The following is a 285,653-nucleotide window of genomic DNA, read 5'->3' as shown; positions in this document are numbered from 1 at the left end:
TTCTTCATGCATGTGGAGAAGCTCGTCTCATCTCGAAAACTTCCAGCATTGCTTCTTATGATGCCTCAGGAGCATCGCTACGATTCCATTACATCATGAATGGAAACATTTGAGGAATCAGGACATTTCTAGTTTAAGCCATTTCCACAGAGATTCAGTGATTTGGTGGCATTTAGAGCTGATGGGTTTAAAGGAAGTCTGTCTGGTAAACTGAGGCGTGTTCTGCTGCTCTTTCCCCCACTTACTTCTTTCTGTGGTTTTATCAGTGAGTTATAGGGACTGGCTGGTGGTATCTACCCAACCACATCCCTGCCATCAAAGCAAACCAAAAAAAACGCAAGGAAGAAAGAGCTTGAGTGGGAGAAGCCCGAGATCCCACAGAGAGTCGCTGAGGTAAAGGGAATAAAGGAAAGTAGAAAGATGAGGTGAGGAAACAAGATGAGCGTGTAGCAGAAAGAGCAGCAGAACATCCTGCTTTGTTTAGTAGCTCGGCAGGATGTATTTTCTTTGTGGGCTAAATTGAAGTGTTTTATTTCACCAGAAACTTGTGACATGACAGCACTTTGTTTTCAGACTGTCTGCAGTGTGTTTGCCTTTGCAGCTCGCTCACTAGCTATGACTTTTTGTAGCTGTTTGAGGTGTGACAGGTGGGAGCAGTGAGGAGAAGGTTTAGATGCTTCATCTTATGTAATATGTGGATCTTGTAGCAAGATGCATTATGGGAAATATCTTTTCGTTTATGCTGTCATGTTGTCTGCACTGATGACAGATACCTTGACAACGCAGCAGCATCTTAGATGAAATGGACCAGGCAAAATGAAGGGATTTGGCTTCATTACCAATATCTGTTACAAGACACAACTGTAAGATGCATGTGACTTAAAAGCCTGTTGCTGTGTTGAAGGTGACGGGTTGTCATCAGATTTCTTACTAAACAGCCTGCACAGTTTGCATTTACAAATATAGGAATGTAAAAGGAAGTGATTAAGAGCTGGGTGTGCTGCAGATTCACAGACTGTACCTTCTGCCTCGGTCCACTGCCTGGCACTTTGAAAAAGCTAATTTAAACTAGGCAATATGGCTCACTTAATTTGAAAGCAACTCAGAGTCCAAAAGGCCTGTTTTTTTTCTTGTTTTTGAGTCTGCGTGTGTTTATGAATCTATGAATTCACGTACTTAATTTTTCTTGTTTACATCTGTAGTACTTGCCAAAAAACACACTGCTCATTTAATGAGTGGCTGTTCTTGCCGTGTGGAATGCTCGAAGAGTTTTCAGGATGCTTCTACGTTGAGGTCACAGGTCATTCTCAGACACGACATATAAACAGACTTATTTTCTCATGGGATTTCTACGTTTTAGGAGCATAAGAAAAGCTCAATTTGATAATGTCTGAATATATCTGCCGTTTATTGACTTCACCTTTCTGTTATGTGCTCCGACAGAAATCCAGACAAGTATGCGTTAGATTTCCGCTGCAGTCTGAGCTGTGTGCATGCGTGTTAAATTGTGTATCTGCATATTCATATCGACATGTGTGTTCCCTTCAGCAAAGTAGTGCTGATTCAGTATGTCCTTCCATTCCTCCATTTTCCTGCTTTCCTCAGTAAATGTTCTTCTTTTTAAGCCTTCAGGCAACTTTCCCACCCAGCCTCTTCCTCCCTGTCTACACACACACACATTCAGGCACACACAGCCCTTCCTTGCTGCTGTATACTCAGCAGCATCTTGTTTGGCCGAAACCCTGCGCTAACTATACTGTGGCCACTCATGTGGAACCCCTAGAAGCTACAAAACATGAATAATGTATTAGCAAGAGGAGACTTTATTCATGTATTTTTGCTCTTCATATTAAGCAGCATGTCCACACATACCCATGCAATTGTACAGTGCAGCACACCCTGCTCATTCTCTTCGTAATCCGGGCAGCCCCTGGAATTCACCTATATTTTCACCAAGCGGCACGGAGGCATCTGACTTCCTGTACTCTGTCTGTGACGGGGAGAAAATTTCATTTGAATTTCATTCGGTATCAGAGAGTGACCTTAAAGGCCCGTTTTTTGGCTGAACGCTGAGTGAATTTACTGAGTTCACACGGTCTGAGGAGCAGAGGAGATTCATTATTCAATAAATAGCATTTAATGTGGAATATGAAGCGAGACCAAATGAGCCTTAAAGCCGGCGGCATCTCTGGATGCTGATAAGCTTTTTAGAGGACGACACAGGGGAGGTTTTTGGGAACGAGAACACACGGACTCCATCTCCAGTAGATGTGTTGCTTTGCATTTGCCAGCTGCCATATCTACTGGGATGGCTGAGGCAAGTAGAGCTGTGTCATTACTAAGTTTGCAGTAGCTTCATAATCAGTGCCAGATCTGCTGTGCATTTTCCATTTTAAGTCTCCCTAAATAAATCAGAAAATCCCCAGCAACAGAAAATACAATCTCCTTTTCTCGTTTCTTGCATGAACTTGATCTGTAATGGTTACATATCTTGAATTTCTACGTGGCTTGATTAGTCTTTCTTCCTTCTTTGGTGTTACTGGTAAACATGTGTCCCTCTGCGTCAAATCTCATCCCAGTGTTTCTGCTGTTTTTAGCATTAAGTGTTATTGTTAAATTTGTCATTTGACTAGGGTGTAGTTCACACCATCACATCTGACTTATCTCATTTCATTTATCATGCACAGTTCCTCATGTAGGATTATGGATGTTTTGTGTACCGATACTCACAAACAGGCTCTGAGCAGCTGTGATCAGAGTCCGTGCTCTGGGCATGCTGCCTGCTGAATGACCACAGATCTTTTACAGAAGAGACAAGGCCCCAATCATCTTTATTGCACACGTTGGCTTGAGGGTTGTCCACACTATAAAAAGCTTCTGCACCTTCACATTTCACCATCTTAGTTTAGTTTTTTATACTGCAGTGTTCAAATGTTTTAAACAATCTTGTTATATTGTTTAAGTGAATCTATAGGCAAGTTATCATTAGCTCCATGCATAATCAGAATGCAAAAGTGGGATTAGCATCTGCTAGTCCTGTTATTTTACTAATAATTTCTAAGCTGTCCACAATACCCGTCCACTTCAGTGCATTATGCACTTTAAACTTCACCTGTTGTTAACATAAGGTGCACTTAAGAAACAGTTCATTACTTTTATTGCTATGCATATTTTATATGTTGCACTTTCACATATATTATATTGACCTCTGATAGACATAGGCTGTATGCAGTCCTGGCTGAGTTGTGCTGCACGGCACTTCAGTAAAGACTTTTCATTTGAGTGCTTCCTTATTCGGAGTCAGCAGATTATGACTTCTAAAGGTTAAAGGAAGATGTGCTTGATTTTGACTTTTATACAGATCTGTTTTGTTCGCCAGACTTCTGATCAGAGAACTACTGAAAGTAAATGAGACTTCAGTGATTTGACACAAATCACAGTACTTTAAAAGCATTTTGTGGAATCCCCATTCCTCTGAAACAGATGTACTTACTCTTGAGTTGTATACATACCTCAATATCCAACATACTAGTCATGTTTTTGTTTTTTTTTTTACTTTTTTTACTTACTCTCTACTTACTTAGAGATTACATACTGCTTTTTTCATTTAACCTCATAAATGAATTAGATTTTTATTTGAACTTGTTTGCCCTTTTTTATTACATCTTGGTCAGATCCTGAACTGTGTCCTCTTCAGGTCAGGCTTGTGTAGAAACCATGCTGTTAATAATTGTCCCATCAGAACCTTATTAAGGTCATATGTGTCAGGCTGTCACTCTCTATCAGTGTTCAGCTACGTGGATGGATGCACATTTGCATACAGAGAAAATAAGCATGGACAGAGAGAGTAGAAATTTTAGGCAGCAAATGAATAAGCCTGTCGTGCAGCGAAATACAGGCGACCACCCACGACAGTTTGGATGTGTGTTGCTTTTAAAGCTCCCTTATTGGATGTCTCTTTGCTCTTTTAGTTGAATTTCTCATTACTTCATGGTAATTCATGCTCTTATGCACTACCATGATGATGTGCAGGTTTTTTTACTGACAAAATGCAGCAGATTTATGGGCCCACATGCCAAATCACTTGTCTCCTCGCAGTGTTTGGTGTGCATTTGTGTATATGTGTATGTGTTTGCTCCCTGAACTACGTGAATGGGAATGATTCTTTTTAATTTTGTGCAACCTACTGTCCATTTAAAACTGACTTAATCATATGGAGTCCCCTGGTGTTAGGAAGCACCTCCCATGTCATCAGAGCCCTTTTCTTGTATTCCAGGGTTTTGTTTCCAAGAAAGTTTTGTCATCTCAAACAGGCTACTGCCAAAGAGCAGAATCTAAATACATTGTTAATGGGTCAGTTAATAGACAATTGAATGCAGGAGCACATCAACCATTTATGAATCAATACAGCAATAAGTGAGTGCATATATCGATGGTCACTAAGAGCAGAAAAGAGTGATGTGTTAATGCCAGCCTTAGTGTCTATCAGGGAGTGTATGCCAGGCAGTGTATGCCAGGAAACAGACAGAAAAGTTATCAAATATTTAAAGCAATTAACATATTTCTCCCTTTACAGGCTGAGAGCATTAGTTGATTCATTGATTAGATGATAGAATATTATTGGCAGCTAGTTTGATAAGCAATTAAATGTACAAGAAATGTATTTTTTTCTAGTTATTCTTCCATTTTAGGCTTCCAGTGTAATGATTTGCTGTGTTTCTGTCTTTTATCTCTGTAACCTGATTAGGCTTTAAAACACTCAAATTTAGATATTAAAATGTAACTGTAAAGAAGTGCCAGTGTTACTTCACACCTTGATGCCAGGATTATGTTTTATCTTTTTTTTTTTTTTTTTTGCTATATTTATTTGCAGCTTGTCGCAATAGTCACAAATATTCCACTATTCCATATTTGTTTAGTTAGACGCACTTGGTCAAATCCATATTATCTTAATTCTTCTGAGGATTCCACTAGGTAAGTGACACTAGCAGTCGTGTGTTTTCTCTAGCTGCTGTGATGTGAATGCAACTCAAGTTCCTCCACATAGCTGAAGGAATAGGTTTACAGAGATGTGACTGGGAGGTGTGAAGTGGTGGCAGGAAGGGAAACAAGTTTAAATCACAGAATGGGCAAAATGCCAAAGAGGTAGCTGATGCTCTTTTCTTCCAAACAAACTACAAGCTGTTTATAGCACTTTCTCACACAGTCCACACAACTCATGCTATTATTTACAGCTGTATTATTTGTAAAATAGTAGCATTACATTAAACTTTATGGGTGGGTACTGAGGGTGCCCTTCTCTTTGCAACCAAAACAAGTGACATACAGTATTTAAAACTCCATAATACATCATTGCTTGCAATCTGGTCACATAGTTGATGTGAGTTGTGCAGGCAACATGAGTATTTTTGGTTTACTTGCAAGGAAAAGGACCCAGTGTTTATGCTGGTATTTGATTGCAGAATCATAGTCATAGGTATTCTGGAAACACACCAAATTAGTTTTATTTTATGGTTTGGTGCTAAATCTTCCACTACCCCATTCTCCTCCTCTCAACCTCATCCCACCTTTTAACTGGAACCTGACTTGTTGGACGCACTTGGTCAAGGTGCAATTACGTTATGGAAAAGGAGAATGCGTCAGGGCTTGAGATAGCTGAATGCCTCTGATGGTCTTGCAGAGAGGAACATTTGTGGCAGTAATTTAGCACATGGGTGCTTCCGCTGCAGGGGTTATTGTATCCGTCACGCTCGGCTGCGACCACGCCGACCCCCGCTTGTGTTTTCAGGCCAGCCAGCTCCCCTGTAAACTCACTGGCCTACAACAATAGACCACAAAATGAGACGTACCAGACAGTGAGTCAGGAGGGAGATTGTGGAAAGGTGAGATTAACAGGGTGAGAAAGTTAAGGCGAGCGTGAGGAATAAACTGAGGCAGGAGAGATGGGCTACATGCACACAGAACTGCACACTGGGAACCAATGACCTGGACATAACCAAAAGCATGGTTATCTCTGTGTCTCTAACCAAAACATAAATAGAACATAGTTTTAGAGTAGAATCAATATATTAAAGCTCAGAGAGACTAAAGTGTAGTTTAACTGAGGGCTAGTTAAAGAAGTGTTTTGGAGTGACGTGTTGGGGGGGAGGAAAAAGTTGCATATGGAGAGAATTGGTGTGCTGGGAATGCAGATTGTGTGGAGCCAACACGAGCCAGACCACCAGAGGCCTGTGAGCACAACATAAACAGAGAGCATGTGTGTTAGTGAACCCAACCAGACCACAGAGGCCCAGTCTGCTCCCGAGAGACCAAAAACACAGAAACAGGCAGTCTCTGTGTAAATATATATGTATATGTAAGCGTGTGTGAGAGTGTGTTTTTAAAACCACGACATGGCACAGGCAAACAGCTGTTGTGGCCAGCGTGGTCAGCACTAACCCCTGTTGCGTCCAGACCTCATTTAACATCGTATTTCCAGCCTCCAGGGTGTTTTTTTGAATTGAACCAGACACCTCTGCTCTGCCCATATTAATTAAGGATTTCTCAGAAGACTGTTGATGTAAAAACCATAATATATGAACAGCGCTGTGAGGTAATGAAGAACAGCACTTCTGCCTTCAGTAAGGAAAAACCAGTGGAACAAAATCTATATGGAGGCCATAAGGAAGACAAGTACCAAGATTAAACACAGTGGGCTGTAATCATTGGTATAATAAACCATCTGCATCACCTTAAAATGTCACTCATGCATCATGACCTCATCACGTCATATATCTTCCGCCTTTTATCATGTTCATGGGGCACTTGTAAAGGGAAAATTCACCTTTGTACAGAAATTAATGGTCTTTTTAAAGTCAGTCTTCTGAGATGATTCTGTTACTGGTTTAAAGATTCCATCAGTATCATGGTCTTTTTGCCTCATTTTTACTAATACGGAGTCTATTTTAAACATCTGTGACATCTGTTTGGGCTGTTTTTCTATTTATATCAGATGAACATTATTCATGAACATCTCGTCCAGTTGACTACAGATATAGCCCCTACAAACACCCCCAGCCAGCCAGAAGACCATCTAAAAGAAAAATGCAAGTTTGCTTCTTTGCTTCATCTTTATCTCAAATAACGACTGCAAAATCCCGACTGTCGAAGTTACATCGCGCAGCTCTGGGTACAAGCCTTCCTAGCACTTTTGCTTTGACTTTTGAGTGACAGGCAGTGCCTCAGAACTACTTGCTCTTGAGGTCAAAAGTTCTAAATTGTAAATAACTTAAAAAGAATGTGATATAGACTTAGTAAGACTTAGTAATTTTACATCAGAGGGCCCCCACCATCAGCATGATCCACATCAAAGCTCATTTTTCTTGTTTTGCACAATGGCAGCCTTTTTTAAAGCCTGTTTTGACAATTTACTTTTGCAGTCCAGTATACAACAAGCTGCTTTAGCGAATCAATGTAAAAAGTAGACATGCGGAGGTGGAAAGAGCTTGAAAATGCCAATAAGAAGCTGCCTCTATAGCAATGATCTTCAGTGTTGTTTTTTTATATGTGTGTGGTATTTTTTTTTTTTTTTCTTTAAGCTAACCACATTGAGGCAATTAGCAAATAACATTCAGTATCAGTTTGAGTAATGAGTAATCTCATCCACTCTTTTTCTTTATCTCATTTATTTTTGTACTGTCAGGAAGTCAGAGGATACTGTCATTTAAATATCAACAACATAAACCATCATTAAAACAAAAATTCCAGCTCTGGTCCTTGTGGTCCGGCAGACAAGTCTGAATAAATTCCTCACCAGTTTGAACTAGACCACGCAGACTCTAGTTTGATTATTCCTGGGCCACAGGGGCAGGAGCTTTTTGGGTGCAGGAGCTACAGCCCAGATAAAAAACTCTAAAGTTTCTAAGCACTGAAAGTGATAAGTTCAGCCACTGGATAGTAGTTTCACTAACATATTGACCATATTTTGAAATCTGCAATTTAGTCATCACTTTTCTGTAATGAAAATGTATTTCACACAGGGCTTATAAGTGAAACAGTGCAAATACCACATAGCAATGCACAAACTCCCTGAATAATACCACATAGAAAACATATTTAGAGTACAGAAAAAGTATATGTAGACTTCATTTGGACCAGGCACAGTCAGTAGTGTGCAGTGGAGTTTTTATTCTGGCACAAGATGCTGCATTGTTTCATGTGCAGATTAAGTACATCATCTAATTGCAGTGAGGATAACTGAGTTCTTGATAAATGAAAGCAGAGTCACAATTGATTTAACCGCCATAGTCTGCTGGTTTTCAGGCTCTTTTCACTCCATCAACACAAACTTCCTGGGTGGGAAGTGTGGATGGACTAAGTGAACTGAGCAGTGCCGGGGGAGAACTAGCGTGGCATCTCGAGGGGAAAACTGAGGTGTGGACTTTCCCTTGATTGTTTAGCATTTCAATGGATGTTGTCTGAGAAAGGAAATGCAGAGTGTGGAGGGATGCCAGGACTAGAGACAGAGAGAGGAACGGTCTGGGGGAGACCTGCCACATCAAGAGTCCTGGCCCCATCCCCAAGTTAGAGCTCTCTCATATTGATTAGTTATGCCGTGTCACTGCTATTGTTCCCTAGTTGTTTGTCAATGTGTTTCCTCCGGTCTCTGGTACGGTGCCTCCCGCAAAATCCCCTAGGAACTACAGACAGGTCTTAGCTCTTATTGAGGAAAAGCTTTTTAACTGTCAGCTGCCAAGTAAGAAATAACTTAGTGGTGGTGGAGGTGAAGAAAAGGAGTTATGAGAATATGTTGTGCCACCCCCCCTCACACACACACACACACACACACACAATCCCTTTTGCCTTAGTAACCACCCGGCTTTTCCCAGTCCCAACCCTTTTCACCGGCCCGTCACTCACTGTGCTGGAAAATCCGACTTTCTCTTCAGTCAGGGATCAAAGCTCAAAGCTCAACTCAGCTGACGTGGGAGAAGTCACATTCTTAGACTTTCGGTTGATCCGCAGGGACCTGCCTCGCCGTTGTTGCTTCTGTTTTCTCCAGGAGAAAATGTGTCTTGTGCTTTTTACTTCCCCCACCCCCCAGAAGGTCTTCGAGTAAATCATGAGCCATGCACACACAGACACACCTTGGTGGTTTTCACTGAACGCAGAGCGCGGTGAGTGTGTGTGTCAGTCCAGTGAAGGATTACTCTCCATAGGATCACACATGAGGAAGTAGGGATGAACTGAACTTACCTTGACCTCTTTGGCAAGAGAGGTAGGGGAACTTAGTGGGCTGTAAAAGAGAGTGAAATAGAAAAAAAGTGTGGAATATCTCAGTCAGGAGTGATCTAATGGAAGAAATGATGAATACAGAGAGTTTGTTATGATCCACGAGGGAGGGGATGACTCCTTTTTTCATGTTCCACAGTCTCTGTTAAGTCCAAAGCAGATGACATTTATCAAAAGCAGGACAGTTGGAGTTGGGTTTCCAAGGTTAAAAACAAGGAACAGGAACAAAGAATGAGGGGGAAAATAGAAATCATGGCTATGTACTTTTGAAAGTCTGACCAATGAGATCAGTTTTTCCTAAATTGCCTAAATTTTGTACTGCAATTCTCCTTGGGCCCCTTTTTTTCCCTAGTTACCTCACCAAGTTTCCATCAATCTATCGAACGAGTTTCAACCAAACTTTTAAATGTCACAAAAAACGAAATGAAAATCAGGGCTGCTTCCATCAGCTTGGTTGAAAAGAATAAATTGTCCTCCTGAATACAGAACACATATCCATCAGAAATAAATTCTATTTTTGCCACATTTCCCAGCACTATTTATCATCTTTCTACTGACAAAAAGGGTGAAAACTGTTAAACTTCATGCATCACAAAGCAGTCATAATTGGATGGGTACCAAAAAGGTTTTGGATTATCAGAGACGGAGGTGAGAAGGGGAGGAGAGTTATTACCAAAAGAGAGAAAGAGCTTTGTTAAATTGCACTGAGTATAAAACATTAAAGTAAAACTCTCAGAGAACACATATCTGTGTGTGTCTGGTGCCTTTATTCATTTAAAGCTCCATTTCGTAAATCAATTTGTTAAATGTTATCAGGTTCAATTATCAATCGAACTGCAAGAGGCAGTGGGCTCGCTGTAATGCAGTCAGTGAATTCCTTACGCCAAGTGCGGGAGGTATTTTAGTTCCTTTTAATGTTGGTGTGTGTGTTTGTGTAGACTGTGTTAATGCTGCCTTGGTGACAGACGGTCCTTTTTTGCTGAGTATCTTTTTTTTTTTTATATATATAAACAGTTTAAGTTTCCTAGATTCTTAAGCCGTGGGGAAATCTCTCTCTGTGTTTTTAATCTTATTTTTCTCTTCTACAGCATGACATCCAGAAATAGACCTGGACAAAACAGCCTGCTTGCTAACTGCATGACGCAGAGACAAAGAGAGAAGGCAAAGGAAGGCTGTAGAGAGATAGAGAGGAAGCAGGATGAAGGGAGACGGAGGGACCTGACAGGAGAACGAGAGCGAAATCAAGGGAGTAAAGAGAAGGGCAAGCAAAACCAAATCTGACCCATCACGGTCACTTAATATCTGCAACAACTGCCTGTTAAGCTCATCAGACTCAGACCTTTACTGCACAAAAGAAGAAAAAACACAGCGTTCTCAACTCTCCATAGATGTAGAGTTTATTATCCAATTACTGGCATATTGTTGGAGATGGAGAGCAGCTAAACATCCTTGCCCTTCAATTCAGAAACAGCCGAGCCAATATTTTCTCATTAAGCTCTTCGCCCTGCAGCAGGAAGTGATTCTGTGGTTGGTCTGTGTGGTCTTCTGCCAGATTCTGTTATGAATGCAGTGATAACCCTTTTGATCTGGAATTTGGTCCACCTTGTGAATTTTGATGTGGTTGGATGATGTCTGTTGTTATTAAGAATTTTACAAATCCCCTCGTGGAAATCTGGATTTGTCTTTTTAGAAAGCTCTTAATTCATATGCAATCAGATTTATGTGTTAGGTTAGTGGGTGCTCAGACAGAAGACGCCTGCGTTGGTGGGGCGTGTTGAATCAGGTAGCAGTGAGACATGAAATCTGATCCAGGAAGTCCATTTTGAGTAATAGATCCAAGAGTTATCAGCTGCCAAAACACCACATAGTGGTTTATAACACCACAAGACAGTTAAGACAGCAGAAAATATTATATCTTATTTTGCAGTGGTCACAAAGTAATAGCTATATGCGCTTGCATACATTTGATGGGCCTACATAACACCTTTCTAGCTGATGTCATTTCACATTGTGCCAAATGTTGAGCCTCACTAAACTTCTTTGGTGGCCAGCCTCTTCATTTTTTTTTGCTGGAGCATGTTGTGTCACTAAACGAGTGAATAAGTGGGAGGTATTTTATAGCAGGGCTAAAGTTGTGACCGTACACAAAAAGGTTATTGTGTCTGCACCTCTCGAAACTCATGGCGCAGTGGCTACACTGATTGTGGTGGGAAGAATAAGAAGAAAGCTTTTTGCTTTTCAGTTTCATCTCATATTTTGTGACACAGTACAGAAGCTTCCTTACTTTCTTACTGTCTTAGTCTTACTGTTCCCTTAGAGAACAGCATTGACAACATAGTTTGCAATCAATGTACAACATGAATTAGTGTGTCAGTCAACCAACCTTCTTTTTTTAAGCCATGTAAATATGTATTACTGACTAGGCAAAACTACACTGCAACATGCCTTCCAAGTAGATATTTCATTGAAACAAGAAGTATGGATGTAGGCCTTTGCCAACAGGGAGCTACAGCTTTAAACTTTAAAATGACAGACAGGCAGACCTTCAGCACAGCCCCAGGAAATGTTCAGTGTGCTTAGCCATTAAATAAATCACCTAAGCATTATGTTTCCCAATGTGGTGCCACATTCAAATGACAAAAAATTGACTTAAATTGCGGAAAAATCAACAAGAGATTTTCACTGGTGACAGATCGTGGATTTCTAATTTTTGTCCATGCTCCTGACCTATATTTGAATGTGTGTATATGTGCATGTGCTTGTAGTTGTCTGCCCACATATGTTCATTTGTCCTAAATTAACTGTGCATTAATGTGCACACAAGCTTGAAGAACATGTGAACACATCAATGCAAGTGTGAGATTGCTTGCTTGCCTGTGCACGTTTTTGTTTGTGTGTGTTTGTTGCATGAATGCCGGGGCGGCTAGGCCATATGGTACAGGCAACAGACAATCCGTTCCAGCAGCTCCTCAGAAAGAACAGAAAGCGAACAGGTCTATCTTCAGGGAGGGAGCCAGAGAGCATTCCCACGGAGCCTCATTAGGGACTCTGGCAGTGAGGAGGAGGAGGTGCGAGGAAGAGGCGACAAAGGCAGGTGGCAGTGGAGGAGGGCTAGAACAGGATGTATGGGTGTCTGGCAGTGCGAGAACAGAGACAGAGGAAAATGGATCTCTGGGGATAATCAAATGAAGAGCATCCGCTGCTATATCGAAGTCCGGGAAGAGGGTAACAGGAGGAAGATGGCAAAAGCACACCTCTGGACATTTGCTGTTTACATTTTGATATATTTTTTAACTTGCTTCTCAATTCCTGCCCCATTTAATACATACTTTTCAACTAGCTTTATCCATCCTCATTTTCTTCTCTCATTTTCCCTGCCTTACATTACTGCAGCCCTTTTCTCCTTTCTTGTTTTGAAGCCATGTGATTTGGTGGCTTGTTCAGCACAGTGGGATATTCCCTGATGCCCAAGCTGACCGCCAGCAGCAGGCCAGCACTCCTTAAACAGGCAAAGGAGATCAAAAGCAAAACGTTTAAGCATGGACCCTTTATTGCTGAAGGAAAGACGAAGCGAGAGAAGTGAGAAAACATACAGAGGTGAGGTGGTAATGATAGGTAGTTAGGAAGATGGGGGTGCCTTGTGGGGCCATGCAGTTTGCTGACACACACGGTTGGGTGTTTATTAGTGTTGAAATCATGCTGGGGTCAGTGCTGTTTGTGTTCATATTATTTTTTTTCACGTTCTGTATTATAAGGTTCAATTTCTTCTAATTTGGAGCAGCCAGACCTCAGGCTCACAGGGGTTGCAGAGGCAGTGTGCAAGAGCAGGTCTTACCAGGCAAGCAACGTACATGAAGTTTTCACCAGCTGTACCCATATAGACAGTAGACACCTCTGCCACTCTAAGGCAATTTTGGTTCATATTTCCACCACACAGCAACTAAAACTTGATTTCACCCTGATGTATTCCAGTTATCAGTCTTGTGCTAGATGAGGGGAACATAATTAAATCCAGGAAATAGCAACACAATCTGCGCGTTGTAATTTAATAACCCACCTAGTTACATAACAAACAAAACAAAAAACCCTTCTCTGTGGGGATCTGTAATGAGCCAGTGACTTCCTCTTTGGCCTTATTAACTGTTAGGCACCTTCATGGAAATGTGACACCGTGAACCTGGTCCACCATTTGTCTGGCAGGCAAAATTTGATGAAGAGCTGAATCTGAATGAAAAAAATCACTTCCTTGTTCAACTAATCACTGCTTATCATGTAACAGAAGCTCAGTAGTACATTGAGATTTCACACATTTACTAATCATCATCATTTTGCATCATTACTGGTGTAGTGTTGCTGTAATTTTTACATCTGGAAGATCAGTTAATTGTGGGTAGTTGTTGAAGTGAAATGGTAATATCTGAACTGCAAAAATCTGAGTTTGTGATCAAGAGTATTTCTGAGAATACATATATTTTTCTTCAGTGTCCACTTTGACATATAGAGGAGATTGTGTGATTGTGCGTTTAAGTCAAACCAGAGAAATGGTAGATAGAAATTCAGTGTATTAGGTAAAAAGAGACTCACTGCTCTGCTGCTGCTATTAGCTATTCCTCTCAGACCTGAACAGCACGATGCCAGATGCCTTCTTATGTCTGTGCTGTGTGTGTGTGTCTCAGCGGAGACAAGGCTGTGTTAATCTATTTGTGGTTGTGTGTGTGTGTGTGCTTGTCTGCTTTAGAAGGCCTGGTGAATTAAAAAAGTGTGTTTGTATTTGCGTGTGTGCAAGAGAGAATGCACCCACACTTTCACAAAGTGGGGGGAGGGTCTTTGCCAATGCCAACTGTTACTCACACATCCTAATCCTCCAGAGGAAAGTGGCCAGCAGGGCATTCTGAAGGACACAGTGTGATCTCTGCCCCCTCTGTCACCCCCTCTGTACTGTATCTCTCTCTTTCTCTCTCTCTCTCTTAGCAGGCTGGAAATGAGGAACAGTGAAATTAGTGTTTCCTGTAGATATTATTCCTTGGAAGAAAAATGCCAGTTCACTCAGTTCAGCTGTTCACACATGTCCCTCCCCCCTGTGTGTAGTGTACTCGTGAAGCGTATGTAAGATAAATGACTTGGGCGATCACTTATTTGTCCAGTCAATGGGAAACAGGCACGGTACAAGAATAGGACCGGCCTCCCTCTACACAACTGAATAGACCGTGTCACATAAATGTGAATAGAAGGTGTGAGACAGACAATCACAGTGAAACAATAGGTGATGCTTTTGCCAGGAGGAAGACAAAAACCTCAGCGCAAAAAAGAAAGAAGCCTAAACAGAAATGAATACAGGTGATGGCTGTTTTTGTGGCCCCAGTAAACTGCTTTGTAGAACTACTTGGCCAATCTGCAACTGTTTTCCTATAGAAGAGGTTGAAAATGTCAGGTTTCAGATTGATATTTTTTTTTGTGTGGGTGAACAGGATGGACATAGCAAAACATTTTTTTCTCCTACCTTGTGAATACTTCCTTTTTTGTTTGACTTTGATTGATTTAGTTTTTTTCTTCACTTAAATAATGAAGGAATGAAACAAATCTTTTTTCGCTGAGACGTTGACCTCTTTCAGAAACTAACCAATACCATGAAGAAATGTAATTTAGCACAGAGAAGCTGCAGTGTGTAAGCTGGGCTCCTGTACAGAATATTTCTCACACTGATTTGTTTTGCCGGATACATCATGGGCTCTAAGTCCGTATTGATGGTTCTAATGTTTAACTAAGCACTTACAGCTGGTTTAAATGACACTGACCACGATTTTTCTAATAGCAGTACATTTACACACTACTGGTCATAGTGACTAACCAACAGAATTATCAACCAGTTTTGTGGTTTCTCTCAATGATGTGATTGATTTTAGCTTGTTCACCACCATCACAGCACTAAACACAGACGGACACAGTTAGTGACTAGCTGGTGAACATAGTTAAGCATTAATCAGCCACAAAGCCGGATATTTCACTCGGAACCTGGTGGAGACCAAAAACTGAGCTAAAAGGAGAGTGAACGGTAAGTTCAGTATGAAATATAAGATTCTATTATCACAATTTTGGCAACAGCTGGTAATAACAACTATTTCTCTGCAGCCACTAATAATATTATTACCATATTTTCCAGACTACAAGTCACACTTTTTTAACTCCTCTGATTTGGCCTGCGACTTATATAGTGAATCTATTTATGGAGGTTTTTTTCTGTTCAACAAGGCTGTTTTTGCTAAAAGAGAGTAATACTCCAGTGCAACTTTTAGTCCAGAAAATATGGTATGTGTGTATTGTGTGTGGGTTCTGAGAAATTTCTTTGGAAGCCAGTTGATTATGTTTATTTTTGTGTTGTCATCTGTGATAAGGATGTGTTTGCATGTCACCCTCTTTGTGTGTACACTCGCGCGTGTGTGTGTGCGCGCACAGTGGTAAAGCTTTGCATGTAAACCATTTCCTGCGTCACATTTGCCTGTTTACTCTCATGCCTGCTGACAGCCACCAGCTCTCAAACAGTCCAACAAGGGATTGACTCTGAAACACCCCTTTGATCTCTCCATGTTTCCCCTCTGAACTCTCTCCCTCTGTGTCTCCCTCCATCTTCTCTTTCCTTGAACCCTTGGAGCCTCGCCCTTTCATCGCACCGATATTTAAAGCCATCATCCATGCTCCCCTTTGCTGGCTGTCACTCTGTGTTTTTATAAGTCTGTGTGTTCATGGCAGCGTGTCCATGCGGTTATTGTCTGTGTATGTGTATCTGTGTGTGAGCTAAGGCCTATATTGGTGCTGACAGGTAGTGTTGGCAAGTCCAAATGTGTTGCCATGCTCGGGTGTCTAATGCAGAGGCTGACAGCCCACTGACACTAGAGGCACTTTTGTCTGTGTGTGAGTTTGTGTGAATTTCACAAGATTTTTTTATTTACTTAAACTCGCTTTGACAGATTTTTTTGTGTGTGTTTTTATGTCTCTTTGCCTCTGTGACCCAGCCTTCACAGACTATCATAAAGTGGTCTTAAAGTGAATTGTTGTTTTTTTATTTCACCTGCCAAGTCTCTGAAGGCACTTTTAAAGCCCCAAATCTAAAAGCAGTGTACGGTATCAGGATTCAGACCACGCAGATTCAACCGTGACGTGTGTTGGGGCAACCAACTCTGTCTCCAGAGCTTTGATATTGGACAGTTTATTTACATCCCAGGTCAAATGGTTTTGTTATGGTTGGTTACGGTTTGTAATTTTATCTCATTAATATCAGCCCTGGTGTTTGGCTCTAATGTAAATCCAGCATTTTCTGTTGTTGTTGCTTGACTATAGAAGCATTCAACAGGCAGTACACGAGGTGGCTTTCATTGTGGAGCAGTCAGAGGACTTCTACACTTCCTAACTCCTCAGTAAAGGTAACCAGCTCTTTTTCGCGTTTGCTGCTGTTGTGTGGGAAATCTACTCAGACCGAGCAAAGGATGAAATCAGTTCACAGTTATACTTATTTATGACTCAACTCTATATTAAAACAACATGAGCTTGTTTGGTTGTTCTACAAACAGCTATACCAGTTGCCTTTCCACTGAATTTCAAAGTACTTCCTCGAGCAGTATTTACTGTAGTATTAAACAGCACTTGCCGTTACCATGGTAACCATGGATATCTGCAAATCAACTGGGGATGAGATGTTTACATTGAATGCAGGCTTGCTGCATGCTCATCCACCACCTTGACCTCAGCACTTTTACTTTCAGTTTCCTGTCATAATGTTTCCTGCATCAGCACTGAAAGTTGGTATGAGACACTGAACAGCTCATGTCAAATGAAGCACTGAGACAAACCGCAAAACATTCAGGTTTTCATTACACTAATAAATTAAATCAAGCGCACCTTAAGCAGTTCAGCCCATTTTCAATTGTATCTTTTATTTCCTGCGTACTCTTTGCTTGTGTGACTGTGGTCTGACCTTGTTTGAAAGCCTGTGATTCACTGTGGGCCATTGTCAGTCTAATCCCAGGCAGCTTTACTTGTGGGAGCATGTGTATGGCCTCCGTCTAGGCTTAACGTGACTTAATGCTGCTGAGAGCCAAGCCACTTCTCTGCCTTTGATCTGCAGTGGGAGCGACTGCACGGTTAAGACAGTCAAAGACCACACCGTCCTCCCTGGGAAGTTTCCCTCCTTCCTCGTTTAGTCTTCTCTCTTTCTGACAACGCCCGCATGCTTTAATTCACTGGTTAGTGAAAAGCAGCTTTCCTGGCTCTCCTTTTTGGTTTGTTTGTGTCCGCCGTCCTTTTTTATTGTACAGTGACATAGCTGCACAGAACCTTTCACATGCTGCTAATACCATGTCTCAGTGTCTGAGTGCACTGAACCATTGCAGCTAATGCTATGTGGTCGCCTGGTTTTCATGACATAAGCAGACAGTGACAGAGATCTATAATTTTCTCCCCCTCACACTCTTTTTTTGAGACTTCCTCTCCGTTTCCATTCCGTCGACAGAAATGGGAGCCAGGGGTGATGAGGGAATACCCTGTGTTTATCCCCTGCTTTCACAAAGATGGTGCTGCTGTATGACTTCTCTGTCTGTGTGTGTGTGTGTGTGTGTGTGTGTGTGTGTGTGTGTGTGTGTGTGTGTGTGTGCGTGCGTGCGTGCGTGCGTGTGCGTGCGTGTGCGTGCGTGCGTGCGCGTGCGTGCGTGCGTTTGTGTATGCATATGTTTTTCTCTAAGAACCAGTTTTTTCCTCTTTTTCAATCAGCCAGACCGCAGTCTTTCCTCAATACAAGCAATATTTTTCATGACAAATCTGCACAAGTGTAACCTTCTGAATCCGCTCCCACACCACACCAGTCCTGGAACTGTACATTCACTCCTCAGTCAGTCGCCTATACTTACTAACATTACAGCTAGGGTCTCTCACTGTCTGTGTGTCTGATGGAAATGCCAGAAGTAGAGTTAGGAAAAAAAAGTACAGTCATCATCTCAAATTACCCTTCAACTCCCTCTATACTCGGCGCCCTTACACACTTTCTCTGTTTTGAACAGCATTCCTCTTTAATTTCATCTGCCTATATCCCCTCATACCTCTCTGTTACTGCCTGTGCTGTCACCATCTTTCTTTCTGTATATTTGCCGTATTTCTCTCCGTCATATACTCGGGTGTACATTTATACATACATACTTTCTTGTTCTTTACCACAACCTTTTCTTGCTCTGTTTCTTGACACTCTTCACACATGTATATTCATTTTCTCCAACATCCTCCACTGTTTTTCTCCCCCCCTGTATTTCCCACTTTATTTGTCCCTCTGTGCATATTTCTCCGCAGACTTGGCGCACCAGGCATAAAGGTCCATTTCAGTCTGATTACTTCGGCCATGCTCCAGAGTTTATTTTTTTTCCCTCCTCGGTCATGCTGCCTGGCTTAACCCTGCACACCGATTAGTCACTCTGTGTTTTACCACTCCACGTTTATTTTTAAAAATGTTTCTAAGTTTCCTTTACCTTGGCGCTCCTGGACATTTTTTACCCATGCCAAGCGGCTAAGGTTAGCACAGGCTAGATGATGTAATGATGGTGTTTTTTTTTGTTTTGTTTTTTTTTTTTTCCAACGTTCCTGCCTCACGAGTCAGTCACATGGAAACAGGCTACGGATGAAGAAAATCCACACACAGAGGGCACTGACACGTTTCACGTTAACACAGGCTGATGGAGTAATGATGTTATGTATAGCTACCAGATGATGGCTGTAAATGTCTAATGCATGACTAACTCACATCTCCGCACACATGTACATTAAATATGAAGCTTGTTTTATGATCTGCTTAATACAGTCCGGTGCTGTTCATCTGCACCCAGTGTTTCTGTGTTTGTGTTAATGGTCTCACCCGAACAGGCAGCTCAATGTGTGTTGACATGTGCAGTCAGCCCTTAGCTTGTGTGTTTACCCACGACCACATAGCCTGACTCCATCCATAGGCTGCCATGCACATGTTAGTGGCCAGAGCAGGACACAGGAGCGGAAAAGGGAGTTTGAGACCTTAGGTGTATGTGTGTGCTGGTGTGCAGGGAGTTTAGGTCATTGGATCAGAGGGAGAACAGGTGGTTGCCGCCTACTTTAGCCCCCCACCCATGGCCTCCCCTTTCAGATTGGCAGGGGTCAAAGGTCAGGCCAGGAAAAGGCTGCTGGCTTAGAGCCAGACAAATTCCAACATTCCTCTGGTGTCTAAATTGGAGCCGATGCAGACTCTCCCTGGAGATCAATGGGCTGCAATGTTATTTAAATACAAGGTGACCACAGGGGAGGAGGGGTTAAAGGGGGTCACAACAGCCGCATTGCTGACAGAAGACACCGCTCCTCTTTTTTATCTCGCCCCAGATGACATTCCTTATCGCGAAGTCTTTCTCAGCTTACTCCTCTGACTTGACAACTTATTAAATGATTTACATCCTCACAAAATACTCTGATTTGAATTTTTTTTTCCTTCCCTCCCAGAATATTTTAAATTTCCTTCACTCCCAACTGAGTTTTAAAATGAGTAGATGAATTATTCAGTGTAACCCACTATTCTGTCTCCCTATACATTTCCTATCAGGTTAAATTCCTCCTCTTTTATTTCTGTCAAGACTCACAGCAGAGGTGACCTTAACTTCTTATTAGGTGACAGACTTTCATACAAGAAACTGCATAAAGGCAAAAAAAACTTTGGGACTTGTCCAAGTTGTTCTGGTCATACTGAGCATATATACAACAATTTTCCAAAACAGTGCTGAAGCTATACAGACTGGAAAGAAGTAAAAATAAAGGAAAAGGAAGCCAGAATGGTAGAAAACAGGATTTCAGGGAGCCCAGCAGTAATGCACTCTGTAAGTGACTGTTGCCAGGTGCTGCCTACGAAGTATCAGGTAGTACAGTAGGTGCTAACCTTCAAGTTCCTCATTTGTGGTCATTGTAGTAGTGTTTTTGCATGACTTCCTGTGATTTAGTTATAATATGAGGAAGTCTCTGCAGTTGGCTCTGATCTGTTTTCTGTTCTCTGTCATTTCTTTGACCTCAGCAGCTATTTCTTCTCAAACTGCAGCTTCTGCTGAAACTTTAATGCACTCATCTTAATGCAGTAACTTCATGTGCACCAGAGGATTTTTATTAGAGGAATGATTTAATGGGCATGCAGAGCAGCAATGATTCAAAATGTCAAAACTGCCATGAGTAAGGCAGGTCTAGTGTGAACTATTCTGATATATCAATTAAGAACTGACTGTACAAAATGTAACTTTCATTTCATAAATAAGTATAGAAATGTAATAGATTATTCCTTTAATTGTAATTTTGTTTGACTTCTGAGTATATGTCAACTCTGCAAGACAGTCTATTTCAGGGCCCATATCTAAAAAAGACATTTTAAATATTTAGCTCCAGTTTCAGCTGAATCCTGTTCTCGTGCACACGGTTACATAAACTGTAGTGATCCTGAAGCACTGCAGGAGAAAGGGAGGAACAACATCGGGACCGAGGTGTGTGTATTTGTCTGTTTTCACACTGTGTCCTCATAGCGTTTGTGTGTGTGGAGGACAGAGCAGGAGAACTGAATGATTTATAAGGATTGATGGCTTGCTGCACAAGGCTAAAGCAGCAGTGCTGGAGAATGCCACTTGGTCCTGGAAGACCATGCAGAGCCCAACTCTTTATCTCATAGTTCTGGTTTTTGCTGATGTGGATCAGCAAAACAAATTAACAAATGTGTGTCATAATGAAATTTATACACCTGCTATTAAAAACCCAGCCCTTGTAGAGATGTAGAACATGGAAGTGATCTCAGTGTCTGTCATTTATGGTTTATGTTCCTGACTTCATCAACAGAAATAAGAGTTTCTCTGTCAAATGGTGTAATTGATAAGCTGGTATAATATCCCTTGACTGCTACAAATTTTGCTGGGTGTTTGTTGGTTTATGTGTCACTATCCAAAGATAGTAAACTAATTAGATTGCTGATCAGATAAAACTAAACATTTAGCCTAGATAATCTGAGCTGGTATTTTTTCACTAATTTGTGAAAGTGTTTAAAAGATTAATTGAAAATAATTGTACAGACTGCAGCAGTAAAATGCTTCAAAGATATCTGATGAAACTGCAGATGGAGAAGTCAAACCCAACCAACCAAGAAAGCCCATATGTTAGTCCTGCAGGCCTCTCTCTTAACATCGCTCTTTTGGATCAGTTGTACTTGATTTAAGGCGGCATGACACTGCTGTCGCTGACAGTAAACACCACATTTCAGATCAAGTTTGACCATTTTCAGAGAGACCTGTTTTTTCACATTAGAACAAATGATAAACATCAGCAGCTCATGTTAATTCATGTGATTCTTGCTCTAAAGTTCTGGAGTCACTGTGGTTATTAATATTAACATTCAGAATAGTTCATCTAAATTCAAAAGAACAACCACACTTCTGCATCAGATATGAGGATGTGACGATGATTATTTTGACCTACAGCAGGAAACTTGATATTTCACTTACTGATACATTAATATTCTACAATTAGTAATTGTAGAAACTAGTCATGATGAAACAATTAATTTTGCAGCCTTAGGCAAGCGCCCAAATTGATGCTGTTTGATGAGAAGGTAAAAAATGGGATGAGAAGTGGAGAGTTTGTAGCCAGACACTGGAAGCTGTGTGGAAGGGAGTGGAAAGAGAAGCTAGTGATGTGTGCTATTGTCCCTCTCCATTTGATTTTCTGCTGGCTGCAGTTGGCTTAGGTTTTCCTTTGAATATTTTTAGACTTTTATGTAGATATGTTGGCAGTAAAGAGTTTGCCTAATGTTGATTCTGATATTGTTCCATTCCCATCGTGGTTTGAGAGGTTGATATGTTTTAGGGAGAGAGCTGATGGCTTAGTGAGGCGTCTCACGGTGAAGGGGGATCATGTATAGACATACTGGGGAGTGAATTAAGTGCAACAAACACTGTCTTTCACATCAGGCATGTAGAATATCGAATTTCAGACAGAAGTGGTAAGAAAAAGTGAAGGTCATCCTATCAGGTGAGACCACACAGGCTGTAATAGATCTCTTTAACATGGACAGTCACAAACCATTGCTCCTTTTCTGAATCTTGTTTCTTCAGTCTCAACAGACTCACAGACTGAGGAACACACATACATACATACACACGCACACACGTGCGCTGGCACCTTGGGAAATGAAGATGGATGATGAGCACCTTGCTAAGCAGGGCTGCACGAAGCTTAGGAGATAATACTGCATACACACATACACCAGTGACAACTTTTACAACCACCTACTTAGTTTACACACATTATGTGAGGCACAAACACATTTTACAAACCTCACGCTGCCTTATCTTGCCTGTCATGTAAAATAGATGTGTTTAGCTTTGTATCATTGTTTTGTGGTTGCATTAAACCATTTGGCTCATTACAGCCGGAAGCTTTAAGCGCAGTGGCGTCCTGTAGAGAAAGACAACACCGATATAAAGCTTATTAGTGAGGCAGCAGCCAGGAGTCTGAGAGAGCAGAGCCATAAACAGGAAGAGCTAATGTACTCCTGGCATTAACGTTGACTTGCACTTTTCTATTGGCTTTTGTGAGCACACACCTAGCATGCACATGAAGACTGGAGCCCAAGTTAACACTGATATATGAGTTTAAAGTGTAATTATGATATATTAATATTTTTGGAACATAATTTAAAATAGATCCCCTAAATTAAAAGTTAATTTTACTACAAACTACGCCGCAATTTAATTTGGTATCAATAATGACTGTGGCCATGAGGAAAATGCAACAGGATTAAAGTTAATGAATAATAGGGATGTATCCATTCAGTGACCAATACTAAATTTATTATTCTAATCCATTATTGGCCCGTTGTCATTATGAAAGTAAGTGGCTTTGAATAAATAAATAAATTTCACACAGTATATAGATTTTTTTTTTTTTTTTTTTTTTTTTTTTAAATGTAGGGCGAGGGAGAGCACTGATATGGCAAGCAGACATTGGTATCAGAAGAGTATTTATACATTAAATATTCATTAAATAAATATTCTATCAGTAAAATAAGATAAAATCTGTAATAGCAACATGGTCAGTGCATCAGTTGGGTTTTAATATGCATTCACAAAACTCACACCTACCTGATATACTGCATGCGCAGTCAAATACACTGGGCTAGCCACATGACCACGCAAACGCACGCACACACACACACACACACACACAATTGAAGCAAGGCAGTTATTAATCACGTCAGGGGCTTGTTCTACTGACGGAGCTCCACAGAGAGAAATGCTTCATTAATATCAGCCCTCAAGCCCCTTAGGTAGCAGGACTACACCCACACACACACGCACACACACACACACACACACACACACACACCAACACCAACACCAACACCAACACCAACAAAAACTGTGCAGACATACAACTCAGGTTTACATGGACACAGAGACATTATGCACTTAAAAGGAACATGTACAGACTCCATGCTGTGCGGTGCACATTGATCTTGACCTGGCGTTCACACTCCACTCATTCATGCATAGAAAATGTCTGCATCGATAATCATCTGGCGCGCACACACACACACACACACACATGCACACACGCACACACAAGGGCCCTGGGCGTCTGTTGACTTATTTATTTATTCACCTGCTGCCTCTATCCAGGTCAGATCATCTTCAACAGCTTAACGCACACATGACTCTTCTTTAAAAACATCAGCCCACCTTCTCTGGTCTGCGTGTCTATGGACTGACAACTAAATGCGGAACACACAGAGAGTCAGGTAGCCATGGTGGCTCAGTGTGTTGCTGCTGCTGAGGCTGGGCAACCTCGGTGAAGCTTTGATTTGCTCCGATTCTTGTCTTGTCGGAGTGGAAGTGTTATTCTCTCCCATGACGTCAACTGTTTGTCTGCTGCTGCTGTTTGATGTTTTTATAGCACTTCTCCCTGTGGACCTCACTAACTGACCCCCACCGGATGCCAGAAACACACAAACACTCATAATGTTGCGCACACACATACACAAGAGGAAATGTCTGATTGGATAAACCAGAGGAAGTGCCCAGTGTAACTTCCTGTTTGCATGGTCTATTGTATCCAAGGGAGTCTGGTACAAACAGAGACCTGGCAAGATAAAGATCAATCTCTCGTCGCCAAGCCCCAGTCACAAATAAATAAATGTAAGTGTCAGACTTAATGCTGCATTCAAAAGCCAATTTGTAATTATAAGTAGATGCCAACTCTGTGTCCTGTTTTAGCCAGTGACAGTGTTTCTTTTGTAATGGTATCTGGCCATTAAAGCATTTCTGATTTTTTTAAATTTTAAAATTTTATGTTATTTATTTATTTATTTGCATATCTGCAAATCCGCATATCAACATCTGTAGTTCTTGATTTTTGAATGCACGTACATACACAGTCAACACGCAGGGTCAGTCAGCAGTGCCTGTCAGTGATATAAAAATACAAACTGTCAATGCTTAGGTCAGTTCGATTGCTGTAAGTTTGTTCTAGTGTGACAGAAGTTGGACAGGGGTAGGGATGGACAGAAAATGTATCTTTCACTTGGGATTATTCATTATTCTTTCACTTTTAATGGTTTAAATCATAGTAGTTATTTTTAGCTTACTATTATGATCCATTTCAATCGTTTTTTTTTTTATTGTCATTTCAAACCATTTATTCTAGATTTTAACTAGCTGTGTTTGTTAGCTAACTATTGCTGCCTGTTACTGTTTGTTCATTACTGTTAATTATTTCAACCCTTTTCTATTAATTTGAACTTTTGAACTCATTTTCAAATTATTTAACCACCTGTCCATGTGAATCGTTTATGCATTATTTTAGCTATTTCAGCCATTTCTCCATTACTTTCTCATTCCAATAATATATACATTATTGCAGCTAAATAATTTAGCTACATTCACTATGTAGGTATTTTAACAAGTTATCCATAATTTCTGTTTTTGTTTATTTATTTATGTATTTAATAATCAAGTTACTCCACAATCACAAACTGCATAGACCTTAGCAACTGTGAGTACCTTGTGAGTACCCCTGAATGGGAATCAGTGTGTGAGGACAATCATTTCTATTCATTAATTATTAAGCCAGTCAAGATTTACACCTCTAGAACAGGAACTAGCAGACCTGTGGTGTGTTATGGCTTCCCCACAAATGTTACACTATCACAGAAGAGGAAACTGTGGTTTTAAAGACCACATGACACCTGGCTTTATGTATAGCTCAATAACTGCCTTGATACGAAAGAATGCAACAAAATGATACAGGTCAAGAGTGACTAGAAGCTGGGTGTGTGTACAACATTTCTGAAACCAATTAAGCTTTTCAGTGTACCAGCCTGTTTTACAATATAAGAGTACAAGGAGAAAACAGCTGAGCCCCTGATCCTGTAATTTCACCCTAACCAAAGCATTTAGATGTAATGGGAGGTAAATCTGCCCCCAGAATCTGTAGTGTTAACAGGGAGGCAAAGTGGAAGACAAGTTAATTGGCAGCCTCGTTATCCATGCCGGTGCAGATCTCTGTTGATATCACAGTGTAAGTCTTTGCACAAGCAACCAACACAATAAACATAGCTCAAAACACAAGTCTGCGTTTCATTAGCAACCCATTAAAGTTGTGAAGCTTCAACAGAAATGAAAGCACCATAGTTTGAGAAGAGCCAGGAGAGTAACCTCAGCTTCGCACATTAAATGTAGAAGTCTTAAATGCTGAAATGCACCCCGCAGCACACCATTATCATTTGCTGTTTGAAAACCGCTCTGGTGCTTCACTGGTTCGTGGAAACCTTGAGGCCAAAATGCAATAGAAGCAATAATGGACATACATTATGTGACATTTCTTTGATGCACTTCAAGCAGGACATTTGAGCCATCAGCACCACTGACTCAGACCATAAACATATATAAGAGATGATTTGCATGTGAATGATAATGGAATGTGTTTCCTGGTCAGTTGTAAAGGTTGTATTAATTATTAAGGCCAGCTTTTAGACTAACTAGGCTATGTCCTTAAAAATGTCCTTGTGTGCCTACATCATATTAAATGTAAGTTTTCTGTTGCTGGTGAAGTGACCTACTTAGATGAAAGATTTAGCATTTTGAGTCGGGCACTACAAATGCAACTTTCACGCTCTGTTGTAGGGATGGGTATTAAACCTCAGTGTTTTACTACTGACATACAGGAATGTGTACTGAAAGTTAACATCAAATATTTGTGTGTTCAGATTGTTCATTTAACATTAAGATAGGTGTGTGTTAGGTTAGGGGTTATTTACCTTTGTAGATGTGTCTGAAAAGATTTGAAAATGTGATACTTCAGAAGTGTTTGTTCATCTTGGCAGTGAACTTTTAACCACCGTGACATCTGCTTCTGAGATATCGTGACATGCCGGGTGAGGGTATTGCTTTACTGTGTGTGAGTAAAGACATACGGTGTCAGTCAGTTGGCAACTCGGTGGTTGAATGAAGAACTGCTTTCTGATTTCAGCTCGTTAAAATTCTGTGGTTATGAGAATTTCATGTTGTTTTGCAATCGCAGTTAAAAATGCACTTAATCTAATTTTGTTGTATTTGACTGACAAGGGGAAAATATTAGTATAATCTAATAGTATTGTATGTTTTGAAGTAGTAACTAAGTAAAAACAAAGAATTAGTTTCTATCGGGTGGCTCAGTGCATCTGTTCCCTACAGGCCTACAGGTCCTCTCTGTTTGTTCTTCCAGTTTCTGAGTTCACTGCTCTGGTCTGAGCTTTACTTGCAAACATAGCTGCTGTGCTGAGCATGGTTTCCTCTCCCTCTCATTGTGTAGCCCACGCAGACTTTCCTCTGCGGTTTGACACCTGAGTGTGTACAGGTTTCATGTGTTACATTATCTAAGGAAAGCGGTGGGTGGAAGGAAGCAAGTGCAGCACATCAGCTCTTGAACAGGCACATATGAAGAAGTGCACGCAGGCAGGCACACACACTCACTTCATGCCGAGAAGAAGGCAAAATGTCAGGACTGGTTCTGGGAGACAACTGCTGGTGCTGCTGTCGGCATGGAGACTGCCACGGTGTAGGGTTGCAGCAGAAGACCGCCGTGCTAAAATTCACTTAAAATGTCAAAACACCTGAGGGGGGTGAGGGCTGTGCCTGGACCTGACAACTATCAACCTTTCTCTGCCTCACACACTGACAAAAACTGGTTGGAAACCTCAGTGATAACTGTGCAACCTTTTCAGTAAGCACTTTGCCCTTTATTTGTTTTCACATCCTATTCTTTTCTGTATTGCTTCACACTAACATGAATTTAGCCAGTGCATATTCCCCCTCGGGACACTTTAGGTGGTTTGCTGGTGAATAGCGTGACTAGTGTAACCTCTCTACCTCCATCCAGTACTGTACTTACCTCCAAAGAGCCTAATAAACATTGCACGCACATACTTCAAAAGAGCAAGACTATTAAGGGTCCCATTAAAGCTGCTTTAGGCTTTGTTCCATCTGATATATTCCCTGCATGTTAATTGACAGAACCTAGCTTGATATTTAGTGCCCATGAATTTCCTGCAAGGCGCTTTGCAGTCAGTGGCGTGACATTTAACAAAGCCTGAAAGGAGAAGGAGAGGCCGTCGCTCGTAGTCCAGTGCTCAGTACAGCTGTTCCCCACATCGCAAAGATTTATGGGAGGCCTAATCCAGGGGACTGCTTCCGTTCTGTGTAACTTTGTCACAGTGGAAATAAAGTGTGATGCCTGGAGTTGTGTGATTCTTTGACAATGAGTGGTCTTTGTTCTGTCAGGAGAGTCAGAGAAAATGCATCAAATGGATCTGCAGCTATTTTAATGATTGATTTGCATTTTAGTCACTTTTCAGGCAAAAATGCAAAACATTCCATAGTTTCAGTTTCTTACATGTGCAGATTTGCTGCTTTTCTTTGCCCATCTGTTCATCTATCTAATACCGAAACTTGTTTTTCCTTATATGATTTCAAACTGAATATTTTTATGTTTGTCTCTTTTAAAAGTCAGTCAAATAAAAGCACCAATTTGAACATGGGTGAAGGCTTGATATGTTTTTTTTTTTTTTTAAACTGGAAACAAAGATTAATGGATTAGTCAGTCATTAAAATAATGATCAGTTTCAGCCATACAGTGAAAATTGTCTTTTTTCCAGTCAGTGTAATACCTGACTGAACAGGTCATGTTCAAAAACACCTTTTACAATTGACCAGAACTCAGATGTGACATTTTTGCGTTACTTTTCTTGTCAGACAGCAACAAAACAAAAGGAATTTAATTTGCAGTTTCTTCAGACTGAAACAATCAGTTTTAATCTTGTGTAGTTTCCCCAGTTTCTCTTCAACCAGGCAAATTCCTCTTTCTGCTTTCTGAAAATATAAATGCTTTGCCTGCATTTGATGTTCTGTTCGCCTCCTCGCCACAGCACAGTACACACACTTCATGCATAGGGTGCACCAAACACTCATACTTCCGTTGGGTAAAAGAAAGCAAAAATGCTGCATGTTTTCGCCATGCCTACTCCGCGTGATCTGTTGGCTTTGCCGTAAACCACGAGCCACATTAGCCTCCTCAGCAATCTGACTCTGTTTCTTCCTGTTTTAACTGCAGGAAATTTTCCTATCGCTACAAGCTCTCTGAATGGCTGACTGAACGGCTGCCTGGCTGACTTAAAAGGGACTTTCAGACCATAAGCTGCTACTGAGTGTCCTCAACTTACAGTAATTGGTAGGCTTAGGGCCCTTTAGGAAAAGGCTGTTGTTGCCAAAGCAGTCTTGCAAATAGACATTTAGAAATATTTACAGTATGGAGTAACTGGTACCTGGAAAGACGGTTGGGAGTGTGTGTGAGGGAAAGAACTAGCATAGGAGCCACAATGTGTCTCTAAAGATGCACTGTGTAGTTTTTAGAAACCAAATATATTATCATATTATCATTGCAGTTATAATCTACATTTGCGTATTTAGTGATTCCTCTGAAACCACAGTTTTCATTAAGCTTGTTAGTAATTAGATGGTTTCTCATGTATACAGTTATTTTCAAACCATTTACCATCTCGTTTTGAAATATATTCAATTAAAGTTGAATTAAAGAAATTTGATTAGTTATATGTGGCAGTTAAAGGGTTTTTTTTTTTTGGTGGCACCTCTGGACCAAAGACACAAGCAGGCTCAGACTTGGAAGGAGACCACAGACCACAGTTTTTTAATGTTTGAGGTTCTTAAACATGTGAAATAGCCTTCAGTAGCTGCAGCTGGTGGCTGAACTGCAAAACCTTCATTTGAGACCTGTGCTTTGTCTTTCTGACAGTTCTGATGTCAACATTAGAATATGTTAGCATGCTAAGAGAGTAAATCACCCACATTACCTGCTAAACAAAAGCATGTTGCATTGTGTAAGCATGATAGCATGCTGATGTTAGGATGTAGTGAACCCTTAAAGAGAATGCAGTGTATGTCCAAGTAATCAGGCTTCTCTGGCATAAATCTATCTGTTTTTTTCTTAATCCTTTAACCTGTAAAAGGAAACCAGGAATCCAGTTTACATTTTCTGAATTCAGGTTACCGCTGAAAGCTGGGCAGTAATGAGATTGCAATAGTGCATATAACTGCACTCAGTAATGCTCGAGGCAAGTAGCAGCATCCTCTTGGCAGCAGGAAGGAATGAGCTTTGTGAGAAAATGTGGATTTAATTCTAGAAATACAGAATAATACACTTTAAGACACATGATTACTATCTCTGAAGTTATAGAGTATCTGCTCAGACCATACTCTCCTTTCCCATCCAACCCACTTCTGATCCACCTTCGTATTTGACCTGTTCCTGTGGGCTTTTGATGTACGTTCCCCCAAGGGGTAGTGAGAAGGACAAAATGAGCACCTTTGGAAGGCTGCAGACAGGAAAGGGATGGCATAAAATGATGCAGTGTGTAGTGAAGGGTCACCTCTGTCATGTTGAGCAGTTGTAAGAAGGCCCACCTGCTGGTTTCACTGTTTCTAATTGGGGTTTTCAGCACTTCCTGGCTTCCCACAGGGGGTGTTTCTGTCTGTTTGGTACAAGTGGTTAGGGAGCAGAAAATAGGAGCTGGAGAGCATGAAGAGACGAGGGGTTAAAAGTGAAGAAATCCAGTTGGAGATTAGAGGAGAAAATGAGAGGATGAAATAGCTGCAGGGGGAATTGAAGGTAAGCGTAAGGGAAATAGGAGGAGAGAATAACGAAATGAAAAGTACAGAGCTGAAGGAATCAAAAGGAAAAAGCTGAATATAGTCTGTCAAGAATGAGGAATCTCTGAAAAGAAGAACAAGAAAAAGCAGAGAAAGGGTGTTTTACCCAGAGGAGTGCATGTTGGATTTGTTGAGGCATACTCCCAGCATCAACCTGTTTGAGCTGAACAAGAGAGAGCAGCTTAACTTGCCGTAGGAGAGGTTAGAAGTGTTGAACTCACACACTGATCAAGCTTTCTCCTTTTTTCTCCCTCTCTCTTCTCTCTGCCTCCCTGCACCACCCATCATCCACACCAATGGACACCATCAAGGTAAGACAATAAACCGTTTCCTCTTTGTTTTTGTGAACGTGTGTGTTTATGTATGTATGCATGTGTGTGCTGTATGGGAGGTTGGGTCATGCGTGAGAACTGGCAAAATAGCAGAATGAACATGCCCCGCATATCAATGATGCCCAAATGCACACAAACGGCTCCCAAACATATAGCGCGTGTAAACACGAGGCAGGGGTCATGTCAAAGGGCCACCATTGTGTCTCATGGATCTTTTTGAGCTGAATGAATAAAGACACTTTCATCCTTCGTTGTCTGCCAGAAAGAGAGATTATCTTCTCAGATGTAAAAAACTAAACACCACAAAGGGAGGAGGGCTCTTTGAGGTGAACAATAAATGAATTAAAGGACAAAGTTGTCTTTTTTTAAAAAAACACATTTGAATTTTCCACAATAATTGTGGAAGGAAATAAAACTTAAAATGATCCAGCTGCTATTGCGGATATTTTTCAAATTAAAGAAATGATTAAACTGTTTTTTAGACATATTTGTCTGAAATTTGATGACTGATTTTGCTGTGTACTGCACTGAACTTCTTGGCGTGGACAGGACCATGTCTTAGTCCTACAAAATGATAACAAGCCCACATAACACAAATCCAACAGTATATTGTCTGTGATGTCGCCCCTTAAGCCTTAGGCACTTAACCCTCATCCACACAACTGTAAGGCCAAAATGAACAACTCTGGGTTTTAGAGAGTGAAACCACCTTTATAATAATGAGTCAGTCAACTCTAGTGCTGCTAATCATGCTACTCTATCAAATGTAAAGCGGCATAAATGAAGCAGAGCAATGCAACGCTATCCATTTTGGGCATTTGGTGACTGTTGGAGAGCCAAATATTGTGTAGTTAGGGGTAGTGACTGGTACATTCCCACACCTCAGTGCTTGCTTCACTACTCCATGATTCAAATCATGTATATATGCATATATTATATAATGTGGCCATGTTCAATATAACCTGCTGAAACTCATATCTGTCGTCACTGCTTCCTCATTCAGTTCGGCTCTCTCTCCTGTGAGTCTGAATCCATCTGTCACTCTTTGAGCTGTGTGGTACCTGACAGTTAACCGTCTGAGCTCACTGCTGGTTCACTGGGTCATTTTTTTTTAGTGCTGCAGGGAATTAATCATTCCAGACAATATTAAGGCTTTTTTTTAGTTTTAGGGTCTTTGGTGTGAGCTTCAAATTTATTGCTTGTGAAAACATCAGGCAATGTTAGGCTGCAGTGACGCTTCTTAGAGTCACTGGGAAATCCCTGTGTGTGTGTGTGTGTGTGTGTGTGTGTGTGTGTGTGTGTGTGTGTGTGTGTGTGTGTGTGTGTGTGTGTGTGTGTGTGTGTGTGTGTGTGTGTGTGTGTGTGTGTGTGTGTGTGTTATACGCAGCAGTAGGGAAATAGTGTGACTTCATGCATGTTTTTGCGTCATGTGATGTGTGTGCACAGAGGAAGTGACAGGGCCCTCAGTTAACTATTAACTCAATTAAATATCTGCTTAAATACCCACACAATGCTAATAGTATATACTGTATTACTGTACAATATACTTATGCAACTTGTTGTTTGGGTGGAGTAGCTCAGACATACATTTACATATAAACTGAATGCAAAGGGCAACAGTGTCCCTGCTCTGGAGTTAATATTTCAAAGGTTGTGCCATAAATGGTCAAATGATCAAAAGACTTCCTCCTTTCCGTTCCTTCATCCCACCATCCTACCCTTCTTACGAAACACTCCCTGCGCTGGTTTCCTCCCCTCTACCTCCTCTCTCCCGTGTGGGGTCTGTTGGTTGTTAATAGCAGCCGGTGGGAGGGTGTTTGGTCTGCTCTCCGTGGACTGTGTGCAGACAAACAAAGCTTTGAACGCTGCTTCACTCTCTCCCACACTGGTTGCTTGAAACCAAGCGGTCACCTTGTCTGCTGTTTTGACTAGAGCAGGGTGTTATGACCCAGCAGTGGAGCAGGATTGTGTTTCAATGGCATGCTCAGCCGTTAGTAAAAGCTTATAAATCAGTGTTTCTTTATCCGATATCTTATAATTCGTTTTGACAAATTGATCCAAACAGTGCGAAAACAATTCAAAGGTAAAAGTAAGAACTATAAAAAAGAAAAACAAGTTAAACAATTGATGCATGTGGTCGTTGTAGCTAACAGATTAAGCTTCCCAGCAGAAATGTCTGTTTGGCTACTACACCTGACAGTCGCATGACCCTCACCTGACACATCACAGCAGTCTGACAAGTCTTTTTTTCTTTACCTGCTCCCACACTTCTTTCCTTCTCTCTCCGTCTTCATCTTTCAGTCATGTGAATGCTGTACTTTCCCTCATTCTTTATCTCCCTCTCGCACTCTCCTCCAGCCCTCGCTCCTTCAGTCCCCCTCTCCCTGTTCAATAACTTCCAGCTTCGGTTGCCACTGTGTTGCAGCAGGCTGTTTGGCAGACCTGACGGCCCTGTCGCACAGTGCTGACGGTTGAATGCAGTGCACCGAGCACACTGGCTGCATTGTGCTTTTGATGAGGCCCCACATCGTAGTCACTTGAGAGGCTGCGTGTGGATGCGTGTGTGTGTATGCGTGGCTCATGGCGAGGGCATGTGTGTGTACCCACACTGTAGACTTTACACACACAGGTGCAAAAACACTGTATTGTGCTCTCTCAAGTACCTCAGCAGTTACTTTTGCCTCCAACAGCTGACAGAGGAATGTGGAGATATATATATTTTTTAATGACCATGATGATACATGGAGAATGATAAACAGGAAAGGTCTGATCGATACTCTTGCTGAAATACCTCTGTTACTGGCTGAGGTGAATCCCCCCCCCAATCTCTCTCTCTGTCTCTCTCTCACTCTCTCTCTCTCTCTCTCTCTCTCTCTCTCTCTCTCTCTCTCTCTCTCTCTCTCTCTCACTCATTCTAAAGCCTTTTTGCCCATGCTTCACCCACTCTCATTGCCAAGCGTCTCTGCAGAATAACTGTTCCTGTCCGTTTAATGGTTTAACTACTCTAAAGAAAAGGGCAAGGCTTTCTATTGTCGCTCACTCTTTAATCACATTAAGTGCTGGGTAGGAATGATAGCTTCATTTTTTGATGTGCACTAAAAGGAGCTTCATATCTCAAGTGCCCACTCATCATCTTGTGTCTTCTCATATAGTTCATGGTCAATCATGGCCTAGTTTTTCCTGTATTTTCACACAGATTGATAAGCACTTTGTCTATTGCATGTACGTACTGCATGACTATATGGTACATGCTTTCATATTGTCTAGTTTCACTTCATAATACTTTGTTTTTTCTCTACTTCTCTCTCTCTCACACACACACACACACACACACACACACACACACACGGAAAACCTTCTTCCCACCTGATTGCTTTCCCATTTTTCTTTTAGAGAGATTTATGTTTAGGAGAATTTTGGAGACAGGATATTACCATGTCCTGTTTGAACTCATCAGTCAGACAAAGTGGTCGAGGTGGTAGAGGCGACAACTGTGGGCCTTTACCATGACACACTCCCTCCTGCACACCTCCCCAGTTTTACCTATGTTAACCTTGCTCCAGTGGCTACTCTCCCGCACTGGCCTGTGTTTTTCTTTCCATCAGCATTAGACAGCAGCACCATTCTCACCGCGTTGCTTCATTTTATTCCCATTTGGCTGGAGGCTGGATGAAATGCCCCGTTTGTCCTGTAGAGAATCAGATGTTTACTCCACAAATCAGAGCCACTTTAGAGGGTACAGTGTAACACATGGAGAGGAATTTGGATTTTTTATCTTGATACTGAGACATTTTGAGACTTTGTTTCTAGACATAGTCCATTTTGAAATAAATAAGAGTAAAAGACTAAATTAAGATTTAAATCATCTCAATTACATGGTTTTACATGGTTAACTTGTTTCAGCTATTATGTTTATGGATTGGAGCAATTAATCTGCAGAACTCTAACTGATTGATCATTTGTTACTTATATAAGCAGCAACCCAAACATTATGGTGCAGCTCCACAAAGATGAATATTTTCTGTTTTTATTTCATATTATTGTAAACTAAGACATTTGATATTCAAAGATATCACCTTGAGCTCGATGAAGAAGTGATGTTCTTATATTAAAAGACAAACGATTGATCACTTAACTGATAAAACAATTTGCAAATTAATCGACAATGAAGACACTTTAATTGCATCTCACTGGGAGCTGCTAAACATACGCATGTGGTTTGTGATTTAGATATATAGATTGATAGACTACATCTAAAGAACTGTGTGGAGCAGGATGCCATAGCAGGAAACGTGTGCAATTTAATGAAATCTAACAAAAAGTCCTGCAGTGAAACTATCGTTTTTAAGCTTGGATTGAATTCTTTTAATTAGAAAATGTGACATTTTTCTTCTGCATTGCCTTTAGTGTTTGTATTAGTTGTTTGTTTTGCTTTACAGCTCTGTGCTTTATCCTCTTGTTGTGTAGTTTTGTTTAAATAAGGAAATGATGCTTGCATTGTTGCTTCCTCTGGAATCACAGCTTCCTGCAGCAGTGACAGATATAGCAGTAAGGAAGAGCATGTATATCTGCTTTTTATGGCTTGTTATTGTACAGGGAGGAAGGTGGTCCCTCATTTTCCTCTTCAATGTCTGTACTACCTCAGTGGACTCCATCTCTGAGGGGTAAAGGCTATCAAGTGCTTACAGCTGTGTGGTCTTGTCCTTTCACACACATACACACACTATTATGATATACTGTCAAGCTACCCTGTTCTTTTTCTGTGAATGTAATTAGAAATGACTCTGCTTTGATTTGAGATGTATAGAAAGGAGACAGCAGTCGGCGGTGCTTGATCCATTGTGTTCAATAGCTGAGGGATATCTCACTAGTGCTGGCTCAGCCAGCGCAGGTAATGGAGACCACACAGCTCACTGGATCATCCTGACATTGTTAGCGCCCATATATTTCTTTTCGGAATGCGTAGTTCACAATAGGTGGCTGGTTTTCTGCCTGTCCTGTCATAAGAATTTTTATATATTGTTTTATGAGCTTCCATGGTTGGCCTCATGCTGGCAGGCCTCAGTCTTGGCCGGCAGTCGGTTATCACTGCAGGTCTACCAGAGCAGACGCCATCCGTTTCACCTCGCCTGCCACCAGGCCTGAATTCCACACTTATCTACAGGCAGCAGAATGGGTCTCAAGGGAGGGGAGAGAGTGAGAAATTTCCTCCCCGATGCTCATGAGCCTGGTCCTTCTCGCCCCACACACAGATGTGTTCAAGGAGTACAGCATTAGCCGGTGGAGTAGCCATGTATGTTCTTGAGTACATATCAAAGCTTCCCAGAGAGCCTCCCTTTCTGTATCATCCTCTTTTTCTCCCTCTGTCTTTTCTCTCCCTCTGACTTTCCTTAGCTCGTGATGCGTTGGAGCAAGGCTGTTGATAGGGGTGTGTGCTTACTGATAAGTAAACACTCTCAAGGGGCTTATGGAGAATATATGCTGAATATTCCCTTCGTTGTGTTGCAAAGCTAACTCTGGCATAACCGACTGTCAGCTGGGCGACGTAAAGGGATAACTGAACCAATCCCGGAGCCATGTTGACTGTTAAATATCCGAGTGTGGCGAGCAGATATTAGGGTGTCCTGCTTAGTAACCATGGCACAGCTGAAGGTTTGTTTTGCTTCAGTCACCACAAGTGTTGTTGTCATCCCTTAGGAGGGCTCATCTACGAATCAGGGCTGCCTGACAAGTCACACTGAGTGAGATAGTGGAAGAAGGGTGGCGAGTGATGCCAGATTGGCTTTCCACTGCTGCTCCAAAAAGCTTGATAAGTACAGCACAGGGATAGAGTGGCTGTTAGCAGCACTGTTACAGGTGTCATTCATTCGAGCAAAGGCTAGTTTTCTTTCAGAATGACTCCTCATATCAGTGCCATATCTGAAATCCAGTCTTGCTTTGTGTGATAGACCACCCTGCTTCTGATCAGGAGCTATTATCTGTAATGCAAGTACAGAAGATCTGTAGTATCTCCAACCTGTTTTCATTTCCTTACAAAATAAAACACATGAACTTTCAATTTTCCAATTTTTTGTACTTTTGCAATTGCAGCTTTACACCTAACCTGTTAGGTTCACAAGCAAAAACCTCTTTGATTTGGTTTCTTTAAATCTGCTGTTTAGACTGTAGCACAGACAAAACAGCCACACCAAGACCAAGATCAAAGTCCAATTTTGTCTAATTCCAAGACAATTATGGTATTGTTGCACACATCAGAATTGAAAGGGTATTTTTATGTGAAGCATGTAATTACTCTCATGTAAAGAATCTTTTAAATGATATGTAAGTAATGTAGAGGCAATTGACTATGATTATGTCTGATAATTTGGTCATGAAGTGAAGAGGGGCTGAAACAGGGATGTGATGTGTGTTAGTGTGTCAGAAATAAAAAAATAAATGCAAGCCAACTAATAATAATCTCCATACCATATTTTTATGGTACAAGATGTCTCTTTTTTTCATTTAGCTTCTACCTGGTCATATTCTTGATAATCAAGGTGCAGTTGCAGTTTGCAGATGCACAGATCAAACCTTTTCTCTCTCCCAGTATAAATTCTCATGTCTAAAATAGACAGTACCAAGTAAAATAAAACTGTTCTCCTTTTCCTAATGGATGAAATTCTAAAAGGTCCAATTTATGACACACAATGGGAAGAAAAACCGACTGAGTCTTCTGCCTGCTTTGATTCAGTGAATGTAAATTACAGGGAATTGTGGGAGAGTGATGCTTGGTTGGCCCACTTAGTAAGATTGTGTCAGGGCAACAAATCCTCCAACTTAAACAATGTTATAGGTTGTTTGTCCCCAATGCTCTGATATGACCTGTATGAGCGTAGCAGTGGCAGAAATACTGGGGCCAGTGTTGTCATGGGAACAATAATAAATAAGCTAAGTTTGCTTGTGCTAGCATAGTGGATCTTTGTTATCACAGTTACAATAATAAACGCACAGTTAAGGTTATGGAACAGTCATGGTTTGGTCACAAACGACTTGGTTAGGTTTTGGTAAAGATTGTACTTTGGGTTCATTACAGTTGGAGCATATTTGTTTTGATGAATTAAAGAAACAACGTAGACTGAATGTACTGAACTGAATTATAGGGTTTTTTTTTTTTTGTGGGTTCAAGTCTTAGTGATGATTTTGTTTATTGGTTCAAACCAACAGAACTGAACTGCTGGTGTGAAAGTCTCAGGTCATGAGGTATATTTTTCTAACCAAAGACCAAATGCACATCTGCAGATCTTAACACCATTAAATCCTGTAGCTCCTCTGGAGGAAAGGAAATGCATTCAGATACATGGTGCAACTGTCTGTAGGTCACATTGAACAAATGTCAGATGGGTCCCCACAGGAACTCCTATTGGCCTTGTGTCTGACTGCCAGAAAAAGTGTGTGTGTGCGTGTGTGTGTGTTAATGTGTCTTTCCTCGCTTTTTCCCCCCTTCCTTATTTATTTCTTCTTTCTCCGTCTGTCTCCTTGACCATGGTGGCCTGGTCTTCTCTTCCACAAAAGTGTTTATTCCTCTATCTCAGCCGTTTCCCAGTGGAAAGGGGCTGTGGAATCCCCTTCAGAGTGGGGCTTTATCTGGAGCGGTGCCAGTGGTATAAGAGGCCTGATTTAAAAAGGGCTCTCTGTAGACCCACTGTCAAGCAGAGAGAGCCAAACCTGATGGATATCTGAGCTTCTCAGAGAAGCTGGCACAGGGAGGCCCAGGCCAGCCAACAAAAACTGCTGGCCTCTGTCTCACTCTCCCACTGTTGTTCATTCATTTCCATTCAGTCTGTCTGAGTCCATCGCTCTTGCTCATCTGTTTCCTGTTTCCATTTTCTCCTGCTGTGTTGTTCCCAGACAGGGTGCTGAATTAACTTAAATGTTTATTTTATTATACAAACAGTAGGTGTGAAATCACATCACTTATATGCATTCCTTCTACTACATCTAATTTTGAAGGTACAGAGAGCTGGTGCGGGTTTACAAGGTTGAGTTGAATAAGGAGGATAAATTAAAGGGCTTTTTTTTAATGAGTTTTTCATTTATGAAAGACAACTCTAGATAACTAATTCTGTTTTGTATTTGCCGTTTCAAGAAGTGGTGAAATGACAGGAGTCCATTCTATTTTAATGTGCATCAAGTGAGTGTCAGCACAGAGTGATGAGCCAATTAAGCCTAGCTGCCGAGGTAGTCTCATTACTGGAGCTTACCACGACGATACAGCCTAATTCAGCTGTAATGAGCATGGCTGAGGAGGCTGGTATAACTCTCTTTAAAACCCTCCTTCAAAGATGAGCTCATTGGGTGTACTGTTTTAGGAGAACCTAATATCTTGGCAGATATCTGCCAAGTCCATGCAACGTCATTGTTCCTCCTCAAAAGCATCCAAAATGTTATTTTCATCATGTGGTGAACCATGAATCGGGCAGCGCCCACTGCATCATCATAGTGCGTGTGGAAAAGCTGAATGGGAACTTTAACAACCATGACAGTAGGCAAGAAGAATCATATGTGTGCATATGGACGTGGATACCATCTGTGCACACACAGACAAATGTTGGCCTTTTCACTTTATAGTTTTAGACTGACCTTATTCTAATGAGCTAAATGTTTATGATAAATGAGCTTATTGTAAAACCAAGGAAACCACTGGTGAATTACAGCTATGGGCCTTTGAGATATAGAGACACACTGATAAATGAGCTCCAAGATCATATTCTTATACTACATGTTATCAGTTGAGCAAATGTAGTGTCTGGTAGTGCAACCATAGAAAGGAGACTCCCTCTCCTGAACTTTAGCAGCTTCTTAATACAGACTTTGTGTTCAACTAGTGGACTTGCTGCTAAATTCTAAGCCCTCAAGTGTCCACTGATGTCACATATAAGCTGTATTTAATAATTGGTGAGTTAATAAATTTCCAAACATTTTTCCCATGTAATCTGTTTTATACACTGAAATTTGTGACAGTCATATCCCTCGTTGCTTTGTTACATTATGCGACCCATATATTAACTCCTTGAGTCCTATGTTAAAGAATAGTGGAAGCACTTTAAAAAAAAAAAAAAAACTATTTAGACTGGATTTTGTTTTTTGCATTTTCAAAACTTTGTTTGTTATTCATTATATTCAGCGAGAACTCCAGGCTGTCTCTACAAAAGCATCTCATTTCACATTTTTTATGTGATGGTGCTTTATAATAAACTTGAGGCTGAAATATACCGAGCATAGTGTAGCATCAGCACTGCCCCTCTACAGCTCCTCAGGTGTCCATATACAACATCACAAATGGCAGCGTACAAATATTGAAACACAGATTAATTTCCTCTGCCATTCCTGTATACCCACACTACACCCCATGGTGCCAGTAAGACGATACGCACTGCCTGTCAGCAGAGAGACCTTCTATCCTATAAAAGACAGTCGACAGATGGTGTGTTTGACAAGGTTAGAGCTCCACCAGCATCCCATGACTGATATCAGTTGATGCGTTGCCTTGCCCAAGGAGCTTGGGAGGTGGAATACCTTTTTTGACTTATTAGAGGTGAATCAGCGCAGCTCAATCACAGGTTAAAAGATTCCCCCTTCGGATATTAAGCAAAGAAGAGGCCCACCAGCAAGTCTTAAGCATTAATCACAGTCTGTCTACAAGGTCTTTACAGGACAGATAGCAGAGACCTCTGAGGCTCTCAAAGCAGGGGAGGAAAGTGAGGCCTTGTGTGCGCCCTCGGGTGTTTTCTTGCACCCTAATTAGTCCCGTACTTGCCTGAAATGTTCTCTTCAGCCTAGTCCCTTTGGCATGAGTCTCATTCGCCTTCTGCTTATTTACTATATGTATATTTTCCCACTCTCTCAAGTATCAGTGTCCCCAAGGGAGTTCATTTCCAACACAAATAGTCTTAAAGAAGACTGATGAGAACTTAGCTACTATAACAGGAGGAAAGACATTAACACCAGGCAATGCCATCAGCAAATAGCTAATGTTAGTGCACCTACAGCTAAACAAGGCTGTAATGTCAGTTATCAGTTTCTAAGCTAACATTATTGTGAGCACAGAGGGAAAGTGCAATGTTGCATTATAGATGAATGATTGAGAAAATGTAGCACTCTCTAGTAAACCATTAACTCACCAACTTGGCCAAGAGAGTGTTAAGTCTGCTACAGTGAATGCATCTTCATCTGTTTAATATAAGACACTGTAGTAGTGGAAGGTATTTTACAGCCTTTTCATGTAAGGATACATCTGAAGCACTTTGAATGGGTCAACAGTTTGGAAAAGACTTTAATTAGCTTTTTTGTCATGTGTTAGATGAGAAGGTTGATACCACTGTCTCATGTCTGTATGATATTAAGCCTCCACCAGCACTGAGTTTTCTTAGATTAGTGTAGAGACTGGGGCAGCAACTAGTCTGGATCTGCCTAAAGGTAATTTAATCTGCCAACACGCTCCCTTTAAAGCTCACAAATGAATATCCTTTATTGTTTTTTTTTTTTAATCAGTACAACACCAAAGTGCTGATTTGTTGTCATCTTTGTCCTACAGTATGCTAAATTATCCAGATATTATCTCTACTATCAGCCCAGTTAAAGGATAAAAGAAATGCTTTGAAAAGCCACTGCTGTCCTGCAATATTTCCAACTGCAAAACTTTTATCTTCTTTGCATCAGAGCTAATGTGTTGATCTCACCAAGGTATAGAATTTGCTGATGTCAAATTTCTTATAGAAATAAGCAAAATGATCTAGACAGTGTCTGCCACTAATACTACGCTCATTCCATTGTTTGCAGCAGGCCATTGTTAAGCATGTGTGTGAAGAGCAGCGTGGAGAAGCATGTTTCTCCCCGCAGCATCTAAATATAAATCTATGTGACCTTTTTATTTCCCCAGATGTTCCACTGCAAAGTAGATTGCATCAGCTCTCAAACAGCGCCACAGCTTTAGTTTCTCTCATCTTGTCTGGTAAATTGCTCTTTTCTCATTTCAGAACCATGTGAAGTGTAATTGTTTCACTGCTCCGGTTTTACAGCAAAGGCAAACACATGGATTTTCTTCTTTGAAGACACAAAATGCTGCTTCTATGATTTCTAACGAACACTAGTTTTTGTTCAACCAAATTTCCTGTTGTTGTGTTGATTACCCTCAGGACAAAATCTGTGCTGTACCACCAAGAGCTCTCAGTAAGATGCTCTTTGGGATGTGGATCTCTTGCCACTACAAGCTCTCTTTTTTTCTGTCTTCTCTGTGAGCTTTGTCCATATAACACTTGCAGTACCATCAAGTAAACATCCACATTCATTATTCCTCTATATGAAATATTATTCCTCATATGTGTAGAATTGTATGTTTCCCTGTAGGTAATTTTGATGTCCTTATCGTCAAACGTGAAACTGTGTGTCCTGCCTTACCCCACACAGCCTGCTATTTTAGAGCCTGCCCACACTCTGCCCATTATCATTAAAGCATCTAACCTGCTATGTTGTACTGTCCTGTACCTACAAAGCCCTTTGCAGTCTCACTGTACAGTGTTCATTATCAGGCAGCCAGGCACCTCAGATCTGCATGTCTTTTAATATTCTGTGTAAGCATATTGCATGTGTCTCTCCAGATAACTGCCTTCTCTCACTGTCAAACACATAAAAGGCCACCATGTGTTTGTGTATATAGCGACTCCTGACCCATACCTTGCTTATAACACATTGCTCTGCAGAAACTGGACATAAGCAATGCACTTTAAAGCAAGCTTGTCTCAGCCAAGCAGACATGCTCCAGGTTTAGTGTGGTTCAGTGTGTGTGTGTGTGTGTGTGTGTGTGTGTGTGTGTGTGTGTGTGTGTGTGTGTGTGTGTGTGTGTGTGTGTGTGTGTTTCAATGTTACAGGACCTCAGGCACAGATCAATGTAATTAAGCCAGAGGAAAGTGTGTGTCTGCCCGTGTGAAATCTGACATCACCTACTACTATACAGTCTCAACTTGTAGAACAAACAAACCCACACACACTCCCATAAACACACATGCTGCATGAGCTGGTTAGTCCAGGGGGTTTCTTGCTAAGCTGCCAGTAGGAGGGGGCGTGTAGATCCTGTGAGCGCTAATTAAATGTGTTTAACCCAAGGTCATTTACAGAGCTGAGTGAAAGGAATGGACAAGACTCAGAGTGAAGTCCAGACTTGTAACAGCACAGAGAGTTTCATCACAGCACCGAGAATCATAGGAGAGATGCTGAGGGAGAAGGGAAAATACCAAACAAATCAAAGAAGCAGTTTTAAAGTGAGGATGGCTTGATAACATTGTAAATGTTTTATTGAGCTCCTTTGAACTACTCCAACAGAAGGCGTGTGTGTGAGCGAGTCTCAGGAGAGCACCGTGCCTCTCCCACAGATGACCCAGTTATCATTGAGGTTGGGAGGTGAGCCAGAGATATCCGGGGTGGATAGATGACCACACTGATACTTCCTTGAATATGCACTGCTGGTTTTTTTACAGTCCAATGAACCACATTTTTTCTTCCAAAAAGCCAAAACTAGGGTATTATAAAAGGCTATGTTAATAAGCTCAGCATACAGCATTTTATTCAGGACACAGAAAATAAGGCCAGTAGACTACGATCTTTGTAAGGTTTGAGCTCGTTTCAACCTGTATACAGGTTGTATACATGCACATGTACTGGTTGCATCAATAATTCCTCTGCCAGTAATTTTCCAAATCAACAGATTCTTCTGTTGATTTATAAAATATCAGAAAATAGTGAGTCCCTACTACAAAGGTGTAAGGTGACGATATAAATTGGACTTTTTATTATCATCCCACTGTGTAGTTCTGCTAGGATCTACAGAGGGTTGCAGTGTCTTTCAGCTCATTGTTTCGGTTTTATCAGCTTTAATGTAACTGTTCGCTCTCATTTGCATAATTTTTTTTCAATAAAAAAAAAAACTGGCCTGTGAGAAAAGTGGAACAACCATAGATCCAGACAGCTAAAGATCCAGGCATTTGTCAGAAAGTGTTGAAGACCAAAACAGAGCAAAAAGGAGAGTGAATACATTGTCAAGTGTATATTTGGTTTTGCTGTTCCCGGTAAACTTTGAAGGAGGAAAGGGAGAGAAAGGGGGGAAATAAAAGTAAAGAAAAAAATGATTGTCTGTTTTGGGGAAAACAATTACAGTATATGTAGCCAGGCAGAGGTTTTGATCTGGTGCTGCACAGTTTGTGTTATGTTTAACTGTCCAGCTATGTTGCCTGGTTAAACCAAGCACCATGTCTCAGAAAGCAGTTTTAAACCATGATGCTATTGTTATGATTAGCACTGCCATTAGCATTTATAGCTCTGGTAATTGGACTCTCAGTCAGAGGTAAATCTATTACTGTGGGGTTAAATGGCATCCCAGCTTCTAAAAATGTTTTTTATGTGTGTGTGCAAGGGAAAAGGAATATTGTGTGTATGTGCACGCACTGGGTGCTACTCAGACTTCATTAGGACCGGACACATGTATATAATTTAATTTAAGGTCAACAACTTTGTTTAAAGGAAGAGTTACTGTGAGGCAAGTAGTTGTTATGACATTACATGCTCAGACTGGAGTCAGATCAAAATCAAGATTATTTTCCAGCACTCGCTTTGGCCCCAGCATAAGATTGTGGTTAAAATTTAGAAACAGGAGGACTCTAAGTCTGTGGGGTTGACAGGAAAATAAGGTGTTACAGCTTCGTGTGTGAAAAAAGTGTCCTTGTGTTCCACGCTGCTCTTTGATTATCTGCTAAACATGTGTGTTGAGAAAGTCCCACTAATATTTGCCCTTATTCGCCCATCCTGCTCCTTCCAGGACTTTGTTATTTTGTTATTTGTCCTCTCCAGCCTCAACTTACCTTTTAACATTTGTGTCTTTGAAATGAAGAGGCAAGAATGCTCAGTAACTGAAGTCGTGGTTCTGTGGCAACAATATCCCTCTGTTGCAGGTACAAGAAGAGAAGGCTGGCTCTCTGCTCTGCTGCACCGCAGAAATGCGAGAGTGCAGCTGAGAGTGGCGATTCTCACTGGAAAAGAGAATAAAGGAAAGAAGGAAAGAAAGAGGCCCCCTTTACATTTTACATTAACGTTCCTCTGGTACCCAGATTTTATCCAGATATGATTGGTCCAGAATTTCATTCAATCCGTGCTTTAAAATGTCTCTGCACCACCCACAATGAGACATGTAAACTGAGATAGGAGGCAGGAATGACAATGGGGTTTTTTTTTTTTTCCTTTTCATCTTTTTGAGATCTTGAAGGAGTTTTTGGACACAGTGTTCCTATTCATTGTTGTTAAAAAGTGTCTCGTCTCATTTTTTGTCATCATTCATCTCTGTTGTCCTTGCCACAGCCCTTAGAGACAGACAGACATATAAAGGCAGCCACAGAAGGAAAGAATCACAATGAGAAAGATGGATACAGAGACAGGCATGAGACAGACAGAGATGTAGAAAACGCTCATAGGAAGAGAGCATTCAGAGGATGTCCCATACCTTTGCTCTACCCCAGCATGTTTGATTATATTTCAATTGAGCCAGTGATGTTCACCAAGAAGTGTTCATGTTCATTCTTGCTCCTTTTGTATTATATTAGAAAAGAGAGTGTTTGATAAGAATACTGCTTTTGTTCAAAGGACATGAACTTTCCCCACATTAGAAAAGTCGTTGAGTTTTACAAAACACAAAGACTGACATCACAAGCCGGGTGACTGATAGTAATCGAATGTCTTAAAGTTATCGGGTGTGATTTTCTTCGCCCGTATTACCTCTCAGTAACATTTATGACAGCACACTTAAATTTAAATTGGAACTGTTTTGATAAAAGATTCATTTAAGTCATTTAGCAAATATGCCAAAGCTCCAGCTTCTTAAATGAGAAAGTTTGTTTTTTTTGTTTGTTTTTAGATGAATATCTATAGATTTAGATGAAACTAGTAAATTGAAGATGTCACCTTTGGCATTTTTCACTGTTTTCTGAGATTTTACAGACCAAACAATTAATACCTATAGGAAAATGGTGAAATAACTAATCATAAAAATAAACAGCAGAGCCATTCAGTCTTTGCATTTTGAGCAACAGAAACTGAATAACACAACAATAGGCAGCACTGGCAGGTCCTCATACTGCACTTTCAATATATAATAATGAATGTTAGACCTAAAGACATGAGACATGGTCTTAGTGATGTCAAATGCACTATATACCAGCCTTTGAAGGAAAATACTGTCATTTTTATAGCTCAGTAACCTGGAGGACTCGATTTGATGACTAAAATAATCTTTAGTTTTAGCCCTGTAGTGGTCCATTAAAGTGATACAGCCATAAGTGCATGTTACAAATGCTAAGTGGCAGAGAATGAAAGTAATCACTAGGTCACTCTTTCTCAGGCATGTGTGAATGCGTTTTGCTGGGTTTTTTTTTTTTTCTTCATGTACTGAAGCTGTTAGAATAATGCATGGTGGTGCAGATGGGTATTTTGTCATTTGTCATTGTATTTGCTTATTTCAACGCGGTTGAAATGTAGGTCTTTTAATCAGTTTCTGATGAGAGTTTTACATAGGATCACTGCTTACACAAATAACCTGACAGCTTCTGATTCCAGGTTGCATATACAAAAATAAAATGACTTGCTCTGTTTAACTTATTGACACTACGCTACAGTAAACGCTGGTGTAGAGCTGCCCTGACAACAGACATGTCATGGCTTTGACACTGCATAGAAATATGAGAGAGCACAAGGACCGCAGTCAACTCATGTTCATCCTTCTCTGTAGCTCCCTTGAAGCATGTGAGAAAAACCTCTCTCGGCAGAGAAGTGACATTTAGGTCTAAAAATTACCTGCCTACATCCTCTTTTGGTTTGTGTGATCTTCCTTCCTTATCGAGCTTTTGGCACATATATAGAAAACTTGTATACTGAGCATTTGTGGTTGTTGCATTATCAGTTACAGAAAATTTCTCTGGTTCGTCAGAGTGTGTTGCTAAGATACAATTTATTAAAGCTAACCTCACCCCAGCACACACACCTCCATACCAACCCCAAATGCTCACACACACTTACAACATGTCATACACATATTAAAGAGAGCGACACACACAAACTGAAGCCTTATGTGCATTTCTGTGCAGCATCCGCAGCTCAAATTGAAACCACTTGCGATGAAGGTCACCTCTAAAATTCATCGCTGTGAACTTTTCTTTCTTCTGTTTTCTTAATTTCCTCATTTATTTTTTACACCTACACCAGCTTTTAATCTTTAAAGACTTTTAATGATTTGTGGTTCAACTGCCACAGATGGCAATCGACATTGTTTAATTGAGGCTTGCAAGTGAGTGGATGAGAGGGTTTTATTTTAAATGGCACCTTGAACAACTGTTTCTTTTTTTAAAGGATTCCACAAACGCTATAAATTGGCTTTTGGCCTACTTTCATCTCTTGCTCTATTCCCTCATATGTTTCTATAATGTATGATGCAAATATTATTCTTGCTGCAGATATTATTCTTTTGCCGAATCTGTCAGGCAAAAGGGATTTAGTTGGATTTTAGCATAGATGAGGCTTTTTTTTTGTTCTTGGAAATGGTGTACAACAGCTCCAATAGTTTTTCTTGGTGCCTTGGAGAGATGAGCCCATTTCTCTCCTGTTGCACAAGGCTTATTAGTTTTCACTGTCAGCCCCCCTTTTTTCTGCTACTAGTTTCTCTCTGCTGGAGCAGGGCCTCTGCTCTCAACTGCAGCTCATGATTGCCTGTGCAAAACTATAAAGTGATTTCTCAGACTTATCACATTATGTGCTGTCCTGAAATAAGCATTATCTCCAACAGTAGGTCTTTATACAAGTTGCTCTGCAATCTTGGCCAGCAGGCCCTCTAGGAAAGTGAAGTTGTTTATGATCTTATAACTGTGATTAATTTTCTCAAACATAAGGGCTTTACTCAGAATGCTAAGTGGTGGTGGGTGATGACTCTGGATCAGTTTGTTGGAAAAGAGCCCTCAGTGTACGTGTTTCTCATTCCGTGTCTCTGTGCAACGACCTTGTGGCCAAAATAAGCTGTTGTCCCTATCGCCTGCTGGTCTGGCTTTTGCTGCTCTGGATGAGTTGAGCACAGAAGGTTGTCTCCTTTTATTGGGTCTTTTCCTTTCAGCTCGCTCTCGTTGTCTATTTTGCTCATTTTTTCTTTGCTGCTTCATTTGGCTCTCCCAGCTTGTAAATTTAATTTGTCCCGTTGACTGTCTTCATGTACTCTCCTCTCCTCTCCCACATTGTTCAAGCCACAGTTCCCACAAGCCCCGGGGCCACAGCTGTACCCCGTCCGTGTCTACCCCTGACCTCCCCATGTAGCGCTGGAGAACAGCTGTTCCCTGTATACACATACACACGCAGACACACAACCAGCCAAGTGCAGCGCTCTGGGGGAGGACTGCAATAGGGGCAGTAGGTTAGCACATATGTGGTCTGACATGAAAATCTCACCACTTTGTATATCATAAAGTGAAAGTATATGCACCTTACTGCACGCACAATTGCACTGGTATACCCCCTGTTCTCCATAAACAGCTTTTACAAACACACACAGACAACAGAACTCCCCCAGTCAGCCTAAATTTAAAACCACCAAGACTCTCAGTGAAAGGCTTTGTCGTCCTTTTTGTTCGTCAGGCTGAGGACAACATGGCCTTTGACCTTTGCGTCATGACCCCACCCAGCTTTGGAGCCTAAGTTCAGTCATATGAGACCAGGTAGACCGTTCAGAAGTGGTCATATGATTAGTGCAGTGGTTGTAGCCGAAGGGGCCTTTTACTGTGGTCTTTCAACAGAGATACAAAGGAATGTAGACAGACAGCATGGACGCAACAGAATACACACACACAAAGCACAAGCCGTTGTTATATTAGTATATTTGTACTGATACTGCTAAACATTGTATTGATTTTAAACACGAATATTTGTTTTTACTTTTTTAACTTATATTTAAATTCATTATAAAAAAATATAACTAAATTAAATTAGAAATATTGTTTAGCCTTTAATTGTGGCTGAGCATTGAACCATCACATGAATGAGTCTGCACTGAAGCCATTGTCCTATACTGCATGTTTAAATCATAATCTAGCTAATTTAACATTGTTTTTTTTTTTTTTTTGTTCAAATTCTTTTACAGGTGCTTTGTGTTATGTTTGGCATATGTAAATATAAAAAGGTCTCCTGGATGTGAGATTCTGCAGTTGGGACAAACTGAAACAAGAATACTAGCACCTCAGCAGTAGTTGTAACATTGCTATTCAGTTTTGCTGCTAACCTGGCTCGAAACTTTGGGCACAATTACGGTGTAGACCTCAACACTAACCAAAAGGTGTCTGCAGCACTGAATATTGAAAACTATTACGTGTTGAGAGGCTTTTCTAGATGACCTGAACACAGAAGGACATCTCCTTTTAAGAGACTGCTTAGTCAGATTCTCAGTATTCAGCAATTTAAAGAAAATTCAGCATGTAACTTACGATAGGTGTAACTTTTTTTGAAAAGATGAAAAAGGATTTTATAGAAAAATGTGCATTTTCTTGAATGTGAGGTTCTAGCACAGAACATCCAATATTTTTCTGCACCAGTGTTGAAAAAATTTGGCATCAGTATTAAAAAATAATACCCAGCCCTAGGTGTAATATTAGAATTTATGTATACAGACTCAGCCAATCACAGAATGCAGCTACTGCTTCCCAGCATATTTTCCTTGTCAATAAAGACACAGCACAATATTAAAGTGCAGCACAGCAGCTCTACCTACCTCAAACGTGCCAGGTCAGGGGTCAACACCGACAACATCTACACAGCATCACACACATAGATAAACAGACAAATAAGGAGACACACATACAAATATGATGCACAGATACATACCCCAGCCTTTGTCAGAATGGAGATATGGAAATGTTGGCTGAATTTGAATGTAGACCTCCAGCTGACATTTATCCATGATTAATGAGAGAGTCCAGGTTAAGTTTTGGCTCCTTAATGAATACAGTTTGAGAAGTTGACGAGCCTATCAATATTTGACATGTTTCTTGAATATGTTTGCATAATTGATGCAGGAATCTAAATTGAATCATAATTGCATCATTGTGGGCATTTCGTTCTCTTTCACGCTCTTATTACTCTCATTATTTTTCTTGTCCTTTTTATCCTGCTCGCCATGATATGTTTTTCAGGGCCAAGTATGCCCCCTTCACTGTCGTTTTCTCACACACATGCATTACAAACATACACACAAGCACTCAGATGGGTACCGACAAACAATCAGTGTGATCTCAGGATGTGAGTGACACATGGTACTGATGAACCCACTAGGTAGCGTATCACTTTGCGTGCCGCTCTGCTTGTGATTGACAGCTGTAGCCCCCTCTCCCCCCACCCGTGTACATACATACCCACACACACATGCACACACGATAGGAGCGCTGACTGTCTGACTAACATCACGCTGCTCCCCAGTGTCATGCAGGGCTGACTTACTGGGTTTGATGCTGATGTCAAATTCACTCTCAAATGATTATTTATGTGCTTTTCTGAATGTGTGTGTATGTGTGAGAAGAGAGTGTGTGTACTAGAGCGCAAAAGAAACAGAGGATCATTTTTGAATGCTGTATATGTCTATAAAGGACAACGGAAAATCTGTATTACATGCAAATATTTGTGAGTTGATTACGAGAACATGTGTATAAACAACATTTGTTCCCTAGGAGGGTTCAGGAAAATGGGGTGTTTATTTTCTGTCGTGAGCAACCCTGTCGGGCTGTCACATGACTGTTGTTCCTAGCAAACACCTAGTTCATTATACCTGTCGGTGGGGTGAGCTGTGTTTTGAAAGATGTTGTTATTTAATTAATGGTATCGTCTGTGAGGTACAAAGATACCTTGATACCCAGCTGTGGAGTAAAGTAACCACTCTCTCGTCTCATTTGTGAAGGTTTGATGTAAACTCATTATCTTAAGTTATAGGTTGGACCAAACAAGCTTTCCAAAGACACCACCTTCTACTTTGGGCTTTAGAAACCAACAATCCAGAAAATAATCTGCAAGTGTTTTTATGATGGAAAGAATTGTTGCTTCAAAGCGTTCAAATGCATCTTAGTGGTGAACTTATTTTTTAAATTTATTTCACTGTCTAAAAATGTCAACAATGTAACTGTCATTAATCGCAGGGCCACTTTTATCTTGACTTTTCAGCAGGGGACTGTGTAAGTGTCCAGGTGTCCATCATAGAATGGATTTAAAGAAAACTTAATAAGTCATGGTGTCTTTTTAAAGTGAGCTGACATCATCTCCTCCTGGAACAGCTAAAGTGTCTTGACCCCAGCCACTTTGAAGCCTTTCTTTCAAAAACTCAAAGCCCCACAGTGCTCAGCTGTATTTGAAAAGAAGCCTGCTTCTCCAAATTCCTGCTAAGCCGGCATTTCAAAGGGGCAATCTTGACTGATGACAGAACATGACTCCATCTGACTCCGTGTCCCCAGCCTTCCATTTACTGAGATAGTTATGGCACAGTCAAGAGTGGGATTTTAGCATCCTCTGATTGGTAGCGTTGTGTGAGGGACCCAGGTGGCTCAAGGACAGGGTTTAGATTTTGATTTTAGAGCAGTCTTCAGAGGGAATACATTAGAATGTGGTTGCAGACAGGAAATTAGACATGATTAAGTTTCTGCTCACCTATTGGAGGAGAGTCTAACTGGTCTTTGCTGGCAGATGAGACCCTGATAATGGTTGTGGTGCTTTGAAAATTAAAGGGGTTAGTGTATGTGTGTAACCAGTGTTTGTGTACATGAATATTAACATGGATGCAGGAGCAAGTGTCTGAATATGTGTGCGCTTAGGTGTTACTTTGTGTCTATGTGAGAGAGTCTGTGTTTTGTGTGCATGACAAAGCGTTGTATTTAGACTCCTGGAAGAGGTTGGAGAATGATTTGTCATGAAAGAGCCTGCAGCCGCCATAATGTAGATGGAACGAATTGAAACATTCCTGTCTGTCTTGGTGTGTGTGTGTGTGTGTGTGTGTGTGTGTGTGTGTGTGTGTGTGTGTGTGTGTCTGTAAGTGTGTGTGTCAGATGAAAGGACATCTGAGTGAGAGGTAACTCCTGCCTCCTCTGCGCTCCTTGTTTCAGTGACTCTGATGACAAAATGTGTCAGTGTTTAAAAAGAGGCCGCCGCAGAGCGTGTGCTGACATGTCTAAATCTGACATTGTCTCACACATATGGATCTCCACACACACACACACACACAAACTAACATGCACAGTGAGGCATCCTAAGGGCCATCTGGAAGTGCAGAGCAAGGCACAGCTGGTCTCCGGAGAACATCCACAGAGTCTGGACTCTTCATCTGCAAGATCACACAGTGAGGCGCCAATCACTGGCTTGAGATTTGTGTGCGTGTGTGTGTGTGTGTGTGTGTGTGTGTGTGTGCGTGCGCGTGTGCGCACTGTTGTAGTCGTCTAGCTGCCCATTATTATAATATTGGCATATATGTGTGTGGAATAGGTGTCACCTAGTTTTGAAATCAACTTCACTTCCATCCTCTGGAGAGTTGAGTGTGTGTGTGTGCAGTTGGGGACTCTGACTGCAGCACAGACACTAAGTGTAACTGAAAAATTGCCTCCATCTGTTGGCAGTGGAAAAAATCAGAGAGGACAAATTGAAAAGATTGCGAGGATAAAGCCGTCATACTGAATTAATATCGCGGCAGGAAGACTTCTTGTTATCGGGGTATTTGTAAAATATTCAGGCTTACACATGTGAGGGGGGAATGGGTAGCAGCAACTATAGCTGGAGGGGAAAAAAACAGGCTGCTGACTTGAACTGATTCAGAAGTTTGTGTGAGCAAACTGAGTGTGAGTCTGCATGTATATGAGTCCTATCTGTGTAGACATTTTTTTATTTAGACTTATGTGGTTCACACCCACCACCTGAAGCTATGCTTACTGCTCAGTTCTCATTTGAATAGTAATATGGTAGCAGTACAGGTATGCAAACTAGTATGACAGCTTAGGAATTCCTGACACTCGCTTACTTTTGAAATGTAATCCTGAGCTACTGGGGCTTTCCAAGCAAAACCCGTGAGGTAAGGTTCGTTTACGATCAGCATGGAGAGATTTATTATACATTAGGTGTGAACACTCACCAGCATAAAGTGGACTTACCCCAGGTTGTACAAACATTGTCCCAGTGTGCCTGGGATTTGATTCTTAGTTTTAGATGTTTCTGTGGTTGTGATTCAACTACAGTGGCTCTGCATTCACACAGGGTGACATTGGGAGAGATAGAAAAAAAGCAGATATTACCATGGACCTATCAGTCAGCAATGACTTTCAAGAAATGATTCTTGACAGTACAGAAAGATCTGTCACATTAAGTTTTTCTTCAGATCATAAACCCAGATATTTCCACGCTCTGCTGAAATCCAGTCAGGACATACTTCCAGATTCACACCTGGTATCATGATACCTCTCAGATGTTTCTCTAGTGAGCACTTGAGATTGGCTTTTACTTCCCAGCTAATTATGGAAATAACCATCTGCACCACTTCTGTTTGTGTAGGCCAGAGTCAAAACATCAGGCTGTCATCAATCAAGTTCCATTCACATGGATCAGTATTCTTGTTTTTGACAGTCGTCAATTGTTGTTTAGTGATGAAACTGACATAAACACAAACTTATGCAGATCATGATGCTGGCCAAAATTCAGATGTGTTCAGCACCGTCAGAACACATCCTCAGTTTGTTCTGTTTGTTGCCACGTCTGTGTTAACAGCTGGCCACTTGTAATTCAATCTCATCTGGCTAATAATGTTATGGTGGATATTACAGTCTGGTTGTGTATGCTTTATTCACTTATTGCTTGATGTTTTTAGACTGCTCTCAGGATTCCTACAGATAATGTTAAACTTTCATTCATCCTAATTTAGTGCTGTATTTAGTGTTTTTGTTAAGGCTGTCTTAGCCAGCGTAGTACACCCTTGCTTTTCTCAGTCACATAAAGGTTTTAAAATTACAGTGCATAACCACCAAAGATGTATTTTAGTGCTTAGTGTAAACAGGACCTAAATGTCTCTGTCCAAACAAATTTAAAAGCCCTTGGAGGGAGGAACGTACCTTTTTATGTGTAGTGTTTCATCCAACAAAATCACTAGAAGCTATGTTATCTGCGATAGTATTCAGCTGTACAGTTGTGTTATATATATTGTATCATATGTGGACACCAGGAGTGCTGACATCTTTTCTATATTTGGTCTCAGTGGGCTTGTAACCACTGTGCTGCCTTTTCTGCTGACACATAGTTACAGCTCTTAAATGGGGCCACATGCACTCAGCTGTGTTTTATATGTTGGACTACGCCAGTCTTTGGGCTGGTTCAGGAAAAGTCTTTACACTCGTAGATGTAATCAGATTGGCCCCACGTGTAGATAGACACAAGGTTCGTCAGGGGTCTGACCACATCAAGTCTGTTCGTCCAGACCTCTGGGTCATTCCATGCTAGAATGCTAATTGGAACTAGCGTAAGCTGGCTAATGGGTGTTAATTAGGCTAATGAATTAGTCGCAGTGTACAGCAGGCGTTATGACAGAGGAGGAGGAGGGAGATGAGACAACATGGATACACACACACACACACACATCTGGACACACACATGCAGATGCTGCCATACTTTTCCGCTTAGCTGCGGAATAAGAAAGTAGAGTGGGTTAGGGGCGCACACAGTCACACGTTACTAACTCCCAAGCTCTTATTTGTCACTTTATGCATGTCCACATACACTGTCATCATCCCCCCACACACGCACACCCTCAGCATCACACTCTCTCTGTTAGTTTGGAGCCAAAGATGCCCCCTTACCCACAGCCTGCACATCTGCCATACTCTCATGGGAGCACACACAACAATATGCTTCAACTTAGACACATGTGTTTATGGGGAGTATGAGGCTCCTGTTTAATTACTCCTGGAATCTGTCCTTAGTCTGCTTGGGAGTTATTTACTAGACAAATGAGCACATCTGTGGCATGGCATCCATAATGATAAATCACTTTTTTATTCATTGATGCTCTACTACAGCATCTTGAGGTTTACTTTCACTCTTTAGTGTGGAAGGACACAGTGAGAGGAATTTCATTTATCATAAATGATTAGTTTGATGACTTAAAGTCGTTGCTAGGTGTTTTTCTGTTCTGAAACCCATTAACATACACACACACACACACACACACACACAAAACAACACCTTACAAAACACATTTCTCTGTATTTTGCTCTTGTCATCAGCAGACCTCCAAACACCCATTATTTCACACACTCTCATGGATTGACATTCATAGACAAACCCTCTTTAGAGGATAAAGAAACTGGCAGGAGAGTGGCACAGGAGAGAGGTCCAGCAGGGTAATGTACAGCAGTCTCAATAAGCAGTAAACTGGGTCTCTTTCTCCCTGCTCCCTGGAAGACACCCAGGGTGGTTGTGGTTTGGTGTTTTCATCACCTTGATGCTGCAGGTTCAGGGGGCGGACAGGGACTAGGCATCTGCTGGATGCTTGCATGGCAACAGAAAAATCAGCAGGCAGTCCTCCAACTGCACATCTTTAGGAATTTGGACTCCTATAAAAAAGCACTTTCGCTTATGTACTGAGCTAAATACAAATTAGATACTTATGTTTTTCCATTACATTATTTTTTTATACTTTATTTCACTACATTTTGCAGGGACAGATTTTTGTAACGTATTTAGCTAACCAACTACAGGCTGACAAAGTCTGCTAGCAACAAAGACCACTGGTCAGAAATGAGAGGCCGGCCTTTGTCTCTTTGTGAAATGCAAGTAATTCTTCTTTTGAAATTAGTCTGAAAGAACATTTTTGTGTAGCAAAAATAAGTGAAGTGGGCTACCTGAGTACCTCTTCCACCACCAGTCATAAGGGAGTAGTGGGTTGATGGAGATTAGACTGCATCTCATTCAACAAGTTTCTTTGAGCAACCAGTAACACGAGCTACAAATAAATTTAAAAAAATACAGTTTCCATGCCTCTCTTCTCTCACCCCATTACCACCTTAAGGTGTGGATGTAGCACCGATCCCATGTAATTAAGTTGCTGCAAATGAAGGCACTTAAAGACAGGTTGCCACGGCAACGGTGTAGGACGTTGCCATTAGGGCTGGTGTAGAAGTGTTTCTTAACTGCTTCACAGTTGTTGGGCATGCAGACACGTGCACTCAAGCGCACACTCGCACTGTTGCATGCATACAAAACAACAGGGTGCTCATACAGGGGTCATCTCCTCTGCTTTATTAACTCGTTTCCTGTCTGCTTTATTATTTTCTGCACACTGGCTTTGTTTTCTACTGTTCTGTGTCCTTCCAGTAGGCTACCACGTCACCTTTGTCACACTGTCTTTGTTTTCCTCACACCACTGTCACTGTGCTAGCTGTTTCACACATACACACAGTTGTGTGTACAATGGCAAGTCACACACAAGTGACTGTATAAATACACACAAAATCACAGCCAGAAGGCTTGCAGCTCAATAGTGGCTTTCTCTCCACCAGCTCAAGGTCACAAGGACAAAACAGAAGGAGAGCTCCTGTTAGATGAGGAAGCAGACTCAAAGAAAAGGTAGAAGAGATGATAAAAGATAGTAAACGAAGGCTGTGGGCTCTGAATATCATGTAAAGTCCAAACCAGCAGGAGGTTGAAGGGAAGTAAGAAGAGTGAGGAACGGCAGGGGGAAGGCAGGTTTTCACAGCAGGAGACGTCCTTGTTGGGACCGCCTCCTGTGACCTCCTGGCCCTATTCAAACTTCTAATCCGCCAACACTTCCTTGTAAAGGAGAGAACAATCTCTACAAGGTTCAGTCCCAGTCATAATCAGGTTGAAGTGCACAGGAAGTGAATTACATGGGAGCATTAAAACTGGTGCTTATTCAGGAGATACAGTCGCGCCCTAGCCAAAGTTTATATCTGATAAACCGAAGATTTACTTGAGAAAACTGGTTAAAAGTTTTCACACTAGTTATGAAGCATTAAAAACTGACAAGAGGAAAGAAAATTTTCCAATGTCATATAGAAACAACAAACATTTTAATGGTATTAAACATTCAGGAGACAGAACACACACATATGAAAGTTCAGTGATTAGATAAAAACATGTTACCAGGCTGTTACATGTTAAATGCACACATTGATATTCACTGCCATCAGATGCTGGTCTGTTTTGTGGGCTACGCACACACACATGCAAACGGAGACACAGTCCAGGCAGACAGCTGGTGTGGAAATATGGGCTAAGATCGCTTCTTCGTCTCCATCGACAGGTGACGGAACGTCAATGTGAGGGCGTGCAGCTGTCGCTTGTTCATGCTGTTCATGTGTATCTGCGAGCCTGTCTGTGTGCGTCTGAGTGTGTGTGCATGATAAGTCTGTTATGCGTTACACAGAATGTTATGCATGTAGGTGTGAATGAGGGTGGGATTTTATCACAGGCTGTCATGTCCTCACACTTCATTAGAACTTGCCTAAAGAGGAGACGAGACAGCATCTCACTAGCAAACATCAGCCATTGCCATCGTGTGTGTGTGTGTGTGTGTGTGTGTGTGTGTGTGTGTGTGTGTGTGTGTGTGTGCGTGTGCGTGTGTGTGTGTGTGTGTGTGCGTGTGCGTGCGCGTGTGTGTGTATATGCGCGCGCATGCATGGTGCTTTGCTTCCAGTTTCACCCTGACTACTCAGTCCATATTCACAGGCACACACAGAAGGCAGCATCAGCAGTCGCTGTCACGCTTCTGTACGAGCTACAGTCCATCCATTGCATCATCAATGGAGCAGAGTGTGTGTGTGCTGTAACCTTCACCTTGTATAGACTATGGTTAAAAGAGAAATGATTTTCTGCCTCACCAGTCTTTTAACCCCCAACCTGGACAACCCTTAGGGCTCATTATTTTCCGTGTTTTTATTTTTCACATTGGCATAGAAGTAAATACATTGTTGAAAAGTAGAAATACATATTGGTTTCACAGACATTGTAGGTGATTTTTTTTTTTTTTTAGCTTCTCATTTATGCTTTCTTATCCTGTTTCTCTTTTAGTAAAACACTGAGCTCCCATTGTTACATGATATTGTTATAATGTTGTGATCTGTGACTTCTTGCAGCACGAAATCTAATTTTTGGGTGCATGGTGACAGAACACACACACACAGAAAAATAATTTGATAGTGTTTGGGGGTATTTATTAGTGAAAATTGTTTTTTAAAAAAGCAAAAAATGTTAAGATTTAATAACACAGGCTTCCTGTCATGCCTGGTTATGCACTGTTGGCTGACATGTTGGCTTTTAGGGGGTGATTATTAACTCCACACAGGGAGACTTTTCTGTGTCAGCATTCAGTAAAAGCAAAACAGAATGGAAGAGTGAGAAGAAATAATAATGAGAAAGTGAATGGGTATCTGTATCGTTTAGTAAAACATCTTAAAATGACATGAAACAGTAGATACACACACATTTATGCCATCGTTACATTGTGTGCTGTGCACAAACGCAAAAACAAAACAAACCCAAAACAGTAAACAGCTTGCAGGCAAGAATGAATACACAGACTGATGCATAGATACACACTATTTCTGTCACATACACACAGACCCAGCTGTGTGGTGGAAGCAGGTGTCACTCTCAGCTCATTACCCCTTGCAGGGTTGATCACCCTGTTTGGAGAGCAATAAGATACACCTCACTGGAGAGATAGAGGGATGAAGGGGCAGGAGGGGGAGAAAGAGGAGCATGAGAGGGAGGGAGACATGTCAGCCTCCTGCTTTAAGAGATAGAGGGATTGAGGTAGTTGCGCGTAGAGAAGAGGGGGTGAGCAACGCAGCATGTGGTTTTTGAGATAGCAGGAGGAGGGAAGGAAAGAGGGAAGCGGGAGAGGTGCAGGGATGGGGTTTTGTAGGAATAGGGAGATGAAAGAAGAAGCGAAATGAAGAGAGAGATTTATTACAAATTGGATATGTGTCTTACAACTGTGCTGTAATAAACCAGAGTTGTCCTTTAACTTGTGACTGAGTGGAGATTTCAAAATAAAGGTTTCCTGAAACCTCAAAATTCTTGAGAAAACTGCTCATCATGATTTTCCCTTTTGCTGTTTTGTCTTTTAGTGTTATTGTAAGTTTGTGTTACTCATCATGCCATGTTTTGCAGTGCAACTATGACACTAGCAGCAGTTTAGATTATCCAATTTTCTATCAAAATTGTTGTGGTGTTGTGTTATGTATTCCTTACATTACTAAACATGTTGCTATAAAGATCATGTTCTTGTTTATGTCATGAACTCATCACTTGTGTTGCGTCCCTGCAGGTATGACTACAAGGAGATGCTTCACAACTCCACCTTCTGTTTGGTGCCCCGCGGCAGACGACTGGGCTCCTTTCGCTTCCTTGAGGCACTGCAGGTAGATAAGCAACACACACACACAAACACACACTCCATCATGAGAAAGCATTACCTATGGCGTAAATTCATGCCTAGCAGCCATATCACTGTGAATAAAGCAGAGGCACCTCCATCACTTAGCATTTGCTTCAACAGTGCTACCTCTAGCCATAAAGAATCACTAAATCATTACAAGATTACTGGTGTAATTATTATAAACAAACAAGACCTCATCTCAGAACGATTTTCTGTTTCTGAACTATTTACAGTGTAAACACTGGTGTGAATTTTTCAGAATAACTGTTAAATTGTTGTCTGACTGTGAAAATTGCAGGCAGTGAGATGATAAAAGGTAATAACAGTAACAATACTAATACCTAGCATTGCCTTATTTCTAATGTTTTTAGTTATTACCCCATGACTTTGACAAATATATAGGCCTGCTATAGATGGAAAAAACAAGAACCTTTTTGAATGACATTAGTTTTCACTGGTCATTACAAAACCATCTTGATGATCCGTGATGGTGCTGAAAGACTAGCGCAGCTTATTTGCTGTGTTACCCTATACTGCTTTTTTTTTAACCCTGTTATCTCTAAGTCTAATTTACTCTCATAACTATTGCGACTATGTTCCGTTGTTGGCCAGTGTTAGCAGTCGCTCACTAGTTAGGCCTGAGAGTTGATGTCACCAAGCTTGCAGAAACAAATATTTTATGAAGATTATTATTTTTATGTGATGCTTCCTGGTGTGACTAAGTTATATTAAACTGTATTTAGAGCCTCTGTTTTTTTCTTGTACTTACTGATCTGTTTTATGTGCTCCCCAGCTATAATAAGCAATTGTTGTTGGAAATGATATAGGAATCTTAAAATGACTTACAAAGATAAGCTCATAAGCCTTTCTGCTTTCACACAATATATAATTTGTCAAGGTTAAGTGGGGATTCAACAGATTAGGGCTTAAATATGCGACAGGCAATGTGCCATAATGCCTCACCATATGACCACAATAACCTGGGAAGTAAATCTTACCCATCTAGAGTCATTTTCTAATGCTGTGTTGGCATTTATCTTCACTTCACTCATACCTCTTGAAATCTACACACTTCATATCTCATTTTCCCCTGTTCATCCATTTCTAGAACTGCACAGCACTCTCCTGCATTATTACTGCACTGTCCTTTACCTCTCCTTACCGTACACTGCCATCCACAGAGTGCACCCACATAAGTGCGCTTATCTTACCATCTACTGCCACACACATATAACAGCGCACTTCACTCAGGAGGGAAATATGCCATCTCCTTTCCTCTCCATTTGTCTGACTCGCACCATCCATCGACTCGAACCGTCTGGAGTAAGATGAAGGGGCAGTATTTACAGGCTTTAGTCTTTGCATGAGAAAGCAATTTCTAGTAGATGCAGACTGTGTGTGGGTGGGTGAGTGGGTGTGTGTCTATACCTGGGGTTGTGTCTGTATATATCTGTATGCATGGGATTGTGTGTGTTTGTGTGCGTGTGTGTTTGTGTGCGTGCGTGCGTGCGTGCGTGCGTGCGTGCGTGCGTGTGTGCGTGTGTGTGTGTGTGTGTGTGTGTGTGTGTGTGTGTGTGTGTGTGTAGGCGACAGCAGCAGGGCCTGAGGGCCAGTACTGGTTTAGCTGACACCTTTATGACCCAGGAGTGACAGGGCCGTCATTACATCAAACTCCCACCATACACACACAAATACACACACCAGCTGTTTTCTCTAGCTCTCCTCTCATCCCGCCATCCCTCTGCCACTCCTTTGCTAAAGGTCACATTCAGATTCAGAACCTCTATTCATCCACTTTCGTCTGCTTTTTGATCATTTTTAATTCCTCTTCCTTTTATCATTCCTCCCACTCACCTCCTCTGAGTAATTAACTCATGTGCCAGAAGTTACCATTTCAACACTGCTGTGTTAACAGGTCTAGATGTACAATAAAAAAAGAATGGCAATCATTTACAATTAAGTCAAAACAAGTAGACTGAATGTGGTTGTTTGCTTTGATTTTCAGGTTCATAAATTATTTTTTTGAAATCAAACACAGACAGAATCACAAACAGATCTATGAGGACGTGAATCTGTTCTTTTTGGTTCGTGTAAATCCAGACTGCAGGTTTGCTGCTTTGTCCCAGCTTTTATTTTTCCTTAATAATGTTTGAGTCTTTGCTCCTCATCCAATGGCTGCTATTTATTATATCTCTATTATCCAAATCTTATCATTACTGAATTTCTTATTGTCAATAGAGATCATCTCACTGCACTGTTCACCTCACCTGTATGGAGCATTTTGCATCTTCTAGCTAGTTGTTTTGATTTTTAAGCCTGGAACTTTTGTGTTTAGTTCACTCCCACTGCTCACGTCAACTTAATTTAAATTAGCAGCAGGCAACTGTTTTCAGTGAAGCTCCTAAAACCAACTGTAAACTAGTGGAGCATTTAGCAAATAAAGTACCAGATATTTGACTCACAAGCTAAAGGTAGAATAATATGGGACTAGCATTCATCAGGTGGCCAAGAAGCAGGACTCCAAATGCATGCTAATGATGCTCTGGTACCTCTGGATGTGTAATGTTTACTAATATGTTCACAATCATCTTATATTTTGATAATATTTTAATGTTGTGTTCACAGCTTGTTCCACTGCCCTCTACTGGCCAATAAAATATAGGACAGATTGCAGTTTCCCCATTTCCAGTAATAGTTTTAATTTTCTGTCAGTTGTGTGTGTTTCTTGTATGATTAGAACTAACCCTGAGAACAAATCTGTAGAAAGAAAAGTTGGAAAGAACTGCAGTTTAGCCCTTTGACCCTTTCTACTGCTTGTTTTTGCGTGTTGTGTGCAGCTGATAAAAATCAGCAGTGATAGACCTTCTGCTGCTTACGTTCCCATTGGGCTATAGATAATGTGTACGATATGTTCAAGTGGCACCAAAGAAGGTTGAGATTTTTAAAAAATCTGTCAGGTGGAGAACTTCACCGCTGAGAGTGTTCTGTGAAAGACAGATTGATCTATTGAACATTCTATTGATTGATCAGGTCTAATATAATCCAAGCATTGTAATATTACATGAAAAGAACTGCATATTGCAGATTTGCTAGTCAAGATCAATATGTAATGTAGCAAAGTAGTAATGATTTAGCCGATGTGATTGTGTTTGTAAAGGATCATATCCAAGCTCTCTGTCTGTGTGTGTGTGTGTGTGTGTCATAGGCCGCATGTGTGCCTGTGATGCTGAGTAATGGCTGGGAGCTGCCTTTCTCTGAAATTATCAACTGGAACACAGCCGCAGTCATCGGCGACGAGAGACTCCTGCTGCAGGTAATGGTCTGAAGACACACTCACACAAAACCCAATGCCCTGTGTGTCACCTGAAGACTACAGCAACCAGACCCACAGCTGAATGGAGCATTTTTCTGAATGTTAATGCCTTCAACACATGTTCTTTCTTCACAAAATCCTGGTTTTGTTTTCTAGTGGAGTGGTAGTCAACTAAACAAATTTCATGCAGCATATTAAGTCCTTCACTCAAAGTCTCATATTATTATATGAGAGGACAAATAAATAGTAAATAATACCCGTTTCGTCTGGCAGCGGAACTACATGAGCAATCAATTGATCGCGCCCGGAGCTGTTAAAATGGAGCACCGGGAGCTGACGCTATAGCGCTATTTAGCGCTAGTTAGTCTTTCAAACTAAACTCCGATGTAATTACTTACAGTCACTTACAGTCCTTGAAGAGGCAGCCGCTGAGTTCTTGTGCTCCACCGAGTTTTAATGACAGGTTTGTGTCTACCATTTGTTTGGGTTAGCCTCAGCTGCACGGTTGGTTATATCCGGGACTTGTTTATATTTGGGACTATAATGTGTGGGACTTTAGTCTCTGGATTGGTTTTACTTTTGTTTTTGTTTTTTTACGTCTTTTATTGTCACAATTTACTTGGTTTACTTGTTGCAGTTCGCTTTAGGCTCAATTCAAATGTGTTTAAATATGTTTCATAGCTTGTATTTTATAATTCAAAAGTAGTTAAAACTTCCTATTTAAAAATTATAATTCAAGTTTAAATAAAATCTCTTTAATATAAATATGGAGGAAATGAGATACATGCATTAATAAGTAAAGAGGTTTAAAAATGTGACGTTAGCTTAAAATATTAATCTGTGGAAACTAAGATGGTGTTAAAATGCCGCAAAGCTTATTTGTACATATTCACTAGTACATTTTCAATGTATGTGTTTTGTGCTTGTTTTGTGTATGTTAATTTACATTGGGATATTTGTTATTTCGTTGTTAAACAAAACAAATGGTGAGTATATTGGGATTTTAGTATGAATTTTAGAATAAATGGATGGAAGAATAAAGAAAGGCTGATCATTGATTGAAATCCAGTTACAGTCTTCAAGTAGTGAGCCCGTCCCCACAAGTTTGGAGAAAAAAAACACTTGACAAATAGAATGAGCAAATGGAATATCTTGAACTTCGGGGGGGTAATTATATGCCCATTAAATCTTAATTTAAATGAAGTGTGTAATAATATTGTTTGACATTGAGTTTTATAACAGAGAGGCTCCATCTGAGCTCACTGTGCAGCACCAAATGTGCCCAGGCCATCCTGAATCTGTGGGTTTATGCAAGAGGATATGATGCACAGAACACACTGTAGTTACATGTGATGTACATTAGTACATGTTTTCCAACAAATGTAGGATATGTGTACTGAACATTAGAAGTATTTACTCTGCACTGAAACCCGGAAAATATTTGGGAAATACTGCACATACTGTACCTACAGTATATTAGTTTCTTCATGCAACATGTGTGCAGTCAGCTTAGGATGTTCATACAGTATTTACCAAGGAGAACTAAAATGTTTTTATTTGCCACTATTCCCTCTTTACTATGACAAACAAACTTACACTAGTACTGACCAACACAGCTCTTCAGTAAAAATAGCTTCTTCAACTTTATTTTAGCCTTTATTTTGTATAAATACCTTCTGCTGTCTGGCCTGTTTCATTCCCTTGAATAAAATCATATTTTTCTCTCAGTAAAGGCCACCTTTACCCTCTGGGGTCCTACCTTTTTAAAATAAGATCCTTCAAATCCTAAAGAGTTTGGTAGAGTTTTCAAAACAAGTCTGATTCTGGACTTGTAGGCTTGGGACTTAAGACATGGCTTGAGTAAGACTTAAAGGAAAAGTTTGACATTTTGGGAAATGCCATTAATTGCTTTGTTGCAGAGCATTGGATGAGAAGATTGATGCCACTCTCATGTCTGTGCATTAATTATATAGCTATGCAAGCAGCCAGCTACTGTAACGCAACTTAAAAAAGACTGCAAACAGACTAACAGCCAGCCGAGCTCTGTCCAAAGGTAACACAGTCTGCCTACCAGCACCTCTGTAGCTCACTGTTTAACACGTTATATCTTGTTTCTAAGCTGTGCAAAACATGTTACTCATTAGCAGAAAAATATCTCAAGTTTTACTTAAAGGTTTATTTCTTGACCTTGATCCACAGCTTGATTGAAACATTTTCACAAAAAAAAGGTCCCTCACACTCAGTTTAGAAAGTTTTCAACCTTCCTCCACAGATGCAGCTGCTCACTTGTAATCAAGGTAATTTAGCTGTTACCAGACTTTGGTTTGGTTTGACAGTCATACACTGTGTGTAGAGTGTGAGTGATAACTGAGAAACTCCATCCACTGATGAGTTAGAATTTTTTTTTTTGTTGTAGTCTCAGTTTGCAACTAAAAATGAATACACTGACAAGACCACAAGAGGCATAATGTAAATGCACCCTCAATATTTAAATAACATGGTGCCCTGTAAATTAAAGAGCTTCCATAACACTGTTCAAAAAAATGTTCAATGTTATGTCAATTTAATGGTCAGCTTCCAAAGACGACTCATGACTGACGTGCACTTTATTAAAATTTATGACTAACTTGCCCTTATGGACTTGTCTCTGGATTTGCTTGAACAAGACTTGAGACCTGGACCTGACCAAAATTACAAAGTAACTGTGGCTACTACTCCAGAAACCTGCCATATCTGCTCTAGCCCACAGTTCACACGGCCCCCACAGCTTGATGTGTTTTATCTGTTGATGTGAATTTCCTGTGTGTGTCATTGGGACCAGTTTTAATCTTCCTGTCACCACATTAAAGGTCCCAGGTCAGTCATCAAAAGCCGGTTTTCATATTTACTGACTGTTTTGTCATTGCAGATTCCGACCACCGTGCGCTCCATCCACCAGGATAAGATCCTGTCCCTCAGACAGCAGACCCAGTTCCTCTGGGAGGCCTACTTCTCCTCTGTGGAAAAGATAGTGCTGACCACACTGGAGGTGAGAATTCAGGCCACACACACATAAACCATCAGGCCTCACTACCTTCGTGTCTCTTACTCCTGTATCATCAGTTTTTCTCTCAGGGGACTGTAGTGGCACAGCAGACTTTGCAATATTTGTTTTTTTTTCCCCCTCTGGCCTATCTTTACAAGGCTAAAAGCAAAACAGGATGGACAGTGTTGTGTGGAGACAGCAAAAAGGACATTTCAGCACATGTTTCACAAGCAGCTGTTTGTTTTATTCCAAATGATTGAAAACAGGTTCTTGGACTTAAGTTATAATACTGACATATCTGTCTTTTACAATATGCTCGCACAGTTTCTGTAATAATATTTCTGGCCAATGCAAAAATCGTTAATAATGATTGTTGTAGTATTTGTAGTAGTAGAAGCAAAAAAGTTTGGAGTTTTTATTCTCTAAGAACAGAGGCTGCGGTCAGTGGATTTCGGTGGAGTATCACTTCAGTTCAGAAGTCTCTCTCCATCCTCTGACCTCTTATTGTCATGCACAGCCACTTTGTTAACAATAACCTAGTTTAGGGAATTTGTGACAGGGAAAAACAATTTAGCCATCCAATCCCCATCCCTCATTCTTCAGTTTAAAGAAGTTGTTTATAGATGCAGAACTAACACCTGGATGTGCTGCTGGCTTCATCCTGCAGTTACAAATGTCTTCTCCTTCCTGCCTCTTCTCTCATCTAACTTTCCCTTCACGCTTTTAATTTCCTCTCTTACTGCGCGGCTGAAGCCTTGGAGCAAGATTCCCCTCAATGCTACAACCTTACTTACAGTGTAACCTCCCAAGTCTTACGTCCGAATTTGAGTTTTACACACACATAAGCACCTACACACTTTCACACCCAAAGTGCATGTAATTTGTCATTGCTTCAGTATCTATAGCCTGTCTGATTTGAGTTAGCTCAAAATCTCTGGTCTCTTTATCTAAGCCTGTCTCACTGTGAGCCATCACACACACACACGCACGCACGCACGCACGCACGCACGAGTGCAGACTCAGAAACACATCTCCATATGTCAGTGTGTCAGCCCAGATACATATGGCTCCACCCAGGCATAACCTTGCTGACATGCTGTCACTCCACACTAAAGAGCAAGGTGACACGGCGAAAGCCTGTGACTCAGTTAGTCTTTGAGCGTGTGTTTGTAGTGTGTGTGTGCGTGTGTGTGTTTTTTCACACTGAATACAACTAGGGCTAAACGCTTAATCCTGATGGACTGTTCTGTGAAAAGAGCGAGGGGAGAGGAGAGTGGTGGGAGAAAGGGTGAAAAGGAGAAGGGGTGACATATGTAAATGCCGTTGCTGTGGCAGCCCCCGAGATAACGAGCGACATGGTTTATTCATCCTGTCGAGCCTGCACACCCTCCACACTGCAGATTTGTAATGATACTCACACACATGCACACTCACACCCACACATACACACACAGAGTGTTTAGAGTGGCAAGTCAATAAAAAGCAAGTGTGTTTGTGAATGTATGTGAGGAGATTGAATCTGTCAAAATATGGGAGTGTGTGTGTGTGTGTGTGTGTGTGTGCGTGCGTGTGCACACACATGCAAGCTACCAGGAAACATGAGTTCAACCTATCATGCCGTGTTTCCTGTCAGAAAGCAGACACATTTCGACCAATCACAAGGTCAATATAGCTGAATCTGCAGCACTGGTACAACTATTAAACTCACCTATTAAAGCCAGGCTCATAGTGTGCTCGCAGAGAAGCAGGATTTATCTATCATGCTCTAATTGGTTGATTGTGGCTGTTCTGAGGCGAGATTGAGTCGTCCATCATGTCCCGACTGAGGGCTGCCGACGGGGGAGGAGCTGCAGCCAAGCAAGCAAAATTGCCCCTCATAAGGTGTAAAGGGCTCAGGGTTTTTAAGGTGGCAGGCAGTGTTTTTATAGAGAAGTTAACGGATTCCGAGTTAATCTGTTCAGCTGAGGCAAATGGTTATTGACTGCCCTCAGGGAGAAAGCTCGGAAAAGTTAAAAAAAAAAAAAAAAACTCACATAGAGCTGCTTTTTTTCCCCCCCTTCTTTCTTCACTTTTCTGCCTCAAAATGATGAATTTTTCTTTTGCTTTGTCAATATTATTACAGTAATATTACCCTCCAGCTATGTTATTAACTTTCAGCTGCTCACCCATCACCCACCTCACTCTCTTTACCTTTTCTATATACCCATCATTTCAGCTACCAAGCCAACAGCAGCCGTCAGGTCCCGATTCAATAGTGGCCATAAAACACAACCGCAAACCTGTGTCTGTTTTACTGAAGCAATTTAGCATGGCTCAAGGGCGCAGCAGCAATATCTCCTTCCTCTGACTGCCTGTTCAGCACTGGCCAACCACAAGCTGCAGCTGGGATAAAGAGTGGCCTCTCTCATTTTGGATTGTTTGACTGACTACTGTATTTGGTCACAGAAAGGATCAGGGGCCTGACTGGTGCTTAGAAACAGTTGATGATTTTGTCTGTCTTTAGTTCAGATGCCTGTGACATGATCTGCTTAAAGAAATCCCTCAGTTTCGTTTGTCTGTGGAGGAAATATTACACAGTACCATATATTTTTTCCAGCTCAGCTTTGTGCCACAGTGATTACCTCTTGACACTATCATCAGCCGCTGCTGAAGTGATACAAAGCAAACGTTCGGAGCAAGCTTCTAAGTTTCAACACCTGCAGACTCAATTTTTACTTCAGTTTTTCACCTGCTCTGATTCACTGAATGGGTTTTGAATAATACTCTTATCATTCCAAAGTGAAATGGGCCTTGGAACATTAGCAATGCTGAAATTCGTTCACATTTATGACTATTTGCTTCTTGCTATTTTTGTGTTCATTTCTCAGTAAAATGTTTTATAGGTGTGATTACAAGGCTCATTGTTCAAACCTTTATTTCATCCATCATTTTCAACACAAATGTTATTGATTTTTATGATTACTCCCTGATCTGAGTAAAATGTAATGTAAAGGTATTTTAGTAGTTTTTTTTTTTATTGTAACATCCTTCAATTATTCTGAAAACCTTAGAAGTAACCTGGCAGAAGTGTGTTAATTTGGTGGCTCAGATCTTTATGAATTATTTTTAAGTCAGTTTGAAAAGTGAGATGAAACCTTTATCGCCTGTAATTCGTCAATATGATCTGTGCCTTCTTTATTAAATTGTGGATTATTGAATGTTTAACATGTATCATCTATGTGCAGAATAATGTAAAAGCAATTGATGAGTCTAATGGTGCATTCACCATTATAAGGTGTTGATTAAATAAGTCATGACTGTAAAACTAAATTATTCAAACAATTTCAGATTAAAAAAAAATGCAAAAAAAAGAAACATGAATTTTAAAAAAAAAATTACAGCTGGTAAAATTTTTATTTTATGTTTTTTGCATTTCATTTTAAAGAGCCACATAAAAGTTTTCTTGTAAGCAGAATTTATGTTGACATTAAATGTTACTTACCAAAACGTACTGTGGCTCTAACAGTGTTCAAGGCATTTCCTTCCTAGTAAAATATTAGCAAACAAATTTTCTATTAATTCTAAATGCTGCATTTTCCAGACATCCATTTTTACTTCTTGCCTACATTTGTCAGTGCTCCATACATCAATGGCATAATATGAAATCATTGACAGGAAGGTATATTGTGACACACATGGCGTGCATGTGCATCCTCATAGATGTGCATGAGTTGATTTAAAAACAGCCTCTACATAAAAACACTACTCCACTACCCAACCAGAGGTCAGAGACTCCACAGGGAACTTCTAATCTCATTTGCAGAAAATTTGTGGTGTAGTCCAATATTGTTTTTTGTCCTGTCTGCAGATCATCCAGGACCGTGTGCTGGAGCAAGGCTCCAGGAGCAGCTTGATGTGGAACAGCCACCCCGGGGGACTCTTTGTCCTGCCACAGTACTCTGGAGACCTAGGAGACTTCCCCTTCTACTATGCTACACTAGGTCAGTTACACACGCACACAGAAACAGAGAAACATGATGAACTGTACAAAGTGCTGTTGTGTAACAGCAATAATGCTTCTATACACCTGTGTAGCTATGAACTGGTCCCCACTGAACTAAAGGTGGGGCATCTTATCATTCATCACTGCAGCACAATGGTCTCTCACAATTTTTGTGCAAGACATTTCTGTAGTTTTCTGTTTAGCTGTGACTGGATTTGTCTGAGGAGCAGAAAAATGGTCTTCACCCCTGATCTGCTGTTCGCCTTGAATAGCTGTGTCTAGCAGCGAGTGGAGTGGAGGAATGGGCTTTTGACAGATGTTTGTATTAGTCCTGCTGACACACCAGCCTGTCATTGGTTTTTAAGTCAGCATCGCTAGTTCTGCTGATCCTGCTGCTGCCACTGCAGCCAATTCCTCCCGATACGGTTCAGCGGCACCGAATTCTCCCCTGCCACATATCTGTGACCCGGAGCCTCTCCATCCCTCACTCCTTCATTCCATCATCATCCGGCATCACTAGCTCCCCACAAACAGCCACACTCACAGACGGTGATAGTGCAGACACACAAATTCAGTTGATAGAAGGTTCAGGGTAGAGAGCTGATATTAAAATACACGGGCACAGTGACAGGCATGGATTTCAATGGACGCTAGTTTATTTATCCGTCAAAAAGCAACCAGTTAAACACAGATGGGTTTAAGGAGGCAAGGTGTTTTGTCACTGATGGCTTCGGGAATAAAATCGGAGTTTGAATTGATACTTCTGTCACACACTCACACATTGTGTGTATTAACACTCCAACACACAGCACTAGCAGAGTATGTTTTTCTTGCCTTAGTAAAATGGAGGTTTGATTTCATAAAAGTAGAATATGTAGCTGCTCTTATATTGGATTGGATTCAATTGCATAGCTATACCTAATAAATTTTACCTCTAGAGATAAAACAGCAAATATACCACAGAATTGTCAAGAGTAAAGATCATTAGAATTTAAATAAAATGAACTAAAACTGTGCACCCATATCTAATGTTTAGTCGTGATAAAACCATTAACTCAAGTACAGGAATTTGATTCCATTCAGCCATGAACACATCAGAGTGGTCAGGCAGCGATGCTGGGTGATAAGGCCTGGCTCAATACGATTCACGTGATTGTACTTTGTGCATGGGAGTGCCTTCCTGTTGCCACAAGGAAAGTAGTTCACCTAAATGTTCCCACAAGGTTAGCAGCACCCTGTTGTCTAAAAAAAACACATGTTCCCAAATTGGGGGGGGGGTTGGTGCCTTCAAAGGGGGAGTCACAAGATGATTAATGGGATAGGAGAGTGGAAAAGGCAAAGTTCAGCCAGCCAACTCACATGCAAAAGATTATGTAAATATAAAATATGTACGGCATTAAGTTCACTCTGACCTCATCGCTCCCCACAAATAAACATCAAGCACAGCTCAACAGAGGCTAGACTCAGAGTCTACAGGTTGATGTAGAGGTGGAGCTTCTGATATGCTGAGGGCAATGGTGGTAGCAATGCTACTTTTGGCTGTTACCAAAAATGTTTGTGTGTGTGTGTATTTTTTTTTTTTTTTCCTCATTTGTCCTTTTATGCTGATGAAATAGCCTGGAAGTTTTTGGTTTTTTGACCCTGTACAGCCTGTTGTTTTTTTTTTCTTTTTGTTTTGTTTCAATGCAAACATTGAGACTGTAGAAATGTGTAATGTAATACAGGATACAGTGATAAAAGCCACAGAGATCATGTGCTAAAATCAGAAAACAGCATATACATCTGAATATGCAGAATATGCTGCATGGCAGTAATTCTGCTTCAGCTTTTGTTCAGTGTTTTGAAAAAAATTAGTCTCTGAGTTTGTTGTAAATTTCCGTCCCATGTCTCTAAAGACTCTGCAAACTCTTTACTTTTTCACTACAAATCACAAGGATAGTTTTAAAAGCTGTAAAATATATACTTCATTTTACGGGTTGTTCAGTGGTGGTAGGGTAACTCTTCTAATGCTGTCTCCTCTGCACCATGCTTTGTTGATTTCGGTTAGATTAGACTTAAATTAGGAAAAATTTAAAGTCTTCTATGATCTGTCTTTCTCAATATCTTATTTCCTGCTCATTATCAGCTTCGATTACTTTATTCCAACATCAAGTCAGACTGAGTTTAAAGTCACATCAGTAGTTAGCTGTCTGCTCACTGGATTGCAGATATGGCTGCAGCATTTCCAAAATGAAATATTCAGTGATCAAGAGATCTGGCATTTTCAAAACACATTAACGTTGTTGAATATTTTAAGACTGGCTTGAAAAAAAACTACATCTCTGAGTATTAAATCATCTATATTTTTTGAACTGCTGACAGACTCATCTTTCATTGAAAATAGATGTGAAGCATTTAGAAATGTGAGCCTTCAGTTCTCATCAGGCTTTATACTCTAAATTATATTTGATGACTGATCGTCGGCTCATTGTGTTCCAGCCAGCATTTTTTTTTTTCCTGGATTTTTGTTGAAATAACTTAATGAGTGTCGTCTGTCTTATGTTTCAGGTATTAAACCGTACCCCAAGTTCACAGCTGTCATCCATGCTGTCTCCCCGCTGGTGTCCCAGTCCCAGCCCATACTCAAGCTCCTGGTAGCTGTGGCCAAGTCCCAATACTGTGCACAGGTAAAGATTTTGTTTGTGTGCATGTGCTGGTGTCTTCACTGCAGCATTCCTATAAATCCCCAAATCGCACTGAATTATCTGGCTCATATGTCTGTTTTGTGATCGCATTTTCCAACCGGAGCAACAACAGAGCTCAACCTTCATCCCGTGTGTGTATATTAACTGTGGTGGATTGAATTAGGGTGGCAGTTTGTGGTGGTGCTACATCTGTCTCCATGGCAGCGAAACCCCCTTCGGCACAGCTGGAGACAGCATGTATTGATTCCCCTGCTTGCTCCTTACCAGTGTGGGAAATGAAATGGAATTTGCTCTCAGATGGCTAATTTTTGTGTGTGTGTGTGTGTGTGTGTGTGGGCGTTTGCGTGTGTGTGTGTGTGTGTGTGTGTGTGTGGGCGTGCGTGCGTGCATGCGTGTGTGTGTGTGTGTGTGCATGTTTGTTTGTTTGGCCAGCAGAGTATGAGTAAGTTTGTGTTTTGTGTAGGAGGGATGTGTTTCCATGTAAGCTTGTGCATGAATGTACAATTCTGTGATTGTGTGTTGGTTATGTGATGAGTTTGTGTATATGTGTAGTGGAATATACAGTATGAATGTGTGTATTATATGTGGGTGGGAGGCTTGTACTAGTGGGTATTTTGTGTTTGAGGTTGTCTATTTGTGTATATGCTATCCATGTGAGTGGATGCATATCTCTGTGTGTAGTGCTGGGCACTGTGTGAAATGTTTTGATACTGAAGCCAGTATGAACCCTTACATCTAGTTCTGAAACCAGAACTATAATTTGGTTAATTTCTAATTTTAAGGATATATAGAAAGTAGGATTTAAGGATATTAAGGCTATCTTTAATAAAAACCCTTCTTCTAATTTTGCACCACAAGCCAAATTTCTCATACATCGAAGGGGGACTGGCTACTACACTTCCCACAGTGCAACTTAATAGCATCTTTCTCTTAGGCTCCCTCTGCCTGGTAAATATGGACATCTTTCAAACTATACCCTTCTAGTTTGTAACTTTGTGTTTTAAATTTGCAGTCTCCACATGATGACATCACTATATAATCAATTCTGTGTCACTATATCATCAATTAGATAACTGTTTTCACAGCCTGAGCAGTATTTCTCCTGAATATTAAATATCATACTTTGATAGTGTAAAACCCCTTTAAATGTCCTTGAGTGGAAATGTTGTTAGTTGTCAAACTGTCAAATATCTACAACCCCATGACTACTGAGCGAAGTTCTCCTGATGATGAAGGACTGTTGAAAGTCCAAGCGAGTTTGTGGCGTTTGAACTCTGTCACCTTATTGTTTTTTTTTTTTGTTTGTTTTTTGTTTTTTATGGAGGTGCTTTTGTGTTTGTGTTCTGGGCTTGTACAGAAAGAGGGGAAGGCTTCTGCTGGGCTACGAGCAGATGAGGAAAGGGATATAAATAAATGAATGGAAGGGAGAGAATGAAAGAACACAGAGGGTGGAGGAGGCTAAATTGGATGCAAGAAAGCTTTTAAGGCACATTCTGACACAGTGGACCTCCTGCTGCGGGTGTGTGCTCATGTGTGAAGCTTTGCACGCGCATTTCCAGGGAAACGTTTTTTTATGCACTCGTTGCTGCAGATAGACGAACACGTTCTTCAGTGTTCTCCTCCACACATTCAGGCATTCATACACAATATTCCCATCAGCACCCTGAGAGGGTTGGTGAGCTGACAGAGACACCATCTGTCTTTCTAATCAAACAGGAATAGAAGCCTGTAAGCGTAGATTAACGCATTTCTCAACTGTGAGTATGTGCACAGGGAACCAGACTATATACCTGTTGTTATCTTGCATTGACACCCAGATTCAGCAACATGAATGATATTTTTTTATCTATATTTTTATTGTTAGGTGATAGTTGTAGGTCTATCAAAGAGCTGCGTATCATTGTTTTCTTGTATCGTTGCCATATTTCCATCCTCAGTCTCAATAACTTCACTAACAACACACAGCCACCGTGGTGACACGCGAATAGCCGAAGACTGTTGGCATGGCTTATAGCTCATAATTTGGCAGGTCCAGTCAGGGTGCAGAGCCCCCTGAAGGGAACTGCTGCATGTGACGCAGTTAATGTGAGAATAATGTGAAACTTTATTGATCCCTGCAGGGAAATTCTTGTGATTCGTTGGCATCAGGGCACAGTATCATCTACAGCTCTGCACAGTGGAACTAGGATGGATTAATTTACTGGCTTGGTCAAGGAAATTTTAGCAGGGCAAATGTTAGCTGACACTCAGCAACTAAACACTACAGGACTGGATACTGATGATGTGCTCCTGTTAAATTATTTATCAATAATTGTCTCTTAATTCCAAAAAATCATTTTTGTCTATAAAGAGATAACTTAATGCACTACTACATACTAACAAACTGGACTAACATATTCCACACTATTCTTGATTATTCATTATATTAATCCTGAAAAATAACAACATGAAATACACCAGAAATACCATGCATTGCATCCTAAAATCGCTCCATTTTTGGATGTGGTTTGGACAGATGCAACTCGCCCCCAGTGCAGTGCACAGTGCTGAAAGTGAAAGCATGGCAGATGGTGCAGCTGCAGCTCCAGGCAAAGCTCGTAAAACACTAAAGTAGTAAATCATCTGAAATATTTTCTTCCTAGCTCTGTAAAACATGTTACATTTTTAAAATGTGTGTGAGTGTTGGGAAGTTTTGGGTTTACATACACTCTTTACGTGCTTCACATTATTTCTCATCAGTACAAGCAGCACAATATCAGCCCAAGTAGTAGGGTCTATATTACCACATAATATACACTTAGTACAGTATTGTGTAGTATTGAATGGGGACATGATGGATGTGTTTAATGTGGACCTGAGGTAACAAACATTTAAGGGGAAGTTCCTATAAACAGGTTTCCTGTTTCAGAGGCATTCAAGAATGTGTGCGCAGCTTTGTAGTGGAAAAAACACTTCCTGAATTTTCGAATAGTCTATGTAAGGACAATTTTACTATTTAAAAACACATCAACATGCTGGAAGCCCCCAAAATTACTGTTTAGTGTGATTTCATGAGACTCACACCTCTGTACTGCATACATTTTTTTTTTTTATATATATAATCAATCACATGCCAAGATGTTTCAACTCTGATTATACTAAATAAGGTTATAGACAAAGTTAGCTTCACAGGTGAAGACAAACAATCTGTCCAAATCACGGTCTGAATAGCAATTATGTCACCAAAGCCACATCAGATTTAAGATGCATAAGCTGAGATATAAGAACAACTGTGTGTGTAAGATTAGACAGATGTTTGCATGTGTGCGTTTCTTATCAAGTATTTATGAGGTCTGCTGTTGTAGTGCAGTGAATGGATATCAGCATGTCAGCTGCCCTGTAGTACATATATTACATGATATTGCTGTGGCTGGAGACTTCATTGATTTTTTTTTTTTTTTTTTTTTTTTTTTTTTTAATGAAACATTATGTGATTGGAGGTGGAGTGTGGCACTCGTGGGCTGGAAAATGTGTTCAGCAACATGTTGTAGTTAAAAATGAAACCTGACAATATGATGTGATTGGCTGTGGGCTGAATTGTACAAACCATTCTGGAACCATAATTGGAAATATTTTATCACTTCAATTGCCCTTCTGGCTGTAACAAGGCTGTAATAAGGTGACATTTGCTGGCCGCAGGGCAGTAAATGTCATATGTTCAATGGGGTGATTCAGTAACAAGCTGCAAAGTGTGTTCTGAGTTGTTTTGGTTAGAGCAAATCAAATTAGATACAATGCACATATTTTGCACAAGTAATAACGCCTGACTTTATTCTTTCTCCCAGATTATCGTCCTGTGGAACTGTGACAAGCCTCTCCCTGCAAAGCACCGCTGGCCTGCCACCTCAGTGCCCGTCATCGTCATCGAAGGGGAGAATAAGGTGAGCCTGAGCGCACTTGTCACTTGTCCTCTGTTACCTCATAGGTGTGATCACTATCATTTCTAATTACATTGCTCATCTTATTTATATTCTCAAATTGTAAAGCTACTGTATCTTGGCATATTTTATTCAGTATGAGAGTTTCAGGGAGTTAATGAGTTTCGATTTGTGTTGTGCTGATTCCATTAAAGGACACTTTCTGTGGTTTTAATTAAAGCTCAGCAATGGGAATAATATACACTGAGAAAAAAGCATAGCTGAAAGGCTAATGCATATTGTTAGGAAAGATAAAGAGCTACTAATGGGTAAGTGCATATGCAAAGTAACATTTATTTATGTGTAATGTATTTATTGCTGTTTATTCTTTACATTAATTATAAGTAAATATGCAGTTAACTGGAAAAAAGTAACAAAGCTCTCTGGAGAAGTACATACATTATAAATATGCACAATATACATGCCCAGAAGACAATTTACTTTTGTATGTTTATTTTTGAGGTTTGATTTTCTGTAATTAATATCTCCTAAATGTGTTCAAATCTATGTTGTTAGGGCTAAAACTGATTAGCATCCTTATGGATTAATATGCAAACTGTCTTTTTGATTTATCGATAAGTCGTGTGGTTTACAAAATGGAATAGTGGATGATGAAGTAGATAAAGTGACAAATGCCCATCACAATTTCTTTCATTTTTCAAAGGCTTTCAGTTTCCAGTCATATAAAACATAAGAAACTGTATATCATCATGACTGAAGCTGTGTGAACCGGACGATCTTTGGCATTTTTGCTTTAAAAAAGGCTGAAACAATTATCAACATAGTTCCAGATAAAATTTCTGTGGATTGACTAATTGATTAACCGAACATGCCTTTCAGTTGTGATATTAGCACTTCCATAAAAGTTATATATTTTTTCTCAAATACAGAAACAATTGCACTGCAAGCATAGTTTTAAATAAGAAGTGACAGTATGCTGTTTTACAAGTGGGCAGCAGTTTTCTCAGCATGTCAGTTCAAAGACATCATGTACATGTCACTGTCATTTACTTTGTTTCTTGTGAGTTAACACTCAAGCCAGACACAACCCAGAACCAAGAGCTGAAATGCCTGAGTAGCATTTATTATTATTACAACCTTATTAGGCTTTTAAACTGAGGATTCTGCCCTGTGGTTATCTTGAGTTTCGTGTGACCTCTCCTAGTACAAGTCAAAGGTCAGACATGAACACACAGGGTCATATTTGCCCTAAACACTAATTTGAGCTCAGTTTTACATTTCCCAAGCTCCTGTTTAGGGTGCTTTTTTAGGAAAAGGAAACACGATCTGGTTGCTCATCTGTATTCTGAGACATCAGACTCGTCCTCCAATGTCCTCTCCCTTCTTGCTCATGAGGACTTAACTTCAGCTGCCAATCCGAAGAAGTGGTTTCACATTGGTGTCAGTCAGCTGGCGATAGGCTGGGTTTATGGTTTACCTCTCCCTGTGGCTCTGAGTGGTTTCTCCCAAGCTGTCAGTCACAGCAGGAATACTCCAATTGTAATTGTGTGTCCGTGAAAAGCAAGCAGAACCGGCTTAGTGTTGTGTGTCTGTGTGTGTCTGTGTGTGTGTGTGTGGCAGGCAGCCTGTGGTTTGTTGTGGTTGTAACGGGCTCTGTGTTTACCGTGGCGAGCCAAGCTGTGCTTCCTCCACCCCACAGAGAGAGAGAGAACGAGAGAATGTTTTTCCTCCCTCTCACCTCTCTTCCTGCCTTTTTATTCCTTATCCCCTCTCTCTTTCATTCTCTTCCTTACACACAGATTCTCTTTTCCAATTTTTGTCATTTCTTTTTTTCATCTTCTTTTACTTTCTCTTCAGCATTGCACCATCCTTTCCTTACTCTTTGTTTGTTTTTTTTTTTTGTACACTCTCCTCAGGACTGTAGTTATATTTTAGGAAATACTAAAGAAATCCCACAATGCACATCCTCCCTCCTAATTTCCAAAACTTATTTAGATTTCTGATATTTTATTTATCCAGTCATCAATTCAGTTTTACTTTCTTTATTACTTCCAAACACAGGGTCTAAATTCTGATTCAAAGCCTACACATTGCCAGCAATAGTTGAGAAAAGCTACATCTTTTATGTATTTTTGTTGACCCAAAACAATTTGGGCCTAAAAATGCCAACATACAGGTCCTTTCACTTTTCTCTAACTATTTATAACCTGTTCTGTCATTGTTGTGTTGGTCTGTTTGCACTTAGCAGTAAGATCAAATGAGAGCGAGAAACATAGCCTCTGGTTGTGTGGCAACATAAAATCTGCATGAAACCAATGTGTATTAATCCACAGATGAAAATAGTCTGCAACAAATACACAATTCATTCCTGAATATAATTTACTGAAAACTGTAGTGCCCAGTGGCTTTAGCAAATGTTGGTGCCTTTATTGATGAAACTGTTTGGAAGATTTATGCCTTCAGGAGGAGCCACAGAACTGGAGAGTAATGCAGACATGGCAGCATTGCTAGCTCTGGTCTTTCCATGAGATTTGTTCACAATATCCTTTAACCATGTTCTCTCTTTTCCTCCCTCTGTCCCTCCCTCTGGCATCCTCTCTGTCTCCCTGGCATGGTAGCCAAAAAGCTGGTTTATGACTGTTAGTTTAAGCTGTATGAGTATCTTGACAGTGGTTGTCCTCTCCTCTCTTTTTCCTGTCTCTCTCCACTGCTGCTGTCCTTTAGAGAGGAGGTGAAGTGCTGGAGGCAGATTCCTGCTGTAAGAGCTCACATTCCTGGAGAGCACCAGAAAGCCCCAGGCTAATATGTCATGCTCCTAACATTACAAACCATCTGGGGCTTGGAAACACCAGCCTCTTATCCTCTTTGTCTCTTTTCCCTTTTTACTGTTTGTCTCAATGTCACTGTCTCTCCTCCTGTCTCCTATCTTTCTCGCTCTCCTCCTCTTCTTCACTGGTATTCTGTCTGTCACGTTCTGGCAGAAAACATGTAGCAGAGAGATTAGGTTGTTTTGTTTTTCTCTTTATGCCCGCAGGACATTACAGCAGTAATGATGCCACTAGAAATGAGAGGGAGGTTACTGCCTCACCTCTCTCCTTTCCACTCTCATTTTCTCTGATCTGTAAACGTGCACTCATCAGCTCTTTCACCCCAGAAACTTTCAGCCTCCATTGTTTCCTCTGGTGTGTGTATGGAAAGAAGCGAGGTAGAAGAACATCAGGCCCAACAGCACATCAGGTTTCCACTGTGTGTGATGAAGAGGCCTTAGGTCCCTTCTGTAAAATACTATGAAAATGTCTTATTTTCCTGATATTAGTTTTATAGACTTCAAAATATGTTCATTCTGCCTTTTTGACCTTTTAACTAGCAAGGTGAGATCATAAAACTATAGAAACCAACCAACCCATAAAAAAAGTGTCTTAAACAGCAGTAAAATATCTAAGACACTTTTCTTTCTTATGCCACTAGTCAATATTCATAAGAAGAACGTGTGTTTGACATCAGGGGGATGGAGGGATTAACAAAAGGAGTCAAACCACAAACACCTTAGACAATAGTGATCTTTAGAATTGGTTGATGTTATAATTATCTCCCATTCCAATGGACTGTTGCATCGTGTGGTCCTTGATGCACAACTACATTTCTATCAAGCTGCATTTAACGCCTCCTGTTTATCATTATTAACTGGGAAATTTTCATGGGCTTTTTTAACTATTTTATGATAAACAAGAGTAGGTTGGTTGTCAATTAAAGTAATCATTAGTTGCAGCACCAGAGTGGATAACAAGCTTTAAACAGCTCGACAGTGAAGCCATGTAGTCTTGCATTTCTCTCGGTGTTTGTTGCTGCCCTCAACTGTAGGCGTGATGAAGACCTGCTGAGTGTAAGGTCACTGCTGAAGCGCAGCAGGCACACAATGCCAGGTGTTAATAGAGAAAAGAGGTCAACACTGACTATTCTTAAATGTAAATGTAACAGCTTTTCAGTGCAGGTGGTGTTTTAAAAGAACAACTATTCTTACAAAGACCTGACCTTCAGAGCAGTGCTGAATAGCAGGTTCCAGGCCTGTGTATATGTGTGTGTATAGATGTGTTGGTGTATACGTATCCATTAAAGCTGTGTGTTCATGAGATGTTTGTGTGGGAGGTAGTTTTGAGTTCAAGCAGGCATCCACTTTACAATACACACACTTAGTCAAAGGGAAGCTGCTGTTTTCCCTCATTCGAGCATCTTTCATCGCAGCAACAGACCAAAGGCTTCCCATCTAAATATCCTCAATATCCTTAAGATGTTGATCTTCCCATCCACCCACCCAAGTCCAGCCACCATCCCTCTCTTTGCTTCCAGTAAATATTTAAGGACTGTGATGTATTATACAATTTGGTTTCATCCGCCATTAAATATACATGTTCTGTTTTCAACAGTGAAGGAGAAATAAAGTAAATTTGCACCATATGTGGCTCACATGACTCCCGCAGTATGTGTCAGTCTGCATTGATGTTTTTATTGATTTAATGGAAGCTTGTATCAGCACTGTGTCACTGTTCAACAGTGACGGGCAGCATGCAGTAAAGCTTTTCTGTATGCTGAGCTTTGTGCAGGAGCTTCTTGCTGCTCTCATGAATTAGCAAGCGATAATTAAAAATGCATAAAGTAGATATTGGAAGCAAAAGGAGTTTTTTTTTTCTAAAATCTCTACTCTCTGGCTCTGGGTGTGCCATTTGAGTAGTAGCTGAAACAATGAAATCTCGAGAGGGTTGGGCTCACCCTTATAACAGCTGTATTCAAAGTCAAAGTTATATTAATAATTGATCATATAACTGTTTGTATATGAGAGAGTTCATGTGTAGAGACAAACCTGCTAAAGGCCCAACCCTGAGGCAGACTCAGATCATAATGGAGAGATTATGTCACCTATCTTTTCTCTCTCACCCACTCACCCCAACCGGCCGAGGCAGATGGCCGCCCAAACTGAGCCTGGTTCTGCTGGAAGTTTTTTCTTCCGTTAAAGGGAGTTTTTCCTCTCCACTGTTGCCAAGTGCTGTTCTTAAGGGATTTGTTGGGGTTTTTTTTATTTGATGATTGTATTGTGATTTGGCAATATACAATTGAATTGAATTGAATATCTTGTCCTTAAATGTTTTGGAAAAATCTGGGCGTTTTTGTTCCTGCTGCTGCTGCTGCAACTGGACCTGAATATGTGACAGAAAGTGGATGGATTAATCTCAGTGATGCACATCTTACTGAAAATTTGCTCACAGAGGAATAAGTAACTTGAGTCCCCATAAAAAAAAAAAGTTGATTTTATTGTTAAACACAGTCATCTCCTGATGTCTGATACAATATCAAATAACTGGAAAGAAATTTTCATGGAATGTTGCCATGGTAACAATATCATGTTCAATCGAGTTCAGTGGAAGCTGTCATCTGTATGCATCAACACCTCCATGCTGTCATTTTAGAAAATATGCAGTGTAATGAAAAAAGGGACAATGTGTACAAGGTTTCAGTCCTCCACAACAAGGGCTCCACATTCACACACCCACAGCCTTCCGTTCTATATTTGTTTCTTCCGACATCTTAACATGCTCCATTGAACCAAATGATCATCAATTAATGCCCTTTCAAGACGGTAATCCAGCTGTTCTCATTCTAATTATTTGTTTTTAACCCGCTGTGCTTTGCGTCTGCCCCTGCAGGTGATGAGCAGCCGTTTCTTGCCCTACGAGACCATAGTGACCGATGCCGTCCTCAGCCTGGATGAAGACACGGTGTTATCCACCACAGAGGTATTTTGTAATATGATAACATGGACTAGAATAGAAAGCTTGCTTCTGTCACTCTGTCTGCCTCCATCCTTTCATTCTCATTAGACTGGTTCTCCTGAGACAAAGTTGCAAACTCTATTGCATTTTCTCTCTGTGTTTAATCTTTCTTTCTGTTTGTCCCTGGTGTTTTCAAGTTATCGCTCTGCAGCTTGTTTCTTAAATCGCCTAAACTAACTTTTGCTCTCAGGGCCTTCTTTTTTCCTCCTCCATTTGTCTTTCTGCCTGTTTCTCCTACTCTCTCTTTTCTTTCCATTTTCCACACCATGTTTTTGGCACCTGTAGTCACACGGTACCTCTTGAATGTTCAAGAGCTGCACTGTCACAGGCATTTTTGTTTCCTATGCTGTCAGGACTGTTTCTGTTTTTCCCGGGGACATGTTTTGGCACAGCACCATGGGAAGCCAGATGCTGCTTTGAACGGTGTAGTATTAGATCTCATAAAGGCTGTTTGTGCGAAGGATCAAGATGGTAAGGCAACGTTGGCACTAAAGGGAAAGTCCTGCCCAAACTGACCTTTGTTTCACCCCTGAAGACAGACAAATAATCCCCAAACTTTCAGACCTCAGGAAATATCAGTGTCAATCACAGATTTCTCAACAGTCTGCCTTACATTATCCTTCCACCTATCCTATCATATAAAATCTTCAAGTGCACAGCTTGACAATAGTATACGCTTTTTTTTTTCTTTTTTTTTTTTGCCTCTGAACAAGAACAAAATCTTAGTTTTGACCTTGTTCATCTTTAAGTGAACATGTTGAGGAGAGCTGCCCTTCATAATAAAAGCTCCCCAGAATGAATGTTTTTTTTTTTTTTAATGCCTACTTCCTGAGCAGTCTTTGCATTGACTATGACTCACACCAAAGTACTTGCTCAATTGAAAATTGAAAGCAGCACACCATCAAAATATCTTTCCTTGTGGCTCTATTATCATTCAAATACCTCTTTTCTACAGCAAGCAAGAGTAAAAGAGAGTCAGATCTCTTCTTTCCTTTTGGGATTTGATTATATAGACAAATTCTGGCAGGAAGAGCAGATAAAAGTGACATGTATTATGTTTTATGGTGGATTTGGACTAAGTATTCATTGATAAAAGTACTCCTTTAGTGTGATATGTGGTGTCATTCAGAGCAGGCGGTTTGTGGAGCCGCTGAGGCTTTTTTGATGTTTTTGTCTAATTATTTGATTGAAAACTTCGATCACCACCACAGAAGTTGACTGAAGACTGCTTTGTGTTTGATAAGGTTTCGCCTCTGTTGTACAGCACAACAGCTCATTTATAAAGGGGTACAAAGCAGCACCCTTTTTTATATATAAGATATAAATATCACATTCTGCACCACAACAGGTAACCTTTGTATGTTTCTATGTCCAGGTGGACTTCGCTTTCACCGTCTGGCAGAGCTTTCCTGAGCGAATCGTAGGCTACCCTGCTCGCAGCCACTTCTGGGACAGCAACAAGGAGCGCTGGGGTTACACATCTAAATGGACCAATGATTATTCAATGGTGCTGACTGGGGCCGCCATCTACCACAGGTACAGTACAGGCTTCACATTTTCTTCTTCTGATCTCTAAAACTTAGTTCCAGTACTGTACGTCTGTTTACCACTGTGTGAAGCTGTTCGCACTGTTTTGCTCTGCTCTGCTGTTTTCTTTCATGCTCCTTCTGTCTGTTCTGTTCCCCTTTTGTTATACGGGGATCACAGCTTTGCTCTACTCTGCTCTCCAGTGTTCAGTTGCCTTTCTTTTGATACAACACTTTGATGCAGTGATCTATAGATTATGAAAGCAGACATGATGTTCAGTGTAGCACAGCCTCAGGAAACACTGTTTTGACACTGGGTATGTCTTATCCAAATAAAAAAAAGACCCAATTTATCTGCTACACAGTTTTCCACAGTTCCCACATTTAGTTGAACTACAGCCTTGTCAGCTTTAATATGTCCTCACTCAGCTGTGATAGGAGCAGTCCATTAATCTGAAGTCAGCCAATCACTGCAGCTGAATGCTTAATCACTTTCAATAAGTCAGTTGTTCAATCCATCCAGGGACTTGTGTGAAGAAATGGGACTGACTTCATAGTTCTGTGACAAAATCAGTTTTTAACGTTATCTTTAAAGCTATGAAATTGTGTGATCATTAACCTTCATAAGTATTTATCTTGAATCTGGCAGCAAATAATTTTTTTTTGGTCAGTTTAAATGTTAGTTTCCCAAAGCATTAGGTTTGTTCAAACATCTTGTTTTGCCCAAAACACAAAGATGTTAAACCAAAAAAGGGTTACAAGTGAGAATCACAAAAGACAAAAAGAAGATATGTTCGTTGATGCTTAAAGTAGATTTGAACATTAGCTCTAATTGTGAAATTGTGTAATGTTGACAAATACCTTTTAATGGAAGGAGTTTGAATAAAATGAAGATTTTTTTAAAATGTGTTTTAGGAGAAGTTTTGAAAAACACTTTTGATTCTATGTTCTCTGCCAGTTTGAATGGGTTCTTATCTGCTGTTCTCCCAGCATTTTTGTGATCGAAACCTTTTCTTGTGACCCATGTAAAGACATTAACAGGTATTTTTGTAAAAGCAAGGTTTAACCCTCACAGTTAAATATGTTCCTGCTGGGTAAGTTCTAACCTACCCAGATCAGCTACCTCTTCTTATTTGTGTCTTCCATTTCAGGTATTACCATTACCTGTACACAAACTACTTGCCCACTAGTCTGAAGAGCATGGTGGACCAGCTGGCCAACTGTGAGGACATCCTGATGAACTTCCTGGTCTCTGCTGTCACCAAGCTGCCACCCATCAAGGTCACACAGAAGAAACAGTACAAGGAGACAATGATGGGACAGGTAAGAGCACACTGAAACCCTTCATCACTAGGTCCATTTTTGTGGATAGTTGACAACTTGTTACAGAGCTGGTAATCCAAAAGAAGACAACTCATTGAACTGGTAACAGTTTTACATCTCGGAGATGAGACAGCCATATTATAGTCTTCATCTCCTGAATCATAATTCATGCTGCTATTTTCTGTGTGCGTCATGGCCTTTCATCTGGAATCAACTGTCACTGCTTTATGAACAGCATAAATTATTGTCTTAAAAATCCTTTGGTATGACCCACGGGTAAACAGGACAAGTCATTAACAGCAGAGAGACAGAAGCACAGAAGGAAAATACAGAATATGATCCAGCAGATGATTTATTGTGAAACACTAATGTCAACTGTCATTCAGTAATGTCTTCTCGTCAGTGTGATGTGACATTGGACTCTGAGTGAATGGAAGAACGCAGACGATTGTCATTATCAGTCTTTTTCATGCAATGAGAACATCGACTTCCCACCAGTCATCTTAAGCTGCCTTTGGCTGGTGTACCCTCTTTTTAGAAGTACCCTTGTGTCGACACCACCCACCAGATGTTTTTATTACATAGTTATTGTTATTGTGATTTTTGTCATACATTTGAAGTGTTAATACTTAGAATGGTTTTATTTAAATTTCTACTTCTACCACTTGCACAAAACTGTGCTTTTCACCATTTTAGCTACTTATTGCCATTTTTTGTTTTTATAGGTCCATTTTGTTTCACTATTTAAGCTATTTAATATTCTTCGATAATGTTTTGCTTATGCACAATTTTTAGCTAATTATTTCAACAGTTTAGTCTACACATTTAGCAATTATTTAAACTCTTTCTCCATTCCCCTATGCTATTTCAAGTTTAAACTTTGTATTTAGCTATATAGACATCACGGCTCACCCGCTAATTTTCCTGCAGTTAAAACACTGCTCACTGTTATTATAGCTCACAGGTTACTACATTTTGTGAAGATATGCCACACACCAATCTTTACTTATAGCTGAGTATTTATTATGTTGAGCAGTCCACAATCGTTCCAGCTTCCCTCTGCTGTAAAATGTCCCCTGGTTGGGAATCACAGAGGTAAAGCAATAATTATTCATAACACAACATGATTCTAAAATGCTCCCTTTGTTTTTCTTGTTCCTCTTTGGTGATTCAGTCTTCAAGGGCTTCTCGCTGGGCCGATCCAGACCACTTCGCTCAACGACAGACCTGCATGAACAAATTCGCCAGCTGGTTTGGCGCCATGCCACTGGTCCATTCCCAGATGAGACTGGACCCTGTCTTGTTCAAGGACCAGGTCTCCATCCTCCGCAAGAAATACAGGGACATCGAGAGGCTCTGACAGGACCGGCGCCCCCTCTGGGGAGACCCCACGCAGGGGGAGGCACAAGAGAGAGACTCTGTGGAGAGTAGAAGGAGTAGTAGGACTACACCAGGATGGACAGGGAGCAACACAGCTCTGTCTTCCACTCAGCACATTGCCAATGACCACAGCGCTGCTGCTGCCAGGACTTGATGCGGGAAGGGATGAATAGAAACAAGCAGATGGCATTTGGATTTGAACAACACAAACAAAAAATGCAAACACACAGACAAAGAGGAGTACACAAACTGATGGACATGCCAAACAGTACTGTATGTTTCGCAAATGTGCAAACACACAGCACACACTACTGACGACAAGACCTATTGGATAGAATATTTTTTTGTACAACATGAACAAGGACGACATTGACTTTCCTGCTTTCTTGGCACATGTGCAGGATGGTAGAAGAGGGAAGGTGTCTGTCATCAAACCTGGCAACCCCACCTACAACAAATCCTCCCGGTTGCTCCTAGCAACCCTCCCTAATCAGCATCAGGACATAATACTACCAAATTCCTGCTCTTGCTCTTTAGTTGATTTGATTTTTGTACAAATCAGCTCTCTTTTATCACTGACCTTTTTTCCCCTCTGAGAGGTTTAAAATCAGAGCGTCATCAGTTTAATATATTTCAGGGCAGAAAAGGTAAACAGCAGTGTCCAACCTATGAATAACAAGGTTTTCATTGCAAAGCAGCCGTTATTTCCTGCTATTCGCGGCTATTGACACACATCCTTGAGCTTGAAATCTGAAAACTTCCTGTCTGTGCTATCCTTGGCTCATTCCTTGATGTGCTGATATGGCTTTTATAATGGTCTATCTGCTTCCCAGTTATCACTAAGATAAGTTAGAAAAACATCTCATTTCAGATCCCATTTCCTCTCATACTGGCCATGGCAGTTGTACCTTTTTCATCTTTTTTCACTTACTTTCATCATCTTTTATTTTCTTCTTCAAATTCTCTGCACTTGCACTCTTCTGTGTGTATGTGTGTGTGGTGTGTACAGAACCTTCAAAAGTGGGCTCATCCAACCGTAAGCTCAGGCGGAGTACATTTTCCTGCCGTTGGAATGAGCAAAATGAACATTTCTGGATGAAATGGAGCAGAACGTTGCATTCTAACCAAACTTGTTTCCCCCATTTGTTTCTTCCTGTATAGCCTCAGAGCACTATCTTTACAGGGAGAAAATTTCAAAGCATAGCAGGTCTTTAGTGACCAGCGTCATTTCATGGGAGTGCTTGTAGAGTGATTTTTAACGCTGAGCATCAGTGCCATTCTGACATCAGGGTCTGCCTTTAAAATTTATTGCACATCATGTTGCCTACATTACATCGAGATGCCTAGATGCTCTCCTGTTGAAATATTCTAGTCGTCAGTCTGCTGTGGCTCTCCTGTCATCATGATGTTTTTTTCTCTGTGACATATCAGAGGACCTCAGAGCCATTAAATTGACAAAACTCCATTTGTCAGGAAGAGATACGTTTGGGCTTCAATTAGGTAAATCTATTTCATTTGGAGTGCTGTTTTATTCCCAGAGGCCAAGCTGTTGATGAATCACTCTCACATTATGGACCACTGCTGTGAAAGCAGTGACCCACAAACATGACCTGTTGGCTAACGCTAGCTTTAGAAGGATAGTTTTGTTTTGTTTTTTTCCCCTGAACACACCCTGCCCTGCCTGACCCTGACTGTGGCTAAGCTTGTTTATTGCTTTTAAAGGCTGCTCACATCACTGTTGGCTCCACATCAAACAGCCTGACATTTTGCACCTTAAATTACCTTATTGGTATTAGAGACCCAGATCAAAATGCTAAAATAACTAGTTATCGTGACCTTTAAATGATCATTTTGAACAGAGTCTGTCTGAGAAAATGGCTGGCTCGTAGCTGAGCTGTTAAACGCTGTTATTAGGTCTGCACGCAGCATGCAGCCAAGAGCACAGACAGTCCACTCACACATTTAGTTTGCAGACACTTGAATGGAAGCAGCGTGCTTTTAGTGGCCTTTCTGTCAGGCAGACATTCAGCATAATGTCTCATCTAAAACTGCTCAGCCTGCGTCTTAATCAGTAGCTGTCATCGACATAGTCAATATCAGTGTTGCACACTGAATGACTGTTTTACTTTGTTTTTATTGTTTTGTTTTTATTTAGTTCTTCAGAGAGCTTATATAAAATTCATTCACAATCGGCATAGGTGATGCTCATGCTTCCAAGTATTATATCCAAACACTGCTACAGCAAAGCTAGATGGTTTCAGCATATCATTTCTTTCACATTGTTTTGAATATCACTTTGTATTTACAGTCAGAGACTTTAAGTTTAGAGCGCGATTTGTTTACCAGGAGAGATTTATGGTCTGTTTAATGTGGAGTCACAAGAGAAAATGTTTGATCATCTACAGTACGGAATTCTGGGAAAAACATACTCCTCACTTGGTCTTCATCTGGATCTTATTTCATCTCCAGAGAACCATAGTGCTTGACTCCATATCAAACCTTTTATGTCTGATTGTTTGAATCTCATGAGAACCATGTCTCCCAGCTTTGCAAAAAAAAAAAAAAAAACACACCATGCATTTCCAACCCCTTCAATTCTCAGCACTGTACAGACGTATTTATTTTTTGGGGGGGAAAAAAAGGCCGTACAATTCGAGATGACATGGTGAGAACATAAGACTGATCCGACATTGTTGAGGGTAGTTAATGGTATTTATTTAGTTTATTTTCTACATGTGGTGCACATTAATCCATACAGATGCTGATATATAGCTCATATTATGTTTCACTGTGCATTGGTTTTCCAAGGAAACATCCATCACAATCACTTCTTTCTTATACAGAACTACCCAAGAGAGCTATCCCCTTTTCACTCTGCCACAGTGGTAGAGTTTTAAGTCCTTAAAAGACTGCATACAACAGTGATCTAGAATTGGATTGGGCTGCACCATCTTGGCTCTCCATGGGAGTCAAATTGCAAAGTCCCAATAAAGACTATGCCAACTGAAACATGGAAATAATAAGCAGCTGGGTCTCCTGTACCAGATGGAAACATTTGCAGATTCTGCTGTAACAGTTTCCCACAATGCAGTACAATAATGGATGTGAGACTATGACAGTTGGGTTTAAATTACCTCGTTCACAGCGTGGTTTCAGGTCAGCTAACTTGTCAGAAACTGTTCCATCTTTCAGTTGGCATGTGGTACACTAAATCATCGAGTCCAGAGCTCAGTCAGAGTGTGATGGATTAGTCCATAAGGAAAACCTCTGTATCCACTAAAATGCCTCTCTCATCTCTGCCATTTGATCGGAAGGAACATTATGCAAGTTATCACTGTGTGCTTCAACACAGATGGAAGGTTTATCCAAAATGTACCAGGCAGTTGGTGTTTATAGTGGTGGCGGAAACTAGTCTGTTCTTGATTTGTGCCTTTTATCAACATTTGAGTTCTTGACATGCCGAACATTGTCTGTCCTAGACTTGTTTTTTCCAGTAGACAAGCGGCAATAGCACCATGTACAGGGACTGATTATCCCTGCCTTCATACACTGGATGAGTCACAGCTTCCATTCTGTTATTATACACCCTGTTTTCAGCTTTGTGTTTGGACACTGTTGCTAAGGTGACAACGCATGACCACTTCCTGTTTGGGATTATTTATCAGTGATTGGCTGTATTACATTTCCAATCAGCGGTAAAATCTGTTGAGTTGTAAGGACTCAGTTAAGCCCAGCTGTCCTAATGCCTTCTCTTCCCTCCTACCTTGTAATTAACAGACTTTTTTTAGAGGTCACAAATGAAATAGATAAATGCCAATTTTGTAAGAATGATTTATAAAAAAAATAAATAAATAAACTCATATTTGATGGTAAGAACACCTCTGTGTCTTTTTAACAGGCTGTTTACTGTGTGCATATTTAAAACAAATTCTTTACAATTTGACTCACCTAGCTACCGAAGAGGATTAGGGCCACAATAAAAACTGAGTTCTGACTTTTTTCCCCATACAGTAACTCTTGGCTTCTGACTTATTACAAAGCCAACAGCAAACAACTAGTTACTACAAAGGCCCTGCTGGTTTTCCAACAATTCCTGCCCCTACCCACTGCTGATTACCTGGATCAGGTGTGTTCAGACCATCAGAAGCTGAAGATACCAATTCACTTCGTCTTCCCCACCTTCCACCAACATCTGAGATAAGCTGGTATCTTCCAGCTTCTAATTGACTGAACACACCTGACCTAAGTAATCAGCAATGGGTAGGGCAGGGATAGTTGGAAAACAAGCAGGGCAGTGGTCCTCAAGGAACATGGGTTGGGAACCCCTGCACTACAATGATCCACTAAGCTGAACCCCTAAGTCAGAATAATCTCTAACCAACAGATCTTGGTTTAGCTTACTGTGTCACAGGCCTTACAGGTAATGTAAATTCTGAGAAAAAAGTCAAAACTCAAATCGTTTTTTAATAGTGGTCCTAATCCTCTTGACACCGAATGTTGTGTGTCTGGATTTTTGAGGCAGATGCAGATCATTACTAGACCTATATTCCTGGCCAGGACATATTTTATAGCAACTAGAGGTATTTTTTTTACATATTTTCTATACAACAATTTCTTACTACTCCATTATCTGCTGCACTGGTGACAACTAAATGTACCTAAATAAACAGATCAATAAATCTGTCACTAGCTAATATGTAACAGTCTTTGATTGTGATATCTCTTGATTTGAACCGAAATTTTGCTAATTTTCTAGGCAATTTCAGCAGCAGCCTATATACAGCACATGGAGCCTCCTTAAACCGAAACACTAATTGCCGACCTCAAGTCCATCAGAATAAAGAACCAAGTTTGCAAGCAAAATGTCAGCAGCATTTCCTGAAATTAACCTCACGAAGGAATACAGTCAAAGCCATGTTGGCATGTTCTGCCAAACTAGACTCTCTATCAGTCTCTTACATGCACTGTGCAAGACCAAATTCAAGTACAGGACAATGTTTACGGAAACTAAGTACTGTACACCAAACAGTAGATTAAACCCCTTTACGTTTACATTAGGAAGAAAATTACAAGCTACTGCAGGTAGAGGATTATGAACAATGACACTGTGACAACATGATAAGAGGATATGCTGACACAAGGACTGATGGTTTATATTTGTGTTTACTTGCTTTTGTGCTCACATTGTCAACACCACTGTGTAACCCTGCACATTTTTATTCCCCTCATCATTTGTGACAGTGTGCACATGAACAAGAATTCAGCCCCTGACCTCTGCCTCAGCTGAATGAGAACATACTCCATTTGTAAAGTAATAATAGTCCCTCAATGCTGCATTGCCCTCGGAGATATAATAACCACCCCTGTATTAGACCACTGAGGAGGGGTTTATTAGTCACTACTCACAGCATTGATTTTTTTTTTTTTTTCTACTCTGCTGAAAGCCTTCACGCAGCTCCAATGCTGCATCTGTCCTTCTGCATCTCCCTAAGGACAACAGCCTCATAACACATCTTAGATATGACCCCAGCTCTTACTCTGAATTATTAAACACACCCATATCAGACACTGATATTTTCATGCATATCTGTGACCTGACAGTGGTGCAACATGAGCATGTGTGCATTTGTTTGTGCACACATGTACTTAGATTTTAGCTCATGTTTATGAGGCCGTTTATGAATTATTTTCTCTTACTCATACTCTCTTACCTATAAAAGTGACTTTCTTTAATATGTGAATGAAATTGCAAAACACAACCAGAGACCAAATTGTCCTATAGTTGAAACGCCTGGCTTCTTATCAAATAATGAGACTGTATTTATCAAACATCACAGATTAGGAAATCTGTTCTGAGTGGTTCATTTTTACTTTGGCCTTAATGAGTCTTTCTAACACTTTGGGGGAATTTTCTTTCTGGCAAAGTTTTTTTTAAGACCATATGAATAACATATAGTCATATAGAGTGGTTCAGTAGCTACAGCTATTTAATGTGGATATGTTATTTTAGATATTTTTCTTTAAAAGTAGGGATGGAGTGGAAGAGGTTAATTCATTACATCCCTTAAAATGATCTATTACTGAGCATTAGTTAAGATGGATGTTTACATTGTTATGATGTAATTCTAGACAGATGAATAAGCCAGACCAATATGTAAACTCCAATCATCTTATCGTAGGTATAATATATATATTTACTATAATCTAGACATCATAATATCTGTGTATATGTCAGACAATACAGCACGGAAATGCCAAAGTAGATTTAAGGTCATTTGGAAAAAGCATTACTGTCATATAGTTTGTCCACCTGAGAGTAATGTCAGTAAGTCCTTTCTTTACAAAACACATCAAAGCACTGTGGTACCAAATAGTTACACAACATGCCACATAACCACAACTACAAAACCAAGGTAGTCTCAAATCTGTATCTGCATGGGCCTCAAAAATCCAGTATGGGTTGGGCATAGCTCCGAACACAAATAATTTTCCCCACCTTTAAGGATGTAAAAGTTCAAAAATATGTAACTGTTAAACTGGAAAACAGTCAATTTTTTTGTACAATAGATGGAAGATAACTATTACATGGATATTTGCTCTAATATAGTAATTGTATACCAGATTACTTTCAATTCCTAATCTGAGACAGTAGTGTTTTAGTCCTAGGGTAAGATCTGATTCCTTGGAGCCATTCTGAGACGACAGACTAATGTACAAAGATTACAGTACAAAATAGCACTGATTTAAAAAAAAAAAAAAAAAATCAGCAAGGTTTCTAATTCAGCAGAATCATGACATGTAAAATTAAATCCATGTTTATATGAAATTAAAAATATATAGTAAGGATAAGATTAATGATTTTTGCAACAATATATGTCTTTGTTAAACTTTTTAGAGGTCGTATAAAACCTTTTTCAATGTAAGACTTCAGACAATTCTATTACTGTGAAAGAGGCATGTAACAGATATAGAGAATATGGAGATTAAATAGAATATATACATTTTTCTCTAGAGGTGTAAAACCCCAATTAAGCTAATACCTACAAATAGATATAACAAAGCAAGTCTTCAAAATGTGGATTGAAATGTAGAATATCAAGGTAGACTGAATATTTTTACCCACACTACTGTCATCACCCTCCTCCCTGTTTATTGAGGGGTGTCTCACATCTGTGTGGTGCCAAGCTATTTTGTCTTCACTTGCTTACTCTCAGTTTTCATCTCGTCTCATGTTATTTATTCTGGAAATGGGTTTATATTGTTAAAGTTCCCATTTCTTTTGTAAAGTGCACCCTCAGCCAATCTGTGAATACCCTGTCACATGTGCAGTTAGCGACCAAATCTGCCTGTCCATTATATTTGTAGTGAATGTGTTTTCTATGAATGAGTGCGTGCACGTATGTGTGTGTGTGGCTCAGCTCCTGACGGCCAACATGGAGTTGATCTCCCAGATAAGGTTGCGGAGTTGGTCCATGATTTGCTTCAGTTGCTGGTTCTTCTGCTTCAGCTTCTGTAGGGAAAATGACAAAAGAGGAAAAATAGTTTTAGATACAAGAAATAAACAAAACCAGAAAACAACAAATTTGAATGTCAGGTCACCTTAAGTTAGCTAAAAAGCTTTTTGGTCTGCTGAAACAAATGAAGTACAAAATAATACAAAAAAGATGAAAATTAAACAATTGTCAAAACAATTCAGCAAACAAACAAGCAATTAAGTTTTTAGCAGAAAATAAATCAGTACTAGAATAAGTACTAAAAAGCCTCAGTGGGGACACGGCCGTCAGTGCACTGAGGTTTGGGATCGAGGGAGCATCGACAAAGACTTGGGAGTGGACTGAGGGGCGACAAAGACTGGCGTGGACTGAGGGGGGACAAAGACTGGCGTGGACTGAGGGCCGACAAAGACTGGCGTGGACTGAGGGGGGACAAAGACTGGCGTGGACTGAGGGGCGACAAAGACTGGCGTGGACTGAGGGGCGACAAAGACTGGCGTGGACTGGGGCGACAAAGACTGGCGTGGACTGAGGGGCGACAAAGACTCAGGCGGGGACTGAGGGGCGACAAAGACTCAGGCGGGGACTGAGGGCCGACAAAGACTGGCGTGGACTGAGGGGGGACAAAGGCTGGCGTGGACTGAGGGGGGACAAAGACTGGCGTGGACTGAGGGGGGACAAAGACTGGCGTGGACTGAGGGGCGACAAAGACTGGCGTGGACTGGGGCGACAAAGACTGGCGTGGACTGAGGGGCGACAAAGACTCAGGCGGGGACTGAGGGGCGACAAAGACTGGCGTGGACTGAGGGGGGACAAAGACTGGTGTGGACTGGGGCGACAAAGACTGGCGTGGACTGGGGCAACAAAGACTCAGGCGGGGACTGAGGGGCGTCAAAGACTCAGGCGGGGACTGAGGGGCGTCAAAGACTCAGGCGGGGACTGAGGGGCGTCAAAGACTCAGGCGGGGACTGAGGGGCGTCAAAGACTCAGGCGGGGACTGAGGGGCGTCAAAGACTCAGGCGTGGACTGACGGGCAACAAAGACTCAGCTGCCAAATGTGAGACAAGTTTGAACCAACAATTTGTGCAAAACTACTATATTTGGTTCAGGCAAATTTAGCATAAGTACATTGCAGATATCTGCTTAGCTGAACTTCTTCTGATAGTAAGAGAGAAATAGATGGGAGAGCTCCTCATTCAGGAGGTACTGTATCTGCAGTGCAGTGAAATCTATTAAGATTAAATCCATCTCACCCTCTTGGTAACACTCCTTTAGCCATGACTAATTACCAGCCATTTTGCAGCATAGATAACACCTTGAGCAATCGATTTCACACAGCTCCCTTAATATCAACTGTTTAGCTGATTGTCCTTGAAGATATTCCAGAGTGGAACATTTGGAAGAGCTCCAGTCTCTCTCTCCAGGGGGCCTTCACTACCTCTCAAGCTCTCTCAGCCTTTCTCTCTCTCACAGTCTCTTGCTTCGACTTTCACTTTTATTCTAAGCGTGTGTGTGGCATGGTGTGTATGTGTGGTGTGGTGTGTGTGTGTGTGTGTACTACATGAGCTATGCCTCATTACTCTGACAAACAAGTCTTGAAATAACTTGGTCATTTACTCTGTATTAATAAGATGGTGTGTGCCTTTGTAATTTCAGCCACTCAGTCTTAAACAAAGAACACAACGCTGGTCCTTTTTCAACAGTGAAAGAAATTTGTTTATATAGAGGGCTGCAACCACAGATATAGTCTTTATTTCAGCTTTCAAGCATAAACGGAAGGACTTGGCTTCAAAGAGAAAATTTGTCACTTTTGAATCCAGATTCTTCCATAAAAATCTAGCCCTGCCTTTCTTTGATACCAGACATGAAATCCACATTTTTCACAGTGAAGGTAAGACTATAGCAGCAAAGCATCCTTCACAGCACAGTCATTAGAAAAGGCTCATTGGCATATCTTGATTTATGAATAACAAGACTGCTATTATCACAGAAATGATTCTGCAACCTCAGGGAGATATAATTCCATTCATAACCTCACAATTAGTGTAACTGTAATCCTTCACACCTATAATTTCATTTTGGAAAAAGAGTATGCTACCGAGAACAAAGCAGAGAAAAGGAGCTGTGAAAGGTCCCCATCAAGGCTTTTACACACACACACACAAAACCAACTCTTCAAGAGCGGAGTGGATGAACTCCCACAATTCCTGGCCTGCCACTCAACAGCCAGGTCTTACAATAAAGTTTTGATGCTTTTTCTATCAGTAGTAGACTCCTCCTACTCATTCTGACACTCCAGGACTGCATCAGCCACAGCAGGGTGTCCAGTCACCAACAAATGAAAGTAAACAAGGAAGTGCTGTCTGAGCTCCTGTCTCTGATGGCCTCCTGCAGACTAACTACCTGCTACATATGTAGGCCACAATTTTGATTACTGATTAAACATTTAATTTTACGTGAAGAAAACAAGCCTTTAATAGAAGAACAAGGGATGAAGCTCTTAGCTACCAGGACAGTTGACATTTTTTTAAATAAAATGGACAAGGGATGGTTATGCCATCTCTTCCCTTCTTCTCTGCCTCTCCCTTTCTGCCTTTTGCTGATACCCTTCATCATGCCCACTTTCTCCCATATTCATCAAAACCACATCAAAGAAGCTATCCTCAGTAGAAGGGTGAAAGACAGAAGTGAAAGAAAAAATAGGCAGAATATTTTATCAAAAATCACTTTATTAAAACTGAAACACTATCACAAGAGAAGCTCACACTACTGTATCTCTGTGTCAACTCATGACCACAAAAAGGCATTTCCTAACCTGAAATCTATTAGTCAAAATATATTCATACATTCACATCTAGGCCCATTGGAGACAGTTTTCAATTAAAAGCACATAGATTTTTGTCATTTCAATACATCACTTCTTGACAGTCATTCAGTACAACAACATAATCTGTCAACACTTGGGATTTGTCGAATATAGGCCATTAAACAACAAGGCGTCTCCAGGCTTATCAAGTTCGATAATTGGCGTCTTTATACTAATTAATTCTGTTCCATTATCTTCATATTAAAGCTGATTGGGGAGTTCTTTTTTCATCAATTAGACATTATAGAAAAATCAAGATAATCCTGTAATCATATTATTATATGATTAAGATGAGGTATTCATCTTGCTTTTGAGCCATTTAACCCATTTCATCCATAGTTAAACACAACCACCAAGCACTGCAAGTACATTAAGCACCCTGGAGTTGCTTTTTGATGCAGGACTTTCTGATAATTTTGAGAAAAAACAACTTACACTGAAATAATCACAAGCGCAAACAAGCAGAGGGAGAGAGTGGGAATATAGCAAATGGAGCGAAAATGTGGCTTCACTCAGGATTTCTCCGCTAATCCGCCCTGTCACTGGCGACTCAAATCGCAGCTTTGACTCCAACGGATCTGGCTGGAATTACAAGTGTAAGTGTCTGTGAGTGAGGTGAAGGGATTAGAGAGAGGAGAGGAGACGAGAGGTGAAGAGGAGACGTGAGGAGGAGAGACAAGAAGATTTTTCAATACCTTCTAGTGGAAGAGAGAAGAAATGAGGGGAGAAAAGGAAAGAGGAGACTTTGCATTCTGCATAAAAAGCTTCTTTGTCACATTTGCATGCACCTCCTATATCACACCTTTATATCTTAAAACATCCATCACCATCCACACACTCAGTAACTAATGCCTTACATTACCTCAAGCAGAAACAGTTTTAGTTTTGGAAGGCTGAAGCAAGACTGAAGAAAAACCTCTTGCTATCCTTACACAGCGAGACCGAGTGCCTTGGCAGAGATGCAAATCATATTTAATTAAATTCTACGGTTTAAAATAAATGTGACAAATTCTTGGAGAGAAGCCTCAGCTATATGAAAAGGTACTTTTCCAGAAATCACCTCTAAATTATGTGACATGTTCAGAAGGAAACTCTATTAGGCAGAAGAATTAGCACAATCCAAACCCAAGGGGTCACCATTTTTACTAAGGAGTGTGTGAGAAAGCCCCTTATCTAAACTGTGTATGAGCCAAATACAACTGACATACTTTATCAAATGACATTTATCTGTCATTAGACATCAGACATGATTTTAATTGCATGCACAGTGTGTTGGTTTGCTTCTCAGCTGTCTCCTCTGGTCTCTCTAAGCTTTTTCAGATTCACTTTTTGTCACCTTTTGCACAAATACTAAATTGTTTTTTTGCAATTGTTGTGATTTTTTTCTTAATGATGGGACTGTTGATCTGAGACATACACACCTGATACTATTACTTGAAGAGCCTGAATTCAAGAGCACAACCTCTTTCACAGTTATCAACTTTATCAGACATTTCTACCAGTTTAACACAGTGAAATGTTACATTATATAAATATACTCTGAGAAAAACACAGACTACAAGTGGTAATCTTTCTGTATTGCCCAATTGATTTTAGTCAAACATGTTTCAATAGTGGCAGCAAACAGGAGCAAATTCACTGATTTTAACTGTCAACTGTAGTAAAACATCACATTAACCTGATCACACAACATAGTATCTGCTGCAGTTAATTCACAGTTAACATAAATTAATATAAATATCATTCTAAACCTGCAGACTGCTCCTCAGTATGATATTACTGCATGTATATAAAAATATTTTACCAAAGAAAAATGTCACTTGAATGAAAACACATTAGCCACTGTGAGGAAACTCGCAAAAAGCACAAGTGAGCTGGGGGTAAGTAAGCTGCTTAGTGTTCTGTACCCTGTCTGGGGAACCCTGTGACGGTAAGTGGGCCTGGTTAACCATCTGACAATATACCCACAGAGAGCCAGGCCAAGCAGCTTTAATTTGCCTGACATCAGTTAAAAAAGCCTTAATTGACTTTATAAACTTTATGGCTTTTTCTCAACGGGAAGATTTAAGTGCCAGTGTGTCCTGTGGTTGGCATGGGTTCTCCCAGGGGAATGAAGCCCTTTAAAGGGATTTTGAAGGCACATAAAAGCCTTCTCTTCCAGGGGTGGCAGAAATACAATAGCCATGTTGTCATCCTTGCATACACCTACCAACAGAGTTCTTTCAATACATCCTCAGCAGTGAGGTGGAAAGCCTGCAGTGTCAGCCGACTGTTGCAGAACAGTTGCAATCGATTTAGTCTTTTAGAAGTATCTGAGGCTAGGCGCCCCCTCGCTCTCTCCTAAGCACTTGAGTCTCTGCCAGGTAGCCCTATCGATTGGGCTCTCCTTTGTGATTTGGTTCGCAGTGATAATAAATGAGGAGCAAGAAGGGTGGAGTGCTGTTGCTTAAACCCAATGATGGCCAGTTATGTAACTGACTTAACCATTAGCAAAATTGCACATGAATGCAAAATCCCAAGAAAAACAGCACCAAGAAAACATCTGCAGAAATAATGCACCAATTATCTTTCTTTGCAGACAAGAGATTCAGTTCTTGTGCCCGAATACCTAAACTCAGATTTAATCCATGACAGCAAAGTAGCAGATTCGCTACTGCAGCCTGAGAACTGATAAGGAACATGAAATTCAGAATTCAAAATATACTGACTACTAGATGCACTAAGGCACAGACAAAACATCTGAAATATAGGCAGAGCTCAGCACATGTAAAAATAAAACTCATTTATATGCAATTACCTTGAAAATATGGTTTTCAAATAGTTATGACAAATCTAGAAAAGGACAGATACAGTACAAGTGAACACTAAATTTAACTACAAATGATGAAAGGAAAACGCAACTATGAGATGAAAAATAAAGGTAAGAAAACAGTGAATGAAACAACTAACTTTTCCCACGAGGATTAATGCATCCATATTTTCCAACAGAAATTGGACAGAATCGGCATAACATGAACAGCAATACTGAGTAAGAAATGTTTCAAATACCTTCACTGGACTACCAGCTTTTTTTCTTGTCTTTTAAAAAATGCAGCTATACTACCATTTTTATTGAATATATTACAACAATACAAAAATATCTGATATGTTGAAATCTGCCAGTAATATCAGGCTGCAGCTAAATCTGTCAGACACTTTCAACTCAATATCCATCAGCATTATACAGTTCCTGCTCACTCTGGTCTTTCCTTTCTGACATTGTTGCCACTAACTAGCTAGCTTATGGCACAGGCTTAAGCAGAGGTCAGTTTGAAAGCAGATGCACAGAGCAGATGCTGCATGAAGGCTTGCTTGGAGAACTAATTTACAGACTACAGCAGATGATGCTAGTGTGTACGACTATCTGTGTTGGTGTGTACACACATGCAGGTGCGTCCTGAGAGCTAGAAGTCAGCATCTACAGAGTGATACCCTGCCGTCTCAATCTCAGAGCAGACACGGCGTCTTTCTTTCATCTTTCTCAGATGTCTGTCAGGGGCTCAGACCAATCTGAACACCTCCTCTCACACTCCAAGTGAACATAATACTTCAAGGGTTTTTTTTTTTTAATGGGCAGTGGAGAGTTCCTATGAGGTTGAAACAACCTGTGATTTAAATTTTCTTCAGGTGCCAACAACAGTTCTTCAGATGTCTAACGCATCTTGTGACTCAGTGATGTATTAAATTGGTACAGTCAATCACTGATCTTAAAAATCAGCACCCTTATGGCAGCTCTATAGCAAAGCAATACTGGCTTTAATTACATTGTTTTAAGAGTGAAGGCAGTGGTAGGGGGAATGAGAAAAAGACAGACAGGCAGATTTCTTGAAAGATAAAAGAGAGGTAATTCCAATTTAAAGTCCTATTCACTCACAGGACATGTTTATTGAGTGCAAGAAAGACTTGAGGTTGAAAAGAGAACAAGCATGTTACTTGTGCTTGTGAGTCATCAAACTCTAATAGACTCTTCACAAATACACAAGGTGGATTCTCAGGTTTGTAAATAGCACTGGAGCAAGCAGCTTTCCTTTTACTAAATATGAAGAAAAATGAAAAGTGATGACAGAGTCTGAAGGAAAAAAACATAGCAAGCTTTTAGGTGGTGCCCTTTGGCAACCACAGTGCAGATCCTCAATCAGCTCGTGACAACAAACTGACTACAGCTAAATCTGGAGACAAATGCACCTTATCAGACAATTCACATTTCTTACAATGTAATAGGTTGCTGCTGTTTTTTGTCTATCCTCTATTTTCATGGTTCTGATATTATTTGCTATATTTTGCTGAATGCTACTCACATTCACAGTGTATCTTAGCTATACTCTCCTAATTTAAACTGGGCAGCTAAACAATGGCCTATAATTCACCATGTAGACTGCAAAATAAATGTTAACTAACCCATCCAGCCAAACATTTGGCATGATAGGCTTAGATGTGTTCAGGCAGTGGATGGCCAACCAGTTACTCCTCATCCTTTAAGTCTTTCCTTTAGTAAAATCAAATAGACTGATAGAAAACACAAAGCATAAACTTTGTCACATTTTGGTTTTAGGTGTGTAATGGGCTAATGAGCACATGATGGCTTTGCACACCACAATTAGGCAAGGTTTTGCAAACAGTATTTTTTAAGTGAAAAAAAAATTTCAATTCAGCAGTTTCTCATGTTTTTTGTTGAGGATCAAAACTGTCCACAAAGTGTTCAAGTTCTGTGTCATAAACTTATTGTCTGTGTTATTTTTGCAGTTGATCTTGCCTGAATGGATTTTTTTGTTAAGGGCTTGAGTCAAAAATGTGCTTTTTATTGTAACTTCACTATGATGTCAGAGCTTCACTGTGCAGTATGATTTATGTGCAGCATGAGTTTGTTTTCCCATTCATCTCCTGTGTTCAAAGTACATCTTAATAAATAAAATAGATTTAGATATTCATAGACTTTAGATTTTTCAATGATGAAAAAAATGTGGGAAACATATGTGACAGTTTGAGAATAGCAGCTATTTTTCCACTAAGAATGGCCCCTTGAACCAGTTTGCAAACACACTACCGGTCCCCACATCCAAAAAGCCTGTGAGTCCCTGCTTTAATGTACTCTGTTCAGTTTTTGACCACATGGATTTGTAGACCACTGTTGTGATGTTTCTCAGATTTGTTCTCATGTTTTCTGTCAGAATATATTAAACAGATCTATCTGTACCATGCAGAGGGTCACACCTGTCAAGTCTCAAGGTCCTCCAATTAGAATACACATTTGAATGTCTTTTGTGATATCATAAAGCTGTGAAATTCAAAAAGGGAGATTTAGAAAATGTCACATTGACAAGCAAAATAAAAAGTGTGCATTGCAGTTGTAAAAGGTCAAGTAACAAAATGCCACAGGAAATGTCCTGGAGAGGTCATGCCAGTCAGGGATGTAGCCAAATATTTTCCTTTGACTGGTACAGAGTTGTCAGTAAGCATGCTGCAGAACTGAATGGAGAAAGCAAAAAATGGAGAGAAAAACCCATGTACAGTAAATACTGTGAAGGTTTTGCATAGTGGAAAGAAGAAAACAGAAAAAAAATTGAACCAGTGCAGAAGTGGCATTGTTTTCACTGGACTAGCAAGTCATAAGATGTAACACTTTGCAACATGCTTATTAAAACACACATGTGTTTTGGTGAGAATAACAGAACTTTAACAATATTTTTCAGTTATTGCTGCCACTGGAATCTCTAAAAGGCACATTTATAAAGACAATGGTGGACATGTAACTCTTTCTAGTGGAGGTGGTACAGTCGATCCTTAGATAAGACTGTGAAAAGCGAAAGACTCTGACCTGTTCTGTCAGGACTTGGACTCCAGATTATGACATGAGGTAAGGAGGAAGACAGAATTTGTTTCAGGCACCCCACTCCACACTCTCACTACTTCTACATCTACTGCAAATCATCCACAACCACTACGGCCTATGTACAAACCCCCATCTTTCTGCCCTTCTTTCACAAAGGATACAGGTATCAGGTGTGAAAATCAAAGACTTAATATATGTACAATACAATGTACTAACTTGTATTTTTCGACTACCGTATCTATTTGACCATTGATCGAAAGCATCAAGGGCATACTCTAGAGTGTTTCATTATTTCAGAATCTACTTTAAAAGTCAGTTAGTATATGTCTCTTTTGGTTTTTGTCCATGACAATGACAGACTAAGCACTGCATTTCAAAACAGATATGCAGAAATGTGCAAGTTAAAGGCATTTTCAAACTTCCGCAGAAATGTATAGACTGCAGCTTGCCTTTCCTTGCCTGTGTAAAATTGTCTTGTCATTTATGCTCCCAGTGGATGCCTGATGACCAGAGAGTGGCCTAGGCAGACACTGCTTTAAAACTAAATTAAAAACATCTCTCTTTACTAGAACCGTTGGTCTTTTACATTAACTTTTCTCTGTGTAATGGGTACAGAAGTCTGTATCCTACTTTTCATTCCCACCCTAAAGCAGTCTAAAAAGCATAAAAAAACATAAGGTTTGCCTCAATCTGCATTTTACTCCTGTTACAATTGTGATAAAATATGTGCATAATACAAACTGTACAAAAAAGGCTCTCCAACTTACCTAATGCCATTCCTTCATGTTAACATTAGTCCTAAACACCACAGCATTTTCAAACCATGGATTTAAAAAACTCTGCATCTCAACATACCCCTTAAACACTGTAACACAAAGTATTAATAACTGGGGTTGCACTTGATACTAAATGCAGGAAAATGCTAGGAAAACATACATTCTCCGAATTCCCCCTGAAGAGCTTTGCTGCTACACTGTCCCTCTGAACCCAGCAAAACAATTTAAAAGCCCCTAGCATACAGGGAGCCTGTAATGGGCCACATATGAGGCTGCTAATAAGACAGAGGTAGGGGCACCTGCTGTGCACAGCCTACTGATTCTGGAGCCTCAACATAGAGGTGGAGGATGAAAAGTGAAAGCAGCGTGAAAAGAGGGATGGAAACAAGGGAGATAGGCATAGGGAGGAAGGGAGAGAGAAAGGGAGAGGAAGTGGATCACAGAAGGGGGTAACATCTCTGGGAGTGGAAAGAGACAAACTAAGAAAAGAAAGACAGAAAGAAGGAGTGGGACAGGGAATCAAAGAGAAAGGCAAGAGAGAATAAAGAGCCAGAGAGAGAGAGCATCTGCCAACCAAGCTGCATCCTGGTCTTACAGTTAGGAGGTAGCGTTTGTTTATCATCAGGCCTCGACAGACTCCCTGCCTGCTCTTCAGATAAAACTAACCACCAGTGCCTCTGGAATTCATTATACACGCCGAGCAAGCAGCTAGATCGCACAGGTCTGGAAAAGACAGAAGAGCTAAGCCAGACAGTGGATGGCTTTTCTATTTGAAATTACAAACATCCCTCTGCTTTTAATTTCTCCCTTTCTCATTTGAATAAAGAGGACAGATGCGGTAATTAACAGGGTATTAAAAAGGCATGGCAATGTTCAGTGAGGAAGGAAGAGGAGAGAGCGAGAAGCAGCAGCATAGTGGGAGAGATAGTAACTAAAAGAGGGGAGCGAAAGAGAGGAGCTGTGGAGAATTAATAACAGGCCAGATCTCTCCAAGGCCTCCTTAATGGGCTGTGACAGGAATTTATTCACACTTAGGCTAGTATTAAATCAAACGCAAGGCGAGTGGCAGGCTGCAGCAATGGGGTAGAGTGGGGGGCAGGTGCAACCAAGAAAACGGCGGGTTTCCGCCATGTTGGACGGGTCTAGCATTACAACCCCCTCCAGAGTGGAGGGTCATCTCCAAGGCCTTTGGGATAGACAGAAAGATGGAGAGATGGACCAGGCAAAGGATATATGAAGAGAACAAACGATGAGTGATATGCCAGTGACAAGGCAGCCTGTCCCACGCCCCAGATGGAATGATTATCAACTAGTCCAGAGAGCTGCTATGAATCATCCTTGATCCATTCTGCAAAATGTACCATCATTTAGCCAGTCAGTCAATCAGTTACCCAATCAGTCTTTCACACAGGCAGAAAGGAGGCTGATTCCCACCAACTTGGACAGCACTTGCTATAGACAGCTGGCGAAAATGGAAACTGCTCAAAACACAAAGCTCTGTCCAAATTGGCTCTTGGTGAAAAATTCTGCTGGCAAATTTATTTGTCATATTCTTTGTTTTCCTTCATTAACTGGCATGTGACCAGTAATGTACGATATTCATTAAGGCTGTAATTTGTGGTCACTTGGGTGCCACAGAATTCTTTTTTTTTTTACTGGAGCAGAACAGTGTGGATGACTGGGGACCCTGAATTGATATGCACAATCACATTCTACAGCACCAGAGGTCTGCAGCACAGAGATTGAGCAATCGCAACCCATTAGGCACCAATGAATTATGGCTAATGCATCTTAAACATTTATGCAAACACAGTTGACTTTCACACATACTCAAATAATCCTTTCTTCTTCATGCACACTCACATTTACGTAAACTGCAATTCAACTCTCAGACAGTACAGGATTATTGCACATAGGTAACATGAACCAAAAGGCATAGTCACATTTACATTAAGGCACACGCGCAATGGGACACATACACATTCTAACATACAGTGTCACACAGCATGCTCTTCATTGTACCGACACTTGTGGAGAGTGATGAGAGTGACGCCTCCCTCCGCCCCAGCCCTGGGCAGATTGCATCACCATCCGTCAGCCAGACTCCAACAAACAGCAATTACCTCAATCGACAGATAACGAGAGCAAGGCTATCACTCACAGCCAGGACGCCCCATAAAGCAGCCAGACATTACCATGGAGGAGTCATTTGTCTGCCTCTCCTCCAGCCCCAACTTCTCCCACCACTCCACCCAGCTCTCATATTTACCTCTACTACCTGTTCAACAGCGTCTACTTGAGGCGGGGGGGGGTTACATTTCGATGGAAACCTGATAGAGCTAAGATAGAGCTATGATGTCAATTAATAGTCAACTGAAACGACTAAAGTCATAAATGTAATTGAATCCAGTGAATCTGCATTTTCTTTGTCTTCCAGAATAGTACTGCATCTCTCTGACATTTAGACTGCTAGTTGGACAAAACAAGCAATTCAGAAGCCACCTTTGGCTCTGAGAAGTTTGGATGAATGCTATGTGAGATTTTTTTGACTAAACAATTAATTGAAAAAACAATCAGCAGATTAATCTATAATGAAAATAATACCTTGTTGCAGCTCCAGTGGCAATAGATTCCCAATTACTCTCCAGCAATCAATATTGTGCTTCTGCAACAAGTTAGAGTCTCACTAGCTAATTTCAATAGTTCTAATGAGCACCTTGGAGGCATTTTCAAAGGTTATTGTTCTAAAATAGGGACATTAATGCTGAAAGACATGCATGTTTTCAATCATGTTTGCCTTACTTGTCTTAAGCTATGTGAGTTGCAATTGTTGCAAATTGTTCTATCAACCTTAGCTCCACACCCCTTACCAAACATGAACCCAGTAAATGAGAAAGAAGGTGGTATTCCAGGCTTTATCACATTCATTAGCTGATGTCTTAGACCCAATGTCAATATTTTTTTGGCCAACTATAGCAGATGCAGGGCTTGGGACAGGCATAGGGGATTGGATAATATTCAAATTTAAGCCTGGGCCAACATTCTACATTATTTTACATTATTCCCTCTTGTGAGCACAGGAACACATACTTCAGTGGCTCTCTCCAGAATATCCTCTTCTATCGAATGGTAACAAGCTTGATGTCTGTTCAGTGGTTAGTTCACTCAGAACACAAAAATCCCCATCCATAGATTCAGAATCCTATTACTGTGCCATCCTATCACTCTACTATCACCTCTTCCTATGAAGATGCATTATATCATTGTTCATTACTTACACCAGAGTGAATTTTGAATTTTGAAAGAAGTCATCTTTTCTAAATAATCTACTTTTAGCTTTTCTAAGCAATCCTAAACCAGTGTGACATACAGTATCAGCTGGAGGGTTTGCAGCATGCTTGGACTTATCTTTTCACGTATGCATCAATCTTCTCTCTCTCTCTCAGCATCCTCTTACAGAAGGCATCCTATTTTGCCTGCTGCAGCTGAATTTCATCAGTCTTCTGTTATTCCCTTTGAAGACCCTATCTGAATGAGAACGGCTTAACTTTGACAATCCACAGCTGGCTACACATCTATCAATCCAGTTTTTCATCAATCTTTTTCCTGTCTTGTCTTTTCTGTACATTAAGAGGCCCCTCACTCGCTACTGCTGCTACAGTGTACATGGTTTCATTTGTTTCAAAAAATGTTGTTTTTGTTACCTGTTTGTCTCTGGATTACTTTGTCCTTCACCCTCCACTCCACACATCATCTTCTTTCCATCTTTTTCTTGTCTTTTTAACTCTATCCCAAATCTTTCACTGTTTACTGAATCAACCTATTCATTCCAACACCTCTCTGCCATTTAAGTCTCTTCCCACCCTTTTTTCCCCATGTCCTTTTCTCTTCCTCTTGCTTTTCTGCCACCTCAGCCTCTCCCCAGTCACACCCCTCTCATCCAGAACTATTCTATCTGGCTGGAATGACTGCAGCAGATGTAGCCAGGCCACAAACATCTGCTTCCCCTGTCCTGCTGCATCTCTACTCTACTGATCAGACTAACTGCTTTAACTCCCCAAAGCTTGCTGTCCTTGCTGCTGCTTTAATGTGCAGCTGGGCAGACTGGGCAAAATCACAGCTACACATGTTGCAAACAGTAGCCATACACCAGAAAGTGCAACTTTTATCTGATTGGTCAGACATAATAGGTATAAACATTGACTAGAAAGAAAAAATAGAAATGTCAATATATGATCCATATAATATGCAATTTCTGGGACTCAAGCGAATGCTAGCATGAGACTCAAAAGCAAGCCACTGTGCTTCTGCCAACTCTCTCTCTCCCTGCTCTGTTATGATCTGTCCAGCCCTTCACCTACATCCTTGCTTCTTGTACAACAACAATTTGATTTTTAGTTGACTTGTAAGGCACGTTAAGAATTGTCATTAGAAGTTGAAATCTGGTGGCATTTCCAGAGCCAATAAAATCTCTGAATCTTTGAGGTGCGTGATAATCAGCAACCATGGGCGACTCTAAACAGCTGACTGAGGACAGAAAAATGCAGCAGACTGATGCCTACAAAGCTGGGAAGGCTATAAAAAGATATCAATGCACTTCCAGCTTGAAATCTCCACTGTCGGAATTTTCATTAACAAATAGAAGTTAACATGAGCTGCAGAAGTAAAGTAAAAGTCTCGAAGACCAAGAAAATGTTTAGGGAAAACTGTACACCTGCAGAGCAGAAAGGTAAAGCAAAGGAACTGCAAGAAGGTTTAGCTGACACAGGCGCGGTGGTGTTCCCTCCCTCTGTGCAGTGATCACTCACAAGCTGCATCTACATGAAAGAATAATCAGAAGTATACAGTATCTTACCTATAAACCAAAGGTGAGTGAAGCAAAATGAAGCAGCATTTGATGAAAAGAACAGCCTGCTAACTATTCTTAATATTCTCCTTTGCAGTTATCTACCAACTACTGCCTTAGATGGATTCCCAAACGTTTGCACACAATTTTTGTATAAAAAGCTTTTGCTCTGAAAACTAATTTCAGTATTTCAGTACAGTTTCACATTCACAGGACTGGAATAAACACTTGGTTGTTTATCTACCACAATATCAGCAGGCTTTTACTTTACTTTTAGTGGGAATGGAGGCTTCGTGTGAAAAGGAGATGCTGCTTGTTTTGGACAGGGCTGACTGTAGTTGAGCGCAGGGTTCACTGCAATGTTTCACTGTAGTGTTAACATTTAAAAGCAGCCAGGGGAGCTGTGCTGAGCTCTTAGAAATAACCAATTCTCATCTCTACTGCTGACACTCCTGACCTTGGACCATTATCATTGCAGCACACTCAGACGGTTTGGCATGCACAATCTGTACAGAGCCAGCACAATGCACATACAAAGAGAAGAGACAGAGAAGGGCTTCAGCCAGCACATTCACACACAGAAAGTATGTGTGAAAGCAAATGCAAATACAATCTTGTCTCTCTGAAGAAAGAACAAAAGCTCTTTCTCTCACTATCACTCAACACACACACACACACATATATATATATAAAAACAAACAAATCCATGACAGACAAGAGATACTAAAAAGGCCTCCTAAATAATGCACAATGTGTTTTGCCCGAACCTTTTCCAAGCTCCACTGTCCGTAACTACTGTACTGTGAGAAATGGGAATTGCTGGGAGGTATTGTGTGAGGCTGCTGTCTGTTTACTTCACCTGCATCTTAGCTGGGTCTAGATTTCATTGAGTCAAGGCTGATATTTGCACATTTGTGCTTTAATGTCATCTTGATGGGTCTGACTCAAAATAATCCTAGATAGTAAAAGCTAAAATATCAAGGGGCAGGGTTTGTCTGCATTCGAATAGCATATGTTGTGTCTCAGTGGTCATTTCGGCTAGGATATGCAGTACTGGGACAGTTATGTAAAAAAAGGAAAAAAAGAATACCACTAGGTACCACTTTTATATATATATATATATATATATATACATATATATATATATACACACACAAGACAAGAAAATGCAATGTATTTGTTTCTGTAGTTAAGTAACTGGCAGGAGTTCAATCTAAAAGATTATATCTTAGAGAATTAAATTTGCGACTAAAATACCTTCATTTTCTTTCAGAGTGAGGATTTGTTTATTGCACAGATTTTTCCAAGTATAAATTATTATTTTTTGTTGCTAAGTATTGTTAATTAATGTCTGAGAGACCCACTTTCTATGCATCTCCATGCTCGTGTTTCATCTTGTTTGTGTGTACCATTAACCTAAGCCATGACTCAGAATTAAGGCATCAACAAACTTTCAGGCTTTGACTGACAACAGAGCGTGTCAGTCTGAAGAAAAGCTCTCTGCTCTGCACTTCAGACTACCACAAAGCAGACTCTCTAAGATCAGGTGACCATTTGAAAAAGCTCTTAGGTGTGTTTGATGCCCAGCACTTGAAACCAATCCTCACAAGACATGAAAAATCCATGTAATCTTTCTTTCTTTTAATACTAGAAATATCAGCAACTAGTATCATGCTCAAATCATTCTTTGTAACCCAAGGTCAGTTAATCTCTTTTTAATACTTTAAATAGAGGTGTTTCAACCAAAACAGGCCCACTAGGATCAAGTGATCAAGCATCTAAAAATGACTTTCATACACTCCTTCAGGTACGCAACTGTTTCACTACATAGTAGTACAATGTCGTGATGAACTAAGGGGCTCACTTAATCTAGAGTGCCGATTATCCAGCCTCACTCCTGCACCGACATTGTGTCATTGGGGTCACACATTTGTTCCTTAGGTTGCAAATACAAACTACTGACAGCAGTAGACATACTATACAATACAGAATATTTTACAGCATTTGGAATCAGCAACTACAATCTAGTGAGTAAAACATTTTTAAAAAGCAACCATGTTTTATAGCATTTGCACCACCATGCCTTTAAACTCTCAAACTCTATCAGCAGACAATAAAGTTTATCAAGTGTAGCCTCTTTAATTTTGTTTTGTACAAACCTCTTTACAACCTGGATGGTTGCTATCCAAATAATGGAAACCTACCCGATAAAGCTTCAGGTTAATGACAGGGAGTACAATAACTAATCTGTAATGAATTTCAAGCTTAATTATTATTTCTTAACTTTAACAGAACATTGGACCTAATGTTTGCCCTAAAGCCTTGGTAGATTTGAAATGGAAGCTCATGAAACTCAGCAGTGAATGGAAACTCTGCTGATCTGAAATGACGTCATGTTAAGATGTGATAAAATGTCATATCAGCTTGTGGGCTCTGCTTTATTCCTACATTATTCACTTCCATTTCATTGGCCCTGACTGGGAATCAAAACTGTAATCCTAATAGTGCTGTAAGACAAAACACAATACCTTGTTGACCTCCAGGATTTCTTTCCTCTCTTCAGTGGCAGGGCGACTCTGGCTGGTTGAGCGATCATCGTGTTTGGAACCATCATCCTCCACAAAGGGTATCAATTGCTAGAATTGAGAGCAAACAAAAATATAAGATCATCACATTCAAAATGCTGTTTAACTGAATTGAAGTTCATCACTTACACCTTCAACAAGTAACTATAAAAGCCTAAATGTACTTTTGTGGCAGTAAAATGTGTTTAAAAGGTGTAATTCTGGGATGACACTTTCTCACTGATGCACTTTTCTTATGTGCTTCTCTCTTCTTTTTCAAAAGCACTTTACTGCATATTCACATTTTCCTATATGCCTGCTGAGTACAGTTCCAAGTCAGAATTACACAGGTATGGCTAATCTCGAACTTTTTATTCTAAGCTATACTTACAATATCTCTGTGCTGTCTCATAATCTTGTTCTCATGAAGCAGTGAAAATGGGGATTCTGTGTAAGCTCTCAAACACAGCCTGAGTTTCACTCGTCTCTCTTCAACATAAGCGAGAATCTGAGTGGAAGATTAATTCATTTTTAAATGCTGTGTGCGCTTGACCTTGTCTGCTTGACACTACAGTGACGCTGACGTGCAAGAGCCTTTAGGCGAGCTGGTGTTCCTGAGAGCTGACAGGGTCACTGCTTGCTCCTCTACATTACACTGCCCCCTAGTGGTGTCCTCAGGGAGGAGCTGAGCAGGAAGCTTGCTGCAGTCACACTGCCAGGAATATGTGAATGTCTTAGCACATATTCTTAATGGTGTAATGCCTAGCTAGGACATAAAGATCTTACACTGAGAATATGTCACTGATGTTATGCTTGATGATCTTTGCAGAGCAACTGGACAGGATTCAATTTTGTCAAAAATTATAGTGACTATAGTGTATACAGAGTGCACTGTGAAATACATAAACACCAATTTTGGTGCACATGTGTTCAGACATTTGATTTAAAGATGTGAAGACATACCACTGTAATTTGTTATACTGGAAGCAAGAAGCTTCTATTGCAAGAAAAACTTAACATCTCAAAGGTTTGCTATGCAAAACAAAAACTGTCATACCAGACATGATGGCAAACACAGATTAGGTAGGAGACTTTCTAAACAACCAGAAGCCAATATAACCGCCATGCAGTGGAAAAATACACCTTGGTCCAATAATGACTTGGCACAAGGCTAATCTAAATACTGCAATTGCTCATGAGGTTATTCTGCTTGTCTGTAGCGTCTGACCTGAGGTTGTGAAGCTGGACCAGACGGCATGAGAATGAGACAGAAAAAGATTTAAAGAAAGACAAAAAGGAAGTGAGAAGCAAGACAGACAAATAAAGCGACAAAAAAAGATACCAAAAGAGAGAGAAAAACTAGGGCTGCACCTATCGTTCACTTTTGGAGTCGAGTATTCTACCGAATATTTCAGCGATTACTCGAGTAATCGGATAAAATTGACTTTTGCATTTTTAAACAATAATACTATTGTGAACGACATGTTACCTTAAAATGACGTTACCTTGTGTCGGCTCCGCTGGGTGAGCCGGTCTGGTTCACAACCGGATGTTTTCTGTTCAGATGTTGAACTTTGAGAAGTGTTGTTGTGGTTCGCCGGTTCTATTTTACAACACACGCATTGCACCGTGTTGTTGTCTTATTTAAGTTTGAAATGATCCCAAACAGACATTTTCTGCCTTTTACGGACGGTTTCGCTCTCTGCCATAGCTGCAACTTTTGATACAAAAATGCGTTGTGCGACAGTGATTACGGTCCGTGTGGTACAATGATCCCTATGCGTAGCAGGTCCGATAACGCAAGTGATAGTAATTAAACGAGTACTCTTCCCCTACGATTTTTTGTAATCAAAATCATCGATTTCTTCGAGTAATCAGTGCAGCCCTAAAAAAAAAAAAAAAAAAAAAAAAAAACATTGACAGAAAGATGTAAAATCTGAAAAAAAATCTGTCTGTGCTACTGTCCGTTTACAGGTTAAGCTGTAAACTCTGACTCTTTGAGTAAGAAAAGAATCTGTACATGATATTACAGCAGACAAACTATGGGCTTGTCTCTGGCTCAGGAAAACCTCAAGCAGTGAGGAAGTTTTTTTCATTAGATAATTTCAGACCAAAGCCAATGACATATCAAATTTAAAGGTATTGGGTTGGTTTTGGCAGCTATAGTGAGGGGAAAATAAATATGCTGAGCACAGTGGGAAATGTGGATGGAGAGTGTGTTACTGTATGTGTGGGTGCACGTGTAGCCATGCAGCATATGTGGGTGTGCCTGTGTGAGTCATAACCCCTGCTTCTTCCACAGAAAGATGGATGTGGTTTCCTGCCTGACAGGAAAGAATGGACTAATGAAGTTCTCCAGATTGCCTCTCTGGAGACAAGAGTAAAAGGATAGAAAAGGACAAACCAACAAAACAAAAACAAAAAAAAATAAAAATAACAGGGTAACCATGTAAGGAGAGAGAGAAATTAAATGGCAGGGCTTTTCGCTTCAGGAAATGACAAGAGGGCAGAAAGACTTGAAGAACAGAAAAAGGTGAACAGAAGGGAACAAATAGGCTGACTGAGAAACAAACAAAAGGAGACAGCCAATGTCGAGGAGCTTTAAGAGAAAGAAAATGAAGGGTGGAAAAGGAGGCATAGGAAGAGGAGAAAAGAACTGCAGAAAACGGATAAAGTGGAAAAGAGTTTGAGAAAACCAAGGGAGGAAAAAGCTGCAATGAACGACAGCTGGAAAGAAAGAGGGGAAAATGCTGACGTGTGCAGTTGGTCCAGCTGTTCATTAAACGGGTCTGTTGCTAATTAGGCTGCGATGAGGTCACACTGCCCGAGTCATTGATTCCACTTCCTGTTTCAGGCAGCCAATAGTCAGCAGCTGTCAGATGGGCACCTGAATTCTCCAGGATGATAAATGGCATGCATACTGGGGCCAAAATCAACAACCCTCAGCCCCAGACAAACATGGTGAGCCTAGCTATTGGCTGGTCAGCACTGGACTGGGTCTCAGCCTCAAGGGGAAATGAATAAACATTTAAATAAGGCAGAAAGAATGGGGAGAAAAATAGCTACATGGCTAATGACTCAACGAGGGTTCACACCATTACTGCAAAATGTCAAAGTGAACCCCTCAAAGACTTTGATTTAGGTCTAGAACTATAGATGAGACACTAATTTTGAACAACTAGATAGGTCATTTGAAATGCTGCTGAGCAACTGTATTATTCAACACGGAAAATATACACGGTGGCAGCCATCACAAATTTGTTCCAATTTAAGACTGGTCTCCTCCCACATCCTCTTTTATCCTCAGTAGGAGTCTGGTGAGGGAGATTAGCTCCGAGCCAATCTGTAGAAATTGGGAAGGGACTGCCGCAGTCATAAATCCAATCAAACAGTGGTGGATAGTCTAGCTGGAGCCCTGTATGGAACCTCACAAAGTGCATGCCCATTGAGCCAGAGTGTCTCTATGTGTGTCTGTGTGAGCGTGTTGCATGAGCTGTGTTGTGCGTATGCAGGTGTATTTCTCTGTGTCTGTGCTGGCATGCCGGGATGGAGTGTGGCTGAGCTGAGGTGCTGCTGTTCCTGAGGTGGACAGCAGCAGTAAGGACACCCTGGAGACTAACACGAAGCAAACAATGACTTCTGTTAGCAGTGGAAAGACAGACCTAGAGGGAATCAGTGAGATGAAATTCCCCCAATGTAAAGGTGTATGTTCAGCTTTCTAACTGTGGTGGTAGGTGTGTTCATGTAACAAAATATCATTTAAGATCCTGTTAAAAACTGAGAATGGGACAAACAGTTGGCAATATATAAACTATAACAAATCTCACTTACTGTACAACTTCATTCATTAAGCCATGTGGCAGCAACATATTTCAATCTAATTATGTAAGAAGAAAAGGGATAACATTTCAAAGACGGTCATTTCCTGTAATGACAAAGTGTAAATGAAAAATATGTGTAATTGCCCAATGTGATTATTAGATCACTAGTTCTTTTAAGTAATAACAGTGGCTGATGTAAGATTTTTATAATGTGACCAGTGTTTCTTTTTTTCCATTTTATTGTACTATTCCAATTTAATCAATTTACAAGTGACATTTTTACTATATTTCATAAAATTTCTAAATTATACAGTAGAATCTCTCCTCAGCTTGTAACAAAGAATAAGTTAGGGCAAAGCATTATCCAGTGAAGGGTTGTGTTAGTATGCCATATCTTTTCTGCACCATTCTCTTTGAAATGTATACTTAACTCAAATTAGAAATTCCACAGGTGTCCTGTTCAGGGCCAACATGACAGTTACTTTTTGAGTAAGTGGTGATTTTTTTTCTCATTTATTTTTTGTCTTTGTAAGCATTCATACAAGTAGTGTATTGATGTCACCCTGCAGTAATGCATCAAGCCACTGTCCTATTTTCAAGTGTCAACGTGCATCAACTTGCATAAACTTTATCACATTTGTTCCTTGAATTTCTACATCCAGACAACATTACCAGTGTCTGCTATACTCAAGTACAAAAGTACTGTTTATATAGAGAGTACAGGTGACAGAAAGTGTGTGTGGCACTAGTTCCTAATGAGTAAGGCAAGTGTTTTTTAACCTACATTACAGACCCACCAAAATGATCACATAGTATGCATGAAGTTTGCTGAAAATATTACCTGACTTGAAACAGACCTTAGCAACTCACTTAAAAGTATGCATATACTTGACATAACCTGAACTAGAACTAAAATAATGAATCAACTTATCAATTAGTCAGCTATTGCAATAAATTATTCATTTAATCTTGTTGGGTTCTACGCGTTCCCTGTCCTTAGAGAATTTTGAACAGAGACTCCAGTATCAACTCCTCCAATCACATTAGTGTGAAAAAAAACTTCTACACAGTTAACCTCCATGTCTCACCTCTGGGGGTATGAGGTCCAGCCCAGTGCAGTTTTCATTGCATTTATCATAGACAAGGCGTAGCTTGCGGAAGAGCACAGACAGCGTTCGTAGGTGCTCCTGGAGTTTCCCCAGCCTGTCTTGGTGGGTGTTGGGGTGGTAAGTGACTCCATTAGGCAACTGGGAAGCACCACAGAAGAAACATTGGGTTAAGCAAAGTACAAGTCTAACATTTTGCTAGTCCTAATAAAAAGCAACAGCCATTGATCTCTACTGACTGCTAAAAGCCCCTCAAAGCCCCTGTTGTGTTGTAACTGGTAAGTCCATTGGAAGCATCCAACTAATGCACAAAATATTTTTTTTTTTTTACACTGACAAAGTTCTTTCTGCTACAAATGAGAGCAAAAAGGTTTAGACGATGTTTAACTTGTTTGTGATCATGCAACAATATGGTAAACAATGTAACCATGATAATTATTCAACCTGCCAAAAACAAACTTGGCAGTATCAAAAGGTTAACTGCTCTAGCTGCTGCACTTTGATTTTTTCTCTCATTCTCATAGTTAGGCAGAAGCACTGGCTTTTAACTACAATGGATGTTAAAGAGTAACAAGACATGTTTTTAGTGAGAGGATCAAGAAGCCTCTGGAGCAATACTGTCTGATTATAAACATCCTACATAGCATGAAACAAGCCTGCCTTCAGGCAAACAAAGCAAAGAGAAAGACAGGGAAACTGAGGGGAGACAGAAAGACAGAGGGAGGGAGGCTGGGAAGAGGAGATAAATGAAGAATTTTTATGAGCATAAAGATAGCCTGTGATCTAAAAACAACAAGTCACAACAATACTGTTTGTGCATTCTGTGGCTGAGGCATGTTTGTTTGGCTCATCTCTAGCTATGATTTTAACAAGGCGCAGGAAGACATGCACGATAACTTCAAACCAATCTCATCTTCAGGAAACCATTAAAATAGAACTGCATGTACTGTTAACTGCAGAGCAAACTGATAAACTGATTTAAAAACTAAAATCATAAATAAATTGCTTCAGAAATACATTAGCTTAACATTTGCAGAAATTTGACAGACATCTTCACTTAAATGCAATGAATATGCTGTGGAAAAATAAGACACATATTTGTGACATTAGTCTGATCTGATAAAAATGTAAAGGCTTTACGTGGTTGCTAGACTATATCAATAAACTTTAAACTCTCTACCATCTATTGTTTTTATAATCACTCCTTTTGTGCTTTTAGCTATTCCAGAAATGAATTACAGCCTTTCATTTAGTATTCAGTCTGCTTGCACTGTTTGTTTTTATGTCCTGCATCAAACCACATTGACAGTCACTTTGATATTTGCATAATAGTGCTTTGCCATGTTACCATCAGACCTATTATTACTATTTAGCATATTCCTTTATTAAATTTTAGCTTTTGGCTTTTTATGACAATTTTTTTAAATCTTTTGTGTAGATTTGTTCAGTGATGTATTTCAAAAGTTGATCATTCTTATGGTATTAAGTTATTTGCAAGGGTTTTAGGGCTGTAGAAAATAGAAGTGGAAAACAGAAAAGTAACGTGGGAGCATAGCAACATTCACTCATTTACTAGACCTTTCAGACAGAGCAAGACACACCTGCATGTTCCTGAGGAGTTGGAATATTTCCATGGTCCTGAGGACAATGTCTTGGACTGTCTCCTGGCCAATGCGACAGAGTGAGGCCGTGTTGACATCACGTGCTGCCTGAGCCTGAGCCTGAGCCTGAGCCTGCTGTTGTTGCTGCTGTTGCTGTTGCTGTTGCTGCTGCTGTTGCTGCTGAGGCTGTTGCTGCAGTGGCGGCTGCCCGCCAAAAGGCAACACTAGTGGAGGGGTTGTCATTGAGCCGCCAGGTGAAGATGATGTAGGAGAAGGTCTAGGTTCAGGTGAAGTTAGTCTACACCATCACACCCTTACATGCCTTGATGTGTTTGACAGGAGTGAATGAGAAAAATATAGAATAAAATGAAGATGATTGAAAGTTAATGGAAGTCTTGAATACTGGACTTCAGGTCAGCAACTAACTAATTACTTTAAATTAATATGCCAATTAGTGTTTTACCTAATTGATTTAGTTTTGTGTGTAAAACATCTGAGCACAAAAAATCTATTTAGTAAAATCTCAAAAAGGCAAAGACTGAGTTCACTATGACATAATAGCAAAATAGACTGCAGAAGCTGGAACCATCAAATGTTTTTCACTTGTGCAAAGAATGTACAACATTATTTTGACAGAAATGGCAGTGTGACCCTTTACAGCTGTCTTATAATAACAACAAAGGAGAAACGCTGTATAGATGAGAACACTTAAAAGTCAAGGTGCTAACAAAAATGCCTTTAGGTACTGGTGAATATCGGGTTTTCAGAAACAATTTAAAGTGACTTCACACCCGTAAAAGTCGGTTAGGCAGTGTCCTGAACTTTAAATACTACTCCTAAATGAATCCCGTCAAGTAACGGGTTAATTAGCTAACATGTAAAAGTGGAGTGATTGTCACCAAAGCTAAGTGTACAGTCACACGACACTTCAGCTTCTCTCGGTTCACATTTTGTGTCGTTTGATTCACCCTGTGAAACTTAACATCCCAGTGACTGTTCATATTTATTCAGTAGTACATTAAACAACTTGTAATGTTACCTGTCTGGTGATAATTTATCTGTATTGTTGACATGTCAAAATCCCCTGCTCTGCTCCCAGGGTCTCAGCTGCTGCAACTATCGCGAGAGTTGATGTTGACCGTGACTAGAAGCGGTAATGAATGAAGTAGAAACGCCACTTGAAAATGAATAAAGTAACTTTATGTGTTTTTTTTTTACAAGAGGGTAATATTAGGATTTGCATGAGATGAAATATTATTTTTCTTAACGTTAACATTATCCTATGTTCATTTTTAAATACACAAGACTCCCTTCCTCCCAAAATGTTGCGACAACATTACGGTAAAGCAAGGCGCACTACAAAATAGCTCGCACTACTCAGGGTAACAGCGACATATGCTGGTCTACTTTTATATAACACACGTAATTTCACCTGGCCCCAAGGCAAACTGAAATACATTACTGCTTTTCATGGGTCATTATAACTTTTTTTAGTAAACATAATTCAAATCCATCCAAAGCTGGACATGTTGTCAACTCTGAGTTAAATTAAACCCATCACTGCACCCATCCGTTACTTACAGCTGTGCTTGGGTTCCTTTGTGAGCCCAGAAATTTGAAATACAAGAGTTGTCAGAAATACATAGCAGGTTATACAAGGCTGCTTCTTCAACATGTGCTCTCCCATGCAGCAGAATTACTGATCTCAATTACAGAGGCTTGAAATAAGAGCTTATATATATAAAAAGGAAAGGCTTTGCCTTCAGGCTTGAATGGGACTGAAGAAGTAGATTAGGATGCCTATTACTTAATTTACATTATTCATTCATATTTGAGGTTACAGACCAAATTTCAATTTTCTTTTATCTGGAGCATATTTTGTGTAATAATAATCTGAAGTCTTTTTTTTTCACTTATCTTGCTCTAAAAACACAACATGCAATATGCAACACTGGTATGAACAGTGTCAACTTCACTTGACTGCCCACAACTTTTTAATTGCAGAGTGCTGGTTAGCTTGCCAGGATGAATGAGTGTTACCCTTACAGTCCCCATCTGCTGTACAACCAGACCAACTGAGGCATGCCATTTGGAAATGAGTTTCTCCATAATCATACAGCCCGCCTTCTTGGTGTGTTTAATTGGGACAAGGGAGTAGTGCTGGTGAGTTAGTGGAGGCAGGTATTGAGATGAATATTCTTACCCCTGCTCAGTTTCTGAACACACTTATGAAATTATTTTAACTACATTCATTCACATATCCATGGAAAAGGTTGGAAAATGCATATGTGGTTTGTGCATGCTTATTGCATGTGTTTTTAGTTTATCATGAGGACAGGGCTGAGGAGGCAGTTTTCTATAGGACCTAAGCTACTTGAATAACCATTTATCATCACAGATCAAAGTGAATAGAGAAATAACAATGTATTGATCACATCAACGCAAGGTGATGGAAAATTCATTGATTGGCTTTTTCATGTTAATGTAATCAAACCTCATTGAGACAAAACATTGTTGTAAATATCAAGGACCCTCATTAATCAAACCTTATCATTTTCACTTATTTTATGTCATGCACTGTTGCATGTAATTGAGGCCTCCAGCATAAAAAACATAAGGCAAACTGACCAAAGGTTTTAACCTCAAACAGGAGATGGCAAGAAAGCAAGAGTGAGACAGAGAGCAAAACAGAGTGACAGAGAGCTGAAGTGGTAGTGAATGCAGAAAGTAGTGAAGTGAGTAGTGAAAGTAGAGAAGAAAACAAAGAAAATGGATTGGACAGGAAGCAACAAGTAACCAGAAACTGAAAGGGAGACAGAAACCTCCTCTGAGGAAACACACACCATGTAATTATTACCACTTGGGGAGGTATCAGGACTAAAACGGATTATCTTGCCACCTAGTGCATTACTCATGCTTTAATTAAATAAGCACTGATCTGATCCCTTCAGGGCTAAGTTCAGATGGAAAAAGCAGGGAGTACAATGGTCTGCTCTGAAGGCAGCAGCATGTAAATTCAATTCAACTGCTCACAGCAAATTTCACATCAGAAAGTCTCTGTAACCAAGAATTAAAGCATTGCTGCGTATAGTTAGGAATAGGAAGCAGGTGTAAGGTGGGTGGGAGTGTCAGCATATGGGTGGGGTGCTTCTGTACTATGTACATGCATGCAGGCATGTAAGAAGTTCTCCCACCAGAGGTTACTATTATAGGTCATGAATCTCTGATTCCTTTTCATTTCAAATTTTACAATCATTAAAATTAATGGTTTGATGCAAAAAAGGTTCAGTCAAAAAAGTCCTAAACTTTTCATTACCAGTGTCATTTCTGTCACTTCCAAAATCCTAACTTAGTGTTGGACCAAGCTAGTACAAATATCATACAAATACTGTATACTGTCTTTCCAATACCGACATTAGACTCAGCCAAGTGTGCAGGAAGATGCTTTAAATTACTTTAAAGCTATTTAAAAAGAAAACAACAGATACCATTGTGTTAAGGTTTTAAACATAAACAAAATTCTATTAAGATAAAATAATACAAAGTAAAAAATTAAAACATAAATACAAAGGTGCTATGGCAGTAGTAAGTGGGGACCAGCCAGCTATGTGTCAGTTCTTATTAATGATGCCCTTAACCATGCTACTGTAGCTCATGACACCTATGGTCCTCACTGCAGGAAATGAGGGTAGAAGAAGGTTGAACTCAAACAAATTGTAAACACCTCAATGTCAGTGACCCCCTGATTCCCCAAAACAGCCACCCAGGTGCACAAAAAAAAAAACAAAAAAAAAAACATCTGGCTAAAGTATGAGGTTAATGTTAACACAGTGCTAAGGACAATAGAACTATTTTGATGGTTATTGTCCAGCAATAGAGGAGCTGTTTTTCAGGAGGGGGTTAAACAGATACTGTGCTATGTCACTAAGGGTTTTATGGCATCATAAGTCAAACTTTGAAAGCAAGACTCACGGGAGAGAGTATTTGAAAAAGGAATATTTTATTGAATAATTCATCTCAGCATGAACCTTAAAACTACACAAAGAGAGTGGAAAAGTGTTTTCATCCTTTAAAAATATACTTGCTCTCCACATACAGTACTCGGTTAGCTGGTAATGTAGTCCATTTACAGAAATATTCATCAGTCTATATTTACATGTACCAGACTGTGCAAAATCAATGATACTACATCTCAAATTGATACAGCTGATTAATGCTCAAATAGACTAAACTTTAGCACCAGCCTGAAGGTGTCACATAAGGTCACAAGATAAACACAGTAGTTAACTGAGAATAGCAAATAGAAGTATAAATCAGCACTTATGCAACAAACTCAATCATACTTGTAGATTCAGAATGATAAACATTTGTTTTATACAGTGCAGTGATGTCAATTTTAATATGAAAATAATTAAAAAGCAATGACAAATCATGAATATTAAAAATTGAAACCACTTAAAACCTCCCACAGGATTGGGAAAAGGAGCTTTTCCCCTAAAACCATTTATATCCTGACAGTGTGCCTTTCAAGACACATGCTCTTTGTTTTTTTTCAATATCAACATTTCTTTGGAAATAACACAGTCATAGTCACAGTCATTTGACTCTGGCATTAATGTTACAGTGAAAGATCAGACAGCAGAACAAAGGCTGTTGCCACCACAGGTTACAGCAGGTACAATCATAGTTTGGTCTTACTCTGCAGTGTTCAGGTAGGTTACTACATCTTGGGGTCTTCACACAGAGTACATCCAGGCTTCAGGTCGGCCTGTCTCTCCATCTGAATTGTAACTGAGTGGAAGTTGTAGGAGGAGAAACACGCCTGTGTCATTTCTCTTAGGACAGTCTGAGCATCCACTGAGTCATCTGCAGAGGAAAGAACAAAGCAATTAACAAACATTTCAGACTTAGTACTCCAGTTTTTCGAGATGAAAAGACTGTTCAAATTCAAGCTGGCAGCCTTGTGAGGCTGCAGTATTTATTACAAAGTAGAAAATAATATCTATGCATGGATGAAAAAAATGGATGGAATAAGTATTATTCACAGTCTTGCTATTCAAAATAAAAAAGTGTACATTATACAAGGGTAAGTCTTTGTTATCTGTAAAAAGACCATTTTAGGACTTTAGACTCCACTTTACACTGTCAAACATGGCACAACCTTTATAAATCTAAACTGGACTTCCTCCTCAGCTGAACTGTCAGGCTCAGCTATGAGCTGAATCCTACAATAACCTTGCTAACATCTTTATGTTACAGTTAAATGGCATTTATTAGCAATACAACAGACACAAAGACCTAAAACCTTTTCTGTCTGCCACTTGGGACACATAAAAATGAGATATACCATCAATATTATGTAAAGGATAATGACAAAATCATTTGCAAGTTCATACAGTTGTGAAATAAGCATACAACTTGGCACCATCGATGCTGTGGATAATGTGCAGACAGATCATAGTGTCTACATTTTAGTATTTTCCTCTCACCTATGGCTACGTGTGCAGACAACACAGCCTGGTTCATAGTGAGGGCCCAGATGTGAAGGTTATGGACTGCTGTGACCCCCTTCACTGATACCAGACCATCCCGCACCTCACTGTACCTCACCCCTGCCGGAGTACCTGAGCCACAGACGGGAAAAAGAAAATAAGTACGTAAAGGACTGAGAAAGTTGTTGTGGAGTCAGACACCCTCCTGCAAATTTAAATATGCTGAGGTTTTTTTTTGGAGTGTTGGCTCAGTAGCAACAGCCTCACCTTCCATCAGGACAATAAGGATGTCTTTCATGATGGTGAAAGTGGTGCATAAGACCAGTATGGAGAAGAGAAAGGTGCAGATGGGGTCAGCCACCTTATATTCTGGCTAAAAGATGCAGAAAATGAAGATTAATTTTATTAGACAGACATGCTTATCATCCACATAATAATTTGATTGCATTTAGTCTTGGTAATGGAAGTGATTATTTCAAAGCACAATATCTTGAACTATGCAGTGACATACACACAATTTTATTGTGCCAATCTAAAGAAAAGTTCAGTTTTGGTTTGATATGTTTATAACAATAAGGTGCACAGAACATATTTACAACAAAATTATTTAAGAGAAGCTTATAGCTTTGCTGTAAGGTCTGATGAAGCACAGGATCTGCAGCACACTGCAACTTACCAAGCATACTGCAGGCTGACATCAAACAACAACAACAACAAAAAAAAAAAAAAAAAAAAAAAAAAAAAAAAGTGGACAGAAAATATTTCCCTGCTGCAAACAGCCATGGCTTTGTTTTGTTCAACATTCCTCAAGGATGAGTGTGTTTTTAGCACTGAGAATACCAAGTGTCGAAAGCTAAAAATAATTTAGAATTAATAAATAAGAACCACTGTAATGTTTTTGCAGTAGGCACATTGTAACAAAAAAAAAAAAATGAAAACAGTGACAAAAATATTGTTTAAAATATATATCGTATTTTTCTTGTGAGATTTATCGCTTATTGGTCAATTCTATTATGTCGTACAAATAAAATATCTGACTATGATAAGGTAACATCAAAATTTTCAGATATAGATTACGTAAAATGTTTTATTGCAGCTTTAATGTGTTTATAACTTATTAAACTGAGGGATGACATTACAAAGTTACAGTAGCCTGATAATTTGGCACATATTAATGCAATAAACTTTATATTTCCTGGGTAGGTTAGTGTTTAATTGGCAATGAAATTTCTATGCTACCATAGCCAAGAAAAGAACAAAATCAGATGGATTTTATTATCTTTTCGCCACCATGTCATTAATTAACAATGCTGTACACTACATTTTTGCACTCTGTACATGATTACTGATGATAATGTTAATTCCAAATAACTGTCAACAGGAGAAAGGTCCAATGCTGACAGATGAGGCTGTAAATGTTCTCTTACACTGTTCACCCTGCCTGCACATCTAGACAGGCTGCTGACCTTAAAGAAGATGATGAGGGCACTGACGAGCACACTGACGCTCTGAAGAAGATCTCCCACAACATGGACAAAGGCCGCTCTCACACTGGCATTGGCTTGCTGAGCCCTCCTTGCTGACAAAAAAAAAAAAGAAATAACAGGACAAAAAAAATCTAATTATACACTGGATTATAATTTATTATATATTCCATTATAATGTCATCATAACGGAATATATAATGACACCCCCCAGTGCATATTCAGTCACACTACAGAATAGTGGCCACGGGGGATCGAACAGTTAATAGTTAATTGTTTCTTGGCCACTGCTGATTGTGTCTGAGGAGAAAAGTAAGTGACAAAATAATGACTTGTATTGTAGAAATATACCATTTTCTCCTCCTTTATGCTCCACGTCTTCGTAGTCAGTATTCGAGTGTGTGTGGTTTGATATGTGATTGTTCTCTTTTCCCTTCTTGTGACTGCGGCCATGACCATGTGAGCTGAGTCCCCCATGACTGTGGCCATGGCCGGACTGGTGAAGGGTGAGAGCCATGCTGTTGAGAGGGAACAAGATATTTTCAAAAGTATGAAATTAAACAAACATTTTAACAACATACTATGGCACAAATGTCAAGAGTCTGAGACTGGATTTACTATTGTTTTCTCCTCAGTATTGGATCTAATTGAATCATACTGGAAAGGACACACTGGTCACTGATAAAAGCTGTAGAAAAAGGCCTGAGTATGTACTATACTCACATAATATTGGCCAGCACAGCACAACCAGAGGTAATGAGCATGACAGTGCCCTCGATAGTGTAGTCATCGCTGATGAGGCGCTCTACAGCCAGGTAAACCAGCACACCCGTTACCAGCCAGATGGTGAAAACTGATAGCAGTGCACCCAAGATTTCTGCATGGGTGAGGAAAAAATGAACAAGCACTGACTGGAAGCTGATCTACAGTAGGTAACCACACTTTATAACACCAGAATAGCACAAAGAAGCAAAGAAGTTATGTAATGTAACCAAACTGAGAAGTGTAGAGTTAGTCTTATTATTTGTTAAACACTAATTGTCAGACTAAAATAACATTTCATAGACGTTCTGGCAAAATCATAGCAGATTAGGCGCAATTATTCTGCACACAAAGTATTTAAATTACCACTGTTCTTTCTAGTTTGACTTTTAAACTTTCCACAAAAGTGCTCTGCAGGCAATTTAAAGTGTAAATATTAACCACAATGTGCATCAGGACACACTACACACACAACTTTCTGTTGTGTATTAAAATGAGCAAATAAATGTTATTAAATGTTATTTGAATACAGGTAAGTATTCCAATGATAATCTCTTAAAAACAAACAACGGTCTTTTTAAAGAATTACGTCTTTCAACATTTTGGGAAATACACTCATTTAATGTCTTCTCATTAATTACTGTCCAGGACATGATAAAATTCAATACAGTATTTTGGCATGCTTTAACACAGGGAACAATAGCTGTAAATGCTGCCACATTAAAAAATAGAAGATTCAACATTGTTGAGTTAAGCATAATAGAAAAATGGTTTCTGGTGCCAGATTAAAATGTGACAGTGGCTACTGACTGGTACAGAAATGTTGTCAGTACTGTACCTGCACGGTGCCAGCCATAGCTGAGCTTGTGTGTGGCTGGTCTGGAGGAAAGCCAAAGGGATAACAGACTGATGATGAAGCTGGTAAAGTCCACCAGCAGGTGGGCAGCATCTGTCATCACCGCAAGACTGCCTGCAAAATACCCACCTGCAGAAACAGAGAGACATATTCACAGGATATAGGGAAGAAGCAGAGGAAGGAAGTGAAAGGAGATGAAAGAAAGTTCAGGAGTGGGAGAAAGGAGTGACAAAGTGATGACAGATGTACCGATAGAGATGAATGTGATTTAGATGATGAATGATAAACTGGCAAATTAGGCAAGTACATATCAGATCAAAAAATAACCAGTCAGTATCCTGTCAGCTAATCATCAGGTGTTAAGGACTGAAGAGGCCTCAGGTTCACACTGGTACTGTGAACCTGCCATGATAAAGCAGTGGGTATGAAAACATGAAAAATAAAATAAGAGTCAGAAAGAGCAATAAGGGATCAAAGAATGACTCACCAAGGATTTCACCAATCATGAAAATCAGGCAGATGACAGAGACCACATAGAGCCTCTTCCTGGCAGCTTTCTTCTCTTGCTCACGATCCTCCTGAGCATGGCTGTTATCATGGCAATGCTTGATGCCAACAGTGCCGTCTCTTTGTATGGTGTCCTGCAAGGCCATGCTGGATGGACATTAAAGTCACAATAAATGCAATGAAGTAATAGATAAGACCATATAATTGACCTTTTCGTATTATATCTTCTACATCTGATTCGTTAAAGACTTCTTTAGTGTGCAACAAATTATTTTTATTATCACTTAACATGTTAATTATTTTTCAGCTCTATTGATTATCTCTTAAGCTTTTTAAAAAGGTCAAAAAGCCTATTACAAGTCCCAGATGCTGAGACTTTGGCTTCTAATTGCTTACGGTGTCTAATCCACAGTCCAAAACCCTGTGATATTCAAACAGTCATACAAAACAGAGAAAAGCAGGAAACCATCACATAAGAGATGGTTGAACGCGCACATATTTGGTATAAATCAATTTCACTGTAAAAAAAATTTGTTGGAGGTGAATATTAAGTCTACTTTACTTTATTTGTGTCCTGGTAAAGCTACGGCTCTTTTTGCTGTTTACACTTACAGACACTGTTGCTGCAGTTTAAAGGAAGGAAGTAAATGTCGTTATGACGTAAAGGCTGAAGTAGAGTTTTCTCTTTTTGGACTTATTTGAAATCCAAAAAAAACTAAAGTCTATATTTAAAACTAACTTTGGCTTATATGATCTAATTATATTTTATTTTGGTACAAATTTTGATCTGTTTATTTGTTTCTGTGTCACTGGAGAATTTTAAGAATACTTAAGTGAGACTTCTAATGCTGGTGAAGTAAAGCAGTCAGGCCAAAGGAGCAGGCCAGATATCTAATCAGGATCAGGATTCATGATCAGACAAGATCACAACTTAAAGGCAGAAATATACAACTGAGCGTGATCTCTCAGCAGGATACAGATGTTTGCGAAAATATAATAAAAGTATCTAAAGAAGTTAAATTGCCTATTTTAAGAAGTGGGGGAACTGTGAAAATGAAAAATCAGGTCGGTTGGTTTACAGTGTGCACACTTCCCTGTGAAGGACCGGGGTTAAGTAGGAAAACCCGTCAAACGAACTGATTTGCACACAGCTCATCCCAGAAAGCCCAGACCAGTCCCGTGTGGAAAACAAAAAAAGAACAATAGTTCTCAAGTCTGAAAGGACCGTGAGCAAAGACACTGCCCCAGTGACTGTACCCCCCTATACACTGTCAGTCACTGCCCACTGCGCCACCTGCACAACTGACAAAAGGACTGACTGATTTTTAGGGGCACTTTCATAAAATTAATATAAACACAACACTTTCCTCTTTGTTATTGTAGACACATGGCTGCATGTTGTTCTGTTTGATTTAATGATTAGCGGAATGTCAGACATTCAATCTTACCTTCCCACAAAGGTGTATGTGTTCCTCACCTCTGTCACCAGAGGAACTCTCTCTGAGTCCTTGTTTTGGACCATGGCTCAGTGTTTGGATAATATCAGATTCAAAGAAGTATCTCCAAGTCGAAAAGATGCCAGACTAAAACAAAAACATGCTAAAAACAATCGAACCTAAAGTTTAAAAAGTAAGTTTGAGAAGGTTATGAGCGAATTCTTTTTCTCCAAACTTAATTTAGTTTTCTTGCTATGGTATTCTTCAGGCCTTGTTGTCTCCGCTTCAGACGTGTTTTAACAGCCGCTGAACATCCTCTCAAACCAACCAGGGTGGAAACAGCTAAATATTTGGTGCTGCCTTGTGACCACCGCTGTTTGCACCGTGTGCAAATTCATCGCCGCCTGCAGCGCCTCGGAGCTGAGTGATGACAGGAAAGATGACGGGGCTCCAGGTCCCACATGGACAAAGAGGTGAAACCGGGTTTACGTCTGAGTGATTTGCTGATTGAACAGGTCTACGCACTGTGCGTCCAAACCGGCGGGCGGAGCATTTAGGTGTTCAGCCAGGAACACTGCTACACTCCTTAGGGACCCGCCCATCTCCGTTCATCAACCGGCACTTGCTGATTATACAATCAAACAAAATGTCGTGTGTTTCTATGGCATTTACCTCTCAGCTTCTTTTAATTAATCTCACTTGGCTGTGAAACACCTGCTCTGATTTAAATACTGTGACTATTGGCAACACTGCCCATATATCCCGTCTACTGTACTGCCTACGTGCCTGAACACATGTTGAACAAGTTGTAATTGTAATTGTAAAGCTTAAACCAGACTACAGGGAAATCCGCTAGAATAATGAATAGTCCTTCTAATCCCTGCAGCTCTGCAGCAGCAGTGTTGAATTAAGATTTGTTCCAAAATGTACCACAAGGTGGCGACAGTGAGCCACCTATTATGTGTTTCCCTTTACACCAAATAGACCTAAATTACTACAAGAGAAAACACTTGTGACACTGTATATTTAACTGCTGGAGGTAAATAAAGTCGTATTTTACTAACTATAATCAAAATAAATATAATAAAAATCATTTTTATTGAGTATATTTTGTACTATTAATGTGAATCTAAAGTAACTAGTACCTGATGTTAGAAAAATATACTTCAGTAAAAACCACAATATTTTCCTTTGAAATAAAGTATTGTATGTGTGTTATGTAGCACAATATCGATATTCTCAAGTACTAGTACTTCAAAATGTACTACAAAAGACACAAGGGAGAAAGATATAAATAGATACTGATAAACAAAAGTTCCTTTTGTATACAGTTCTCAATTATACAGCTCCTACCACTTACATCAGTGCTCTTCAGTCTGACTGAACATCAGACAATGACACTAAAAGGATGTTTCTTTATTCCTTTTGAGAGCAGTGACGTTTGTTTTCTTGAAGAGATCTAAAAGTGGAGTCAGTCTGCCTCTAAAAATAGTTTTCAATGTGTTGGGTCTATTTTAGTCGACGTGTGTGGACTCCAGAAAGTGGGCCTGTGTTTAGTTTGCCAAGGCGTTGTGTGTGTGTATTGACGCAGCAGTGGGGTTGCTAGGGCTGCAGAATGAGAAGAAAATGGCATGAGAAGGGTTAGTTACACATGGCTGTTCACGCGTTTCTTGAGACCCTGACCCTGCAACGGGCCACTATAGATCTATGTGTGCATGTTCTCTGCATCTGTGAGTGTGTACTTATTCATGTATAGACTCTGACCTCCCTGAATCCTCTTTCAGCTGACAAAACAACAGACAGCCTCGTTGCAAGTCTCAGTGTTTTTAAAGATACACAACTGTTGCTGCCATATCAACTGCCCGCCTCCTCCTCTCCTCTCCACCCTAATGTTCACTGTGTGCGTGTGTGTGTGTGTGTGTGTGTGTGTGTGTGTGTGTGTGTGTGTGTGTGTGTGTGTGTGCAGAGCTGGTATAAGGCCCCAGAAGTGGTAAACAACTCCCGGTCAGGCATTTGGACAATGCTGTGACGTCAGACCTGCTCTATCACATTCACATTCAAGTAACACCAGTTCACTTTGCCAAGGAGCTGGAGGGTTAATGTCTGAGAGACAGATAGCAAGAAAAGAGAGAAAGTGGAGGGGGGGTAGGGGGGACAGGAGTGTGTGTGTAGGAAAAGAAAGAGAGAGTGAGCTCCTCATAAGTCGTCAGAACTGTCAGGGATCTCATAACGGAGGAAACAGGGAGACCAGACGAGGCTGTAATCTGCACAGCTGAGAAGACACAACACGGCAGAAAGTCTGCAGTTAAAATAAGTTGAGGCTAAAATTGACCTAACATGATGGAATTGGTTTTAACCAGACTGCGGGACTTCTCCCGCAAGACCACCACCTTTGACGACTGTAAACAAGCTGGGCAAGGTGCATGCAGGGACCCTCGGACCAGGAGTGACCACCTTAGAGAAGGGTGCACAGCTGGAGGAGAAAGCAGCAAACTGGACATCGAGAGCGCACTGGCCTGGCTGAGAAGGGAATTAGTAAGGTTTACTTTTTATATCAAGCCTATATTAGTGTGTCTCTGTGGTATTAATAATAAGGCCTGTACTTAAGTAAAACATTTAAAATACTTTTACTTTATTTGAGTCTACTTTATACTTCTACTCCACTAACAGCTATATTAACTTGATTTTACATACAAATTATATGATTCAATTAGACAACATAAAGCATCATTATGGATCTCCATTAGCTATTATAGATTCAATTCCTGAGTTTAGAGGTGATTTGCAAGTTTCAGTGTAAAATTTGATTTTTCAACAACAGTAAAGAGTAAGTTAATATGATTTAAAAATGATAAGGCCAATCTGACTGAAACATTAATTTAAAAGAAATATATATGGTGTGTTATAATGCTGCTAATGTTTCCACGGCTGCTATTGTCAATGGAGATAAATTTAAAGTATTATTATTACTATATGTTGTAGCTTTGTAAGAGATCAATATACTTGATCTGGAAGGCCCTCTGTGTGGTCCACTGACAACTTTAAGGTTCCACTAAGAATAAAAGTATTTTATTGTTTGCTGCTCTGAAGTTTAAGTCATTTTATTGTTCGTTAGGCTGAAGGTTAAGTCATTTGTCACCACAAAATGACCTCCTGGGTCATAAATGTTTTTCATGTTGGTCATGTTACAATGGCAGCTTTTTTATTCTCATCCTCACCAGTCAAATAAGCTGTGTGGGTGTTTATTACGTGTCCAGTGTGTATATGTGTCTCTGTTTGCATCTCCATGAGCAACTCTGTAAGGCTCATTGTCACAGCCTAATATATCACTTGGCATTTAGTGCGTTTACCCAGACAGCCTGTCATGGTAACCAAGTGTCCTGAGCACACAGAGAAGGAGAGGCCATGAGTCTGTAGAGCAGCACGAGGTGATTAAATGGAGAAAAAACCTGTGATTAAACCTGAACCCCACTAATCCTAAACAATAGGTTCAATTAGAAATGATTCTGGCCTTATAAGTACAGGTACTGTATACCATTGGTCAGTATGTGTTTTTACATTTTGAGGCAGCAAAATCTCACTGTGCCTGAACAAACCCCTTGTAGATGTTTACAATTCAAGATAAATGTCACAGTCCATTTAATGGCTGTTCTCGACCTTCTGAAATAGAAGTTAAACCTTTGAGCTCTGTAAGGACTTCTCATCAATACCAGCTAAAATGTTGAGTTTTAAGGTGACCTTTGACCTTTGAATAGTTGTTGACACCATGTCTATTGAGTAGGTGCTTTGGAGCCTTTTGATCATATCACATGCTTTTCATCAACAGATACAGATGGAGAAATGTAGATGTTTACACTTTTTCTATCCTTTGTCCTGGATAGATTTATGACTACAAATTTCTACCCTACCACTAAAAACTGGACCTCAAAACATGTTTTTGTTTTCTCTTTATCATGGTTACATTGGTGCTACATTCATGAGCAAAGAAAAGTAAAAGCGATAATTTTCCTTTGTGACAATTATTTTGAGTTTTCCAATTCAATATAAATTCCAATTCAGTTTATTTGTTTAGTGCCAAATCACAATAAAATCATCTAAAGTTACTTTACCAATAAGAGCCAGTGAGAAGTTTGGAGCTTTGCTGTCTTTATTTAGAATAGATTTTGAAAAAAAAAAAAAAAGCACAGATACACACATACACATTATTTGAAAATTGCTGGTGTTTGGCATAAGGAGGTAGAGTTCAACATACCCACATCTCTAACTCCCACAAAGAAAGTTCACCTTTTTTCTTTCATTGTGCCTAGTGGTGATGAAGGCAGCAAAAACCAGCATCTTTCAGTCAGAGCCCATTCTCAGCCTAGTGCTCTAATTAAGGGAGAAAAGAAATGCAGATTGGCACAGAAGGTTTTTTGTGTGAGACATTCCTCACTCCTTAGGACAAACTTGGACTCTGAAGTCGGTGGAATTCTGAATATCTTATTTTACAATGCTAGCAATTAGACAGCCTCTCATAAAAAAGGGAATGACAGAAAGATGCATTTGCATTTGAAAGAAGGCAACGCTCAAATAAAATGGCTGTGGTTTCACACTGAGCATGAACTTGTTCAGCTTGATCTGGAAGGAATCTTTTTAGAAAAAGGAACAAAAAAATCTCTAAAGTTTGGTTTCAGATTTCTTTCCTTCATTATATTTTAGTCCTGTATGTTTGTTTGTCTCCCTATATTTTCCACAATATCTAGATTCTCTAAAAACCAAACAGATGTGTTTACTGTGTATAGATGGAGATGCGTTCCCAGGACCAAGCTCTGATCCGACAGCTGATGGAACTGCACTCTGGCATCCAGGAGCTCAAGCAGGAGTTGTCTGAGGAGGAGCAAGAAGACGAAACAGATGAGGAAGAAGAGGAGTGCAGCTACTGGGACTCTGATAGTGAACGAGGAAGTGGCAGCATTTATTCCAACCCAGGGGAGGTGGGCTTTTCTTTTTCCTTCCTGAAGAAGCCCTGGCCCATATGCTCAAGGGCCTTATCGAAGAGGGCATTCTGCAGGAGAAGCTCTGTGCCTTGAAAATACAAACTGTTAGAGGAAGTTCAACTTTTGAAGTCTGTCCTTAACTTCTTCATATGCTCTAAGACAAAGTGAATCAAGATAAAGAAATTTGATTTTCCAAAATAAATTCACCTCAGAAGTCAAACAAGAGGATAAGCTGAGTTGAGGAAAGAATCAGCAGTTGTATCATGTAAACTTATCACGACTTTACTATGTTAATGCAAAATTACATTTAAATTTCAACATTTTTGGAAATACATCAATTTGCTTTCTTGCAAAGTTAATTACATCCAGCTGTCAGCTAACTTTTCTTAGCATTAAGTCTTGAAACCAAGGGTTAAAAAAACAGGACTTTGTTATTTATATAGATTAAACATGAGAATATATTAATCACTGTTGTTTTAGCTTTTGTGATAAGCTAAGCTAACTGACTGATGGCCATAGTTTATCATCCCAGTACAAAAGTGATATCAGTCTTTTTATCTAACTCTCATTGACAAAGCGAGTAAATGTTTTCCAAAATGTCAAACTATTCCTTTATGTTAGTATATAAACAATGTGACAGAGTATAGTGTACGTTCTGTATTAAGCATAGACCTAAAGGCAGTCCTTGTTGTCTTTTTGTTGTATTATGTGTCTGAAAGTGAGTTTTTTGTGACAGTTCAAAGTCTCTGCTGGATTGATTTTTCAAATACTGTAAAAATATTAAATTCTGCACTTTCTGATGTATGTGAGACTCTGAAATATGTGAACCTGTCAGTTAATATTGTATTCTGCAGCTCATCACAGAGCTGTGTGTGTATGGCTGCAAGCGCACTGACCTTTTACCAGTGTCACTGCATACAGAATGGGTTCAGCGGCACAGCAGGACAGCCAAGCGTTCACTGCATCTTTATTGTGCTCATGCAGTGAGAAAAATATTCTGCTAACAGTATGACACTGCTACTGAGACCTAGTAGTCTTAAATGTCTCTCTGAGAAATGATTATTGGAGTACCTAGAATATTAGCAACAGTGAATTAGCAACTTGTGAATCCACATTTAAAACTCTTAATAGAAGAGAAAAAATGGTTGTATTTAATTATGATACCTGAACTTCCATCAGTATTTCAAACAGGTACTGTACTGTAGTGGTACAGTATGCTGGCACAATAAAGATATGAAAACGGTGGTGTTGCACTCTTTATTTTTGTCAAATAACAAAACATCAACATACAACAGTTTTTCAAAACCATCTTCACATTCATAACATCTTGTTTCCTGTCCTCGCCAAGAAACAAAACATGTACAAACAGGTTTCTGCGTAAGTGCAAAATATCTAAACTAAACATGGCAGCATGAAATAAAACCAAGCACAGTTTGTCCTTCATTGTCATCTACTCAGGCAACTTTACATGGAACCAGTGTTTTTTTATGATGACATGTTTTATTCCAATTACACAAGCAAATGCTTCTGAGCCATTTCCTTTCCTGCCATGGATTCTAGTAAGAGCATCTTTCTACTTCTTCTTCATCTAGTTACTCATCTGTCTACCCCAGAGACGAGGGTTTCTACTGGGGCCAGTTACTGCTGATCATCCCCCTCTAATTCCACACCTCCAAAACTCTCCCTCCTCAGTCTTTGGATCTCTGTGTTGAGCCCCAGTAATGTCTGAGCCAGCTGGAGGTCCTGTGAGCGCATTTCCAGCTGTATGGCACAATAAAAGAACTCAGTCAGCATATTAGAAGCTATAGTGTATACACTTAGTTTAAAAGACACAAAAATGGACATGATAAATAAGACCATTACTGGAAGTTTCTTGAATTTTCTCTACATTAATCCATCGCCATGAAGAGAAGAATCAGTGGAATGACTAGTGCAAACTACACAGACAAAAGACAAAAACCTTAAAAGCCTACCAGTTCAGACCGCAGCCAGGTTATTGCTCCATCTATCTGCGCCCTCCGTAGCTCTTCGTTTGCTTGGTAACTCCTGCTGACTGGTCTGACAGTAGATTCAGAGTCTTGAGGATCTTCTCTGGACTCTCCTGTCGTTCTGAAGGCATGAATCAGCTTATTCTTAATGTTCTCCAAAACCATGGTGGTCAAAGTATCCTCACTGTGACTGTCTCGATCCATGCTGAAAGGGTGTGAGCGTGTGCACCTTCACTTGTTGCCTCCCAGCACTTTCCGTAACAGAAATCAACCACATCAAACTTTTGCGATTTTCTATTCTTTGTTTCCTCCTCCTCTTTTCACTCCACCAGCTCTCCACCTTGTGAATCCTCTCTGAACTGGTTGTCCTCCTTCCCCTATGTGAGCAGGACTGGTCAGCACAAGTTTCAAATTATCCCTCTGCCTGACTGGCATAGAACTGCCTTGTTTTGTCATTGTTACTATGGAGAAACAGTCCTCCGCCTGTACGCCCCCCGTCCACCTCCTCCTCCTGCTTTCGGTAACTCCAATAAGAATGGTAGAAGATCTCAGACAAAGACTATTGTTGCCTCCAAAAAGGACTGAAAAGACCCTTCCAACCATCACCACAACAGCCTTCCCCTTTACCCCCTTTCTCTCTTTCTTTTTTCTCAGTCAATCCCACCCCCATACAATTCTAGTGTGAGAAATGTGTTGTGTGAGCTCTCATTTGGACAAAGTGCCCATGTGTATACCTATGTGTGTGTGTGTGTGTGTGTGTGTGTGTGTGTGTGTATGTGCATGTGTGTGCACCTTACAAGCACAGAGCACACAAAATCCGTCAAAGCTCCAGTGGACATTTTCAGTGCTTCTCCCTAAATAAGACCTGCTTGTCAGCTTAGGAGACAGGTTGGGCAAGGAGGGAGATGCAGCCTTAGTGTTAACCAATTCAGAGTCACAAAGGCTATCCTACGGTGAAATATAACCAGACCCTTTGTGCCCGAGTTAAGTCCATTCCCAGTGGGGTTTGTGGGATGGTTTTTGGCAGCTATAAGCTGTTTTTTCCCCTGACTTCTGTATAGAGATGAGACAGGGGTCTAGTGTATTTTCCTGCCTGACTTATGGGCTTGGCTGTGAGAAATGAGAGGGCACATTTGGAAGAGACATCACACTCAGTCAATGCTTCCAGCTACACGGCTTTTTCCCAAGGTATTGCTTCACTTTGAGGAAGTGTTTTGTTCTATCTCAGAGTTATGTCATAGCTAACAAAGAGAGGCAGTGTGCGATAGTGTGTGTGTATTTGTGTGAGAGCGAGCGAGCAAGACCTTGTGATGTCCAGCACCTTATTAAAAAACTCTCAGCCAAGATCTGCCCTACACATTGACCATTAAATAAATGGCTTTGATTTGTAATTCTGTCATAGAGGAATCTGTTAAGACAGCTGGATGAGGTGTTAGAGAGACAGAGACAGTCGTTCACTTGTCAGAGCTCATGAGATGTGAGCTATGACTCCATTTATGCAGAGGTCCATGAGAAGAGGCTGGAGAGATTGGGTCATCAGTCTTGAAGATTAGGGAAGCAGGGCAACATATGGTAACAGTGACAAGGATAAATAAGCTATAAATGCATAGACTGAGCCTCAGGTGGTGGGATAGGGGGTGGTATCTGGTATCCACCTGCAATGGCAACTACCAGTGTATTCATATGTACAGCCCCTATTTGTTAAAGTGGGGAAGTTTTGAAAAATTGCCTACTAAGAACTAGGATGGGTATCTAAATATAAACTTTAAGCCCAAGAGGATTAAACAGAGAAACACACTTGGAGTTTAATGCAGTAGATTTATTTTCCAATAACAAATCAATTATAAAAACAACTGGAATTTTGATTCTAGGTACAGTGGATATTTATTCATAAATATTAGCAGATTTAAGTGATTTGAGTGTGCTTTCAAAGGTTAGTCTTTTGGGTTTTTTTTTTATCATGCTAGTATTTTTAAAGAAAAGATTCATTGTAATGTTTGTAGGATTTATTTGTCACATAATCAAATTATATGTTAGAAAATGTGAATCAGCCTCAGACACCACGGTGATGAGGGCAAAAGAGTCAAAAGTGTTTGGAGAATAAAAAGTATGGTAATCCAGAATCTCTCCAGGCATTTGAAAGTGTATAAAAATCAACTATGATTATATTGTCCAATTATAATCTACCCTTGAGCGTTCCCTTTGTATGAAAAAAATAGCTGAAGGGACACTTATGCATTGTCTTGCCCAGCTCTATTAGAGTGTTTAGAAAAACAGTTTAAATATCCTTACAAGTAGAATTGCACATTCACCCTGAAGCACAGCTTGCTATCTTTAGTCCTTTTATCCATTTGAGAAAGCATGACATTCCCAAGGATGAAAATATGTTTGTAGTAATGGGCTAGAAGGGTTCCACCTCACTGTTGGAATGAAGCTATTGTAATCACACGGAAGATAAATAATATGACACGGTAACTAAAATGTTCATCGTTCAGATCCCTTACATCATTCTAACTTAGACAGTTACTACCTTTTATTTTATGATGTTTCTATGTATTACAATGAGGTGATTTTTTTTACTCCACTCAGGAGCCATTTCACCTTTTTTCACTGGACGTGTCATATGACTCATCTAAATTTAGTCCTAATGGACATCTGTATGCAGTCTGGTGAGTTACTCCCAGATACATTTGCTGCCTCCTAGTGGTATTTTCAGATATTTGGGAAATGTCACAGGTGCACTGTAGCATTGTGATCTTGTGTGACATCCAAACAACTGGTTCAAACAGTGGACACTCCAACTGATAGCTCAAGTTGAAAAAACATTAAATTATTGACCTTTACTTTTAAATGGGTGGTCAATTCACTTTTAACAGTGCAGCTGATTTAGGAGACAGGCTGACGAAGTAGATGAGAAAGTTGATATGATGCAAACAAAAACCACTGCAGGATGAATGTCAGTGAATGAAATGTTTGTCAGAAAAAAATTGGAAATAGGGAAAGCAATTTGTTTCTACTCTTATACTTAAATGTACTTTATTTTTTTATACAATTTAATTGTGGTATTAATTTGTTTTTACACTTTTATTTGAAAAACTGGCTTTCTAAAACCTCCTAAATTCTTGTTGCTGACACTAAAACAACCATAGAGAGCATTAAGTCTGCTTTAGACTGAAGCTGAAATCGTTTTTAGATGTTTAGGCTCAGCTGAAAAGTGTAGAACGTGTGTCTGATTTATTTGTCTGTGCTGTGTGAAAGCAGGGGTTTCCCAGCAGCCTAGAGGATTGTAGTGCTCAGCCCTCTGTCAGCTGATTGGGACTGTGTCACATGAGCAGAAATACAATTCTTCATATGATTGCCCTGGTCTGGTGTAGCCTGATAGATAGTTTATTAAGTAAATCTAGCTAAACCAAAGTCCGTCTAATGCAACAATCCTTCATGAATATTATAATTATTTTTAATAATATAAATGAGGTGTCACACCGTTTTTGACAGCTGTTGACTAAATGTATGGCTGTAATTTTGTGCTGCTCTTGAACTACATCATTGTGCATTGAACAGCATTAGACAGAAAAGTGTTTCTGTTACTTAACCTAGCCTGACAAAAAATAGGGTGGACAAAATAAAAGCAACAAATGTCAGTACAACACAATACAATTTAAAAGCAGCACAATCTAAATTTTCCAAAATGACTATAGAGTTGAATCAAGGTCTCTTCAAAGAAAAATGTAAGGATGATTAATTGCAGCATTTGTTTTTTGTTAGTTTTTGTTGTTTTTGTTTATTTTTTCTAAAAAAATGACTAAATATAAATATAAATGTAAGCCTGGGGAGAAACCTTCGTGAAAATGCTATTCCGTGTGATTTAAAATATGTTTGGTGATTCAAAAGAACTACTTTATTTTAGAGAATAGATGTATTTACATTTAATTGACAACTATGGCTACCCGCTACTTTGCAGATTCATATTTTACATACAAAACATCCAATTATCAGCTTTTAAGACCGGATCCATTGCTGTACATGTGACAGCAGTATGAAAGGGGGAAAACATAAAATAAAATAAACATTTACAGGAGCAGACGAAGGATTTTACTACTGCTGCTACTTTTAATGAAGATCTTCACTTCTTTCTTCCAACACCATAGGACAGTTGCGTGTCTGCAGGTGCGCGGCCCAGCATCAGCACCACTGCACACCGTCCAATCAGAACAGAGGAGGCCATCTTGTTTGTTTTAGTGGAAGGAGGGGTGGAAAAACAGCCACCACCACCACCAGCAGCAGCAGCAGCAGCAGCAGCATCACGGGGGAAAGACAGCACCGTTCACCGGTGAGTGTTTCACATGAAGGTGTGAAAAAAATCAATTGTTACGATATAAACAAACGGGGAGTGGCTAACGTTAGCTTGTCTGTATCTGTATCTGATACCGAGCACAGCACCACCGGTTAACGCGGTCAACGGTAACTAACGTGGAACTAACGGTCCTTACCGACGGTTAACGTGAGACGCGACCGCGTTGGTTTATCAAACGTTTTGAGTCTTTACCGGCGCATTAGTCGGTGTATTGTTACGTTAATCACTCGTTATGTTTTGCATCGATAAAAGTTGCAGGTTGGTTATATTTTAATGCTGCAGCTACCGTTTTATTTACCTGACAGACGTTAACGTTATTTCGGTGCATCTGTCCCCACCGACATTTCACTGATTTCAAATGTTTCAGACAATAATCTGTGAAATAAAGTCGATAAAATCATTATTCAGGCAGTGCATGAGATATTGTAAGTATTTTTACTTCGCATGATCATTAAATAAAGAAATTATTGCTGTTAACTTCAACTAACATCTACTATTGTCAGCAATAAGGCTAATGTGCTGGTTTTAGTTGTCTCATTATTTTAGTAAACTGCACCTAACTAGGTAGCTTATATTTTCTATAGCTAAATTATAACTAGCTGTTAGTTATATTTTTATGTATATACTAGCGTTAGTTATATTCTTACGTGCTTAAAGAAAAACTTGGGAAATAGTGATGGGCCTATTTCACTGTTTTCTGATTAATTAAGAGAATTAATCAATTATAAAACATTACATTACATTACAAGTTGTCCTAAACAAAAATAGTTGGCCAAACAATTTAGTCTTTTGTTTCGAGCATCTCTAGGGAGCTGGCTTCTCGAAACCAACAGCTAACTAAGAAACAAATTTTACTTCTTTTATTTTGTTAAAGGAGAATGAAAACAAACACTGACTAGAAGTCCTTCAAGTGCTGAGAATATCAGAAAGTTTGAACATAACAATTTGGCAACCTTCATCTGCTGATGAAGACTGTTGGGTCAAGAGATCTGGAACAAGTATTTTGACATCAGTTGTTTTGACAACTGCTACTGCTACTGTGTACCAACTAATGCAGCATACACTTCTTAACCAACACAACACAAGATTAGAAGTCCTAGAAATGTTCAGAATTATGGTAATTGAAAGTGTTCTGTGGGTCGCTGGGTTAGAGCCCTGGCAGGGTCAGAGTTCAGCATCCTGATGGTGTGGGGGGAAGAATCGCTTCGCAAGTCTTGATGGGCTACTCAAACTGCCTATAAGATTGCAACCACTAAAATAGTCCCTGAGTGGAGTGGAGGTAAGAGTCCTGCATAAGACGGGGTGTTCTGGCTCTGCCCAGTGGACCGATAGTCTACAGCAGAGGGGAGAGTGCTGAGATGATGGTACACACATGCAGTCACACCACTGCAAGGCTGCAAGGCTATGGGGTTTTAAAGAAGTCTCAGTTAAGCAGCTTTTACCCTACTATGATCTGCTGTCATCAGTCCTATTGAGCTCGACAACCATATCTGCTTCTTGAAGGAGTCACTTACAACAGCTCAGACAACACAATGGATGTGTCTTTTCAGCTGTCATGCTTTGTTTACCTATTCAGAGTTGTGATTTCAATCACCTGCAACATGTTGTTTGCCCCTTCTCTGCTGTTTCCTCTCTCTAGGAAGCCTCCCCCTTTCCCTTTCCCTTGTGCTGAGAAGGCGTGGAGACGATGTTTTACGCCCACTTTGTTCTCAGCAAACGTGGGCCACTGGCCAAAATCTGGTTGGCGGCCCACTGGGACAAGAAGCTGACCAAGGCACATGTGTTTGAGTGCAATCTGGAAAGCAGCGTCGAGAGCATCATCTCACCCAAGGTCATTTCCCACCATTTTCACATTCACCACCCCTACTCCCTAAAAAGTGGGATTCTGGGTTGTTAGCCAATGGATGGGTCATTCTGTAATTTCTAGGTGATGTTTATATGTAAATAGTTAATATGTCAAGTATTTAAAATGTTTGATGTATCTAATAATGCCAGAAACTGATTTTTTACCTTTGGTTATTACTTTTACAGGTGAAAATGGCTTTACGAACATCAGGGCATCTGCTGCTGGGGGTGGTGAGGATCTACCACAGGAAGGCCAAGTACCTGCTGGCAGACTGTAACGAGGCCTTTATCAAGATCAAGATGGCGTTTAGACCAGGTTAAGAACAAAATGTATACATATTAAATTATTCTAAATGTATTAGATATTTTGTTGAAATCGTGTTGTTAAATTCACCAATCTGTTTTATCTGTTCCCATACTTTTTCCACTCATCATAGGACCTTTCTTAAGTGTGCATGTATTTATATTAATGTTGTTGCCACTAGAGATTCTCTTTTCCTACATTGTGTTGTTTCAGGTGTGGTGGATCTTCCGGAGGAGAACAGAGAAGCAGCCTACAATGCTATCACGCTACCTGAGGAATTCCACGATTTTGACCAGCCACTGCCAGACTTAGAGTGAGTTCTCTGTCAGTCTAGGCTAGGGAGAAATAAACAAGAAACAAAACTGTACACACCAGAGTGGTAAAACATGCAACATTGTTTTATTATTGTTGTTTTCTTGGGCGTATAGTTAAAAAAAAGAAAAAAGAGGAGATGGGGAATGACTTGTAATATTCTGTCACCAGGGACTATTAAGTTCATGGTTGCCTTTAGGCACCATGGCACTCCACAAATCTGTTTATGTTCTACCAAATGTAGTTTATCAGTAACAAAACAGACGAAACGAGTCAAAGGCTGCTGGAAGGTACTTTATAAGAAACAAAGTGTGGATATACTGTATTCTAGTAGTAAATATCTTCTTTTTACTAGCGATGTTAATACGGAACTAACTGGAATATGTGTTTGTTCAGTGATATTGATGTGGCTCAGCAGTTCAACTTGAATCAGAGCAGAGTGGAAGAGATCACCATGAGAGAGGAGGTAGGCAACCTCAATCTCCTGCAGGACAATGACTTCGGTAGGCATCTTTTCTTCTGAGCATGCATGCTTTTGTTCAGTAATGTCATGCTTGACAATCACAACTTTAAATGTCAGTAGCTTCTGTGTAAAACCACAGATTTATCCTGTTACAAAAAAAGAATTTCAGAATAAAGCTGTGGTTTCCTTTTTGAGGGAGGACAAGGCCAAACATTTACTTTACCCATTGCAAATGTCCCTCAAGCACAAGCAGTTGTAAAATTTATTTTTCTTGTTGTTAGTGTACTGCCATAGACATTCCATGTTACATGTTGTAAAGACACATATCTGTTGTTGCAGCTGACTTTGGGATGGACGACCGGGAGATGATGCGGGAGGAAAGTGCGTTTGAAGTGGACATCATGGGGGCTTCAGCTTCCAACCTGCTGCTGGAGGCTGAGGGTGGCACTAACCAGATGGCTGACAAGTCCAACCACCTGGACTATGATGACCAGTACAAAGATGACTTTGGAGACAATCCCATGGAGAGCAATGAGGGAGGCATGTTGGGTAAGATTCTTTCAACATTACACTGATGTATTTCATCAGACTGGTGTCATGGAAAGTAGAATGACTATATTTGCCTTTAGTGGACAAGCTGCTAAGTAATGAGGATGGAGGTGGCATATTTGACGACCCACCTGCCATCACAGAGAGTGTGATGATGCCTCAGGACCACGCAGACGATGACGATGACTTTGATGCCCTCTCAGGTTGGCACCACACACTTCTCAGCAGCAGACCCAAGCAAATGCTAGAGTGGTTCATGCTTTGTGGTTGCACCTTGCATTGTTGAAATTACGATGCTGTTGACTCTTTATCATTATAAGCGAGTCCAATATGGTGTGATTATGTGTTGCTAGCGGGAGCTCCAGATAGTCCAGACTCAAGTCCAACAGAGCCTCTACCAGCCACAGCTGACCAGACAGAGCAGACCACACTGGTTCACAATGAGGAAGAAACCTTCGCCCTCGAGCCCATTGACATTACAGGTTTGTGTTTTTCCAGATCTATTTCCCATGATAGTTCAAGTGACACAGACCAGTTGAGAAGAGGCAACTTTCTGCAGTTTCAGTGTGTGGGCTGTACCTTCACTGTAAATACACCTCACAAAGTCAATGCGCAGCTCTTATTCATTTCTAGTGGGTTTCCTGTGCTTTTCTTAGAGTAGGCTCATGTCACAGATCTTCCATCAGCAGATGAGATGCAGGTGCACAGATTGGGCACAAATAGCAGAAAAAGACATTATACATAAACTTATGTGAATCTGGTTATTTTTTGCTTAGTAAAGGTTGGTACATATGAATGCACCTGACCAGTAATCTTTAGAAATAAAAGAATTAAAGATAAAGTATTAAATGGAGATGTGTCCAATTAAGAGAATTTTAAAAAGATGTCTTTTCTTGTATTAACCTTTGTTTGAAATTTTGTTTTTGCACCAAATATTAGAGCTGCTTTAGTTTTTTTTGTGCCATTTCATCTCCATCTCTGTATATCCTGTGCAGTGAAGGAGACAAAGGCGAAGCGTAAGAGGAAACTGATTGTAGACAGTGTAAAGGAGTTGGATAGTAAAACGATTCGTGCACAGCTGTCAGACTACTCTGACATTGTCACCACCCTGGATCTGGCACCTCCCACCAAGAAGCTGATGATGTGGAAGGAGACCGGAGGAGTCGAGAAGCTCTTCTCTCTCCCAGCTCAGCCTCTCTGGAACTCTAGGCTGCTCAAGGTACCAGAGATGTACGATTATTTTGAGATAATTATACATAGTAACATTGTTGTTGGTCACATAAATTACAGAGTCAAAACACTGCCTTTCTGTTTGTACTCTCAATGCTTGCTTTCTCTGCTTTTCTGTCAAGATGTTTACGAGGTGTCTGACACCACTGGTACCAGACGAGCTGAGGAAGAGGAGGAAAGGTGGGGAGGCTGACAGCCTGGACGAGTTCCTCAAAGACCTGGAGAACCCAGATGTGCCCAGAGAGGAAACAGCAGGCCATCAGCAGAGAGACATCATGGGTAAAATATGTCTCTTTATGCCTGATGTATTTACGGAAATTTATTTTACTGTATTTTTTTCTTTGATGGGGTTTGGACTTTTAATTTTGGGTTGTTTATGGCTTGATGTGACATTTTTAAGGTGGCTGAAGTAGTGCTAATTGGAACTGTAACTACTGAGCATGTTACTCCCACTAACATTGATTTGTGGTCCAGGCCATTTTGCAAAGTATTTTTAGAGGCTAGACAAGATTGTATGTCCATTCTTTAGCACTGAATTGAAATATTCAGTGTTCTAACATGTACATTATGTCCTCTCCAGACCAGACCATCATGGAAGAGGCCAGTGTTCTGCAGGCATCAGCTGTGGAGGGCAGCAGGACAACACTGGACGAGTCTGTCATGCCTCCTCCATCCTCTCAACGAGGCCTGAAACGGAAGGCCCAGGACACAGAACCAGCCCTGCCTGTGAGTACAGCTGTCCTCTTTGCAGATTTAGAGGCCCTGCACTCTCTTTCTGCCCTTCCTATTAATTCTGACCACCCTCTGTCATTGGCCTGTACCCTCTGACTCGCTTCACTGTAGATGGGAACCCTGGACCAGTCACAGGAACAACAGCAACAGGAATCCAGAGGTTCTGATGTGTCCCAGCAGCAGGAGGTATCATCCAATGTGGATTTGCCCCCAGAGGAAACCACCACCACTAACATCAGCCAGCTGATAGAGCTGGACCTGCTCGCCGACAAGGACAGGAAGAAGAATGATGATGATTCGGATGAGGAGGTCAGAGAGATATCCACAAAAATATACTTGTAATTTGATGTTTGTTGTTTTATATAATGTTTTCATTCTTTAACTCAACATTCAGTTGTATTCAGTCGATAGCGTTTTTTCATATTTAAGTGTTTCTAGAATAACTCTGTTATTTGTGTCAGGAGGAGGAGGCACAGGGAGGAGACCAGGACCAGGAGGAGAAGAGGTGGAACAAAAGAACCCAGCAGATGCTCCATGGGCTCCAGGTGTGTATGTTGTATGTTTGCATCTTATTAGAAGACGTAGAAGAATAGCATAACAACTATTGAAGTTGGCCTCTTAATTTGTGCTTGAAGTAGCGCTATGTTGCATATGCTACTCAACGTGAGTGCCGCAATATATGTAGTAATTGATTAGTAATCATTACTACAGAGGTCACAGCACCTTGTGGGTAAATGTATAAAACAGTGGTACTTTGGTGACTTTAAAATACATGTTTGAAGAAGGATAATGCCACAGACTTCCCCTTCCTGACTCTCTTTCACTTTGACACAGAGAGTGATGGCCAAAACAGGTGCCCAGTCTGTCAGCCTGCTGGACCTGTGCAGGAACAACAACAGGAAGCAAGCAGCAGCCAAGTTCTATAGCTTCCTGGTTCTGAAGAAGCAGCAGGCGGTGGAGCTTGTCCAGGAGGAGCCTTACAGCGACATTATAGCTACACCTGGACCTCGCTTTCACATCATCTAGAAATCACAACTACAGTGGGCAAAAGAAAGAAAAACTGTACTCTTTACAATCAGTCAACACAGCACTATGTTTTATTTATTTGATGAGTTTTTTTGACTATTGACTGACGTGTGAGTTACTATCTTTGTATTATTTTCATGTCATGCACTGGTGGAAGGAAATAGGTCTGAATAACATGGTTGTATTATTAAGATGCCCTCCTTTTAAAGCGAGAGGATTGCAACACTAAACAATTAATGATTTTTATTTGATAATTATCTATTATAGTCTTATTTATTATTACTTTATTACTAAAATTAGTAAGCTAAATAAAGTGACGCCTCTGTATTTAAGCACCTTATCTTTTGGAGTTGCAGTTTACTCTTTTTCAATCAAATGTCACAAATTTTGAAGAGCTCAAATCCCCTCTAGCTACTGTGTAGTACATTGTGTAGTATTATTTCCAGTGGGGAACAACTGTGTGTAACTCAGTCAACCATGTTACTTGGAGCCTCACCTGTCCCACTAGTGCAGGAAGGTTCTTGTGTACAGACATTAGCCAAAAGGAGCATGCACTATATCCAGTTTCTGCAAGAGTACAATTAAACAGTTAATAAAGCAGTGATTTGCAGAGTCAACCAGCAATTAATCATTATACAACTGTAGTGTAGCACTTTAAGAATTACAAACCCCAAGGTGTTGATTTTGCATATGCTTTGCTTGCAGCATTGACTGTTTATGCATCACAAGAGTCAGTAGATGCTGGTTGTGTCCTAAATCCATAGAACAGACTAATTCTAATAAGGATTTGGGTATTTAGTGTGCCCACAGTATAAAAGTAACAAAATATACACAAAACAATTTGTGTTCATATTAAAAAAGATTCAATTTTGGATTGTGATGTTGTAAACTGTTCTTTACAATATCATTCCCAGGAAATGGAGGGGCTTCTCACAGAAAAACTCAAACTAGTTAAATTTGGTGAAACGGTTCCAGAAGCAAAGAAAAAATTATATATTTATATTTTAAAGAAAAATATTTTGCTGTCTCTTTAACTGACAGTGGCATTCCAAGTACACTGACTGCATGAAACAATGATGCTCATGTCTTGCATTTCCAAGTGCAGTAAGTGTGACCATAATCTATATTATATATACTGCAATTAGTATGTACTATGGAACCGGGACGCAGATTATAAAAAGTAGTTTCAGTTTGTAGATGTTGTCTGCTATGTGCATGCTCTGTCCTGAAATATTTACAGTGGAACTGCTCCAGAATCTTTTCATTTATTCATAAAGTGACTTGAAGTATGTGACAATGAATCCTTTTAGCCAGTGGCCCTTTTCTATATGGATAATCATTAGTTACGACTGGTTTACATACAGTAAGGTATTATCTTGACATGTTCCAAGTTAAGTCTAAATGAACATATTTAATATAATTGTTGTGTTTGGACCCTAAATTGTATCCTACTATAATACAACAGGCTGAATTTAATCACAGCATATAGTAGAAACAAGCAAACCACCAAGTCATTGTGACCACACATCTTCCTTGTGCTTCTGCAAAGACAGCTGAATGGATCACTTTTGGTTACCAACTCTATATAAGCTGTACGTCACATAATTTCTGATTGCGTCTTATATTCTAAACTATGTGCCTGTAAACCCACATTTTTATTTTATATAAAAGCTGAGACAAATCTTCTCAATCTCAAAAATAATACAGTCCTGTGCCTGTAAATCCTGAGTCTTGAAAATGTGGCAAAATTTTCAAAATAAAACAAATACCATGCCTGGTATTTTAACTTTGTGTTTTCTGAAAATTAGCTTTTATTTTTATTTTTCTATGTGATAACATTAGTAAAACAGACCAGAGGTTATTGTGTAGGGTGTAATCACTTTAGACAGGGATTATATTTAATCATGAACATCTGACACCTTCCAATAATAAGTCTTTGTCTTCCTGCAATATTATGTATTTGCAACCACAGGAGCAGACACATTATCTCCTTCTGTCTTTTGTCTCTTGTGTCTGCTTCTTTTTCTCTTCTCCCCTTGCTCAGTCTTTTTCAGCGGTGGTGTGGGCACCCCTTTCTTCTTTTTCTTCAAGCAGCTCAGGGGGTTTGGGTTGCTCTGTTTCCTCTTTCTCTTCTTTCCCCGTCTCTCTCCGTCCTTCTGGGCAATGCCCTGCTCCTCTTTCAGGTTGCGGATGCTCTGCTGCTGGGCTGGATTCACCAGCTCACCCAGCTGCACGGCCTGGACATGGTCGAGGGACGCCTGGCTGGGTTTGTCCAGCACAATTGTGTTGAGGATGATGTAAAGCAGAGGGACGCCTGGGATTTTCTTTAGGCCTGTGGTTACTGTGTGATCCTGGAGACCACAGGCAGAAACACCACACAGATTTATGTAAGGCGATGCCAAATTCATGTCAGTTTCATCATTTAGTTTGATTATATGGCATTTTACAAGTCTGCAATGCCTGCGTGTTACTAATCATCAAACCGTGACTGGTCAAGAGTTTGGACGCTGAGGTCCAAATCGCCAACAAGAATTCAAAAAATCTAATCAGTTTATCCTTGAGTCCAAGTGGATATTTGTGCAAAACCTGAAGCAATCCCCTCATGACGTTCCTGAGATATCGTCAAAACGAGAATCAGATGGACTGACCTCGAGCCCTGACTGACACCAACACGCAGGCATAAAATTCATCATAATATGAGCAGCAGAGAACTCCCTTTCTTTTTTCTTGTAACATCAATGGTGTTACAACCCCAGAGATTTATCTTGCAACCCTGTGCAAGATTCCCAATGCAAAATGCATTGCGAAACTCCGGCAATAAATTCTCCTTCTGTTTTTGGAGGCTGCAGTTTGTGGTGGAGTTGAATTAGATTTCACTCTAATCAGGGGTGTGTCTAATATCTACCACATATGAATTAGTGAGCCTAAATACTAAAACTGCCACTCAGTACACACAGAACACTCTCCAGTCTCTTGAGTCTGTGCATTCTTGAACAAAAAAAAAAATCAAAACAATTAATTAAACAACCTTCATGAAGGCATATGTGTGTGTGATCTCACAGTATTTACCTGTGTAGCAACAAAGTAGTGGTGTGGGTTTGTGTCCTCCAGCATGGACAGCAGACACTCTGAGGCAGGGACTGGATTCTTGAAATGTGGACACTTTCTGACCTGAAACCTCTGCAGGATGATTTTAGCTCCGTACAGCTGCTTCCCTAGAGTCTCCAGTTCCTTCAGTGCACAGCTGACACAAACACACAGAGACACGGGTAAACCACAGGATGTTTGAATGTGACGGACGCCATAGTCACTATGACTCGTACAGACCCGAACTACTCACTTAGTGGTGCACAGCTGAACTTCCCCCATCAGATACTTGGGCATCTGTTCTTTGATCTGAATCTTGTTTTTCAAAGCAGCTTGACAAAAAGTTCCATCAATGAGAATCTGAAAAGGTTGCCTGAAGCTGAAGTTGTACTTGTAGAAACTTATTGTTTTCTTGGCTTGTTTCTGTCGCTTGATCTTCATGGTGGCTGCTAAGAGCTCAGGCTAGCTAACGCTGGAAAACAGAATTCACGCTTTTATAATGTCCGTTGCAGAGTTTACGATTATTCTTCCAGTCACTTCGTTTACTGGGTGTTTTTAGTGTTTTAAAGTGAGCCAACCTAGAAGCATGGGAACTCTTACAACCACAACACGCTTATGGTGCCTCTTTCTTATGACTCCGGGCAGAAACAAAATATACAACTAAGTTTCCGCTTCTGGCTTTTCTTCTGCAGCTGGATTCATTCATTGTCACTAATTGATACTTCATTAACTAATCCGAAAATAAATCATCACTTCACAAACTACAAAAATTATAAGGTAGTTAAAACAGTTTTGAGTTAATTTATGAATATATACTAGAAAAATAAAAAATAAAGATCCGTGGCTAGACTAAAACCTGATCTGAAATTTTTAATTTATGTTGGCTGTATTTTTGCTTTATAGTAAGATCTACTCATCCGTTATCTATACCTGCTTATTCCTAACTGGGGTCACTCACTGCTGGTGCCTATCCCAGGTCACCAGTCCATCACAGGGCCTATAGTAAGGTCATTACTCAGAATTAATTATTCATTATTTGTTCTATATTTTGTCAATCAATTTGTAGTAAGTAATTGCTATTATTATTATCTATATTTGTTTTTATTATTATTATTATTATTATTAGTAGTAGTAGTAGTAGTAGTAGTGATAGTAGCAATAGTTTTGTTGTTGATATTTAGTTATTTCTTGTTGTTTTGGGGGTGGTGTTTATGTTTATTTATTTAAGTTAGTAGTAGTATTAGTTTTTGTTGTTGTTTCGGGGGTGGTGTTTATGTTTATTTATTTAAGTTAGTAGTAGTAGTAGTAGTTTTTGTTGTTGTTTTGGGGGTGGTGTTTATGTTTATTTATTTAAGTTAGTAGTAGTAGTAGTCGTAGTAGTAGTTTTTGTTGTTGTTTTGGGGGTGGTGTTTATGTTTATTTATTTAAGTTAGTAGTAGTACTAGTAGTTTTTGTTGTTGTTTTGGGGGTGGTGTTCATGTTTATTTATTTAAGTTAGTAGTAGTAGTAGTTTTTGTTGTTGTTTTGGGGGTGGTGTTTATGTTTATTTATTTAAGTTAGTAGTAGTATTAGTTTTTGTTGTTGTTTTGGGGGTGGTGTTTATGTTTATTTATTTAAGTTAGTAGTAGTAGTAGTTTTTGTAGTTGTTTTGGGGGTGGTGTTGATATTCCTCCCGCCCAGCGTCCCTTGTTTTCCGGAAGCGGAAGTCCTCATCAGGTAGACCTACACTAGCAGTCTCGGTTGGCTCCGGTTGTCTCGATCGGTGCCATTTCTCGGTGCCTCTGGCTCGCCCTTAACGTTAGCTTGGATCGGTGCTTTACCTTCCTTCCTTACGTGTACACTTAATATTATGGCGGCCGCGGATCCCCGTTCCTCGAGTTACGGCGGGCCGGCCAGCAGAGGAGGATTCCCGGCCGGGGAGAGCAGCAACGACCGCGATGGGCCGGGCGGCGGAAGCGGGGAAGGCGAACGGGACCGGGCCACCTTCGAGTGCAACATTTGTTTGGACACTGCCAGGGACGCTGTCATCAGCATGTGCGGCCACTTGTTCTGGTACGAGACGAGGCGGGGTGGACTTGTTATTGTTGTTGTTCATGGCAGCCGGTTGGACCGGAGCCGTGTGTGCGGCCTCTCGTTACCGTCAGTCTGAGTTATTTTAACGGCCAAATGACGCGAATCACGCAAGTTATCCGACGGTTGTACCTGTCTCATGTAGCTACGACAGTCTGGGCATATCGTTATGTGTCTTCTAAAGAAAAGCTGAAGTCCTGCCTCTTACAGTTTAATAAAACTTGAACATAGTTTGTTACAGATTGTTAAGTTCAGTTAGCCAACCATTATTATTAAACTCACTAACTGATACAAGTAGCCAGTACAATTTGTTCTTCATAATGCTCAAATACAGCTTTTTCTAATTGTATTTGAATTGAAATAACAAGCTGTGTGTTTGTATGGGTGGATAGGAGAGAGAGAGAGAGGAGAAAGAAAATGTTTTGTGTGTGTTCAGTGAACATTTGATAAAACTGAAACACTGATAATAAATATACACACACACACATCAGGCTGTATGAATTGCTACATTAGCTGCTTAGTGGTTGCAGCCTTGGGGGGGTGTGCTGTGAAACTTGACAGGGATAGAAATGGAAGCAGTTTGATTAAAAAAACATTGTAAATCCACAGTAACAGAAAAACACAGATGTGGCTCCTGATGTAGGACGTGACAGCAGCCCAAAGGTTTGCCAGATATTACTGAAGAGGCTGTTGGTTTGTTGTTGGTGCTGTAGTGATAAATTAAATATGGCTGAACTTCAATCCTTAATATATTTATATCATCAAACCCTCCTGATGTCTTAAACCATGTTTGCAAATCACACCTGATCTGCTTCAAACTAGTGAGGGTTTAAGTGGCCCAGGCTGATCATACCATATGGTTTGATATAGGACAGAGGTCACTGTTGTAGGCTGCGCATTCTTGAGTCACACACTCGGTTGCTCACAAAGTTTAGTTCAAACATGATGGTTTGCAGCGCTGGGATCAGCTTTGTGATCAGGCTTTCACTTCAGCAAATACAGTCCACACATTCCACTGTCTGGTTTACAATAATTATTCAAGCAAAAAGACTAAACGATTCAAAGCTTCCAGTTTTCTCAAATGTGAAGACACTTTGCTTTTTGCTGTTTTATGTAACTGTAAAGTGAACAGCTTTTAGTTTTGTGCTGTTGGTCAAAGAAAACAAGCACAAAGACATTTTCCACCATTTTCTGATACACTAAAGTATTTATCCAATAATCAATACAATAATGACCAGATTGTATCATAATGAAAGTAACTGTTAGGTGTTAAGTCAGATGTATGAGATACTGTAGTCAAAGACACAGTTGAGGTCACAGCTAGTCCATATACATAGTTCAGCAGATTAATCAGTAATGAAAGTACCTTAGCTGTAAGCTGCACCTCTGATTCTAGTCCTTTGTTGTATCTTGGTTTAGTCAAAACTTGCACAAGGTTTTGTGTTGACAATATACACATAGTGACTGTGTGTGGCTCATTCAGGAGTTGTTGAGTTTTGACTGATGGCCACGCTTGCTCACAGGTTGAGGTTAATATGAGATTAGGGCCAAGAGTGTAGGATTAAGGTCAAATTTAAGGACGTTCTATTTGGTAAAAAAAGTCACAAGAATGTTTCGTACACAAAGGAGAAAACAGTTTCAAGAGAGTTGAACGGTTGATTGTTTTTTTGACAGAAATTCTCATATCTGATTATGTTTTGCTATTGACTTTTTCAATAAGTGATCAGAGAACTAATTCACCTTACAGGTACATGCAGTTGTTGCACAAACATGCAGTTGAAGTGCCAGTGTTATGGGTTGATGTTATTTAGTTGCCATGTTACCTGCACCCCTCCCTCTCAGCTCGTGTCTAACGTGATGAAACCGTGATGATGAAACTGTCAGCAAAGACGAGAACGACTTCAGCTGCAACTGCTGCAACTTCAGATTAAAATTGCGACAATCCTGCAAATTTAGCTGCAAATTTCCCCAAGGGTTGATTCACAAAAACAGTTCAGAAGTAATATGTCACCCTCATATTTTCTATCACACTGTACTTTCATTGTTCAGGCAGAAATAACAGGATAAATAACTTCTATACAAATTGTTGAAGAGATGACAGGTATATGAAGTGGAGTCTATTTAGGAAAATAAAGTCACTTATTAGAAAAAGTAGTAATTTTATGTTAATTTCACTGGTGCAAGGTGCTGGTTACACCATAGTGTCTTCTAACATTAGCAGACAAGCAGGGATGGAACAGCCTAGAAAAAGGCTTGTTAGTGTCGTTATGAGAACCTTGGAGATCCTCGTGTCTTTGACGTAAAAGATTCTTTAAAATAGAAACATTCACCACGTGTGTCACTGTCAGTCTCTTGAAAAAGCCTCAGTGGGGCTACGTCTCCCCGGCACTACACTGCACGCCCACAATGCCGCAGCATGTCGCCCTGGCCAGCAGCCACTCTAGACAAGACTCTGCTAGCTGCTGACTATAGATGAGCCAATTAATATTAACCATGGGGAGCAGGGATGTGTTTATTCAGATGTCTCATTAGGAACAGGTTTTTCTAACCAGGTGGTCTTTCATAGATGGGGGAGTCACAGGTGACAGGAAAATCTGAGCAGTTCCATATAACGAGGAAATACAAAACACTGTCATGGTTCATTTTAACCACGGAGATTGATCTGACACACGGTCATTTCATTAGTTCACTCTAGGAATGCTGTAGCTGTTATAGAAGCAAGGAGCTGACATTTTAAGAGAAAGGAGCTATTGTTAGAATGCAAATTAATCTTTGTGTTTTTCTGTCTCTGCAGCTGGCCCTGTCTGCATCAAGTAAGTATTTCCTCTGCTAGTCTTTTGCTTTGTAACACTCACCCACATAGTCTGATTATAGCTGTGTTGGAATTATTTAAAGCCACTAAAATAAAACAGGAGAATTTAAGAATTTGTCTCTGGGGCATCCTGGTGGTAAAGTGGACAGACATGATGTGCACCATGTAATTGCAACATCCCTGGTTTAAATCCAGTGGGTCACTTCTGTTTCCCATCATCCTGTTGTCACTAAGTTATGCTAAACAAAAAGAATAAAGGACAGAAAGAGCAAAGGGAAAAATATTTTATTTCTTACAGTCTGAACCGTATTGAGAAGTCCCAAGTTAAATCCCAGAGGTCACTTGATGATGCCGGGATCTATCAGCCCACCCAGCCATGACTGAAGGGCAATGTTAAAAAAAAAAAAAAAAACAAGCATAATGTGCATAAGTTCATGATGTAACCTCATCGTGGTGGAGACTACACCTGTCAGTTGACTAGTGCAGCTTACACATGCTGGAACACTTAATGCCTGTTTACTTCAGCTTTCTCCACTACAGCCAACCACATATAGCTGTGCATCCACACAGTTAAGTAGTGTAAGCACAGAAAAGTTTCATCTAGAGATTATACATGATTACAAGCATTTCAGGGTATTTTTTTCTGATCTGTATTAGCAAACATTTTGACATCTTTGTCCATCTGCTGCTTCTCTCAGTGGTTGGAGACACGGCCCAGCAGGCAGCAGTGTCCTGTATGTAAAGCAGGCATCAGCAGAGAGAAAGTCATCCCACTGTATGGCCGGGGGAGCTCCAGCCAAGAGGACCCCAGGTGCACTGAGCACTCATGTTGCCATGTTTGTTTGTATTTGTGTTAGCATTATGGTTGCCATATTATAGTGTGTGTTATTGTGTTGTTCAGGTTGAAAACTCCACCTCGGCCTCAGGGACAGAGAACAGAGCCAGAAAGTAGAGGAGGGGTGAGTCTGTCTATACTCAACAGATATGTTGTTGCACATGATCACAATAATCTCTTGATGTTTTGAAACATTTGCTTTTGTTTTCTCTCTGCGCTCAGATGTTCCAGGGTTTCAGGGACACCGGCTTTCACATGTCTTTTGGCATCGGTGCTTTTCCCTTCGGCTTCTTCACCACAGTCTTCAACACCAACGAACCCTTTCACAGAACAGGTGAAAAACACATGAAAAAGATATGCATGTGCAGCGATGGCTTCTCACACGCTAGAGAATCTGTGCAGATCAGAATCTGTATAGTTGAACTTTACAGGAAAGATTCATCGCATCCATGAGTGAGTTTTGGCTGCACGGTGCTGCTTTCTTTTGTTTGCTGGTCAAACTGAGGAGACACAATCTGTATACAGTGTAATCATTTTTGCCGTCCTTCCTCTTCTAGACCAGTACATGGGTGATCACCAAAGCAACGGTAACCTCAACAATGGCAATAACAACTGGCAGGACTCCCTCTTCCTGTTCGTGGCCATCTTCTTCTTCTTCTGGCTGCTGAGCGTGTGATGGAGACTGGACGGGACCGATGGATGAATTGATAGACAAGTGGATTGATGATCGTGGGGGGGGTGGGTGAAGAAAAAAATAAAATAAAATAGAACTCACACACTTAACTCTAGCCACAGACACACACTCATCTTGCATTTCCTAGCAGGTACTAATTTGGGAGAGAGTGGAGCATTGTGTTTGACCCCAAAACAGCTGAAATCTGGTTTCCTTTTCATCCTGGCAAAAGGTGTTCACGTTAAAGACTCTCCCCATCAACCTGCTTTGTTGATGATGTTTATGTTTATGCAGAAAACACGGAAGTTAGTGTTGCGTGACTCCCACAATAGTCATGTTAGCCCTCTCTATGTGCACCTATAGATATATGCACACACAAGAATAAAATGTGGACACTAAAGTTTAAATGTTTCACTGTTGGGGTTCAGACAGTATTAAGCGGTCAGGGTGAGCTGCGGAAAGTTTTTATTTTTATTTTTTTTTAGGTGGGTGGAGGATATCTTAAGGCAGTGAATAATTCAGTTTTGGTTTTTCACATCCCTTTTCAAGGAGGCACTAGTTTCTTCCTCAAACAGGGAGGCATGTTGTAGAAGGTTTTTCACACAGATGAGAGAGGGTGGTATGAAATCAACTGTGGTTTCTGTAGCAGCTGTTTCTTACTTTAAATGGCCAAAGAGTAGGAGACCAGTAACACATGGTGTCAGGGGTGACAGCAGTAATTGTAATTTTCCTGTTTACATTTTCCTCATTAAATGTGCAGTTAATCCTAGAATTTGTGACTTACTCTCAAACACATGGATGGATAGAAATAGCACAGAAAGATGGATTTTTATATACATTTGTCTTAACAAAAAAACTGCCATTGCACTGTGAAGTCACCTATAGATGGAGCTGTCCTAAAGATTAGCGTGTCTGCTGGCATTACACCACTTTGTCATTAAAACTTTGGGAGGTTTTTTTGTGTCAACATAAGCAGCAGTTTGTTAGTTACAGAACAAACCAAGAGAAAAACTCTGGCTAGCAAATGTTAGGGGAGCATCCTTTCCCTGAGTCATGGAGGTAAAAAGATCAGCGCACTAACAATTTACAGGAATAAGCCACAGTTCAGTGAACTGTGCCCCAGTGATTATAAAATGTACAACACAATTCTGCCACAGTTGATTTGATTTTTTCTGGCTGTATTTGTCTGAATGAGTTTGTAAACATATATTTGTATATATGAATATTGTAAATGCTGTTTTTACATGTTTCTGACTGGATGACCAGCCACAGAGCGACAAAAGTTGAGACATGCAAATAGGCCTTGAGAAATGATCTATTTCCTGATCTGCAAAAAGAAAAAAAGGTTCCAATGTTCCAAAGTACAATGTTATGAGGAAAAAAAAAAAAGGTCGTTCCCTGCAAATGTGATTCCATATGTATGATTCAGCTCATTTGCTGTCTTGTGACTGACAGTGCGCATTAAAGATGTCCCTTGTACTGTGCAACTGTTTGATGTTGAGCGATGTAAAGGCCCTGATTCTGCCTCATCTTTGGCTGGATGGAGATTCATATTTAGCACTGCTCACACATGTAGTACTAGTACTCCTATAAATGGGCTTGGATGTTCAAGATCAGAAGAGTTTTCCTTTAACCTGTGTTAAATTTGATCTACTAAATTGGTTCAGTTGCACTTAATCATTGATTCCAGGGTCAGAAATGAACCTTCAGGTTGTCTGTGGGATGACAAGACTGCAACTGGGGCTCTTCATTTCTTGCATATGTATTTTTTCAAGCTACAGTCTGTATTATGAGGCTTGTGACACTAAAAATAATAGTGAAGTCACAATTTGTGAGACTTGTCAAACTATACATAGAGACATTGTGGTCCAGTAGTAAAGGTTGATTGACAAATACTTTTGTATCATGACTGTGTAAATTTTAATATTATTAAAAGGACTAACAGAAATTTAATTGACCCCTATCTGAGAAAATTAATCACTAGTTATGTTTTTTTAAGAAAAAAAATACTCAACATGCTTTAATTTTTTGGGTTAATCTTATTTTCGTTTTTCTAATGTTGTAGATGATTAAATCAAAACACTTCTCCCATTAATAAATACTTTAACTTACAATAATACATAGTTTATCTGTTGGTTATATTTTGTATTATTAATTTCAGTCTACAAAGTAAATGTATCTACTGCAGTCATATTAATGAAATGGAATAAAAATTAAATATTTGTCTCTGAACTGTAGTGGAAGAGAAGAACTGATTTGTTCCACAGCAGGGAAATTCACAGCAACAGAAATTGAAAATACTCAACTAAAGTAAAAGCGTCTCAGTTGCTCAGTTATGTGCATAACTGTGTTGCTTTGGAAAAAGCCCACAGGAGCTTATGAACAAGAGCCTGAATATGACATCACATTACACAACATCTGACTGCTGAGGCCATGAAGACAAAACCTTTCTGTAGATAAATACATCATTAAATGGCGAGAGATTTCACTGTTGCTGAGACACAAACATGAATATGTGATAGATGACTGCTAAAAACCCTCAGCAGGCCAGGCAGAGAGGTTTCAGTTGAAAGATTGTCTCTTCAGAGTAGGATTGTATACGACACTGGCTTTTCAGCTCAGATAAAAAGCACAAAGATTAGAAGTGAGCAAATAAACAAAAATGCCAGTTTACATCTATAAGAGACACTAGAAAGGATGAGAAGCTCTGAAGGCAAACCGAACATGGTCAGCTACAGATGGAGAGAAGACAGTGACATGCTGAGTCATGAATAATCATATGTACAACTTTATTACATAATTTTATATCAGTGTTTATATCAATGATAAAATGATAGGGCTATAATAATCTCTGTATTTATAAAATAACCTTTTTACAAATAGTATCTAAAATACATTTTTGTTTAGTTCCATCTGAAGAAACACATTTTAAAAGACCTTCTGGCTTTCACTGGATTAAGTTGTGCATGATAAATCAGCCTAATATATCTGCAGCGGAAATATTAACACTTGCAGTATGAAGAGAAATAAATATTGTTTAAAATAATAAAAGAAATATTTGGGGACTTTCACAGCCACATCAGGAATTATTTTAACAAATTAAGAAATGTGTATTGTGTTCTACAGTCCTTTCTTATGTACAGTCATTTATACTACACATTAAACAATATATAATACATACAATAAAAACAAAATTTATAAGTGCAAAATCAGTAAATCAGTTTTGGTAAACATATTTAAAAACGTATTAAAAAAAAAAAAAAAAAAAACAGACTTAAAAACTGCAAATAACAAAGACAACCTGAACATGTGTGTCACAGTGTTAGAGTCAGGAGTTGAAGATGGAAGAGGAGCTTCAGTCCTTTCCTTTACCTTTTTTTTGCACCTTGTTGGATTTGTTGAGGATCTTCATGAGGTTTTTGGACATAAAGTACGGCTTCTCTGCAGATCCATCATTACGCTCCAAGTCCTCCACTGTGAATGAATGAAAGCCATAGAGTGAAAGTGATGTAATGGACCATGTGTATTTGTGTTGTAGTAATGAACCAGCTACGTTACCTTTTAACTTCTTATCTTAAAACTACCATGTTAAAATTTGAGCTAAAATGGCTTTGCAAAGTGATTATCTCCCATGTTGGCTGTAGTTATCAGTCTAAAGTAATGTTTTATTGTGCTTTGAGTCCTTAGCATTTCTGTGTAAATACTAGTTAAAATGTGAATGTCAACTGTAAACATTTACTCACAGAAGCAGAGGAAAAGTGTATCAACACACATGTTGTACACACTGAAGAATCCATGAGCAATGAGGTAGCTACCAAACAGCACCACCTAAAACACACCAGAACAACATAGAACAAAACACATGAGTTGGAATAAATTCCAATTAGCCCAATGAATCTGAAAGATGATTATCAAAACCAGAATGGGCCATTTGTGACTTACAATAATTGGCATCCAGTAGTAGTTGAGGTTTCCAGACTGGAAATTGCTGCCTGGTAGCTGTATTCGTCCAGAGAAGAAAAAGAAGGACAAGACACCTGGAACAAGACAGATTAAAGTGTCTCCTCTCCATCCTGATGCACTGATGCTGAATATTCACTGACATTTACTGTCATTAAAAGATGTTTATCAATTTTTATGTTTTTTCTCTATTTTTTTTGATATTACAATTAATATTTTTGATGAGTAGACCTATCACCTAATTTCACATGTAACATTTAAACATGACAAATTTGGTGCTACTGAAATTTTAACCCTTCCTTACCCACTCCTCCGACCACAAGGAGCTTCCCAAAGAACAACAGTACATCTGTCACTTTATCGAGCACCACCACCCTGAGAATCAGAGAAACATGGCACTACTGACTACGTCTCTCCAGCACATGCAAATGTATTCATGTTATGGAGGGACATTACACTCTCACTACAAACGGGTAGTCAGCTTATCAAACATAATTTCAGCACAAACCTGATTATATTTCTCATAAGCAACTTAAAAGCATTTTTGGCCGAGACACAGAAGTTTTTCCCATAAATGGCAATCTGTCAAGAAAAGAAAACATCACGTGGTTTTAGGAAACAATGGTCTGAATGACACACGTTTAACATCTATTATATAACAAAAACACAGATCAGTGATAATGACATTCCATAAATTGCTTGTATATGTTTTTAATGTTGAGAGTAGAGCAGTGATATTTAAGTAGAGCATATAATAGTACTTTGGAAGTTTATTGTAGGTTAAATCTTAACCATTAACCCATATACAAAAATAATAGGAAGGACTAAAAACTCCACAATAATATAATAATGCTCACCATGATGTATGCATTCCTGTTGAGGAATTTGATGAACTTCTCCAAACACCACAAGCAGCACTTCATGCAGCACAATATGAAACGTGCAACTGCATTTTGTGCAGCTGGGGGACGAGAAGCCAAAACACGTTAGTATTGATGTGATTTGTTTGACACCATCTGATTAAAAATATATACTTGTTTTAACATGTGGGTAACTTTCATGTATTTAGCATTAATTTATCCACATAGATATTTGGAAAATAGAACTGGAAGTAGAAAGAAATGAAATAAAAATGAAATAAAGCTAGATGGACTCAATATAAAGCCTAGAAGTGTTGTTACAGTTAACTTTTGTCAGATTAAATAAACTGCACTTGGACCAACTCCCATGAATAAGACTTGATGTGTATTTACACTTCAAGCTACATAAATCAGCCAAGTAAAATGACTAGTATGCTTTAGGGTGGCAGGAAAATGGGACTTGTCAGCCTTACATCGTGTTTTGTGGTCAATGTACTCCAGGATCATTCTCGCTATCTGCACCAGGGTCAGGATCAAAGCACCAAATGCCAAGGAGCCCACATGGTACCTGAAGTGCAAAAATAATGATGATGACTGCTATGGGCAGGTTTAAAGTGCCCTCTAGGAGCCAAAGAGTAGACAGCATTCAGGAAAAATACCCTGTGAGTTGCTCTGTACTGAACAGATAAAACAGTTTATCACTTTCATTGTTGCAGGGATTAACCTGTGTGGCAGCAGCTCATTAACCTACCTGAGTGCACGCATAAAGCCTCCACACACAGGGAACATAGGGATATCAGCTGGTTTGTTGAAAGCCCAATAGTAGGAGGCAAAGGCGCCTGCGAGCGTGCACTGCCCCAGGGCGATGACAAAGTTGACGCACCAGAGAAAAGCCACCACATTGTAGATCTGTAGGTTGAAGATGTTCCTCTGGAAGAGACCCTCGTTGTTGTATTTGATGAAGATACAGCTGGCTGAGGAGCAGTCTGGGTAATCTGAGGAGGTGAAGTTCTAAGAGGAGATGGAAGATTGAAGAGGTGGAGAAGAGGACAATGAAAGGTTTACAGAATTGCTTTCATCCCGCTCATCACATCGGTCATTCTCTTGGGTGAATGCACAGTCACACCTAGGTTTGGACAGCTATCATGCAGTTTAAAAGGGAAATATCTACATATTACTAAATCATTATGTGCTGACACCAAATTTCTTCTAGCAACCAAAGAGGAAACTAGGAGCAGGTTTTATTGTACCAACTTTAGCCTCATATCCCACCGACTCACCTGAGGGTCACAGTCAACGGTGCCATTGATATCCTTACAGCCGTTCATAGTGGAGTTGAGAGCCACCACTCTATAGATTGGGCTCCCTGAAGTGGCCAAATATCTGCATACATTAAGTTAAGAGAACTGCCACACCTGAACTGAACTAGGGAGTGATTTCAAAATGAAACCTGTACTCGATGTTACAGAGGTAACATGTTACAGATACTGTACATAAAATGAAAGGATACAAGGCAGTGGCGCCCCAGTAAGTAACACACACCAGCAGCAGAACAAAGGTGACCAGAGGATACAGCAGAGCAGACATCATGTGGCCGATTGCCCTGTGGGAACACGAGCACACACATCACGAGCTTATGTCGAAGCCATATGACCCATTCACAGTCTGATGCAAACCAGTTTGAAGGTACAAGATTTTCAACAAATGCTGATTGTTAGGAGTATTATACTTTATAATATAAAAAGAAACAAACGAAAATCTTTAAATTATCTCTTTAGGAATTAGATTGATATCAATTTAATAGGGTGATCTTAATTTTAGATTTATTAGAACTAGGAAGACTCTTGAGGATAGTAATTGTATTTCAACATCATGTCTCACTTGCTGGACTCCTGAATGAGGGCGATGGCTATCAGGATTCTGGTCCGTAGAAAGATTACGGTCAGGAGAATGATCACCTCCACCACAGAAATGATTATCACTGAGGAGCAGGAGGGGACAAAACTGATGAGTAAAGTGTGACATAAAGGGAAAAAAAGCCTCAGGAGGCATCCCCCACCAGCATGCTATATATAACCACTACGCATTTTAATTAGGCTGTGCAGTAAACGTCTATGCCACCAATGGTTCGATTGCGTTTATTTTGACATATGAATGTTTTAAACCACGGTGTGATTTTCTTAATAGGACATAATTGATTTTTTAAAATCACTGGTTTCCTCCCACCATCCAAACACATGTACATGTGAATGTGATCTGTCCAGGGTGTATCTTGCCTCTTCTCCAATCTCGGCTCTAGCCTCCTTACAACAGTTGATAGGAATACGTGGAATAGATAACAAATGGACGATTATTATCCAATTTTAGCTCTCATTTCCTCTGTACTGTGTTTCCCTGATGAAAAGCTCTTTGGTTAAACATATTTAAGTGACCTTTAATTTAGAGATGTTTTTTTCTTTTCCATTGTACTGACCTCTGTATATTTTATGTCAAACTTGACTAGGTATAGTTAAGTTTTTGACACAAAACTATGTCTCCAAAAACTGAGAAAAGTTATATAATGGTAAATAAGCACTTTGATCAGACTCACAGAAGGCCAGCCAGGTCTCTTGGACTTGCAGATAAACATTTAAATTGGTGGTAAAACCAACATTAGTGATGGTAGCTGAGTTTTTCTTGTAGTTATCATATTCCCAGTAGGAGTGCCATATACCTGCAACGGAAAATGACAAAATGATTCAGAGATAGTCCAGCAACTCAGTCTACTAGGAACATAGTACTTCACATTCACACTTTTCACACTGCTTTCCAAAAAATTAAATACCTCTTACTAAATCAAGACAAAACTATAAAATTAATAAAACAAGTTACACAGGATCACAAACACTTTTAGCTAAAAGAGGAAAAATACTTGATGTTTTGTATATATTGACCTAGACAAATATCTGTCCTCCACTGCATTTACCACAGCACAGGCAAAGAATAAACTTGTGCTGGTATGAGAGGCTGCAACTTCTACAATTCCCTCTAATAAAAGTCATCCAGTCCATGACTCCACCTGCAGACTACCTGAACCACATGGCACTCTTAAAAATTCCACATATGTTTAACCCTGTTTGCCTTAAAAACTATTCCAGTTGAAAGTTACCATATGCCCCGGCACCCAGCATTCCTAAGATGAGCACCCACACCATGACCGGAGCAGTGAATCTCAGCAGCAACAGGAACAGCATACTGACGAACATCGCTATTAGCAGACCACTGAGAGGAGACCGGAGGGGTGGTGAATAAGTAATATGGAAAACAAAAAGAGATAAATGGAAAAAAGATTAAATATGAGGTTTATAAGAGATCAACTCATACAGTATGTGTACACACGTACACACACACACACACACACACACACACACACACACACACACACATTACTTCACTGTAAAGGTAATTTTTATCTGCATGTCTACCATTAGGTGACAGTGTGAAGTGTTGCTCTGCAATGCAACTCACATGAGGATCCATGGCCATGACGACGCAAAGTCCTCAAAGATTCGGACTCCGATCTCTCTGGCATTGAAGCCATTTGCAATGTCCCTAATGAGAGGTAAAAGCGAGGACAAGCTGTGTTGCTGACAGTAAACATAGAACATAAGTGTCACACAAATCAAACAAAGAAACAAGGGGGAAAAAAACCCAACTCAATTTATAAAACAGACAGTGGCAATACATCTCTGAAGAGACAAACAGAGCAAAACAGGCTAAAGATATGGACACAAACCCCAGACACTCAGCATACAGACAGACAAACTGGAGCTTTTTTAGATTGTAAGAAAAATACACATTAATGCTACAATACTGGATCCCAAGAGAGCGTTCCACATAGCATCTAGTCCCACTGTGTATGACTGACTTCTATACAGCAACAAGCGCTACTATAACCAGCTACCAACAGTCAACACAAAAACTCATGAAACCACCAACCTTGAGCTGGTGATGAGAAGAAGAAAAAGGAACAATTATTTAAGTGTTTTTTTTTTTTACATGTGTGGTTATCTGTGATTTAAGTGCATGGAAGTGCAAAAATTACCCAGTTCCATTTTTGATGAGGCCAATGGTGTCGTTGACTGAGGAGGGTAAACCTGGAACTTTGGAGAACTCTGTAGGGATGTTCCCCAGTGCAGAGACATCAGGCAAACATCTCCCCAGCACTAACAGTAGAGAAAGAACATATCAAACCAAATCAACTTACATTGAATTATGGTTTAATCGATCACTAGATCTCTCATATACTTTGCATCATAACTTGTGAATAAGCAAAAAGGAGCAGTGTAGTTTCTGTTTAGTAGCAGTTAAATGAAGACTTGTACTGGTAACACCTTCATCCCCCTGTTTAGCATAAATAAAAAGTATATAAACATTTAATGAATTGTTTATAATGCATCATTAACAAACAGTTGGACATTTAAAGAGAGGAACTAGAAGTACTTTAATTATCTTCTTAATTAAATGAAACTCATTACCAGCCTTTACTAGTGTTAATGTATCATCAGACCAAAATAAAAATGAGCCGTTCCACTCACCAGAGGTTGTAGGTGTGAAGAAAAAAGGACACAGCTCCCTGTCCACAATTTCTTTAACACTCTGAAACAATGTGCAGTTATGTCATGTGGTCACTGTTATATCATGATGAACAAATGCTAGCACATGTTTTGTATTTTCAAAACAAATGTCACTTTAGGTACTTTAAGAAAGAAATGCAAAGTTTACACATGGTGACTACATGGGACTTACCAGTTTAGTAGTTGCCAGGTTTAGAGATGGCACACAGAGGCTTTGGTTGAAAACATCTGCTGCCTTTACATTTGGCATGTATGACTGTATCCCTACAGCCCAGAAGTTAGAAGGACATTTGTCTACACAAACCTTTGAGAGGAGGAAAAGAGATGAGAAATTCTGTGTGCATTGAGAAGGTGCATTAAATGAAAGTTAAACGGCATTCACTACCTGTGTGGTTGGACACTGGAAACCATTGAGAGCAGTTGCCATAACATTAATAGATGTGGCACATTTGAGGATGTCAAAGTAGAATACATTGGGTCGGTCTCTGGAGGGGAAAAGACGAAGAATTAACTTTGGTTTTGTGTCAAATTTATTATCGTATCTGTACATGTATAATAATGTGAAAAGGAGAGAAAGAATAATGTAATTACTTATTTGGTCCAATACCACAGAACCACCCAGTTGAGTTTCTTGGATAAAGGACATGTCTAGGATCTCCATAGAGCCAAGCTGAGAGAAAACAAACAAGCATACATCAAATTAGGAATGATAAGAGCAGAATAAATGCCAGTGACATAAAGGTGATGATATAAAGTGAATGAAGCAATAAAAAAAAATAGGTTAGCCACAATCATGTGTGTTTGACAAAGACATACTATTGCATAAGGGAATGTTATTACTTGCCACAAAAACTGTACATTTATTGAGTTTGCTGGTTTAATGTTTGTTTGGGAGTGTCACGAGTGTTTACTGGGTGAAGAACTATTCCAGTGTTACAACAAAGCTGATACAGAATTTTAGTGTTTGCTGCTCCAGGTATTTTTAACGTACTTTGATCGCACACGTTCTGTAATTTAATGGTGCCCTCATAGCATTAGGATCATATCGCAAGTTTTAAAAGATGTAACCAAAACAGTCTAATATTTAAGCTAACATTTGGTTGACAGTTGCTAAAATAAATGACGTGGTTATGATAATACCATTTGCAGTGGCAATATACTTAAATTCCTACTCAAGTCTCAATTTGATGTATTACAAGAAAATAATGGATTATCTGTGTCCAACCACAAGAGGGCACAGCAGTCTGACAGAAGACACCTTTAAGTTTGATCACATCTTGTTTCTATGGAGTTTAGTTTGAATACATTTGAAAGTCGCTATGGACAAAAGAGCCTCTCAGATAAATCGAATATAACGCAAAGTGTCTTGTATTGTATCCATGGTCTTAGCTACTGTAAACACAAGCTAGAACTGGGAAATACCTTGACCATTACCTCATACAATTGTCATATACATGTATGTTATGTAATATAAGATTTTGTTAATGGGGAATAAATCCAGACATGTTGTATCAGATTTCTCCCACTACAGTGAACAAAAGATTTTGTCATCCAACCAAAGCCACTGATGAAGGTGACAAAAGATTATATGGGACATATTCAGCTGCTGATACACATGAGGTGGCTGCAACACCCATCAGGCTTCTTTGTTGACTCTAGATAAGAGACTCAGTGTTGGAATGAGTTTGATGACAGGGCAACAGGGCAATAAAGAGTTGCTGACTGGATGCTGACATGGAAATCATCTGTTTGTACTTTAACACAGTAAGGAAAGCTTGTGAAAGACATTGCTCTTTTGCTAACAATGATAAATCAGAGTATAGGAATCAGAAATTACAATAACCAGATAAACAGGATGTAATAAAAAGCCTAAAAATAAATGTAAATAAAGAGTTAAAGCCTTGTTGTTAGCTCTGACCAAACTATACAGATAAAAAAAAAGTAAAACATTAACTGCACTGAATCATTACATCGGCAAGCTGAAGCTACATGTAAGGTCTAAGGAAATAGTAAAATAACTAATATTTACACATTAGCTAGATTAACTTGCTTGCTCAAAATTTTGGGCAATGCACATACTCACTTTTAGTTAGATAAGAAGGTCAGTACCACTATCAAGGCTTCTAATTCATTTTAATGGAGCAAGTCCACCCAGTACAACATGGGTTGAGCTCAGCTTCTACTGCAACACAAAGCTGCATTATCGAACAAGGAGCATACCCGGTTTATTAATTTATAACATTAACACCATTTTTCTATTGTTTATCTTGTGATAGTTGTGAAGAGAGACAAAACGGTTGCCACTGTGACTGAGTTGTAAAATTTGGTGTGAATATTACAAACTGAAATGAAGTGTTTTGGCATCTACTCATTTGTTACTGCAGCTGGACCTCCTTTAATTATCTCAACATGCACCCAGCAGCCAGCTCAGTGAATCCTTTAATGCACAGCTGTTTCAAGTCTGAATCACTAATTAAAGCTTAATTAATTAAGTTGCATCTTTTTTTTTTTAATCAGAACAAAAAACAAAAAAACAAAGTGTATTGTTTCCTTCTGAAAGGGGTCCAGAAGGTCACTACAAAGCATTAGCCCTAGAATTAATCGGCACAAAAGTGCAAATTGCTTTAATGTGTTAGTGAGATAGAAAGGTCATGGTTGGCAGACTGTTACCTTTGGACAAAGCCAGGCTAGATGCTTCCCCCTGTTTTAATTCTTTATGCTAAGTTAAATAGCTGCTGGCTCTATTCTCATACTAAAAAGGACAAACAATGGTTCTTGGTTTTTCTTTAAGACAGTCAGCAGAGGGAGTACAAAGAAAAAGTTATGGTTCCAGAGTGAAGATGGTGGGAAAGTGATGACTGATGTGTGTCAGTGAGCAAAGGGCAGATTCAAGAGGACTGTGTAGGTGTTTTAAGGTGTGTCTTACCTAAAATCCCGACTATTATGTATCCCAGGATGACGGCCATAAACAGGATACAGCAGATTATGTCAGTGCATCCTCTGATAAGGAACAAGAGAGACAGGAAGATGATGAAATGAACTGGCTGAGCTTTTCAGGGAAGTTTGCCTTGGACGTGACAAACTTGATTCCAGTCAACAGAAACCGAGCAAACACAGTAGCAGTATCAACACAGTACAGCCTACAGGTGCTCTAAGGATTTGGGGGTTGAAGGAGTTGGTAGAGTCAGGGAGAGAGTCACCTTTTCTTTATGGGCCCATTGAAGGTTGGGTCAAACTGAACAGGTTCTCCTGGGAAAACAGGAACAAAGCAAGTCAGCACATTCAGCGTCATAAATGGCCTTTAAAACAAAGTAAATTAGCACCACCCACACAAAAACTGTTACTAACCAGCCATGTCTAATGTATTAACAACATCCTTGTTTCTAGTTTCACACAGATCATCAAGGACACAGTAGGTTATCACAAAATTTTATAACATCACACAACAGTTCCACCTCAAGGAAGTGTCCCGCTTATTAAATCTGGGTGTATACTGTATATTACGCAGAAATACGAGAAGAGCTTTGACCCAGGCTTCCCTTAACATGGGTCATTGGAAGCAAGAGTTAGGCTAGAAACTGATAAACTATATAAGAATTTAAATATGAAAACAGATGTTTGTAAGCAATTATGAGACTTCTTGTATCCTCATCTTTTAACAAATTGCAGTGCAGCTGAATGAGAAAAAACTTGAAGTGAAAAAACAGAAGTGATCTCATATTCTTATGGTTTCGTTGCACACAGAATTTTACAGTGTAATCACTCCGACCGAGGTGATCGTGTTACCAGGAAGAAATGTTATTGTTGTTTCCTAGAACACAGAAAATCTGCCAGCAGGAACAAACAATAATGCAACTCTGTGGGTGTCACATGTCTCACACAATAAGCTGCTTTACAAACTAAACAAACTATATTTAATTTTAGTCATGTTCAATCACACCAGAGAGGGTAAAGACAAAAAGATCCAAGTTGAGGCAAAGCAGTGACTCCAGCAGCTCAGGGTTATTTGAATGAAATCTGAATCCAAAGTATGGGCTTTCACAGCATGGAGCCTCAAACCTTTAAGTTTAAAACATAGTTGGGAAGGGCCCAATTGACAAATTCCTATTATCAGAGTCAAACCTGTGAGCAAGTTAGTCTCCACTGCATTTTCCTGTCAGGCAAGAAAAACAGACATTCTTACCATTTTCCAGGCTTTGTAATGACTTTTCTCTTCTCAGATGAATTAGTTTTCTATGCACTTATGAATGTAAGATTCATGATTTTCCCCACCCTAATGGCCAACCAATACTTTTAAACAAAAGAAGGAAACAACTAAATAGCTGGGACGCACTCAGCCACTCTCACACACAGGGTGATGAAAGTGACCACAAAGCAGAATCTGCATTTTTGTGCTCCAGTGCTTACAGTATCTACAAGAAGAAGAAAAGTGGTAAAAGGTTGTGTGGAACAGTCTGAAAGCCTAATGCTTCTTCAGTGAAACATGATGAGAAGTACTCCTTTGGTTTCCCATCTGATGCAGCACATGCAAATCTTAACATGCTGTGCTGATTTGATTGGTCCCCAGGGATGGGTATTTAGTCAGGCAGCTCACCACTGATCATCATTTCTCATACATAGCAGCCAGAGCTAAGTTATTTCCAGTGTCATTTGAATAGGAGTGAATGGAGACTGTGTTACCATTGTGAGGTGTTCTGAGCAGGATGCAAATCCTCACACAGGAGGCAGTAAGTTATTAACCAAAACTGGCACAGACCCAGATTTCGTTTGGTCAACAAATGTAACCAAAAACCTGCTTCTCTGGATCAGTGGTGCAGTTAAACCTTTAAAAGAAGGGAGAATGATCTTCGCAAGCAAGAGATTTGTAAATAAAATGGTAAATGTAGCAACCAAAGAGTGGAGCAGATGGGTAGATGGACAATGGGCAGCTGCATTAGAGGTATTTGACAATTAGACCAGACACCAGTTTCCATATCTGTGCACCATTGTCTGAGGAATCACTGAAAAAGAAAAATGACTCTAGCAGACATTTTCTATCATCCAAACAAAGAAACCTGTTTATCTGCCTCTTGCTATGGCACCAGTGTCAGATTTCAGCTGTTTGGATACTGCTGTGCGATTAGAGTAAATGCTTGTATGAATAATGGCTCACTGTGACTCTATGTGACACACATAAAAGGACTTTTGTGCTTTTATGTCCTCATAAAAAGCTAAAGCGCAGCCTTTAAACCTTCAACTCCAGACAAAAACAAATACAGGACATTTTTATAACCTGGATTTGCAAAATCCACAAAGAAAATGGGTGTGAGTGTCATCAGCTGAACTTGACTGAAGAGGAGTGACGTATAACTCTACCTTCAATTGAGGTAAACAAAAAAATGATAGACGTGTCACAATAAATGAAGAATTTCTCAAAGAACCAGGACACTGGACAGAAAGGAAAATAATCAGAAGAAATTGTGTACCGACTTTTTTTGTTGGCAAAGACCTCACCTTTCTCTGTGTCTCTGTAAAAACAAAGGTCAACCTGATTAACCGGTAACTGCTGAGTTGATAACTGGCGTACTATCATAAGGAAGAAGGAAAACAAGAAATGCCATCTTTAACAAGGGAAGTGGCACACTAATTGGATAGTGTGATTGATATGTGATTTCTGAATATTTTAATGTGTAAATATATTAGTAGCCATGACAGCAACAGAGAAAGTAGAGCTGTAACTAACTACTTGTTTAGTCTACTAATCATTAAAGAATTATGGAAAAATCCCTCTCACAACTTTGCAAAACAGAAAGGGGGCAACTGTAAATGTTTTGATTTGTCAAAAGATTTTCAGTTTACTAGAGAAAAGCATGAAATCCTCATATTTGAGAAGCCAGTATCAGCAAATGAAACCTAACAGCTAATTACTCATTCATTTTGCTGCTCAAGAAATCAAATCAGTGTTTCAGCTCTAGTGGATTGTTGTTCACTCACTACATATCTTTTTCCAAAATATATTCAATGGCTTAAAAAAATAAATCTAAATCCACTTAACATCAAACAGCTGACATAAGATTTATACTTTTAACTCAACTAATCCAAACTAATATGTACAATTTATAAATAAAATATTGTTCCTGTGATGAACTTTAACCCTTCTTCAGAAACAGACACAGCTTTTTAAAGTTAACCCCATAAGTGGTTCTCCATCTTTACACATTAGCTATAGTTTTTTTTCTCATGCCTCAACCAACTTTAAGACACAAGCTGGTCAATGATTTGTGTCAAGAATAACTTATTTCCTCATACTTCGAGTGACTACACATTTTCAACAGGAAAAAGTAGCGTATGAAATGCCAAAATGTGTCAAACAAGAACAATCACTTATACATTGCAGAACAAATTGCTGGGGAACAAAAAGCAGCTTAGCAAGATTTCTTCCACATGAAGGCTGTTACAGAACACAACTAGTAGAAAGACAATTCCCAATTAGAAAACACGGTGATGTGTTTAAGGAAAATGTTAATTTACACACTAAGATTTTGTTTCAGCCGTCACATTATGTTCTAAATGTGAAGTAAAACTGACAGCTCAAACACTTGGACACCTCTTCCATCGTCATAAGTTATTCGATGAGACACGAAATCCAGTGGATATTTATCTGCAGGGAGGGTTTGTTTACTGTAGCTTCGCCAAACCTCCCAGACTGTCAATAGACTTGTGACTCCATCAATACATTAAACACCACAGAGATTAAACAGCAAGTCAGGAAAGAGAGATCTGCTATACACACAATGGAAAGTTAACACAGGATGGTCACAACATCAAGAACTGTCTCAGTGTTAAAATCTTGGATCAAGTGGGAAAAATGAGCAACTCACATCACTGCGTCTACATGATTTGATAATTTGTCAAAAATCTGCACTGAACACCAGCAATAACAGTTCCTCCATCTGCTGTACAACACTGTCATACGATAACTACAATGCTGCACCCAAAAATTATCTTTATTGTCAACATAACTGACTGTTATTGTCTTGTATAATCATTTAATGATGGACAAACCTCATTCTTTTACCTGAAGCCCATGTGAACAAGTTGACTCACTAAGAATAAAACATACAAAGATGTTTGCCATCACTGAAAACAAGAAAATATTTCACATTTCAGAAGCTGGTACTAGGAAATATTTCACATTTTTGACTAAACAATTACTTTTGGGCAATTAATCAATTATCAAAATTGTGTTTCAAACAGGATGATTTCTATATAACTGAAAAACCTGCTGAAAACAAAATGTCCAGGTTTAAGAAAGAACCTGGCAGATGAATATGTTGTATAAACAGATGCAACACAAGTGTCGACAAGACTTGGCGGCTGCTATGCGAAACCTTATTTTGGATATAATTCAACCATAACAATACAATGTGACATACAATTGATTTAGTTTTCATTTAAAACTTTAACCAAAACAATTCAAAGTGAATTATGTATTAAATTGTTAATTTACACATTGAATTGTCAATTACAAAATGCATTTGCAGACTGCACAATTAAATTTCATATTGAGCTGCTAATTGTAAAATGAACTGTGAACTGAATACAGAGACCAACAACACTTCCATAGAAACATGCTCATTTGTCAAAGTGGGTCATTTAAAGCTGTTGTTCTTTCTCAACATGATAATGAAGCTACTGTAAATGACTCCTAATCCCAATTTATATGTTTAATGCTACTTTGGAAATTAACTGCCAGGATTTAACCCAAACAATGATTTTCCCTTCTCAAATTAAAACTTTCAGGTATTTTCAAAATTTAAACATAATATATACATGTACTTCCATGCACACATCTGCAGTCAGTCATGTGGTGACTACTTAAATTTCTCTTATTTATCTGAGATTAGGAACCACTCATTTTAATGTGTTTATTTTTAGATTTTTTTGGATTTGCAGCCAACACAGTTCAACCTATTTATTTTAAGGATGCTATTTCTTCTATGGGTCAAGTGTCTTGAATGTTTTGGCTCAATGATTTCCTTTTAAAGCCAAGCTGTTTGTAAACCAACAAACCATTATTCATTGCAATACTGGAGCACAACATGAAATCTAAATGCGCAAATAGCTTCTTGTTGGCGCACTTGACAAATCTGCTGCAAACTCTATACATTAATAACATGATATTCATGATATTCTTCTTCTAAGGCAACATTTAATGAGAGAAACAACAATAAATATAACACATATAGTTAGTTGGCTAATAATTAATTATTACTTGGTTATGAGGAACCTAACGGGTAATGTCAACTCACCATACTCGGAGTCCGGATTTGTCTCCTGTTTTTTACCCATTTCCCGCCGTCACTTCCACCTTAACTTCTAAAACACAGCGTCCTCCGTCTTCACTAACCTTAAAACGCTAAAAACAAGCTTTAAAACCGAGTCTCCAACGACCTCCGCCGAGTCTGAATGGACGAGTAACCAAGTTAGGAAATCTTTTTCTTCCCGACAGGCGTAACTAGGCAGTGACGACACGAACGCACCTGCTGAGGGATGCACACCTGCGCAGCATGTCAAAGATCGTTTATTAGAAGGAGGAATCACTCCTGACGTAAGCGACCAAAAACGTCGGACGAAGAACGTAGCCTAAATTTATTCAAAGAGAAAAAACAATACTACAATGCAAACATATTCTGTAACAGAGCCTTGAATAAAGTACATAAACTTTTTTAGTGTTTCCTAAGTGTTGGATTTCCTGTTAATATTTATTTTTTTTGGCTTGGAAAGAATGACCAGGTGTAGAAAGCTATCACAGCTAGATGGTGACCATTAAAAGTATTTTCTGTCCAAGTTAATTACATCTTTCCAAAGAGTAATTATTGATGTATTGAATCAGTGGCAAAGTGACACATCTTCATTTCATTCATATCATTTCTGTTCCTTTGCAGTGTAGCCTTAAAATGCCACCTGGTGATAATATAACAACATCAGCAGGTACCTCTTTTGCTGACTGCCCAGGAAATCTAACCACAATCGAAACATGTGTTGAACCAGGTGGAATTAAAGTGACGATATGTGTGTTCTTTAGATATTAGGATATTATAGGGTCTGATATTAAGTTAGAAACTGAGTATAATCTCTTTGAAAATGTACTGATAGAAAATGAAAAGCAGCTGAAAATTTAATCAGATAAGGTAAAAGTACCTGTATTAATGATTGTCTCCTGAGTGAGAGCCTAAAAATTACACAAGGACCAGGGTTTTTTCAAAAGGGTCTGTTTGGCAGATACTACTGCATGTTTTTCACATGAAAATCCAAATATTGATATAAAGTTGCATGGGCAAAAGGCTTATACACCATTAAAAGTGTGTGGCTGCTGTTGGGAAAGAAAGCTGTGGTAACAGCAAAACAAGATGATCTAGCACAAAATGTGTAAGCCAGCAAGCACCAATTTACAAAGAGAACAATAGCACACTTCATCTAAGAGCCCAAAGATCAACTCATGAGCAAATTTATTACACTAAACGTGACAAAGAAAACAATACGTATAAAAATAAAGAAAATAAAGCAATCATCCACATATCACTATCCCTCAGGTCCTTATAGAGCACAGCATGGGCTAAAAGCTGACCCATGAGTCAAAAGGCATTGTGTGTGTTGGCTCAACAGAAAGTACATATGTGTATGATTGTTACATGATGGCAGATTCTTATTAATGCACAAACTCCATGTTTAAAGGCAAAAGTAAACGGTGAAAAACAGTAAAAATAGTGTATGTACAGAATCACAAGACCTCCTGTTGTTTTAATACCCATACTGTTTACAAATATTTCAAGGCCCACGTCTTCCATCACAGCAGAAATGATAAACGTTAAGGTGGATAATTAAGGTGACAGATTTGAGAAATTAAGAAAAGACATTTCAAGTAGAAAAAAACAGCACCATACATTTAACAGAATTTTAAACATGACATGCCTTCTATGTGCATTTCCATTGCCAATGTGTAAATGTAAAACAGAGGAGGGAAATCCAAAGGCCCCATGGGTAAATGTACTAGGAGTTTCCTAGCATGGTGATCCCACACTCAGCCCCTGATTCTGGACAGGCCTCCAGCCGAGCCAGCCTGCTCTGCTCCAAGGCGATGGCCTCAGCTGAGTGCTTGCATTTCTCTGATCCACACTGACAGGTGAAATACTTGCTTTTAATGTCCCAAAACCGGTCACCATAGTCAAACCTAACGACAGAAACAAGGAGAAAGAGATTAGCACATAAAAAACTATAATGAAAATATAGTTGTAAGAAAGCCTGTAAACATGGGAAGATTCAGAAAATGAAGAAATAACCACTAAGCAGATGATCATAAACGTCTGGAGTTCTCACCCCAGCTCTTGTCCACTGAGGATGTCTCTGGAGCTGAAGAAGGCGATGCGGGGGAATCTCAGGTCCTGGTGCAGCATGAACACACGCACTGGGATGAGGTTGGGGTCACACAGGTGGTTGATGAAGCGGCTGATGTTGCCGTAGTACCGGGCATCAATGCAATACACCTCCCCGTCCTTTACAGGAAACACAAAATTATGCATCCTATTAGAAACCTTTGACAATTCAGTAATACAAAGGAGAAGCATTCTGTCATCTAATAGCTGAGCATTAACATGATACTTTCCTGCAGGCTAATTATTTGTTTTAACTGTTGTTGATATTTGACTATATTAGTTATTCTTTATTGGCTATATAGGTAATATGCCATACACCTTTTAAAAAAGCTTCACCTTGTTGTCCAGGTCAAACAGGTAAGAATCATCTTCTCTAACATCTGCCTCTGCATCAGAGATCAGCTCCCCAACATATCTGTATGGAAAAGGGAATATAGCTTAATTTTCAACCTCATTTTTCTGTAAAAAAGCAACATGCTGTATGCTGGTGGATAGGATTACTCGCAGATGAAGCTTCCCTGGGGAATATCCTGCAGGGCTCGAACTCCCCAGCCCATCTTCTCTGTCCTGTAGAGTTGAAGACGAACTCTGAGGGAAAAAAAGAAAAAAAACAGATCCTCCATGTTTTAAACTTTTATGGTATGTGGTTGCTGATCAGTATATTACATGAGATACATGTAAAATATTTACTTGATTCCTGCCTGCACCACCCTGTTCTTGCATGTTCGGTAACAGGAACATGCCATGTTGCATTCAAATATCAACGGAGGTTCAATTTTGTTGAACTCTTGGAGCAGCCGTTGGTCCTGATAACAGAAAACAGGCAAAACAAGCAGAGGTCAGTGTCACTCATTCACTTTAACACTGAATTATTCTGTAACCAATAAATTCTATGCATTTGCTTCACACATCTCAGTGGCTATCAGTTCTGACCTCAGTTAAAGATGATTATTGATCCCATAGAATAATTCTCTTTTTGCATTGTGGTCTAGATGATGGGCTCCCTTTATAAGGCTGATTAAATTTCTGTTAAATGATTATCTTTCTACTTACGAGGGTGTCACCAATTTATTGTTGTTCTTCCATAACACTCTTGAACTCACAAAAGGGCAGTTTTAAAAGAAAAGGTTTAAAAATAAAAAAATGTAGAAATGGAGATATTCTCTCTGTATTCAGTTCATTCTCTTTTGTCAAAAGTACCTTCATTACCCACAATGCATCATTTCAGTTCATTTGGTATGTGCGTGACTGGCAGCTACTGTAGCTTCAAGCACATTGCACTGATGGTGTGATTCTTAAAAGACACTTATATTTACCTTGTCATACCAGCAGCGGATGCTGAGCTGTCCACAGAGGCAGTTACTGGATGAACAGTCATCAATGCAACTACAATGCTAAAGTACAGATAATTAAATGAATTAAATGTTATTTATGTTGAAGATAACATAGCTGTGTGTTCATAGAACAGAAAGAAAATAAGAGTCAAATAAGAAGCAGTTTTATGTTTTACCTGTAAGTGTGTAATGTTGCGGTCTATGTTCATCGCTGAAGTTTCACAGTTTTCTGAAACGTACTTGTAGTCTGAAGGACAGCCCTCATCATCCACTGCATTCACACAGGGAATCGGTACGTTCTCATAGCCCTGCGCGATGTCACTAAAAGAGAGAGCAAAGAGTAAAATCGCAAAGTGTCAGAGGAACAACAATAAGAATTAAATATGGTTATGATGTTTATCAAAAAAAGAAAAATGCTCACAAAGCCTACCTGCAGATGATTCTTTCCGTCCGAAGAATGCGATTGGCTATACCCCTCCGCAGCTTCCTGTTGATCTGGAGTGCGACCCATACTGGTGTATCAACCCGTGCAAGGGTGAGAGGTGTGTCTCCTTCCCTGTTCATGATGTCAATGTCTGCACCTCTGGAGAGGAACAAACTATGGGGAAAGGAGAAAAAGACCACATTACATCGACACAAAGCAAGCCCCAAACTATTGAGTCTCTTCTTACGAGTTATTAAAAACAAATCTCATGTGTCGCTAACTGTGTTACAGGAATAAGTATTACACCAGTGCAGGTTAAGAGGCAGAAGAGTGCTACAGCTTGAAGTTAAAGCAAGAGCCCAAACGGACTCTTATATTAAATGACTCACGTAACACATTCTAAGTATCCTTCTCTGGCAGCGATGTGGAGTGGTGTGTCTCCGTGCATGTTAACTGAAGAAAGAGAACAGCCAGCGTTCAACACCAGCTCTGCTATATCCACACTGCCTGCGTATGCCGCCCAGTGGAGACACACATTCAACTCCTGGAGGGGAAAAAGGGCACTGTTTATAGCAATAACCTCAAATATTTACATGCAACGATTTTCATTTTGCTTTTTTGTCTCTGACAGTCCAGCTGTTAGCTAATACTACTAGACATACTCCGGACAGCAGCTAGAAATGTAGCAACAAGATTTTTTATAGTAACTGTATTATCCCCAGGTTTGACTAGAAGATACACCACCTTGTCAGTGATGGTGACATCAGCTCCTCTGTTTAGAAGTGCTTTAATCACATCAACATGTTTATGCTCTGCAGCCCAAATAATTGGTGTCCAGCCACCATTGTCCTGAAACAAACAAAAAATTAGTCTAGAGTGAATTCAGAGCATTGGTCCATATTAAGTCTTTTATTTTTTTACCCCTAATAACAAAAGCCTATCAGTGAAAACCTTGTAAGGGCAAAAAAAAAAGAAAAAACTGGCATTACTAATACACAAAAAGTTATTTGCTGGCCTTAAAAATTTCACCTGTGCATTCACATCAACCTGTCCCGTCTCCAGGAGCATGTTGACAATTTCTAGGCTGCCCAGTTTGGCTGCGTGGTGTAGGGCAGTATATCCATCCTCCTCCTGATGACGACACAAAGAAAGACCAAAATCCACATCAAAGAAACACCTTTAACTTCAACATTTTTGTTTTCAGGCATTGACAGACACTCACAACATGATAGACACAGGCACCATTCTGGACCAGGTAGTGAGCCACCTCAATGTGATTATTGATAATCGCTTCCAACAGGGGGGTCCTCAAGTCTTTGTCCTGGGCATCCACTTGTGCACCAGCCTGACGGTGAGCAATCAAACATAATCTTTAACGACATGGGAAGACTGTGAAAGCCCCCCAAAATAGTCATTATAGAACAAAAAGAAAATTCAAGGTATTTCTGACTCTAATTAAAGGAGTTTAAATCCACTTTTATGTCTCTGTAGTTTTTACTCATGCTTGTTTATGTCAATAACATAGAGCTGATTTTTTGGTTCTCTGTGTTACAAGCATGATAAATATGTTTGGGCTGTTGGGCAGACAAAACCAAATATTGATCAAACACAACAAATGTGTTCTGATAAATGATAAAATGATCAGATAATATGAGCATAAGACAGAATAGTGTGCTCAATTTCTCACCTGTACCAACATGTAGCAGATTTCCAGCAGCCCTCTCTGAGCTGCAGCATGTAGAGCAGAGCGCCTGTTCTGAGAGTCAGGCTGGTATGTTGGATCTATGCCTTCCACTGGAATAGATAACACAGAAATAGTTTTTTTAATAGAGTTGTGCATTGTAATTTATCATGAACAGTTACTGGGCTCAGCAGCACACAAACATATTCAATGATCAAACCCTCACAGTGGCAGTAGAATAAATTCTATCATCGGGCTTTTATATGTAATAGAAATACTACAAATTTCTGTGAAAGCATATGAAAAATGCAGGTCACATCAAAGGCTACTCACTCAACATGAGGAGGACTCTCTGGACCTCTCCTTGCTTGGCAGCGGGGTAGAGCTGGCGAGGGTGGAACCTCAATTTTTTCCTCCTGGCAAATGATAATTTACAATTTGGTTGTCTTTTTGGCTGAAAAAGTTGGAGCTCTACCCTTTGGCTAAAACATATATATCATTTCAGATGATATCATTTCAAAACAGTGTTTTGTCTTTGATGGAAAAAAAGAGTAAAATGTGCTTCCAAGTTTACTGCAACATATACAGACCAAAGAAACAAATGAGCTGTTGAAAAACTTTAAACTAAACATTATATAAAAAGATCCAAACATCATGAATTAGAAAAAAACTGACATCCATCAATTATTATATATCTAGGCCATACTCCTTTGACTGTGACTAAACAGTAAACTAAACTCAATCTCATACCGCTCAGTGTCCTGTGTGAGGATGGCTTTCTGTAGCGCTGCCCTGCTGGAACCAGGTGGAAGTGCACTGGGGCTGATGGGTTTGCCATTAGGCATGCAGAGAGAGGGCCCCACGCTATCCACGCCCTCCTCTGCAGGGGGGACAGTGGCCACGGTCACAGCTGAAGCTACAGGTTGTGGGGTTTGTTGCTGCTGCTCCACTGCCAGCGTTACTAAACCATGGCTTCGCATACGGGCACTGAAGAGGCAGTGAAGGAGACCACGAGTAAGAGAAATTCATCTAGTTTAATAGAGTCAAACCAGCCAAGACTTTTTTATTCACCTGACAGGTCTTTCGGGCATCTTTCCATCCTTCATTCCCCCTGTTGAGGCTGTGAGGGAGGGTGCCATGGGGACGGACGGTGGGAGAGACGGGGTGGTGGTGGAGGAGGCTGACATGGTGACAACGGTGGTTGCAGAGGCTGTGGCTGAGCTGAAGGAGGGAATGGTGACCTCCTGGGCCTCGGAGGCATCTTCACCACAGTGGGGACAGAAAAGCATACCGCCACCGTTTGCCCTGCTGCGCCCGCCACCCAGCACGGTCACACAACCCCGGTGGAAACGGTGAGCGATGCGCTGATCTGGGCAGCACTCAAGAAATGTACCCTGACATGAAGGAGAAAGAGGAGAAGAAAGCCGAGCGGGTTATTGGGAGTGAGAATAAAAAGAGAAAAAAGGCACCAAAGCATTACTATTATTTTTAAGCTGTGGTGTGTAAAATCCAGCATCTAAAACTGCAGTGAAACAAGTCTCAAGTCTTAAGTATTTAACATAATGAGAGCAGGTCTAAATCTTTACCTCTATGCAGAAGTAACCACACCCAGGACAGCAGTGATGTTTCACCATGTGTGAGCGATGGACATCACAAAGCACCATGAGTGGTACCCGACTTGATGGCCGCATGGTTTCCCCTTTAATAGTCCGATTGGTACAAGCCCGCAGCTGACAAACCATATCATGAGCCAAGAGGAAAGATTACACAGTAAGAGTGTGGACTGACTTTTATGAGCCATCACAGGTAAGCAGACAATGCTCTCCAGAGCTACACAAAAAGCCAACATAAGCTTGGCATGCTAATACTCCGTATTTTGTGTGAAGTCAGGAAAAAAAATATTACACATTTGTTTTTGGTGTTTGGGCATAAAATAAAGCCTTTTAATCTGGGTAGCACCATCTCCCATCTGAGAACCATGTTGGTGTTCAAGTATTTTTCAAAGCACTTTAGATCAACAACTCTCTTAATGCTGCACACACACATATATTTGTAGACTACAATTATGCAGTACAAATCCCCATTTTGAATGCTGTAAAAAATCTATAAAAAAACAATAATGCACACGGTGGTTCTTAATTGAAATGATCACCTGCAAAAAAAAAAAAAGCAAAAGAGACTAACCTCTCCGTTGATGCTCTCAGTGGCCATGCACTGTCTGCTGATGCGGTGACTGGTGCTGTCGACACGAGGAGCCTCCATCCTGCAGCTGCACAGAGGGAGCTCCTCCAACCGCTCTGTGTCTCCACCATCACTGCCTTCTGCACAGGGGACAGGAACATTTGACTGTTGTAGCTGTTACTATTGTTGGTTATTGTTAAGTCAAAAAAAAAAATCCTTTAATTGTGCCAAAACTCAGTTTTAAACCTTGTTATATTTTGCCAAAAGGGCGGGACAGGTAATCGAGATTTTCAACCAATTCAAATTGTAGTCACGTGTATTTCTCATAAAACCTACCATGATGAGGAGAAAGTGTCAGACTGTCAGCAGCAGCAATATCCAAAGAATCCAAGGGAACCTCTGTATAGTCTGCAGACCTTCCTCCTGAGGACAGACCAACTGCTTTAGTTGTGATAAAAACATAGTGAAGAAAAAATTATGCACTTTAAGGAAATGCAAATGAAAAAAGCAATTCACTTCTTTTTTACCCTGTGATGTTTTGCAATAATGAATCAAAAAATATTTAGGCTTTTTTGTCAATGATCACCCCCATCAAATCAGTATTTAGTAGAGGTACCTGTGGAAGCAGTGTTTGTGGACAGCTTTGTGTCGGCTTTGTACATCCAGACACTGCATATTGTTCTTGAATTTTCTGTACAAGAATGCTCTGGCTGTTTGCACCCAGAATATGAGTAAACAGATTTCCAGCCTTTCATCAAAGTCTCCGTTGCCCTTGCATTGGTGGTTTCCCTCACCATAGTGGTTTCCTTCACAGTGGTGGTTTCCTTCACCATGGTGGTTTCCCTCACAGTGATGGTTTTCCTCACGAGTGCCTTTCTTAGACAGACACCCAGTTTTTGATGACAGCCAGCTATTAGCGGATTTCTGTCATATTTTTTCCATTTTTTGACGATTGCCCTTATTGTACTCCGAGAGATGTTCAGGGACTTGGAAATTTTCAGGTATCCTTCCCCGGATTGGTACTTTCTAATAATCTTGTCATGGATGTATTTTGGGTGTTTCCTTGCCATCATGATGATTTTGTTTCCACAGAAAATTGGCAAAACTGCTGTTGAGTTTCAAGGCAGGGGAAGCTGGAAGATACTATGTCAGGTGAGGTGGAGTGAGGGAAAACAAAGTGAGTTGGTATCTTCCAGCTTCTGATTGGCTGAACACACCTGATTTAGGTAATCGGGAATGGGCAGCACAGGAATAGTTGGGGGAAAAAAAGCAGGATAGTGGCCTTGGATTGCCCACCCCTGGTTTAAGCTTTAGTGCTCGTCTCATCTTGATTAGACACATGTGGTCTTTATTCAGCTTATTCCTTGTTTAAAAAAATGGGTCATAGTAAAGGGGGAACCACACTGCATTTTACACTGTTGTTCATTCAAATATATTTGACATGCGACCTTTCTGATTTTGAAAAATCCCAACAGGATGTTGTTGTATGGTGCAAGCTTGTTTTTAACTACTGTCACTCACCTCCCACCGTCTCCACCACATCAGCAGTGTTTCTCTCACCATCCTGGTCTGACTGAGACCATGAAGGCTCCTCATCCTCATTCCTACTCTGGACAGATTCCGAACTCTGCAAGAGAGGCAGCATGTCTGAATGTACAAACATGACGACTGAAGGCCAGAAAAGAGGGTAAAAATTCTGGCTGGGTCATTTTTTTAAATGAAGTTTATATATTTTTATTTATACAGCTTCAGGTGTAACTCACCATGGGCTATGGAGTTACAGCTTATAGATCATTAAAAGTGTCCTGTGGAGTTTATGATCACTTGTAGTGTTATGTTGAAGCATGTCCCCAGTTTGTATTAGGAACATGCACAAGGATGCACAGCATGATACACATTCCTGCCACTGCTTTTACCTTGGATACACTAAATGCAAACATAACAAGAGAAGTCTATAGGACTCCTTCAAACCCAGAGTTAAGATTTGGGCCACTTGGCAACACAACATAAAAGCTTTTAAGTCAATATTGCAAATGTGTTAAATCTGTGCACTGGTACAGGATGGTATGATAACTGTGGGCTGGTAAAGCCATGCTAATAGCCTAGATGGCCAGAGTTACATAGTTATCTGTAGGTATAAACAGTGTGTGAAGTGGTATAAGATGGTTTGAGATTAGAAAAGCTTTATCTAAATATGAAAGTAATTATCAAGCTAATAAGATAAAACAAAAAATACTCACGTGATCTGACAGGTTCAATGACCCCTCTGTGTCTTTAGTGTGCTGCCTCACTTCTAGCTCTCCATTTTCAAACTATAAAACAAATAAACAACAAAACAAAATAAAAAAATGGAAAATGTTCCCTATTTTGTAATAAAAATCAGTCACGCTTATGCTAAATAACATGTATATGTTGACAATAGGTGTTCAGTTTTAAAGGACAATATATAGCTCAGAGCCTCATACCTTTTCTGTATCTCGCCTGGACGGACTGGAAATCTGTATTTTTTTCACTGCTTCTTCCTCTGATTTTCCCACACTGCTGTTGCTCTTCAGTGGTGTTGTCTTGGTAACAGGCTCTACCTTTTTATGGAATAATGTTTCATCCTGAGTTTTAAAAGAAATCAGAAAAGACAACAGACAATAGATGGAACCCTCAGTAAATGGAAATCTTAACCTAATTTAACATGATGAGATTAGTAGAGTGTAAATCAGAGACATATGAAAATATAATCTTACCACAGTCTGAGCGTTGTCCGGAATGTTTTCAGACTGTTCAGCTATGTTGTCTGATAAATTTTCCAGTTTTCTCCTTTTTGCAACTACCAGGAGTATGACAAGGTTTCACTTTAACAAGTCTAATTTATTTTTATTTACACAAACTAGATTATTTTACACAGACAAAAAAACACAAAATTTGATGTGAGTACTCTACAGCCTCTAACCTGTTTCAGAGTCAGAGGAAAGGGAGGCAGAGGATCCTGAAGGAGTCACAGGTGCAGCTGGTGTCTCGTTATGTGTTGTCTGTAGAACAAAAGGTTTTTACTGACGCAAATGATTAGTCAAGACAGGGGTGAACACTTGATAATGGTCAATCCAAATGGGAGTTTGGATTGCTGAACTGATAGAGGCTCACCTGGCCTGGTGGAGGCCTGTTCATGGTCTTACGGGCCCGGTGGATCTTGGTTGGCGTCGGGGAAACGGAGGGAGAGGAGTAAGCTGCAGCAGAAGAGGAGGAGGAGGAAGGAGCAGACGACAGAATGGATTTACTGCTGCCAGGGCCTGAAACACTCATCTTTGCTCTGCCAGGAGACAACGTTGAAGATGTGGAAGGAGAGGATGACAACAAAGAGGAGGATGTTGATGGAAGTGACTTTGCTGCTTGACCTGTAAGAGGGGAGGTAAAAGTGTTTGTTTAAAAAAAATCTTTTGCTTATTAATTAGTACTACAGTCATCATTCATTCTGACCTAAACAGAGCCTCTGCTTTCAAAGGGATCAAGTCACATAAAGCCTTACAAAAAAACAAAAGAAAATAAATAAAAACACACAAAAAGTTCTCAAAACAATGTCTGCAGGAAACCTAAAAATCAGCATTTGGCCTCAGCTTCAACTGTAACTGCTGAAAACTTGAATTAAGTTATCTTTATCCATGTAAATTCTTTACTTGCACAGTTAATACACTTTACTTTTTGTAATATCCAGATTTGTTTTTAGATTTTTTAAATTTTAATATAGCCAGGTTAATATCCTACCTAACATCTGTTCTGCTACATTTTCATCTTGCAAGACAAACAGAAAGCCCCAGCTTCAGCAACACTGGTAAAAGATGACTGGATCCAAGTCTCACCTGCAGGTTTGTTTGGGGAAGTGGCAGGCAGTGATTTCCCTCCCTCATCTCCAGCTCTGGAAGCATCTTTCCCAGGTTGCTGAGATGACAACATTGATGGGATACCACCCATGGGCTCTGACTTCTTGGCAGCAGCAGCTGTAATGGAGGCTGCATTATCTAAAGAAACATTCACAGTTCCCCATGAGTTTTTAAATGTATTACTGACTTTTAAGCCTGAATGACATATAGTCATACCTTCTTTTACTTTACTTGGTCCAGTTAACTGCTCTGCTGCTTTTTCATTTCCTTCAGGGGCCTCCTGACAGAGAAACAACAAATAATAGAAAAATGTTAGCCAAAAATATCCATCTATACTTTTAAAAAGCAGTTGATATTCAGGATTACAGACTACTAAATCTATTTATTTACTGCAGTTCAAGCAACCACAAAAATGTGAAGCAGTTTGGCAATGGCGTTTTCTAATGACAGAACTGTAATCCACACATCAGACTACATTGTGCAGAGATGCGTAGCCCCTAAACCTGTCCCCAGGTAATATCTTAAGTAAGAGAGCAATAAATTAACTGCACTGGCCGATTAAGTGAGGAAAAGATAACTTCAGTGTAAAAACAAATAACTCTTGTTGGTGGGCTTTTTTTAATCTCAAACACAGCTATACACTGATTCTACAACACTATTACAAGTACACTAATGAATAACTAGTCAAAAGGGGGCAACAGGGCTGTCTGGTTATACATTAATGTACAGACAATTAATACATACTTTAAAAGCATAGAGGAACCGTTCACTGAAACATAATGCTAATGAAAGCATATTTCAGAAAGCAATCAAAGTTAATAACTTGTTTGGTTCTTTTTTAGTTCTCGGTGTCTTTGTTTTTCAGCAGGATTGACAACACATTCAAAATGTTAACAAACATGTCAGGGTTCATGAAAGGAAATGTAGTGACCAGACACAAACACAGAATACTTTTGTGCCAGTTAACATCTGGGTTTAGTTCATTTATGTGACCAGTGTCTACCACTGTACTCTCTAAAATAAACACCTCCACTGATAGCTACCTAATCTTTCTGTTATCACTCAGCAGGTTCATTGTTTTCACGCAAATCAAAGCAACCTCCCACCGCAAACAGCAATGTGTAAAATGCAAATGCTTTTAAGATTACATTTCACACATTGACTTCTTAAAATCTTTGTTTTATGCTGTAAATAATCGATTATAACCAGTGTACACATATATGCTTTGAAAACCTGTCTAAACAGAGACTATAATAGAAATGCGCCATAATCTGATAAAACCAGAGCAAGACGATGTGTACGCAACTGCCAAAAATCAATAAAATAAAGAAAAATACCAACAACATGATTTAAGGTAACACACAAATGTTACAAGCTAACGCTGCTAGCAATGTAGCACAGCTTCCAACAAAGCCCTCTTTATAATAAAGATATTCTGTAAAGTGGCATATCGCGACGTTATCGGCAGTATCTCGCTATGTAGGCTAACGGGTTTAGAAACGAATAAAGAAATGCAAATGAACAGGATTTTGTGCTGCAGTGGGTATGTTACCTTTGTCGCTGCCTCAGATGCCGACATGTTTCCCAAAGAGCGTCAACGTTTATCAACGTGCTACGTCACCGCCGGAGCCCCGCCCCCTCGCCCATTGACTTGACAACCGCTGATCAGAAGTCAGCGTGCGTGCTCTGATTTTACGACTAAAAGCGAGCACAGCCGTCACACGAAAACCGATTCAAAGTCAGTTTAGTGGCGAAGGTCCAGTTAGTTTGTATTTGTTGTCACGGGATGCGCTTCCTCCAAAAGAGGCCAAAAAGTAAATAGAAATCGAGGTAGAAGCTAAGGGCGGTAGGAATGAGCAAGTACTGGCTACCAACTAACCACTTCAGTAAACGTTTGTCTTTTGTCGAATCGATTGATAATTTCTGTTTTAAAAACCCCAGAGGACGCTGAAGGAAAGGAATATGAAAGGTACGTGACGGCAAAGTTTAAAGACGTCACGCTATTGTTTGTTGGGTTTGATGGTTATTACCGTTAGCATGTGTCAGCAAGCTAACATGTAGTTAGCTAACGTTAGCTAACTAGGCCAGAAAGAAAGGAGGGAAACAATTTTGGTAAGGTTTCAAAATGAAACGCTTCCAATGTATCGGTGAAACACTGCCAACTTAAAGTGGCGTGAGACTAGATACCATCGCTTTTACTACATCGCACTGTAGCGTGTAGCATTAACATTAAGTAGTAATGACATAGTTATGTACAGTGATATATCACGAGCATATATACTTTTTGAATATCCTCTTGTTATCATTATTGAGGCACTGAGTTAGATGCTATTTCAGTGTTCGGCATGTGTTCGGCATCTATTTTTATTATAGATTAATCTGCCTGTTATGTGCTCCATTCATGATTTTCTCTATTAAAGTCAGTAAATGGTGTGAATGTAGCGTCTTCAACTATTGTATACGACCGACTGTTCACCAAGCAGTTCAGTTTCACCTCCATGTTTCTGGACGGCTTTTCCAATGTTGATATCAGTCACAGATTTATCTTATTCAGATTGAGCAGCAGGTGATTCCTCTTCTGTCCTCATCACCTACCAACCAAGAGTCCGTACTGCAGGTGTTGGCCCCTCTATTTGAGCCTATTACACCTTGAGTCCATCTGTTTGTGGTTTTTGTAGGTGCAAAACTGGTTGAGATGTGCAGCTAGAACAAATGGTTAATATTTATCTTTGCAACATTATGTTCTCTCATTGTAAAGCAGTGTGAAATAACCCTTTAAATGCTTTATGTAATCTATGAAGTATTTTTTCATCTTCCAACTTAAAGAGCACCTCATTGAGTTAAATGCAATAAGTATGTGATTCTGATGCACACAAATCTCCACTTCTCCTCAGACAAGATGGAGATGCTGTGTTTCAGTTTACCGGGTCATGGGGACACAACCCTAAAGCACATGAATTCACTGAGGTCTCGCCAGCATTTCTGTGATATCACCATTGTGGCCAGCAACAACCAGACATTCAGAGGACATAAAGTGGTGTTGGCTGCCTGCTCGCCCTTCCTGAGGGACCAGTTCCTTCTCAACCCGTCCTCCAGGCTTCAGGTAGACAGATGTCAATACACACTCATTGTGTCTCTCTCTAATGCTGTCATGACAAATAAAAGCAGTACTTGTCCGTGTTTTTGTTTCCCTTTTTTTCAGGTGTCGATGCTGTACAGCTCCACAGTGGTGTGCGATCTGCTTCAGTCCTGCTACACTGGTGTGCTCCGGTTTAACCCAGAGGAGATTGTCAACTACCTGACCACTGCCAGCTACTTGCAGATGGAGCACATTGTGGAGCGCTGTCGAGGGGCTCTGAAGAAGTATGTGCAGCTAAAGAGCCCCAGTCCACCAAAGGTCAGTAAAACAAAGCAATGATTCTAAGTAGTGATTATATTCCTTCTCACTGAGGCATATTTTGTGCAGCATAGGGAAATAACATTCACCCCAGCTTGTTTCTCTGGAGGTTTATACATTTTTCCAGACTTTATTTGGTTGTAATTTGTTGGCTCAGTAAAATAACAATCAGGTTTATAATGTGTGTTCAATTTTTTCTTATGTCGTGTAAATTTATAAAAGCCTTAGGTGTCAAAATTGTGATAAACCTCAGGGAGTTTATTCCAATTGCTTTCTAACTTAAAAGTTATTGTACAACAACATATTCTCAGTAGCTTTATAGCTTTTAGTGATGCAGCTCAGCCACCATAGGTGTTGAGCAGTCTTCCCTGTCTTTCCCATTTCTTCCCCTAGATGACTGCTGAGGAGAGCCAATCTCGACCAGTGATCATCAGTGGCAGCGTGCGTTCTGTTGCATCTCCTGCTACTGTCCGACAGGCTCCTCTGCATCCACTCAGTCCAGCAGTACGCTCAGTGGAGGAGAACAGTGGTGATGTGTCGGCTCAGGGCAGCAGTCAGCACCATACTGACACTCCCATGGTGGAGGAGCCATGTATTAAGGTTTGTGCATTTGAAAGAAAAAACAGGCAGTTCTATTTCTGTACCTACAAAGTATCAGTTCATTTACAGCATTTATGATATTGCATTTCTGTTAAAGGTTAATGCATCAGACGAGGAGGAAGAGGTCAGACAGGAAGACTATGATGTGCTCAGAGTGTACATCTCTGAAGAGGAACAGAAGCACAGAGACAGGGGGGATGAGGATAGAGGAGCTCCGCTTGATGCTTGTTACCCAGAGACAGAAGATATTGTGATCGGAGGAGATGGCAGTGAATATGACTTAAATCAAACAGCAGAAGAAGATCTCAACGCTGGTGAACTTGCAGTGGAGGGGATCTGCGCTCTCCGACGCAGGCTGCCTGACCCTAAAATTGGCCGGGGGCGAGGGAGAGGGAGAGGCAGGGGCAGAGGTTTTAAAAGGAAAAGGTGGGTGTCATCTCAGGAGAAAAAAACTTTAGGCATAACGCAGGATTTGTGGTATTTGGCAACTACTGGATTGGGAGGAGGTATCGGGCTGGACTATAGCCAAGAGGGGCTTAAAACAGGAAGTTACGTCTCAGTCGATCTACCACGGTTAGAACTGAGTGTAGGAGATACCCGGGGAGAAAAGGTCTCACCGATGGCTGCCAAAAGTTTGAGCCAGTATTCCTTGGAAGAGTCTAGTTGTGATGCCGGTGAGGGGAGTTCAGGTTTGACAGCTGTTGCCACAAATGAGGGAGGGGATGAGTCTGTTGCTGTGGTAGGGTCTACCTCGAGTGTAGCGGGGCCTGTAATTTGTGAGCACTGTGGCATGACCTTCCCTTCAGCCCACTCTCTAGCCATCCACTCCCGCTCCACTCACCTGCTCTATGCCTGCCCCTGCTGTGGCAAACATTTCCACCACTCCGCAAACCTCACTAGACACATGGCCGTACACCGAGGGGCTGGAAAAACCCACCAGTGCCCCCTGTGCTACAAGACTTTCACACAAAAATCCACACTGATAGACCACATGAACCTCCACAGTGGCGAGCGCCCACACCGCTGTGCCTATTGCCACGCCCGGTTTGCCCACAAGCCTGCCTTACGACGCCATCTGAAGGAGCAGCATGGTAAAACCACGGGGCAGAACTCCCTACATGAGCAGGAGGAGATTGAGAGAGCCAGAGGAGCAGCTGGAAGAATACGAGAGGAAGAGCAAGAGTGCCTGGTTACTGAACATGTGTCATAGGCAAAAGCTTTAACAACTGAGGTATCCAAATGTCTCTTCAGACTTGACAGCTTACTGCAGTGAATTTTGCAGAGCTAAAAGCTGTGCAGTTGTCAGTTATCAGTTTGCAGGGTCACAGTCCCAATCTGGATGCTAAGCAAGTGCTCGAAAGTGACTGTACTGCCGTTGTAAAATCTCAAACTGTGACAATAGAAGCCCTTTCACGTGAACTATATCAAGTTTGCATAAAACATATGCATACTTAGTGACTGATGTAAGTAAAAAGGACTGTGACTGCACAATCCTTTACTTTGTTACAATGAGAGAAGGTCTTTTTCAGAGCAGACAGCTGTGACAGTAGGAAAAGCTCAGGTGTTGCTAAACATTGATAACTCTGTTATTAATAATTCAGGACAGTGAACCAACATGCACAGTTCCAGACACACTGAAATTAATGCAGTGCAATGGAATTGAACCATGAGTTATTTTATTTACTCCTGTGCTTTTTCTACCGTAACACAACAATACAGGCTTGTTTGAGATGAGCTGCACATGTGGTGTGCTTACAGCCAGACTGGCTCTACTGTCATGCAGATTTAGGGAGCGATAACTTCATGAGATGAGATTAATTGGAGAGATTTTGATTTTAGCACTCAGAGTTTGCAGTGTGAGGATATATTCTAATGTTGGGGAATTTGACCAGAGGCTGATTATTTTACAGATAGTTCACATACACTGCCTACAATCTCAAGTAATAATAATCCCAGATAGCTCTAGGCCACAATATGAGCATAAGTGATTTCATTCTTGAAGTATAAAACATCTGGTAAGATGAGATTTTTAACATTACATCTGTACAGATGTGAAATCCTAAACATCTGTGTTTTGTCCACAGATTGTTTTGATCAGCTAACTTATATACATTTCTTTCTAGCCCATGTAATATTTCATATAAAATATTTGAGAGATGGTATTATATATTTCTAGCATTTTAATAGGAACATAACTAAAATTGTTCTTTTCCACTGTCCAGGTGAGGTGCGGTTCATCTCGAACAACCCTAATGCCTTTTGTGAAAACTCTTGAATTATTTTTATGTGTCTTATTAGAAAGTTTTAGTTTGACCCAAAACTGTAAATGTTTATGTAAATGAGGCGGCTTGGTGTCTGTGTGGGTGTTCTCCAGGTACTCTGGCTTCCTCCCACTGTACAAAACACATACAAGCTTTGATGACTGGTGAATCTAAATTGGTTGTAGGTGTGAAAGAGTTTGTCTTCATGTGTCAGTCCTGTGATAGACTGGTGATCTGTACCCCACCTGTCACCAACTGTCAGCTGGGATTAGCTCCAACCCCCCGAGAGCCCTACAGGATAACGGTATGGATGAATGAATGATGTAAATGAGTGTAAATAAAATAATTGGAAAGTGTCTTTCTTACATGTTAAACCTGTCATATATACTATATCATATCCTGACATGGATGAATACAAACAGTTACTGTATGTTCATTCTTTCGCCTCTCATCTGGCATATACCTGATATACTGGGTCAGAAGAATATTAGCATTGCACTGACTGTCTTATATGGTGTTGGAAAGCAGTATTCTACTACTATGAAACAGTCTAGACTACATAGGGTTGAGTAGTCAATTTCCAACAATATCAAAATGATATTTCATGGGTTTTTAGGCTGCCTGCAAAGAAAGTTTGATCTTTGAAAAGAAGATGACTGCACACTAATGATTTAATTGTATCATCAGAATTTCCATCAGTCTTTTGAAGTAAGTTTAATATCAGGTAATGTTTTATATATATTCTACATAGCTACAAATGGTGGTCATCTAGTGATGTCATTAACTAGTGAAAAGGTAAAGATAAATTTATGAATGTGTCCTGTGGATATAAAACTCATGGAAATCCCACTAAAGGTAACAATGTATAGATACTTTTTATTGAGCTCTACAAAACAATATCTCAAGATTCACAAGTGAAGCTGCCAGTAACAGTATGACATACTGATACATAGAGATGCAAAGTACAGTGATTTGATATCCAAAACACATCAGAGAATTTTGCATCTATCCTGAAACATAGACAACTTAAGCAGCTGGCTAATAATCATTCAAAGAAAAACATGAAAAGCTCTATGTCAAAATAAAAAAACAATCTTTTAATTAGAGGAAGTCTTCACTGTAGACGACTTGGTTCCTCTTGTCCCTGTAGGAGCCTTTGGTGCTGTTCTGCACAGCTGTGAAAGAAGCGATACAGGAATGAAGGTAATCCATGCTGTGCAGACACATGGATTAACGTTTAAACAGACCACAACAGTGCTGTGTTTACCCAGTGAGGCCCAGACAGATTTGCCAGTGGCAGCATCCAGCATGGGCTGCTTCCTGGCGATGCTGACTTTGATGTGAACATCTCCCACTGTACTCCCATTCAGCTGTGAGACAAAAGGGCAGGGAGAGTTAGTCTGTGTGCTTTGTATACAGTCTACACAAGCAGGACATCAACAAAACTACTCGACCTCTAGTAAGCCAGAAGAAGGACTAGATTTCATTAAAATTAAGTTAAAAACTGTTTCTTGACCACGGAAAAAATATTGTAGCATATTATATAATTATTAAATATTTATGGAAGGGGGCTGAAAATGTAAAGTCTTTCAGTCTGTCCTGAATCTATAACTACTAATAACTAATAATATCTGCATTCGCATATTGATAAAAGCAAAATCAATTAATGAAATGTTAAAAAAAATATTAACACTGAACCTCACAACTACTTTTTTACTCAGTTTATTCAATCAGCTGGAACTGAATTGCATGTATGTATGTATGTATAATGTATGTTGAATTTCGTGTTTTTGTACTAAATCTTTGTTGCCATATTTTGGAAGATGGTATATTATTTACAGAGGCAGAAAAACAAATGTATTATTGTCAGATTCTTTTTTATGTGAAATGATACCAACCTCAGCTACAGCCTGGTCTGCAGACTCCATCTTCTCAAACGTGATGAATGCACAACTAGAAAGAAAAACACAGTAAGTGCAAAATCACAACTGCAATACAGAATGAAAAAGAAGCAGAAGACCACAGTGTGACATGACATCATGCCATGGACTGATCAGAATAGCAAACAAAAATGACAGATATGTGCATGCAGCGTTGTTTAATGGTTTCATACTTGCGGGGGTTGTCCATGGAGAGGTCAATGATGTTTCCATGTTGAGAGAAAGCAGAGCGCAGGCTGTCCTCGACAAGCCCAGAGCCATAAACATACACTGTATTACCCTTTCGCACCCCTCTCCGCTCTGGGTATGAGTCTGACCCTGAGAATGAAAGCGTGGAGAAAGCAGAAAATAACATCATTAATGTGCCCCAGTCACCTGACTCAGCTCCGCAATACATTAATGTCAGATGATGGTACTCTTTTTGGAGATATCAGCATCTCTGCCTTTCCTATGATGGATTTTTACTTGTATAATGGTACAATCTTCTTGTATGACAACAGAAAATGTTTACTCACGTCTAAAAGGTCCGTCTCTGTCTCTGTCTCTGTCCCTGTCCCGGTCTCGATCTCGGTCCCGGTCCCTCTCTCTGCTTCGGTCTCTGTCTAGATCCCGTTCTCTATCCCTGTCTCGCTCTCGGTCTCGGTCTCGGTCTCGATCTCGGTCTCGGTCTCGGTCTCGGTCTCGATCTCGGTCTCGATCTCGATCTCGATCTCTGTCCCTCTCCCGATCTCTCTCTCTGTCTCTGTCCCGCTCTCTGTCCAACTCTCGGTCTCGGTCTCGGTCACGGTCACGTTCTCGTTCTCGTTCTCGTTCTCTGTCTCTGTCCATATCGCGGCTGGATGACATGCCACCGCCTTCATCCTCATCTCGGTATCGGTCGCTTGAACTGACAAAGCTGAGGAGGCACACAAGGAAAGTCACCATGACTTTATCAATCAGGTTGTTTTGTATTTTGTTTATTCATCGTCGCTTTTGGACATTACCTTTCATAAAGAGATTTCCTGTGGGCTCTCTTCCCAGACTAGAAGTAGAAATATAACATTAGTATTAAATTGTGCCTTTTGTTGTCTGCTAGAGTGCAACACAGAGCACCAATGTTTTTTCCTTACTCCTGTGTCATCTTAAACAGCAATTCTACACAAGGCATTTAACTCTGAACAGAAACCACTAGATTGAATATGTTGAGGAACTGATGCCAAGGAAAAAGGTCTGTGAACATAACACAGGAGATGTCAACTGCATCAAATTCATTATGTCTGAAATTCTGTTCTATGTTTTATCTCCACTATACCTCAGGTTGTTCTTCATCAGTAGAAACACTCCTCTGGAATGGTAAGAAAGCAGGAACTGGGCCTTTCTCAGGATCCTGCATCACATTAAGAGCCCCGATTAAAAAACAAACAAAACAAAGCAAGAAAATAGCACAACAATCAGCTGAAACATTGTCTATGGGAACAATATCCCACCTTGAGTTTAATTTCCAGCATTCGAGAACGTTTAAAGCCTGAATTCTTGTTCTCAGACTTGATGGTGCTGATTGCACCTGACTTGATCAGCATCTTTGCTTGCTCTGTTGCTGTTGCAGTGTCGACGACAGGCTGGTCTGACAAAGCTGGGATGAAGGAATGTGTAAAGTAAATGAAACCAACACGATATTTTACAGATTAGTTTATTCTAAACTACTGTTTTAGATTAAAGTACTTTGATGAACAAACAACTGTACTTGAAGTGCAGACAAGTCAAAGTTCCAAAGTTTCAAGTATTCTGTATTCATCTTTTTTTTATTATTCTGGTGAAAAGGACACATTTGACAAGATGAAGTCTCAACGGTATAAAGTGCTTGTTTAAATGAATTAATGAAATGAATACAGTGGTGTTGCTGGTGGTGTGTTTTAGTTAGATGCGTAGATGTCAAAGGCACTTACTCCGTTTCAAGCCACTCTGGTTTGTCTGGTTGGTTGAACTCTGCTTTTTCAAGGCAAGAAGCGCCTTTTTCTAAAGAGACATTGAAATAAGGACAGTTAAAGAAAACATTAGCTAAATACACAAAATGACACTTCTTTTAGCATGATCCTGAGATACACATTAACTAACGATGCATACAATCAACATCAAACCATTAAAACAATACCGATATGCTTCTATTACACATTCAGGTTTTAATTTATCACTTAAAAGTCACATATTTTATAGACCACCATGTGATAACAAGTTACTTGCCTTTTTCTTAAGTTTTGCGTATTTCTTTTGCAGGGCCTCCTCTTCCTCCGTTAGTGAACTTGGGAACGCAACCATGATGTCGCCCGCTACAATACACAGAACCGTATTAACAGCTAGTAACAAATACATCCTTAGTAATATAAAAAACATATTCATAATTTATTTTATTTACTTAAAATTTGTTCAACACTCCTTGTCTAGGTAGCATTAAGCTAATGAGGTCGCTAGCCAAAAATCAAAACACGACTTTATTATGAAACAATACAGATGCATTAAACGCTAATTCAGACCAAACCAGAACTAAACTAGCAGCTTAATAGAATAATAAAATTACACGTTGCCTCCTAGAATCACTCCACTGAATAATTTTTAGTTATCAGTTTCATTCACTTAGCTTACCAAATTCTCAACAAAAATACCGACGCACAAATATGACGTAACAGCTATGACGTTTTGTTGTTGTTTTTAGCGGAAAGGGGTAAATATTTACACAAAATGGTATCCGAATTTTATCTGAAATACAGAAAAATAGTAAACAGTTCAGATAGCTTTGATAGGTTTTGAGTTTATTTATTTTTATTTTCTCTAGCCGCTAACTGGGGTTGCTAGCAACTTCCGCTTGTGAATTTTGACAACTTCCGAGGCGACAGCGGTTGTTGAGTTGGTGGCAACTTTTAGCTTTTTACTTACGAGCTGGGACATGGACAGAACCAGTACGTTAAGCTGTGGTTTATTAAATGTCAAGCCACCTTCTTAAATATAGATGTAATCAAAATGCGTTTTGTCTTTATCACTAGCGTAGTTCGTGTTCTGATGATGTGGTCAACAGGGCTGTCAGTTTACTATCAATCACTGCCTTCAGGAGCCTCATCGATTATAGATTTCATATTTAGACACTTGGTCAAGTCGTGTTTAATGGCTTTAATGTTGTTTATTGAGTCGTTCTTGAATACACAAATCAAGACCTACAACTAAAGAGATCTTAGCATTAGCGTACAGAGGGCGCACCTGCTTGTGTGGATGTGGATTGTTTGTTTAATCTTTTCATTGTTTGTTTGTGTTGTTCCTGTGCAGATGTCCCCCCTGCGGGACCCACGGACCTGCCGCTGTCCCTGTTGGAGATGGGATGCTCTGGCAGGTTTGAACTCATCACGTATCCTCTGCCCGGTCAGCCTTTTCCTCCACAGAGCACGGTCAGTATGCATGCGGCTGCAACTAATGGTTATGGGAATTATTTTTTTTGACTAGTAAAAGCTTTTGTACGAAGTACCTCTTTAAATGTCTTCTGTTGTCTGATAAAACCCAATGATATCCCGTTAATGGTGTAAAATAGAGAATAACAATCCGCACAGTGTGAAAGCTGTAATTTGATTTTAGTTTTGTCTTGAAAAATTACTAAAACAATACATTTGTTGATCAATTAATTGACTGATCATTGCAACTGTTATACCCAACAAAAGACAAAATTTACACAATGTATTGATAACAATTTTAAGTAATGATCAGCTTTATTAATAGAGCACTTTTCAAAACAAAAGTCACATGGTTGAACCAGGATTATGACATTTCAGGTCTGCACTGAGGCAAATAAAATCAGATAATTTAGGACTACAAAAGTTGAATGGAATAGATAAATGTAAAATATCAATGGGTTTACATGTTAAAAAGTGAAAATGATGCCTGTACAGGATATGTGTCTGAAATTGCTGGCTCGCTAAATTAACTCCGGTTACTGAATGTCTGGTGTTATCTTTTGCTCCATAGCTCCCTAATGGGCTTCCCCCCACCAGCCTGAACCTGGAGACAGAAGTAGAGAAGCAGTTTTTACGGGACCCTGCCTGGCTTCCTATACATGACACAGACTTTGCCTTCCAGAAGTTTCTCAAGTATGTATTCCTATAAACAATCTTATTATTGCCGGATACCACCTGGACGATTGTTAAGTCATAGTATTTTGAGAATATACATCAACTTATGTTAAGAACAGTTCTCCTATGCAGTGTAGTATGTGTAGTGCAGTGTGTAGTGTGTATATACTGTAATTTAAAGTGTTTTACTGATCTTTGCACTCATTTGAGAAAACAATGCAAAAAAACATAATTTGACAAATGATAGAATACATGACTTCTTTTAATGAATTTCCCTTTTTTCAGCAAATAGCCGAATTACTTATCCTGTTGCCATAAAATGAAGCTTTGCATTAAATTATTGTAAATCGGACGTTACTGATCTGAGTCATTCAGTTTGTTTGCATTTAGGATTAAATAACCACGTCTGTCTAAAGAGGATGTAACTGCTGTGTTGTCATCTTCACCAGGGTGAGTCAGAGAGAGTTTAATGTCGACTCTCTACTCAACTGTGCTCCATCTCCACTTCACTCTGGTCTCTCTGTTGTCAGAGATCCAACCACAGGGATGTTGCTGGACTTCACTGAGGTAGCCCACAATGACACTCTTCTCCCTATTATTTAATTGTTTAAAAATGCAGTTATCTTATGCCAAAAGGCTTTGTCATTAACAGATTATTATTCGATACTGACTGCAGATCAAAAAGGAACTTCAATATCCAACCATTCTCTTTAGAAAGTTATAAGGAGCATCTTCACTGTTTTGTGGCCAGATGACTTCCTGATTAATGAATAATACCACTGACAATTAATCAGTTATGAAAATAATCAGTACTTACTTCCTGTTTCAAAAACTTTTATTAAAACTACATTGTTTATTACTAAGAACAAGGTACTATGGTATAACTATGTTTCTTTAGTGTATGTTGAAGTATCTGTTCATGTCAGGTCAGGATTAAAAGCCCACTGTGTTAGTTAGTACAATAAAGGTTAATTCATCTATTTTTAAGTCTGGTCTGTCTGCTGTTTACCTCTAGGTTTTATTGGAGAACACTGGTCTCTCAGCAAAAAACTCGCTGTCATTACAACGCCAGCCCGGACCTCCTTCAGAGAGCCTTCGAGGAAGCAACACCAACTACCCTTTCCTTCCCGGTGAGATACAGTCATTCAAAGCATTTTTCCTTGTGTCATTCATGTATTCGTCCTTTAGATTAGATTTACAAAAATAAGGAGTTTTCATGTGGCGTTACTGTCTTGGATTTTATCTGGTGTGATAATAATATTCACAGGAGGAATGGAGGCGCTTACACTGGACCAAATCAAAAAGAAATCTGAGCTGCAGGAGGACATAGACTTTGAGAATGGTGATCTTTCAATTTTTATTTGCATTGCTGTAAAAAAAAGGCAAGACCTTTCCTGTTCTTTATGGTTGAATTTCTTATCTTCTCCTTTCAGATTTACTCAGAGTCCCACCTGGACTTAAAGCTGGGATGGACTTCACTGACAAAGGTATCATATTGTCCTATGCAAAAAATCCTGCAGTAGTTGAAAGTTAATTATTTAATTTTTTTTTGTTTTGTATGTTGAAGTTGCCAAAATAGCAAAGCCAGAGGTCAACCTCATGTCCCTCCTGTCCACACTTGATAATGTCATTGCCTTGCAACCTGAGGCAGAGGAGAAGGAGCAAGGCAAAGGAGGTGCGGAAGCTCCTAAATTACCCAGAACAAACAGCCTTGAAGACCTGGGCATCAAGGTATATACTTTTTTATATCTGATCAAGCACATTTCCTTATCTTAAAACTACAATTAGCCCTTAAATGATCCAATCAGTATGTCCTGTTACCTTGTGCGGGGGCATTGATCACAGATGTAATATTAGCTCATAACTGCAGCAAAGATAAGGTTAATGATGCAGCTTATACAGTACAGTGAAAATAAAATATACATGTTAACATGTTTTGTTCCTGCAACACTTCTAAACAGAAACTCTGTAGATTAATTTTAAATTCAAAGCTTTTTACATACTAATAGTCTGGTGTTTGGGGCGTGCAGCCTTAGAGGCAGTATTTTTTTATCAGCATGTGTGAAATGAAAGCATATCATTTGACATTTTTGTCATGGGAATCATCGACAGAAGTATAGTCTCCTAAAATAATTTCTGTTTTCAGCTAGATATTAATATATATGGATAATATGTAATAATATAAACTGAAATGCATCTTCATTTAAATCAGGCCAAACACTGACTGCACTGAAATCTGGCTCCCTTATGTTCTTCTTAGGATGCGGTGTTGCCTTCCACTTCCTCAGAGAAAGGGACAGATGAGAAATCAAAGCCTAAGGAGAGCCCACAGGAAAATAAGAAATGGGCCATCCCTGTTAACATAACGTCACCCTGTGATGATTTCTATAAACGCATCCCCAAACCTGCTTTCAAGGTGGGTATACTAGTAACCATGCACTTAGTCTAAAATATGATGTAGCATGTCTGTCCCCCTGTTTATAAAGTGTACATCTTCAAACAGCACACTACCCTCCCTATGTGTTTGTCTGTGTGTATGTGATGAATCACTAAATGAAAATCACTTTGGTTCAGCATCTGGTGGTAACTGATCTGTTTCCCTCCCCTGCTCTGCTCCAGTGGCCGTTTGAGCTAGACGTCTTCCAGAAACAGGCTGTGCTGCGTCTGGAGGCTCACGACTCTGTGTTTGTAGCCGCTCACACATCAGCTGGCAAGACAGTGGTGGCTGAGTACGCCATCGCTCTCTCACAAAAGCACATGACGAGGTGTGTTTTTGTTGGGACAAATGAATTTATTCTGCCCTCACTTTGCAATTAGGTACACAGCTGTGCGGCAAGCTCAGATACAATAAATGTTGGTGACCGTCATCGTAGTCTTGAAAACCATATTGGATACAGCATGCCCAAATTAGTGATGATTACAAATCACAAAACAAGATAACATAAGCAGGAGTTAGACTAAAAGTATTCTAAAATGAAAAGCTGTACCCACAGAGCAGAAGGGATTCCCCTCAATATATTCAAAAACCTGAAAACTGACTTATTAAATATGAATATGTTTTCACAAGAGCGAGACAAATGTAGTTTATATAAATTAAGATGATGAGTGCTCATGGTTTAATCATTCAGTGTATATTTTCTTACCGTGTTTTTCTGATTGTGTCTTCTGATAGGACCATCTATACATCCCCTATAAAAGCTTTGTCCAATCAGAAGTTCAGAGACTTTAAAAACACCTTTGGAGATGTTGGACTCCTGACGGGTGATGTCCAGCTCAGTCCTGAATCCTCATGTCTCATCATGACCACTGAAATCCTCAGGCACTGCAGCTATCTGTTCTAAATATTTTAGTCATGTCTTCAACAAATTTGTGTTTCTAGATTCTTTTCTCCTGCTCTCTCAGGTCTATGCTTTACAACGGCTCAGAGGTCATCAGAGACTTGGAGTGGGTGATATTTGACGAGGTTCACTACATCAACGATGCAGAGGTCAGGAACAGTCCCAACTGCTGTTTCTCCAGGGATCCGGTACACTGTTGAAATCGGGAGTAATGGTTTTCCTCTCCTATTTGTTTTCCTCAGAGAGGGGTTGTGTGGGAGGAGGTTTTGATTATGCTTCCCGATCACGTTAGTATCATTCTTCTTAGTGCCACGGTACCAAATGCTCTGGAGTTTAGTGAGTGGATTGGGTAGGTCTACCACACTGACACCTGCTCAAACATTAGCTATTAAAGAGTCATTTCACAAGCAGTGATAGAGTTGAATTCAGGATTTTGACGATTTTTCTTTCTCTCCTCTTAAACTTTTCTCCTTAGTCGTATTAAGAAAAGGCATATTTATGTGATCAGCACAATGAAGAGACCTGTGCCTTTGGAGCATCATCTCTACACTGGAAACAGCACCAAGACTCAGAAAGAGATGTTCCTGCTGGTGGATGCTACAGGCAACTTCCTTACTAAAGGGTATGACTTCCTTTTTTTTTTTGCAGCTCTCTGGTGCTTCAATAGATGTTTGTTTTTTTTTAGTCATATATTAGTCAAACTTTGAAACTATTTGCCCTTCAGGTACTATGCAGCTGTTGATGCCAAGAAGGAACGAACCAGCAAACATGCCCAGTCATTTGGCACAAAGAATACTTCTCAAAACACTTCAGCTAGCCAGGTAATGTTCTTCCTTTCTTTTTTTGTTACATCACCGCTTTTTGATTTTTATCTAACCACATCCTCATGCTTTTTCTTCTCATCCCTTACTCATGCATTTCTTTTTCATTTCAGGATCGAGCAGTATGGCTCACACTACTGCACTTCCTGTCTCACCGGCACCAGACCCCTGTGGTCGCGTTCACCTTCTCTCGGACGCGTTGTGATGAGAACGCCCGCTCGCTGGAATCTATGGACCTGACCACCTCCATAGAGAAGGCAGAGATCCATTCTTTCTTCCAGAAAAGCCTGAGTCGTCTCCGCGGAGGAGACCGACGGCTACCTCAGGTACAGGACCGTCAGTTTAACCCTTAGATTTGGAGTCTGAGAGGACTACCAGAGCAGTTGTTGGCCTCCAACTTTTAGGACTGATATTAATTGACAGACATAACAAAGTTGACATCTGAATAAAATTCCTATCCAATTGCTGCTTAATTACTATTGATAAAGATGATAATGATAATTCTGTATTTCGGGCATTGCCAAGGTCATTTGGTCATAATGCTGCATGGTTCCAGTTACTGTGTGGTTATTTCCACTTATTTGTGCCTTACGTGGAAATAAATAAATAAATAAATCTGAGCTTCAGGCCGTTTCCTGTATTTTCCTGTGTAATCTGAGACGCTTCCACTTACCTGCACTCGGACTGTGTAGGCACTTACCATACAGTATTCCAGTATATTCCTAAAACATTGATTCATGTTTAAGCAAAATGTGCATGTGTAAAACAACAGATAAATATCAGTAAAATATGTTAATAGCATTTGTTTGTCTTTGATTCTTCTTCTTCTTCTTTTCCTTTCGGCTGCTCCCTTCAGGGGTCACCACAGCGAATCATCTGCCTCCATTTAACCCTGTCCTCTGTATCCTCCTCACCCACACCAACTATCCTCATGTCCTCCTTCACTACATCCAAGAACCTCCTCTTTGGTCTTCCTCTAGGCCTCCTTCCTGGCAGCTCTAACCTCAGCATCCTTTTACCAATGTATTCACTGTCCCTCCTCTGAACATGTCCAAACCATCTCAATCTGGCTTCCCTGGCTTTTTCTCCAAAACATCTAACATGAGCTGTCCCTGTGATGTCCTCATTCCTGATCCTATCCATCCTCGTCACTCCCAGAGAGAACCTCAACATCTTCAGCTCTGCTACCTCCAGCTCTGCCTCCTGTCTTTTTCTCAGTGCCACTGTCTCTAAGAGAAATAAAACCAATCCCTACATTTAATGTTGACATTTAGATCCTGCTCATGAGAGACCTGCTGAAGAGGGGGATTGCCGTCCATCATAGTGGGATCCTGCCGATACTTAAAGAAGTTATTGAGATGCTTTTCTCACGAGGGCTTGTAAAAGTGAGTCACACTGAGTTATTACAACAGCCGAAAGATGTTATGAAGCAACAATTTTATTGCAAATGGATATAGCTTCTACTTCAGGCTTAATCTGCAAATACATGTTAGTCCAGAGGTGATTAAAATTATCCTTGTGCATTGTCCCTTCATCTCCCAGGTGCTGTTTGCCACAGAGACATTTGCAATGGGAGTGAACATGCCCGCCAGGACTGTGGTGTTTGACAGCATCAGGAAACACGATGGGACCGGCTTTAGAAATCTGCTGCCAGGTTTGGTGCCCCCTGAGTCTGTCTGTGTTTCCCCTCTTTCATCTGAACTAACATTTATTATGCTCTTTCATCTCTGAGCATGAATTGGAGCTGAGTGAAAACAACAGTATTTTGATGCCTCTTTTATGTTTTCAACTGTACTTTCAGGTGAATATATTCAGATGGCGGGCAGGGCCGGCAGGAGAGGTCTGGACGCCACAGGCACAGTCATCATTCTGTGTAAAGCCGGCGTTCATGAGATGGCAGAGCTTCATGCCATGATGCTGGTAGGAAGCTGTTGCGTGCTGGGTTGTTTATTTAACATTTAATTACACAGTTGAGCAGACTGTTTTAACTCGTTCTCCCTCTGTGCTAGTTTGAAGAGGAGTGTTTTGATTTCAATGAGTTCTTCAATAGAAATACGCCTCTGTCTCTGGTTTGAGTGTTATCCTCTACAAAATGAGAATCTAAAGGGAATATGAGGTTATTTTATCTGCTGACTTGTCTAGAACCTTTTTCTTTAAACACATGTCACTGAATCACACTGTTGCTGGACTAAGAAATGTGTCTGCCCTGTAATGTAAGGCAGGATTGAATTTTGTTCAATTTTTTTTGATTCACACTAAATTCTGCATTATTGCGCCAGTAAATTGTGAAAATGTTCTAAAAGTAAATGGAAACAGTCTGAAATGGCTTCAGTGTAAGGGTTTCATTAAAATCCCTATAATGGCTGCATTAGGAAGCCTCACTGACTTTTATCAACATGCTCTCCTGTGTGTGGTCCAGGGTAAGCCTACCATCCTCCAGTCCCAGTTCAGACTGACCTACACTATGATCCTAAATCTGCTACGAGTGGAAGCCCTCCGTGTGACTGATATGATGAGGAGGAGCTTCTCTGAAAGCCACAGAGACACTCAGGTAACACACACCAGCAGAAAATAACACATTTATTAATGCAAATACTATACTGAACCTCATAGAAGAGTAAAACTGACACAATACACGAAGGTAAAAAGGAATAAGAATAAAAAAGTCTTTTCTGTTACAGGTACAGCTTTGACTTATTGCTGACTTTTATTCTTCTCAAATCTCTTCTCCTGTCCTCCTGCTTTCTTTTCTCTTTTGCATATTCCCCAAGATATGACAAATGATGAATAAGTTGTAAATGTTTTCTGTTTTCTGCTCCTTGTTTCATTTTTCGGCTTCAGGCCCAGGAGAAAAGGATCAACCAGCTGAAGCAGATGTTGTCCTCTCTGCCTCCTCTGGACACAGAGGGCCAGTTGTCGGACCTCATGGCTTACTACCACACAGTGACGGAGCTACGAACCACCACCGAGGCCCTGCAGGTGCACGCACGTATACACACACACACACACACACACATACACGCATACACAAATCAGAGATCAAACTCATACTTTAATCTGCCCCATGTTTATTTTTCCTACATTCTCTCACTGCTGTCTTGGGTTTCAGCGTGCTATTCTGGAGTCTGTCAGCGGGCTGAAAGCTCTGTCTGTGGGTCGAGTGGTTGTGGTTAACAACAAGCAGCATCTCAACGCTTTAGGTGTTATCCTACAGGTAAGTGTTTACCTGTGTGTGTTTTTTGTGGTTTGACCAGTAGCTGCAGTATATTGTTTTATATTGTAAATTGTTTTTAAGTCTTGATTAAACTAGAGAAATACATGAGGAGCATATAGGCAAATGTGGAAATTGTTTAGTGACTGGGTACAGGTTACACCATCACCTATATTGTTTAACTTAAAGAATCATGAAAAAGCTATTTCTGCATAGAAATGCAAGGGATGACTCATTTATTTCCAAATGTAATAAAACAAGACATTGTTATAAAATCATGTTAATTAATAAAATGTGTTCAATTGTTCATTGTGTGAGTCTGAGTCTTATCCCGGTATGCACAGAACAAAAGGTGACATTCTAGATCAGGTCTAGCGCTGAGGTAACACACCTTGATAGAGTCATTCACACCTGCAGGCAGTTTACAGTTTCTGTGTCACTAAACCTGCATGTCTTCAGATGCTGGGAGGAAACTGGAACAACCAAATTCCATGCAAATTCCACACAGACAGGCCAGGTTCTTCTAGGACCCAGAAGCTTTTTGCTAATAAATTAATCAATGTTTTCCCCATGGCATCATTCACATGAACATTTTATGACTCTTTTCCGTTGTGTCTTGTCTCCATGCCAGGTGTCCAGTGACTCTGTGAATCGCACCTTCACGACTCTCATCATCTGTGAGAAAGGCAATGAGGAAGGAGAAGGAAAAGGCAACGACAGCACCGTTTTCCCTCACCTTTACAACACCACTCTTTTCATACCCGAAGGTTGGTTGACAGACATGCAGGTACAGATAATGCATTTACACCTTTGCACAGATTCGAATTTCCCCTCATTAGCACTGAATTTAATTTTTAACTCCACACTTCCTGCACAACCACTTAAACCACCCACACATTTTCGATGCTTTCACAGAGCAAGTTGCACTTGGAGTGACATCACAGTGAAAAGCAAGTTCTCCTCTCACCTGTTATTTTTACCAGGTCCTTGCAGCCACACGGTGCAGAAGTTGAAGCCTCAGGACATCTCAGCCATCACAGTGAAAACTCTCAAAGTGATTCCTGACAGGATCATCGATAACTACAACAAGAGGCAACAGCCACGGTTTAGGTGTGTGTGAATGAGCTTGACTGATTAATTAATTTATTTTTAAGAAGCTTCATATAAAGGTTCCCTCTGGAGACATTGACCGCTAGTAATCTTACTGAGATTTTTTTTTTTTTAATTCATGTTTATCTGAACATATATGAACATATACAGCACAATGCACATCCTACCAATGGTTTCACCTTGCTCTGCTGACTGACAGTTGGTGGTGGTAAAGTGCCAGGTTACATTTTAAACCCAACAGAAGCAGAGAGCAAGAAAACTTTTAGCTACTAAAAATATCAGCTTTACATGAAAATGTTAAAAACATGTTTTCAAGAAAACTCCACTGGCTTTAAATATTTAATGTCCAACAAAGCTCATCTTTTTTCATCTCTTTGTTGTCTTTCTTCATGGCTGTATGTTGTCCCGCAGGCATGATCCTCCCGGCCAAGCCATCTCCATGGCGACGCAGGAGCTCCTGCGATTGGCCGAAGCCAACCCAGACGGTATAGCGACCCTTGACCCCGTGAATGATCTCCAGCTGAATAGCATTGATGTAGTGGAGGACTCCATGAGGCTCCATGTGCTGCGGAACAGCCTCAGAGATTTCAACTGCATCCACTCACCCACTTTCGCAGAGCAGGTGTGTGTTTTGTGTGTGGATGTGTGTCATCGCTGAAACAGTCTTTGAAGAAAGCAAATCTCTTTGAGGAAGTTATTTTTATTTTTGAGATGCACTGTGCAGATGAAAGATGCAGCAACTGTTTTACTGCACTGTTTGTTAATAAAGACGTCAAACTCAGTGCAGCGCTTGCATATTTATGCAGCTTATTCACATCTACACCCTTACGTAAGACAATTATTTTCTAATTAGCCCTGTTTCAGTACCTCGTCTCATTTGTCCATTTTCATTCCATTGTGTTTTTCCTGTCCTGTCTTCCTGACAGATTTGTTGAGGAGATAAGAGATAAGAATCTGAGCTGGCTGTTTCTATAATTACCCATATAGGCTCATAGCTGCAGCTCATCACTGTCTCACAGGCACAGCGTGTCATTTGAGACATCTCATGCACGGACACACTCACACAAGCTCTCATTACTTAATACCACCTCTTACTTGTACTATGGCTGTATCAAGTCATCTCTTTAGATTCACACTGCTTTGTGTTTTCATGCAGCGTTGCTGTCATTGGAGAGCGATGGTTAATACAGTGTACTCTACATTGCAGACTGTTACAATATACAGTAATTGGCCTCAATTGGTTTATGCAACATATTCACCAAGAGGTTCCTGTGCACTGTCAATGAGAGGACAATAGGCAGTACAGTGTAGGGTTGCATTTTTTGTTTCACTGAAATCAGGTCAAGTACTGCTGTACTGCTGTTCTATGCCCACGTTAAGTAACAGCAGTGTGTGTGTCTGTGTGTGTCTGTGTGTGTGTGTTTCTCAGTTTGCTCGGGTTAAGGAGAGGATGACTGTGCAGGAGGAGCTGGACAGGCTGCTGTTCCTGATGTCAGACCAGTCTCTGTCTCTGCTGCCTGAATACCATCAGAGGATCAAGGTTTGGATCAAACATTTGACCCAGTCCCTGTGGTTTTTATTTTTTAGATGAAAACTTTTTTACCATATTTCTAAAAAACTAAAAGTATAAATGTAATTGCTTTAAAACCTGAGTCAGCTAGTTTAAAATAGGACTTCAATTCACAAATAAGCCTCTCTCTGAAGGACTGAGGTGACCTTTATCTAAATTCAGTACAGTAAATAAAAGTTAAACTCACTTGATTGTGAACAAACCCGTTTATTTCCTTGCCTCAGGTCCTTCAGTCCCTCCAGTACATTGACAGCAGTGGGGCGGTCCAGCTGAAGGGCCGTGTAGCTTGTCAGATCAGCAGCCATGAGCTGCTGCTGACCGAGCTGTTGTTTGAGAACGTCCTGAGCCCGCTGGCCCCTGAGGAGAGCGCCGCCCTGCTGTCCTGTTTGGTCTTTACACAGAACACACAAGTGGAGCCGCACATTACTAACACACTGCAGGAGGTGAGAAGGAGCAGTGATATTAAAATGGCTGTGAACCTTGTGTGTGTGTGTGTGTGTGTGAGGGTGTGTGTGTGTGTGTGTGTGTGTGTGTGTGTGTGTGTGTGTACTGGCATACTGTACTGACTCCTACATTGACTATTACATTGTTCTCCACAAATTTGATGTGTAACATCTTCTACCCTGCAGAAAGGACAAAAGGGCACTTCACCTGACTCACCACAGTCATTGGTGTGCTCCATCTCTGTCAAATATGCCTCTGCTCTGTTAGCGGCTGTTGTGAAATGCCCCTGATACATGAAAGTGCTTTATGGGGATGTAAATTAGTGATGACCCAAGGTCTGTATTCTTAGACCTGCCATCTTATGAGAGCAGACACATCATGACACACTTTGTGAAGCTGATGTCCTGAATGTAAACCACAAGGTCACCATGTTCACAGCAAGAGGAAAGAGTGCTGCATTTAAAGGCCTCTTGTAGCACTAAACTCTCTCAGGCCTGACTTACTCTTTCACATTTTTTCCCCATCTCACTCTCACTTTGTTTCTTTTTTTCTTTCAGGGGATCGAACAGGTGCTGTCAGTGGCCCACCGTATTGGAGACCTGCAGAGGGATTGTGGGATACCACAGACAGCAGAAGAGTTTGTAGGCCAGTTTAAGTTTGGACTTACAGAGGTGGTGTACTGCTGGGCCAGAGGCATGGTGAGGTTCAACCCTTTGTTGCACGAGCTGTAAATGGAGAATTGTAAATATGCTGGTCATGGATGTGCATTTGTGCGGTTGTGTTCATGTTACTTGGATATACCATGTTTGTGGCCTAATCCTGCAAACCATTGAGTTGGTTTTAGATAAAATACCACCAAAGGAAGAACACAGGGTGGTTGTTTTAACTGCTACAGTGCCACTTTTTCCTCTGTTTTAGGATACTGACATTGCTTACATTTGCACATTATGGGCTTTCTCATAGTTCAGTTTAAAATTAGTTTAGAATAGTAAAAATATTCAATATACAAATCTCACCTCTTCTGGTCCCATCCTGCTCTGTGTCACTGCTTCTGTCCCGTCACCAGCCATTCGCAGAGATCGCCCTGCTCACAGACGTCCAGGAGGGCACGGTGGTCCGCTGCATTCAGCGCCTGGATGAGGTGCTGAAGGAGGTGCGACAGGCCGCCCGCATCGTGGGAGACTCCGTCCTGGGGAGCAAGATGGAGAGGGCCTCCCTGGCCATCCGCAGGGACATTGTCTTCACCGCCTCCCTTTACACCCACTGACAATATGAAGACAGGGAGGGAGGATGAGGATGAGGATGAATGTGAGAACATGCCAAGATGCCTGCAGCCAAGTGCTTCTTTGTGTGAAAGGTGTGAGAAAGATAGAGATGGATGGGGGAGGTAAACTGTATGTTGGCATGTTACTGTTAACAAGTGCTGTATGTGCCTAAAAACATGTAGATGTTTACATGAAAATTCCCGACCATGAAAACAGAACGATGTAGACCAAACAGACCAAAGTAGAGACTGTGGGAATTTCACATGAAATCTGGACTGTAATTTATTGTACAGAAGTAAAATCTGTAGTCAGCTGCTGTGGTGTCCTTTTTCTCAGACATTTGTGTGAAACAAAATTATAAGAGATGGCAGCAGTTAGATGCATCTTCAGGAGATTATTCTCCTGGCATCTGAAATCCTTTCAGGACTGAATTTGTGGGAAAAAAGAAACTGAGGTGGTGAAATGTCAGGCAGGGAGAGAAATCCATCTAATTCACAGACAGGTTCTTTGTTGAGCAGTAATGGGATGTTCCAGTCCAGTGCCTGAGCGATTTCCCAGGCCGGGCTGTCGCTTTAAGAAAACCATAGCTTTGTGTCTGATTAATTCAATGTACAGCGACGCGTTAGTGGAGAAACCTCATTAGACTACCAGCCACACGGCGACACACAGGACAGACACCGAGCAGGTCTGTGCGCTTCAAGAGAATTGGGTTTACTTATTATAAAAAATAACTGAAGTTAATATTTTTATTCTTATTCCGCCGTGAGTGTTTATAAAATGAAGACCTCTTGAGGATGGGTTGCACACGTTTGGAATAAAAGTCTGCATCACCACGCACGAAAGGAGGGACTTTTTCCCACCAGCTGGAGTGAAAACACATCGGATCCAAGAAAGAGGAGGATAGAAGATCAGAAAGCATGTCGTCGGAAAAACACGGTGAGTGTTTTGTTTTCTTTGCGACCTAAATTAGAATACTTCTTAATCTCATTGAAATGCGATGAATAAGGCTATTTTCCAGGGATTTTATATCGCCTCTTTGGTTCACGGGTGCAGATCAGATCTTTTTTTTTTTCTGCCGAATGCGTTTTCTCCAGCTTCCCCCTTGTCAACATCTCTATTCGCCTTTTATCCGCACAGCGCTGTTTCTATAGGATGATGCACCGCTGTGTGGGTGCAGCCTGGGAAAAAACACCATAGGGCCTCATATCATGTCCGTGCTACTCAAAAGACACTTTAAAGTGACATTATCAGACTTCAGGTGGTTGCATTTTTTTAATCTCAGGGGCTTTGATGAGCATTTTATTCATTTTCAGCATAGATTCTGAAATACATGTGTAGACCTGGCTATTTGGGGAAAAAAAGGCTGGAGTTTTTTCTTTTCTTTCCTCTGTCTGCTTTATAATCATCATTACGCACAGGCCTACGTACATTTCTCCTGACTATAGTCATTAGTGTGGGTGTCCTTTGCGCGTGCACGCGTTCACTTGCGCGTGCTCGACAGTCTTTAATAATAATGTTCAGTGTCTGGTGCACTAAAAAAAAAAAAAAAACATTTGTGTCTGGTATTTCCTGATGTTAAAGCCCCAGGTACCAATGGAGCTGCAGCTTTACAGTACATAACAAAGCTGATTAGGACTCCTGAAGTTGCCAGTGTGTAAAGGGCATCCTGCACTATATGATAGACTGCAGCAGGCTGCAGTTTGGGCTGTAAATGTAACTGCTGAGATCAAATCTACATGACCAAGGATGAACCACAATGAATATCCCCACATTAGTCTGTTAATCATTTTTATACCAGACACAGCAGATCTTTGTTTCTCCTATTGAAATGTGGAGACATTGCTGTGATGCTGTTCTGTGCATTTCACATGGCTTAAACTGTTGGGTTTATTTTGGTCCATGTAACATCTGTTATGCTCAGTATTGTTAGTTTATCTAAGCTCAAAGATTCCTCCACATCTGCAAACCCACCTGGATGCAGTTTATCAGAAAGTGAGATAGAAACCAGCAGTATTTATTTTTATTATCCACCATAAAGCACACTAGAGGCTGTAGGAGGCTGCTTTTCATTTTCTTATTATACCTGTTCTGGTAGATAAACTATTATATGTAAGGTACAACATTTTTACTAGTCGCTCATCATAAACAAAATGTCTCTAAATGTAAGTTGCAGTTCCTTCTCCTACAACAGAAGAGGCCTTTGGCACAATAAACCACTGAGGAAAATGTGAATGGAAGTGTGGGTATGGACCATACGATACATATGAATAACATGGATTTGACTTGTCAGATGTACATACTGTAAAAACATGAATATTTTATTTAGGCGAGCCACAGCCAGCTGCTGTAGGATTGTAAACCCTGGCTCACTAGATGAAGCAGAACAGTCATTAATCTTATTTATTGCTTTTCCTGTTGTTATAACTCAAATTGTCTTTCATGAATAAAGTCTTGTCATGTCTATATTTAGTACAGACAAATTTGTTTTCATTTGTTCTGGTGATTATTTTTAAACACTTTAAATCATTGTAATTAATGTATGTTGAATTAAAATCATACATAATGTAATAGTACATTATTTTCAGTAGACTGAATGGAAATGAGCTGATGGTTTGTTCAGAGGCATGAGCAGAAAAACAACAGCTCGCTCCATGTATATTTTCTCTCGTGTTTTCCAAGCTGCTGATCATGTCGCATCATGACCTTTTAAAGGTGTCTCTTCCCGTGCGTTCGCTTCTTTCCCCTCTGTCTGTTTCTGGTCCAGTTCCTGCTTGTGACAGAGTTGGGGACTGTTACGTAAAGCCGGTCCCTGAGCACAAGTCGTCATCCCTCATCATTCAGCTGCTATGCTCCCTGACTGCCTCCTGCTCTCCTTCTTCCTTTCTCATTCCATCCTCACCTCCATCCATCTCCATCTCTCTTCCTCATCCCTCTTCATGCGCCTGTCAAAATGGATTACTGCACCCTCAGCTTCACCATTGCGAAAACATGACGCCCTATCAGTCATTTTCATTGTTAAACAAACACAAAGGGAGCAGAGGTGCGAGCATCAAATGTTCAGATGTCCAAAAGTAGACAGACGCTGCAGTTCAGATGATCATATGAAGTGCTCCATCTCAGAGATGTCACATTTCTAACCATGAATACACTTGGTTTGAAGTGGGAAGGAGAAAAAAAGCCCCTGTTCTTTGGGAATGAAAATGTCAGTCACTGTCATCATTAGTGTACAACTCAGGTTAGAAAATATCAGGCCCTTTCTTTCTTTGTGGCTGCTATTTGAAGCCTTGCTAAGGAGCTATGGTCTGTGTAATTGTTTTCCCCTCTTCAGCAGTGAGATAAGACAAGACAAATATGCAGTAAAGCTTGAGTTAAATAGCATGCCCTCACTCTTACATCTGTTTCTGTCATTGTTCTTCCTCTGCTTTTTCTATTTATGATTCCTCTCCTACCTCCCTCTTTCTTTTCTCGCTTCTGCTTCTTTTTCTTCTTCTGTTCTTGACTTTTCAGGACTCGATGACTCTGGCCGTCAGACCATGCAACCTCCTCCGTACATCCCCAGCCCACAAGACCCCAACGTGCCCCAACACCCCAACATGCTGCCTGCACCAGGCACCCAGCCCAACTACCCTCCCCCCCCTCCTCCAGGCTCAGAGGGATACCTCCAAGAAACCCAGTTCCACTGTGGTCCGCTGGGACCTCCTGGTGCCCCGCAGGGCTACACGGTCCAGACCCAGGGCCCTGGAGGCACAATGCCTCACCCCCCTGTCGGATACCTCCACCCAGGCTACCCGCTTCAGCTGCAGCCTTGCACAGCTTACGTGCCTGTGTACCCCGTGGCATCGGTGAGTCAGAGACAAAACTTTCTAAAGATTTCACGTCTGGCATCAGGTTGCTGCAGAATTACACCAGTCTCTGTTCAAAATTCAGTACATTGAACATTTCTTTCCATTACACATCATGAACAGTAGATTTACCTTAGGTAAAGGTGAAATGTTTGTAGTGGTGCTTAAAAAGTCTAACTTGGCTGATGTAGCTTTTATTTAGTGTATTGGTTATTTCTGTAGGAAGAGACAGTTGCACAAACCTACAGTCGAATATTCATTGAAATGACTTGTTCAGCATATTATTGCTTTTAGAGGCTCAGCTAATTTGCATGGATCCTTATAATAAAGTATGTTTGCATTGCATTAAAAATATGTCTGAGCACCAGGGAGTGGTGATTAGTCTAAAGGGTACCATGTTGCACCATTGTGAATGCAGTTTTCTGCTTGGTGCCAGCTAAGAGTCTCTATGTCATATTTTAGACACAAGCTGCCTGAAGGGCAACATGGTTTCAATAAGTTTCATGATTTTTAGAGATCAGTGGTTACCAGCCTATTTGTTGTTATATATATAACATATTAGTGAAACCATTTTAGGCTTCTTTAGTGGTCTCAAGGTCAAAGCACTGACCACGAACTACACATCTCTCTCATCTTGCTTGTCATCTTTATACTCTTTGTTATTTATTAAAGGCATAACATTTCCAACATAACAATGAAACAATGATGGGTTAGCACATCTTTAGTATACAGGCTCACAAGTCAAGCAGGTTGTGAACCACTGCTCAATATCATTAATAACTACTCCTTTATACGCTTCATTTGTTCAAATGATATAATGCAATGAAGTCATTATATTTGAGTTATAGTTACATAGCTAATTTATACTTAGTTGATTAAAAACATTGACACTACACTCAACTAAAGTGAAAGACACCAGAGTTAAATTGTGATTCATCAAACAACTGAGGGTGTAAACCGCAGGGTTCACCACCAAATGCCCTAGTTTGAAGACCAGAGCTGGTAGTTGATCTCTGCTACATCACATCATGGTACACAATATATGTTCATCTTAATACATTCTTGTGTACAGGACAACTGGGTTGTGAGTAGAATGCAATTAAAATGTATCAAAAACAGAATCCACACTGTACCATGCTTATTATGCAGACTAGAAGTAATCTTAGAATTGAATCAGAGCTTGTTTGACATTTCTTCACATTTATCTGATAAAGCTTAGATATGTGCAACTCATTAATACATGCAACGGCTGCATGAGCACAGAGACTGTGATATTGTGCTCTGCTGTGTTTCTTTCAACAGAAAGAACATTTGCTGCTTATTGAAAATATATTCTCGGACACAGATGTGCTATTTTTGCAAAACAATTCTGAGCATTTTCATTTAGAGCAGCTCAAAGCAGCAATGCAGTGTGATTTCTCTTTTTCTAGTCTTGCAGCTAACCCTAATTACAGCCTGAGGACATGAGCAGAACATACTTACACAACATAAGAGGCAGCCACGTCTGAACTCTGCAGGTGGTGTGCAAAAAACGTCCACTTGGGTTTGAAGACTGATCTTCGGGGGCTGAGATTAACTCAACATCTGACATCTCGCATGACTTACACAACTACCACACTTCAAAAACACAAAATTCATCCAAATCAATCTGACGGACTGGTGTCAAGAATTCAAAAAAAGTCTTTTTCCCTCTTGCTCCCTGTCTGACACTAGTAATCCTAACAGGCTCAGTATCCCTCCCTCTGCTTCAGCTTTAACCTTGTCCTTTCTTTGCACATGTCACATTTATCCTGTCTTTTGAGTGGAAAGTGTTTGCAAGCATTTCTACAACAACTCTAATCTTTTATCCACTGTCTTCCCCTCTCCCTCTGCTCAGGGTCAGGCCTACATGCCAGCTGGGGGAGCCCACCCAGCGATCCCACCAGGCCAGATCCACCCAATGCAAATGCCACCCAATATCACCCTAATGGACCGTCGACCGCCACACGACTACCTGCCCATCGCCGTGCTCACCACCGTCTGCTGCTTCTGGCCAACAGGCATCATTGCAATCATCAAGGCAGTACAGGTTAATGCAAAGTCACTTTGTGTCTTTTTATGAGATCCCAAAATAACACACCAACCTATCAAAATACTCAGTGTTACACTTCAAGGATAAACCTGCTTTTATTCTATGAAAACACCCAGACCAGTCTCTAGTCAATATTTGCTGGGGGCCACCCCCTGTCTGGCTCCCAGCCTTTTCATTAGTAGAAATAAGTCTTTAAAAAAACAGGTCACAATTATGTCTATATATTTTTATATATAAAACATGCTCATTAATAATAATACACATTCAGAGTGCTAGTGAGTATTTACAGCAGCAGTTTCACTCTCAGGCACAGAGAAATAAAAATTTGATTAAAATAAGGCTGTTGCGAAAACAGCCTTCAGCTTTTTGTATTTCTTCCATCCTGCCAACATAAACTGGAAAATAAGCAAAGCAACTGCATTAACTGGTTTTACTGATATAAAAAATTTAACCTTTGTATCAGCTGCAAATGATCTGTGAATGGGTTGTGTAAAATAAACAAGACCAGCTGATATTTTTAATCATTTTAAATTATGCAGATTTAGAAAAGAAATCTGAACAGAAAAAGGCAATTTGCTCCTCTACAAGCTGCTTATCGATGCTATTTAACATACAAGCAAAGTTGAGCATGAAGTTAAAAACCCAAAGACCCACTCTGGTGGCTCTCTTACTTCATGATTGCCTGTTGTTTGCCTCTGTAATGCCAGACTGCGCTGGCCAACATGCACATGACAGAGCACATTATGTAACTGCATCATTGTCAGTGCAATGAGATACAATGGATTTTCACCTCTGGGTCTGCTCTACTGGGTTTGAGTTGAGTGGAGCTGACAGGGTGTGGACGCACTGGTCTGAGCTGTGTGTGCTGTTATGGTGTTTTAATATTGGCTGGAGTGGCCTCTTTCTGCACATTCAGTCTATGCTGCAGTGAAATCGATCATAGTGTTTTTGCTCTCAATCATACATCTTCCTGTTACATAACATATATTCTAATTTCTCCTCTCTCCCACACACCCGCCTCCCCTCTTTCTTACATCACTTAGGTGCGTACGGCAATAGCCAGAGGGGACATGGTGACGGCGGAAATAGCCTCCCGCGAGGCACGCAACTTCTCCTTCATCAGCCTGGCTGTTGGCATCGCCTCCATTGTGCTGTGCACCATCCTCACCGTGGTAGTCATCATTGCCTCACAGCACCACGACGACGACTGGGAGCCGTAACTCCAGACAGGAAATTATGTCATTAGCTAGCTAACTGCTCTCCATCATTAAATAGGAGCACTGACACTCAAACTGCTACTGATTTCTGAACCTCTTTGTACCTCCACACACACACACACACACACACACACACACACACACACACACACACACACACAGCAGCAGCAGCTCTGACCTGACCTGCTGCCATCAAACACACACAATGATGACCAAAAACAACCTGATGCTCAATGGCAAATACAAGCAGCTGTCAAATGAGGCCCAGTATTGCTGTTAGCACTGCTAACTACTTAATATTTACAGAATATTAAAAACTGCAGGAGGCAAACATAGCTCCTTGCATTAAAAATTCATTTGACTCTCATTAATTCATATGTGCTTTGCTGATGTAGTTAGAGGAGAGGCCATTTTTACCCAAATTGACCCTCACTGTAACTGAAATTAGTGACGACCCATTCAAAGAGTTTTCAAAGGATAGTTACGGTAAATGCACAAGTCCAGACAGACACGATTTCTTCTTAAAAACAAAATGTAAAAAGTGCTATTTTGAAACAGTGTTGATTGACAGAGTAATAATATTGCTGATACACAGACTGTCAAACTGATTTAAAGTGTTAGAGGGAGTGATCAATACACATTTAATACACCAAATAGAGACTGGACAGAGAAAGGGAGTATCTAACCAAACAAAGTATTTATTTGAGATTGGTTGTTTGTATGTTACATGGACATTTCACTGGATGAGATGATATATAACTTATGAATATGTTTTATTTATTTAAAATCTATTATTTATTACTTTATTCAGTATCTACCCCATGCATTGACTTTGTCTGCTATAATTTACGGTGTATCAGTAATTCATTGCAACTATTTGGTAAATAGAATTGGCTTAAATTCCATATAATGATGATATTGCACTTTGTAGATGAGATGATGCAGCTGCTTATATTAATAGCTCTTCTAGTGCATGATAAGTATAAATTTAGGCTAATGGGCTTTTAGTGAAAAATAGCTTGTCTCCCAGCTGTGGTGGGAACATTTCTTAAAATTTCTAGTGTGTGGTACAGTATTTTAAAAAATGTTGAACTGTCAAAACAAGAACAGCAGACAATTTACAATTTAGATAAGCATTTCAATCTTAGGTTTGACAATATTGTTTTTGCAAGTATTCTAGTATTCTATTGGCCTATTTTGTGTTGCACATCTCTTGGATATTTAATCTCAGACACTGTATATGAAAATTTAGTGCAGCATTAGATGTAGGAGGCAGCATAATCCTGCATGTCATCCTCAGTTTGTTTCCGTTTTGTCCTACATATTGAGGCTAGATGTGCGGCTGTGAGCTCCCACTATGTTGTTTCACTGTTGTTCTGCAGTTGGTTTACCCTTATGAGTACAGGTTTTAATGTAGCTCTTAGCATCCAATGTGCTGTTGTTTGTATGAGCCAACTTGGCTGTAACTATGGGAGGTTTCTGGAGTTATGGGACCTCAGAAAATGAATGTTTGCCAGAGATAAAATATTGATGCCTATATTGTATTGTAGCACTTTCTTCCCTATGAAGTCTTTTCTCTCGTTCCCTTTCTCTCTTTCTCTCTCTCTCTCTCTGTCTTTCATCTGTCCAAATGAGTTGTTGGACTTATCAACATATCTCTTCTGCCCCCCACCCCCACACGTTGGTCCGTGATAATGCTATTTTTAAAAGATTTTAACAGTTGACAAATTGAACACTAATATTATAAATACTATTGTAATTATAATTATTATACATATTTGTACCTCTATTTATCAAACTTCTCAGAAATAATAATGAAATAAATGAATGTCCACTCAGCATAGAGACATTAAATAAAACGTAAAATAACTAACTTCCCTGATCACGTGTTCAAAGTAACCTTATCTGAATGATTCTTTTTGCTTCTGATAATAAATTATGATCTTACTTATGATATCTTGTACAGTCGCCCCAAACCATGTCTTTGTGTTACTTATTAGGCTACGTTTATGCTGTTGAGAATAAACCTCTCAGCCTAAGTGAATCAAAACCATGCAAGCTCTCAGACTTGCAAGTGAAGAGAAGTTTGGTAAATAGATTTTATTGACAAGGCAGTAGTTTGATATTGTGGGAAATATGCTTATTATCTTTCTTGCAGACAGGTAGATAAAAACGTTGATAACTCCATGTTACCCTAAATAGAAAGTTAAGGCCAGTAGATGTTGGCTTAGCATAAAAACTGGCAATAACAAAACAGACTCTGTCCAAAACTGACAGAATGTGGCTGCTGGCAAGTTGTTTTTACAATTCAGTCTTTGTACACAATTTAAAATAAGGGAATTAATTAGTACCTTTTATAGGTGGTTTTAGGTGGTCTTTGTCACAGTCCGGTCTTTGTGCAAACCGACTGCTGACTGTAGTTTCCTGTTTATCTGTTTATCAATTTTCTCATCTAACTCTCAGCAAGAAAACAAATATATTTCCCCAAAAGTTGACTTTTTTGTTTAACGTGTGAATAGAGGTAAAGGTTTTTACCTTTATCTTACATCTTAGTGCAGTTTTGATAAATACATGCTCCTTATATGTATAACTGATGCAGTGATACTTAAGTGTTAAAAGAGAAAATGAAGTGCTGTTTAGTATTATTATTGTACAGAAGGCTCAGGCAGTGGGTGTGTGTGTCTACTAAATAGATCACTCTAGCATATCTAGTTTATACAGCGATAGGCTGCATCTCCCTGTGTGCTTTAGGACTGTGCTCAGCAACATGAACCACTGTCTGCTATACAGCTGGGAGATGTTTTCCTCATTTTCTTTTCATTTTTGGTTTGGTTTTTTGCTTGTACAGTAAATGCAAGGGGTTGCTTGTTCAAAGAGCCAAAAATGACCTGTGCACATGTGGTTCTCTTGGGATTATTATAATTATGTTCATGACTGTGTTGCACATGCATTGGTTGTTTCTGACTTCAGTTGTTTGAGTAATGAATAAAAGACTAATTTGGGGTTGTGAACGATGCAGTGGAGCAGACGATGTCTCATTCTTGAAGGTCTGTTTTTTCACCTCTCAGTCTCCATCCTATCAGTCTCTCTCTGGCCTCTCTCTCCTCATCACTAAGGTGCTATTTATAGTTGCCCCGTTTTCTCCCTCTCTGTCTCGTTTTCCTCTCTGACAGAGTATGAGCTATGGTATCTCTCATGATCTTATGTTTAATCACAGAAGATCTTGCAGGTTGGTGTTTTACATCTGTTAATTTTTCTACATTATGGTCACAATTGCTTTGGTGCATCTGTGCCACATAAAAATAATTATGCTTTCCCATTCAGTCACTATACAAAGCTAAATTTAAGCTCACTACAGCATTGCTATTCTAAACATTTCAAACCATACTTCTGTGTCTATGCTGCTTCTATACATATACATATACATATACATATACATATATGCAGTTACAGAGAACCATGTATTGTTTATTTAGAGTCTTAAGTTCCATATTCATTCTATTTAAGCTTGGTTTTTGGTCCCTACCAACCCACATGTTCTTCTCACCAGCTAGTCATTAACTGTGACTAGATGTGTTTTGTTGAGCAGGTAGTGTTTTTTTTTTTTTTTTACTGAAAACTGCTGCTTGCTGCTTTGAGAATGGTTGGACTGAGCCAAAAAATTAAAATTACCAGCTGGACAGCAAAGCAATGAGCTGTAACTCATCATGAAGTTCAGTAGAGCTGTGGGTGGCTGCAGATTCAGGTGCTAATTCTCTCTAGGGTCATCATTATGACAGAGTCTTTACACATTGCGTGTGCATGTGCAAGGGTATCCTGAATGTGATCAGGTTTTGGGACTAACACATTCTTCTGGTTACGTATTGCACATATAAGAACCATATCCAGGTCCAGCTGGAGCAGACTGGCAGAAGCTAGGATACTGTTACATGCAACAGCTTACCCAAATTTCTGACTATTCTTTGTCATGGTTTAACTTTGTTCTTAACTCTGTGTTCTATATAAATATTGATTATAGATATTTTAAATATAATTATAAGTCTGTTAAAAGTGAAATATAGATCCAAACTATCTGGCCAATGGGTAGTAGGTTGGAGGGAGAAACTAAAGGTGGGAGTCCAGCCAGCCTGTGTGTGCAGGATCACAGATGGCAATTTAGCCTCCTGAGGAGAGCCAGCATCTCTGAGATCATTTAACTTGGCCTCACGCTGCACGTCTCTCTCCTCCATCACACAGTCCCAGCTTCCCCTGGGTTGGCCATGCTGGTTGTCTTACTGTGTGTGTTTGTGTCGTCCTGCAGCTTCCTCACAGGGCTGTCATCTCAGCCGCAGCATCAGGACTAAAGGATGATCACTGGTAATGTTAGGCAATGCTACGAATATAAAGCCTCCTGCAAACACAAATACATAGATAACTAATCCACCTACACACATAAAACTGTAGCAGCAAGAACTCACAGTTTCTCTGTGTTTCTGCTGACATTATAGCCAAGAAACCCTGTTTCTGCTCCATTACACAACTGCAGCAAGTTGTCACAAGACAAAAAGGTTTAAAATCCACAGTTAATGTATTTAAACAAATACATATTTAATGAAAAATCATAATCTGTAATATTAGTGGTATTTTGAGACCTCAGATGATTATAAAATGTGCAGTGTTTTTCTGGTAAATATGAAGGAGTTTATGTATAAGGCAGCATAAAATAGAAATACTCAAGTAAAGTACAAGTAGGTCAAAATTGCACGATACAATATTCTAGCTGAGCCACCACATCAGTGACAGTGACAAATAATTTAGAATTTATTGCAAATCACAGGGATCTTTATGTTTATTTGGGCAAATAATTTAAACCGCAGTATCTGGTGATTCTCATGTATACAAGAGGACAAATATTGTTTGACAGCAGCTGGATGTACCTGTTCTAAGTGTGACAGCATTTGCCAGGGTGCAAATGGATGAAATTCAGGTTGTACAAACACGGAGTTGGCATAAAAACAGCAGCAGAGGATGGACAAATAGCGCCATGCTCTAAACAGTCGTCCATCCTATTAGAATGTACTTGAACAAAAGAAAATGCTCCGTTATGTCAGTTTGTCTGGGTGCAACATAAAGGTTTTTAGAAAACACAGTCAGTTTCCTGTGCTGGGTTGCTGGTTTGTCACTGACCAGCCATGTTATCAAAGAATCTGTTTTTTGACATACTGGCAAAGACAAAAAGGGGCAGTGGTGCAGTGATTTGTTGGAGTTTGTAGGCGGTGACGTGACGATCCCGACAGCCTCTCAGACACCAGCAACTTTACATAAACTGCACTGTAGGTCATCAGAAGCTGGTACGCTTTAGCCTGAAAAAAATAAATAAATATATATATATAAATGTAAAAAATACATTTCTACGTGTATATTTTAATAATGTATTTTTGCAAAGTACTAAATGCCTATAATTTCCAGTCATTATCAATTTATCTAACGAACCTAAATTTCTCAAATAATTGCTTGGTCTCTCCACAAAACTGAGACATTTCTTAGAACTCAAACATCTTCACTTTGAGAAGCTGGAAGTGTTTTTCAGTTTTATTTGTCAAAATACTGACAAATCGATTATCAAAATAGTTGCTAATTAATTTTCTTGTGATCAACTGATCGATTATTGACCCTAATCTTGCTAACAGCTCTTATGTCCAGTTACACTTAAAAAATAAATCAATAGCAAATGCAAACTATAAGTTTTGTCTCACATAAGACAGAATAATCTCCTGTTTTTATATTTTGATGGAGTGTGCCCTTAAAACCTTTGAACAGTTATGGCTGGAGTTTATATGTATTTCAGTTTCTTCTTGTGTATGATTAATATGTAGTTAACACTGTTAATGTGTCTGAGGCTTAAATAAATGCCCTCAGCATGAGGTCCTGAAGAATCATGTCTTCTCTTGCCTGAGCAGATAATGATGCGTCAGGGACAAGGCTGTAGTTGGTGGTGATTTTGGTGTTCTCCCGCTGGCTGGATGAGGCGCTGGAGGCTGTGTCCTCATTTCGCAGCAGAGGCCTCTGTTCGTCCATGTCCTGCTCCACATCCGATTCACCGACCTCGGGGTCGACAGCGCTGACTTCGGTCACAAGGACAAGATGCGACATTTTCTTCTTCAGTTTGTTCTGGTGAAAGTGTAGATCATTTTAAATTCTTTCTCTTACCGAAAATGAAAGCTATGAAATGTGATGCTCTCGTTCAAAGGCTAAATTTTTATTTCTGTTTAGAAATAAAAAATCTTAAGAGCACATGGAATTATGTTTCTATTGTTTTCAAGGAAGAACAAACATGAAAGTGCTAGAAAAATCAATAAAGCAGGTGAATAAACAGAGTGACAGATGTTCTTGGGTCACTCACCTGAGTGTCATTTGCCCCAAAACTGCACTCCTCTAAAGTTTCAGCCAGAGCACTCAGACAGCGGGAAATGTCCCAGTACACAAAGTACAACTGCAGATTGACATAAAGATAAAAATAGCGATATTAGCACCTGCCACAGCCAAATGATTAAAATTCAGTTCTTTCTGATGTACTAGTCTGGTTCCAAAACCACCTAATCACCACCCACATTAAAATTTGGACTTTTATTATAAAAACACATTATTGATTGCATAAATCGCTTTACACCAACATGACAACTGAAAATACACTACAGTACAAGCCATATTTGCTATTTTTACTCCATGGAAGCCAATTTTTTAACATTCTCAAATTACTTTATTAGTTATTACTTTATTTTTTCTTTTATTTCTGAACTCAAATGTCTTTATTCTTTAAACAGAATCTTCCCCTTTAGTGAAAATCTGCTTATTTCTTCTACTTACTACACAGTGTTTAACATTATGATACATGTAAGTTAGACATATATTGAAGATAAATGTTGTGCTGTTTATTGTAGACTATAAACCCACACAGGTTCTGGCCCTTTGGTCAATAAAACTGATAGATCACTTTTAAAAACTCAACTATTTTCTCGTCTTGCATCACTCATGTTTGGCAGGCGAGTGTGACTGATTTTAGAAGAACAACCTGCATGTTTCCAGTGCAGTTCTGCATCCAGTCGCCCACGGCCACCAACAGCTTGTATTTCACCATCCTCTCATTCACCTGGATTAACCGAACATCTAAATTCATGTTGATCTGAAGGAACAGGCATATAAACATGTATGAAAATAAATTAAACACCGAGACATGAAATGTTGCAATTGCTGATTAGTAAAAGGAAGTTTTGATTTCAAACTCCAAAGTAAAATGTATGTAAGATCTTCCCTGCTGGGGGTGATTGTGCCATAATCACATTATTAATATGAAATTGACAATTTTCATATAAAGTACAGTTCCTATTCACCTTCTTGTTACTGTGGTGCAGGACAAAGATGATAGCTGTGGTGAAGAAGATGGAGACCAGGCTGACAGAGAGACAGAGGAGCCAGTACTCGCTGACACTGATGTAGAGATGGAGGGTGGAAAACACGGCACACCACACCACAATGTAGAGCACCTGGTGGAAGGAGAGGGTAGGTTGTGCATATTCACAAAGGTAGAAAAACATAAATATTCCTAGTAACAGATGGTAAGTAATTAGTAGTTCATGCAAAATCCATGGAGGTGCAGTACATGGTCAATAAAAGCTAAGGCTTGATCTGCAGCCATTCTCCAATTATCAACACACACTCAAACATGGGAAAAAAATACTGGATATCTTGGAATCTTCAAACATTTTTTATCTTATCTGTCTCTTGTAAGTCCCTCAACTTCATAGAAATGTTATATCAGAAGAGTGACCAATAAAAGCAAACCAAAAGTAAAGTAGCATCAAGGAATAAAGTGTAAATAAAAAAAACAGTGGGAGGTAGAACTGTAGTGGAATGAAGAGGAAATGAGGTACAGAGGTAGAGAGATGGACAATCATACCGGTGTCATTATGAAACGAAAGAGCGCTGAGTTGAAAACCATGTATCTCCTGACTGAGGGAATGTCCAGTGCCGTCCGCAGTGGAGCCTCCATGTCTCCAGCTGGAATCTAACATGAAAAAAAAAAACAAATAAAACCAACAAGTTAGCAGCCTGAATTAAACGCAGATCAAAGTAAATTTTTCTGACTGTGGCAGTGCACCAGCAGGATAGTTGTCTGTGTATAAGTGTGTGTTGACCTGAAAGCCTTCATTCTCCAGTTTGGTGTGGCACTGAGACAAATCAAAACAAGGGTTTAACACTGAACAGCTTGGCATTGCCACAACACACTGACCTGAGAGTGAGAGACAGAAATAGTGAGAGCAGTCCACAGCAAATTGATACTAAATAGATGATACTGATAAATAAGACAGACAGACAGACAGACAGACAGACAGACAGACAGACAGACAGACAGACAGACAGACAGACAGACAGACAGACAGACAGACAGACAGATAGATAGATAGACAGATAGATAGACAGATAGATAGATAGATAGATAGATAGATCGATTACCATTTAACCAGTTGGTTTTGTTGCTGGTGGCCTGTGACTGTGCGTTGGTTATACTGATATTAACATCCACATCACTTTCCTCCGTCAACTGACAAGTTCCATTTTTGTTCTCCATTATTTCCTGTTCCTGAAGTAAAACAGCCAGTGTTTAACTAAGAAGGGAACATTTTTGGTTAAATAGTAAAACATATAGATGAAACATCCAGTCGTTCCATGTAATGGCAGTGCAAATATGACCAGAGCAATATAAACAGATGATTCAATTCTATGATAACATCCAGTTTATTATACAGTCAAAAAAGAACATATTTGAAACATGAGTGGTATTAGCTCATCTGAGCAGTGGGGACATTTGGAAACCACTGTCCTAACACAGAGGTTAGATAAGTCACGTTTGAAGGAGAAAAATCTTCATGCCACACCAGTGAAATTTATGGAATGTATTTCAGGAAAGCCACAGCATTTTTCTCTGATAATCATTTTCAAATTGTATTGAAGTAGGTAAATAATACAATTTATCTCAAAACCTGCAGGAAATTTCAGCACTTTTGCTTTCAGGTTTGATGGCCTTACTGCAATACAGAGGTAATGGTGTTTTCTTCATTAAAAGGCTATTACCCTCTTACTTTGTAGATTAAGTCTGAAGGAGTACTTAAGTGAATTTACATTTTTATGAGCCTACAGAGTTGACAATATCTTACTAGTATTGCAGAAAAATGTTGACAATGTAATGTTTTAGCATGGCAGTGTAGCTGGGTCTGGGTCATATCACTATGCACTGTACTTTAAGAGAAACCCATCTCAACACAGCACACATGACATACTTCCTCTGATCCTGCCAACAGTCTAACGTATGTGATAGAAGCAAAACGAGGAAATAAACACACAAAACAATATACGTGCTATTTATAGAGAAAACTGGTTGTATGTGCAGGTCCTGTTCCATCCCACACTCCTTCCTGCCTGCGACAAAGCCACATTTTACCACTGAAGTATGAAAAGTCAACACTGCAGTCATGGTCCCAAATTTAGTATAACCGCTGTTTCGACTCTCTTTATACACAAGCTCCCAACTCTGCTTTCATTTTCATTTTTAACTCCTTACCTGTAAATTATATCACACCAGAACAGTTTATCATTGTAGACTTATTCTGCTCAATGAGGCGCATAGAAAAGGGAGAAGAAAAAAGTGCTGTTCATCTGGGCAAGCAGAAGGCTGAGTTGTTGCACAAGCAGCGTCTTCAGCTTTTCAGTGGTAAAAAGCGGAAACAGCATAAGTATCAGGAGCCCATTATCAAAAACACAACTCACTATCTTCTGTCTCATCTCTTACTTGAAAATGACTTCCTGTCTGTTTGTCTTGTTTATCTAAACATTTTGAGCTTACTATCATTCGCATTTGAGAAGCTTAAAGAACTTTCACATATTTATATATTTTGTTATAGAAATAGTTACAGCTCAGTTACAGGACCTGCACCAGGGGAAGCCCTTATGCCACATTTCTTTGCATTCAGGTTTGTTTGCATGACATGGCCCAACATGTTTGTTTTCAGTGATTCACTCTGAGCCAATGAAACCTTAAAATCAATATCAAGTAAACCAAAACAAGTGACATAAAAAAAGTCTCTATATTACATGATTAAAGACATCTTACCTGCATTTCAACCAAGCTGTGATTAATCTATTCCCTCGCCAGTCCTGTTGTAATCCTTTCCAGAAAACATTTCCACACTTCCAGTAATTACTTCACAGCAGCGTATGTAGCTTGTGGCGTATGTTAGTTTCTCATTCAAATGAATTTATTTCCTACTTCTCTCTCTCTCTCTCTGTGCTTCTCTCTCTCTCACAGCGTGTGACTTGGATCTGCTCAGCCTCATGACTGGAGGAATGTGTCTTGTAGTTCTCAGCTCAATGCACACACACAAGAAAAAGGATAGACGGTCTTAGTTCATCCACTTTAAATATGCAGAGGTAAGTTAGGAAAGTGTATTAAACCTGAACAGGTGGGATGTGATTGTGATTGTTTTCTCAAAGGTAGAAAATGTTAGTGTTCTTAGAAAAATGTATAATAAAAGAGATGTGGTTATTTTAAGGTATTTAAGGAGAACAACCATTTGTTTTCATTGGCATCATGTAGCAGCTTTACAGGAATTGTTACACATTAACTGATATCCAGTAATAGTAGTGGATCAATCGAGGTCATATAAGAGATACACGTTCATACATACATGCTTCCCCCGACTCTACCATCTCATGACAGATATGGCATATTAACACAGGACTGCCATCTCCTTCAGATCCCCAGAGTTCACTCAATATCTGCACATGGACACATCCTTTCAAATAAATATTTTTAATCTTAGCCCTAAAACCCAAATCTTAATCTTAGAATACTGTCCAGGTTTCTCTGGTCAGTGTGTCTTAAGTTGTTTTAGGTAAATTCTGACCCCATGTGGACAAAAGCAGGAAGTGTATTTGGAATATTGAAAAAAAGTGCATAAATGAATTACACTAAACTGCATTCATCTGGGGACAACATTTATGTAAAATATAGACACAGGTTGAAATGAAGTTCTTCCCCAGCTCATCTTCCATCTCTGGAAAGAAGAGCCACACATATGAAGCATGTGCAACAAAGATTATTTGAAAACTGATTAGCTGCATTAATGTGCATACAAATACAACGCATTATTTATCATGTCTGTAAAAAGAAACCTTACATAGGTAATATATAAAAACCATGTATACAGCACGGAGCAATCCAATCTTATAAAACTAAACAAAATAAGAAGAGTAAAGGAAAAAAATACAACTTAAAATACAAACAAGATAAAATAAAGACAATTGTATATTAATAAATGATAGTTATTATATAAAATAATATACAGAGTGTAATTGTAAATGTACTTAAAAAAATGAAAATAATCTTTGGTCTTGTATTTCCTCTTTTATTTTGGAACGTGATACTGGTCATGTGACGCCCTCCTTGGTCATATGACAAAGTAAGGTAGCTGCTAAGTTTTGGATCCCGATGTGGACGAGCAGAGAGAGGAATTTCCTCGTTTATTTATCTGCAGGTTTTTATTATTGTTGACTTTTTTGTATAGAAACAAACGGTTCTGTGTGATTTATCTGTTGGCGTAAAGGAAAAGCTTCTGAAGTCGCTGATCCAACATGGGGAAAGGAAACCGAGTCGCTGCAGTGTCGGTTCTTCTTTACGCTTCATTTGCTTCCTGTGTTGCTCAAATGGTACAGTGAAATGTTATTAGCTGCACAAATATCACAATATAACACAGTTTTAGAAGCTTAGTGGCATCGACAAACGAGGGATTTGTAGTTATAATGTTTGGAAACTTTCAGGAGTGTTGAGGACGCTTGATTTCAGTGATAAACTTTTAAAACTTTAATACTTCTCTGTTATTTCGTCCAGTCTTTTGCGTCCCTTTGTAGCTTTTTATTAGAAAGTAAAGCTTTTGCAGCCTTGTGTTTAAGATTTAACAAAAAAAGTGAAAGTTTCTGTTTTCTGATTGAGTAACCTGATGCATGTTGAAGGGTTGATTCTTGCCTGAACTGGTTTTACACACAGATAATGCAGCTCTTTCTCTTTCTTTTCTTCACTATTCTGTCTTTCTCTTCCGCCCAGATCGACCCTCTGCTGTATGAGGAGCAGCTGCTGTGGGTGAGTGGAGCCCAGGGACAAGTTAACACCTACAGGATCCCACTACTGACCTTCACCCCCAAAGGAAGTCTGCTGGCTTTTACTGAGGCCAGGAAATTTTCATCCAGTGATGTGGGAGCAAAGTTTATTGCAATGCGGAAGTCCACTGACAAAGGCAGGACCACCCAGGCGATCACACCCACACAAATCGCAGTCTGGGAGTAAAATATAAAATAATTAATGCAAAAACTTCATATATCTGAAGAGTTGTAGTTAAAGTAAAAACTAGATTGTTCTCTTGCTTTATTCCTTATCTCCTTTCATCCCTCCAGGAGCCACCTGGTCCCCGACCACCTTTATTGTCAATGATGGTGTGACAGACGATGGTCTGAACCTGGGCTCAGTGGTGGTGGATGAAGAAGTGGGCTCAGTGATTCTGATCTACACCGTCTGCTTCCACCTCTACTACTGCAGCCCCTCCAGCACCATGATGGTGGAGAGCATGGACGATGGGGACAGCTGGAGCCACCCCAGAAACCTCTCGGTCCAGCTCGGAGTCAAGAGCTTTTCTCCTGGACCGGGCTTTGGCATCCAGGTGGGAGAGAGATAGGATAACATGTGAGAATCCACAGCTCAGATGTTTTCTAGCTGTAAAGTAAGCTAATGTTTAAGCTAGCATTTATGTCACATTGTTTTCACTTATTATAAGCCACTAACAAGAAGTTAGTCATTCTGGTCATGTGCTCGCAGTGATTGTAGGTGTTAAAGTGAGGCAGACTTCTCTGTGGTTTATAAAGTAAAGTTGAGTCACACATTTGTGTCACTCCGTTGCAGAGATAGTATAATTATCTTTGTAAAACTGAACTTTGTATTAATACTGTAGGCACTGAATTTGACTGATCCCCATAAATAAACTTTTAAATTAAGGAGTGAGAACTAGAAAAGTAGAATGAACAGGTTTTTAATGCAAGTCAGCAACATGTGTCAGCTACTTTAGAGATCTGGCTGTCAGCAGTTTGATTTGTCAGTTACCTGCCCAAAGTACCTGCTGTAAGGGCAGGTATCTAATAGCTGCAAGCACATGCAATTTAAAGTGTCAGAGATGGAAGTATAGAAACCCTTGGCAAATGATACCACCCTCAGTGACACGCTATCTATAAAAAGGAGCAGCCATCGCAATTTTAACCTGAACAGGGAGATAAATGACATTTGTATGCTGAAGGTAAAGGACTGAAATGTGCTGTTGTTGGCATGGAAACCTTTTGAAATTAGACAGTTCAGCATTGATAGAAAGTCACACATTTGCACAGGAATTGTACTTATGTACAATTTTTATTTATTTGTATTTAACGTTTTTGTTTCTTGTAATTTACGTGAACATTTATATTTCATGCTACTTTACTTTTACTTCACTACATTTCAGAGGGAAATATTACATTTTATACTTGACTCCATTTACCAGACAGTTATAGCTGCTAGACAACTAAAGCCTCTACACACCCACATAGGTGTTTTCAGTAACACTGGCTGATATGACCTCTAGTCAGGCATTCTAGTCTACATACCATCAATATGAAGTAATCAATAGGATATTTAAACAAGCTCAGCATTGATTGTGTTAAACTTTCACGATGTAAATATGGTTGTGTTTAAATTGCCTCTTCGGATGTGAACCTTATTAAATTCTTTCATGTTATTAGAATTAATTGGACGTGTAGCGATTTGCAGAGTTTCTGTTTTAGTATGTTTCTCTGCACTTTTGTTCATGGTGCTTTGTGTTTTTCACTTCAGAAGCGCTATGACCCAGCAAAGGGGAGGTTGGTGGTTTGCGGTCATGGAACAATAGAGGGTGATGGCGTTTTCTGTATCCTGAGTGACGACCATGGCCGTAACTGGTACAATGGTGCAGCACTGAAAAGCATCCCCTACAACCAGAAGAAAAAAGCACAGGATTTCAACCCCGACGAGTGCCAGGTACATTTTCAGTTGTTTCTAAAAATGTTTTGTATCTCACATGATAATCGTTACCTCGGTCCTGACAGCTCATTGAAGTCACATTACACTGTTGACATGAGCTGCGAGTGCTATATATATCATATTGCTGGAATATCACAACTGCTTAGTTTGAATGTTACCTCATACAACAGGCAAATATTCTTCTCAAAAATGAGCTAAAAATATTGTATGTGTCAGGTGAACAGGAATACAACTCCAAATTAATGCTAATGTTGCTTTGTGTAACCTGGGTATATGAATGGGAAATTGTTAGCTATATCAACTCTTTTATTGCAGTTTATCAATGATTGTTATGGAGCCCTTCAAAAAGCAAGTATTGCAGTTTTGAACTTTAGATTTTAAAACTCCAACTGCAGTCATGCATTCACTACAATCATACCAAGGTTTCATAGTTAGATCACTAACTTAGTTTAACATCACTCATTTCTAAAGCACAAAGCATTAGACAGTTTCAAATTTAACCCTTTCCTGTCCATCTGTAGCCGGTTGAGATGACAGATGGCAGCATTGTCATTAATGTGCGGAACCAGAACAACTACCACTGTCGGTGCCGTGTGGTGGTACGCAGCCGAGATGGAGGATTGTCCCTGCCAATAGATGATCTATACTTTGACTATGAGCTAATAGATCCTGTAGTAGCAGCTGGAGCTCTGCAGAAAGATGGAGTTATGTACTTTACCAACCCCTCCAATGAGCAACACAGTAAGAACCCTTAATAATCTCTACTCCTTTCGTACACTTTTGTCAGTAATGAAAAAGTAGCAGCTCTATAAAGACTCTTAAAGACTCACAGTCAAAAGATTGTTTCATCTCTAATGTGCATACTAACTTCTTACAGGAGTTAACCTAACCTTACGCTGGTCGCTGACCGATGGCAAATCTTGGGAGAACAAAACTGTTCAGATATGGGCTGGGCCAAGTGGCTATTCTTGCATCACATCGCTGGACACTGGTTCACCAGAGGACCGCAAGTACATCTTTGTCATCTATGAGAAGGGCCACAGGGACTATGATGAGACTGTCTCAATTGCCAAGATCCACCTGTATGGTGGCTGGTAGAGCACGAGTACAAGGAAAGACCATAGCGACCACTGATTTTTTTTTTTTTTTTTTTTTTTTTTTTTAAATACTCTTGTTTGTAAAAAATGTTTAATAGAAAATACACCTGCTGTATTGACTGTTTTATTTTCCCATATTCAAAGCTGAAGGGAAAAGGAGAGAGAAGGTTGTTTACTCTCGCAACTTACTCAGGAAGAAATAAGACGTTTTAAACTTAATTTATGGTGATTAATATGGGAAATTAAGATTAACATTGAAATGTGTTGATGAAGCTATCTTTTTATCTTTGTGTTCTCTAAAAGACCCACAGTTAAGTCACACGTCTCATCCATTTGTCCAGTGTATGTTCTGTTTAAAATTTGCACAACCCCAATATGTTTTGACTTCTTTCACCCTACATAAGAGAATGTATTTAAGTAAGTCAGTGTTTGAGAAGATAAATCTAAAGAATATTTTACAAAATTGCACTAGTTTCCACAGAAATTAAATCATATTGTCATGTAAATATTGATTGTTATAAAGTTACCAACATGTCATTTTAAATGTGATACTATACCAAAGTATCACATCAGTTTTTGATAGACAGGGAGACTAATGTTTGCTTTGGGAAACATAAAATGAAAAAAATGTTAATGCTATGTACATTTTTTGATAGATGATCTATCATTGACCAACTGACAGATTCACTCTATTCTTAGTACAGGTGCAAAATTATTCCTATTTGCTCAGATAATGTACTGTGGCCTATTTTAAACTCTCATATGGGTTTGTGCTTGTAATTATGAAGATTTTATTCCCTTTATTATGATATGTATGCCATGAGTTCATGCTAACTGAAATTTGCCCTGCCTTTGTAAAACCATAAATGTGTGAAATTATGGTAATAGCCTTTTTTGTGTAAGAGAATGTGCTTGAGTGTCCTCTAATAATTCAAAACTGGAATTCAAGTGGTTATTAGAAGGAATCATTACAAGGAATCATTAGAAGGAAAATAGAAGGAATCATTACAAAATGTGCATGTAAGCATAAAGAGGGAAGTACATAATGTAGATGAAGTATCCTATTTTGTACTTTTGCAATATGTATTCTGACATTTTCTAATCAGTCTGAACTCCACTCTGCTCAGATTTGGATGATAGACCTTCACTTCAACTGTCTGGTCCATTTTTGCCCTGTATTACCAGCACTGGACACAGGGTGACATTGTTTTAATTATGTCTGTACTGAATTGGAAAAACAAATCTATCTGTATTGTCTTTGGAATAAATAAATGATTCAGAGCAGTTGTATGCAGTTTTATTCACTGTGGGCACAGCCAAGAAGACTGGCAGTGTCATTCATGATTGAAGCAAAGAACTCACATTTTTCCTGAGCAGCAATTGATGCAGTAAAAACGAATTCAGTACTTTTCTCATCAAAGTCTATATAAAAGTGTCATTGTTTTTGCTCAAATGATTAGAGATAATATATGCACCAAATAAGTATTTTGAGTAACTCCTTACAACACAATAGAAGAAAATGACTTGATTTAAACCAGAGTTGAGTTAAAAATAAGTTTACAATTAACAAATCTGTACTGGCAACATTAATTCTATTGTATATGTGTGTTCAAGGAAATTTACAGTAAATTTTTAATAGTTTTCAATAGTCGGTTTGGGATATGAAGCAAAGTAAATCATGAATTGTCTTGCACTTATGTCCTTTTTTTTATAAATTCTTTTTCATTCCTCAAAAAGAAAAATCACAATTAAAATAATCTTTATGGCACCTTTAAGAGGTATAAAGAAAGTGTATAAATTATATTTTATATGAGAACAGTCTACACTTATGTCAATTCATATCCCTCATGAACATTAGTTAAGTTTATGGCGCTTTTTAAGAAAATAAGTGTCGCATTTGTCTCGCACTGTAGAGGTCTCAAGCGGCTCCCATCTCATGAACTCACCCAGTAGCCGTTGACGGCTCTTTAGGTGACGGATCGAGTCCAGTATTACAATTTTCTTTTCACCCCTTTTCATTTATTTTTGGAAAAAAAGAAAAGGAGTGCAAGTAAGCCGAATACCTTCTTTGTATTTATACTCACACCTGGGTCAATGCGAGTTACTGCACAGACCGTATGCGTTTGAGTAAGCAAAAGGATAACGTTGCTTAACTAGCTAACAGTGGCAGTTGCTAGAAAGCTTAGCATAGCTAGCTAGCGTTAACCTCATTCTGCGATACAACCTCGAGACAAGTCGGGACAAGACCAGGTCAGTGGCCTGAACATTTTGCATGATCTACGCAGACATTAAGCAGTTACGTTATATCGAACAGAAACTGGCAGCAATTCCCGTAAGCTCACCGAGAGTTTATTTTATGGAGGGACCGTCTCGTTTTTTTGAGAGAAGACAGTGATTGTCTTGGTTGCTAGCTAAGCTAACTGACGTTAGGTAGTTACGTAGCTAGCTCCTTAGCTGAGCTAGGCTATGAGCTTAGCAGGCGTCTGTAATAGCTCAAATGGTTGGGGTTTAACTTTAATAGCCATGTATATTGTATATTTCATGGTGGTACTGTCTTTTCAGGTCGTTTATCATTGGATCGTGTGAAAAACACTTGTGACCACATAAACGTCAGCGCAGGTTTTTCACCCGGAATACATTGTGAAGCTAACGTTAGCCGTGTAGCTCTCGGTTGGACAGCGTCACTTTACGATACATTGGCATTAGTCAAACCGGATTTATTTAGACTTATGGTGTAACTCTACGCCGCCTGACTGGTCACTGTCTTTGTTTAGTACAATCTGATGGGAATTTGAACTCGTTAGAGCTGTGGTGTATAGCCTGTCCTTTTCAACGTTAACTAGTATGCAGCCAGCCTGTCTCCACCGCCATTTTGTTTTGCTCTCCTAATAAAATCTTTTTCTGCGTTGTCCTGTGTCTCGTAAGAACGACAGATAACCGACACTGTTTGATTAAAAAGGCCAACTGGGACGTTGCGTTTTGATTCATAACGTTGCAGCTCGCAAATTTGAAGAGTTCACAAAGTAAATGTTACTGCAAGGTTTTGAAAATACATTATAAAACATGAACGCAGTCCCCCTCCCAACGCGAACACCGAGGCCCTGTATTAGCCAACTAGCATTGACGTTAGTTAGCACTACAATAAAGATAGGTTATTAAACTTGATTTTTTGCAATTGCTGCTTCTGTGGCTATCGGTTGGTTTTTGGCAAGGTATTATTGTACGGTTAGCCAGTCCTTCTCATTAGCTTTGGCTTTACAAGGCCCACCTGTGGTATATTTTCCTTCAGTTATGGTTTGGTAGCTGGTGGCCCCCGTTAATCCTAATACAGCATGTAGTTGACCAGCTATCCTACGACCCAATTTTCTAATCTCTTCTGGCTGTTTGGACACCGTGTAGTTTTGCTGCTCGGTAGTCATCCTGTGAAATCTTGTTTTGTGTTGAATTTTGTTTTTTGTTTTTGTTTTGTTTTTTGTGGGTTTTTTTTTTTTTTTGCAGTGATGTTTATACTTTAGAGATGGTGTATTTTGGCATTATATGAATTGTCAGCTCTGAATTGAAGGCCGTTTACATTTGTTTTTTAACACACTGTTTTGGTTCTGGTTTCTGTTTGACCAAACACAGTTTACACCACTGTTGCTCATGTTTTTGGTGTGAGCATTGTTGGAGCCTTCTAATCACTAGACTTGTTATTTAGGTAATATTAAACTTATGAACTGATATTTCATCAACCTTACTGTTTTTATTTATAGAAATTAACAAGTCATTATGATACAGACTTTTAGCTGTTATTTTAACTCTTTGGCTGTAAAATTGTTCTTCAAGACAAGGACCATTTGGATTGGCTCACATCATTTCACTACTCCTTTCAAAGGTAGTGAATGAAATTGCTTTTTTTGTACCATAACAGTCTGAGATTAATCATATGTTCTCAGTAATTGTGTTTTAATGGGGGGGTGCAGTTTAACCTGCTGGCTATAGCCAAATCATTCTGAATTGGACAGATGTCAGCACAGTGTGTTTTATTGATGTGTGCTAAAATGAGTTCAAGCTAGAGACCTGGCAGTTGCCATGGAGCCAACACTGTCTCAAGGCAAAGCATAGAAGAATATCATTTATAATCTGTTGCCTTAGAAACCATGGTTCTGCCTTTTCCCCTTTCTTTTATACAATGTTTCTTGAGATGAGGTGTTCAGCCATGCACTGTACTAGGTCTACTTTCATCTAACAACATTTATACTGGCATAATAATGAATCTCTATCAGTACAATTTCTGTAACAATACATTGTTGTCGGGAATGATGCCCAAGTTATCCCAATACTGAACTATGTGCCCAAGTACTAAAAGGCTGCATCAAGCCAGAATTTATTTATTGAAAAGCTGTACAAATGAAGGTGCAACAGCCTGAAATAACCCATATACACCACAGCAAGTTTTCATTGAGTGTCAGTAAGAATCCTGTGATCAGAATGGTACAGCAGTAGGTAAACAGTGCAGACAATATGGCAGAGTCAAACTCCAAAATAGCCTTTAGGGAGTAGTTGACTGTGGTTAACTATTCTCATTTATTTGTTTATTTATTGTACCCAGTTTAACATGCTGCATCATAATAAAGGAACAAGGCATTTTATCTCTGTTCAGTGCAAATTATAAATGTGTTGTTTAATTTGACAGTTTTTAGGTTTGTTGTGAAGTGGCTTGAAATATATTCTAATCTAAGGGAAGGCACACCAAGACATGTGATTGATTTTGCTATGTCATTTTGTAGGCCTTCTGTGACAAAATTACAAAGTAATATAGCTGGAGAAAATCCAGCTATATTACTTTGTAATTTTGTCACAGAGCCTGCATATAGTTTATATTGTAAAATTTCATAACATTGCTGAAAGCCAATGGCCAGTTAGATATCTTTACTGTTTTGGCAAATACTGAACAATATCTACACACGTATTTAAATGGAGCAATATTTCTGTTTTTGAGTGGATTGCTATTTAGTCTTACTACTTGGGGCTAGTGTTCTAATATAGCCCCCACTTTTAAAAATTACTGTTCCTTTATGCATATTAGCCCCCCACTTAAGTCAGTAAAGATGGTCTTATCTAATAAGTTTCACAGTCCTATTTTATGATACTATTTCTATACGCAGCATATAATCTATACTGTTGTACTAAAAGTTACGTTGTGAGTACCTAATCAAACCACATATCCAACAGAGTCACAATTACTGTCAAATTTTGTGTTTGAATCTGTCGTTCTACAGCACATGTTGAGGATATACTTTCACATTCTGTGCATACGTGGTCTTAAATATCTTTCTTTTTACCCCAGTCTCAGGGTTCACCATACTCAATGAGCGGACAGCGCAATGTCAGAGCGCTCTGGGCAAACTGCAAAGGGGAAGGAAGGCAAAACCAAGTATGCGTCTCTCAACCTGTTTGATACATACAAAGGAAAGAGCCTTGAAACACAAAAGCCTGTTGGTGAGTATCTACGTTCTGTCATGTCCAAGCTTCTTTTTTCACAACAAGCATCCAAACGATAAGTTTTTCTGTTCTACATGTGATTTTTTTATTTTTTTTTAATTGCTTGCCTTTTAGACTGTGTTTAAGTTCTGCCAAATGCTTTTGCTTTGCTATTATGTGCCACTTGTTTTGTGAAACTGACCTGGTTGGATTTACCAGCTGAGTTGTGATTCAGAAGCTTATCTATGCTGCCCATCTTCTGCTGCCAAGTATTGCAACTTTGCTGCATTAGCCTACTGCTTCCCTAATAGCTCTAGTGCTGATTTCCAATACAGGAAGTGTATGATAGTCTGCATCTCTCAACTGTCTGCAAACCTGTTTTGCTGATACTGTCAATAATATTCAGGCATCAAGAATGTTTACCACCACTGTTTATTGGCATGTACAACTTTCTTTCAGAAAAAAGCTTATATAGAAAGAAATTATGCATAGCCTAGGGGGCAAATGGCTCTCGAGCTTTGGCATGTCAGCTGAGCCTCTGAGCCTGACCTGAGACAGAGGCTTATTTGTGGATGGTGTTTGACATCTGTGCTGAGTCCCCAGTCTATGTTTTATTCAGAAGCTTCCTACTAGATCTAAGCAGCTGTCCTCATTTCCAATCTACAGTCTTCCCCCTCCTACATAGTGAAGCCATACACTGCTGTGCTTTCTCTGGGCCTCAAGGAAATAAATTAAGGACTAATATCAGCAAAGCTTTACTTTTCAGAATCGGAAGGCTTTTCCATGCTTCTGTGAACATCAAAATATCCTAATACCTTTCTATAAACTGTAATTCACCTGGTTCTGCTAAAGGTGTTTCATAACATAGGATTTTTTTTTTTCCAAAATCAGATTCTTTAGAACCATCAGACTGAAATAAGCCTCTATCCTTGTTGGTTGTTCAGCATTCTAATTATCCAGCAAAATAAGCAGTAGATGCCATCCCGGTAGATGTAATTGGTGTCGGGTCTCAGTGGTCCATCTATGCTAATGACCCCTTTTTCTTTCCCATATCAGTTCCCCCCCGTCATGGCCTGCAGTCTCTTGGTAAAGTTGCCTCCGCACGGCGTATGCCACCCCCTGCCAACCTGCCCAGTCTGAAGGCAGAGAACAAAGGCAACGATCCGAACGTCTCGCTTGTTCCTAAAGACGGCACAGGATGGGCAAGCAAACAGGAACCAGCAGACCCAAAGAGGTAAGTAGGTTCAACTAACAAGCTTGTATTATAGACTGAATCTAAATGGTGAAAAGGAGTTAAACAGCAGAACGTTTGAGGAATGTTCCTGTGAGGAGAGGCATTTATTACTTTTATGGTTATTTTTTTGACACCATTTTCCTTTTTCCCTTTTTGTTGCCCTCTTCTGTTGCTTATCAATTTTCTAATACCTGCCTCTCCTGCTTTGACTTTTTTTTTTTTTAAATACTTTCTACACTCTTACAGTACCGATGCATTGTCAGCACCGCAGCCGGAATCGCAGCAGCCTGTGGCTTCACAGATACCTGCACTGACCCGCCCGAGAACCCCGCCAGCTTCAGAGGTACTCAGTCACAGTAACAAAAGCAAAATCATCGTCTGAGTTAATAAAGTGCTGGAATATTTAAAGCAGCTACAGTAAGTCTTTCTCATGGTATCCTTCCAGGTTCTGGCGCCAGCTTCAACCCAGGCCGTAGGGGCAAGGTCCTGGGCACAAGCCAGTGTTACACATGGAACACAAGGGGATGGTGACTCTCCCCTTCTATTTCTCTCCCTTATATTTCTGTGGATTGAGCTTCTAGTTACACATTTAATCCTCTTTGCAAATCATTCTTATCTTGTTCCTTTTTGTAGGTGGAAAGGGATCAAACCTACCATTGCCATTCTCTCGCGAGGAATTTCCCACCCTGCAGGCGGCTGGCGACCAGGACAGAGCTGGCAGAGAACAGGGCACTGCAGATCAGTGGTATGGGCCCGGACCAAGCCTCCGCCCCCAGAGTAAGTGATGGCTTTAGTCCCCAACGACTGAACAACCGTTTTAATTAAATCTCATAGCTACAGTGAGAATTTTGAGACAACTCATCTTACAAGTTTGTTTTTAGAATGTGCACTGAAAATATTAAGTATGGGTGATTTGATAGCATATGTCAGCTATAGGCATAGTCAAAGTTCGATTCCTGTTAATTATTAATGTGACTTGTATTATTGTTACAAATGTGTAACGTGATTATCATATACAGTTGACTATGGCCTATCTCACCAACAGAATCCATTATGTCAGACTAAAGGTTTGTGTCAGACATGGCTTTCTGTAGTACAGGAGACTCCATAAGGGACTGTACTAGCTCCATTCCTGCCAAAATTTTCTGATGACTCCGGTATTTTGGGGTGCATCGCTAATAGAAATTCGAATGAATACAGGTTTGTGATCCAGGACTTTGCTTACTGATGTCAAATAGAATGGCTTCCAGCTCAATAAGAATAAGAGCTATTTAGTTTTGCAGGAAAAAACATAGCTGGACAAAATCCAACCAATACCTGGGTGTATATCTAAATAATAAATTGGACTGGACAGACAACATCATGGTCCTGTATTAAGGATGGAATCGACTATACATGCTGAGGACCACCCAAGATTAAGCACACTGCTCAAACATTTTAGGACCCTGTGCTTGCACATCCATTGTTTATGCAGTGGTATCACAATAGACAAAAAGAAACTAGGCAAACTGATAAAGAAGGCTGCTCTGGGCTGCTGTCCTGACTCAATGGAGGAGGTTGGGCATAAGGGAATGGGGATCAAAATGTTAGTGATCGTAACACCTCCCACCCTCTATACAACACCCTGAGCGCTCTAAGCAGCACCTGCAGTGATAGGCTACTGCAGTGTGTGTCGCGCTACCACAGGCCCTTTATCGCTGCTGCCATTAGACTCCACAGCTGATGCAAAATTTGTCATTGTTCACCTGTGTATTCTTGTTTAACAACAGACTAACACCATGTGACACTGACATCTGATTGACCGCCTTACTATTTTATTCTCATGTAAATTTCTTCTTATCATCATTACTATTCCTTAGAGACATTCATAATAGTTGTAATGATGTGTTAGCATTATAGAGCGATTAAATTTAATTCCATTAGATCCCATAAATAATACTGACTGTGCTGTGTACTTTTATGTCTGTCCTTCACAGACGTTACAAGTTGGCGGGACGGTGGGGGCCGAGCCCTGGCGCCCACCTTGTCTGGGGAGGGGGCAGCAGAGGGTGGTACCGGTGGGACTTTGGTGATGGATGGGGCAGCTGGGGTCCCCCCTCCAAACTCCCAGTCCCTTGGACCACCTAGGAACCCTCCTGCAGGCAGCCCTGCCTTGCCCCTGCCCCAGCCCCCTGTGGGGCCTGGGTTCCCTCCATACCGAGGGATCATGCCTCCCTTTGTAAGTTTTTTTTTTTTTTTTTCTCTTCTTGCTTTTCTGTTTCTACCTGTGAATAAAATAATGGATGTCTGAATCTCAGTTGTTTGTTTATTTTTCTAGATGTATCCTCCCTATCTGCCTTTCCCTGCCCCTTACGGCCCTCAAGGGCCCTACAGGTACCCGCCACCTGGGGAAGGGCCCACTCCAAGGTATTGTCTGCTAAATTATTGAGCTTGCTTATAATTTGTCACAATTGTATGATCTTAGAGGGTTCAGATTGATACCAGATTTCTCAGGTACCATGGGACTATGGGGCTTTTTGTATTTTTAAGATATTACTTAAACCTCTTTCAGGTTCCCACGTGGGCAGGGTGGTCCTGACAACAGGCCCCAGGCTGGTCCACGGGATCCAAGTGGAGAGGTGGTAAAACGACCCTCTATCTTAAAGCAGGATGACCTGAAGGAGCTTGATGAGCTGGACCACGATGGAGATGAGGGTTGGGCAGGTCAGGACATGTTCTTCCAAAAAATACATGGTTGGCTTAAAGTTGGTTCCTAATTCATTTAAAACACTGCAGAAAAGCTAAGAAGTGAAAGTGACAAATATCTGATGCAGAACAAATCTGTTTAACTGTAAAAGAATGATGAAATGAGTCAAACACATACATTGTTTTAAGTGCTTGTTTGTGTATGTGCAAGAAATATTTAACTGCATTTGAATGAACAGTTGGTCAAGACTAGCTGTATTTTTCTATATGTGGCATTTAGTTGGAGCAACATTTTCATTTGTGCTCATGACTGTAGTATTTTTTTTTTGTTAATTTAGCTATAGTGAGCTGGTGCTGTAGAGGCTTTCATTTTTGTTGTAGATAGTTATGTCCACCCATACTATATGTGGACATTATCCTAATGCTTTGCATGTTGATTCAGTGCTTATGCTACTGAATCATTGAGGGGGTAATGACATAGTGGTAGTGGGTGAGATTAATGCTTTTTAATGTTGCAATTCTTCCTTTGTATCAAATTTCCTGCTGACCCAAGCATAAAGTGTTCCAGTCACTACAACTGTCTCAGGGTGGGATGGTAGGTGGACAGGAAAGTGGTGATTGATCAGGGTTATCAAAGTAAAGAATTTAAAAGTAATGTGCAAATATATGTTATTTATTTATTCTTTTATTTTTGTTTGTTTTAACAGGGGCTCATGAAGAGATTGATTACTCTGCCAAGTTGAAGTTCAGTGATGATGAAGGAGATGAAGAGGTGGAAGAGGACAGAACTGAGAGCAAGAATGACTCACGGTATGTGATATAAACAATGTAATATGCTTAAAAATGCAGTTTTTGCCATAAAAGTGACAATATTACACTAGCACTATGTTTATTCCTTATAAAAACATGCTTGCTTTTTTTATATATATATATATATATAACTATCAGTGAGCAGCAGAGGGCCCAGGATGCTCCTTCTGCATCCTCGCGTTCTCGAGCCTTGGATAGTGGTGGAGACACCCACCGCACCCCACCCTCTAATACTGACAATGGGCCCCAACCTTCCTCCAGCAAGCCAGGATGGGCCGAGGAGGGAGGCAGTGGCTGGGTTGGCCAGGGAGCACCATCTAATTACCAGGTAGTGTACTGAATAAACAAACAACAAAGCGTTGCCCAGACAGGTTGTACCAGAGCCATTTTGACACGAGACAGTTTGTGACTGCTTTTGAGCAAAGCCTTATTTGTGGGCAGAGATATGTTAGTATGTGTGTCTTTTTGTCAGTGTAGATTATTTATTGGTGGAGCTTGGCTAACTGTGTCTGCCTGTATACAGGGGCGCAGGCCTGGATTGGGTGGTCCCCGGGAGCAGTCCTCCCCCCCACCTGGGCCGCTCCTCGGACAAGGGCCCTACTCCTATTACCGACAGGTAGACATCTGGATAGGGCATCATAGACTAATCATTCCTGTCATTATCTCATCCGCCGCCCACAGGTTTTATAGATGAGTCATCTTCAGCCTCAGTTTAAACTTTGCTTTTTGCCTCTTGAGTTTTATTACAGTTGATATACAACTTTTTTTGCAATGATCTTATCTAGTCCAAAGTTCAAGCTCTATAATGGAGCATCAAATATTTTCTAAATGATCAGGACCGGCCTCACAACCAGGGTGCAACTGTGTGCCCTGGAAAACCTGGTCCTGCCCAGCATCAGCCAACAGCAGGACGCCCTACACCTCCTTCTCAGCCAGGCCTACTGGTTCACGGACCTCAAGGGGATGATGAAGATGAGACTTGGCGTCAACGCAGGAAGCAGTCCTCCTCTGAGATCTCGGCTGCTGTGGAACGAGCCCGTCGGCGCCGAGAGGAGGAAGAACGTAGGATGGAGGAAGAAAGACGTGCTGCCTGTGCAGAGAAGCTGAAGAGGCTTGATGAGAAGCAGCAACAGCAGCAGGGCAGCAGCATAGGAAGTGGTGGTAGCAGCAGTAAAACCCCCAGCCTTGATGGAAACTCTACAGCTGCCACAGCAGGCAGCCCTAGTCCATCGATTTCAGCCTCTGCCTCCTCCCCAAATATCAGCCAGCCCCCATCACCCTGTGTGGACCCTGAGGAGCCTCCAGTGCTGACCATTCAGGGAGGGCCCATTCCTGGAGTCAGTGACAGACAGCGAGCCAGCAGCAACAGCAGTTATGACTCCAATGCTGGTGAGTTTCTTAGGTTTATGTGAACAGTACTGGCTGTCCTGAATCAATTTGGACCAGTAAAATGTGGGTTAGCAATCTCACCACAATATGTGCCTGAGCAGGCAGTTCAAATAAGCTTCTTGGTTTTGAAAATTAACTAATTCTAACACAATTTTCTTTGTTGCTTCAGATGCCCAGCAGTGTCCCCAGCCAGCTGTGCCACAACCACAGCAGCCCACTCCAGATATACCAGGAGATAGTAAAGAAGAGACTGTCACTAGTCCTCATATTCGTGCAGTAAGTGAAAGAGCAGTTGACCCTGTGAAGATTGAGAATATCGGAGGGGGAGTAGGTCGTCAAGCCAGTGGTCCTCCTGGCCAGGGTTATTCAAAGTACCAGAAGTCTCTTCCACCTCGATTTCAGAGGCAGCAGCAGGTTAGTATTTGTACCTTTTGTTGCTTTAATCTTTGGTACATTCCCAGGAAAAAACAACCCTATTTCCAATGCTGGCATATATGTTTCTTAACCCTCTGGGGTCGACGCACGCGCCGGCGCGTTTTGACGCATCTTTTTCTGATAAGGCCGAAACAAACTTAAATTACTCCGTCAATTCTGATCGTACAGATAAAAGAAGCATATCATTCAAATCTGTAAAGGGTCTAGTTTTAGTGGTATAATAACAACAAAACCTTGTGCTTTTTTTAAATAAAGAAAGCCGACAGGGTGCGCTCTCGGACTTTTCTGTCTCTGCCATTTCTCTTCACAGACGCGTAAATAAAACAACCAGAATCTCAGCGAATACTTGGCTCATAAAAATAAGAATTATATGGCTAGAAAGCTTGAAATGTTTTCTTTTGAGTGAAACAATTCAAGTCGAAAACAAATCATCACTTTTGATTTAATCCGTATGAACGTAAGGAGAAGTCCGTTTTTTCCTGTCTCACCTCATTACAGGTAATGCGGTCCCGCCTTGTACACTGTCCACTGTTCACATGTAAATAATCTCAGGTGAACCAGGTAAATATGTGCACGCCCCCGAGAAATGACACAAAATGTCAAACTTCATCATAGAATTTACTCACTTTTTCGGCGCGTTTGGATGGTGGCGCGTTACGCACGTGAAGCGGCGCTCCTTACATTCCACACAGAGACAAACAGTTTAGCTTGTCCTCAGAGTAAAAACACTGATTTTAACTCAAATGAGGATCGTTTGGCTCCTCATTGTGTTGTATTGTACAGCACTAATCCGTCCCATCTACATTGACTGAAAGGCTCATTATGCGCGGCTTTGTCTGGACGTTCAGTGCGTCTTTTGTGTTCTCAGGTAAATCACATGACTATTCATCCTCAGACACACCCTCTTGCATATGGCCTTTCTGGACAAAAAGTGTCTTAGAAAATTTAAATCAGTGTATTGTTTACTGTGAATGTGTGAACAAGATGACATTCACAGCACTCTGAAGTAAACACTTTAGCCTACAACATGCTGGTCTCCAAAGTCTTGTGAACCAATGTTCTGTTTGTGTTTTATGGTCTTATTTCAGTGAGTAAAAAATTGTAGTTTTTCACTAGCCATGCATAAACACTTTTTTCTCAAAAACACAATAATGTATAAACTTGCTGCTCACATATTATTGTAGCCAATTTTGTGCTGATTACAGTGTTATTAGACTTTAGACATTAATATGTTTAAAAAACACTGAAAAAAGCACAAATGTCAGGACATGTCAAAATTTGTCCAGGCCCCAAAAACCCCCTCAGACCCCAGAGGGTTAAACAGCCTGAATGCTATGTCTGTAATTTTTTTTCTTTTTAGGAGCAGCTTCTGAAGCAGCAGCAGCAGTGGCAGCAGCAGCAGAGCCAGGCATCACAAAGCCAACTGTCTCCCCAGCCTCCACAGGGTCCTTCACCTGGTTCAACACCCCAGCCTGGGCCTGGACCAAAGCAAGGTGGACCCCTGTACCAGACTAGCAATATGGTGCGACCCCCGCCCTTGCCAATTAATTTCGACCCTCGCTGGATGATGATGCCCTACATGGATCCTCGCATGATGCAGGGCCGCCCTCCACCAATAGACTATTATTCAGCTGGAATGCACCCATCTGGTAAGGAAGATAATTCAGTTATTAATCATTCAAAATATCAGTGGTTAAGTATGTAAATAATAGAACATTCACATATTGTAAAACAATAAGGATGACAATATATAGTGAGCCAATACAAGAGCCAGTTGCCTGTAGATTGATTACTATTTAGTAACTTTGTAGACTGGCACAGTACGTGTTTTTTTTGTCTGGTATCAGGCGTCAACAATATGATGTCTATGGAAGATAAGATATTTTATTTTTAAAAACAATTCACTATCTCAGGGCTTATTGGGCGAGAGCGGTCTGATTCTGGGGGATCTGCTACAGACCCCTTTGACAGGCAACAGCAGCATCCAGGGCACCCTCATCGTGGGACACCTCCTATGGATCCTAAGCTAGCCTGGGGGCCAGAGGTTTTCCCTGGTGGGGGAGAAGGTCGTGGGCTAACCTCCCCATTGAGGCAGAAGCAGGCTTTGGAGGAGGATGATGTGGCCAAAGGGTCAAGGTATGTATGAAAAAGCCAATTTTGGGGATTATATAAACATATATCAGTGTATATATATCAATATCAGTATCCCAGATGTAAAGTTTTTGGTTGCATAACTCTTGCAACATCTCTTGTACAGATATTATAACACCTTTTGAAATGCAAGAAGAACATGTCTTTTTGTGACAAATTCAGTTTTAGTGTTTTGTATGCTTCCCATTTGCTTTATCTTAGGAGTGATACTCCTCCACACCGCATGCGAGAGGGTGGTTTGGGACCCATACAGCAGCCCAGCTCCAGCTCTGGGACGTCGAATCAGACCCCTCCTCCTGTTGGCACTCAAGTTGGTGCCCAGGCAGGCGGCCACCATCCTCATCACTACATGAGTGGACGGGGAAACTACAGCAACTTCCCTGATCAGGCTACAAGAATGACCTCCCATCAGCAGCAGCAGAGGGCAGGTGAACGGGGAAGCCAGCCACATAACTTCACCCACCAGGATGAAGGGCCTCCTCGAGGGCCTCAGCAGGGCCAAATATGGGGAGCCTCACACCCTCACTATGACCGCAATGGCCGTGCAGACCTTCCCTCTGTAGAGAGCAACTCTCATGTTCACCACCATCATAGCCACCACCCTCAACAGCCTCACTTCCCTCTCCCCTCCCCAAAGCCAGAGAACAGCCGTGAGATTGTTGTTGAAACCCCTGCTAAGAAGACAGACTCCTCCCCTCCTCTCAACCAACCTACTGTGTCATCTTCTGGTTCTTCCTCCTCCTCTTCGTCTTCTACAAGGGAAGACGGGAGTGCCACAGTTGCAGTGCATCATCACCCATCTCAGAGAGAGGTTGAATCTGGAATTGGGCACGGCCTTGGTGAAAGAGGCAACAGTGGTAATGTTAGCAGTAGTAGCCATGTGAAGCAGGAGAAGACAGGCCCAGGATATGCTCCTCATTCCTCCGTGAACCCTAGTCCACCTCCCTCTCAACATGGCAGTCATACTCAGCTGCAGCAGCATCCCCACCCTAAATCAAACCAAAGAGGAGGCCGGGAGCATAAGACAGAGACCCAGTGGGGCCCGCGCCCTGGCAGCAGCAATACTGGCGGGGGGTCATCACATGCCAGAAGAGCCAACAATGCAGGAGGTGGGAACAGCACCCGTGGAGGGGAAGACTCCTCCGGCACTCCATCAGACTACAAACCCTCCAACCATCCAGGAGGCAGTAGTGCCAACAAGAGGGCTGGCCCTATCAAGAAGCCAGTGCTGAAGGAGATGAAGAGAGAAGGAGGGGAAGTTGAAGGAGAAAAAACAAATCCAGGTTTTGGTAAAGATAAAGAACACAATGGTGGCCATCCAGCCTCCTCGAAGCAGGAGGCTTGCTCCATCCCTCAGAACACATCAGCTTCATCTAAAGATGAGGCTGCCTCAACAGCCAAACCCAGGAATGGAGGAAAAGAGCGCTCCTCAGGAGGAGGTGGGGGAGGATCAGGTAGAGGGCCTAAAGATGCAGACACTTCTGGATTTTCAGGGTCGTCCTCCAGGAGGGAAAGAGACCGCTCCTTTGAGAGAGGAGGCAGCACCTCCCACCACCATGGAGTAGCCACCAAAGGTGGCAGAGGCAGCCGTGGACGAGGAGGAGAGTTCTATGGGCGTGGCCGTGGTTATCGGGGTACCTACACAGCCAGTGCTGGGCCCACTGGTGGCAGTCGGGGAAGAGTGGGTGGTAGGAGTGGCAGAGATTACCGCTCAGCTGTTGGCGGTGGCCCCCACCAAGAGTCAAAAGGTGAGATACCTGGCGGCAGGCATGGTCAGGATCGATCCCAGCATAACCCAGCAAGGGCCAGAAACCGAAGTGAAACCCGCAGTGAGGGTTCAGAGTATGAGGAAATCCCCAAGAGGAGGAGGGAAAGAGGCTCAGAGACAGGCAGTGAGAGTGGTGCAAGTGATCTTGGTCACTCAGACAAGGACGACAAACAGAAACCCAACACAAAGAGTGGTCCTGATAATGCCAACAACTCTAGCAGTGGCATGGTGCCATCTGCGCCACCCAGAGGTTCCCAAACCCGGGTCTTCACCCCCAGAGGTGTGCCCTCTAGAAGGGGTAGGGGTGGAGGTAGTGGAGGAGGAAACATCTACAGGAGTAGTGGCAATGTTGGAGGAACACCTGGTGGACGGCGTATTGGACCCAGCTCAGGCTCTCACAGTGGGCCTTCCAAGTCAACAGCCTCAGCCCGGAAGCAGCCGGGCCCACCACAAACATCTGGCCCCAAAGACCTAGGCAGAGGAGGAAATGGTGGAGAGAAGAAGGACAAAATAACTGATGCAAGTCAAACTCAGGGGACCAATCCCCCTCAGCCTTCTTTGCCCACTAATACTACTCCTGTCACTATAGGGTCTTCTGAAAATGGAGGGGTTGTGACTCAGCAAACCTCAACCAATGCTACATCAAACTCTGCAGGGCCGAATGTGCTCCCTCTTCCCACTAATCATGGATTCCCTCCCAGTGGGTTCGAGCGACCCCCTAGACGTCGCCGACATGGGCGTTCCCAGCACCAGCAGGACAAGCCTCCACGCTTCCGGAGATTGAAGGAGCGAGAGAATGCCGCAAGAATTAATGGAGGAGTGGGCGTCATAGGTGGAGGAAGGCCCTCCTCTCCTTCCCTGAATTCAGTTCAGGACAGTAATGGGGCCCCTGTCTCTGCTCCCATAACAGGCAATGCCCAAAATGCGAACCACAATGCCACACTAACAAACAACAATAACAGTAGTGGTGGGCAGCTTGGTAATGCAAACAGCCACCACCATCACCACTACAACCAGGGTAACCCTGGGCCACCCCACGGCCAGCACCACCACAGCCATGGAGCAAAGTCCCCTGACTTCACCAACCAGAACTCAGACCAGGCGAATGAGGAATGGGAGACCGCCTCTGAAAGCAGCGACTTCACAGAGTTCAGAGACCGGGAGGGAGGAGGAGCAAAGTCATATTCTTCACATCACCACCACCACCACCTGGGAAGGGGAGGAGGGGGCAGCGGAGGTGGAGGTGTGGTTGAGCGCGAGATGATGGGAAAAGAGCCCTCAGCTAATAAAAGAAGCTTCTCAAGTCAACGTCCTGGCATGGAGCGACAGAACCGGAGGGTTAATGTCGGAGGAGGTGGAGGAGGTGGAGGAGGTGGCAGAGGCCCACGTGGTCCACTTGCTGGTGGTTCTGGTGGGCCTGGTAATGGAGGTGGTAACCGCGGGGAGAAGCGTGGCAAAAAATAGAAAGTGATGGAATAAATCTTAACATGACTGATGAACCCCACCCACATTAAGGCAACCCCTCCTACATCTTAATCCCTTTCATCTTTATTTCATGGCTTATCTGTTTACATCTCTAAACATATTAGTGTATTGTACAGTATATGGAGATGGTATTCACATTCACTTTAGCTGCCCCCCACCCCATTTACCTCTTTCCATTTTGTATAAATCAATTATCTACCGTCCGTTGTTGTAAATTTTCCAGCTTGTTCCAAGTTTCTCACTGTTCGGTTGTATCCCCCTCCCCCTTTGGTTTTTGCAATGGAGGTGCACGTCAACATTCACAGTTCCACACGCATTTGCATATACAAGCACAAATACGTAATAACACATGCAGTCATGCAGGGTGCGAAATTAAAACGTGGGGTTAAATTGGCAAAAATGTTTGGATTGGGCAAATTTTTATATTTATGTACCTGTGTATATTTCTACCACACTTTGGCCTTGGGTGGTATTGAGTAGCGCAGTTCTACATTACTTCCCTAACAAAGGGAGAGTGTGTGGCTTCATCTTTTAACAACAAATGTAACATAAACTGTTTGGTTTGTCGTCGTGACTTTTTGTTTTGGCCTTGCTTCAGTAGAGTTTTTGCCTCTGAGAAATATTGGAGGTGTGTGTTTTTTTTTTTTTTGTTTGTTATGTTTTGTTTTTTTCCTTCTACAAAGCAGGTCATTAAAATATCTTTTTCTAAATTCCCCAATTTCTCCTTTTGCTGACTTTTTGGTCTCCTGTAAAGTATGTCTGATAACTGTAATAAGATCCATTGAAGTACTACTGCTCAGTGCTCACCTACACTTGCATTGATTTGTTTTTAATATCTTTGTCTGCTGCTTGGTCAGATAGTGTGAATCGAAGTTCTTGATCTGCGCTGACATTTCATTTGCTATTGGGTTGTTCTTTTTAGGAAATAAAGGCTTTTTTTCTGCCTCATCGTAACATCCTCATTACCTGCAGTAGTTCTGCAAAATGCAAAAGTCAAAATTACCCCAATGACATAGTTTTACTCATGACTTTCGTTTACTCTTTGAAGACTGTATTGATAGCTTGATGGCTTTTTCCTCAGTGACTTCCATCTTTATGGAAACGTTTTTCTTCTCCAAGGTGAAATACCTATCAATCTTGTTAGGGGAAATATTAGTTTAATAAAATTTTACATCACAATAGAGTAAAGAGAAAATGTTTGTCATAAAATTGTTTATGCTTCAGTAGATAATTGAAGATGTTCTATTAAGCACTCCTTGTCGTACAGCAGAAATCCATGGTTGCTGTGGTGTTTTTTTTTTGTTTGTTTGTTTGTTCCCCCCCCCCTTTATTTTAATGTTTTTGGGCACGTTACATGTCATGCAATAGGACAGGTACTCTGTCTGGGCCCAGAGTACAGAGCTAAGCTGAATATTGTACTATTACACCCTCTCTGCTCATGCCACAATGCAAGAGCAGAGGGAATGTGCTCTTGTAGAGACTCTTCATACCAAGAAGGACAATTACCAAGAGCTCCTGGTCTGAGGAAATATTTTTTAAAGTGTGTGTTCTTGGAATGGCTGTTTCAGTACTCGGTGGCAACCAGTAGCTCAAACTACAGGACTATGCTGAAAGGGTGACTAAGTATTAGGCAAGCCACCTTCTACAGTTCATCACACGGTTTTCCCAGAAATTATGCTGACCTGGAGTGTTGCGTAAATATTGGATGTATGTGGGATTACACTTGTAAACACAGTCTGTCCCATATGAAAGACATGCAATGGCAAAGTGACCGGCAACCACATCCGAGGTGAACAAAATTGATATTCTCATGTGCATCAGTTCTGTCACTGCTGTAAGTTGGGGTTTGTTTGTTTACTGACAACAGTTTGAAGCTCGTCTCTGGGACGTCATGAGTAGGGCATTTGATGATTTGTGTGCGTGTGTGCGTTTGTGTTTGTGTGTAGCATGTGTGCATTTTCCGGTGTATGTGTAATAACTCTGGAAGGGGTGAGGACCAGAGGGTTAACATGAATGGCAAGCACTTTTTGCCTTGTTTGCCCACATTTGATTTTACCATTACAACAGTTGTACTGTTTCTTAAATACATCCACATATATACATTCAGATGTGTGTATATGTTCATCCAAATGAAGAACATATAGTGGAGAACATCAAACGTTTTTGTGTAATTTAAGCATACATTCTTCAGCAGGCAAGTGAAGTTGGACATATTTTTCACTTTTGACTTCTAAGCATGAACACACACCGATGGGTGCAGCTTGCCTTGCCTGTTACTGGTTTATACATTGATAGCTGTACACTTAACACTGGCTCAAAGAGTCCTTCATCCCTCCTTAACTCTTAATGTTGATGTGCGCATTATTGTATGTACCCATGTTAAAAGAAAACAAAAGTAGTGTATTCCAGAAAAAAAAAACTCAAAAGATTGTACTATGTTTTCAGCATTACGAAGGTACCTGGAGTGGTTCAAACTGTTTTTAGCATTTATGGTTTTATTAATAGAACCGTAATATACACACATGTATGTATATTGGTATGTATCTAAGTTTTGTCTACCCCAACTTACATTCCCACAAACAAATGTTGCCATTTTTAGTTCAAGGGAGCAATGTACAAGCAGAGAAGTGTCTTATTATAATAAAGTTATACAGAGAAGGCAAAGTTAAATAAACTACTTTTGATTTAATGGAACATGTAAGTTGCTCGTCTCATTCTTCTTTGGTGGATGATTTGTGATACTGGAATACCTTAATGTAATGCAGAGGTAATTCATGTTATTAGTTAAAACTGTGTTTGACAACATGTTCTCCATGAAAGTAATTTGAGTGAGGCTGCAAGCAGCAGTTGTATGAAGTGCCTGCAGAATATCTTCTGAATTCATATATCATTTGCTTTAACCTGAAAATGTCAGTGAAGAAAGCCTGTTCAAACTTCCCTCAAGCCATTGTAATGTCCACACTACTTTAGAAGTAAATGTCTTATGTAGAAAATGTTACAAAGGAAAAAGTATGTAAGTATAATCAAAAAAATGTACTTTGAAGTAGTGAAAGCACAAATGCTCTATAGCACAGCTATAATAGTGTTATACATTTATATGGTTTCTTCTTCTTTTCTTTTCGGCTGCTCCCTTCAGGGGTCACCACAGCGAATCATCTGCCTCCATTTAACCCTGTCCTCTGTATCCTCCTCACCTACACCAACTATCCTCATGTCCTCCTTCACTACATCCAAGAACCTCCTCTTTGGTCTTCCTCTAGGCCTCCTTCCTGGCAGCTCTAACCTCAGCATCCTTTTACCAATGTATTCACTGTCCCTCCTCTGAACATGTCCAAACCATCTCAATCTGGCTTCCCTGGCTTTTTCTCCAAAACATCTAACATGAGCTGTCCCTCTGATGTCCTCATTCCTGATCCTATCCATCCTCGTCACTCCCAGAGAGAACCTCAACATCTTCAGCTCTGCTACCTCCAGCTCTGCCTCCTGTCTTTTTCTCAGTACCACTGTCTCTAAACCAGACAACATTGCTGGTCTCACCACTGTCTTGTCCACCTTTCCTTTCATTCTTGCTGACACTCTTTTGTCACACATCACACCTGACACTTTCCTCCACCCGTTCCAACCTGCTTGCACACGTCTCTCCACTTCTTTTCCACACTCTTCGTTGCTCTGGACTGTTGACCCTAGGTACCTAAAATCCTCCACCTTCTTCACCTCTACTCCCTGTAACCTCACTGTTCTACTTGAGTCCCTCTCATTTACACACATGTACTCTGTTTTGCAGCTAACCTTCATTCCTCTCCTTCCAGAGCAAACCTCCATCTCTACATTTTCCTCCACCTGCTCTCACTACAGATGACAATGTCATCTGCAAACATCATGGTCCACGGAGATTCCTGTCTAACCTCATCTGTTAGCCTGTTCATCACCACAACAAACAAGAAGGGGCTCAAAGCCGATCCTTGGTGCAGTCCCACCTCCACCTTGAACTCCTCTGTCACCCCTACAGCACACCTCACCACTGTCTTACAGCTCTCATACATGTCCTGCACCACTCGAACATACTTCTCTGCCACTCCAGACTTCCTCATACAAAACCACAGCTCCTCTCTCGGCACCCTGTCATACGCTTTTTCCAAATCTACAAAGACACAATGCAGCTCCTTCTGGCCTTCTCTGTACTTCTCCATCAGCATTCTCAAAGCAAATATTGCATCTGTGGTTCTCTTTCTTGGCATGAAACCATACTGCTGCTCACAAATGCTCACTTCTGACCTCAGCCTAGCCTCCACTACTCTTTCCCATAACTTCATTGTGTGACTCATCAGCTTTATTCCTCTGTAGTTTCCACAACTCTGCACGTCTCCCTTGTTCTTAAAGATGGGCACCAGTACACGTCTCCATTCCTCAGGCATCCTCTCACTCTCCAAGATCTTGTTAAGTAGCCCAGTCAAAAACTCTACTGCCACCTCTCCTAAGCACTTCCATACCTCCACAGGTATGTCGTCAGGACCAACTGCCTTTCCACTCTTTATCCTCTTCAACGCCTTCCTCACTTCATCCTTACTGATCTTTGCTACTTCCTGCTCCACATCAGTCACCTCTTCTACTCTGTGCTCTCTAACATTTTCCTCATTCATCAACTCTTCAAAATATTCCTTCCATCTTTCCATCACACTGTGGCACCTGTCAACACATTTCCATCCCTGTCCTTAATCACCCTAACCTTCACTTTACGCTGCATCTCCCTGTACTCTTGTCTGTTCTCTTCTGTCCTCAGTGTCCTACTTCTTCTTAGCTAACCTTGTCCTCTTAACACACTCCTGAACTTCCTCATTCCACCACCAAGTCTCCTTATCTGCTTTCCTCTTTCCAGATGACACACCAAGTACCCTCCTACCTGTCTCCCTGATCATTTTAGCTGTAGCTGTCCAGTCATCTGCAAGAACCTCCTGACCTCCCAGAGCCTGTTTACATCTGAGATTCTGTAATCCTGAAATGCTTGGCATTAAAAAAGGACTTAGACTTATCAAGAAAGTGTCCTGTTTAAATTCTGTCACTTGACCGCTTCAACTAATTATTGCCAGTCTAACTGTACATGCTTTTATTTTTAAGGTTTTTTAATCTGTAACAAAGCCTGATATTTTACAAGCACTTCATACTTTATGTAAAAATTGTTAGAAAAAGTAATGAAGTAAAATGTACACTTCCCTGTAGTAAGCTAAATATGTAGATTTATTTCTAAATACATATTCTGTTGCAACTCGTGTATAAATATTCTATGTAACAAGAAAAATATTTCAGGATTTAACTTTATGTACGTTATGTTTTATGAAACATTAGATCGTACTGCAGACACACTTTTTTTTTATTTGTGATATTGATTACACGTAATTTCTTGATAAACACTTCATAAGAAGATGTAATACTCCAGATTAGCAGCGGGGGGCGGCAGCGGACAATCAGTCCGGTACTTTCTGACACCAGAGGAAGAGGAACAACGTAACCGACGGGGTGAACTGGGAGGTGGTGTCCATTTTATTTACACCGGTGTGAGTGCTAACGCTTTGGTTTCTCGGGTTTTTCGGAAGTAAAAAAGTTAAAAAATCGGGTAAGTTGACAGAATTCCTCATGTGCATGTGCATGTGTTTAAACGCATAAAACGCAGCAACCGACTGGCTTTTAACCAGAACTAGTCGTTGTAGCGAGGCCTGTTTTCTAACGATGCGCCATATTGCGTTTCATTTTGGGTTGTTAGAGGGAGTTAGCTCAGCGAGCTAACGCCGGCTATATGAGCTTAACTGCTGTTGAACCAGTTCATACATAAAATATTTACGGTTGACTTTATCACGAAAACCCCACACTGCGTTCAAAACTAAGGGATGAGACTATTTTCAATGACGTATTTTAGATGAAATGTTCAGACGATAACGCTAGCTAGCTAGTTAGCCTAGCCTTAATCAGGTTTTTGCAGTAGCGTTATTTGTGTCTTCATACAGTCAAGTTAATTAAATAAATTATACTTTTCACATATTTATATAAATGCATATATGAAACAAAACACAGAAAACTCATGCACATACTTGTATATGTATTTTGTTCTTGTCTATTTCCCAACTATGTTTGAAGAAAAAGTTTATTTTGGTTTAATTTAATTTTTGGGATCTGAGTATTTCCACCTGTGTTTTAAAGGTCTTCAGAGATGAGCAGTTCAGAGGAAGTGTCATGGATCTCCTGGTTTTGTGGACTGAGGGGTAATGAGTTTTTCTGTGAGGTGAGTTTCTTCTTTGTGGTTTGTTGCCACCCAGAAAAGCTTGACAATAACAAAAGCAGCAACAATATCAACTCGTATTCCCATTTTTGCATTATCGTACGTTTTAGCATAGACACACTGGACTTTCACTTAGAAGCCCTGTTAGTTCTTAATGAATAATCAGTCTTCATATGTGGTTGCTCTAATGACAGGTGGATGAAGACTACATCCAGGACAAGTTCAACTTGACAGGGCTTAATGAGCAAGTCCCCCACTACCGCCAGGCCCTTGACATGATCCTGGACCTTGAGCCAGGTCTGTATATCATGTTCATACCTTCATATTCTCAGATTGAGTTAAACACTATTTACTGTGTGTTCTGAATCGTTTATAAATATTTTTGTATTGATTCATGTAAAATAAATTAACATAAATTAATTTTATGTTTGACACATTGGATAATTGTGTGGCACACTAACAGTGCCATCCCAAACAACAGCATAGAATCCTAAAATTAATAATGAGACAGAATGTTTATCTGCGTCTTTATTTGGCAGCCAGCATGCACAGCAGAGATCAGATTACATGAGCTACAGATGCTTCAGAACTGTAATTTGTCATCTTAAGCATTGTTAGTTATCTAAAACATAAAAATCTGAATGAACATTTGATCTCAGATATTCTTTTGTATGGGCTTTTTGAAGTGTGTGCTATTTTAGCTGCACCTTAGACTCTTTTTTTCTTGTCTTTGCTTCAAAATTCATTGATGTAGCACATGAGGAAAAAAACACTTGTGTAGAAATAAATGATCAAAAAGAGTACTCCCGTTTGTGTTAATGGTATTTCCTGTCCATTTAAAAATGTGACTTGGTACAGCTTTTCAATTTTCTGAACTGTCAAAAGTGATTTTTTTTTTTTTTTTTTTTTTTTTTATAAACACTTTCTGGTCTTTTTGTTCCTTAGATGAGGAGCTGGAGGACAATCCCAACCAGAGTGACCTGATTGAGCAGGCAGCTGAGATGCTATATGGTCTCATACATGCACGCTACATTCTCACTAACCGAGGCATTGCACAGATGGTAAGCACCAGCTGGATCAGCAAATACACCACTTCTTTTTCCATAAAAGAAAATGTTTTTCCATTCTTTTTTTTCTTGATGTGTTGAAAAATTGTTTACACCATGTGATATGTCACACCCACACCGTGTGTAGGTCTGACCAACATGGCAGGATTTCCTTTTTCATTAGTGATATTAAATGTATATATGGAGAATTACCTCTTCATATTAAAAACTATTTTCAGTATATTTGTTAAATGAAAATGACTGGCTCCTCTTATTTCTGTCATATTATTAATTATTTCTCCATTTCTGTTATACAGTTGGAGAAGTATCAGCAGGGAGATTTTGGTTATTGCCCTCGGGTCTATTGTGAGAATCAGCCTATGCTTCCTATTGGTGAGGATTCAAAATGTGCTTCAATTTAACATTCAATTTAAATGGATCTAATGACAGTATTGGTGCAGAGTGAAATTTCACATAATGTACTAGGAATTGTCTGTGTTATTCAAGCAGTGCTAGTGATCTAATCTTGTTTCTTCCTTCCCCCGTTCCTATTCTGGCTCTTCCACAGGGCTGTCGGACATCCCTGGGGAGGCCATGGTGAAGCTCTACTGCCCTAAATGCATGGATGTGTACACACCTAAATCCTCCAGGCACCACCACACAGATGGAGCGTACTTTGGCACTGGCTTCCCTCACATGCTCTTCATGGTTCACCCTGAGTACAGGCCCAAGAGGCCCGCCAACCAGTTTGTCCCAAGGTTTGTATGGCAGGTTGGAAAAAAAAAAAAAAAAAAAAAGATTTACTCCTATATGCTATAGCAGTGTTTAATAAGCCAGTTATGTGACAAAATACTATAAATAATTATGACTTGCTTCATAAAGTGCCATACAACATAACTGCACTGTAAGCTTCGTTAGAGACTCTACATTGGAAATGTATTCACTCATTCTTTAATATCAGAGTGCAGTTGGGTGCGACAGTGATGGGTTTTCAACAGGTTATTGGTCGTGTGTGTCAGAAGTTTGGATGGTTGTTCCCAGCACGTTTGCAGAACTCTGCTTGACATGTGCTTCCATTCTGACATGTATTTGCAGGAATGGAACACTGTGCTCTCCCATCACTGATCAGTGTAAACAAACTTGTCAAGTTGCACTGTACATGTTTTTTGTGGTGTCTTGTCTATTTTATTTTGTAATTAAGATGATATTTGCATCCTGGGAGTGTTCTGTTAACTTTAACCCACATGACCAGGGGCCAAAATAAATATTCACATGTTGTTCCTCCTACAGGTTGTATGGGTTCAAGATCCACCCCATGGCCTACCAGCTCCAGCTGCAAGCCGCCTCCAGCTTCAAGAGCCCTGTTAAGGCCATCCGCTAGAGTGTCTAGGACTGAGGAGGAAGATTTGTGTAGAGAGAGACAGAAGGCATGAAAACATTACTGTCAGAAATGGAGGGGTCACCTGCATTTTACAGAGCGTTTTAGGTGCTCCCTCCTCACCCTGAAGACTGTATTATTTTGGTTTAGATTAGGGCAAATGAAAACACTGAAGATTTTTGAGTGTGAGCGAGACAAAGAACGCACAGCAATGATCTTAATCACAAAGACACACTCATGCACACACACAGACATGCGAAAGTACATCAATGTATTCACACACTTGGGATTCCATGCATGTACCTTACCAAACTCATCAGTGCCAAAACTGGAGGTGAAGAAAGAGGAAGCTGTACAATACAGGAGTTCAATGTTGCTGCCATTGGTCACTGACGAGAAACATAAATGAGCGGTGGCTGACATGAAAGGCTTTTCATCTCCAGGGCTTTTAGATGGATAGCTGAAAAGATACTATAGTTTAGTTAGTTTCGACCTCTGGATCTGCATTGGGTCTGTATTTGGCACAGTTTGGTAAAGGGTAGTGGTAAACCCTCTGTCATTTGAACCCTTCTTTCCCCCTTAGCTCCCAATGCATGCACACTCAAGCTGGCACTCGCAGAGACAGTTAGGATGGAGGTGACCAGTGTCTTTCTGTATCACCCAGTTTGGTTTGATGTTTTGTGGCATTGTTGCCTGGAGCGTTCTTTAAAGTTTGCCTTAAGGTGCAGTGAAAATAACCAGATTGTTTTGCTTTTTAAGAGGCAATTGCAAAGTTAATTATTTTTTTCTGTTAGATGAGGTAGAGTAGAAATAGATATCATGGATTTCTGAATGGTTGAGAAAATTGTAGTTACTGTGTAATTTCTCCAGCTGTCTGTGTGTGTGTCAACCATCTGTCTGTATTGCTACCTATTTGAGAATCCACCCCACAGCAGCAGCCTGAGCTGCATTTGTATTGTCTCCCCCCTTCTCTCGTAACTTCAGCTCCCCCAAAGAAATAGTTTAAAATTTTGGGAAATACTTATTTGCTTTCTGGTGGAAAGTAGATGTGGGTGTGAAGTGAATGAAACCAATTCTAGCAGCCGTTTATCTTGGACTGGGAAAAGGGAAACATGTAGCCTGGCTTTCCAAAAGCAGTAAAATCCTAATAGCAATATCAAAAAGACAAATCGCCACTTCACTGGAGGGTTTTGTGCTGGTTAGCAGCTTCTAGTTAACCAGTGTTAACTTCTAAAAGTTTTCAATTCAGGCAAGCCAAGAATAGTCTGGTATAATAGTCATCATTGTGCTTTTTTTATTTTGTACATTGTAGTTACTGTTTTTGGATTAAACAAAAAATGTATAATGATTAATTTGGTAAGCTTTAGAGGTTAGGTACTTGGCTAGCTGTTAATCAGTTTCCAGTCTTTACTAAACTAAATCAAGCCAGTCAGCCTCTGTAGCTTCACGTTTAATAGATATTAGAATGGTGTCAGCCTTCAGATCTAACTCTCCACCAGAAAGCAAATCTTTCCCATGTGTTGAACTATTCCCATGAAGATTGAAGAGACTCAGAGAAAGTGGAATTAAGACAATCTGAATCCTTCTGCTCACTCCACCATCTTATTATTTACTTAATAGAGACAGACCACCAGCTGCAATGTTTTGGTTTCTGAAACAGTGGGGATGCCCTCCCCTTTATTTCCTGTCCTCTTTTTCTTTTGTGTAAAGGAGTTTTTGTTTTTCACTATACAAGATAATTGGTGTGTCCAGATTTTAACAAATGTTTGTCTGTGTTGAAGAGTGAGCAGGATTCAGAATTCTCAATAAACTTATATTTTCTTTTCATACTCTTTAGTCCTTCATTGTGTTTAAACCTGTAGTTCAGTGCTTCTGCCACCTCATGTCAGCAAAGAGCTTAGTTTCATTTAAACTTCTCAGGATTCAAATCTTATGTACTTACAAAACAATAATGTAAAAATGACCATCACCACAAAACACATTGTACCTTTATTCTCACTTAGGAGTTTTTTTTTTAACATAGATTTTATTGTTATGATACATGAAAGAAGAAGGCAAACAAGCAAAATTCATCTTTAATGTGAAATATGCTGCACTCATCCAGCTAAAACCCTTAAAATAGACAGCAGGAGACACCATGTTATGGCTTCTTTACGTATGACTCATAAACACTGTTTTTCCCCTCTGTACTGCAGCTGTCTCTAGCAAAATGACTGGCAGGGTGACTTGTTTTCATGTGGCCTTGTGCTGTCATTTTTTCCACAGGGAGAAGAGGAGGGAGGCGGTTCCTTTAGGACTCAGGGTAACCTCAAACCACAGCTCAGGGACTGCCCAGCTCATTTTTTACTTGATGAGGAGGAATTTCCCATTTTCATAGATGTTGAGTGTACCCTGAAGTTCCTGTGGCAAGAAAACAGCTGAATTAAAGTTTTGTTGGTTCTGTTCATACTGTAGTCATGTGAAATGTTCAGCCTCTGCTTTCACACACTCAGAGGCAACATTGCACCATTTTCCTCCCAAAGAGCTTTCTTGGGCTGTATCCCTACAACAGATACCAATAAGGAAATTCCAGTCCCAGTAAGTGATGTCACATGCTAAAGCACCTCCAAAATATGTTTTGTTAGATTGTAAAAAAAAATATATAATGTGTTGATAGAATCTTTAACTCCATAGCCAAAGTTTCAATCTGTACTGGGTCTGACAAGAATGTAAAAAGATTGTGGTAGAGACTTTAGGAGCTCAAACTTGACAGGACATGCTGAACCTGATAGCAGTCAGTATGGAAAATGTGCCGTGCATACAGAAAGCACTAGACCTCGAAGAATGAAAAACAGAATCCCTGCGTAGCTTTTGTCTTTATGCTTCATTTTTTCATGTAGGATTTCCTTGGATTTTGCTGTGACTTTTCTACCATTACAAGCTGTCTAAGCACACACTTTGCAGGTTTCCTCCCTGTGTTGATGAGTGACAATTTCTTGTAGATTTCCACTCCCCAAAATTCTGTACAGACATTTGCAGTTCCCAGATGATGAATCCTGATGAAGCCTTTTCTTCCAGGATGTGGTTCTGAGTGAAACGTCTCAGCTGTATATATTGGAACTGTCCTACTTGTGTTCCTTCTCATAGTCTTTCCCACAGTGTGGATTTTTCTATTGACTTAGCTGCCACTGGAATAAGGATTAGTTTGGCTGGTTTGTTCTACACGCCCTCTTTCCAAATGACAACAGTTGAGAAACGCCAAGGATCTGTGGGCAAAACAATAGAGGCATTTCGCCGGGTCCAAACACCCTCCTCCTCAGCAAAGTGTTTCAAAATGATGACTCTGAAGATGCCATTTCATAATTATTCCCCCCTCAAGCCAAAAACCAAATCATACCCCCTTTTAAAGTCACATTCAGAGAGATAAGAATCATCCTCACTAACCAATATAGTAAGTCTTTGCTTCTTGCTTAATTGCTTCACCCATGACTCCACTTGTCAGTCATTCACTGAATAGTTTTGTCATCTCTCACCAAGGGTGTTTGCAAACACATAGAGAAAAACAGACAACTCTGGGACAAGACCAGACTTGGTTGTATGAATAATTTAACTCATTTACAATTTCTGTCTTTGAAATGAAGTCAAGTAAAGTTGTCATTATTTCTTTTAAAGTCAGAATGTGAGGATGGACTCGCAGAAACCTCCCTTCCTGACATTGGCCTTGATAATACACAACGGCCTGTTGTGACCTGCCTTATCCTGCAGTAAACAACTGTAAGAACAACTTCATCAAGCCCTTCAGGTACATTGCAAAATATTCAGGGCCTGTGTCATTTATGGAGGGTAAAAGCATGAGCAAGATCTGATCGTTTGGGTCACTTGCAGACATGTTGAGAAAATATTTACATATGACAAACTTTTAATATGAGATGGTGAATTTGTTGGCAAATAGGTGCTTATTTACTAGTAGTACCATCATCATTCATATTCTTTTAGCTCTGTTTGTTGTCTCTACCAGCTCTACAAAAACACCTGAGACTGAGGCTGCTGGTGTGGAAGGGTCCCTTCAAGCAGTTTTAGTCTCACACAAATTGTGTTAGATGCATTATACGTTTTGGGTATTGCAGTCCGTTGCTCTTACTGTGGCTGCAGCTGCAGGTACACTGAGATATTGCCTGTGGGAAAACCTGAATTTGTATGATACTTAAAAACTGAAATGAGGCCAACAGTGAATCAAGTATTACTACTTTCTACTGTGTCCTGAAAACTTCTACACACTTGTCAGGATCAAAATATCAATGAATATTAAGAATCCGTGCAAGAGGTAACTTTATATAACTAGAGGTCAGTTCCATTATCTTCTTTAGTGCTTATTTTCTTACATTAGTGAGATGATTTTAAGTGTGTTAGCTAAAATACAACACTGTGATCCACTTTGTCTCACTGCGTGTTAGGACCACACAGTTGTACAAAAGGAACAAGGAGTAGAGCAAAAAGTGAGGCGGTCTATTGTGTTACTGTAAAGCGTCACTGACCTGACATACACCCACACCACTGCCTTCACCTTGTTTATTAAAACCTCTTCAGCCTAACATGTCGTCTTGATGGGAGATTTTACATCAATGTTTTTTCTTCTAGTGATTTTGAAGAACACATTAAACTTTTATGAGCTAATAAAGGTTTTCCAGATCTTCAGATCTTTTTGTTTAGACTGACTATCACTGTAACAATTTAAGAATATAGAACTAAAAGAAGTGAAAGTTCTGCATTTAAATTCCTAGTTAAGTCAAAGTAATCAACAAAATGTACTTACAATGTGAAAGGTAGTCACTCTGCAGAAAAACCCAGCAGACACCACTGATTTGATCTTTGCCAGGTTTGATCATATGTTTTAATGGGAAATCATTGTATGAAAAATGTCTGTCGAATGAACTGAGTGAAGTAGAAAGCAGAAGTATTAAATGCATATAGACTGAAAAACCAGATCTTTAACTTAACTATAGCTGAATTTATCCATGTCTCATCATTAACATCTGATAATAAACTTTAGTCAATGTATCAGTGCTAAAACCCTCCAGGGGTCGAGCAGCACGTGAGCTGTCACCAGAGTAAAAAAGAGCCCAGATCTATAGATGCCCAGACCATAGAAGTGACTTTAATTGACTGTAAATAAAACACCATGACGATAAAATCACCACACAAACACTATGAGTTCAGTTTTTCCAGCCTTCCCATCCTTTAGCCTCGTGCTGGACTGTCTGGTCCTGCCACCTGTTAATCACACAGGTGGGACACTTTGAGAAGAGCTGGGTGGATGTACCGGAAGACCTCCTCTCATTGGATAACGGTGACGTTTGGTTAAGGCGTTGCAAGGTTATAAATGAAGGGAGTGGCGGAGCAGAAGTTTGTTGTTGGAGGTTATAACGGTCTGAGTCAGACAGGACCGCGTCTTCTCTCTCTGTGACTTTATTCTCGTCTCTCTGCCAAGATGAACAGAGTTATTCTCCAGGTGTTCGCAGTCGGATTCTGCTTTGCAGTCGGTGAGACTCTTATTTATCATCGAATTTAGATTTTAACGTTTCTAAAATGTAAAATATTTGAGGGATTAACGTTTAAAGGTTTTCTCCCAATAACATCGACATTGTTTGCATGAAGTTCGTCTTGAGGGTGAATGTAACTTCAGTGCGTCTTTAGTTTCCGTTATTTTCTTCTTAATATTTGCTGTTAAACGGGAAAAGAAACAACTAGATGGCGTCAGATAATATAAATAAGAAACTATGACTTATGAAATCTGGTTTGGTTCTGGGCGTTGGGAGCTTATGTGTCTGTTTACTGGGTGTGCTCAGTGGAAGGTGCAGAGCCTGAGGATAATGACTGACTGGGTGTGTTCGCTTTTCATGCCAGTGATGTGTTTACATCGTTTTAGGGGCGTTGGGCCCCCCCCCCCCCCAAAGTAGGAGTGGGCACCTTTGTGACACATTTGGCAATGAAGCTGCAGCAATTAAAATAAACATTCTCACGTTTTTATGCTGAATATCACATCATACAAATGCACAAACCTGGCAACAAACCTGGCAACACCCTGATGGGGGATTAAATGCAGCTGTGTGAGTTTGGTCGCAGTCAAATCATGATTTACTGCCTTTTCCTGGTTTTATGGCCTGTGAGTTAGTTAAACTGATTAAACCTGATGAGCTTTTGTTCCAGATGAGATGATGAGCAATGATCCATCATCTGTTTGAAAAGTATCTGAAAGAATCACCAGCTATTGGTGCGTTAACAACGAGCCAAGTTTACAAAGTGATTGAACAGTTTAAATTGTCTATTAAAAGCTGAAGAGTTTAAATTGCTCTCTAAAGGTAAAGGTAAATGTTTAAGGAAGCTTAAAGTAGTGGTCCAACCGCTGAGGTAAAATGTTGAAAGTGGTGAAATTAGCAGATAAATAGTTGATTGGCTAATAATTAAGTTGATCATTAATTGACTTTAGTTGGGCAAACATCCTTTTTTTTTTCTTTTTTTTTTTTAAGTTTGTCAGACATGAGAATTTGCTGCTTCATCAGAGCTGACAGTAAACTGCATATTTTTGGAGTTTTGGAAAGTTGGCTGGATAAAACAAGAAATTGGTCTTGGTCTTGTTAGACTTCCAACTTGGAGTTGGTTATTTTTCCAGCATTTAATGGATGTGAAAAGGAATCCTGACAATACGTCGACCTCGTTTGAACAGAAAGTAGGAGCAGAGTTTTGTGGCCTTTTATAGTCACATTCCAGTCTTTACTTAATGCTGTTATTAGAGGTTGGGATGAGGGAGCCCATTTGTGCTATGAGGGTGTTTTTTCTCTTCAGTAGCTGTTATCAGACAGTCATGTCCCAACCTGTCAGCCATTTCATGTGAAATTCCTCACTGTGTAATAGTGGAGGCTTTGGCCAACTCATAGGTTCCATCTCTGTGCATGTGCAGGCTGTGCACATAAACAGCCCTTCACTTCTTTCTATTGTGTTTTGAGGTTATTGTTGTCCATTTGTGTTGTCAGGTTCCTGCTGTATCGATTTCTTCCTGTTATTTCAGACCACACCCTTCCTAATGAACATCGCAGTATCTATTCTGGCTACCTTTCTTCACTTTAAGGTGATAATGTGAGCCCAGCAATCCTCTGCTTATAGTTGTTTTTGAGAGAAGTGATTCATAAATGGAGATAATTACATACTGAGGGTTTATAATCTCCCTGCACATGTGACCAGGAGGGGGGAATCTTTTGGTCTGGGCATGTCTACTCTGGAGAATAGCAGATGATTTCACATGGTGGTCTAGTTGGTTTTTGAAGTCAACATGTTACAGGCTACTGAGAGGTTTCCCCAAGCCTCAGCTACTAGAAAAACAGTCAAACTCACCTGTGTGGCTGCAGCTATTTTTAAATCCAGATGGAAGGAGAATGTCCAGAGCAGCTGATGATGAAATGGAGGCTGTTTTAATTTATCCACATTTGTATCTTTTAATTTTGAGATAGTTTACCACTTTTGCTGAGTTTATCAAGAGTGTACACAAATAATGACTGTAATAAGGTAAAAGCCTTGCTTGTCCATGCTTTTTTAAACTATCGCAACAAGCAGCTTAGTGATGGAGACATGAATAAAACGAAAAGTTCTGTTTTAAACAAGCATTTTACACTTAAAATACAATGTCCATCTTTGACCTACTGTCACAAAATTGTCCTGCTGTAGCTTTAAGGAGAAAGTTAAATCATTAAAAAACTATCAAAAATGAAAACCATTCAATCATTAAATCCCCTCTCAATTATCATTGAGATTTTCCATGCTATACATCCAAATGCAAACAGTGGATGTTTGAACAGTTCATCAGATCCACCCTGGTGTATTTGTCTTCTTAAGCTGCAACGTGTATATGATAATTGAGTCCAGAAAGTCTTTTAAAACAGACTCTGCATATTTGCCTTCGTTTTATTTTTCACAAGTTTGTTTGCACATATGCATCACCTGCTGCCTTTCAACTTTCTGTGTGCACAGCATGGTGTTGTAGCGCATGACTCACATTTAGTTTAATTTCTGGCTCGTGTTATTCACTGGTTTTCTTTCCAGCTGTTCCCCCACAGTGAGCTCACACAGAATATAAGGCTTCAGCAAAATGAGCTTTTTATTGCTAAATTAGACACAGAAATGAGATTTGTGGTTTTTCAGATGCTTCATTTGGCCACAGATGGACAGAGCAGTCGTGCTGAATTCATAAAAGGTTTAAACTTTATTTTGCAAAACACACATTTTGCAACACTAATGCCCTTATGTGGAAATCCTGTCCACAAACCATCTTAAGCACTGATGAGTAGGTAATGCATCACTTTTAGTTGTTAAATCCTCTAAAATCAGTTAATACCTTGTTCCCAGGTGTTAGACTTAACTGGGTTTGAGTTGTTTTCATAGCTTCTGTTAGTTTTTCTGTACTATTTTCTTCCCCCCTGTTGCTCAGGATGTCACTGCCCTGTAGTTTAGTGAGTGAACAGCAGAGGGCAGTCTAAAACAAAGGCAGCACACTGAGTGAGCAGTGACGTGCCACACCTGAGTGTTTTAACAGGTTTCTTGCTGACCACTTATTCTATACAATTTTGAATTAGTATTACTTTCCTTAAAAATGTATTTACTAGAAAACGGTATTGTTACTACTTGAATTTTCTGCCATGTTTTTACTCCCCACTACTGTGATGGAAATATGCTCAATTTGACCAATGCTATTCTCTTCCAGATTCTGATTTTATGTAGGAGAAATGATGCTGCTCATTAACATAGATTAAACAAATCTAAACTACAAAGTCCATGAACACTCTAGAAATGTGTATAAGTATGCAATTTAAAGAAGTTGGTATTAAAAGCTAAAAAGTGCTTAAATTCTGTTTTAACTACTGAATCAGTGTTGATTTAGCAAACAATGTGAACATGTTCATGGAGGATTTATATCAGGATTGTTGTACTAGACTGTGTTAGTTTTCAGTGTTCCTAATAAACTGGTGACTGGAAGTCACTTAAGGAACTGAGAACCCAGTTGCCAATTCGCATAAATCTATTTTAGACTTGGAATTTCTTCTGTGAAAGGATGCGGCTGTTTTTTGGTCAGATGTCTTTCAGTGATGTTGAGGAAGTAAAATATTACATGATTTCCAGTAGTGAGGCGTATATGTATTTGTTTACCCCCTCCCCACTGAAAAGTACTTGAACTCAGTCTGGAAGTACTGGTTTGAAAGTCTATTGACAATGACTAGTACTCATCTGACAATTGCTCATGATTAATTAAGCCTGCAAATATGTACAGATCTTCTCACATGCCAATCTGTTCCAATTTAAAGAGGTGAAAACGAAACTTCTGCAGTGAACAACTTGCTGGCGCATCATTAGCTTTACTGTTCCCATAAAGCATCACCTCCACACTGCGTCACACTCAACAAACATGGACAGATTGAGACAGTGGGTCCCTGAACAAACCAGTGAAGGCCCCTTCTGTGGCTTATGTAGACGACACCTAAACCCAAGTCTTAAGTCTGTGTGTAGCCATTTTTTCTTGGTTGTCAAGTTGTTCTGTGGTAATTCCAGCTGTGTGATTGTTTTGTATCAGTTTTTAGTTGTTGTCTGTCATGGTTTTTTCCAACAAGAAATGTTGTTGGTCACTTGTTGTGCCTGGTTGGCCTCTTCAGTTAATTCATCCATGACCTTGACAGGACAAATTTTTTATTTTTATTTTTTGGTTGCAATGCTGGAAACAAAAGTTAACCAAGACAGATGTTGCACAAATGTGCTTGTAAATGAGACGGCACAGTGGCTGAGATCTGGTCAGACAGGATTTCAAATGCCTACAGGGCAGTAGGAAGATAAAAGGAGATGTGATAAGTCACATAACAATCACTGTGCTGAAGTGGGAGTGGCAGTACTGTGGTCATATGACACTTCCTCCGACTGAAGGTTTATGTTCCCTCATTTTAATGCTATTTGGTACACAGCTCTGTAAAAGACACTGGGTCGGGGCCTTGTTAAACAGACTTTTTGTCAGGACAAAGAAATCTTGGTTTTATCTTAAGATTTTATTTATAAATTTTATGCAACAGGAACATGTCAGATGTGTTGAAATTGTCAGGTGTAGTTGAGCTTGGGTGTAACTGAAACCAGTGGGACAAGGTGTGTGATGTGTGGCTGTTCTTGTAGAAAAGGATAGGTGTGTGTGTGTTTAAATCTGTGAAGCCTGTCAGCATTTCCCAACTCAATATATAGCTTTTACTTTCTGAAGTATGTATATAACCTTCACATTAAAAAGAGTAGAATCAAAAGCTTTTAAGTCAAATGCTTTTGTATGTGGTGGAAATTCAGTTTTGCTCTGTTTCCTATTTCTATAGCATTTCTCAACAGTTGGACAGTGGAAAAACTGATCAAAGATCAATGCTTTAGATTTTTTTTTTTTTTGAATGATGCAATGAACTCAGCTGGAAAAAATGTTAAATGGGCATGAGTCAGCTAAGTAAACATCATGATAAACAGCAGCACACCTTGGTAAGACATCATTCTGGCTAACAATGGTGTTAACTAGTCACATCGGTATGTTCTTGTTTTTGATAGTTAAGTGGATGGATTTCAGATATTCTACTAAACTAATTCTTACTTAGAAAAAAAAGAATAACAGAATGCAAACAATGAGGGAAAGGCAATCAGACCATCAAACAGGTTTTCAAAGATCTTTATTTAAATGTTTTTACAGGCCTAAAGTTTAAACCAATGGGGCCAATGTAACACAATCTGAATGAGCATGCTTGGGTCTAATACAGTGTAAATTGGATGAGCTTCATTTGCTCTTTTCAATAGTTTCACCTGGGCTAGATGAATTTAGATCAAATGAGAAGAAACTCTGCTTGTAATGTTTTCAGTGTGTACTTTCCAGAACAATGCTAGTCATGGGATGCCCATGGTGGAACTTGAGGGACAGGTTTTTGATGTTTCAGCAGGTCTTCCTCCAGCAGCTGAGTAGCTCCCCTCCCTGGACTGAGTCACGGATGCTGCATTGTTTCAGCATCACTGTGGCTTCACAGCTTCAGGCCTGGTGGAATCATGCCAACATTGACTGGATTGAGTTGGCAGTGTTGTCTTCCTCAATCATCTCTTTCTCAGCCACTTCACCCCAATTTCTATTGACAAACTAAAGGATTGTTCTTCCTTATTTAAAATCCTCTTCTGGTCTATCTGTTTTTCTTTATTTTTAATTAGATGTTTGACTAGATAGTTGACTCATTTTCAGTGGCTGTGCCCCTGAGGGCTCCAAGACTGCCTGTGTCCAGTGTGTAAGATGTCTGTATACAATTAAACAGTATTTTCTTAATTCAGGTTTTTGGAAAAACACTGAAACTAATCAACTTCACAACCAGAAATTTCCTCTCAATGAATACAGATACTGGCCACTGGGATCACGGCATTGTGATAAACAGACATGGGTAGACATATTGGATATAGGTTTCCAGGTGTTTTCAGTGTATATGTGTGAGATAATGTCTCATGCTTAAATTTACAAGTTCAAAATCTGGTGTTATTATCTAGAGTTCACATTGGTAGTTGTTTTTCCTGCATCTTGAAACCAATCACAGATGTTAAAGGGCTGAACTTGATGAAAAATGAAAGTGATGTCTATCTCAAACACAGAAACGGTTTTTAATTTTAGACATTTACAGCAATTATATTTTATTACAAGATCATCTAATTTTTCCTTTTTCCTTACCTTCTGTTTCCCTGCACCCCCACCCCTACTCTATCACCTCCACTCTATTTATCAGTTCAAGCTCTGGAATGCTACAAATGTGATATTGGTTTCTGGAACTTGTGCTACACCACTAAAAAGACGTGTGCAGCTAACGAACAATGCTTCAATGGTGTTGGAAAAGCAGGTAAGAAGCTCAGGAGCTAAAAATCTCACCTAGCAGCATTCTTGAAGCCTGTTAATGTTCTCATGAAACTTAAGCAGATGCATTTTCACAATACCTTATCCTGTTACCTCAATAAGAGGATAACTGCAAACATGAAAGCATATTCATGAGAAGGCAGAGATGAGGAACACTTTGTTTTTGTTGATTACCTTAAATGACCCAATCACTTAGTTGATTCCTAATTGCTCAACAAATCAGCAAATTTCCTCAGTTTTCTAGATGCACTAGATCCTAATCCTCTTTGAGCGATGTGACTAATTTGGAGGGGGGGGGACTGACTAATAAAAATCAAGCATCAGTTGTAGGTGGAGACACACACTCACCTATCTGCCTTTTTATGTTCAATGTCACACATTTACTGTTCTGGGTGTTTAATAACCTTTTCAAATGTTCTTACAAATTATAATTTGAGATGGTTAAATATAAAATTCAATTTAAAGGATTGTTTGGTCTTTTGTAGTGAATTAGTTGTAGTTAATACCTGGAAGACTGGAGTAACAATGTGTAGCCCAGAAACAATGTATGTATGCATTTCTGTGTGTGCTACTCCAACCAGCCCATCTCAATAGACACTGACAGTCAGTGTGTTTGCTGTTGCTCCACAGCCGGAGTTGTGGCCGTCAAGATGAAGGGTTGTTTAGCACCATCTGATTGCAACAAGACCCAAGACACGACCTTCCCCTCGATCAGCAACTCCACTGTTTACAGCATGACCAAGACGTGCTGCAACAGCGACTTGTGCAATGCTGCGCCAGGTCTCCCTGTGGCCTCTGAGCTGAACCTGGTTCTCGCCACCATCGCTGCACTGTTTGTTGTCAACGTACTGGTTTGACAGAACATGCCACAAATGACAAAGGGCACAAAATCAAAACGCAAAAACACACACCAGTACTACAAAAATTATCCTCTCCTGGGACATGAACTCTATTCTGTTTTTCCCTCTTTCATTTCAAAGAATTTCTGTTCAAATTTAATTTCCTCTTTTTGGTTTTGTGTTTTAAGATGGTTCCACCCTCAAATCTATGATATTAAAGTGGGCAGCTGTGACGTAAAGGTTTAAATGTCCTACAATTAAATTTTCTCCACCTGAAAGAGCTTAGATGCATGACTGGGTGTCAATAGCTGAGTCACGTATTTCACTGTATGACTAACATCATTAGTCAAAGGTCCATCAGTGCCATTACAACTTAAATGAATGATGCAACACTTTAGTAAATGTGAGTTTTGTTTTGATTTTCCACACAGAACATCTTGGTGAGCTTTAGTTGGATTTGAGAATTGGATTTTGTTACATTTAGTCATAATCAGGTGACCTGTCTGTCCTGTATTTCTGTTGCTGAGCTGACATCTTTGGACTATAGCTTCATGTTTATCCTACACACAAAATTGGTATTTATTGTGCAACTCTGTGCAAGAAGGGGATAATATTATAATCTTAGGTTTCAAAAACAAATAACTAGATTTTTAAGGCTTACATAAACACATCTCTTGAATTGTCATCTGCTTTGTTACTTTAGCATGTAAGGTTTTTTTTTTTTTTTTTTTTTTTTAAAAAGCTGGGTTTAGTTTTTTTTTTTTTTTTTTTTTGACAAAGGTTACATTTTAATTTTAACTTGTTTATTTTTGATATTGGTTTCAGATCCACACTGCACATCATTCACAAGCTGTGGGGTCAAGGCTTTTGGTTACCTTTCTACTTTTAAAAAGCTTTATGGATATATGGAAGGACATGATTAAATCAACCATTGCGGTGTTTGCATATAGTGAAATGTAATTGATCGAACCAATGGAAGTTTGTCAGGGCTGATGCAAATTATTAAAGATGAATTACAACTTCCTGTAACTTGTTTTTTTTTTTTTTACTATACAAAAGAAATGTGTTGCCCTTAATATTTCTGTGAAAAACACAATATGTAGACAATTTGAAGAATGTGATAAACATCTAAGTCGGAGGGAGGGGGCTTACTGTGTTACTGGTTTGGTTTCTTCCTGCCTGTTAATTGTCATCCTGCAGGATTGACTGGTTATTTTGGTTTCAGTAGCCCCAGAGCAGTTAGTGCTGCTGCTACTGGTATGAAGACTCATACCAGCAGTCCTGATTTTAGGACAAAGTAGTTTTACAACAAATGTGGTCTGATCTAGATGGTTTAGAGGCTTTCATGATTATAAAAGTTATGAGGTGCTCCTAACAAAACTATATTTAAGAATGAACAAATTCAGATGTATCTCACACACTAGCATGTATCATAACTCCAGTTTTGGTTGTTTTTTGTCGTATGTTTCCTATCCAGAATGATTTCGAAAGCCCCTTTCAGTACTTTTCATCTTCTAACAGTCATGTTTTAAAGCTCCTTTCCAATGACAAATAATTGTTGTTCCAGCTTCTCAAATGGGAAGATTTGATCATTTACATCCCCTCAAACTCAATATTGTTGGTTTTAGACGAAGAAAATAAATTGACACAGCCCATTTCATATAAAAGGAATGGTGTAAAGGATAAAGAACTTGGTTCCAAAATAAATAAAATGTAATAGTGAACAGATGTCTTAGGTTTACATTTAAAATTAAATGTCTCTAGTGTAAGAGCTTGTTGGGTCCAGATTAGAGCAGCATAAAAACTAAACTTAAGTCAAATACACATCAATTCAAATATCCTGCTATATTTTGTAAATTAAAAAAAAAATAGACCTAAGACAACAGAAAGTTGTCAGCTCATGGTAATCAGACATTCCTCCACTGTCACTCAAGACTTGTCCCCTCCCTTCATCTGTCAGACCATATAAATATCAGGCCACCCAACAAGCTTATCACTTTTACCTACACCTAGCATCTAAGAAGCTCCAAGCTCTCTGTGGAAGGATTTTTTTTTTGTCCTTGACCGAAACCAAGAATCAAACCAACACCTTAAGATGGCCAGGGTCCTGTTTGGAGTCATTGCAATTGTTGCATCTCTCGTGATTGGTAAGTCTAACCAATAATCTGATTTCACCATCAATAATTGCACTTTTTTTTTTATTGAAGAGAAATATGATACAGTGATTGAGATGTAATTGTGTTTAAATCAAACTTATTGAAAAAATCCTGTATATTATGCATTTATTCAGTGCAAAATATCTCCAAAAAGTTTTAGCCTTTTATTCAGATATTTTTTTTCACTCAGTAGCATAGTTGAGTAAATTAGGCAAATGTAACAGTGAATCAGTGTTTATGTACAAATCAAAATAATTCATTTTACTCGAGCCCTTGCATGTACATAAGAAATATTCACCTACACCATGCCACTTAAATGACATGGTTGGGGTTCTCTAAGAAAGACTATAAAAATGATAAATTATAAATACTCGCCACCCAGGTGTCAGTTACTCAGGATAATCTTCAAACTTCACAATCAACAGATTTCAGAGACTTATTTCTTTAAAAAAAAAAACAACTCTTTGACACCCACAATTTTCTGATTTCTGACCTGAGGTGATGGCAGATGGCCTCTGGAAATGTCCATTAGAATTTACCTGAGCTGGGTGTAGTATAATAGTTTCTTCTTCCACCACAGTGCGGGTTGTGTTGGTGGCCCACAGAGTCCTCAAAACACTGGTTGCTAAAAGCTCTACTTCAAAGTATATCAGTAGTACAAAAGTATTTCATTTCACTGTAACATTAATGCAAACTTTAAAATAAAACAATCACTGCTATTAAATTAAAAATGAAATTAAAACACAAAGCTGGTAAAGGTCTAGAAAGGTTTGCACAAAAAATGACTTTGATATCAGAATATGAATGAGTTCAATTGCAAGTCTCTCATTTGGTTAATTTCAGCTCCAGACAGCTTGAGTCTGTTTTCTGTACATTGTTCATGAATGTAAAATGTATTTTGATTTTAACCTTTGTGCTTTTATTTGTGTTACAGTGGAGTCGCTGACCTGCAACAAATGTAGCTTAGGTATTTTTGGGACTTGCTTTGGCAGTTCAAATGAGACCTGCACCACCAACACAAGTGTCTGCTACACTGGAAAAGCAGGTAAGTTACCCCTTAAAGGCTTACGCCCTTTTCCTTTTAACATGACATAACAACACTGGCATGAAATCACTCCCAAATACTGTGACACCCACTCATGCATACACAGATCAACAAGCACACCTGTGTTCCTAGCTGACAAACAAGTATCCTGTGTAACTAGATATTCATGTTCTAGCTTCACAATGATGCAAAGCAGGAAGTCCTTAATGTTTGTGTATGTTGTTTATAAAATAATGCCAATGAGGTAATGGTGCTGTATCAGTTGAGATTTGAGATTTGAGAAGTTTCACTGTCAGGGGAAGATGTATTTGCAGTTCTGGGTGTTTCCACTGGTTTCAGATCAGTTAAAGAAGAAAAGGAAAGAAAGTAGAAGCAAGCAACAGAAGGAACGAGGGAAAGAAGGATGGAGAGAAAAATAAATAATGTGTCATAATGTTATTGATTAAATGTACTGACTTACTTTCCCATACTTTCTCCTCAGCTTTCCCATCACTCTCATCTTTCTCCGGCTTCAACTCCCAGGGCTGCTTGGATAATGCCACCACCTGCAATGCGACCACCAACCACACCCTGCTGTTTGCTACTTACCAGATCACACTTACTTGCTGCTCAGCGGACAAGTGCAACCCCGTAACTATCAGTGGCTCCCCAACCACCAAGATGACTCTCACTGCTGCTCTTGGTGCAGCCATTGTTGCTTCCATGTGGGGAACCATGCTGTAAAATGCATTTGTGACAGAAACGGCAACATCTGTTTTGTCAGATGCTCCTGAAATCCATTCACAATATGATTGATTATACCAAACAAGATCAAAAGCACTATCCAAAATAATGAACCCTATGAGCTTGTAAGTATGATTATTTACATGCTCATATGATGTATCAGTCTTAAAATCTTACAGTTTTTTTAAAACACAAAACACAGGGGTCCACATCATGGAAGTCGATCAATGGGATGTTTCAGGGAAACATTGAGTTCGTAAATCTTCCGTGCTGTTGTTTTGCTTTGTATTTTTAATCAACATTTATTTATCCTTTTAGTTTTTTGTGTCTAAACCTTTATATCAAAATAAAGAAAATCACTTTGAAACATCTGTTGCCTCTGCTAGTTGCTCTTATTTTACCATAATATCAGCATTAAATGCACTAGTTTAATAACATCTTTATCTTACTAGCACTATTCTGTTCCAGTGATTATCAACCAGACAGCAGCTGAGGCTGGGCCAGATCCCTTGTATATGCACAACTGTTTTACTGCCCTGTTCCAGGCATGTGCACAGGCTGTGTACACTAATAATAAATAATAATAACCTGTATTTTATCCAGCGGGGAGCAGGTGATCAGAATCTAAATTCACTTAGAAGAATCAAAGTAGATTTGGCTTGATGCTGGTACTCAACAGAATCACTGATGTACTGCGGCAGTGACGTCTTTACAGGGACAGTTTGCTAGTTTGGGTTTGAACCTAGAACCTTGTTACTTTGAGGCACTGTGCCATCCTCAAGACTACGTACATAAGATGTTTCAAATGCTGAAACAAGCAAGAAATAAAACTCAAGAAGTGTAAACATAATCGCTGCTCCAAACTGACTCTGGGAGCGATGGAGAGCTGCTGCTGCTGCTGCTGCTGCTGCTGCTGCTGCTGCTGCTGCTGCTGCTGCTGCTGCTGCTGCTGCTGCTGCTGCTGCATGTGAAGGTGAAGTCAGTATCTCTGTGTGAAGCTTAACCAGCCACACCAATTTATTTCTATAAAGGCCATGCTAGTATTGACTTACATTAACTTATCTTATCTTCAGTACTGTAGGTAACAGTATTTTGACTGGTCTGCAGTGCAAACCAAACATGGCTATTGTTGCAGCTTTTTTCAGTGAGAAAATGCCGAGAATTGGCCAGAAGGAATAAATGCATATGAAAAACATTTGAAAGGGAGAAGAGAGTAGACAGGAGATACAGAGAAGGACAAAGCCACAGAGGGAGGAGATGAGGGAATGACAGAAAAACAGGGATGCGAGGGATGAAGATGAAACTGAATTAGGAAGAGGGACAGCAGCAGAGAGAGACAGATGAAGACAAAGTTCCACCTGAACCTCCAGGTATGCTTTGATTCTCTTTTATTCTCTTTTCATATAACCTCCAGTCTGGTTGCAAACCTCCAGGTAGATAAAATGTTGCAACATCCTGCCTCTGTCCTTTTGTACAATGCAAACTTGACTAAAGCAACCTATTTGTGTTTCAGTTTACTCATATATATCCACTTTTGTTAAATGGCATTCCAACATTACATCAAAATCCATCCAAATGAATGATGGTTGGTACCAAATAAGGTTTTCTAAGTTGATCTAATGGGGCTGTAAGTGCATCAGGCATCTAAACTGGGAGTCACTTTTCTATGCTTCTTCTGAAGGACTGTGTCCATGTTTAGGCTGAAACATTAGACTCAAACTTTCTTATCACCCAGCTGACGTGCATTTGTAATTTGCCTGCCGTCTGTATAAAGGTGCCGCCTGTGAGGCAGTGTTCCCCCAGTATCCATCAGCACCTGAAACAGTAAAAACTTTGGTTGTATTTTCACACGTAGGTGAAACTAAGAACATCATGATGAACACGTTCCTGTGGGGCTGTGCAGCACTTATGACACTGTTTGTTACAGGTATGAGGTTTTTACCAGATTTTGCAGACATACTAGGGTTTTTTTAATCTGTGTGGTTCTGTTTTGGGGCTGAAATAAGGATCTATAAGATGTTGATAATTGTAAAGCCAGTGTTTGTTAACCTGTGACAAATCTCTCTCCCTGAGAAATGAACAACCTCTAGCTTCAGCTCTTACTATCAAATTATATTATTATTATATTGTATTTAACATTCTCCTTTTTCTACAATTTGATTTTTCATACATTCACAAACTAGAGTTATGTGTCAATTTTCTAATTTATTCTAAATAGATTTCATGAACTTACTGACATGATGCTGTATGATCCTGTATGTTTAGTCAGAGCAGGACTGTACCAGAATTTAGTGAGTTAACTTTGTGATGTTATTTGATTTGTTTTTTTATTAGCTCCTGCACAATGCAGTGTGATAGATGTGCATGACTTTGAAATGAAATGCTGCACCTCACTTGGAGTCATGAAAGAACATTTCATCTTTTTGATTATACTTGTGGGTTTTGATTTTATGCTGCCAGATTTTAAGCATTTTATTTCTGACACGACTCATCTCTTTGACTGAAAACGGTTTTTATAATAACCAACACATCGTCTCCGAACACACAAGTTATGTCGAATGTAATTTTGCAGTGTTCGGAAAACCCCCAAACAAATTTCATTCACCTCTAATGTACTGGCGTAGATTCAGATATCACAGAAATTAAGCAAACAAAACCATAGCAATGTGTAAGTGGCTTATAAACACACCTGGTGTTTTGTATAGCTTCTTTCAAAGTCACACATGTACAGTACATTATGCATTTAGTGGCATAATAGATAACACATCAGCGGCCATTGTTCTTGAGTGGCTACAAAACAAACTTTTGATGAGTACTTTGTGATTACAGCAGGTGCCTGCTTGATAAAGGTGTAGCTGAAGTCATTAGAACTGGAACCCTCACACACTGTGCTTTCCAATTTCCTATTCTCTGGTTGTCTCCTCTCCCACAGTTGAGTCCCTCACCTGTAACACCTGTGATGTGGCGATCCTTGGCTTCTGCCTCAGGGACACACCTGTAAATTGCACTGAAAATCAGAACAGATGCTACACTGCAGTTGCCAGTAAGGTCACCAGCTGAACCACAAGTTAAATATTTTTTGCATGATTATAAAAATGGCTAATATGTCAATAAAAACTCCCCCTCCTGATCATCAAAGCAATGAACAAAAATGCATTTAAAGTGTATCCTCTTCATGTTTGACTCTCTGAATACTGTTAAATATTAAGCTACATCATACTAGGCTTTACTCTACTTCTCTCCACTTGAAAATGAACCACATCAAAAATGGAGAATCTTTTATTTGCCATTTCCAGAGTTCTCTGCCCATTTCATGGATGTCTATGAACGAGGCTGTATCGAAGAATCCAAATGCAAAAACAGCACAGGGGACATCCTGACTGTTACGTACACCATCACCAGTACCTGCTGCAGCACCAACCTCTGTAATGGAGCCACCTCCATCCAGCTGCCTCTGACTGCAGCTCTATGTGCTGCTCTACTGGCACTTTGGAGCCAATGGGACCTTTAAAGAAGAGGAATAAGTCTTTTTTTACATTTCGATTTCAGAATTACATAACTCGTCTGTCCTTTTAATTTTTTGAATATGCTTTAGATAACATCTATGTTAGTATCCCTATGATATTCAGTGGAGGGTTACCGGCTGCATAACATGGCTTTGCTGGGAAATTACAGTTGAAATTAAATTTAGCAGTATATACTGTATCAGGACTGCTATAGTCATTACTTGTTAATGTCCAGTTCATTTCAAACCCATTTCAGATATGCATGACATCACTGTGCAAAATAGATTTTACTGTGAATCACTTCATATGAATGCAGCATGATCTTAAAGCAGTTTAATCCTCTTTTTTTTTTTTTTTTTTTTTTTTTTGTACCTGTGCATTTGTTTGGAACTAGGACTAATGTCCTACAATGTGACATGCTAAGATAAAGACAAAGCAGTTAATGAAACAGTATAAAATGCTTGGAAATAAGCTTTTTCATTTTCTTGCTGAAGGTGTGATGAGAACATGGATACCACTTTGATTCTCTACAGTAAAGCTATTGCTTGCTTGGTTAGATTAGTACAAAGAATGCAGACATTGGAAACAGCTAGCCTAGATAACACAGACCTCTTAAGAGTAACAGTTAACATACTGTAGGATGTTTGTTTTACCAGGACACAAATATGACAATGAGAAGTTGTATGTGTTTTTACATTTATTGTGGTAGAGCAGGTTGACCAGGAACCACAAGGTTGGTGCTTTCATCCCTGGCTTCGCTCGTCCACATGTCGAAGTGTCGGGCAGGACAGTGAACCCCAAGTTGAATGGACAGATAGTGTAAAAGCAGTTTGAGTGCACTTGAGTGTAGAAAAGCCATCGAATAAGATAAAACAAGCTAATCAGTGATTTTTTTTTTTAAATTTTTTTTTATATTTGGAGAGAGCAAGGCTCACTGTTTCTTTAGGCTTCCATTGTTTGTGGAAAGAATACTATCAAACTCCCACCAGGAGAGCAAACATAATAAAATGTTGAACTAGTTCATTAGATACAACTGTGTTATTGAACCTTTTTCATCAAGCTTAAATTCCCAAGGCCTCATTCCATTTTCTCTTTATTTCTATTCTATTCTGCACTGGTTAGTAAGTTTTAAATTGAGGTTATTTTGTCTCAAGTCAAACATGAAGGTTGAATTTCTGTGAGATGTGAAGATTTACCAGCATGAGATTAAAAGGAGTGGCAATGTTACTTTAAAAAGGAATGTTTCTTTTAGCAATGACTTTATTATTGACGTAAGCATTGTATGGTATTAATATCTAAATATTTGATAATGATTATGACATTGTTTTTCACTAAGCCACATGTTTAAGATCTACAGACACACACAAATGAAACTATGCATATAGTCATTCGTGAACAAGAGAGTAGGGAGGGGTAGTAAGATGTGTCAGCTTACAAAGAGAAGGACAAGGTCAAAACTTCAGCAACATGTGAGAGTAAAGGTTCCTTTTTTTCTTTTGTGTCCATGTACTGTCTGCACCGTGAGGAGCAAAAAGAAAGAATGCTTGTTATTCTGGTCTGGGAGTGTTTATGCATTATTCCTGGGTGATTAGCTCGAGGACAAACTCTGTCGCACCACACAAACAACATAAATGACTTGGCATTTTGTCACCATCTGACTTATTCCTCCCTTTTTTGACCAAAAAGTGATTTACAGGGAAGCGGTCTCTTCCTCACCTCATGTGTCTCTGCATGTGTTCTTTTTCTTTTCTCAGTCCATTCTTTACTGTCCTAAGTCTCATTTTCATTCTGGACTATAGGTGAGTCCCTGACCTGTAACATGTGCAGGGTGGAGCTTACAGATAAGTCACCCGTAGTGACGCTCACCATAACTGCTATTGGGGAAAATCTGCTGTTCTCTTTATTCTTTAACAACACCCAGAAAAAGGTTTGGGGAGTAAACCGGGCGGGTGTGTGTGTGTTTGTCTGCAAATAACCATGTTATTCATAGCTGCTTTGTCTGTAACAATTTTGTAACTGCAAACATTTAACAGTGCTGCAGATGAATAACCTGTCTTGCCAGTACAAATAAAGGTGCAGCCAAAAATTTAACAAACCTATAGGTGCAGTGTAACAGTAATTTTCTGCTCTACATATACAAATAAGCCTTTTGCTTTTGCATGTTTTACCATTTACTTCATACTGTATCACACATTGGATATTTTACAGTGATGTAAACTGTTTTCCCATGTAAATGCTTTTATTTTATATTCTACATGTGCTTTTGGCAACTTGAAACTCTGTAAAGAAATAGTTCAACATTATGAAAATTACACTTATTTTCCTTCTTGACGAGAGTTCGATGAGAAATGAGGATACAGCTATCCAGTCTCTGTCTGAAATATGCATAAAGCTCATAAATTAACATATTGTATCTCATTTATTTCATCAGAGCACAGATGGAAAGATTCCAGGAAGTCACCACGATTGGTCGTCATTGTTCAAACAGTTACCATATGATGCTAAGAACAACAACAAAGACCCTATTCATGGATGGAACTACATTAGCGAATGACAAACAGGTTTAGCTTTTTTTGCCACACTGACTACATCTTGTTCAGTATTGAGATACTCCTTTTGTTGTAAAGCTTGAGAGAATAGTTACAGTGCAAAGCTTCAGCGTCACATTGTGTGGACCAGTCTCATTAAATCTGAATAACAATGCATCTGCAGATGCTCTAAAGAAATCCTTTTTATGCACGGAAGCATTCACAGCATGTTCACATATTAGCTGAAGAAACTTAAGGACCGCACATTTTGTGTTCTACTTTTATGTAAATGTTTGGAATAATTTAAATTTTTCAGTAATGGCTAAGATTCCCCTTTCATTGCCAACAAAACCTGATGGACCCCATTATTTGCATATTCCATACTCCACTGAGACTTACCTGAACTCCTTCCATAGTTGGTCAGCATATGTTGACTGAGGCTGAAGGTATTTGTTTTTAAAAAGGAATCCATGCCATCCTAACCCTCAGAAAGATGAATGAGGAACTCCAGAAAAAAAGTGTTTAACTTATGAGGTATATGTGATCAATGAGAACGCAGATTTACTAAAAAACAAACCTCAATTCATGTTTATTCACAACTTACTTATTTATTACTAAAACAAAACCTTCATATATTATTGTTCACATTGTTTCTATGGCAGAAAATGTATTTTAGGCTTTTGATGCAAAAAACTGAGTAGAATGTATTTCTTCTTCTCTCTAAAATGTTCACTTTTATACCTTTGTTCCCCATAGTCCTTTCCTCAAATCTATGGTTTCAGTGCAATATTATATTACATACATACAATTAAAGTACAGTGTAATTTATAGGGTCTATTATAATATATTACTGAAACAGGGATTAAATAGACCAGAAAATAAAACACATGTAGTGTCTTGTTAGATGGTGTCCTTATATGTAAAATGTTGCAACACATTACAACAAAGGTTGAGGAGAAACAGAAGGGAACTTGAAACCTGACAACTGAATCAGAAACATGAGAGTTAAAAGGGAGTCAATGAATGAAAGAAGACAGGGTGGGTAAATGAAGTGACAGCATTTGAGAGATATAGTGGTGGAAAGAAAGGATGTGCCAGAGGGCAAACATCCAGGTACTTAAGAAATGATATAATCTTGGTTTATAATATGAAAAAGCAAGATTGTGTATCACTAGTTTATTATAAATAATTCTACTACCACTACTTTAAGAACACAAAAAGTGACAGCGAATGCCATTGTGCATGCATGTACCTGTACTACAATTCAGCAGGTTGCGAAAAAACAGAAATCTCCCAAATACAGGCCCATAGAGACAAATTCCTCAAGACAAAGATGTCTGTGATGAAGCAGAATAACCAGTTACAACAGAAAGTCTGAGTGTTTCTGACCCCAGGATTTCACACACTGATTCATATGTTGAATTATTAAAAGATCATCAAAGTTGAGGCTGTGCACATAGTAAAAAAAAATTCATCACTAAAAAAAGTTTGACATAGTTCTCTATATGTTTCTGAGTGGAGTACAAATGAAAGCTGTTTACATTCAGCATTAATTTCACCTTTTGGAAAAAATGTTGCTAAGAGTTAGATGAGAATGATACCACTCTCATATCTCTCTGTTATGTGCAACCAGACACAAAGACACAAAGCCAGAATCAGGTGGACATATCTAGCCTGCATCTGTCATGTCATAACAAAATCCACATATCTGTTTAAACATTTCATAGATAACATGTCTTAACATGTTCAAACTATACAAAACAGTCTTAACATGTTCAAACTATACAAAACAGTCTTAACATGTTCAAACTATACAAAACAGTCTTAACATGTTCAAACTATACAAAACAGTCTTAACATGTTCAAACTATACAAAACATTTAGTTTTGGTAACTTTTATTTTTTTGTTACCTTGGGACAGAGCCAGTAGAGGTAATAGATAGGCAGAGTTTGTGGATACAGCGTAGAAAAGATCACAGTTTCAAGATTTCCCCACATTTGCCTGTTTTTCTCTTCACTGATAAGAAAAAATGTTATCAGAGATTGTTTGTACGATATTACTGACATGACAGCCCTGTTGACGGTGAAAAACACCAGTTATCTGCCTGCTATCAGCTTTAACTATCCATGTATTGCACCATTTTTTCTAGAATGAAGAAACTGTTATGAAAGTTTATGATGCATTACAAATATGAAGTAGTAAAACAAAACTAATAAAAAACAAATTCAATGGTAGTGACTACTAATCAGCAAAGACTTCTATTAGATTTTCTACTGTATTTTTATTACTGTATTATTACTGTATTTTCTACTGAAAAACTTAAATTATCCTGATGAATAAAAAAGTAGATAATTCACTTCAAAATCTGAACAGTGTTTTCATGTTCTTAAAGATTTCCTTTAAGAGAATCATAACTATTAGGTCCGACCAGCTGCATTATTATTATTCATAGCTGGTTTGTTTGCATTTATGCAGGGATTTTTTTGAGACGATTTGATAAAAGGAATGTGCGTTGTAATCTGCTCCAGCAGAACATTTCCAAACCAAGGATGCCCTCTAGTGCATCGCAAACAGGAGTAGTACAGTGCAGTCAGCATACAGTCACACCCATCTTGATAATGTAAAGTAGTATCATGCACTGAGAGTTTGCATCTTCTCTACTTGCCTACATGGGTTTTCTCCAGGTATTCCACAGTCCAAACACATACAGGTTGGGCTTCGGTTAACTGGTGACTCTTTAGGTGTGAATGTGAGTGGTTGTCTGTCTCTTCCCCAATGTTAGCTGGGACTCATTAGACAAAGAACTGTGGGACTTCCTTTGCAACACTAGTAATTTTCCAGACTTTTGGACCTTGTCTTGTTTATCCTGCAAAGCAACAACATCCCCCTCTAGTTGTTCCATGGTATATTGCAGCACACTGTGCAGAAATCTTTTTTTTTTTTTTATGGGTTTTACTGTAGGACAATATATTTGCTACATTTTTATGCTTTTACTGTACTTTGTATATTACAAAGGACTGTTTTTAAAATCTTCACACATTGAAATGAAATGAATTTTCAAATTTCACATACTTGAAATATGAGTGATTTTTTTAGTTTTCTGCAGATTGGAATTAAATACTTGGAAACCTTTTGGTCTACAGATCTTTCAAAAACTTGAATACAAAATACATTACAACAAATATTATCTCCATTTTGGATTCAGATAAAAACTTATTCATGATTATTGTATATTTATTTCATGATTTCCTGAAACCTTCAATAAATTCTTGTTCAGAGTGATGATTATCACCATATTAGATTGCAAATTACTGGGAACAAGATAGCTAAGAGAGAGAATGCTTATTATTTTGAAGTCATATTGTGTAATATCTAGTGAATAAAAGTAAGTGCAAAAGGATAAAGGTTCTGATTGAATGTTACTAAGTCAAAGGCATAAAACAGAACCCAACTACTGCAGAATCCTATGATATCATAAAGACATTCTACAGAAGGAATGTCTTTTAGATCACACACAGCCTTTACCTTTCATTTGGAAGGAGATTTTCGACAAGCATTCAACAAGATGAGCTCTCACAGATTGTGTCCACATGGACTGAAGAGCTTGGTGGAGTGTATGTGCAGAGCATCACTCCTATCACAGCCAGCTGACATCCCACATTTTCTCAAAGACTTTATATCAGATTTGAAAAACTACAGAGATTCGAGCGATGAGCTTGACAACAACATGGCTTGCTTCCAGCACCAAGAGCTATGGGGTAAGTTTGTGTTATTGTTTTATGATGATTAAATATAATAGCATTAGTATTAGTAATCTAATACATTGGTTTCAAAATGAAGACACTAAATAAGAAATACTGTAACTATGTTTAATTTGTTGTCTGCATCTTATACTGTGTTTTGTTATTATCTTTTCCAGAGAAAGATTTTCTCAGAAATCAGAGAACAAATAAAACCATGAAGAGACAGGACCAGACATCTACAGCACCTGCAAAAGTTTCATTGAACAGAGGCATTAAGGACATTTTAAAGAAGCTCTATTTCAGTAAGACACAAACTACAATATCTGAGGCCTCGGGACTGGAGAAGACCAGAACACAGCCTACAAAACCCAACTTACTGGAAACAAAGAGCCGTAAGACAGAACCTTCAACATCTGAGGCCTCTGGGCCAGAGAAGACCACAACACAGCCTACAAAACCTAATGTTTTGAGACCAAAGAGCAGTAAGACACAAACTACAATATCTGAGGCCTCGGGACTGGAGAAGACCACAACACAGCCTACAAAACCCAATGTTTTGAGACCAAAGAGCAGTAAGACACAAACTATAATATCTGAAGCCTCGGGGCTGGAGAAGACCACAACACAGCCTACAAAACCCAACTTACTGGAACCAAAGACCACTAAGACAGAACCTTCAACATCTGAGGCCTCAGGGCCAGAGAAGACCACAACACAGCCTACAAAACCTAATGTTTTGAGACCAAAGAGCAGTAAGACACAAACTACAATATCTGAGGCCTCAGGACTGGAGAAGACCAGAACACAGCCTACAAAACCCAATGTTTTGAGACCAAAGAGCAGTAAGACACAAACTACAATATCTGAAGCCTTGGAACTGGAGAAGACCAGAACACAGCCTACAAAACCCAACTTACTGGAACCAAAGAGCACTAAGACAGAACCTCCGACATCTGAGGCCTCAGGGCCAGAGAAGACCACAATACAGCCTACAAAACCTAATGTTTTGAGACTAAAGAGCAGTAAGACACAAACTACAATATCTGAGGCCTCGGGACTGGAGAAGACCAGAACACAGCCTATAAAACCCAACTTACTGGAACCAAAGAACACTAAGATGCAAACCTTAACATCTAAGGCCTCAGGACTAGATAAGACCACAACACAGCCTACAAAACCTAATGTTTTGGGACCCAAGAGCACCAAGACACAACATTTAACATCTGAGGCCATAGAACTAGAGAAGTCCAGAACACAGCTGACAAAACCTAATGTATTAGAACCAAAGAGTATCAACAAACGAGCTACAATATCAAAGGCCTCAGGACTGGAACAGACCAGGACACAGCCTACAAAACCCAACTTACTGGAACCAAAGACCACTAAGACAGAACCTTCAACATCTGAGGGCTCAGGGCCAGAGAAGTCCAGAACACAGCTGACAAAACCTAATGTATTAGAACCAAAGAGTATCAACAAACGAGCTACAATATCAAAGGCCTCAGGACTGGAACAGACCAGGACACAGCCTACAAAACCCAACTTACTGGAACCAAAGACCACTAAGACAGAACCTTCAACATCTGAGGGCTCAGGGCCAGAGAAGACCAGAACACAGCCTACAAAACCCAATGTATTAGAACCAAAGACTACCAAGCCACAAGCTACAATATCAGAGGCCTCAGGACTGGAACAGACCAGGACACAGCCTACAGTGCTTACTGTACTGGGAGCAAGGAGCACCAGGACAGCCAGGACAGAGCCTACAACAGCGAAGGCCTCAGAAATGAAAAAGCTGAGGAAACAGAGTGAAACACAGAAGGTCCAGGAACTAGAAAAGACCAATGAATGGAATACTGCACCAGCGAGGGAAAAATCACAAAGGGTCCTGTGGTCTGCGAGGGCTAGGGCAAAGCCTGTGGTAGACAGACTAAATGAGGGTGGCCCCACTACACCCTCCATTAGACAAGCCTATGTAGTAAGAACTCCAAACAGCTTAGGTTTGTCAGAGGTCACACGCTCCACTCACACGTGCCCATATTCAGCAGATACAGTCCACGTCATTAAATACAAACGTTTGCTGGCACGTGTTTCATCCATGGGCAGTAATCCTCCAGGTAGTATGCAACACTAGAGGCCAAATTAGAGACCTTGTTATCATTTTAAATATACATACAGTCCCTCATCTAATTTTGGTCATGCAGCCCACCAGGTACCCATCAGCCCAGGGAGGGGGT

The 285,653-nt window shown here is 40.0% G+C and overlaps 18 protein-coding genes across 28 annotated transcripts in view; 11 read left to right on the top strand and 7 right to left on the bottom strand.

The window, feature by feature from the left end:
* Window positions 1-88,959, top strand: part of ext1b (exostosin glycosyltransferase 1b) — a 98,973-nt gene extending 10,014 nt beyond the window's left edge. Inside the window, exons 2-11 of the mRNA XM_026299523.2 lie at window positions 59,286-59,379; window positions 62,602-62,709; window positions 65,618-65,737; window positions 69,582-69,714; window positions 72,264-72,382; window positions 76,225-76,320; window positions 82,017-82,106; window positions 83,518-83,678; window positions 84,820-84,991; window positions 86,166-88,959. Of these exons, the coding sequence (XP_026155308.1) occupies window positions 59,286-59,379; window positions 62,602-62,709; window positions 65,618-65,737; window positions 69,582-69,714; window positions 72,264-72,382; window positions 76,225-76,320; window positions 82,017-82,106; window positions 83,518-83,678; window positions 84,820-84,991; window positions 86,166-86,351 (1,279 nt within the window). The 3' untranslated portion in view covers window positions 86,352-88,959. The remainder of the gene's footprint in view (window positions 1-59,285; window positions 59,380-62,601; window positions 62,710-65,617; window positions 65,738-69,581; window positions 69,715-72,263; window positions 72,383-76,224; window positions 76,321-82,016; window positions 82,107-83,517; window positions 83,679-84,819; window positions 84,992-86,165) is intronic.
* A 2,788-nt stretch (window positions 88,960-91,747) lies between these two features.
* Window positions 91,748-118,446, bottom strand: med30 (mediator complex subunit 30). Its single transcript, XM_026299524.2, has 5 exons — window positions 118,353-118,446; window positions 117,314-117,635; window positions 115,695-115,853; window positions 110,750-110,857; window positions 91,748-93,881 (listed from the first exon to the last, which is right to left on the bottom strand). Exons 2-5 carry the CDS (start codon window positions 117,554-117,556, stop codon window positions 93,786-93,788), a joined length of 606 nt encoding a protein of 201 aa, XP_026155309.1. The 5' UTR covers window positions 117,557-117,635; window positions 118,353-118,446; the 3' UTR covers window positions 91,748-93,785.
* A 2,904-nt stretch (window positions 118,447-121,350) lies between these two features.
* Window positions 121,351-128,357, bottom strand: slc30a8 (solute carrier family 30 member 8). The gene is made up of 9 exons (XM_026300382.1): window positions 127,863-128,357; window positions 126,395-126,561; window positions 125,890-126,036; window positions 125,013-125,166; window positions 124,641-124,807; window positions 124,272-124,384; window positions 123,073-123,178; window positions 122,803-122,937; window positions 121,351-122,179 (listed from the first exon to the last, which is right to left on the bottom strand). The coding sequence occupies exons 1-9, from the start codon at window positions 127,934-127,936 to the stop codon at window positions 122,034-122,036; spliced, it is 1,209 nt and encodes a 402-aa protein (XP_026156167.1). The 5' UTR covers window positions 127,937-128,357; the 3' UTR covers window positions 121,351-122,033.
* A 12,498-nt stretch (window positions 128,358-140,855) lies between these two features.
* On the top strand, window positions 140,856-145,652 carry rad21b (RAD21 cohesin complex component b). Its single transcript, XM_026301099.1, has 13 exons — window positions 140,856-140,999; window positions 141,200-141,329; window positions 141,531-141,630; window positions 142,026-142,132; window positions 142,432-142,641; window positions 142,722-142,844; window positions 142,995-143,123; window positions 143,637-143,860; window positions 143,994-144,150; window positions 144,452-144,609; window positions 144,781-144,912; window positions 145,065-145,148; window positions 145,438-145,652. Exons 1-13 carry the CDS (start codon window positions 140,856-140,858, stop codon window positions 145,627-145,629), a joined length of 1,890 nt encoding a protein of 629 aa, XP_026156884.1. The 3' UTR covers window positions 145,630-145,652.
* A 1,226-nt stretch (window positions 145,653-146,878) lies between these two features.
* Window positions 146,879-149,334, bottom strand: utp23 (UTP23 small subunit processome component). The gene is made up of 3 exons (XM_026301100.1): window positions 148,970-149,334; window positions 148,699-148,873; window positions 146,879-147,980 (listed from the first exon to the last, which is right to left on the bottom strand). The coding sequence occupies exons 1-3, from the start codon at window positions 149,155-149,157 to the stop codon at window positions 147,582-147,584; spliced, it is 762 nt and encodes a 253-aa protein (XP_026156885.1). The 5' UTR covers window positions 149,158-149,334; the 3' UTR covers window positions 146,879-147,581.
* Window positions 149,335-150,417: 1,083 nt separating this feature from the next.
* On the top strand, window positions 150,418-156,590 carry rnf5 (ring finger protein 5). Of its 2 annotated transcripts, none has more exons than XM_026300788.1 (6): window positions 150,418-150,768; window positions 153,581-153,599; window positions 154,297-154,409; window positions 154,500-154,557; window positions 154,656-154,767; window positions 154,991-156,590. In XM_026300788.1, exons 1-6 carry the CDS (start codon window positions 150,566-150,568, stop codon window positions 155,107-155,109), a joined length of 624 nt encoding a protein of 207 aa, XP_026156573.1. In that variant the 5' UTR covers window positions 150,418-150,565; the 3' UTR covers window positions 155,110-156,590. The 2 variants fall into 2 exon arrangements, with proteins under 2 accessions (XP_026156573.1, XP_026156574.1); XM_026300789.1 differs by having other exon boundaries at window positions 154,656-154,886.
* A 1,286-nt stretch (window positions 156,591-157,876) lies between these two features.
* slc44a4 (solute carrier family 44 member 4) lies at window positions 157,877-173,044 on the bottom strand. 2 transcript variants are annotated; one of them, XM_026300974.1, is made up of 23 exons: window positions 172,834-173,044; window positions 167,743-167,791; window positions 167,469-167,542; window positions 165,134-165,212; window positions 164,928-165,027; window positions 164,715-164,846; window positions 164,504-164,564; window positions 164,011-164,131; window positions 163,905-163,910; window positions 163,434-163,517; window positions 163,075-163,187; window positions 162,517-162,639; window positions 161,808-161,907; window positions 161,437-161,529; window positions 161,207-161,309; window positions 160,678-160,937; window positions 160,400-160,494; window positions 159,924-160,027; window positions 159,575-159,648; window positions 159,371-159,441; window positions 159,049-159,143; window positions 158,850-158,934; window positions 157,877-158,580 (listed from the first exon to the last, which is right to left on the bottom strand). In XM_026300974.1, the coding sequence occupies exons 1-23, from the start codon at window positions 172,871-172,873 to the stop codon at window positions 158,462-158,464; spliced, it is 2,181 nt and encodes a 726-aa protein (XP_026156759.1). In that variant the 5' UTR covers window positions 172,874-173,044; the 3' UTR covers window positions 157,877-158,461. The 2 variants fall into 2 exon arrangements, with proteins under 2 accessions (XP_026156759.1, XP_026156761.1); XM_026300976.1 differs by lacking the exon at window positions 163,905-163,910.
* A 952-nt stretch (window positions 173,045-173,996) lies between these two features.
* ehmt2 (euchromatic histone-lysine N-methyltransferase 2) lies at window positions 173,997-186,039 on the bottom strand. Of its 4 annotated transcripts, none has more exons than XM_026300777.1 (28): window positions 185,999-186,039; window positions 184,663-184,726; window positions 184,426-184,584; window positions 183,713-183,963; window positions 183,522-183,600; window positions 183,316-183,398; window positions 183,043-183,183; window positions 182,818-182,889; window positions 182,099-182,204; window positions 180,914-181,000; window positions 180,581-180,717; window positions 179,983-180,126; window positions 179,468-179,790; window positions 179,147-179,383; window positions 178,730-178,812; window positions 178,403-178,509; window positions 177,938-178,060; window positions 177,745-177,846; window positions 177,460-177,564; window positions 177,105-177,259; window positions 176,722-176,889; window positions 176,468-176,612; window positions 176,274-176,351; window positions 175,648-175,763; window positions 175,459-175,545; window positions 175,294-175,372; window positions 174,902-175,077; window positions 173,997-174,755 (listed from the first exon to the last, which is right to left on the bottom strand). In XM_026300777.1, exons 1-28 carry the CDS (start codon window positions 186,023-186,025, stop codon window positions 174,575-174,577), a joined length of 3,615 nt encoding a protein of 1,204 aa, XP_026156562.1. In that variant the 5' UTR covers window positions 186,026-186,039; the 3' UTR covers window positions 173,997-174,574. The 4 variants fall into 4 exon arrangements, with proteins under 4 accessions (XP_026156562.1, XP_026156563.1, XP_026156564.1 ...); XM_026300778.1 differs by having other exon boundaries at window positions 180,914-180,997; XM_026300779.1 differs by having other exon boundaries at window positions 184,426-184,563; window positions 185,999-186,030.
* Window positions 186,040-186,120: 81 nt separating this feature from the next.
* On the top strand, window positions 186,121-191,069 carry LOC113126746 (zinc finger and BTB domain-containing protein 12). 2 transcript variants are annotated; one of them, XM_026300862.2, is made up of 6 exons: window positions 186,121-186,415; window positions 187,001-187,063; window positions 187,341-187,549; window positions 187,649-187,843; window positions 188,237-188,443; window positions 188,541-191,069. In XM_026300862.2, the coding sequence occupies exons 3-6, from the start codon at window positions 187,346-187,348 to the stop codon at window positions 189,651-189,653; spliced, it is 1,719 nt and encodes a 572-aa protein (XP_026156647.1). In that variant the 5' UTR covers window positions 186,121-186,415; window positions 187,001-187,063; window positions 187,341-187,345; the 3' UTR covers window positions 189,654-191,069. The 2 variants fall into 2 exon arrangements, with proteins under 2 accessions (XP_026156647.1, XP_026156646.1); XM_026300861.2 differs by lacking the exon at window positions 187,001-187,063 and having other exon boundaries at window positions 186,123-186,415.
* A 485-nt stretch (window positions 191,070-191,554) lies between these two features.
* nelfe (negative elongation factor complex member E) lies at window positions 191,555-195,327 on the bottom strand. Of its 2 annotated transcripts, none has more exons than XM_026300372.1 (11): window positions 195,264-195,327; window positions 194,865-194,950; window positions 194,570-194,639; window positions 194,111-194,256; window positions 193,936-194,010; window positions 193,628-193,665; window positions 193,160-193,539; window positions 192,818-192,962; window positions 192,603-192,657; window positions 191,972-192,074; window positions 191,555-191,879 (listed from the first exon to the last, which is right to left on the bottom strand). In XM_026300372.1, exons 2-11 carry the CDS (start codon window positions 194,937-194,939, stop codon window positions 191,806-191,808), a joined length of 1,161 nt encoding a protein of 386 aa, XP_026156157.1. In that variant the 5' UTR covers window positions 194,940-194,950; window positions 195,264-195,327; the 3' UTR covers window positions 191,555-191,805. The 2 variants fall into 2 exon arrangements, with proteins under 2 accessions (XP_026156157.1, XP_026156158.1); XM_026300373.2 differs by lacking the exon at window positions 195,264-195,327 and adding an exon at window positions 195,037-195,153.
* Window positions 195,328-195,495: 168 nt separating this feature from the next.
* On the top strand, window positions 195,496-208,807 carry skic2 (SKI2 subunit of superkiller complex). Its single transcript, XM_026300791.1, has 29 exons — window positions 195,496-195,577; window positions 195,939-196,057; window positions 196,629-196,750; window positions 197,182-197,299; window positions 197,748-197,862; window positions 198,000-198,074; window positions 198,166-198,219; window positions 198,300-198,463; window positions 198,993-199,148; window positions 199,352-199,497; window positions 199,905-200,051; window positions 200,135-200,219; window positions 200,313-200,419; window positions 200,546-200,692; window positions 200,795-200,891; window positions 201,005-201,217; window positions 202,166-202,276; window positions 202,434-202,545; window positions 202,693-202,811; window positions 203,311-203,442; window positions 203,733-203,870; window positions 204,001-204,105; window positions 204,734-204,869; window positions 205,086-205,212; window positions 205,624-205,834; window positions 206,642-206,752; window positions 207,007-207,225; window positions 207,784-207,924; window positions 208,293-208,807. Exons 1-29 carry the CDS (start codon window positions 195,565-195,567, stop codon window positions 208,491-208,493), a joined length of 3,741 nt encoding a protein of 1,246 aa, XP_026156576.1. The 5' UTR covers window positions 195,496-195,564; the 3' UTR covers window positions 208,494-208,807.
* Window positions 208,808-208,923: 116 nt separating this feature from the next.
* On the top strand, window positions 208,924-217,286 carry prrt1 (proline-rich transmembrane protein 1). Its single transcript, XM_026300793.1, has 4 exons — window positions 208,924-209,427; window positions 211,999-212,333; window positions 214,210-214,401; window positions 215,448-217,286. Exons 1-4 carry the CDS (start codon window positions 209,409-209,411, stop codon window positions 215,622-215,624), a joined length of 723 nt encoding a protein of 240 aa, XP_026156578.1. The 5' UTR covers window positions 208,924-209,408; the 3' UTR covers window positions 215,625-217,286.
* A 3,113-nt stretch (window positions 217,287-220,399) lies between these two features.
* On the bottom strand, window positions 220,400-225,984 carry tmem268 (transmembrane protein 268). Of its 2 annotated transcripts, XM_026299529.2 has the most exons (9): window positions 225,769-225,984; window positions 224,115-224,241; window positions 223,796-223,890; window positions 223,558-223,665; window positions 222,992-223,144; window positions 222,673-222,783; window positions 222,004-222,093; window positions 221,553-221,771; window positions 220,400-220,963 (listed from the first exon to the last, which is right to left on the bottom strand). In XM_026299529.2, the coding sequence occupies exons 1-9, from the start codon at window positions 225,772-225,774 to the stop codon at window positions 220,799-220,801; spliced, it is 1,074 nt and encodes a 357-aa protein (XP_026155314.1). In that variant the 5' UTR covers window positions 225,775-225,984; the 3' UTR covers window positions 220,400-220,798. The 2 variants fall into 2 exon arrangements, with proteins under 2 accessions (XP_026155314.1, XP_026155315.1); XM_026299530.1 differs by lacking the exon at window positions 225,769-225,984 and having other exon boundaries at window positions 223,796-223,828; window positions 224,115-224,237.
* A 1,110-nt stretch (window positions 225,985-227,094) lies between these two features.
* neu1 (neuraminidase 1) lies at window positions 227,095-232,130 on the top strand. The gene is made up of 6 exons (XM_026300977.2): window positions 227,095-227,363; window positions 227,758-227,947; window positions 228,105-228,367; window positions 229,564-229,746; window positions 230,271-230,490; window positions 230,627-232,130. The coding sequence occupies exons 1-6, from the start codon at window positions 227,289-227,291 to the stop codon at window positions 230,845-230,847; spliced, it is 1,152 nt and encodes a 383-aa protein (XP_026156762.1). The 5' UTR covers window positions 227,095-227,288; the 3' UTR covers window positions 230,848-232,130.
* Window positions 232,131-232,765: 635 nt separating this feature from the next.
* On the top strand, window positions 232,766-250,960 carry prrc2a (proline-rich coiled-coil 2A). 3 transcript variants are annotated; one of them, XM_026299755.1, is made up of 17 exons: window positions 232,766-232,896; window positions 236,176-236,327; window positions 237,366-237,543; window positions 237,790-237,886; window positions 237,989-238,070; window positions 238,177-238,320; window positions 239,520-239,761; window positions 239,861-239,949; window positions 240,095-240,246; window positions 240,936-241,038; window positions 241,177-241,366; window positions 241,562-241,654; window positions 241,875-242,427; window positions 242,597-242,841; window positions 244,223-244,511; window positions 244,776-244,998; window positions 245,215-250,960. In XM_026299755.1, the coding sequence occupies exons 2-17, from the start codon at window positions 236,213-236,215 to the stop codon at window positions 248,243-248,245; spliced, it is 5,826 nt and encodes a 1,941-aa protein (XP_026155540.1). In that variant the 5' UTR covers window positions 232,766-232,896; window positions 236,176-236,212; the 3' UTR covers window positions 248,246-250,960. The 3 variants fall into 3 exon arrangements, with proteins under 3 accessions (XP_026155540.1, XP_026155538.1, XP_026155539.1); XM_026299753.1 differs by lacking the exon at window positions 241,562-241,654; XM_026299754.2 differs by lacking the exons at window positions 232,766-232,896; window positions 241,562-241,654 and adding an exon at window positions 232,931-233,096.
* A 2,790-nt stretch (window positions 250,961-253,750) lies between these two features.
* csnk2b (casein kinase 2, beta polypeptide) lies at window positions 253,751-258,790 on the top strand. Its single transcript, XM_026300963.1, has 7 exons — window positions 253,751-253,877; window positions 254,459-254,540; window positions 254,732-254,834; window positions 255,483-255,598; window positions 255,901-255,976; window positions 256,152-256,341; window positions 256,874-258,790. Exons 2-7 carry the CDS (start codon window positions 254,469-254,471, stop codon window positions 256,962-256,964), a joined length of 648 nt encoding a protein of 215 aa, XP_026156748.1. The 5' UTR covers window positions 253,751-253,877; window positions 254,459-254,468; the 3' UTR covers window positions 256,965-258,790.
* A 3,552-nt stretch (window positions 258,791-262,342) lies between these two features.
* spaca4l (sperm acrosome associated 4 like) lies at window positions 262,343-269,963 on the top strand. The gene is made up of 3 exons (XM_026301097.1): window positions 262,343-262,480; window positions 268,751-268,861; window positions 269,506-269,963. Exons 1-3 carry the CDS (start codon window positions 262,429-262,431, stop codon window positions 269,730-269,732), a joined length of 390 nt encoding a protein of 129 aa, XP_026156882.1. The 5' UTR covers window positions 262,343-262,428; the 3' UTR covers window positions 269,733-269,963.
* A 5,550-nt stretch (window positions 269,964-275,513) lies between these two features.
* LOC113126461 (sperm acrosome membrane-associated protein 4-like) lies at window positions 275,514-277,149 on the top strand. Its single transcript, XM_026300477.1, has 3 exons — window positions 275,514-275,565; window positions 276,571-276,681; window positions 276,935-277,149. The coding sequence occupies exons 1-3, from the start codon at window positions 275,514-275,516 to the stop codon at window positions 277,147-277,149; spliced, it is 378 nt and encodes a 125-aa protein (XP_026156262.1).
* The last annotated feature ends 8,504 nt before the right edge of the window (window positions 277,150-285,653 follow it).

Source organism: Mastacembelus armatus, chromosome 11 (genome assembly GCF_900324485.2).
Source record: "Mastacembelus armatus chromosome 11, fMasArm1.2, whole genome shotgun sequence".
In the NCBI taxonomy this organism is placed as follows: Eukaryota; Metazoa; Chordata; class Actinopteri; order Synbranchiformes; family Mastacembelidae; genus Mastacembelus; species Mastacembelus armatus.
Note: the sequence above shows the minus strand (reverse complement) of the source record. Positions and strands in the feature narration are given on the sequence as shown.

Excerpts from the sequence above, each read along its gene's own strand:
- med30 (XM_026299524.2), bottom strand. The coding sequence starts at position 117,556 with ATGACAACCCCTCCACTAGTGTTGCCTTTTGGCGGGCAGCCGCCACTG. Across the intron at positions 115,854-117,313 it reads AACTCCTCAGGAACATGCAG|TTGCCTAATGGAGTCACTTA; the intron begins GTGTGTCTTGCT and ends GGTGCTTCCCAG. Across the intron at positions 110,858-115,694 it reads TGGACCTCATACCCCCAGAG|CAATTGATACCCTTTGTGGA; the intron begins GTGAGACATGGA and ends TCTCAATTCTAG.
- slc30a8 (XM_026300382.1), bottom strand. The coding sequence starts at position 127,936 with ATGGTCCAAAACAAGGACTCAGAGAGAGTTCCTCTGGTGACAGAGGTG. Across the intron at positions 125,167-125,889 it reads CTATGGCTGGCACCGTGCAG|AAATCTTGGGTGCACTGCTA; the intron begins GTACAGTACTGA and ends TCACCCATGCAG. Across the intron at positions 124,808-125,012 it reads GCTGTGCTGGCCAATATTAT|CATGGCTCTCACCCTTCACC; the intron begins GTGAGTATAGTA and ends CCCTCTCAACAG.
- rad21b (XM_026301099.1), top strand. The coding sequence starts at position 140,856 with ATGTTTTACGCCCACTTTGTTCTCAGCAAACGTGGGCCACTGGCCAAA. Across the intron at positions 142,642-142,721 it reads CAATGAGGGAGGCATGTTGG|TGGACAAGCTGCTAAGTAAT; the intron begins GTAAGATTCTTT and ends ATTTGCCTTTAG. Across the intron at positions 143,861-143,993 it reads GGAACTCTAGGCTGCTCAAG|ATGTTTACGAGGTGTCTGAC; the intron begins GTACCAGAGATG and ends TTTTCTGTCAAG.
- utp23 (XM_026301100.1), bottom strand. The coding sequence starts at position 149,157 with ATGAAGATCAAGCGACAGAAACAAGCCAAGAAAACAATAAGTTTCTAC. Across the intron at positions 148,874-148,969 it reads GTTCAGCTGTGCACCACTAA|CTGTGCACTGAAGGAACTGG; the intron begins GTGAGTAGTTCG and ends TGTTTGTGTCAG. Across the intron at positions 147,981-148,698 it reads ACTACTTTGTTGCTACACAG|GATCACACAGTAACCACAGG; the intron begins GTAAATACTGTG and ends TGTGGTCTCCAG.
- rnf5 (XM_026300788.1), top strand. The coding sequence starts at position 150,566 with ATGGCGGCCGCGGATCCCCGTTCCTCGAGTTACGGCGGGCCGGCCAGC. Across the intron at positions 154,410-154,499 it reads TCCAGCCAAGAGGACCCCAG|GTTGAAAACTCCACCTCGGC; the intron begins GTGCACTGAGCA and ends TGTGTTGTTCAG. Across the intron at positions 154,768-154,990 it reads CGAACCCTTTCACAGAACAG|ACCAGTACATGGGTGATCAC; the intron begins GTGAAAAACACA and ends TTCCTCTTCTAG.
- slc44a4 (XM_026300974.1), bottom strand. The coding sequence starts at position 172,873 with ATGGGTAAAAAACAGGAGACAAATCCGGACTCCGAGTATG. Across the intron at positions 167,792-172,833 it reads AAATCCGGACTCCGAGTATG|GAGAACCTGTTCAGTTTGAC; the intron begins GTGAGTTGACAT and ends CTGTTTTCCCAG. Across the intron at positions 164,847-164,927 it reads TCCAGTGTCCAACCACACAG|GTTTGTGTAGACAAATGTCC; the intron begins GTAGTGAATGCC and ends CTCCTCTCAAAG.
- ehmt2 (XM_026300777.1), bottom strand. The coding sequence starts at position 186,025 with ATGTCGGCATCTGAGGCAGCGACAAAG. Across the intron at positions 183,399-183,521 it reads TTCCTCTGACTCTGAAACAG|TTGCAAAAAGGAGAAAACTG; the intron begins GTTAGAGGCTGT and ends TACTCCTGGTAG. Across the intron at positions 176,613-176,721 it reads ACGGAAAGAATCATCTGCAG|TGACATCGCGCAGGGCTATG; the intron begins GTAGGCTTTGTG and ends TCTCTCTTTTAG.
- LOC113126746 (XM_026300861.2), top strand. Across the intron at positions 187,844-188,236 it reads AGAGCCCCAGTCCACCAAAG|ATGACTGCTGAGGAGAGCCA; the intron begins GTCAGTAAAACA and ends TTCTTCCCCTAG. Across the intron at positions 188,444-188,540 it reads TGGAGGAGCCATGTATTAAG|GTTAATGCATCAGACGAGGA; the intron begins GTTTGTGCATTT and ends TTTCTGTTAAAG.
- nelfe (XM_026300372.1), bottom strand. The coding sequence starts at position 194,939 with ATGGTTGCGTTCCCAAGTTCACTAACGGAGGAAGAGGAGGCCCTGCAA. Across the intron at positions 193,540-193,627 it reads AGGAAATCTCTTTATGAAAG|CTTTGTCAGTTCAAGCGACC; the intron begins GTAATGTCCAAA and ends GTGCCTCCTCAG. Across the intron at positions 192,963-193,159 it reads CAGAGACGGACCTTTTAGAC|GGTCAGACTCATACCCAGAG; the intron begins GTGAGTAAACAT and ends TTTCATTCTCAG.
- skic2 (XM_026300791.1), top strand. Across the intron at positions 198,220-198,299 it reads GATGGACTTCACTGACAAAG|TTGCCAAAATAGCAAAGCCA; the intron begins GTATCATATTGT and ends TGTATGTTGAAG. Across the intron at positions 203,443-203,732 it reads AAAGCCACAGAGACACTCAG|GCCCAGGAGAAAAGGATCAA; the intron begins GTAACACACACC and ends TTTCGGCTTCAG.
- prrt1 (XM_026300793.1), top strand. Across the intron at positions 212,334-214,209 it reads CTGTGTACCCCGTGGCATCG|GGTCAGGCCTACATGCCAGC; the intron begins GTGAGTCAGAGA and ends CCCTCTGCTCAG. Across the intron at positions 214,402-215,447 it reads CAATCATCAAGGCAGTACAG|GTGCGTACGGCAATAGCCAG; the intron begins GTTAATGCAAAG and ends TACATCACTTAG.
- tmem268 (XM_026299529.2), bottom strand. Across the intron at positions 223,891-224,114 it reads CAAAACCAACTGGTTAAATG|GTCAGTGTGTTGTGGCAATG; the intron begins GTAATCGATCTA and ends TCTCACTCTCAG. Across the intron at positions 222,784-222,991 it reads TGCACCACAGTAACAAGAAG|ATCAACATGAATTTAGATGT; the intron begins GTGAATAGGAAC and ends CTGTTCCTTCAG.
- neu1 (XM_026300977.2), top strand. The coding sequence starts at position 227,289 with ATGGGGAAAGGAAACCGAGTCGCTGCAGTGTCGGTTCTTCTTTACGCT. Across the intron at positions 227,364-227,757 it reads CTTCCTGTGTTGCTCAAATG|ATCGACCCTCTGCTGTATGA; the intron begins GTACAGTGAAAT and ends TCTTCCGCCCAG. Across the intron at positions 227,948-228,104 it reads GCGGAAGTCCACTGACAAAG|GAGCCACCTGGTCCCCGACC; the intron begins GCAGGACCACCC and ends TCATCCCTCCAG.
- prrc2a (XM_026299755.1), top strand. The coding sequence starts at position 236,213 with ATGTCAGAGCGCTCTGGGCAAACTGCAAAGGGGAAGGAAGGCAAAACC. Across the intron at positions 242,428-242,596 it reads CAGTTATGACTCCAATGCTG|ATGCCCAGCAGTGTCCCCAG; the intron begins GTGAGTTTCTTA and ends TTGTTGCTTCAG. Across the intron at positions 244,512-244,775 it reads AGCTGGAATGCACCCATCTG|GGCTTATTGGGCGAGAGCGG; the intron begins GTAAGGAAGATA and ends TCACTATCTCAG.
- csnk2b (XM_026300963.1), top strand. The coding sequence starts at position 254,469 with ATGAGCAGTTCAGAGGAAGTGTCATGGATCTCCTGGTTTTGTGGACTG. Across the intron at positions 254,835-255,482 it reads GATCCTGGACCTTGAGCCAG|ATGAGGAGCTGGAGGACAAT; the intron begins GTCTGTATATCA and ends TTTGTTCCTTAG. Across the intron at positions 255,599-255,900 it reads ACCGAGGCATTGCACAGATG|TTGGAGAAGTATCAGCAGGG; the intron begins GTAAGCACCAGC and ends TCTGTTATACAG.
- spaca4l (XM_026301097.1), top strand. The coding sequence starts at position 262,429 with ATGAACAGAGTTATTCTCCAGGTGTTCGCAGTCGGATTCTGCTTTGCA. Across the intron at positions 262,481-268,750 it reads CGGATTCTGCTTTGCAGTCG|TTCAAGCTCTGGAATGCTAC; the intron begins GTGAGACTCTTA and ends TCTATTTATCAG. Across the intron at positions 268,862-269,505 it reads CAATGGTGTTGGAAAAGCAG|CCGGAGTTGTGGCCGTCAAG; the intron begins GTAAGAAGCTCA and ends GTTGCTCCACAG.
- LOC113126461 (XM_026300477.1), top strand. The coding sequence starts at position 275,514 with ATGAACACGTTCCTGTGGGGCTGTGCAGCACTTATGACACTGTTTGTT. Across the intron at positions 275,566-276,570 it reads TATGACACTGTTTGTTACAG|TTGAGTCCCTCACCTGTAAC; the intron begins GTATGAGGTTTT and ends CCTCTCCCACAG. Across the intron at positions 276,682-276,934 it reads ATGCTACACTGCAGTTGCCA|AGTTCTCTGCCCATTTCATG; the intron begins GTAAGGTCACCA and ends TGCCATTTCCAG.